This window comes from Sphaerodactylus townsendi, linkage group LG01 (assembly GCF_021028975.2).
Source record: "Sphaerodactylus townsendi isolate TG3544 linkage group LG01, MPM_Stown_v2.3, whole genome shotgun sequence".
Lineage (NCBI taxonomy): Eukaryota > Metazoa > Chordata > Lepidosauria > Squamata > Sphaerodactylidae > Sphaerodactylus > Sphaerodactylus townsendi.
This window is the reverse complement of record NC_059425.1, coordinates 15,884,710-16,143,909: the sequence shown is the minus strand read 5'-3', so window position 1 is coordinate 16,143,909 and position 259,200 is coordinate 15,884,710. Positions and strand designations below refer to the sequence as shown.

Here is a 259,200-nt window from a genome sequence, read left to right as displayed (position 1 = left end):
TCCCATTTGTTGGAACGGGGGGGGGGGGCGCCATCAGCGGCTGGTCCCTCCAAAGGCCCGGCGGAACAGCTCCGTCTTACAGGCCCTGCGGAACTCACCAAGGTCCCGCAGGGCCCGGACAGTTGGAGGGAGAGTGTTCCACCAGGCCGGGGCCAGGGCTGTAAAGGTACCTGGTACAATGAATGCATTTTTTCATCAGGGGTGAGGGGGTTCAAATAAGGAAAAGGTCAGTATGTATTCCTCAACCAGGAGAGCATTTCACACAAGAGTGGCGAAATCTTTCTTTGGTTTCCAGCAACTGACAGGACCAAACATTAAGCTTGTAAAATATATATTTAAAAGGCTGTGTTTTTTCATCTTTGTATTCACCGTCTTTAACCTGTGAGGGTCAAGAATGCAACTCAGAGAGGGCTGCAAGCTCAGCCAACGAGGAAAGTTTCTGGATGGGCTGACCAGCATCCACGGACAGTATAAGCATTGGGGTGCTGTGTGGTTTCCAGGCTGTATGGCCGTGTTCTCAGTCATCAGATCCTCTGAAGATGCCAGCCACAGATGCAGGCGAAACGTCAGGAGAGAATGCTGCTAGAACACGGCCATACAGCCCGGAAACCACACAGCACCCCAGTGATTCTGGCCGTGAAAGCCTTCGACAATACAGTATAAGCATGGCCAAATGGTTCGAAAATATTCACCATGAAACCCACCTTTAGTTCCGTACAACAGGATAATGATGAACATTCTGCTCAGAAAGGTGGTGGGGTGGGGGAGCTGATATGACTATTAGGTCATAGTTCAAAACCAGACATGAAACCCACCTGAGAGCCCGTGTGGGGTGATAGAGAAGAGTTATGGAGTGTAATCTGGGAACCAGGTTTGATTCCCCGCTCCTCCACCTGAGCAGCAGAGATTTATCTGGTGAGCCAGATTTATTTCCCCACTCTCCAATATCCCAGCTAGGTGACCTGGAACTAGTCACAGTCCTTTGGAACTCTCTCAGCCCCATCGGACTTACCAGGTGTCTGTTCTGGGGACAGGAAGGCAAAGGAGCTTGTAAGCTCCGTTGAGACTCCTCACAGGAGAGAAGGCGGGTATAAATTCAAACCACAGTCTAATTTTATGGTTGTAAGCTGCCCTGAATAGGTCATGGGGAAGGGCGACCTGTAAATCAAATTATAGGCTCTTTCCGCACATGCAGAATAATGCACTTTCAAACTGCTTTCAATGCTCTTTGAAGCTGTGCGGAATAGCAAAATCCACTTGCAAACAGTTGTGGAAAGTGGTTTGAAAACGCATTATTCTGCATGTGCGGAAGGGGCCATAAATTAATAAATAAAGTTGTGTTGAGTCCCTATTAGGGAAACAGGGGGAGAACACATATAATAAGTGAGGAGATTGGGAGGAGAGAGTGAGGCTGCCAAGAAGGAGGGCATGCAGTCTGCTCTTCTGCTACGGCTGCCTTACATCAGTGAGGGGAATGCCTAGGAGGGTTGCCAACTCTGAGGAGATTAAAAGCATAAGAACATAAGAACTAGCCTGCTGGATCAGACCAGAGTCCATCTAGTCCAGCACTCTGCTACTCGCAGTGGCCCACCAAGTGCCTTTGGGAGCTCACGTGCAGGAGGTGAAAGCAATGGCCTGCTGCTGCTGCTGCTGCTCCTGAGCACCCAGTCTGCTAAGGCATTTGCAATCAAGGAGGATCAAGATTGGTAGCCATAGATCGACTTCTCCTCCATAAATCTGTCCAAGCCCTTTTTAAAGCTATCCAGGTTAGTGGCCATCACCACCTCCTGTGGTAGCATATTCCAAACACCAATCCCTGCCGTTGCATTGAAGAAGTGTTTCCTTTTGATTTAGTCCTAATTCTTTACAGAACATTTTCAATGGATGCCCCCTGGTTCTAGTATTGTGAGAAAGAGAGAAAAATTTCTCTCTGTCAACATTTTCTACCCCATGAAAATCCTGGAGATTTGGTGAGTGTGTGAAGGCAGGGTTTACCATGTGTGAAGGGGCTCAGTGCAGGACACTTAATGCGGAGTCCACCTTCCAAAGCAGCCATTTTCTCCAAGGGAACGGATCTCAGTCATCTGGCAATCCGTTGCCATTCCAGGAGGTCTCCAGGCCTCACCTGGAAGTTAGCAGCCCTAGAGATTCTGCTTCCGAAAAGGGCAAAATGCCGCCATCGTGGTTGCCCTGGATGAGTGCATCCTGTTCCTCCACTGCCCCGCCCCCCCCTATTGATACCTAAGTGGTCTTAGGAAGAAGCAGCTCACCTGCTGTTTTTCCTGACTTCTCAATTTCGCCTCCCTCCCCACAACAACATCTCTCCTCACTCATCCCGTCAGAGCCTGGCATGGTGATGGGCTCTGGGCTGCCCAAAAGCAGGCTGGGGAAACAAGGCAAATGCGGTGCTTCATCCTCTTCATGAGTAACTTCAGGTGTTTACCTTTACTAGGTGTAAGATCAAGGTGGAGGCGGGGCTGCAGCCGCTGACGGGGTTTTGGCTTGCTGCCAGCTGCTTCCGCCTTCTCCTCAGTCTCCATCGGCGGTGGCCCTGCTGCCTCCAAAGAGATTCACCACTGGATTTTGAGCAAGCAGCAGCTCAAGTGGGCCACCTCAAGTGGGCCACGGAGGTGTGAGGGTGCAGTGGTGAGTGGGGGCACAGTGATGAGATTGGCTACCGGTTCTACTGAACCAGACTGAAATGGACCACTGACTATGAATAATAATATAAAGAGGAGGTCGAAGGCTTTCACGGCCGGAATCACTGGGGTGCTGTCTGGTTTCCGGGCTGTATGGCCGTGTTCTAGTAGCATTCTCTCCTGACGTTTCGTCTGCATCTGATAGTAGGATCCTCTGAAGATGCCAGCCACAGATGCAGGCGAAACGTCAGGAGAGAATGCTACTAGAACACGGCCATACAGCCCGGAAACCACACAGCACCCCACTAAAGAGGAGGTGTTTGGAGTTATACCTTGCTTTTCTCAAGGAATCTCAAAGAATCTTACAAGCTCCTTTCCCTCCCTCTCCCCACAACAGAAAGCTTGTGAGACAGGTGGGGCTGAGAGTGTTCGGAGAGAACTGGGACTGGCCCAAAGTCATCCAGCAGTCTTTGTGTGTACAAGTGGGGAAATAAACTCATGCACCAGATTCAAGTCTGCCACTCATGTGGAGGAGCAGGGAATCAAACCTGGTTCTCCAGACTAGAATCCGCTGCTCTTCATCACTACATGCCCAACCAGTGGATATGACACTCAGGTGCCCTTCAGCATACTCATTTAAAAAGTTACATCTACAGAGCAATTCTTAGCAGAGCCATGCTTTGTTGAAATGGCTGGATTTAGAAAGGTGTGAGTCTGCATAGGATTGCACTTTTAGAACCGCCCCGAGTGTCCTTTCAGAAACCCCACTCTACCTCTTGCAAAATTCTTAACTTAAAAATAGCGGTTCTGCAAAACATCTCAAGAGACCGAGCTGTGCAACAGGGCAAAGGTCACCAGATCCGTGTCACATTCTGCAAACCATGAAAGTCAGAACAACAGTGTACAAGGTGAACTCTCAATCGCCCTCGTCCTCTCTTTCCTCCCCAATGTGAATCCCCCTCCCCCCCCAGCCTGTCCCCGATATCAACTTTGCCCTGCTCTGTCAATAAGAGACCAGTTTTCAGAAGGGGAAAAACATGTCTTTGGTTGAATTCAGCAGAACACTTTCAAATCTCAGAGAAAGGGGCACAACATTTTGTTCGGGGGACTGCCCGAAAGTCCAAAAGAAGAGCATCTGACAAACACACATCATATTCCAGTGGGCTTTCCCCTCCCTTCGTGGATATTAGACCAAAATGCATGATTTTGATGTACTTCAAGGAATATCCAGTTTTGAAAGAAAATGACAATAGGGAATACAAATTTCTGCTTGTTTGAGGTAAAAAAATTTCACACATGGCTGGGTACAAAACACTTTTCACTGGCCCCGGTCTCAGATAAAATTTAACCAAATATATTGCCCTAGTCCAAGCTCTCGGATTTTTTAATTTTGAAGAACTGCCAAACTGAAAAATATCAGGAAATCTCAACATGGGCTGAATTTTCAGGGTTGGGATCTGAAACGTTGAATTTCATGCAGTTTGTGGGGAAAGGTATAAATTCCGAATCTTGAAGGTTTTATTTATTTGTTAGTCATTAAAATACAATCCTTGACAAACACAGTGTGTGACCACTTTTCTGTAAACAAACATCTCATTTAGCTCATGTTCTTTTTTTTTATTAAATCAATTTCTTAACACGGTATCTTTTCAAGCAATAATAACCTGATTTCACCAGACAGCAATCTGCTGTGGAATTTCCCAGATCTCATTAGAATCAGATTAAACCTAAGCATTTATGTAACTTCTGCAACTTAACTTCTGTATTTCCCCCAGCCCGTTCCATAAATCATCCACAAATCTATAACAATAAGAATCTATATGCATAAAATCAGAAATACAAACTCAAAATAAAGCCTCTATAATTACAATTTAAAAATTAATTCAGTTTTAAAAGTAATACAGATTAACATGAAACATTTTGAAACTACAGCCCACCAAATACAATCCATTGGTACAGGGTTCAAATTCTGACAGAATTTAGCCAGCCCTCTCTGTTTTACAGGTCTCACATCTACCTAGAGAAGACTCAGGGAATTTAATGGATCTTCCCACACCATTTGTTTAAAGGTAAATTTCTATGAGGCAGGGCTTGGGTCCATTAGAAAGCGGGTACAAGGTACAACTCATTCCTCCTTGCATAGTTTTAGCAATCAAAAACAAACACTTCCTACAATACGGTGATGAGCCCTGGAAAGTTTTTTCAAACCCGAAAACAATACCTGAGTTTCCATGGGGCCATACAGAGAGCCAGACTGTTCAGCAGACCTTGCAGGAGGTCAATAGCTGATGGTGCCCTTCATTTAGCCCCTTCGCTGGCCCCTTCCGCTGGCCCCTTTATTTAGCCTTCATGGCCTCTACATCTGGGCCTATAACATCTATCTAGACCTACCGTTCTCCCTGGGGGTGGAAGAATTTAATATTAGGCACCGGGCGCCACCTACACCTATGCCTATATTTATTTTACATTTTAAATGCTAATGTTGCTTCGTTTCCTTTATAAGTTTGAGCCTATTTATGGTGTTTGAGTATATTTATTATCTGCTGTACACTTAGAGCCCCTCGGATAGAGCTGATCCTAAACAAAGTATAAATAAATAAGTAATAAATAAAATAAATACCTTGAGTGAGTTCCATAGAGGATTGCAAGGCCAGACTGTTCCATGAGACCTTTGGAGAGTCCAACCCGCTGATGGTGCCCAGCTGGCCCCCCTTCCATGTTCTTTACTAAAACATTTTCAGCTGTACCATGACCTCATCCTAGACCTATAACATGCTCTAGACCTAGTTCTCCCACAGGTGGAGAATTTAATATTAGGCACCCGGGCCACCACCCTATGCCATATTTATTTTATTTAAATCACTAATGTTTAGCTAGTTTTAGCTACTGTGCAGGTTTTGCTTGTTTGCCAGTGAACATTATCTCTATATGTACACCTTGAGGCCACAGAGTTGAGGCGGTCTAGAAGTAAAGTATAAATAAATAAATGACAAGTAGAAATGACACCTGGCCTCCTGCTTGGAATTTGGAGAGGGTGGGAGTAATGAACCCGAAGACATGCAATGGGCAGAACAGTGTCATATATGTGTAAAACTGCTGTTAAATGCAGTGGAGCAAGGGCCAATAAAAGCATTGGCAACCCTAGTTGCAGCATTGAGGTCTCAATCCAAGCTGGGCTCCAAGACTACGTAGCCTTTGATCTCAAAGTTCAGAGCTGTCCAGTTCAGCACTGGGGCAGGCACGATCTTCCTCCAGATGCTCCTCAGTTGTTCTGGAGGCAAGACAGAATCCCACATGTAGACGTCTGTTATTTCCCCCACGAAGGACTGCTTTTCATCAAGTGAACCTCCGTAAGAATCTTGCTCTTGGCCCAACATCATCACTAAATCGGTTGTGATCGCGTAGTCTTTTGAGAGGCCTTTCCTGGGCCTCGGCATCCTGTCGATCCATAGCTGAACAATCCCGGTAGTCGAACTCCACGCCACACAGACACTCTCCCAGTGGCTGCCTCTATCTGTGCTCCCGGACACAGTATAAGAGTGAAAGTTCCCACCCACAGCCACTTGGTACAATGTGGGGCTGTACTTTAAGAGGAGGATTTCATTGTCGGTATTTCTGGAAGCGCAGGATAAGAGGGCCAATTCGCGAGACAAATCGGAGTAGAAACTGAGGCACACGGTGAATTGCCGTAGTGGCTCTGGCAGATGAGGCTTCAACTGGATGTAGGAATTTGTGGAAGACGTTGGGAACACAAATACCTTCTGATCCAAGTCTGACTGACAGGAAATACAAGATATCAGAGACACTTGGTTTTGTTTGCTCTCCCCCCACCCCCACCCACCCCAAAATAAATGTTTTATTATTTAAGTATAATGCTACGGAGCTGAACGTTCGTTTGCTCAAGGAATATGGTCTGAATGTCTCGTAACTCCTATATGAGTTGGTTCAAATCTGTGTGGACTGTAAGTGTTTGAGAGCATGCAAACATACACACACATACACATGCATACAATTTGATTCAGCTGGAAATAGTTCAGTCTGGATAAATGTATCTCCATGCCTCATATCCAGAAAGGATATCTCAAAAATGCTATGTGGAAATATGTAATTTGTAAGAAAGGGGTGGGGGGGTGCGGAATGATGCTTTAGTTTCAAGGAAGGTGTAGGGGCAGAAGAAATTTGACCTTTCCAAGAATTCATTTAGTCACGTTCAAAAATGCCTCTCATCTCCCAAACTGAAATGTTCCAAAAATTCCTTTAAATTTTAAATGTCAAAATAAAAATTTGACAGATGTTTTACAGTTGTAGTGACAGGTTCAAATTAGGCATCATAAAATCATAGAGTTGGAAGAAAGCACAAAGGTCATCCAGTCCAACCCCCTGTGATGCAGGAACGCACAATCAAAGCACTCCCCGCATATGTTCATCGAGCCTGTTTAAACACTTTCCAAGGTGGCATATTCCGTGGTGGGATCCAAAAATTTTAATAACAGGTTCCCATGGTGGTGGGATTCAAACTGTGAAATGGCGCCAATGTGGGGCGCTGGGTGGAGACACCTGACGGGGGCGTGGCTGGGGCGATTCCGGGGGTGGGGCATTCCTGGGTGGGGCTGTGGCAAGGACGCAGCCGCTGTGCCGGCCCTTGGGCGGGAAACGAATGCACGCAGGCACAGGCTGCCACGCACGCCGGTGCACCTCCTGCTAGACTGCTTCAAGTTCTGTGCGCTACTGCTGAGAGGAGGGGCGTAACTAAGGCAAAAATCACGTGGCAAAATCACCAGTTAGTAACCCCCTCTCGGCACACACAAATAATTAGTAACCTACTCTCGGGAACCTGTGAGAACCTGCTGAATCCCACCTCTGGGCATGTTCCACTATTGAACAGTCCTGACAGGAAGTTCTTCCTAATGTTTAGGTGGAATCTCTTTTTTTACACTGGGACCAGCTGGCATTTGGTAATCGGCCATTGACAACATTCATGGTTAGTGATGTCAGACATTTCTGAAGGAGGTCTCCCCACTTTCCCGCAGCCACCCTAGCAAGCAGCAGAGGTGGATCAAGGCAGAGAGTGGGAAGTCACTCACCACAGCAGACAACTGGCAACCCTACTTAGAGTGGGGAATCCTACTTTGATCCTTCCAACTCCTTCAGCAAATCGTAAAGCCTTCCTCTACACTAAAAGGACTCCCACCAATTTCGGCAGCTCTTCCTCCAAACTACTTTCTCTAGATCAGCTTCCATGGATTCCAAAATCAGCTTTCATGGTAGTTCCTCCTCTACACCAACATTATTCATTTCAGGAGGTGAAGATTGCATTGGGCCCAGAGAGGGAAGCCGGGGAGGGGGGGCAGAGAAGCAAGAGGTCAAAATGAGGAAGAAGAACCACAACATCTGGCACAACAGTTTTAAAAAATATTTGGGATCCCCCTATTGCCAGCCCAGATCACATCACCCCTGTCACCTACTTGTCTGCGCCAGCGCTCCCGAAAGACCCAGCAAGAGGACGGGCCAAAGAACCGGCAGCTCCATGTTATCACTGGTGAGCAGAGAGCCACAGAGTGGATCGTCGACCCCACAACACTCTTCTCCTGCTGAAATGTCTGCTCGAAAGCTCGGCCCAGGCTCCGGTATTAATCAGTTTTCCGAGTTGGCAGGGGGGACGCCTGTCCCTCTGCAGATTCAGCAGAAGATTTTCAAAGTCCAGAGATCAAAGTTCGGCCTGAGAGGTCACCAGCAGCTTCAAACTAAACAAGGAAATATGTGGCAGTACAACCCAACAGGATTCGGCTCCAAACACCACATGGGCAAAGTTGTTGGACAAAAGGTGAGTGTCAGCTGTTTAGAAAATAACAGCAGCTTGGCCAGCTTGATTGTACCCATGGTATAATGAAGCCTTGAGAGATTTGGGTTCAAATCCCCCCTCAGTCATGAAAATCTCTCCTCACTCATCCTATCAGAGCCTGTCATGGTGACTAAATTCAGGTGTCATGGTGACTAAATTCAGCCATAGATTGACTTCTCCTCTTCTTGAGTCTCCTGCAGGAGAGAAAGGGGGGATATAAATTCTTCTTCTTCTTCTTCTTCTTCTTCTTCTTCTTCTTCTTCTTCTTCTTCTTCTTCTTCTTCTTCTTCTTCTTCTTCTTCTTCTTCTTCTTCTTCTTCTTCTTCTTCTTCTTCTTCTTCTTCTTCTTCTTCTTCTTAATCCAGGTGTTTACCTTTACTGGATGTTGACTGTATTTGACTTACCCTTGGTCATCTGCCTTGAGCCTCTGTGAGGAAGATGGACTATAAATAATAATAATTAGAGGAGTTTGGATTTATACCCTGCTTTTCCCAAGGAGTCTCAAAGAATCTTACAAAGTCCTTTCCCTCCTTTCCCCACAACAGACACCTTGTGGGACAGGTGGGGCTGAGAGAGTTCGGAGAGAACTGTGACTGGCCCAAAGTCATCCTGCAGACTTTGTGTGTATGAGTGGGGAAATAAATTCATGCACCAGATTCAAGTCTGCCACTCATGAGGAGGAGCAGGGAATCAAACTTGGTTCTCCAGACTAGAATCTGCTGCTCTTCATCACTACATGCCCAACCAGGTGAGCATGACACTTAGGTGCCTATTAGTATACTCATGGAAAAAGTTACATCTATAGAGCAATTCTAAGCAGAGTTCATGGTTTTCTGTTGAAATTGCTGTATTTAGAAGGGTGTGAATCTGCATACGATTTCATTTTAAGATGTGTGTCCTTTGAAAAACCCCACCCTAACCCTGGCAAAATTCTTAAAAATAGCGGTTCTGGGAAACCTCTCAAGGGACCAAGCTGTGAAAGAGGGCAAAGGTTACCAGATCCGGTCACTTTCTGTAAACCATGGAACTCAGCACAACAGTGTACAGGCTGGTCTGATAACCCTCATATCAGCTTTGCATTGCTGGGCCAATAAGAGAGCAATTTTCAGAGTGGGGGAAAGATGTCTTTTGTTGAATTCAGCGGAACACCTTCAAATCTCAGAGGAAGGGGCACAACATGTTGTTGGGGGGATTGCCAGAAAGTCCAAAAGAAGAGCATCTGACAAACACACATCATATTCCAGTGGGCTTTCCCTTCCCTTCGTGGACATTAGACCAAAATATATTATTTTAATGTACTTCAAGGGATTTCAAGTTTTGAGAGAAAATGACAATGGGCATTAATTTGGGAATACAAATTTCTACTTGTTTTACGTAAAAAATTTTACATATGTGGCTGTGTACAAGACACTTTTCACTGGCTCCAGTCTCACACAAATTTAACCAAATATATTCACCCAGTTTAAACTCTCAGATTATTATTTTTTTTTAATTTTGAAGAACTGCCACACTGAAAAACGTCAGGAAATCTCAACATGGGCTGAATTTTAAGGGATTGGGATCTGAAACATGGAATTCCATACGGTTTGAGGAGAAAGGTATACATTCTGAATCTTGAAGGTTTTATTTATTTGTATTGTCGAAGGCTTTCACGGCCGGATTCAACTGGTTCTGGTGGGTTTTCCAGGCTGTGTGGCCGTGGTGGATCTTGTTCCTAACATTTTGCCTGCATCTGTGGCTGGCATCTTCTTTTTATTTGTTTGTCATTCAAATACGATCCTTGACAAATTCAGTATATGACCACTTTTTTGTAAACAAACATCTCATTTAGCTCATGTTCTTTTTAAAAAAAATCAGTTTCTAACACGGCATCTTCTGAAGCAATAATAACCTGATTTCCCCAGACAGAAATCTGTTGTAGAATTTCCCAGATCTCACAAGAATCAGATTAAACCCAAACATTTATTTAACTTCTACAGCTTAACTTCTGTATTCCCCCCAGACCATTCCATAAAGCATGCACAAATCTATAACAATAAGAACAGAATTTGACCAGCCCTCTTGGTTTTATAGGCCTTACATCTACCCCCCTGCAAAATTCTTAACTTAAAAATAGTGGATTTTGGAATACAAATTTCTTCTTGTTTTAGGTAAAAATTCTACATATATGGCTGTGTACAAGATATTTTTTACTGGCCCAGGTCTCAGATAAAATTTAACCAAATATATTTCCCTAGTCCAAGTTCTCAGTTTTTTTTTTAATTTTGAAGAACTGCCAAACTGAAAAATGTCAGGAAATCTCAACATGGGATGAATTTTCAGGCTTAGGATCTTGAAAGGTTGAATTCCATACAGTTTCAAACAAACATCTCATTTAGCTCATGTTCTTCTTTAAAAATCCAATTTCTTAACACGGCATCTTCTCAAGCAATAATAACCTGATTTCACCAGACAGCAATCTGCTGTAGTGTTTTCCCAGATCTCACTAGAATGAGATTAATCCTAAGCATTTGTTTTACTTCGGCTTCTTATTTTCTGTATTTCCCCCAGCCTGTTCCATAAAGAATGCACAAACCTATAAAAATAAGAATCTATACGGATAAAATCAGAATTAAAAACAACATCTCAAAATAAAGCGTCTATCATTACTATTTAAAAATTAGTTTTAAAAATAATACAGATTAATATGAAACGTTTTGAGACTTCAGACAAACAACCACAACCCTTCGGTCCTGGGTTCAAATTCTTCCAGAATTTGACCAGCCTTCTCAGTTTTATAGGTCTTATGCCTACCTAGAGAAGACTTAGAGAATTTATTGGACGTTCCCACACCATTTGTTTAAAGGTAAATTTCTTTGAGACAGGCCTTGGGACCATTAGAAAGGGACATAGTACAACTCATTCCCCCTTGCATAGTTTTAGCAATAAACACTAACCACATCCTACAATACTGTGATGAGCCCTGGAAAGTTTTTATTTTAAACCCCAAAACAGTACCTGTTTCTCATCCTTGATAGAAGGGTGGGGTATGAATGCAACAGATAGACAGTGTTGTCTGTTAGCCAACTGTGCTGTTAAACGCAGTGGAGCAAGGACCAGTAAAAGCATTGGCAACCTTAGTTGAGGCTTTGAGGTCTCAGTCCAAGCTGGGCTCCAAGACCACATAGCCTTTGATCTCAAAGTTCAGAGCTGTCCAGTTCAACACTGGGGCAGGCACGGTCTTTCTCCAGATCCTCCTCAGTTCTTGTGGAGGCAAGACAGAATCCCACATGTAGACGTCTGTTATTTCCCCCACGAAGGACTGCGGTTTGGCAAGTGAACCTCCATACGAATCTTGGTCTTGGCCTAACATCATCACTAAATCGGTTGTAATCGCGTAGTCTTTTGATAGGCCTTTTCTTGGGAGTCGCCATCCCGTCGAGGAAAAGCTGAACAATCCCGGTAGTCAAACTCCACGCCACACAGACATTCTCCCAGTGGTAGCCTCGATCTGTGTTCCCGGTCACAATATAAGAGTGATTATTCCCACCCACATAAATGTTGTACACTGTGGGGCTGTGCTTTAAGAGGAGGATTTCATTGTCTCTATTCCTAGAAGCACAGGATAAGAGGGCAAATTCACGGGGCAAATCGGTGTAGAAACTGAGGCACACGGTGAATTGCCGTAGTGGCTCCGGCAGGTGGGGCTTCAACTGGACGTACGAATTTGAGGAAGGCTTTGGGAACACAAATACCTTCTCATCCAAGTCTGCCAGACAGGAAAGACAACATATCAGAGACGCTTGTTTTTGTTTTCTCTCTCCCCACCCCCACCCCCCAAAAATAATGTTTTATTATTTAAGTATAATGCTACGGAGTTGAATGTTTATTTGCTCAAGGAATATAGTCTGAATGTCTCGTAACTCTTATATCAGATGGTTCAAATCAGTGTGGACAGTAAGTGTTTGAAAGCCCACAAACATACACACACATACACACAATTTGATTCAGCTGACTTTGGAAAAAGTTATGTCTACATAAATGTATTTGCGTGCCTCATATCCAGAAAGGATGTCTCAAAAATCCTATGTGGAAATATGTACCATATATACTCATGTATAAGTCGAATTTTTCAGCACATTTTTAATGCTGAAAAAGCTCCCCTCGACTTATATGCGGGTCATTAAAATTTTGTGTGTGTTTTTACTTTGCCGGCCAGCAGGGGGCGCAGTTTTTATGCTAGCGGCACCAAAATTTCAGAATTACCCTCAAGAGACACCTCTGATGATACCAGCCAAGTTTGGTAAAGTTTGGTTCAGGGGGCCCAAAGTTATGGACCCCCAAAGGAGGTCCCCCCATTCCCCATTGTTTTCAATGGGAGCTATTAGTAGATGGGGCTACTATTTTGAGGGTCCATAACTTTGGACCCTCTGAACCAAGCACTAAACCTGGCTGGTCTCATCAGGGAGAGTCTCTTTACGATGCAGCCAGGTTTGAGCTAAAGATGAGTCAAGAGAATCCAAAGTTATTGATCCCCAAAGGGGGTGCCCCATCCCCCATTGTTTACAGTGGAAGCTAATAGTAGATTTTCCATTTCTGATAATATCCCTCTTAAAACCTAAGTTGGGTTACATTTGGACATACAGATGATGATGGTGAGGAATCCAGTTGTGAAGGATTTTAATTCTTGTGTTTTAGCTTGGTTGCTGATTGAGCTAAGGTTTTTGTACTTTTAAAGTTATTGTTGAGACCATATTGTTCTTGTTGACCCCCTTTTCCACTTACAGAGCCAGTTTACTGTTTTTCTTTGAAATAAATATTCAAAAACATTTAACCTACTGATGCCTCAATTGATGTAATTTTATTGGTATCTATTTTTATTTTTGAAATTTACCAGCAGCTGCTGCATTTCCCACCCTCGACTTATACGCGAGTCAATACGTTTTCCCAGCTTTTTGTGGTAAAATTAGGTGCCTCGACTTATATGCAGGTCGACTTATACACGAGTATATACGGTAATTTGAAAGAAAGGGGGGAAGGGAATGCTGCTTTAGTTTCAAGTAAGGTGTAGGGGCAGAAGAAATTTGAGCCTTCTGTGAATGCATTTAGTCATATTAAAAAATGACACTCATCTCCAAAACTGAAATGTGTCCCCAAACCCCCCCAAAATTAAATTTTAAATGTCAATATAAAATGTTGATACATGTTTTACAGTGGTAGTGACAAGCTCAAACAGGGCATTATGTCTTTTGAAGAGTCAGGGCTCCCCCAGACCCAAATCGCTTTCTGATGGCCTGAAAGTAAATTGCGGGGGGGGGGGGGGACCAATTTTTTAAGCAGTGCAGTGTCCCATTTGGATCAGGACTATGGCATTGGGGAAGGAGCTTCAAGAAACCATCTCCCCTTACATTTTTGGCTCCAAAAAGGTTCCAATTAAGCATACATACAACTGACAGACAGTAATTCCCACCCACAGATATGTGGTATACTCTGCGAAGCTGGTCTGGAAGAGGAGGATTTCACTATTGTGATTGTTAGAAGCACAGGATAAGTAATGGGCTCTGAGCTACCCCAAAGCAGGCAGGGGGAACAAGGCAAATATGGTATTTTGTCTTCTTCATGACTAATTTCAGGCGTTTACTGGATTTTGACTGTATTTGTTTTGTTTGTTTTTTCATTTTGAAGAACTGCCAAACTGAAAAATGTCAGGAAATCTCAACATGGGCTGAATTTTCAGGGTTGGGATCTGAAACGTTGAATTCCATACGGTTTGAGAAGAAAGATATCCATCCTGAATCTTGAAGGTTTTATTTATTTGTTTGTCATTCAAATACAATTCTTGACAAATTCAGTATGTGGCCACCTTTCTGTAAATAAACATCTCATTTAGCTCATGTTCTTTTTTTAAAAAAAAATCAGTTTTTAACACGGCATCTTCTCAAGCAATAACCTGACTTCACCAGACAGCAATTTGTTGTAGAATTTCCCAGATCTCACTAGGATCAGATTAAACCTAAACATTTATTTCACTTCTGAAGCTTAACTTCTGTACTCCCCCCAGTCCATTCCATAAAGCATGCACAAATCTATAACTATAAGAATCTAGAAGAATAAAATCAGAATTACAAACAACTCAAAAGAAAGGCTCTATAATTACAATTTAAAAATTAATTCAGTTTAAAAATTAATACAGATTAATATGAAATATTTTGAGACTGCAGCCCATCAAAAGCAATCCATCAGTATGGGGTTCAAATTCTGTCACAATTTGGCCAGCCCTCTCGGTTATATAGATCTTACTTCTACCTAGAGAAGAAGCAGGGAATTTATTGTATGTACCCATATCATTTGTTTAAAGGTAAATTTCTGTGAGGCGGGGCTTGGGATCTTTGGGAAAGGGGATAGAGGGGATAACCCATCCCCCCTTGCATAGGCTCATTCCGCACATGCAGAATAATGCACTTTCAAACTGCTTTCAGTGCTCTTTGAAGCTGTGCAGAATAGCAAAATCCACTTGCAAACAGTTGTGAAAGTAATTTGAAAACGCATTATTTTGCGTGTGCGGAAGGGGCCATAGTTTCAGCAATAAAAATCAGTCACTTCCTACAACATTGTGATGAGCCCGAGAAAGTTTTTTTTAAAAGAAACCCCCAAACAGTGCCTGTTTCTCATCCTTGATGGAAGAGTGGGCTATGCATGCAACAGACGGGCAATGACATCTGTTTGCCAAACTGCTATTGAATGCAGTGGAGCAAGGACCAGTAACAGCATTGGCAACCTTAGCTGTAGCATTGAGGTCTCAGTCCAAGCTGGGCTCCAGGACCACATAGCCTTTGATCTCAAAGTTCAGAGCTGTCCAGTTCAGCACTGGGGCAGGCACGGTCTTCCTCCGGATCCTTCTCAGTTGTTGTGGAGGCAAGACAGAATCCCACATATAGACGTCTGTTATTTCCCCCACGAAGGACTACTTTTCATCAAGTGAACCTCCGTAAGAATCTTGCTCTTGGCCTAACATCATCACTAAATCGGTTGTGATCGCATAGTCTTTTGATAGGCCTTTCCTGGGAATCGGCATCCTGTCGATCCATAGCTGAACAATCCCAGTAGTCGAATTCCACGCCACACAGACATTCTCCCAGTGGTTGCCTCTATCTGTGCTCCCGGACACAGTATAAGCGTGGTAATTTCCACCCACATAAACGTGGTACACTGTGGGGCTGTACTTTAAGAGGAGGATTTCATTGGCGGTATTTCTGGAAGCGCAGGATAAGAGGGCCAATTCGCGGGACAAATCGGAGTAGAAACTGAGGCACACAGTGAATTGCCGTAGTGGCTCCGACAGGTGAGGCTTCAACTGGATGTAGGAATTGGTAGAAGACTTTGGGAACACAAATACCTTCTCATCCAAGTCTGACAGAGAGGAAAGACACGATATCAGAGACACTTGGTTTTGTTTGCTCTCCCCCCACCCCCCACCCCAAAATAAATGTTTTATTATTTAAATATAATGCTACACTATGGAGTTGAATGTTCGTTTGCTCAAGGAATATGGTCTTAATGTCTTGTTATTCTCATATCAGTTGGTTCAAATCTGTGTGGACTGTGTTTGAAAGCCCGCAAACATACACACACATACACACAATTTGATTCAGCTGACTTTGGAAACAGTTCAGTCTGCATAAATGTATCTCTGTGCCTCGTATCCAGAAAGGATGTCTCAAAAATCCTATGTGGAGATATTTAATTCGTAAGAAAAGGGGTGTGTGTGGAGGGGGGGAGGGGAAATGATGCTTTAGTTTCAAGTAAGGGGCAGAAGAAATTTGAGCCGTCCGAGAATGCATTTAGTCACATTCAAAAATGACACTCATCTCCAAAACTGAAATGTATCCCCAAACCCAAAAATTCCTTTAAATTTTCAATGTCAATAGGAAAATTTGATAGATGTTTTACAATCGTAGTGATAGGTTCAAACTAGGCAACATGTGTTCCTCCAGACCTGACTCGCTTTCCCAAGGCCTGAAAGCAAATGAGGGGGAGGAGAGAACTGATTTTTCAAGCAGTCCAGTATCCCATTTGGATCAGGACTGTGACATGGGGGAAGGACCTGCAAGACACCCCCTTCCCCTACATTTTTGGCTCCAAAACAGGGCACATAGTGGCCACCTTTAGACTTTTTCACGTTAGGAAGTATGAGGAAAAAGCTGAAGTCCCTCCCCACACACCATAGTCCAAATCAAAACTAGGCCCCTGTGGTGCTTAGATAAATTAGTTCCTCACAGCTGCTGTCTGGCTATGGGGGAAACGATTTGCATTAAAAAAAACAACCCAGACATGATTTGGTAAAAAATGTAGCATCTAGTTTGGCTCCTCATCAGGCTGACAAAAATCATAGGGTTGCCAACTCCAGGTTGGGAAATTCCTGGAGATTTGGGGGTGGAGCCCAGGCAAGGACCTCAGAAGAGTATCATACCATACAGTCCACCCTCCGCAACCATTTCCTCTTTGCTGTCTGGAGACCAGCTGTCCCTCTGGGAGATCTCCAAGCCCCGCCTGGAGGTTGGAAACCCTAGGGTAGTCAGTGTCCGGCAGATAACCCCTGAGAGATTGGGATGTAGAAATAAACTGAAATGGCATCCTGTCATGCCACATCCAGCTGCATTAAAACGATAGAGTTTTGAGAAGATCCCACATCACCCTGTCACACCTTGGCCGATTACCCACTGGCTCTCTGGCACTTGGAGGCAAGAAATCTTGTCCCGACACACCTCCTCTTTGTGCCACGCCTAGAAAAGAGGCATGTCAGGGCAAGATTTTTGGATTCAACACGCTTCCTCTTGCCCTGAGTGTGCTTCTGGCTTTCTGTGGAGAAAGTGGAAGCACTTTGGGAGCGACTTTTCACGCCAGAACAGGGTGAGGGCCAGAAACAGCTGGCATTTTGGTAATCGTCCATTGACAAAATTCATGGTTAGTGATGTCAGACATTGCTGAAGGAGGTCTCCCCACTTTTCCCCAGCCGCCCTAGCCAGCAGCAGCGGTGGATTAAGGCAGAGAGAGGGAAGTCACTCACTCCAGCAGACAAACTGGCAACCCTACTTAGAGTGGGGGATCCTACTTCGATCCTTCCAACTCCTTCAGCCAAGCCTTCCACTAAATGAAAAGGACTCCCACCAACTTAAGCAACTCTTCCTCCAAGCTACTTTCTCCAGGGGGACCAAATTAGCTTCCTCCATGGAGCAGCAGTGGCATAGTGGCTAAGAGCAGTGGCTAAGATCAGGTGCACTCTGATCTGGAGGAACCGAGTTTGATTCCCAGCTCTGCCGCCTGAGCTGTGGAGGCTTATCTGGGGAATTCAGATTAGCCTGTGCACTCCCACACACGCCAGCTGGGTGACCTTGGGCTAGTCACAGCTTTATTGAGCTCTCTCAGCCCCACCCACCTCACAGGGTGTTTGTTGTGAGGGGGGAAGGGCAAGAAGATTGTAAGCCCTTTTGAGTCTCCTGCAGGAGGGGATATAAATCCAAACTCCTCTTCTTCTTCTTCTTCTTCTTCTTCTTCTTCTTCTTCTTCTTCTTCTTCTTCTTCTTCTTCTTCTTCTTCTTCTTCTTCTTCTTCTTCTTCTTCTTCTTCTTCTTCTTCTTCTTCTTCTCCTTCTCCTCAACACCAACATTATTCATTTCAGGAGGGGAAGTTTGCATTGGGTCCAGAGAAAAACAGGATGGGGGAGGAGAGGGTGGGATAGAAATTAAATAAATAAACAGAAGCAAGAGGTGGTGATGAGGAAGAGAAACCACAACATCTGGACCAATGATTTAAAATAGATTTGGGATCCTCCTATCGCCAGCCCAGATCAGATCACCCCTCACACCTACTTGTCTGTGCCAGCGCTCCCGAAAGACCCAGCAAGAGGACGGGCCAAAGAACTGGCAGCTCCATGTTGTCACTGGTGAGCAGAGAGCCACGGAGTAGATCGTAGACGCCACAATGCTCTCCTCCTGCTAAAATGTCTGCTCGAAAGCCCAACCCAGGCTCCGGAATTCATCCTGCAATTAATTAGTTTTCCAAGTTGGCAGGAGAGAGGACTGTCCCTCTGTGGAGTCATCAGAAGACTTTCAAAGTCCAGAGATCAAAGCTTGTCCAGACAGGTCACCACCAGCTCCAAACTAAACAAGGAAATACGTGGCAGGAAGTACAACCCAGTAGTGTGGATTTGGCTCCAATCGCCACATGGGCAAAGTCATCGGACCAAAGGTTGGTGCCACCTGTTCAGAAAAGAACCCGTCTTGGCCTGCTTGATTGTACCCATGGTGTAATGGACAAGGATCTGAGAGATTTGGGTGCGAATCCCCCCTCAGCCAAGAAAGTCAGCTAGGGCCAGTCACTTTCTCTCAACCTAACCTACCTTGCAGGGGAATCAAGGACAAAATGGAGGAAGCGAAAACTGCAAAAGTCATCCTGAGCGCCTCGGAAGGGATGGACAGACAATGTCAACTGTTGGTCAAGCTGTTCTTAAATGCAGTGGAGTCAGGTCCAGTAAAAGCATACATTCAACAGACAGGGAATAAATCCCACCTACTTAAATGTGATATCCTCTGCAAAGCTGGTCTGGAAGAGGAGGATTTCGTTATTGTGGTTGTTAGAAGGACAGGATAAGAGCAAGAATGCTGGGGGGAAGAATTAGGACTAATAAAAGGAAACACTTCTTCATGCAACATGTGATTGGTGTTTGGAATATGCTGCCACAGGAGGTGGTGATGGCCACTAACCTGGATAACTTTAAAAAGGGCTTGGACAGATTTCTGGAGGAGAAGTCGATCTATGGCTACCAATCTTTATCCTCCTTGATCTCAGATTGCAAATGCCTTATCAGACCAGGTGCTCGGGAGCAGCAGCAGCAGCAGGCCATTGCTTTCACCTCCTGCATGTGAGCTCCCAAAGGCACCTGGTGGGCCACTGTGAGTAGCAGAGAGCTGGACTAGATGGTCTGATCCAGCTGGCTTGTTCTTATGTTCTTATGTTTTTAAGAACACATGGGCCACATCTGTGTAGAAACTGAGGCACGGGAATTGCTGTCCGTGGCTCCAGCAAATGAGGCTTCAACTGGAAACAGGCATTTGGGAACACAAATACTTTCTCATCAAAACTTGTCTTCCAGGAAACAGAAGATCTCAGGGATGCCTGATTCCTTTTGTTTCCTTTCCTCAAATAAATGTGTTTTTATTTTAAGTATGATGCTGCTGAGACGAGTGCTTGGTTTTTCAAGGACTGACTCTGTTATGACTCTCTTACCACTCGCTTCAATTATGTGTGAAATGTCATCCTCTGAGAGTCCCCCACCACATACACACAGATTGATTCAAGAAACTCTGGAAATAGCTGAGAGTAGAAAAATACATCAAGTAGGGTTGCCACAGCATCCAGGTGATGATTGGAGACCTTCACGGGTTGCAATTGGATGCCAAGTGTCAGTTCGCCTGGAGAAAATGGCTGGTGTGGACTGTGGATGGCGTTACACTCCACCTTCACCAGACTCCACCCCCAAATTCTGCAGAAATTTATCAACCCAGAGTTGGCAACCCTAATATCAAGGATGGTGGTCTCAAACATTCTATACAGGAACGTGGAATTTGTCAGAATTAGAAAAAGTTCAGGTTCAAATAAGGTACTAGGGCAGAAGGCATCCGAATCTCCGGTATGCGTGTTTAGCCCCATCCAAAAGTGAAATGCATCTCCCCACCCCACCCCCCCGCACTTAAATTCCCTCTCAAAAATGTACATTTACTCCAAATGTTAAACTCCAATATTAAAATCTGATTCGTGTTTACAGTTGTAGTGACGGGCTCAAATTAGATTTTACATTTTTGTTAAATAATGTGTTGGGTTTGGGTTCCCTGACCCAATTTGTCCTCCCTGCAGGCAGACCACACCCATAGGGAACCCAACCAGTTATCCACAGGGTCCCACTTGGATCAAGACTGCAGCATGGGGAAAAGGTTTCCCACTTCTGTACATGAGCGGATCCAAAATACGGCAAATTAGCTCAAGACTTTTTCAGATAAAGGTATCGGTGTGGGAAGGAAGATAAAGTCATGTCCTACACAGACTATGTCCCAGATTTGTTAAAAAAAAATGTTTCCCACAACTGCAGTTTTCCGGGAAAGCAAACCACATCATGGAACCCAAAGCCAACTCATTAAAAAAACTGAAAAATGTTGATCCATAACATTAGAAATGTAGGATTGCCAACTCCAGGGTAGGAAATTCCTGGAGATCTGGGAGCAGAGCCAGGGGGCAGTGGGATTAGGGAGGGTGGAGAGCTCTGAAGGTGGTGATGCCATAGAGTCAAGCCAAAGTGGGCAACCTGGACACCCTAGTGAGAGGGGTGACCCCTGCCCCTATGTTTGCCACACCCACTTGGCAAACTGTGACATAGGGGTCACTAAGCTTTCCACGCCTGGGGCTGCCTTCACAGCTTTGACACACGTGCAGCCACAAAATGACCCCTGCCACAAAACGGCTGCCACTATTTCCCCCTCAGCCACACAGCGAGGACCATTAAACTGTGGTGGCAGCTGTGGCCAAAATCCTGTTTTTAAAAATCTGCGCAGTCTATCAAATCTCCAGCGGCCAATCAGAAGGCTTGCCGGGCAAAAGCCCCGCCTGTCTCCGCCCATTTTCTAAAAACACTCCGGGCGGGCGCCAGGAAAGATGTCGGCTCGAAGGGGCTGTTTTGAAAGGCAAAGGGGGGACTGAGAGTTGCGAGAAGGTTTTCCCATCGCTTCCCCCCACTGGCCCGCACCCCTGTTCCCATTGCAGGTACTGGGCATGAATTGGGCGGCCCTTTGGTCGCCGTTGCATAAATTCCCGCAGGGGAGGGACGGAGGGTAGCCATTTCATGCCAATCTGGGCACCCTGGGCAGGATTTTGGGTGGGGGAGTTGCAAAGGGATCCCTCCGCAGTTTCAAGATCAGCCTGGGCGATCCTCTTGCAAAAGGTGATTTGAAAAATGTCTGCTTTTGGGCAACGTAGAACGGAGAGGTGGGACCGTTTTGTTCGTGTTCCTGAAAAGGTTATATAAAAAGGCAGGGAGGTGTTAGTGGCCGTCTGGATTGGTTTAAAAAGGGATTGGGAAAGTTGGTGGAGGAAGAAAGACATTTGATCCACGGATGCCAGCCTTGGTAGCGAGATGGAACCTCCATGGGCAGAAGCAATGTATCTCTGAGGCGCCTTCCGCACATGCAAAATAATGCACATTCAATCCACTTTTACAGTAGTTTGAAAGTGGATTTTGCTATTCTGCAGAGTAAAATCTAGCTTCAAAGTGCATTATTCTGCATGTGCGGAAGGGGCCTGAGTGGAACTGTTGACTTCTTGCCCTGCACTGAGCTTGCTGTCAGGATTCGGCTGTCTGTGGGAAAGAGGATGCTCTTGGGTCCTATCCAGACCTCCAGTTTCTATGGAAGCAGAATTTAGCAGCTGCTCTTGCGTTACTTGGCTGGATTCCGCACAGCAAATGTATAACGGGTTGCGGTCGTCATAAAGGAACCCAGGGTTTTTTCAAAAGAATTGCTGGTTTAGTGATTTTCAGAAATCCAAGGTCGAGGGTGAACTAGATTTGCAGACGGGACCTATGCAAAGTCCCTCCCAACGGTTTGTATTGCACTCTACTCTTGCTGACAGGAGCCACGTGGCGTAGTGGTTAAGTGCTTGCACTGCCACTCACACGGTCAGGAGTTCGAGCCCCCTGTGGGTCAGATATCCTGGCAGCTGGCTCATGGTCAACTCAGCCATCCATCCATTCCTTGGTCGGTAATACTGAAGGGGAAACTTTACCTTTTACCTACACCCGTTATATTTGCTCTGGGCAGAATCCACCATTGATAGCCCCTGGTTAGCCTGAACTTATCAGATTTCAGAAGGTAAGCAGGGTTGGCCCCAGCTACAATTTGGATGGGAAACCAACAAGGAATCAATGTATTATCAGAGGCTTTCGTGGCCGGAATCAACTGGTTGTTGTGGGTTTTCCCAGCTGTGTGACTGTGGTTTGGTAGTTGTTGCTCCCAATTTTTTGCCCGCCTCTAGGGCTGGCGTATTCAAAGGCATGTTAAAACAGAGAGAAATACATCTCACCATGACATGCCTCTCAAGGTGCCAGCCCTAAATGCAGGCGAAATGTTAGGAGCAGCAGTGGCATAGGAGGTTAAGAGCAAGTGCATTCTAATCTGGAGGAACCGGGTTTGATTCCCAGCTCTGCCGCCTGAGCTGTGGAGGCTTATCTGGGGAATTCAGATTAGCCTGTGCACTCCCACACACGCCAGCTGGGTGACCTTGGGCTAGTCACAGCTTCTCGGAGCTCTCTCAGCCCCACCTACCTCACAGGGTGTGTGTTGTGAGGGGGGAAGGGCAAAGAGATTGTAAGCCCCTTTGAGTCTCCTGCAGGAGAGAAAGGGGGGATATAAATCCAAACTCTTCTTCTCTTCTTCTAGGAACAAAAACCGCCAGACCACGCCCACGCAGCCTGGAAAACCCAGGCAGAGAATGCAAAACCACCTCTGAACATCTTTTCTCTTGAAAACCTCAACCTATGGGTTGCCATAAGTCAGATGAGTCATAAGTCAGATGAGACTTGACAGCCACCCCCACCCTCCCCAAAAAGTGTGTGTAAACTTACAACAATTTCACCAAGGGCGGGGAGATAAGGGTCGCACCAAGAAGAATGAAGGAAAAGGAGGAGGAAGGTGCTTTAGGGAAAATATTTATTATCTGCGTACCCTTCACGTAAGCATCATCCCGGGGATTTAAAATACATTAAATATAGAGCATTATCTACGGAGCATATACAAAATATAATTAGACTATGAACTATATAATCACATAGAGTCCAGCTGCACAGAGCGTAGTTACATAGTGCACGCACAAAGTAAAATTTGTGAAATAATATAGACAATAAATATCTTCCCTCAAACATCAAATATCCCCAAAACAGAATATTTCTCCTCCTCAGCCCGTTATAATTCTACCGTGCGGATTCCACCATTGTTTCTTACTTTTTCTTCAACTCCACCAAGGGGCCTTCAAGGCAAGTGAGAAGCAGAGGTGGTTTGCCGTGACCTTCCTCAGAGTCTTCTTTGGTAGTCACCTATCCCACTTCTTATGTCCTTTCTTACTGACTTGGCATAGCTTTCAAGATCGGGTTATAACATTCTGCTTTCCCTCCCAACCACAACTACTACAATTACATACCTAATTGGAACCTCCGTGTCCAGAGACAGTATACCTGTGAATTCTGGAAGCAAATGGGAGAGTGTTGTTTTTAATTTATTGGTGGACTTCCTAAAGGGATTTGACTGGCCCCTATTGGAATAGGTGTAGGTGGAGTTTGGCTGAGGTCCAGCAAGCCTTCTTTTACATTATTGAATGGGTTACGGTGCGTCTGAGCAGGGGCAGAGAGTTTTCCTTTCGCTCAGAGTTAATGAATTGCACTGTAGGAACTGGAGTCACGTATAGCCCCTAACCTTTCTTTAGAATCAAACTTAGAGAGAGTCTTAGAGTAGAAGCAGCTCTTTTCCCTTAGATTTGGAATAGAAGACATGAGGTAAATCTCTCAAAGTAAGATTGCAATCGTTTATTCCAAACCAACCACACTTTCATAACTGCATGACAGGCAGAGATTCAACATCTGTTCTTATTCCTCAGCATGGAAACCCAAACACTGCAGAAAGCGGCACCTGTTGGATTTCTGTCTGCCACACATCTTAGCGGCATGCAAAAATAAAGATAGTGATCTTGCCAGGGGAAGGACTGGCAAGCAGAATTTATTCTTTAAGCCCACTGTGAGCATTTCTTTCCAGCTAGATGCTTAATCTAGCCAATGCTCCTGCGTTCTTTTCTGAGTTGCACAAGGAATTGGTGTGAAGAGTTCAGGAACATTCTGAAAGTGTCAGTGTATTGAATCAATAAGCAATTCAAGTAGAAGGGGACTGTGGAGTCTTCCTTGACAATTGGGTTGCCAGCTTTTCCCCTGGCCCCTGCTCCTCTGCATCTAACTGCAGCTTGATCTACAGGAATCTTGCTGGTAGTGATAAATGTTCACCCCCGCGCCGTGAAAAACATCACTGGCTGCTATTGTGCTAACTATGGTTTGTTTATCAGCTATGTTTTTGCACGTTAAGGTACTGTTGAAGTCCAAAGAAGCAGGCCAGACTTTTTTTGCTTTGATCAAGTGGCACTCGTAGGGTGCTGGATGGAAAAGTCTGTTGGGAGAGCAGAAAGTTTCATGAGCCAGGAGAAGAAATGGGGAAAGTTTTGCTTTCATACTTGGCCTGTTGTTGGAAATGACAAGAGGGTGGAGAAAAGGTGGCCTTTGCTTTGAGATTTTGGGATCCTTTGAATACTTCTGGAAATAAGCCTCACTGACTAGACCTCCCTTGGATTCTGAGTAGGGTTGTTTTCTCAATATTTTTACAGTGAGTTTTGTTTATCTGCTTTAGAAATAGGTTGTCTGGTTTTCATTTACATAAGACTGTTTTTAATGTCTTCCTCCTAATAGCAAACTGGAAGTCAAGATCTTATTAGCACAGAGCGAAATAAATCAAAGTCAATGATTTTTAAAAAATAATTAAAAATCAGATTTTTAGAATTAAAACCAGATGTTTAATTAAATGCTTTTTTGAGGAAAGATCTATCTAAAGATAGTTTTCTATTTAAGGTACATTGTAGTCCAAAAGTTATTCATCATGAAATAAGAATTAGTTTTTAATTATGGATCATGAGGCTATATATTCATGCAATGTTTAATTTTGTTTTGGTAACAAATTCCATTAATTCATTCACAATGTCATGTTTTTCCAAAGTTTTCTGTAAGGTTGTTTTGGGCAGTTCTGCTAGCTGGGCGATATTATCACAGATGTTTGGTTTTGCATTTCTCAAAACTGAATTTGTGACTGCAGAGATAACATTGCTCCAGCTTCACAGCAAAAATGTTATAAACAGAACTAAGAAAAAAGACCTTAGTTATATTGTATTGTCGAAGGCTTTCACGGCCGGAATCACTTGGGTGCTGTGTGGTTTCTGGGCTGTATGGCCGTGTTCTAGCAGCATTCTCAGATGTTGCTAGAACACGGCCATACAGCCGGAAACCACACAGCACCCAACTTAGTTATATTGTTCCTTTGCAAATCTGTGTACATAGAATCAACCTCTTACCTCGTAAGGGTGAAGTTTATAGATCTGCAGAAGGAGCTCAGGGTGTGGAGGGAGGGACAATTAGGAAAAATTAAAGTGAAATCTTTTGAGCAGAATAGCGTACTCCACAAGTCTGTGATCTTTGTGTGTATAGCCTGAGGTATATTGTATCATTCTCTCCTTGGAGGAGAAAACCTATAATGATGGCAGGCCATAAAAGAGACCCAGTGTTGGAATATTTTGATGAAGTTCCTCTAGCTGTGGGTCTGGCAGGTATGCAAGCAAATGCCCAGAGGCGGGCAGGCAAAATGGTAAAAGGTCTGGAATCCATGCCCTATGACAGTGATGGCGAACCTTTTCAAGACCGAATGCCCAAATCGCAACCCAAAACCCACTTATTTATCGCAAAGTGCCAACATAGCAATTCAACCTGAACACTGAGGTTTTAGTTTAGAAAAAAGGTTGGCTCCAAGGCATGTGTAACGTAAGGGCCGTTATATTCTGCTCTATAGGAAGGATTCCTGCCAGGTGTTTTAGAACCTTCCTAATAATTAGCTTAGGATTTCTTTTCTCACCACCAATATATATTACTCACAGCCCTCAACTGTGTGTGTGGGGGGGTGATTTTTTAATGGACACCACCTCCCTTTTTGGGGACACAGACACAGACAAAAAAAAAGAGACTGGAACGGATCTGACTGAACAAAAAACTTAAAACGTGCCTTAATTTCGCCACCACTGGCTATTAGGACAGACCTAGGCCATTCTCTGCAATCCTGGTGATTTATGACGGCCTGTTGGTTCTTAGAATTTAATGACATCAGAGCTTAGCAGTTTGCAGAGATGTTAATGGCGACTTCACTCTAAGTTTTAAAACATTACTAGACACTCTCAGACACTTTTAGTAAGATTTTTCCTCAGAAAAAGATGTTTCAGAAAAGATGTTTCTTTAGAGGTTTTACACTCTCTGTTGACAGACTCTAGTCCACTGTACCTAACCACTAACAAAACACCCAGTCTACGCCTGGTGGGATTCCTTGCATAACAGCCTCTCTCCCACAATCCCAAATTTGGCCTCTCTGCCACAGGACTGGACCTCCTAAGACTGGTGTTAACTGTGGAGAAATTACACTTTTAGACTGTCAGAGGTTTTCCTCAAACACCCAGGAGGGCGCTCACTCTCCTCCAGACTCAGGGTTTCAGATGCCCAATAGCTTCCTGCCATAACAAACAACAACAGCAGGGAGATTCATGGAATCTCCTCACTCTGCCACAAAACGTACCCGGAAGGCACAAAGCTCATGAGCCAAAAGACCAAAAGAACCCCTCAGCACTCGACTCTATTTATAGTACCTGCATTTTTTTCTCTGGCCAATCAGGGCTGGCCAGGGCTTAACTCTTTCAGGGCAGACTCCACCCTGTAAACTGAATGCAGGATAAGTGCATTCGTCACAGCATGCGTTACTCGGGAGCAAGCTTGGTGAAGCAACCCTGCAATGCTTTGAATGGGTGAATCATGACCCTAGGAGGGTTTACTCAGAAGCAGGGCCAGCCTAGAGGTGTGGGGCGATGCCCACCCCTACATGATCAATCTGTGCCCATGGCCCACAGAGAGGGCCTGAGGGCAATTCTGGCAATATCGCACATAGGTTCGCCACCACTGCCCTATGAAGAGAGACTTAGGGAGCTGGTGAAGAGAAGGTTAAGAGGTGGCATGATAGTCATGTTTAGATATTTGAAGGGATGTCATGCTGGTGAGGGAGCAAGCTTGTTTTCTGCTGCTCCAGAGACTAGGACCAGGAGTAATGGGTTCAAGGTGAATGAAAAGAGGTTCTACCTAAACATCAGGAAAAACTTCCTGACAGTAAGGGCTGCTCAGCATTGGAATACACCACCTTGGAGTGTGGTGGAGTCTCCTTCTTTGGAGGTTTTTAAAGAGAGGCTGGATGGCCATCTGTCAGGAGTGCTTTGATTGTATGTTCCTGCATTGTAGGGGGTTGGACTTGATGGCCCTTGGGGTCTCTTCCAACTCTATGATTCTATGACTTCAACAAAGAAATGCAAGACCTGATCCCTATCTCCATTCCTGGCTTTGACCTCAAAAGCTTAAACCCCCAAAATCTTGACGGTCTCTAAGGTACTACGGTACCAATTGTTCAAGTTTAATTGTTCCACTGCAGATAAACCCAACTATCCTCTGAGAACAGTACCTTGGAGAAGAAGATTTGGGTCAAGGGGGAATTTCCAGTGAATTTTTTATTCTTACAATTTCTCACGGCTTACACAATTGTTGCTTTCTAATTGCGTGTGCTAGTTTGAACATAGTGCTGTTTGGGGAAAAAATCACAATATAATATTATCCATTAAATAATGCACTGAGAGATGGTGGAAGCCATGTAGACGCAAACACTGATCTTGAAGTAGGGGAATGTGGGGCCAAGTCCCTACTCAGCTGCAAAACTCAGTGGGCGACCTAGGGCCAGTCCTGTCCCAGCCTACCTTTCAGGGTCATTGTGCAGGCAAAGTGGAGAGAACTCTGCATATGTCACCCTGAGCTCTTTGGAGGAAAGCAGAATAAAATTGCAGTAACTAATAACATTAAATAATGTTTATCTTGGGCATACCCCCAGAGTTTCATACAGCCAACAGTGATTGCCATTTCGCCGCTGACCTTTTTCTGCTCTTGTCTAAATTTCCCCTTCATAATCTTTTGCAACGTCAACATTGGTCCACATCATGTCTCTCTGCTTAACTGGCTGTTCAAACCGCTGTTTACAGTGCCCGCTTGCAAGCTCTGTTCATCCATAAACAACTTGGGTTGCCAGCTTTTTCCCTCAGGGCCTGCTTTTCTGCCTTCAAGCTGACGTGACAAAGTTTCCGGGTGTCAGACTTCTGCTTGTTGGCCTGGAAGGACTCTCTGGACTCTTTTTCAGGCTTCTCTGGTGTTGACCAGTCTTTGCATGTAGCCACTAGGGGGCAAATTAATGCAAAGTTTACAATTAGAGAACTTCTGTCCTGGTTTATTTACTTATGGCTGTCAAGTCATAGTCCACTTATAGCGATGCTGCTGTGTTTTCAAGGCAAGAGATGTTTAGAGGGGTTTTTGCCATTGCCTGCCTCTGTGTCATGCCCCCTGGTTTTTCTAGAAGGTCTCCCATCCAAATACTTCCCAGGGCACTCATCCAGCAAGTTTCCATGACAGAGTGGGGGATTGGAACCTAAGTTTCTCAGTTTCTCTTTTGACATTTTAACCACTACACCAGTGGTGGGATCCAAAAATTTTAGTAACAGGTTCCCATGGTGGTGGGATTCAAACTCGTATGCGTAGCACCAATGGGCTGGGCGGCAGCAAGGTACAGACATTCCGGGCGTGGGCATTCTGGCCAGGCTGCAGGACACAGCCAAGGCCAGTCCCAAGGGAACTAATGCACGAGGGCTTAGGGCTGCCACGCACCGGGTGCACCTCCTGCTAGGACTGCTTCAAGTTCTGTGCACTACTGCTGAGGAGTGAGGGCTGCACAAAGGCAAAAATCATGTGGCAAAAATCTCACCAATTAGTAACCCCCCGCACAATAATAAATAATTAGTAACCTACTGAACCCGTGAGAACCTGCTGGATCCCACCTCCTGCACCACACCACGCTGGCTCTCTCTTCCTGGATTACCGGAAAATAATCTGTGTAGGCTAAACATTGAGTTTTATTTTTGTTTCAGGGTTTTTTCAGGTGGTTGTAATTATGGATCTTGTTCCTATCGATACATCTGGCTGACGCTAGCAGGTAATTAAAGCTCAACATGTAACAGACTCTCTCTGTGATACACCTCTGAAGATGCCAGCCACAGATGCAGGCGAAACGTTCGGAACAAGATCCACCACACCACGGCCACGCAGCCCGGAAAATCCACCAGAACCAGTTGAATCCGGCCGTGAAAGCCTTCGACAATACATTGTTTTGTTTAAATAATTTATTCCAATAATAGGATTATTCAGCCTTTGCGGTGCCCCTTCAGATGTCCTTTTTCAGACCTCTTTGGCTAAAGACAGCAGAGTCAGGTCATAGTGAATACCTCCAAAGTGCTTAGGTAAATTGGGTTGGATTGCCACTTGACTTTACCCACCCTGCTCCTGTGCCTTTGGTGCAGGAAAAGAGATTCCACCAAAAGGTGCAGGAAAAGAGATTCCATCTAAAGGTGCAGGAAAAGAAATTGGTCTGTCCTTCATATCATCTTATCCAGCATCCTATTTTCTACAATTGCCATCATTAGAAAGCTCACAAGAAAACAGAAAACCACTTGTGTGATATACTGAATAGTGTGCCAGGTGAGATCCAGGAGAACTGAGTTCAAGCCTCCAATGTTATGAAACTCACAAGGGTGTTGTGACAGGAACAGCAAGATGAAAATGAACTCGATAGTATGTTTGCCTCCAGCAATCGGTATTAAGGCAGGTTTCAAGCACTGGAACTGTCTCACACTGACTGTCTAATTTCACACTGAGGCACCATTGGCTCCAATGGCATACTTTTGGGAGCCTCACATGCAGGGAGGTGAAAGCAATGGCCTTCTGCTGCTGCTGCTGCTCCTGAGCACCTGGTCTGCTAAGGCATTTGCAATCTCAGCTCAAGGGGAGGATCAAGATTGGTGGCCATAGATCAATTCTCCTCCATAAATCTGGTTCAAGCCCCTTTTTAAAGCTATCCAGGTTAGTACACACCTCCTGTGGCAGCATATTCCAAACACCTCAATCACACGCTATGGAAGAAGTGTTTCCTTTTATTAGTCCCACCTCCCCTTCTAGCATTTTCTTTGCTAAATGAATGCACCCTGTCTAGTATTGTGAGAAAGAGAGAAAAATTTCTCTCTGTCAACATTTTCTACCCCATGCATAATTTTATAGACTTCAATCATATCTCCCCTCAGACATCTCCTCTCCAAGCTAAAGAGTCCCAAACGCTGCAGCCTCTCCTCATAAGGAAGGTGCTCCAGTCCCTCAATCATCCTTGTTGCCCTTCTCTGCACTTTTTCTATCTCCTCAATATCCTTTTTGAGATGTGGCGACCAGAACTGGACACAGTACTCCAAGTTACACTCATCTGTCCCCATCAATCCCTGTCTTTCATGGGAGGAAGATTTTGCTTCTTTGTTTCACCTGTTGATCTTTCCTTGGTGCCCTTTGTTTTAATTGCTCGCGTCTGGGTTTTTAAATACTTTTTGGTTTTAATTGGTTTTATGAGGGGTCTTGTAATGGTGTTCTTTTAACTGTTAGCCACCTTGGTGGCCCCAGTTGAATGGGGAAAAGTAAAGGTAGTCCCTTCCGCAAGCACCAGGTCATGACGGACTCATGGACTGATGTCACATCAGGGCAGAAAAACAGGATTAAAATGTGTAAATAAATAAGGGTCAGAAAAGCAGTTGAGGAAGTGCTCTGGGAACACAGACAGGCTGAAGAACTTCCTGGGCTGACGGCCAAACAAGATGGCGGCTCTTTAGAATATTGGTGCCCCTTGACAAAGCCCAGGGTTTACCTGGATCTTCTGAGGAATTAGGCCTCGCCCTGGGAGCTTGCAGTGGGTTTTTGTTACTGATTCTTCGAACTCAGAGCAGATAATCCTCCTGTTTTTTGTTCTCTGTGGGACGAGGCGCTGACTCAAGCTTTGGAGAGCCAGACGCTCCGTTGGTGGTCGCCGGCGGCCTCATCCTATCTCGGTGCTTTATGACTGCCCACCGGTAGTTTGGAATTTCTGGGGTACCTCAGGGGATTGGCAGTGGTCATCACAGTGCCCTAAAGCTGCCTTGTGTACCCATTCAGATGTTCCCATGTAACTTGTAGCAGCAGGATTCGAATACGCTGTTCATCTTGCGACTGGTGACCTTGAGTTCATTCACAAGTTCAGAACAATGGATTCTCAAGAGGGTTGAGGGAACTATCGAGACTTCTTATGCCAGCTCAGATAATTTTCCCAGCTTCTGTTCTCTAGTCGCTTCATCATCACACCACATTGTACCTCCACATCACAGGTGTCAAACTTGCAGCCCTCCATGATGCTGGCAGGGGATGATGGGAACTGTAGTCCACAACATCTGGAGGGCCGCGAGTTTGACACCTATGCTCCACATGCTGAGTTCTTCCTTTGCCGCCCCTTCCGAATCCTGACTGGGATATCAGGACCCGGGGGTCTCCATTCCTACTCATATCTGATGAAAGGAGCTTTGAAATTGTGTTTCTGAGATGCTACTGGACTCAAATCTAATGATCATAGATCTCAGAGGCTTAGTTCAGACACCTCACAAAACACAGGTTTAATTAAACAAAGTATGGGTAGTATGTGGGTTTTCTGGGCTGCGTGGTCATGGTCTGGTAGGTTTTGCTTCTAAAGTCTCACCCGCATTGGTGGCTGGCACCTTCAGAGGCATGTCACAGTGAGATGTGTTTCTCTCCGTGGCACGGTGTGGAGTGGGTTTTGTTACTGACTCTTTGGACTCCGTGCAGATAATCCTCCACACTGTGCCACGGAGCAAAAACTGCCACATTGTGGCCACACGGCCCAGAAACTCCACAATTCCCAGTTGATTCTGGCCGTGACAATACATATGGGTAATATGATTGTCTGAACATGGACCACGGCTCTAAAAAGGTTAGCTGTGCATGTGTGTGTTAAATTCCATCAAGTTGCTTCTGACTTATGTCAACCCTATGAATCAGTGTCCTCCCAAAGGTCCTGTTGTTAACAGGTTTGCTCAGGTCTTACAAACTGAGGGCCGTGGTTTCTTTTACGGAGTCCGTCAATCTCATGTTGGGTCCTTCAAACCAGGATATGTTAGTATCATTTGTGTGACATGTCAGCGCAGACAGAAGGGTTAATTGTGGCTTGTTCCTTAACATCAGCCTTGCCGGCTATAAAGCAAAGGAGATGAAACTGGCATTTGTCTAAGCAAACCAGGGTTTGAATGATCTGCAAGCTGAATCCCTGTTTTGTCATCTGATTGTAGGATGTCGTGTTGTTTCTGAACAGAGAAATGGACTGTGTGCCTATGATGGATAGGAAATGTCTTGCCCCTTTCTGTTTGCCATCAGTCCCCCTGTGTGCTAGTTTGAAGGGACAGTGCATGTAACCAATCAGGGCCCATGGAATGCTAGAGAGACAAGATGGGAGAGGGGATGAGGAAGAAATCCATCCATAGGTGTCAAACTCGCGGCCCTCCAGATGTTATGGACTACAGTTCCCATCATCCCCTGCCAGTGCCATGCTGGCAGGTGATGATGGGAACTGTAGTCCACAACATCTGGAGGGCCGCGAGTTTGACACCTGTGCATTAAACTATCATTTTAGAGGCATGTAGTGTTTGTATCCCCAGACACATACATCAAGTGAGACTTTATAGGTCCAGAGTTTATGTATTTTTTTTCAGGATAGCACACCCGATTTGAGAATTTATCTGCCATTTTCTGGACCATCTCTGTTCTAGGATGCTCTGCTTGGATCCTAGTGCCTTGGGGACAGAACTAGGTAGGCTCCAGGACCCAAATGGAGCATTCTAGAACAAAGATGGTCCAGGATGAATTCTCAAATCTGGTGTCATCTTTATCCTGAAAAAGGTGTAGCTTTTAGGTTGTGCCACTTTGAGGTTTTAAAAGTAGACTGTACGTGTCTCAGAGCTGAGTTTGGAGGGAAAGCTGGCTAAAGAACTGGAATTTCCAGATCGAGCTACACTTATACTATAGGATTCCTAAGATTAGTTACCTCAAGAATGAAATTTTGGCTGATAACTAGCTGTCCTTTGCAGTCAAGAACTCACAACGAAACACTATAACCGAATGAACCCAGCAAATGTTGTATGTTATACTTGTATATAATTTCAAGCCTCTTTACTGAACCTTATTCTGTCCCCAAAAAAGTTATTTTAGACATTCTGTTTACCTCATCCCTCATCTGAAATGTAGAAAGTACCGGTACTTGAGTTTAGTTTGTCAGATAAAGGTCGGGAAGGGGGTCTCAATTAGGGCTGCCAACTTACAGGTAGAGCCTGAAAATCTCCCGGAACTACGGTTGATCTCTAGACAAGAGAGATCAGTTTTCCTGGTGAAAATGGCGACTTCGGAGGGTAGAATCTGTAGCATTATAGCAGGGTAACCTTATACCCCCAGATCTCTGGGGATTTCTCACCGCAGGGTTGGCAACTCTGATCCAATGACCTAACTTCATAACACTCTACATCTGGTCCAGTGACACACAGTGGGCACATGTGGCTCTTTGACATGACATCTGTGGCCCTATCCCCCACTACGGCTCCTGAAATATGGGACAGGTAAGGGTCAGGACCCTCACTCAGTGGGATTTGTAGTGGACAGGTGGTTCCGATCTTGAAATAGCAATTGCCAAATAACAGGTATCGCTGTAAAAGCCCCCCAGGTTATGTAGGGACCTGAGACCTTAGATGTTATGGACTACAATTCCCATCAGCCCCTGCCAGCATGGCTAATTGGCTATGCTGGCAGGGGCTGATGGGAATTGTAGCCCATAACATCTGGAGTGCCAAAGGTTCGCCACCACTGCCCTAAGGTGTGGTCCTCATGCCAAGAGATGGGAGAACAAGTGGATCATTTGGTTGGTGGTAAGTGTGAATGTGGCTATCCCAGGGGTTTCCAGCATGGCACCCACCAACACCTTTCCAGGTGCCCGCCAAGCGTTCTTAGAAAGCAGGTGGGGTCATGGGGGGCATGTACCCAGCAGCGCTGCTGATTGTCTATTCAGATATTTTAAAAGTTGCTCCAATGACAGCTGCCACCACAGCATAAAGATCTTCACTGGTTATGTTGTTTGCTTTAACCTTCTGTTCACTTTAATACCTGCAGAGACAATAGCCAGAGATATCTCCGGGCCCCACCCTTTTTTCTGATCCTCAGCCCTGCCTGCAGTGTGTTTTGTTTTTCTGTTTTGACATTCAACACCGGATTTTAACCTCTTTTGTTCCAAGAAGGTTTCGCCCCAGCCGCTCCCTTTAACCACACTGAGGGATAGGCTGAGGTGACTGCTGTATTCCCAGAATCCTTAGAGCCTCCGAGGTGTGACAAACCTTGCCGGCACCCAGTAGTGTAAAGTCTGAGCAGGGGCTGAGATTCGTGGCACCGCCCATTTCTCCTGCTTTTAGGGGAGCCTTTCGAAACACCAACGGGAGAAACTGGTGGCTACTGACTGGACTGTATCCATCTTCTTCCTTCCAAGGGACATGTACTGCCACCACCTACCTCCTGGGTAGCACCGACAGCTGGCAGGGATGGCCATGCCAGCTGCTCCCGCACATTATCGGTACATGTACCAACACGCATCCGCATCTGGTCTCACTGGACGGAGCGCAGTCCGCCTCTCTACCACGACACCTGCTCCTCTGGCATACAGCTGCACCGCATCCGATTGCCGACTTCTGCCCGCCACACCGGTGGAGCAGATCGAAGCCAGGTTGTGGAGCACGCCAACGCCAAGGGAGAGGTAAGATCGATTTTGTGTTGAGCATCTATCCCCTGTGTTGAGCATGCTCAGGTTACCTCTTCTCGTCAGAGCTTGACGGCTAAGCAGGGTTAGAAGGAAAGCTTGGATTTATAACCCACTTTTCTCTCCTGTATGAAGAAGAAGAAGAGTTTGGATTTATATCCCCCTTTTCTCTCCTGTAGGAGACTCAAAGGGGCTGACAATCTCCTTGCCCTTCCCCTTCGGCTGCCAAACAAAAAACACCCTGTGAGGTGGTGGGCTGAGAGCCTGTGAAGAACTCGTGACTAGCCCAAGGTCACCCAGCTGGCGCGGTGTGGGAGTGCACAGGCTAATCTTGAATTCTAGATAAGCCTCCACAGCCTTCCAGGGCGGCAGAGCGGGGAATCAAACTAGGTTCCTCCAGATCAGAGTGCATCTGCTCTTAGCCACTACACCACTGCTGCTCCAGAGTCTTAAAGCAGTTTAAAAACTCCTTTCCCTTCCTCTCCCCACAACAGATGCCTTCTGAGGTAGGGGGGACTGAGAGAGTTCAGAGAGAACTGTGACTAGCCCAAGGTCACCAGCAGACTTCTTGTGGAAGAGTGGGGAAACAAACCCAGTTTTCCAGATTAGAATCCACCCTTCCTAACAACTACACCATGCTATCTCGTCAGTACTTGGATGGGAGACCACTGAGGAAATCCAGGCTCCTCTGCTATGCAGAGGAGGGCAATGACAAACCAAAACTCTATGAGCAGTCACCGTGTGTTGTTCTCAACTCAACAGCACTTAATTATTATGACCATTAAGAAGGAGAAGAAGAGTTTGGATTCATACCTCACCTTTCTCATAGAGTTTTCAAGGGAGCAGCCAGTGTGGTGTAGTGGTTAAGAGCAGGTGCACTCTAATCTGGAGAACCAGGTTTGATTCCCCGCTCTGCCACTTGAGCTATGGAGGCTTATCTGGGGAACCAGATTAGCTTGTGCATTCCAACACATGCCAGCTGGGTGCCCTTGGGCTAGTCACAGTCCTTCGGAGCTCTCTGAGCCCCACCTACCTCGTCATCGGGAGGGGCATGTAAGCCCCTTGAGTCTCTTGGAGGAGAGAAGGGGGGGATATAAATCCAAACTACTACTACTACTACTCCTTCTCCTTCTCCTTCTTCTTCTTCTTCTTCTTCTTCTTCTTCTTCTTCTTCTTCTTCTTCTTCTTCTTCTTCTTCTTCTAATGAACAGAGGTTGTTCGCCATTGTCTTGCCTTTGTGTAGCAACCATGGACTCCCTTGACCGTCTCCCATCCAAAAGCATTTTCCCTTCTTCTTTTCCTTGCAAAGGGCAACCTTAAACACACATTCTCTCTCTGATTCCTTATCAAATAGTTTGAGAAGAGAGCAAAGCTCTTTCAAAGATTTCAGTATGATTTGAAAAACAAAATGTGCCAAGGATTGAAAGTGTTGCCAGACTGGAAACCTCCTGGCTTTACAGGGGTTCTCCAGAAGATGGGAATCAATTCATCTGTTTTGGAGGGTAAGACACCAGGACTGACCCTGCTTAGCTTTCAAGATCTGGTGAGATCGAGTTAGCCTTGGATGTCCTGGGGTCACTATCCACTCACCATAAGCCGCGGGGTCACCTCTGTAAAGCCACAGGGGTCCTGACGCCTCATTATCTCCGCGGCCACCGCGCTGCTGCCAGGGATTTACTCTCCCCGCCTCCTGGCCAAGGCTGGGTAAATTAGCTCCGGCTAAAAAAGAGCAACTTTTAAAACCCGCTGGTGCCGCCAGCTGGAACCTCGGTTGTTTATGCTGGGTTGATACGCCAGGACGCGCAGCTCACGCCAATCGTAGGGAACAGGGAGCGATCTTGTTAAGCGGGGTGTCCCCTGCCTGTGCGCGCCAGAGGATGACGAGAGACATCGTCGACACCCCTTGCACCCTCAAGGAAATTGAGATGTGTGTACAACAAGACGCCTCAACATTTCTTTTTTCTTGCTCGAAAGCCCACCGGTTGAAAGGGTTTGCAGTGCCCATTCAAGACACAGCCGGGTTCTAACGGAGTGCTTTTCTTTTCTCAGTTTTTTTTTCACCGTCTCAAATATTTGCTTACTTCATCTCAAGGAAGGTGTGCAGCTTTCGATGACGCTCGCACGCACGCACGTATGAACCAATCACAACCAAAAGCTGCCTGTTAACCGAGACCACCGGGATGGCCGCGTGGACGCACACAAATTCTCCAGCCAATCGTGGAACACTCTATTCCCCTATTTCCATGGAACTTCTGCTCCTTTGCTGCCCGCCGCAATTTTCCTGTGGGGAACAAATGTCTCCTGCGTACGTAGTCAGCTGGAGGTTTTCACCGCGAGTCGCCGCAAGGCCATGCATTTGAAGAGGTAAGTGGATAGTGGCCCCTGGTGAGGAAACGGTGTTAATAGGGAAGTGTGCTTCTTTTTCCTTTCGGTTAGTTTACAGTGCTTTTTTAAAAGCTTACCTGGAGAATCTCCCGAGTGTATAGGCAACCCACACTTAGATTGTGGCAAGCCCAGCATAGCTGCTTTCATGACGGCCACGAGCAGCCAAGTTCATTGTTTAAGGGTTTCCTGCCGTTTATTTTAAAGCCTGGTTTTATCCTTCCCCTATTACATAAATTGGGTGACCTTTGAGGACAAAAGCCGGCTGTCTTTTTTACTGCCTGATCAGTGCCCTCACATGACCTGTGTGGTTGCCAAGTTCCTTCTGAGGACATGAGACTATTAGGTACATAATGTTTGCATTTGTATTTTATTCAGGTTATTTCTCCTTGTATATTGTTTTATGCCAATAAAGGGACTGACTGACTGACTGACTAGCATGCTTTTATGGCCTCTTTATCATTATTGTGAAGTCTGTTTTGTACTGTTTGGCATCATGAGGCTGAATTGGTTCTTGGAAACTGCCAAGGTAAAGCAGTGTGAAACCATTGATTGCTGCAGACCAGAGTCGGGAATTGGGCACCTGCAACCTCCCATAACCATAACCGATACACGTTTTCGTGGAAACTGTTTGGCGCAATATGCCTGAAGTGTTTTTTCTCACCTGGAGACTGATGTCCTTTGGAAGGCTATTTAGCCTAGAATTACCTGATGGCTTAATTGCTGAAATTCCAGTAAGACTATTCAACTGCAGTTACAAAGAAGAGGATTCTTGTGGCATAAGGATCCCTTCAGTAAAATGTGTTTATGGTCCTATAGTTGAGCTTTGTATATATTAAAATTGGTCTGAAGGTTAAGAAAGATGCAGTTTTCAACACTATTCTTCATATTGTTCTGTACATGACATTGTTTTGTGAGTATAACTTCCCCTAAGTTGGCAGAGGCTGTGCCCCAGTGGGTGATATTTGGCCCACCTTCATTTTCTCACTGGCAGAAGTGCCATCTGGGAGAGAGAGAGAGAAAAAAACAGAAAGTTTGCAGCAGGAGAGGAAATTGAGGGAAGATGGCTGCCAGCTTGAAATAACTTTGCGGAGTCGTTTTCCTCTCTCCTTCTGCAGATACGTATAATCTGGGCTTCTGGGTGTCTTGATTACAACCCGTGACCACTTGGGTTGCCCTAGTGGACATTTCCTGGGCTGTCCCGATTTTGGTTGGCTGTTTTGTTTTTATACTGCATTTGTAATATAACTTGTCTTTTTTGAGTCATTTTACATCCCCTTGGGGAGAAAGGCAGGATGAAAATATACTAATTGAAAATGCTGGGGGAAAGAATTAGGACTAATAAAAGGAAACATTTATTCACGCAACGTGTGATCGGTGTTTGGAATATGTTGCCACAGGAGGTGGTAATGGCCACTAACCTGGATAGCTTTATTTTAAAGATTTAATATTATAGTGGTTATCCATAATTTATTGTTTTATTGGCCTATGTGGCCCTTGCACACTGCTCAGAGCCCTTTGGGGGTGAGCGGGTTATCAAATGTAAATAATAATAATAATAATAATAATAATAATAATAATAATAATAATAATAATAATAATAATAATAATAATAATAATATAAAAGGGGCTTGGACAGATTTATGGAGGAGAAGTCGATCTATGGCTACCAATCTTGATCCTCCTTGATCTCAGATTGCAAATGCCTGAGCAGACCAGGTGCTCAGGAGCAGCAGCAGCAGCAGAAGGCCATTGCTTTCACCTCCTGCATGTGAGCTCCCAAAGGCACCTGGTGGGCCACTGCGAATGGCAGAGTGCTGGACTAGATGAACACTGGTCTGATCCAGCAGGCTAGTTCTTATGTTCTTATGTAATTAGTAGAGGCAAAAATTTACTGAAACAGTATTCAGTGAGGCTGCGACATCACATATAACCAGAAGTGATGTCACCACATCACAGGACACTCTAGGGACTATGTGGTAATCCTTATATTCAGATATGGATTCATACTCTTCGACAGCCCCTGCCAGCATGGTCAATTGGACCATGCTGGCAGGGGCTGATGGGAATTGTAGTCCATAACATCTGGAGTGCCAAAGGTTTGCCACCACTGTTCTAGGATTTCTCCATCTTGGGATCCTAGAAGGCCCCTGCAACGACTTACATGGTTTATGGTTTATAATGTAAACGCTTCGTAATTTTATGTAATTTTATGTACTTCTATATTTAATAATGCTATTGATTTTAAAATGATATTGTTATTGTCATATTGTTGATAATTCTTGTTGTTCACCGCCCAGAGCCCTTAGGGGATGGGGCGGTTTTATAAATACAATTATAAATAAATAAATAAATAAACACAGTAATGTCACCCAGTTACAAAGCTAGAAGTGACACTGCCCAAACTTCTTCGCTTCTTCTGGCCCATTTTTCTTCCCTAAGCTATTAATCAGCAGCAGGGGACAGAGACTGAGGGTAGAAGGTTGCCTTCCAAAGTGGGCAAGTTGGCTGCCTTATTAAATAAAGACAGAAGAAGGTGAACCCAAGGGGTTTTTGGAATGACTGCCCATTTCCTGGTAGGAGGCATACTGGAGAAATTGGAACAGTGATTCTTTTTTGTTCCTTTCAGGCCCACCAGAACCTGCAGAAAGAAATGGAGTGTGAGAAATTCGCACTCGGCTCCCTCCAGTGTAGCTGCCTTTGGGGATGGAATAAGCCAGGATTAGAAGGTGGGGAGCAAAATCACATTTTAGGGAGAAAGGCAGGAAAAGAAGGGAGCTATGATAGAGGGTCCTGTGAACACTCTGGAGTCCTGAGCCCATAAAATAAGGTGACCAGATGGTCACTTTTGTGAACCGGGACGGGGGTAGGCAAACCCCCCAGGAAGGCCATGTTCTGTGGTCGCTACAAGGCAGGAGGCTGCCAGACTGCCTTTATGCTCCCCAGAAGGCAGTGGCAGCTCTCCCAAAAATCGACAATTTTAAATAACCCCATGGGACAAATTGTTTGAGCATGGACTGTCCCGCCAAAAGCGGGACGTCTGGTCAGCCTGCCATAAATACCTCCAGCCAACTCATTTGGAGGGGAGATAAAAAACTTCACCATTACCATCCAGGCCTGGACTAAAAGTCCCTCACATCTAGAATTCTGTTTCCAACAGCCAGCCTTATTTAAATTTCTTTTGGCTGTGTATTTTATCCCTAACAGAAACCCTGTGAGGTGGGTCGGGCTGAGAGTTTGGACAGGCCCAAGATCACCGAACGATCTTGTGTCAGAACGACCTCTGTGTCAGAATTGGAAACAGAAAGCCGGGTTGCCCAAGGTCTTAGTCAGCCGATCTATCCACTACACCACACTGTCTCACACTGTGAGGAAGCAACTTAACTACGGGATGGGGAATTTTAAAACTCCATGCCCTCCAACATTCTACAAATGAAAATAAGGAAGAGCTTGCCCCTTCCTTGTTCTCACAGCAAGCAGCGCTGTCTCATTTCCCCACCTCCGCTATAGGACATCGCTGGACGGCATTTCACCGCTTTCATTGCTGCTAATATTCATTTACTTGGCAATAACCTGCCTTCCGCTGATTAAAAAGCCCGAAGGGTGTTTGTTCTTTTAGTTAAAGATATGCAAGAAAAATATACTTTTCCTACGGCAACAGCCCTTCAGAATAAACATCACCCACGTTTGAAATGGCGAGCTGTGTGTCTCAGTGCTCACGGGCCATGGGTATACGTTTGTGGATGCAAGAGACAGGGTTAACTTAGCTCTTGCTCTAAGGTTTAACTCCTGGAGGCTTTTGGGGGATGACGATACTAGCAAATCTGGCTAATGATTTAGCAAGGTATTCCCCAAAGGCAAAACTAAGGACAATAGAAGGAAAAGAAGAGTTTGGATGTATACCCCACCTTTCTCTCCTGTAAGGAGACTCAAGGTAGCTTATAAGCTCCTTCCCTTCCTCTCCTCACATCGGACACCTTGTGAGGTGGGTGGGGCTGAGAGAGTTCAGAGAGAACCAGGACTGGCCCAGGGTCACCCAGCAGGAATGTAGGAGTGCGGAAACACATCTGGTTCACCAGATAAGCCTCTGGCCACTCAGGTGGAGGAGTGGGGAATCAAACCCGGTTCTCCAGATTAGAGTCCACCTGCTCTTAACCACTACATCACGCTGGAAAGTGATTTATCAGGGACAGGTACCCAAAACTAGGGATTTCCCCGATAAATGGAGATAGTTGATGCCTCTGTAGGGCTCAGGTCCACCCTAAGTTCTCACAATTGAATTGTGTTGCAAGAAAATAGAAGAAGAGTTGGTTTTTATAACCCTCTTTTCTCCACCTTTAAGGAATGTCAAAGCAGCTTACAATCACCTTCCCTTCTCCCCACAACAGACAAAATGTGAGGTAGGTGGGGCAGTGAGAGTTTGGAGACAGCTGTGACTGGCCCACGATCACCCAGAAGGCCTCATGTGAAGGAGCGAGGAAAACAAACCGAGGTCTCCAGATTAGAGTCTGCCACTCTTAGCCACTATGCCAGTGGTGGCGAACCTATGGCACTCCACTTGTTCATGGACTACAATTCCCATCATCCCCTGCCAGCATGGCCAATTGCAGTCCATGAAAGGAGTGCCATAGGTTTGCCACCACGGCACTATGCCTTACTGGACAAGACCAGTTGTCCATCTAGCACAATGGTGGCGAACCTTTGGCACTCCAGTTGTTCATGGACTACAATTCCCATCATCCCCTGCCAGCATGGCCAATTGCAGTCCATGAAAGGAGTGCCATAGGTTTGCCACCATGGCACTATGCCTTACTGGACAAGACCAGTTGTCCATCTAGCACAATGGTGGCGAACCTTTGGCACTCCAGTTGTTCATGGACTACAATTCCCATCATCCCCTGCCAGCATGGCCAATTGTAGTCCATGAAAGGAGTGCCATAGGCCTACACCACGCACCATGCCCACTGGCAAGACCAGTTGTCCATCTAATAGCAGGAGCGACCCCAGACCCAGATGTTATGGACTACACCTATCAGCCTTCGCCAGCATGGCCACCGGGCCATGCTGGCAGGGGGTGATGGGGATTGTAGTCTATAACATCTGGAGTGCCAAAGGTTTGCCACCACGGATCTAGCATCTTGCTTCACATGTTAGCTGGCCATTTGTTCTGGAAGGCTAACAAACATGACAAAAGAGTCCAAGGCCTTCCCCCCAAGCTCATATTCAGACATGTTCTGCTCTGTATGTGAGCATTCCTTCAGTCACCAGGGCTAGTGGCTAGTAGCCATTGATGGCCTTATTAATCTGTCTAACCCCCTTTTAAAGACTCTGTTCAAGGCAATCACCCTATCCACTGGTAGTGGATGCCAATGTGTAATTACTCATGGGCCATTTCCACACCATCAAAATATTCGGGGTGAGCGAGAAACATATCCCTGCGCAGCTGGAATTCCAAGCAGACTGCTCCCCAGTGCTAACATCGCCCTGCCACAGTGCTGCCCTAGCCCGATATTTCCCCTTAAATTTCGGGATATTCAAAAATCGCCAAATTGGCGATTCTTTTCAGAGATCCTGGGTGACCCCCGCTGCCATGCAAACATCACAGGAGCAGACGCGGTATATTTTTCCTTCCTCATACTCCCTTTGTCTTTTGTAAACATATATTCAAATCACCTAAAGTACACGGGCAATTTCCCTAGCAAATAAACTCACCGCTGTTGGACTGAGCTCCAACTGCACCAACAAGAAGGAAGCATTTGCACGGGACAGGACGCATACCTGGAGCTCCAGAGTGCAGCATTTTATGACTTGTGTTGCAAAATATACGTTCTGCTTTTAGGTTATTTTTCCTGCCTCGCTATTTCCTCCCACTATAAACACTTTGGGGATGTATGCACATGCGCGGATACGCTTGCAGGGTAAATACAAAAGACCCGGGCCGCACAAAACAAACCTCCCGGGCCTACCTCGACTCCTGGGAAGAAACTGGGAGCCATGCGGAGGCTGAAACCAGGATAAAATAGCCCATGCATGGACGATGCCGGTTCCACCCCAGTGTGATTGTGCCGTGCGGAAAACCTCATGGTGTAAATAAATATTTCCTTTTGTCACTTAGAAGAGTGCAGGGAGCCTTTCCTGTTGGCAGCAGAGGATGGGGCTTGCAATAATGGGTTTAAACTACAGGGGATGATGGGAACTGTAGTCCATAACATCTGGAGGGCCGCGAGTTTGACACCTATGCTCTAGAACAGTGTTTGCCAACCTTTTCGACATCACGGTACCCTTGACCTCACTCTTAATATCTCACGTACCCTCGCCATCCTCCCCAACCTTCCCCTCCCAGGGTGAAGTGAAGCACAGGGTGGGGGGGTGACTGCTGACCTTGTGGCAGGTCCTGCCTCCTGGGCCAGCTCCATACCCTGGTTGGGAATCACTGCTCTAGGCTAATTCTGCATTGAGCAGGGCGTTGGACTAGATGGCCTGTATGGCCCCTTCCCAACCTCTAAGGATAATTATATCGACATTTTTGTGGCCCTTGAGGCCCAAAAAAAAAAAACTACTAATGTTCGCCACTCTCGAGCTAAGTCCCCTCCCTGTTCTGAATGAGACCCCCATGCTCCTGGGATCTGAATTCTGAACATGGGAGTTGCCACATGTGTCACACCCAAACTCTTTCCTTCTGCCCACCAGTCCCCTGAGGAGATTTTCCCTCCAAAAGTTCTGTTAATTAAAGCTTTGACTGAGCAACCTCCTTGTCCTCTTGTGATACCGAAGCAGGAGCATAAACAATGTTTTTCAACTTTATTTTTCGTCACTTTGTGCTTTTCCATCTTTATACTTCAAATAGAAGTTAAAAAAATGTTCTTTAGCTGCTCAGCTGGGGCACAACTCAGCTAGGCAGAGGTCTGCGCTGAAGAAACACAAAATAAACTTTCTGTTAGAAAATAATAACTTTGGCACCAGAGGCTTGAGAACATTAAAAGATGGGAAAAAATGAAGTTTTATTAAACTGGAACTTTGAAAAATGATTTCAGGCAAGATAATAAAGATTATAAAACAAGAAGCTGGTAAGCTGAGGTATTATTTACGAGTTGTTTCCTATCTTTCTTCATAGTAATTATAAGATGGCTCAGGTGGCTTCAAGATGTTATATACACCCCAGTATAGATGACAGATTTTCAGTTTGTCATAAGAACATAAGAGCAAGCCAGCTGGATCAGACCAGAGTCCATCTAGTCCAGCATTCTGCTACTCGCAATGGCCCACCAGATGCCTTTGGGAGCTCACATGCAGGATGTGAAAGCAATGGCCTTCTGCTGCTGCTGCTCCTGCGCACCTGAGTGCTGCTAAGGCATTTGCAACCTCAGATCAAGGAGGATCAAGACTGGTAGCCATAGGATTGACTCCTCCTCCATAAAAATCTGTCCAAGCTTCCTTTTTTAAAGCTATCCAGGTTGAAGTGGCCATCTTACCACCTCCTGTTGGCAGCATATTCCAAACACCAATCACACGCTATGAAGAAGTGTTTCCTTATTAGTCAGTCCAATTCTTCCCCAGCATTTTCAATGAATGCCCCTGGTTCTAGTATTGTGAGAAAGAGAGAAAATTTCTCTCTGTCAACATGTTGCCTCTACCCCATGCATATACTCTTATAGACCCCAATCACATATCCCCCTCCAGACGCCTCTCCAAACTAAAGGAGTCCCCAAAGCGGCTGCAGCCTCTCCTCATAAGGAAGGTGCTCCAACCTTCAATCATCTCCTCCTCGTTGCGCCTTCTCTGCACTTTTCTATCTCTTCTCAGGTATCCTTTTTGAGATGTGTATGCGACTGAACTGAACTACAGTACTCCAAGTGCCAGTCCACGGCTTTATATAAGGGCATGACAATCCTTGCAGTTTTATTATCAACTCCTTTCCTAATTATCCCCAGCATAGAGTTTGCCTTTTTCACAGCTGCCATGCATTGAGTTGACATTCCCATGGAACTATCAACTAAGACACCCAAATCCCTTTCCTGGTCTGTGACTGATAGCACTGACCCCTGTAGCGTGTAATCTGTAGTCCTTTTACTTTTTGGAAAGACATCCGGTTTACCCTCAGGTAAGTATTCCAAAACAGTTTCCTCACACACTGACTTTAAGACAATCACTCTACTAGATAGGTCTTGCCCACATGTTGTTTAAGAAGAGGAAGAGGAAGACAAACCCCATATCCACCAGAGAACGGAGCTTTATACATACATCTGTTCACATCCGTGCGTCTCTGATTGTCAGGTCTGGGGCTGCCCCATACCAGAAGCAAGGAAAATATAATAGAAGAAGAAGAGTTTGGATTTATATCCCCCCTTTCTCTCCTGCAGGAGACTCAAAGGGGCTTACAATCTCCTTTCACTTCACCCCTCACAACAAACACCTTGTGGGGTAGGTGGGGCCGAGAGAGCTCCGAGAAGCTGTGACTAGCCCAAGGTCACCCAGCCGGCGTTTGTGGGAGTGTACAGGCTAATCTGAATTCCCCAGATAAGCCTCCACAGCTCAGGCAGCAGAGCTGGGAATCAAACCCGGTTCCTCCAGATTAGATACACGAGCTTTTAACCTCCTACGCCACTGCTGCTCCTAAATAGGTGTTTAGGTCCTACTCTGATAGGGATGGCACGGGCTCTAGCCCAGGGGTCTGTAACCTGCGGCTCTCCAGATGTCCATGGACTACAGTTCCCATCAGCCCCTACTAGCATGGCCAATTGGCCATGCTGGCAGGGGCTGATGGGAATTGTAGTCCATGAACATCTGGAGAGCCGCAGGTTGCAGACCCCTGCGTTAGCCCAATCTTGTTATTGGAAGGTAAGCAGGGTTGGGCCTGGTTAGGATTTGGATGGGAAGCCACCAAGGAAGTCCAGGTTTGCTATGCAGAGACAGGTAATGGCAAACCACCTCTGTTTTCTCTTACCTTGAAACCCTATGGGGTAGACTGTGACTTGATGGCCCTTTCTACCACTAGGTAGGCCCCACAACTGCAAAATACCCCCATTCCATTATTGGAATGAAAATACGGAAATTTTCTCACCGAGAACACGTGGAATTCCTTGGAGAGGATTCTTCTCCCGCTCTTATACATGTAAATAATACAATTCTTGTTGAATTGGAGAAGTTGAGTCAGACGAAAATGCAGATTCTGCCTCAAGCAGCCGTCTTCTCCATTCACAGTTAAACCCCATGCATCCCAGGCAGAGGTGGGATCCAGCAGGTTCTCACAGGTTCCCGAGAGTAGGTTACTAATTATTTGTGTGTGCCGAGAGGGGGTTACTAATTGGTGATTTTGCCCCGTGATTTTTGCCTTAGCTACGCCCCTCCTCTCAGCAGTAGCGCGCAGAACTTGAAGCAGTCTAGCAGGAGGTGCACCGGCGTGCGTGGCAGCCTGCTCCTGCATGCATTCGTTTTCCTCGGGCCTAAGGACCACGCCATTTGTGACTCGCGTCCTTGCCACAGCCCCGCCCAGGAATGCCCCACCCCCAGAATGTCCAGCCATGCCCCCGTCGTGCCCCACCCAGCCCCATTGGCGCTACGCCACAGTTTGAATCCCACCACCATGGGAACCTGTTACTAAAATTTTTGAATCCCACCACTGATCCCAGGTATTTGCCCCATAAGGCAGATTTAAGGCTGAACTGGCCGGCTGCAGCCACCAACCAAAAGCTATATTCTGTCTCAGATAAAGATGTTAGTAAGGTTATACATATTCCTCCACCACAGAACTCAGCGTGTCGGCTTTCTTTGTTGTAGAACGCTCCACCTGGGTCCTAGTTCCAACTTAGCTCAGCTCCCCCACCCCACCCCACCCATTTGAAAATAAAAATACAGTGAGCTACAAATACTCTTGAATCAAAGTAATTAGGTTCAATAATGCACAAAATAATGGTTTTGCCAGATCATTTTCATATTTTGGACTAAATTCTAATGTGGAAACATATAATTTTCTCAACCATTTCCCCCCAACTGACTATACTAACATATTTATCTGAGACCGAGTCTATATCTGAGTTTATATCTATGGCCCCTTCCGCACACGCAAAATAATGTGTTTTCAAACCACTTTCACAACTGTTTGCAAGTGGATTTTGCCATTCCGCACAGCTTCAAAGAGCACTGAAAGCAGTTTGAAAGTGCATTATTCTGCATGTGCGGAATGAGCCTGAGTTTACCTGGGCGGCAACTTAAGAAAAGGCCTTGTCAGTTACAGAATGAACGCTCTGGAGCTCCCTCCCAAGGAGATATACCCACCTCCCTCTATTTAGCACCAGGTGAATGCTCTTTTTGTTTTATTTCGTGGACAACCAATGACTGGTTTTTTAATGTGTTTATTGGTTTTCAGAACCAATAACTGTTATTGACCCTCTTCTTTAGTTTTGGTGTTGTATGTTTGTTCCAATGTGGTGTCATGGTTAAGAGCGGATGGACTCTAATCTGGAGAACTGGGTTTGAGTCCCTGTTCCCCCTCGTCAGCAGCGGAGTCTTATCTGAACCACATTTGTTCCCCACTCCTACACATGGAGCCTGCTGAATGACCTTGGGCTAGTCACAGTTCTCTCAGAATTCTCTCAGCCTCACCTTCCTCACTAGGTGTCTGTTGTGGGGAAAGGAAGAGGAGGGTGTTTGTAAGTTCATTTGGGTCTCCTTGTAGGAGAGAAGGGGGGGGGGGTATAAATCCAAACTCTTCTTCCTCTTCTTATATTTTTGTATTGAGTTATTTTATATATTATTTTAAGGTTGTTCAAATGTTTTCTTGTTTGCTGCCCTGTTTGGGTGGAAAGGCAATGTAGAAATGTTTTCAGTAAAATTATCTAGCCTCGTTCCCCCATTTCAGGGTGTGTTTTTCTGTCCTTTCTCAGGCTGTGGCGGTGCATTGCATGCTGGGATTTGGCCGAACTGGAACCATGCTGGCCTGTTACCTCGTAAAGACCCAGAAGATCACCGGCGTCGACGCCATCCACAAAATCCGCGAGATGCGGCCCGGTTCCATCGAGACAGCTGATCAGGAGAAAGCCGTTGTCCAGTTCCACCACCGTGTCAAATAGCCTTTTGTGTGGGGGAGATCGCTTGGTCGTTGAAACTATTATAGTGGACAGCATTATGGAAAGAGACTCTCTTTCTAAACCACCCCCCACCCTCCCGGCAGAAGAAGAGCTAAAATAATTGTTCGGGGGACCTGGTTCTGAGTTCTTTAGGATGGGTTAGGGCTAGAAATGGTGGCTTAAATCAATGGGGGGGTTCCAGACAGAAAGTTGGGGAGGCAAGATTACCCTGGATCACGCAATAGACTCTATGAGACTGTACACAATGAAATTTCCTTCCCATCCCGTAAGGAATGGTGCTGTAGAGAATTGGATGCTGTTTTAGAACTGGGGGGAAGGGTGTCCTTTTCTCTTTCCTCTGACAACCCTCACTTCAACATGTTGACATCCTGACACATTATTTGCAGGGATTAAAAGGGTTCAAAGGGGACAGCCATGCGTGTGGGTTATTTCTAAATGGGTCAGCGTGCACTAATATTGTCCATATCCCGCTGGAATATACGTGCCATATGCCTCGTCAAACAGTGCAGCTGTTTTCTACTCCGATGGGCAGTGGCTCTCCTGGGACTCCTGGAAAGATCTTTCCTTTTCCACTGAATATGTATGCTGAGTCGGATCTTTGGTCTGTCGAGGTCAGTATTTGCACGGTGTGACGGCAGTTCTTCAGACCTTACAGCATTTTGAAGTCTGTCTCAGAAAAAGATGTTACTAGGATTGTATATTCCTCCGCCACAGAACTCAACATGCCGGACCTGGGACCTCCGGACCTGCAGGACCGTCTTACCCCATATGTCCCGAATCGGTCTCTGCGCTCGGTAGAGGCCAACCTACTGGTGATCCCTGGCCCCTCAATGATGCGGCTGGCCTCCACCCGAGCCAGAGCCTTTACAGCTCTGGCCCCGGCCTGGTGGAACGCTCTTCCACCAGCTGTCCGGGCCCTGCGGGATCTTAATGAGTTCCGCAGGGCCTGCAAGACTGAGCTGTTCCGCCGGGCCTTTGGGGAGACTAGCCGCTGATGGGCCTTATAACACCAAGTGGATCCTACCACCCCTTCCCTTTGGGTTTTAAGGGAATTGATAGTAGGCGCCATCTTTTATATTGATTTTAATAATGCTGCATTTTAATGGGGTAGGGTTTATATTTATTAGAGCCTGTATTAATTGATATTTAACGGATTTTAATCTGATATATGTGCTCTATTTTACATGTTGTTCACCGCCCTGAGCCCACCGGGGGAGGGCGGTATATAAACCAGCCAGCCAGCCAGCCAGCCAGCCAGCCAGCCAGCCAGCCAAACAAACAAACAAACAAACAAACAAACAAACAAACAAACAAATAAATAAATTTGTTGCAGAATGCTCTGCCTGGGTCCTAGTGCCTGCTTAGCCCCCATCCGTTTGAAAGTAAAAATACAATGAACTATAAATGCTCTTGTATCAAAGTACCATGTTCAAAAATCCAAAAAATAATGGTTTTGGCAAAGGCAGCGCATAAAAATGAATATTTCTCCTATTTGTTCGGGACTATATTCTAATGTGGAAGCATACCATTTTGTTGACCGCTGCACCTCAACTGACCATACTAACATCTTTATCTGAGATAGAGTATGCTGGCAGGGCAGGGTGGGTGTGCTGCCATGACAGCACCAGCACTGAGAAGGCTTCTGAGGCAGGAAGTCACCCTGACACAGGGACGGTTCATTCACCATCAGGTCTAGGCACAACAGAGCAGCCAGCAGGAGAGTCCAGAAAACAGAACCAAAACAGTCCAGGGAGTCAAATAACACAGAGTAGACCAGTGGTGGCAAACCTATGGCATGGGTGCCAGAGGTGGCACTCAGAGCATTCTCTGTGGACACGCGTGCACAGAGTTTGTCATGTGGGGGGGAAATCGCCCCCCTCCACACACACACATTTAGGCTGGCCTGGGCCACTGGACTTGATGTGGTGCACCTCAGCGAGCCGGGAGGCTGGCGGGCCTGTTGTCTGCGCTCCAGGTGGCTGCTGCCCAGGGGAGGGGGGCAGAGGCAGCAGAGATGCTAGAGAGGTGCACAGTGGCACATGTGGGACTTGCTGGGGGCTACAGCAGGCTGGCCCCTGCTCAAGGGGTTATTCAGGTTAAATTGCCGCGTTGGCACTTTGCGATAAATAAGTGGGTTTTGGGTTGCAATTTGGGCACTCGGTCTCGAAAAGGTTCGCCATCACGAGTAGACAAACCAGGAGGGAGCAGCCGAGAAGCGAGGTTGTGGAAAGTCAGTCAAAGCACAGTCCAAACACTCAGAACAGTGGCATACAGGAGTTGCTGAGAAACTCACACGTTGCATCCATAGCTGAAGCTCTTGCAGCTACAGGGAAACCTCAGTTTTCGTTGGTAATCCGTCCGAAAACAATCGGCAAAATTCGAAACCGACAAAAACCGAGGCAATGATTTCCATAGGAAATTATCAGCGAGGTCACATGGCACGGCAACAAAAGCGGCAAAATCCGACAAATTCCGAGGCAACCAACAAAAACCGAGACACTGCAGCCAAGAAAACGTGCTCCCCCCTGTATTTTTCTCTCCCATTTGAACGGGGCCACTTGGCACACTACCTGTATTGCCTAATAAACCCAGTTCAAAGGAGAGCCATAATGCTCGCCAGGTTTAATGTTATGCCTTCTGCCTTGTTACATGGCAGATTTAATAAGCAAGAAAAGGCTAAAAGATTGTGCCCATGTAATGATGGCTCAGTTGAATCTCTGGCCCACCAATTACTTCACTGTCTCAGATTCAAGGAAATCAGATCCAAGTATGTGAATCATCATTGATGTCCAGGCGACAGAGATCAGTTGCTCTTGAAGAAAATGGCTGGTTTGAAGAGTGGGTTCTATGGGGGCTCCATCCCTATTTTTTATTTCCTGCCTTCTCCAGGCATCACTCGCAAATTTTCAAACCTGGAGGTAGCCACATTTGGGTATAACACCAGACAGGCTGGGGAAGTGACCATAGAAAATTTCCTTCCCATTAGAGTACAGTGGATGCAAAAGGCCAGGAGGGGGAGCTTGTGGGTTGGCTAATTCGTGTTTGGAAGGGTGCCCGCGTTTCTGGAGTTCTCTTAATTGCAAGCTAATTTTTAAACAAACTATTTCTGTCCCTCCTTCTGGCTGCTTCCAAGTTTTGTTCGTAAGCCTTTGGTCTTTGCGCCACCGGCGAGCGCTTTCACCTCAGCCAGGGTCATGCGGAAATTAGGCCTTCGAGTGAAAAATCGGGAGCTGGAGCATAAAATCCCAGAAGGGGTATCCAACCCCATCCTTTTCTCTCTCTTCTTTGGGTGGGGGGATAAATGGTCTTAGGGAGGGGTGAACACTCCCCTCTTAGGTAGTCTCCTGGCTTTATTTAACAAAAATATTTCCACTGCCCTCCAAACTCCAGAGGATGATGTTCATATGAAGTAACCAGGGGACAGTTTAGGAGTTTGAGGGACCATTTTCAGAAATGCTACCAATCTTGATCCTCCTTGATCTCAGATTGCAAATGCCTTAACAGTCCAGGTGCTCGGGAGCAGCAGCCGCAGAAGGCCATTGCTTTCACATCCTGCAGGTGAGCTCCCAAAGGCACCTGGTGGGCCACTGCGAGTAGCAGAGAACTGGACTAGATGGACTCTGGTCTGATCCAGCTGGCTTGTTCTTATACTTTTAGAGAGCTTTTTTCTCGTGGATTTTTGTTGTTGCCAATTGTAGTTCCATATTGCTTTGGTTTGTTTTCTGATTTCTGCATGCGTTTTTGTGCCTTCGTTTCTGCTTCTCTGCACAACCCCTTCAGGGGGTTTTTCCCCGCAGTTCTTGTAAGATAACTTTCCCCCCAATCTTGGTCTGCAAGCCGATTTTGAGATGCTTTTTTCCTAGTGGGTAAAGTTTGTCAGTTTTCTGCATCCTGCCCGCTCTCACCACCTCCAGCCTACTTTTCCATGATTAAACTATTGGGATATCAGGCTCCCGGTGGAATCTGGGAAATTCTTGCAATTACAGCTCATCTCTACACTAGAAATCAGTTCCCCATGGAGACAACGGGTGCTCTGGAGAGTAGACTCCATGGCCTTGTACCCCACTCTGGGTCCTGGCTTCCCCAGGCTTTATCCCCAAATCCCCAGGAGTTTCCCAACCTGGATCTGGCAACTCTACACACACACACACACCATTGGTGGCCGGGGGGACTTGGCAACTCTATTAAACTGTTCTCATTGGCAAACCACCCCCTCTTGCCTACCCCACCCCACCCCGGAAGACAAGTGGGGTTTTTAAACAGCCTTAAAATATTGATATAGTAATGGTCAGTATAATGTTTCTGAGTTTCAAACTACAGACCAAACGAATGGGGAGTAGTTCTCTTGAAAAAATATATATTTATTTTACTCATGTAGACAACACAGACCAAAAAAGAAATGCACAACCAATCAGATGCCTTGCAGAACAAAAGCTCCACATAGCCCCACCCACTTCTAAAAACACTTGGCAGGAACCAGAAAAGGTGTCAGTGGTTGCCGTGGTGTCTATGGGCACTATGTCGGGGGTCCCTGAGCTACAGACTTGCTGGCTGATTATGCACAAGGTGTCAAAAGTGCGATAGGAGCAAATCACCCCAATATTTCTTGTACAGATGTTTTTTCCTCAAGCCCCACATTTACTTTCCATTCTCTCCACACTTCTAGCACAATTTTAATTTGCTTCACCACTGGGACAGATTTGCCAGTGAGCACGGCTTTGCATGGCCCCAGACATATTCCCTCCACCCACTGCCATCCATGCCTTCTCTCTCGCCCCCCTTCCACACTGCCAGCTCCTCTAGTCACAGAAAAAAAGCTCACTCACATGGACTTAGCCACAATATACTGACCTCTATATTCTCATACTGATGTATCGAGATATCAATACCATAATAACTGAGTGCTTGGAAATAACAACTCCCTCTGTCCTCCAGCGGCAGCAGCAGGAAGTGCCTGTGTGTGTGGGGAGGGGAGGGGAGGGGAGGGAGAGAATATCAGCTCCAGGACAGTCCCCTTCTTTAGCACCTTGCGGTCCAGGAAATTGCTTTGCCTCTTTCATTCAGGGAGAGAGGATTATTTCTGGAACAGTAATATCAATATAAGTGCAGCTTAAAGGGCTAAGTCAGCAGTTTTGACTACCGGGTGTAATGAGATCTGTGCCTTTAAGGATTACTTGATGGGCGAAGTTCAGGGAACCAGGCCCAGGAGAGTTCTCTGGAGAAAAGCTCTGTGGCAGGAGTGTCTCCTTGAATGTAAACAGAAACATGAGGAGAGCCCACTACAAACCCACTGTACACTCCAAGGTTCCATGCATAATGGGTCACTATTAATTTACTGGGAATTCAAGGGACCTGCTCAGCCTCTCATTGCAATGGTACATCAATTGTGTTTCAGACACAAAATGCAGCCATAATATTAATAAAAGCATGCACAAAATAGGGAGATTCTATGACGCTGCTGCTGACAGCAGCATTCTCCTTTGAAAAACCTGATTATTTAAGGCACGTGTGGAAGAAAATAAATTGACACCACAACTGTGAAAATGCACAGGGAGGGCAGACATGCGGAAGAACCCTGCCCAAACCAATTCCAGCGCTTGTGGATCGCCTGCCAAGAAAATCAGGAGTAAGCCAAGCGTGCCGAAAAGCCCAGAGTGCGGGAGGAAGGAACCCTTCAAAAATCTTTAAGTGTGTCACCAGACGCCAACTTTTTTTTGGGATGGGTGCTGTGTGGTTTCCGGGCTGTATGGCCGTGTTCTAGCAGCATTCTCTCCTGACGTTTCGCCTGCATCTGTGGCTGGCATCTTCAGAGGATCTTTTTTTTTTTTTTTTGTCACAGGCAAAATCCTATTTGTACCAAGGGGATGGGACCCAGAGGAATTTTTTTCCTGACAAACTCTTATTTGTGGCATTTCTTAAATTCCTTCTCGGTTTTGCCTGGAAAGAACCCCACTTCTGTGAAATTTCGGTGGTACCCTGTTTTCCTGAAAATAAGACCTACCCCGAAAATAAGCCCTAGCATGATTTCTCGGTATTTTTGCAGGATGCTTGAAATATAAGCCTTACTCCAAAAATAAGCCCTAGTTATGGATTCCCCGGCACAGCCCCTGCCTCTGGAACACCCCCGCCTGCCCCCAGAACACTCCTGTCCCCTGGGTGCTACGCCACTGGAGCGCAAAAAATAAGACATCCCCTGAAAAAAAGCCTTAATGCATCTTTTGCAGCAAAAATTAATATAAGACCCTGTCTTATTTTCGAGAAAACATGGTAGCCCAAGTTGAAAGCCATCAGGAGATTCAGGTGACAAATTTGGGGCCTCCTGTGCTGCCTATCTAACTGCTGTTCCTGACTTCCCAAGCCTTTTTAAAACGGTGCAGCAAGCTTTAAAAGGGGCTTGGACAGATTTATGGAGGAGAAGTCGATTTATGGCTACCAATCTTGATCCTCCTTGATCTGAGATTGCAAATGCCTCAACAGACCAGGTGATCAGGAGCAGCAGCAGCAGAAGGCCATTGCTTTCGCATCCTGCACGTGAGCTCCCAAAGGCACCTGGTGGGCCACTGCGAGTAGCAGAGAGCTGGACTAGATGGACTCTGGTCTGATCCAGCTGGCTTGTTCTTATGTTCTTAAGCACAGAATTGCCACCGATTCATGGCAACCCCAGGACCATGGGGCTTTGAAGGCAAGAGATGAGAAGTGATTGGTCACTGCCATCTTCTTCATAGCAACCCCAGTCTTCCTTGATGGATGTCCGGCCAAGTACTATCACTTAGTTTCTAAGCTCTGACAAGAGTGGGGTAGGCTGGGCTATCTGGTTGCTCGGACAACAGGCCATATCTTATCAGCAGAGTTTAAAGCGGGGTCACTCTGGTAAGATGAGAAGGTTTAGTAGTCTTCTTGCACTCACTGCATCCTCCTATCACACTTGGAAAAGAATACTCTCCACACAAGATGTTCTTTCCATAGGAAGGTTTTTACTTGAGCAGTTGCAAGGTTACACAAGTCTATACAAGACTATGTAACTATACAGAACTCTTCAGCAATAACCAAGTTCAACACACACAGAACTCAACTCAGTCTCTATCTCCTTAGCATAGCACATACAACACATACATCAGGGATTCTTTTCCCTGCCCAGGCCACAGCCTCTCATTGGTCTAGAATTACAGTTGAATTAACCAATCATGTTAAAGGTCAATCTTTGCTACTTTTGCCCCTAGACTGACTGTCTCCATCCTCTGGGTTTTGCAAGCCTCTGCTAACTCAGAAGATGATCTTTCTGTGAACTTTTACTCTCTTTTTTATATATCATGGCATATCCCACTTCCCAACAGCTCATGAGATTGACTGTTGTGGGTTTTCTGGGCCGTGGTCTGGTGGCTTTTGCTCCTAATGTTTCGCCCGCATCGATGACTGGCATCTTCAGAGATATGTCGCAGGGAGATGGGTTTCTTCCTCACTGTGACATGCCTCTGAAGATACTGGCCATAGATGCGGGCGAAAACGTTAGGAACAACAGGTACCAGACTACAGCCACCCAGACCACAAAACCCACAACAGCCAGTCAATTCTGGCTGTGAATTGCCTGTGACAATATATCTCATGCAGTGGCATAACTAGGGCAAATGAAGCCCAAGGCAGACTCCCAGTTTTCCTCTCCCCCATGCGCCCCCCGCGCCCCACTTACCTTAGCCAGCAGCAGGGCAAAGGGGGGGAGTGGGGGTTATTTTCTGCCCCCCACATGACCCCGACAGTGGCCGCCTGGGGCACCAAGTCCCATCCCACCCCGTGGTAGCTATGCCTATGATCTAATTAGATTATTTCTTCTACTGACTCTAGGGCTCATTCCGCACATGCAGAATAATGCACTTTCAAACTGCTTTCAGTGCTCTTTGAAGCTGTGCGGAATAGCAAAATCCACTTGCAAACAGTTGTGAAAGTGGTTTGAAAACGCATTATTTTGTGTGTGCGGAAGGGGCCTAGGATTCCCTCCCCCTATTTTGATGGGGACCAGACGTGCAGCAGGCTTTGGCTGTATCTGTTCTCCCTTGTTCCAAAACTTTCTCGGCCCAATCTCTGTCCCTCTTTAAAAGCTCAGGGACTTGAAGTCATATTCTGATTCCAGGTTCAGCCCTAGAACGTTCCTGCCACCCGAGCGAGCTCTGAAAGCCTGCCAACTTTTTCAACTCCTTTTGCGATACATTACAAAACCGCTCCGTGTTTCATAAGAGGTGTTTGGAGTACCGTCCTGACCCAGAATGTCTTGACATGGGGGAGTCGGAAGCCGATTCTAAAGCAAGCTTGCTTTCAACTGAGATTAGGAGAAAGGCATCAAAAGAACAACTTGGTGAAAGGCTGTTCTCTCTTCTCACACGCAGCTTGCTGCCTGAAATTTTATGGGGAGGGAACATAATGCTACACCGGGGATTGGGGGTGGGGGGGGGATCATAAGTCAACTGGCAACAGCCGAATTGCAAACACAAATGCAATATTCTTAACGGGACTTCATTTACTCATTTAAATTGAACTGGGGTTTTAGTGGCAAATGTTCACACCTAGATTCTAAGGTCTGATAGTCTATTCCAAACTGTGAGGAGACATCTGCCCAGGGTAGTTTTATCTGATGAAGCCCTTTTTGCACAGTACAAACAAAGAGCTACCACTTCATTAGTGACAGGGATAACATTTCATGATGTGGTCAGATTACTGAGTGACCTCTAAATGGTTACAGCGCCAGCGATCATGTGGTTAAGAGTAGCAGACGCTCATCTGGAGAACTGGGTTTGATTCCCCACTCCTCCACAGAGTTGTTTCCCCACTCCTACATCCCTCCCTCAGAAGGTGTCTGTTGTGGGGAGAAGAAGGGAAAGGAGTTTGTAGACTGCCTTGAGACAATTGAGAAAGGCAGGGTATAAATTCAGTCTTCCTCTTCTACCAGAGCAAGACTGATGGCAAATTTGGATTAGCCTCTGCGTCATGGTCGTGAAATACAACTAGTTGCTCAGGACTGCAAAATGCAAACAAATCCTGCAAATGAAGAATAAAATATACATGTATTTCAGATTTTTAACTAAAATGAGGCTGTTGTGTGTAATGACGGGTAGAGAAAGTAACATGGCGCTACTTCGCAAGTCGGTCCCCAAAAGGAAAATCAATTTGATAGAGGGTTCCACTTTGAGACTGCTTCTAAAAGCTTTGGAGGAACTCGTGTCGATTGGCTGAGGTGTGCTTATGCCTCAGAAGGCTCTGGTGCAGCCCGAGGGCTAGGGAAGGCAGAAGCATTCAGGGGGGCGGGGGGGGGGCATGGGAAGAAAGCTTGGGAATGTTGTGGAGGACAAGGGGGGGGGAAGTAGATAGAAGAAAGAAAAGCAGGGGAAGGAAGGGCCAGAAAGGAGAGCTGCATTCAGGCAAGAGCTGCAGAGGTGGAAAAAGACAGCAACCGTGATTTGATTTGGAATCATCCGTCTTGCACCAAAAAGAAAGAAGAAGAAGAGTTTGGATTTATATCCCCCCTTTCTCTCCTGCAGGAGACTCAAAGGGGCTTACAATCTCCTTGCCCATCCCCCCTCACAACAAACACCCTGTGAGGTGGGTGGGGCTGAGAGAGCTCCGAGAAGCTGTGACTAGCCCAAGGTCACCCAGCTGGCGTGTGTGGGAGTGTACAGGCTAATCTGAATTCCCCAGATAAGCCTCCACAGATCAGGCGGCAGAGCTGGGAATCAAACCCGGTTCCTCCAGATTCGATACACAAGCTCTTAACCTCCTACGCCACTTCTGGCGTAGGATATTATATTATACAAAAAGAATAATAATAATTCGGAGAGGCGGGGTGGCATATTTATAAGCATGGCATACATCCTACAGCAGTGGTGGCGAACCTATGGCACTCCAGATGTTCATGGACTACAATTCCCATCAGCCCCTGCTTCATTATGCTATTTATTATTGACAAGCAGGGGACCTACAAAACCCGGGGGGGGGGGATCCCATCCTCCCACCTCCCCACTTGCCTATCAGGCCAGCCACTCATCAGTCCGCCCGTCTACCAGCCGTCCTGCGGCTGCTCCTGTTTCCCCTCTTCTGTCTGTCCACCTGGCTGATGTGATGTGGCAGCTGGGATGTTGATGGCTCCTGTTCATCCTCCCTTGCCCACTTACCTGCCTCCCTGCAGACAGGAGAGGCAATGGCAGAGCTGACTCCGATCCCTTCATTCTTCACTGCTCGCACGATCACCTCCTCCCCTCTGTTTTCGGGGAAGTTCACTGTTCTGCCCCGCAAGTGAATCTGTTAGAGGTGCCCTGTACTTGGCTAGGACAGAGTGGGGGAGACGCAAGCCAGGTTCAACAGTTCTTAGAATAGGTTTATTACTGGAGAGAAACAAGACCCTAACTCCTCCCTTGGGTCTACCTAAGTCAGAGTACTTGCTTGTCTTGAGCAGGTTTGAAGCTGTCTTGGTGACTTTAGGAAAGTCCACTGTCTTGCTTCCTTTCAGCTCTTTCAGTCTTTTCCCAGTTCTAACTGCTGCTAAATTTGACTTGTGCTCTTTGGACCACCGTATAATCATATGGACGTCACGAATATTCCGGTCTCCAACTACCCTTAACACCTCTCTCAGACTGACTGACTAGAACTAAAACAGGGGAATTTCAGGGTAAAGAAAGGAAACTGCCTACTGGGAAATGTCTTAAAGGGGCAGGGGCTAACTAAAATACCCTCCTTTAGAAGACCTAACAAAGAACTAAAACCATGCAAACTATGGGTAAACTAAAGCTTAATGGGGAAATAACAAAAGCCTCTGCGGGGGCACGACATTCACCTTTTTATTCAGATGTGGAAAGTCCTCAAGGTTTGCAGAATAATACCCCCTGGCCCTATTCTCTGAGTCTGTCGATCTGCAAGAGGGCCAAGGTTGTGAATAAGATATAGGATCTGTTTCTGTTTTGCCCACATTTCAGACTGCAAACTGGGCTCCTTTGGGCCATGGCAAGGAGAGGGGGTGGCGATGTACTGTTAGAGCCAACGGATTGCCAGCACACCTTCATCTCCTTGGCCCAACTGGCAGTGAGTCACCAATGGCACCCCCTCTGACCAGAGAGAGTTAGCCGCAGATGGTTTGTGGCAAGTCTTGGCAAAAGGACTGTTACATCTGTGTAGCCCTGGGGTCTCGGGGAGAGAGGCTCGCTGGTTTGTCAGTAAGATCAACGGGCAGCCTTCTCATTCCTCGCCTTTAGTCTTCAGCGAGCTAAAGCAAACTGACAGGCGTCCCTGTCTGCGAGAGAAACTTGTATATTTCCCCCCCCCCCTCCAGTCTCGTGTTGAGGCCCTGGGGGCTAGATTATCTCTAAAGTAGGCAGGTGACTGCAACGCCTGACTTGCAGGAGAGGAATGGGAGCCTGCTCAACTCTGTGCCTAAAATAACATTTCGAGGCCTGCAATGAAAAAAGGCCAACTGCTCTGCACGTGAGCGAAATTAAGGCAAAGTAACTAATTTAGGAATCACAAACCCTTCTTCGTATCACTGCTCACCTGTCAAGTCTGCTTTTCTGGAAAGGGGCATTGTGTGGAAAGTTACTTTCGCTTCAGCAGGTGCTTGGCTATCTTTGGTTTGGCCTTGGGAGTCTACTGCTGGGATGGGCCTCTTGTCCAAAACTTTCTGTGTTTCTCTGTTCCCCTGAGGGGGTTGGGAAATGCCCATGGTGGCGAACCTTTGACACTCCAGATGTTCTGGACTACAATTCCCATCAGCCCCTACCAGCATGATCAATTGGCCATGCTGACAGGGGCTGATGGGAATTGTAGTCCATAACATCTGGAGTGCCAAAGGTTCGCCACCACTGGGATATGCCAACTATATTATCAACTGCTTGGCGCCCTTTTGCCAGAATCATCTTTCCTTTATTCCTTGAAGTCTGTCAATAAAATCCTTGAAACTATCCAGTGGTTTTGCTGTCTGATCGAGGGAGCTGACTGTACAGCCCCGGGAGTCAGGCCAAGCAAGTAATTCTTTCTTCACACAACTCCTGTGAAGTTAAATTGCTCAGAGATCCTGGGATGGAGCATGACGGATGAGAAGAACCTAGGATGGAATCCGGTGACAACTGAGGCCAGGTGACAACTGAGCTCACAGGGGCTAGGATGGAATCTGGCAAGATAGGGGTGGAGCCTAAATGGAAACTGAGCACACGGGGGAGGAGCTAGGATGGAATCTGGCAAGATAGGGGTGGAGCCTAGATGGAAACTGAGCACACAGGGGAGGAGCTAGAATGGAATCTGGCAAGATGGGGGTGGAGCCTAGATGGAAACTGAGCACACAGGGGAGGAGCTAGGATGAAATCTGGAAATATAGGGGTGGACCTAGGTGGAAACTGAGCACACGGGGAGGAGCTAGGATGGAATCTGGAAATATAGGGGTGGAGCCTAGATGAAAACTGAGCTCACAGGGGAGGAGCTAGGATGGAATCTGGAAATATAGGGGTGGAGCCTAGATGGAAACTGAGCACACAGGGGAGGAGCTAGGATGGAATCTGGCAGGATAGGGGTGGAGCCTAGATGGAAACTGAGCACACAGGAGAGGAGCTAGGATGGAATCTGGCAGGATAGGGGTGGAGCCCAGATAGAAACTGAGCACACAGGGGAGGAGCTAGGATGGAATTCGGCAAGCCAGGGGTGGAGCCCAGGTGACAACTGAGCACCACCTGCTAAAGTAATAATGATAATAATAATAATTGTGGACCATTGAGTTGTACCTGACTCATAGCAACCGAAGGACTATGGGGGTTTGAAGACAAGAAGTCAGTAGAGATGGTTTGCCGTTGTCTTCCCTGGCAACCTTGGACTTCCTTGGTGGTCTCCCATGTAAGTACCAACTAGGACCAACCCTGTTTAGCAGTCAAGGTGTTAATGAAAAATATATATAGTTAGCAGAGGTGCTGCAGGTTAGTGTAAGATAAAGTTTACAAACAAAAATGGAAGAGAAGGGTTACGTAGTAGAAAACAACAGTAAAATAGTCTTCTCTAAGATGAGCTACATGCTGCTTCTGCATTGTGAAAAGTGGGATTCTCTCTGAGAACAAAGACAGGAAGTTATTGGGAAATACCTGTTGGCAAACCTACCATTCCCCCATGTAGGGGTGCGTTAGCGGACCCAGTAGAGCCTCAGAAAGTGCACAGGAATGCCTGCGCCATCTGTCCCCTCCTGGGCTCACACGTACGCACATCACGAGATCTCCCAGACACCCAGGTCACAAGATACCTGAAGGTGGATTTCTACCCAGACAGGAACGTGTCTCCCTGCACATACACAGCCCTCCGCTGAGTCATGAATTGCGCAACTTTCTCACATCCCCAAACTCTTAATAAAAGTTACTGGGGTTTAGCTCGACAGGTGTGGCCAGATCAGCCTGACCTGCCGCTGGCTTCTCTCCACCAGCTTCCTGATATCGCTGCGTCTCGCCTATTCCTTGCGTCGCCGTAACGACTTCACCCCCATTTCCCCCCACCAGTGTGTAAAGCAGTGGAAGGGAACCGGGCAATTGCTGGGAGGATCTCCCACTATACTTGGAAACCTAGTCCTCCTAGGGTTCTGTGATGTGGCAAATAATACCCCCGGGCCATTTTAGAGTGAGAAAACAGCACAGAATCGGAAGCAGGGCTGAAATCCCTTCTTCCCACATTACAGTCCTGATGAAATCCCCTGCCGTTCCTGTCTGGCTGTGGGGAAAACAAGTCAAACCGGCGTCCGGACAAATCCATCGCGAGGCTGTAGAGGAATCAAGGTGCCTGAACTCCGAGGAGCTGTGAGAAGAGGAGAGGAAGGCCAAGCGGTTCCTTTGCCAAGCAGACCTCTAAGCACTGACTGACTTTGTTGCGGGAGAAACAAGAAAGCAGCTTAGCAGCAATATTACTGACTCTTAACTTCTCCTACTTGAGCTGTGTCCTCAGCCAGCTCAGGGCTAAGAGGGTGCCAAGGAAAGGTTGTGACGTACAGAGGCCGGGGCAGGCCGGGCTTTTCCACCCACTGCTAAAGGTCCCTGGGGGTCACCCACCACGGCCTGGCCTTTAAAACCTCTTTGGGAATCAAGGAGCCCCTCCCATATCCATTTCATAAGAACATAAGAACATAAGAACTAGCCTGCTGGATCAGACCAGAGTCCATCTAGTCCAGCATTCTGCTACTCGCAGTGGCCCACCAGGTGCCTTTGGGAGCTCACATGCAGGATGTGAAAGCAATGGCCTTCTGCTGCTGCTGCTCCTGAGCACCTGGTCTGCTAAGGCATTAGCAATCTGAGATCAAGGAGGATCAAGATTGGTAGCCATAGATTGACTTCTCCTCCATAAATCTGTCCAAGCCCTTTTTAAAGCTATCCAGGTTAGTGGCCATCACCACCTCCTGTGGCAGCATATTCCAAACACCAATCACACGTTGCGTGAAGAAGTGTTTCCTTTTATTAGTCCTAATTCTTCCCCCCAGCATTTTCAATGAATGCCCCCTGGTTCTAGTATTGTGAGAAAGAGAGAAAAATTTCTCTCTGTCAACATTTTCTACCCCATGCATAATTTTATAGACTTCAATCATATCCCCCCTCAGACGTCTCCTCTCCAAACTAAAGAGTCCCAAACGCTGCAGCCTCTCCTCATAAGGAAGGTGCTCCAATCCTTCAATCATCCTCGTTGCCCTTCTCTGCACTTTTTCTATCTCTTCGATATCCTTTTTGAGATGCGGCGACCAGAACTGAACACAGTACTCCAAGTGCGGTCGCACCACGGCTTTATATAAGGGCATGACAATCTTTGCAGTTTTATTCTCAATTCCTTTCCTAATTATCCCCAGCATAGAGTTTGCCTTTTTCACCGCTGCCATGCATTGAGTTGACATTCCCATGGAACTATCAACTAAGACGCCCAAATCCCTTTCCTGGTCTGTGACTGATAGCACTGACCCCTGTAGCGTGTATGTGAAGTTTGGATTTTTTGCCCCTACGTGCATCACTTTACATTTCGCTACATTGAACTGCATTTGCCATTTCTTAGCCCACTCACCTAATTTATCAAGGTCCGCTTGGAGCTCTTCGCAATCCTTTGTGGTTCTTACCACCCTACATAATTTGGTATCATCTGCAAACTTGGCCACCACACTACCCACCCCTACTTCCAGGTCATTTATGAATAAGTTAAAGAGCACTGGTCCCAAAACGGATCCTTGGGGGACACCACTCCCTACATCTCTCCATTGTGAGAACTTCCCATTTATACCCACCCTTTGTTTCCTGTTCCTCAACCAGTTTTTAATCCATAGGAGGACTTCCCCTCTTATTCCTTCATTGCTGAGTTTTCTCAACAGTCTCTGGTGAGGAACTTTGTCAAAAGCCTTTTGGAAATCCAAGTAGACAATGTCCACTGGTTCCCCCTTATCCACATGTCTGTTTACACCCTCAAAGAACTCTAGTAAGTTTGTAAGACAGGACTTGCCTCTACAAAAGCCATGCTGACTCTTCCTCAGCAGGTCTTGCTTTTCTACATGTTTAATAATTTTATCTTTAATGATAGATTCTACTAATTTACCAGGAACAGATGTCAAACTGACTGGCCTGTAATTTCCCGGGTCCCCCCTAGACCCTTTCTTAAAGATTGGTGTGACATTGGCCATCTTCCAGTCTTCAGGGATGGAGCCTGATTTCAGGGATAAGTTGCATATTAATGTGAGAACATCAGCAATTTCATGCTTGAGCTCTTTAAGAACTCTTGGATGAATGCAATCTGGGCCAGGGGATTTGGTAGCAAATCTCATCTGGGCCAGAAATTCACTTTGTAGCCTGCGGCAAACTGTGCTGCTCTTGGCTTCGGTCTTCTAAACTACTTGCAAAATGATACTCGATACTGGCCTACCGTACAGGGTCGTTGTAGGAATTGCTGAGGTGGCGTGAGGGAAGGGTTGTCGTTCAGTGGTACAGCATCTGCTTGGCACACAGAAAGTCCGGTTAAAAGGATCAGGTAGTAGGTAAAGTCCGAGAACCTGGAGAGACGCTGCCAGTAACATTTGATGATTTTGTTTATTTATTTAGAATATTCATATGCCCTCCTTTCTCCTGAGGAACACAGGATGATATGGGATAAAACTGTGCCGAGCATGCAGGGGGTGAATGAAGAGAACTTTTTTCTCTATCCCCTATACTAAAACTTTTAGGCCCCTTCTCCACATGCAGAATAATGCACTTTCAATGCACTTTGCAGCTGGATTTTACTGGGCAGAATAGCAGAATCCACTTGCGAACAATTGTGAAAGTGGACTGAAAGTGCATTATCTTGCATGTGTGGAAGAGAACTTAGAGGCAACCAATGAAGCTGATTGGCAGTAGATTAAGGATCTTACTTTTTCGACACGAGGCATAATCAATTTATAGAATCCAGTAATACAGGATACAATAATAACAATAATGGTCCAGGCTATACTCTGTCTCAGAAAAAGGTGTTAGTAGGGTTTTATATTCCTCATCCACAGAACTCAACATGGCGGACCTTCTTTGTTGTAAAATGCTCTGCCTCCTAGGTCCGTGGTGGCAAACCTTTGGCACTCCAGATGTTATGGACTACAATTCCCATCAGCCCCTATAGCATGGCGTAGTGTAGGAGCGTGATGGGAATTCAACAATCCATAACATCTGGAGTGCCAAAGGTTATCTCAATATCCTAGATCCTGGGTCGCCTACCTAGCTCTGCTTCCCCCCACCCTCATGCATTTGAAAGTTTGAAAGTGGTGGTGATAGTCGTTCAGTGAACTATAAAGGCGCTTGTATCAATGTGCCATGTTCAATAATGCAGAAAATAATGGTTTTGACAAAGGTGGCGTGTAAAAATGAATAATTCTCATGTCCGTTCAGGACTATATTCTAATGTGGAAGCATACCATTTTCTTGACTGCTAAACGCAACTGACCGTACTAATATATTTTGCTGAGAAAGAGTATAGATCTCATCATATCGTGGAAGCTAAGCAGGGTTGGCCTTGTTAGTACGGGATGGGAGACCACCAAGGAAGTCCAGGGTTGCTATACAGAGGCAGGCAATGGTAAACCACCTCTGTCTCTTGCTTCGAAAACCCTACAGGGTTACCGTGCGTCAGCTGCAACTTGACAGCACTTTTCACAACCACCAGCAGGACCGGAGCTAGGAGGAACTGCGCCCAGGGCATGTGTATGTCCTGCACCCCCACCACACCCCGCCACGCTCCCGCACCACGCACGCCCCCACCCCCTTGGCGCTATGTCCCCTTGGCTCTACGCCACTGACCATGTGTTCCTTTTGACTTGCAGGTCAAGATTAGGGTCCTTAGTTTCTACTCTTAGGTTCATACAGCAGAGATGGGTGCACTAAAATCAAATCAAGCCCAAACTGTCCCTAGAAGCTAAAATGTCTAAACTGGGCCTGTTGTTCTTTGGTCACATAATGAGAAGACAAAAAGACAATAATGCTAGGAAAAGTTGAAGGTAGCATACGGTGACCAGACGTCCCGCTTTTGGCGGGACAGTCCCGCCTTAAAACAATTTGTCCCGCGTCCCGCGGGGTTTTTTGAAGTGTCCTGATTTTTGGAAGGCTGCCGCACTGCCTTCTGGGGCGCGCCCCAGAAGGCGAGGCAGTGCGGCAGCCTCCCGCGCATGCAGCCACAGGAGCACTGCCTTCTGGGGCGCTCCCGTTTCCCGCCCTGTCACAGTGTGCTCCTGCGGCTGCGCGTGCATGCGCGTGCATGCATGGCCAGCTGCCCGCCCGCCCGCTTACCCATTCGTCCAGGTTTACAAAGGTGACCATCTGGTTACCTTAAGGTAGCAGGAAAAGAGGAAGACCCAACATGAGATGAATTGACTCAATCAAGGAAGACACTGCCGTTAGTTTGCAAGACCTTAGAAAGGCTGTTAACCGGAGGATGTTTTGGAGGACATTGAGTCTGAGGCAACTTGATGGCACTTAACACACACACACAGGACCGAGATAGCTGTGACAGATCTTATTGGTGACCTCTGGCTGAATACAGACAAAGGCTATGCCTCTTAGTAGCTCCCGTTGGGTTTATTTGCCACCTTTGACCCAGTGAATCATCCCATCTTGTTGAGGCATTTGTAGGCAGAGGAAGATATCCAGGCATGCTTGGTTCAAATTATTCCTCATGGGCCAGACTCTAAGGGTTGTTCTTCCAGACCATTTATCATTTGTGCGAGACCAATCCTGCGAGGTTCCACAGGGCCTAATCTAACACTCCATGTTACTCAACCTCTATGTAATGCCTTTAGGACAAATGACTCAGTTTGAGAATTGGTGTGGATCAATATGCTGACTTTATAGTTAGCAAACTCATAAATAAAAAACACAACTGAGAATCTGTCTTTTCTGTTCTACTCTGTTTTAAATATATATATACATACAGAGATACATACATACAGAGAGAGAGAGAGAGAGAACAGAAGAGACAGATTCTCAGTTGTTTTTTATTTATGAGTTTGCTAACTATAAAGGGAGGGTTGCGTGGAGATAAAATAAGAAATCCCTTCTTTCCTGTTACACATCTACATTACTGTACGTTTGGTTGCATCCAGTGGTGGGATCCAAACATTTTAGTAACAGGTTCCCATGGTGGATTGGGAAGTTCAAAACCAAATTAGTGTCACCATTAAACCAATGGGGGCTGGTGAGGAGCATGATGGGGGTGTGGTCAGGCATTCCAGGGGTGGGGCATTGCTGGGCGGGGCTGTGGCAGGGCGCTTGGCAGCTGCTTGCAGTCATGTAGGCAGGAAGCGAATGCCACGCAGGCGCAGGCTGCCGCGCCGCGTCAGTGCACGCACTCCTCTGCTAGACTGGCTTCAAGTTCTGCTGGCAGCTGCTGCTGGAGGAGGAGGAGGCGGTAACCTCGAGAGCAAAATCACGTGGCAAAATCACCAATTAGTAACCCCCTCTCGGCACACACAAATAATTAGTAACCTACTCTCGGGAACCTGTGAGAACCTGCTGGATCCCACGTCTGGTTGCATCTTACTACCTACCCTGCTCTCTCACGTGATGTCTTCTACCTTGTATCTCCTCTCTTTGTGCTCAAATAAAAGAGTGAACTTTGTAACTTCAGACGCAAGTGCTCGCTAACATGTAAGCAATGGCTACCTGACTAACCAATAGCTAATCAGTGGTGGCGAACCTTTGGCACCCCAGATGTTATGGAAAAGTTAATTTTTAAGTTGAGAACTTCTTTCTCAAGTACAGCGGGCATCTGATTTGAATTGGCACTGCCATGCAGGGCTCAGGGGCCAGCACAGCTTAACCTCCTCTCCTTTGCACTGCACCTGAGATTGAAATGGCTGAACTTTGGCATTCAGCTGACAGGCAGATATCTGGATTTCGGCATAAATCAGAAGCTTTATTGGAATGGACACTTTGAACCTGGCTTTGCAAAAGCCAGTTCTGACCCGGCTCTCAATTCCCCACAGTATAACCCCTCTGTTACCACCACCCCCGTCCTGCCCCTTCCCACGTAGGGCAAGAGCAGGAAAAGCAGAGGTGGGATCCAGCAGGTTCTCACCAGTTCCCGAGAGTGGGTTACTAATTATTTGTGTGTGCCGAGAGGGGGCTACTAATGGGGTCTGCTTTTCCGTTAGAAATTCCATTAGGTCCAAAAATCATAAAGTCCTGTTGTTTCCTATGTGGCTGGTTAGCGAAGGTAGAAAACGGGATAATTCTCCCTGTTGGGCTGTTTTAAAAACATATTTTTGAAATATGGTAAAGTTCCTTGTTTAAGGAAAGTATCCTTCTTTTGATTTCTAGAAACAAAATTAAGTATTTGAAACTATTAAGTATTTGACAGGCAGAGGAGAAATAGTTGTTTCTGTTGGCAGCAGATGATAGGACTTGCTATAATGAGTTTAAATTGTGGACAGAAAGATACCAGCTGGAAATTAGGGACTTTTTTTTACAGTAAGAGTTTTTTACAGTAACAGAGAAATTATTAATGCCCCGCCCCCAGATTGTCCGGCCATGCCCCTGTCGTGCCCCACCCAGCCCCATTGGCGCTATGCCACTGTTTGAATCCCACCATCATGGGAACCGTTTACTAAAATTTTTGGATCCCACCACCGAGGAAAAGTGTATGAAAGCAAAAGTCTCCCCCCAAGGTCAGGTGGGAGATAGAAAGCCATCTGGCCCAGGAGGCCAAAGATGCCTCTGTTATCTATAGTTCCAAACAGACAGGAGAGAAGGGAGGAATAGCAAAGAGGTGATCACTCCTTTCAGGGTGATCAGGAGGCCAGCATGAAGAACCCACAGGCACCCTGACAGAGACCCCATCAACCTCCAAGGCAGTGTAATCCACTGTTGAACAGCCCTTACCATAAGGAAGTTCTTCCTGATGTTTAGGTGGAATCTCTTTCCCCGTTGTTTGAATCCATTACTCCTGGTCCTAGTCTCTAGAGTAGCAGAAAACAAACTTGTTCCTTCTTCAACACGACATCCCTTCAAACATTTAAACATGGCTATCTTGTCACCCTTTCGCCTTCTCGTCTCAAGGCTAAGGATACTCAGCTCCCTAAGCCACTCCTGATAGGCCATGGGACCCAGACCTTTCACGGTTAATGGTCGCCCTCCTCTTGTCAACATCCTTCTTGAATTGTAGTGCCCAGAAATGAACACCGCTGATATTCGGTGAGGTCCTGACCATTATTCTAGAATAAGAGTGATGCTATTACCACTTCCTTTGATCTACTCCCTATTGATTTTGCATTCCAGTACGCCATTGGCTGTTCAAGAAAAGCGATGCTCCCCCCTGTATTTTTCTCCCATTTGAGCGGAGGCACTTGGCACACTACCTGTATTAGCAAATAAACCCTGTTCAAAGGAGAGCCATAATCTTGCTGCATCCAGGTTTAATGTTATGCCTTCCTTAACGCCTTGTTACATGGCAGATTTAATAACCAAGAAAAGGCTAAAAGATTGTGCCCATGCTCAGCGATGGCTCCAGTTGAATCTCTGGCCACCAATTACATCTTTGTCTCCAGATTCAAAGGAAAATCAAGATCAAAGTATGCCAGAATCTTACTCCTTTACATTTACCCCATCTCCCCGATTTAATTAGATTACACTACTTGTTGGACAACCCTGATCCTTCTCTCTGTATGATGGTGGCAGACTTTCTCCTGGAAATTACTAAACGCCAGTAGATTTCCTTCAACCTAACATTTATTTCCTGTATTGTATATGCTTTTTAATCCGTTTTTTATTATTGTTGTACTGTTGTCTATGCCAATAAAGGCTTGCTGTTTTGGCTGCCACAACACACTGCTGACTCATGTTCAGTTTGTGGTCAAATTCTTATTTCTTCTTCGACTGCTACCAGGCTGGTGTTGGGTGGTATGGCCTGGAGCCATACCAGATTCAGCAATAGGAGGAAGTTGGAATCCTGCCCCCCACCCTGAGTCTCATAGGCTGTATTACCCTACTATATAATTTCTGTGTTGTTTACCATGTTGTTAATCTATATGCTTTGTTTCATGTTTGTCTTAGATTTCTCCTTAGTTTCAGATTTCATGGATCCTAATCCTGTTACATTGCTTCTTGGATGTCCCAACCTGTGGATTGTATGGATTTAAACAGTCATCTGCCTTGGGTCTTAGCGAGAAAGGCAAACTATAAATAACGTAAATAAAAAATACTTTTAAAAATAATAAATATAACACAATTTATCACTAATATAAATGTAGACAAAGATAATGTAGACAAATGTAGACACTGAAGGCCAGTGGGGTAAAAATTTATTAACAAAGATGGCTCAACTGAACCTCCATGTTCAGGAGAAGTAAAAGTGCTTTATGCCTTGCTTCTGGATTCCCCTGCAGTATCTGGTTGTAAGAAAGAGGACATTGGGTCTTGGGTCTCATTCCACAAACTCTCCTTAATTTAGAACACAATTCATATAATATCTTTTATTATAGTCTGTCTCAGAAAACGATCTATATAGGATAGTATGCAGTGGTAGGGTCTGCGGCGATTTTACGTAACAGGTTTTATGGTTGTTGGATTCAAAACGTTGGCGTAGCAGCCAATGGAAGCTGGGCGGAGCGTCGATGGTAGGGGGCATTCAGGGCGTGGTAGTACTGGGCAAGGCTGTACTTGAAGGACGCCAGCCACTCGCGCCCCTGATCCATAAGGCAGGAAGCGAATGCTGCGCGAAGCCGCGGGCTGCCATACGCCGGTGCACCCCTCCTGCTAGACTGCTTCAGGATTCTCGCGCTCACTGCTGAGAGGAGGGGCGTAACTAAGGCAAAAATCACGTGGCAAAATCACCCATTAGTAACCCCCTCTCGGCACACACAAATAATTAGTAACCTACTCTCGGGAACCTGTGAGAACCTGCTGGATCCCACCTCTGATTGTATGTTCCTCCACCACAGAACTCAACCTGTAGAATGCTCTGCCTGGGTCCTATTGCCTACCTAGCCCTGTTCTCCCCCCATTCATTTGAAGGTAAAAATACATTTTGGTAATTCAATAGTTCAACGAACTATAAATGCTCTTGTATCAAAGTGCCATGTTCAGTAATGCACAAAATAATGTTGTTTGGCAAGGCAGTGTGTAAAAATGAATGATAATTCTCACATTTGTTTAGGACTATATTCTAATGCGGAAGCCTGCAATTTTCTCGACCACTGCATTTTAACTGACCGTACTAACATCTTTTTCTGAGACAGAGTATAGATACAACAAAATGATACATAACGGCATGCCAACTTCTTTCAGGCTCTTCTTCAGGCTGCAGATTACAAAACAATAAAAAAGCGTTTTAAAAGCGAAAGAACAATTCTTCAGGCTATGATGATGAATCTGCGTTGTGCGCCGAGCGGCTGCCGGCTCCAAGTTACGTCCTTTTTTGAGCAAGAGGCAATAAATCAAACTCCACAGGCGTTAACAAATCATTACAATTGCCTCTAATTACTCTCTAAACCAGGGATGCTCAAAATCTCTTTCTGGAAGAGGACATAGAAAAAAACAGCCGTCTTTGTATTTACTTTCTGAGGTAAAGATGCTGCTGAACGCAGTATAGAGTCAGTCAGGCCAAATCCTGTATTTTACCTCATGTTTTATTTCCCTTCTTCGGGAAGTAGTCCTGTTATCCTCCATTCATCATATTCCTCTCTTGATCAGCTGAATTGAGTTATCATGAGCACAGAGCTGTTAGGAGCCTTGTCAAAGTATAATAAAACAAACATCAGAGCACAATCTTTCACTGCAGTTTCCTGTACTTTATTTCGGACCCAAAGGCCTGCTATGAACTTTGTAGGCTGGGATTTGACCAGGGTGTTTCAAGTCACTGTTTGGTCATGAATCTCACTGGATGACCTTCAGTCTGCCTGAATCTGCTTGGCCTATCTAATAAGGCTGGATATTATGATGGTATAACTGGATATTATGGATGGTATAACTGGATGTCTTATGCAAGATTTGGGAGTGGAGCCTCAAGAGGCCAGGGATTTCAATGAGGTAAAATAGCATACGATCTACTCTGTTTCCTCCAAGGGAATTGATCTTTGTAGACTGACATCAGCTATAATTCTAGGAGGTCTTCAAGCCCTGCGTAGAGTTGCCATATCCAGCTTGGGAAACTCCTAGAGCTACTAAGAACATAAGAACATAAGAACGAGCCTGCTGGATCAGACCAGAGTCCATCTAGTCCAGCACTCTGCTACTCGCAGTGGCCCACCAGGTGCCTTTGGGAGCTCACATGCAGGAGGTGAAAGCAATGGCCTTAAGAACATAAGAAAGAGCCTGCTGGATCAGACCAGAGTCCATCTAGTCCAGCACTCTGCTACTCGCAGTGGCCCACCAGGTGCCTTGGGGAGCTCACATGCAGGATGTGAAAGCAAATGGCCTTCTGCTGCTGCTGCTGCTCCTGAGCACCTGGTCTGCTAAGGCATTTGCAATCTGAGATCAAGGAGGATCAAGATTGGTAGCCATAAATCTGAGCTTCTCCTCCACTAAATCCACTGTCCAAGCCCTTTTTTAAAGCTATCCAGGTTGAAGTGGCCTGTCACCACCTCCTGTGGTACCACTTATATTCCAAACACCAATCACACGTTGGTAGTGAAGAAGTGTTTCAACTTTTTATTAGTCCTAATTCTTCCCCAGCATTTTCCAATATGAATGCCCCCTGGTTTCTAGTATTGTGAGAAAGAGAGAAAAATTTCTCTCTGTCAACATTCATTCTACCCATGCATAATTTTATAGACTTCAATCATGTATCCCCCTCAGATGTCTCCTCTCCAAACTAAAGAGCCCCAAACGCTGCAGCCTCTCCTCATAAGGAAGGTGCTCCAATCCTTCAATCATCCTCGTTGCCCTTCTCTGCACTTTTTCTATCTCTTCGATATCCTTTTTTTGCAGAATCACGGCTGACCAAGAACTGAACACAGGACTCCAGAATGCTGATGCGTGCCCTTGTGTTTTATATAAGGGCATGACAATCCTTGCAGTTTTATTATCAACTCCTTTCCTAATTATCCCCAGCATAAAGTTTGCCTTTTTCACTAGGATGGTGTTTGGGGAGGTCAGAATTTGGGAAGGGAGCTCAGCAGGGATATAATTCCATTGAGTCCACCCTATGAAAGTGGCCATTTCCTTCAGGGAACCTGATCTGGGTAGTTCGGAGATCATTTGCAATTCCGCAGGAACTCCAAGCCCTTCCTAATGTCCCTACCCAACTGGTGGTGGCCTCATGCCATTCACATCTAGGGGTGCCAACCTCCAGGCGGGACCTGGGGATCCCCCAGAATTACAGTTAATCTCCACACTACGTAGATCAGTTCCCCGGGAGAAAATGGATGCTCTGGGGAGTGGACTCTATGGCACTATATCCCCAAGGGCCCTGTCCTCCCCAAATCTCCAGAAGTTTCCAAACCTGAATCTAGAACCACCACCCCACCCCCAGTGGTGGGATCCAAAAATTTTAGTAACAGGTTCCCACGGTGGTGGGATTCAAACTGTGGCGTAGCGCCAATGGGGCTGGGCGGGGCACCACGGGGGCGTGGCTGGGAATTCCGGGGGCGGGGCATTCCTGGGCGGGGCTGTGGCAAGGACGCAGCCACTGCGCCGGTCCTTGGACGGGAAACGAATGCACGCAGGCGCAGGCTGCCACGCACGCACGCCGGTGCACCTCCTGCTAGACTGCTTCAAGTTCTGCGCGCTACTGCTGAGAGGAGGGGCGTAACTAAGGCAAAAATCACGTGGCAAAATCAACAATTAGTAACCCCCTCTCGGCACACACAAATAATTAGTAACCTACTCTCGGGAACCTGTGAGAACCTGCTGGATCCCACCTCTGACCCCAAATAAAGCTTACCCAGGAGTAGGCGGGGGGGGGGGATCTGGCAAGTCTAACCACATCCGACTCCCGTGACATCTAAAGAACATTAAATAAAACCAAATACTCTTTCTAAATGACATATGAAAGAGCCTCGTCTGCATATAATTATGCTAGCGGACTGTTTTGAGAATGCAGCTAAGGATCTGAGAGCCTGTTCGCATTTCCCAAATCACCCTACTGAACCCCTGTTCATGCTTCATCTCATCCTCCTTGATTGGCAGTTGTCAGTACAGACCCACCTTCTGGGGGCTCAGTTGGCCCTAGCAACTGCCCCTTGGTGAATCTGAATGGAAAGCCTTGCAAACGGGATCTCCCCCTCCTCCAGACGAAACAAGACTCTCCCCTGTTCCCATGTACACGGAGGGGGCTTGGGTGGGAATCTGATTCCTGTCCAAACGCCCTTCTGCAACGGGAAATATAAGAGCCGGATCGGCAGAACAAGGGGAGGCCTCGCAGTTTTTTGCAAGCCCAGACAGGTATTTCCAGCTCTGCCGCCGCGCCGAGAGAGATCAGATGTCTCCTGCGCTCAGACCCAGATTAGATTAAAGGGAACGTCAAACAATATCTCTTGTTACAGCCCCTCTGAGGTAGTGATTAGAAAAAAGAAAAATAATCCATCCGTCACGCACCTGCTGCCTTGCTTGGCTAGGATGCCGGCTTTTGGCATCTATGAGGCTTGCTTTGTGCCTAAAGGGGTAGTGAAGATGGAGGGTAGTCAGGTTTAAGGAGTATTGGAAGGTGGGGGAGAGAGAGGGGCAATTTGGGGACTCTGATGGGAGATTCAGCTTGCCACATGACATGTCGGATCAGATTTAATAGCACACCTGCACGGCTCGGCTCTTGGAAAGGAACGTTGACAAGGTGGAACTTGCTATATTTATTTTGACAGCTCCGTACTTTCCGGAGGCCTAGACTGACAGGTTTTCATAAGGTAGCTGTGATCACTCTTTTCCAAACCAAGGGAGTCCTTCAGAGAGTAGAGAGATTTCGGAAACGTTCCTCATCCTAATTTCTCTCTAGATTGTGGAGTTCTGGATTACCTGGGGGAATTTCCAAAATGGAACCAATGCGTCTGGAATTCTCCGTTTTGTTTTTCGTTTGGCTGTTGTGGGTTTTCTCGGCTGTGGTTCGGTAGTTTTTGCCCACATCTATGGCTAGCATCTTACTTACAGCGATGCGGGCAAGACATTAGGAGCAAAAACTAACAGACCACAGCCTGGAAAACCCACAACAGCCAGGTGATTCCGGCCAATACATTTGTTTCCATTTGCTTTTAATTTTCAAATTTTGTACAGCGTTGCGTATGTGTGGCTCAACACAGCTTTGTGTCGTTCCTCTATCCACACATTATTAAAATGCAGTGATAAAACGCAGCATTAAAACAGTACTTATTTAGTAGCTTGTTTATTTTATTTAAAACATTTCTACATCTTTTCCACCCAGTTATGGAGCCCAGGGCAGCAAACAGTAAAAATATTAAAACAAACTTAAAACAAACACATAGACACATGACGGGCAGGAAAGGTCAGCGAAATTCAATGAGGAAATGCTAAACAAAAGGGAAAAATCTTCACCTACTGGCAGAAGACAACAATAGAGCAACTCTACTGCATCAAGTTTGTTTTTGTGGAGTGCTTTATTCATACACTGGAACACATGGGAGCGTTAGTGAACACCACATAACAAAAATCCTGGGAGCAAACATATTTAGAAGAAGGTGAGTTTGGATTTATATCCCACCTTTATCTCCTGTAAGGATACTCAAGGTAGCTTACAAGCTCCTTTTCATTCCTCTCCCCATAACAGACACCTGGTGAGATAGATAGGGCTGAGAGAGTGCCTAGCCCAAGGTCACTCAGCAGGAGTGTAGGAGTGCAGGAAAACATCTGGCTCACCAGATAAGCCTCTGCCATTCAGGTGGAGGAGTGGAGAATCAAACCCGGTTCTCCAGATTAGAATCCATCTGCTCTTAACCACTTCACCATGCTGGCTCTCACAGTTAAATGCTTTAGTAATGCAGTTGAAGAAGAAGAAGAAGAAGAAGAAGAAGAAGAAGAAGAAGAAGAAGAAGAAGAAGAAGAAGAAGAAGAAGAAGAAGAAGAAGAAGAAGAAGAGCCCTTCGGGGGAGGGGCGGTATATAAAATTAATTATAAATAAAATTTAAAAAATAAAGAAGAAGATTTATATCCCCCCTTTCTCTCCTGCAGGATACTCAAAGGGGCTTACAATCTTCTTGTCCTTCCCCCCACAACAAACACCCTATGAGGCAGGTGGGGCTGAGAGAGCTCCGAGAAGCTGTGACTAGCCCAAGGTCACCCAGCTGGTGTGCGTGGGAGTGTACAGGCTAATCTGAATTCCCCAGATAAGCCTCCACCTCAGGCGGCAGAGCTGGGAATCAAACCCGGTTCCTCCAGATTAGATACACGAGCTCTTAACCTCCTACGCCATACTGCTAGAGAGAATTAAAATGTCCCCATGTTTCATCTCTGGAAATTAATTTTGGAAATCATCCTGGTTAAGTCAGAATCCAGGAGACGCAGAAGGCAGGACCTATCTACCGGAATTACAACGGATCTCTGAACTGGAGGGATCTGCTCCCCTGTACTTGGATAGTGGACTCTGAAGCATTATACTGGAGATGGTCACTGTACAATATCCAGTGGTGGGATCCAAAAATTTTAGTAACAGGTTCCCATGGTGGTGGGATTCAAACAGTGAAAGTACGTCAGTGCCAATGAGGAGCTGGAAGGGGCACTGACAGGGGTGCTGGCAACCTGGGCATTCGAGAGTGGGGCATTCCTGGGCGGGGCTGTGGCTTTTTAAAAAATAAACAATAAATACATATTTATTTAGTTTTTCTCGCCCCCCACCCCCAACTCCAGCTGAATAGTATGGGATGCAAGAATGGTACCAGATTTCATCTCTGCCTTCTCCACTTTAAAGGCTCACTAAGTAACTGAAAGTAACTGGGAATTTTTTCTCTCTGCTGAAATACTTCTGCCAGGAGACCATACTGAGCTGGCAAGACAGGGTTTTTTATTTGTCGCCATATTTTCCTTCTTAAAATAATCTGCTTAAACCCCAGCCCCACGATGTCAGAAGCCTTTGTTTGTGTTAGGCAATAGGGACTAGATAAATGCTCTCAGCACATGCTCAGGTTTTCTTGCTTTCATCACCAGCCCTTCGTGCTAGCTGGACTTGGATCAAGAGACCTGGGTCTGAATGTGCTGAATATCCATTTGTCACTGATTTATTTTTTCACTTGCTTCTTTGACAGCCTGTCTTATCAATGGGGGCCCATCGTTCTGTTATCTTCCATTTTATGCTCACAACAACCCAATTGAGAGTTGTGTGACCACCGCAAAATTACCAGTGAGCTTCTGTTGCAGAGTGGAGATTCGAACCTGCATCCTCCCAAACCTCATCAGCCACTCTAACTGGTATTCTATCCTGGGTTGTCCTCAGATTGGCCAGGAATCCTGGAAGATTCCTGGAAGAAGGGACTGCTGAGGGAGTGTGGTGTGCAGAAAGTAGTTGTGAATTCCCTGCGTTGTGCAGGGGGTTGAGCTAGATGACCTTTGGAGTCCCTTCCAGCTCTAGGTTTCTATTATTAATAGATTCTCACGGAAATATATTGTCTCAGTAAACTTTTCAGACTAGGATTCAAGTCTGGATTTCAGGATTTCAGATCTGGATTCAAATCCCACCCAGTCAGGAAAAGGAGCCTCCTCCCCTTCTAACTTGCAGAAAACCCCATTCCGCTAGGAGGCGCGTCAGTTCAACACATCAATCGCCCGGTTTCAAGGAGAAACTACAATTCCCAGAATCCTTTGCAAACCCACCCTCCAGTGATCCACGGGGCCGCACACCTCTTTAAAGCGCTCCGGGCTCGCCTTTCGGTGCCCGCGGATTGGAGGGTTTGGAAGGTGCAAGGGGGACTTCTGGACCCCCGATTGGCTGTCCCTGTGGCAACAAAGAGGCTTGGGGCGGGGACGCGGTGGGGAAGCCCCGCCTCTCTATTGTGTTCCAAGTTCTGGCCAAAAGCTTGGCTAGGCGAGTGAAAGAGGCGCTGGGGCCGGTGCGCGCAGCAGACTTGCGCGCATCCTATGGGGATTTGGGGGAAGGTGGAAAAACTGCAAATTTCTTGCAAGGGGGTGAAAAATGCAAGGAGGTATTGAGGGTGCAAACTGAGTTGCGCGTTGCAAAAAGACACGATCTCTGGATCCCAGTGGCGCGAAGGAGCCCCGTTCCAAGGTCCCAGGTGGGAAAGTGAGCTCCGGAGCGGAGGGCGAGCAAGACGCGCGGTTGCAGCCGGCGGCGGGCTGGTTGGGGCACCTGTTGATGGAGCCGGCTACCGGAGCGCAGAGCCTGGCCGGGAAAGCGGAGACCTCCCGGGGAGAGGGCATAGCAGAGCGGAATCCGTGCGCAGGTAAAGCTCTCCGGACGCCTGGGTCGCCCCCCTGGAGTGGGTCGGAGAGCCAGAGCTTTTCTTGTCGGGTCGCGTCACTTCCTAGCTCCGAGGAAGTGTTGCCTAGTGGTTGGAGCAGCCCAGGTTTCTTGGCGTCCCGGACTGATACATTGCAGGAGTTATCGGGGAGGGAGTGTTGGAAAATCGCTGGCTTTCTTTCTCGTTTCGGGCGGGATTGCGAACGGGATCTTGGGGCCCAAATACCAGGACTGTGGCGGGGGGGGGGGGGTCCCTTTGCCTACTCTCAGGGGAGGCAGAAAGAATGCAGCAGTTTGGGTCAGAATGCAACTGCAACTCTGCCCGGGAGTTTTTAGAAAAAAAGAAAAACCAAAAGCTCCCTGGCTACTTTTTCCAGGAACAATGTGCAGGCAGTGGAGTCTAGTGGTGAGAACTAGGAGGTCTCTGGCCCGGATTCTGGCCTCTGGGACAGGCCCTTATTCCATCTTAGAGCAAAATAACTGGATCTTGGGAGTTGCTCGGCTGGACACTTTTGCAGGGATGGAAGGGAAGACGGAGAGCTGTATTGGAGATGCCTCGAAGCAAACTGGGACTTGGTAACCCAGGGCTAAACTGTTCCCAGGACGTTTAGGACAGTCAGCAGTTGGGGGCACACTGCTGATTGTTTAGGACAGTCAGCAGTGCGTCCCCAGGAGGTGGCGCCCAGGGCTCCAGCCCCCCTGTACACCCCCTAGCTACACCACTATCAGAACAGAGACTTGTCTGGGTCTTGACGCTGTATCTAATTTGTGATGCAATACACTGGCTCATACCCAGTGTCCCAGTGTGGTGCTTTGGCCGTTTGACAGAGCGAGACACAAAATGGATCGTTCATCGTAATCTTTATTAGCCTCAGCGGTCATTCTCATTGCCTATTTTTTCCCTCTTGGCCAGAGAAGGTGGAGGAAGTGGTAATTCGTCCGTTAAGCCAGCGCATGAAGAGTGCTGGCGCATCTGCTAAAAGAATCAAAAAGAGGCATCTGAGGCGGGAGGTTTGGAACTTTTCCAGTTGTAGCCCGCGAAAGCAGATGGAACCGTGGAGTAGGCTGGATGTTTTCCCGCGGGGATCAGCCAGAGGGAAGCAGGATAGGCTGCGCTCTAGTCTGGAGGGATTTCACTGCTCCGAGAATCGTTTGATTTGTTTTCATCCCAAGTGCCTGAGTAGAAATCTTGTCCCCTGCCAAGTATTGGGTTTGGCAGTTTGGAGGTGTGGTTTGCATGCAAAGAGAGGGTGGTCTGCTCTTTCAGACAGTCATCAGCGATTTTAAAAAAGAAATCCCCTGAGCCGAATCATCAAAGCTATTATAGGCTGCCGTTCTCCCCTTGCAAATCAAGTTACTTGCCAGTGCAAACTTTTTAAACTAGTCTCCCCAGCAGAACGTTATCCCTTTTTTTATGTATTTCTTCATTTTGCTTCATTTATTGTTCACTTCCCTTGCTGAGACTCAAGACGGGTAACAAAATCATTAAAGCGTGTAAAAAGGACCAGTATAAATATCAGCGTATATGCCCACCCTTGTACTTTAGTCACATCATGAGAAAACAAGACTCACTAGAAAAGACAATAATGCCAGGAAAAATAGAAGGCAACAGGAAGAGAGGAATCATAGAATCATAGAGTTGTAAGAGACCCCGAGGGCCATCAAGCCAACCCCTACAGGGCAGGAACACACAACCAAAGCACTCCAAACAGATGGCCATCCAGCCTCTGTTTAAAAACCTCCAAAGAAGGAGACTCCACTACACAAGACAAGACCCAACATGAGATGGATTGACTCTATACAGGAAGCCACGACCCTCAGTTTGCAAAACTTGAGCTGAGCTGTTGGCGATAAAATGTTTTGGAGGCCATTAAGTCATAGACTCGCCGTGAGCTGGAAGCAAGCTGGTGGCACTTAAAATGCACACAATATGTGCAATAATAATAATAATAGCTGGTATTATCCCCTGCTTTTCTGTCCTATATGGAGTCTCAAAGTGGCCTATAATTGCCTCCCCCCCCCCAATAGCAGACAGCTTGCAAGTTGGGTGGGAATGAGAGAGTTCAGAGAGAACTGTGACTGGCCCAAAGTCTCCCTGCAGGCTTCGTGCGGTGGAGTGGGGAAATGAACCCAGTTCTCCAGGTTAAAGTCCACTGCTCTTAACCACTTCCCCGTGCTGACTCTGTCATGTAATAAAAATGGATCACACTGCTTGATAACAATGTAGAAGATATTACAGTATATCTACTGAATATTTTTCATGGATAGTTAAAGCTGCATGAAGCCTGAGAAAAGGAGAGACCACTCACCCCCCCCCCCCTTCCAAGTTCATGAAATATCCCTGCCGGGTCACCAGGAGGGGATCCTTTACTGGCCCCAAGCAAACAGGTGACCAAGCCTGAATTTTTCTTAAATTACATAGTACAGACAACAGAACTGAATGGGAACCTTTGAGAAGTGAATCCTCTAATATGCATTTGTGAAAACCCCACCTTGGCTGTTGTAGCTGCTGACAGCACAGTGGCTAGAAAAGCCACCGATGCAGTATAAGAAAGAGAGAGGTCTCTGCCCCAAAGAGCTCACATTCTAAATTTCTAAACAAATTGGAAGGGGAGGTGGACTCAAAGTCAGCTTTGGGTTTGTTTCGCTTTTGGGCTACGCTGCTTTTCGCCTCCCAAAAAATTGGCTAGCAAGGGGATTTTTAAGTGCTGCAAACTAGTGCAAATACCCAAAATATGATGTTGGTGAAAATTCTGGTCCAGGCATGATGGAAGAATGTGGAAGAGAGCTCAGCTGAAGTTTGACCCAGCCAAGATGGAGGAGTCCTTGGCTGCCACCCCTTCTCCTTCCAGCCTTATCAGTTGGTAGAGAGAAGGAGCGTTTCCACACGTGAGGCTTCCATTTTGTTCCCCATTTCCCAGAATTCTGTGTTTCTAATGAAATGTATGTGGTACGGTTTGATCCTCCTTTCCTTCCCAGAGCTCAAGGCAGCGTGCATGATTTTTCTCATCTCCATCATCCTTACCACAACCCTGTGAGGTTGGCAGAGAAAGAGATTGCTCTGTAGCCATCCAGCAGGCTTCCCGGATAGAGTAGGGGTAGAAACCTGGGCCTCCCAAATCCTAGTCTGAGCCTCCAAGTCAGGGATGCTCGACATTTTTGAGCCTGTGAGCACATATGGAATTCTAAGGCACGGCAATAAAATGGCTGCCACAAAATGGCTGCTGGAGGAGGCGGAGCCAGCCACAGAATGATTGCCATGGCTTAAGGAGCAGCAGTGGCGTAGTGGCTAAGAGCAGGTGCATGCTGATCTGGAGGAACCGGGTTTGATTCCCCGCTCTGCCACTTGAGTTGTGGAGGCTTATCTGGGGAATTCAGATTAGCCTTCGCACTCCCACACATGCCAGCTGGGTGACCTTGGGCTAGTCACAGCTTCCCGGAGCTCTCTCAGCCCCACTCACCTCACAGGGTGTTTGTTGTGAGGGGGGAAGGGAAAGGAGATTGTCAGCCCCTTTGAATCTCCTACAGGAGAGAAAGGGGGAATATAAATCCAAACTCCTCCTCCTCCTCCTCCTCCTCCTCCTCCTCCTTCTTCTTCTTCTTAACTTTAGTTTTGCTGCTGGATTGTGCACACCTTTCCCCTTAAATATTTACAAGGAGCGCCTTGTGTTAATCCGACTGTGAACAAGACCCCAGATATTTCAGAACAACCGGGCTCAACAGAGAAACCTAGTTATGGATCAGGGAGAGGGGATCAGCTAAATTCTGAGGGGACTGGGTACCATTATTGGTTCCTGCAGCATGGCCTTTTCATTGATTTATTTGACATGTCACCCCGCCCCGTCCCAGTCAATCCAAAGGAATGAGACTTTGCTCTTTAGACAAATACCCCGGCACCAGCAACTGTCAGCCAGGCCAAATGTTGCCGGCTGAGATCCATCTGAGAGTTACAGACCGCCCGAGGGAGTCTGTCACCTACCCTGAGTCTCAATACGAAAGGCAGATGAGAAATGAAGTAAGCGAATCAGTCAGTCAATCGAAAGGTCCTTCAGGGACACCCGACAGAAGAATAAATTTGGCACCTGAGCGATGCGATCGGAAAGGGTTTTCTACAATCTGGCCACCGTGGCCCTCACAGCCACGTGCCCTGTGGATGACAACCCCCCCCCCCCGCCCTTCTGAAGAGTACCCAAAATAAGGCCACGCCATCTGTCCTTCCTGGTGTCACTTTTGCCTGCAGTGCAAGACGACCCAAGACGTGTTGGCGTGTGGAAGGCAAAAGGGGCCTTTCTTGATGGAGAAAATGAAAGTATTGGGTTGTTGAACTTTAATCAGAAGGAACGGTTTCGCTCTGCCTCGAACTGCTCCAGATCTACCAGAATCCCAGCACCAGCTATGGTTTTGGTATTCATTTGAGTTGCCCCGTGGAGCCCGATAAATATTTTCAGCTGGTGTGCTCAGGCTTTGAAGAAAAAGACGCCCCTTCCGCACACGCAAAATAATGCGTTTTCAAACCACTTTCACAACTGTTTGCAAGTGGATTTTGCCATTCCGCACAGCTTCAAAGAGCATTGAAAGCAGTTTGAAAGTGCATTATTCTGCATGTGCAAAATGAGCCTAGCTTTCCCTCTTTCTCTTTAACCTGAATAGACTTCAGGTCCATGGAAGATAGGTCTCAAAGTGACCACTAGAAGAGCTGGATTGATACCCCTCCACACTTTTATCTCCTGTAAGGAGACTCAAAGGGGCTTACAAACCCCTTTCCCTTCCTCTCCCCGCTACAGACACTTTGTGAGGTAAGTCAAACTGAAGAAGTTCTGAAAAACTGTGACCGGCCCAGTCACCCAAATAAGGCTCATTCCGCACATGCAGAATAATGCACTTTCAAACTGCTTTCAGTGCTCTTTGAAGCTGTGCGGAATGGCAAAATCCACTTGCAAACAGTTGTGAAAGTGGTTTGAAAGCGCATTATTCTGCGTGTGCGGAAGGGGCCTAAGATGTAGGAGTGGGGAAACAAATTAGGTTCATCAGATAAGACTCTGCCTCTCATGTGGGGGATCGGGGGATCAAGCCCGGTTCTCCAGATTAGATCCTCCTCCTCTTAACCACTCCACCACGCTGCTCTTAACCACTATACCACTAGCAATGATACCCAAAGGGAAGTTCTGCATTCAGAGACGGGAAACCTTTGAATTGCCTGAGTTTGGAGGCAACATCAAGAGAAGGACCGCTGACCAGATATAGTGCTCTTTTTATGTTCTTAAGGCTTGCCTGCCTTAAATTAAAGCCAATTTAACAAGAAGAAAAACGCACACCCAAATTGCTGCCTTCCCCGAGGTCTCTCCAGCAGTGGGTTTTGCACACACCAAATGGGATGAAACAGGCAGAGAGAACCACCCATGTCAGCGTGAGTTTCAGCCGCCTGGAATCTGCGTGGAGTATATTTCCAGGACACGTGTGTGTTTTTAGTTTACACACACTGTAAAAATTGGATGTGACAGCAGGAGGAAAGAAGTCACGTTCTCTGAAGGTGAAAAGAGATGGTGGAGGAGAGTCTCTTGGTCTTGCTTTCATAGGGGAGTCTCAGATTAAGAGGGGAAACCCTGTATGTCAGGAAGGTGAGAAGGGGTGTGTGTCTTTGCTCCAAATGAGGGGCAGTAGCTCAGTGGCAGAAATTCAGCTTGGCATCCTTGAAGGTCCCAGGCTCGATTCCCAGCATCTACAATTAAAAAGGAGTAGAAGAAGATGAGTTTGGATTTATAACCTGCTTTTCCCAATTGAAAGGAGCTTCAAAGCGACTTCCAAACTCCTTTCCTTTCCCTTGAAGTAAGTGGGGCTGAGAGAGTTTGGAGAGAGCAAAGGCCAAAGGTCACCCAGCAGGCTTCATGTGGAGGAGTGGGGAATCAAACCCTGTTCTCCAGGTTAGAGCGAACTACTATATCTTGCTGGCTCTCTAGAAGAAGAAGAAGAGTTTGGATTTATATCCCCCCTTTCTCTCCTGCAGGAGACTCAAAGGGGCTTACAATCTCCTTGCCCTTCCCCCCTCACAACAAACACCCTGTGAGGTAGGTGGGGCTGAGAGAGCTCCGAGAAGCTGTGACTAGCCCAAGGTCCCCCCGCTGGCGTTTGTGGGAGAGTACAGGCTAATCTGAATTCCCCAGATAAGCCTCCACAGCTCAGGCGGCAGAGCTGGGAATCAAACCCGGTTCCTCCAGATTAGATACACAAGCTCTTAACCTCCTACGCCACTGCTGCTCCTAGTAGGTGGTAGATGTTGTGAAAGACATCAGCCTGAAACCCAAGATAGCCAGTGCCCATCTGAGAAGGCATTATTGGCCTTGATGGACCACAGGTCTGTATCAGTATAAGGTGGCTTACGTGTGTTCATGTGAACACCTTTGCCAGCGCTTCCAGATGGGTCCAAGAAAGGGCTAAGTTTCCTGGGACCTTGTATTTCCAAAGACATGTGAGAAAAATGAGGTTGAAGTGATGGTGAGAAAGGGGAAGGCAAGGGCCGGTTTTAAAAAAAGCTTTCTTGTCAAGTGGAAGCTCTCTCGACGTAGCAATTTGCCGCAGCCTTGCTCCAAAAGCCCAAGAGTGTGTCCATTAATGCGCCGGTATAGAAGAAGCATTAGCGAGAGCCAGGCAGATGGATTCGCAGGAAAAGTGGGACGTCTATGTGATGGTTTGGGAATGATGGTCAGAGATTGGTTGGGATGTTATGTATTTTTTAAAAACTCCCATCAATTTCTCTGGCTTTTTGAGATTCAGATTTGAGCTGTGATTCAGATTAGCCTGAACACTCCCACACACGCCAGCTGGGTGACCTTGGGCTAGTCACAGCTTCTCGGAGCTCTCTCAACCCCACCTACCTCACAGGTGTGGCAGCTGTTGCCTTGAAGGGGGAAGAGGAGGCAAGAGGAGATTGTCAGCCCGCTTTGAGTCTCCTGCAGGAGAGAAAGGGGATCATAATCCAAACTCTCTCCTCTTCCTTCCTCTTCCTCTTCTTCAATTCTTGCTTCTTAACTTGACTAGCAACAGTGGCGTGGGAGGGTTAAGAGTACTCGTGTATCTAATCTGGAGAACCGGGTTTTGATTCCCCAACACTGCCACCTGAGCTGTGGAGGCTTATCTGGGGAATTTCAGATTAGCCTGCATGCCTCCCACACACGCCAGCTGGGTGACCTTGGAGCTAGTCACAGCTTCCTTGGGAGCTCTCTCCCAGCCCCACCCACCTCCCACTGGGTTTTTTTTTTGTTGTGAGGGGAAGGGGCAAGGAGATTGTAAAGCCCCTTTGAGTCTCCTGCAGGAGAGAGAAAGGGGGGGGGATACTGCAAATCCCAAACTCATGCCTATGCGCCTGCTTCCTTCCTCTTCCTCTTCTTCTTCTGCTTCTTAACTGACTAGCACAGCAGCAGTGGCTAGGAGATTAGAGCTCAACTCTAATCTGGAGGAACGGGGTTTGGATTCAATGCTCTCACCACCACTGAGCTGTGGAGGCTCCTCCTGGGGAGTCAGGGCAACCTGTCCTGTCACACATGCAAGCTGGGTGACCTTGAGCTAAATGTCCTCTGCTTCCTCGGAGCTCTCTTAGCCCCTGCCACCTCACTGCAGGTGTTTGTTACAGGGAAGAACGGGGGTGCCAAGCCTTGAGTCTCCTGGGGAGAGAAAGGGGGGATATAAATCAAATACTTCATGCTGCTAGCCTAGCAAAAACTCTCTTCCTAAGAAAAGCTTTATCTTCTTTCCTGTCTTTTAATTTTTCCATTCCCTCACAACATTAACTGAGGCTTGGATGTCCCCTTCCCTAACATTTCACTTTTTTTTTTTTTTTGCAAAGCTGGAACTTCCTCAATAGTCCTGTCTGTGATCCAATGCATACAATTATTTATGTATAAACCATTTTATAAAACCTATCCAAGGGAGGAGCCATTGTGGTGTAGTGGTTAAGAGCAGCGGATTCTCGAACCAGGTTCGATTCCCCTCTCCTCCACATGAAGCCTGCTGGGTGTCTTTTGACCAGTCATGGTTCTCTCTGAACTCTCTCAGCCCACGCAGAGGCAAGCAGTGACAAATCGCCTCCCATGATCTCTTGCCTTGAAAACCCCCTGACCTCTCAACTGTGACTTTCTGGCACTTCCCACCATCACAGCTGAGGGAACCTACCCGAGTTGTTGCCTGATATTGCAGAGAACGTGCATGCATACATACGTGGCATCCAGAAGTATTTTAAAACGTGCGCATTGCAGTGCTCTAGTTCTAATTGAGGAAGCGACCCGGTGTCATTTTAGATTGCGTCTGAGGGTTGCATGTGGAAATACTCTGTCAAGTGGGGCCCAGGCCCTGCCGGACTTCACAGTTTCACAGGGCTTGTAAGATGGATCTCTTCTGCCAGACTTATGGTCAGAGGTGGGATCCAGCAGGTTCTCACAGGTTCCCGAGAGTAGGTTCCTAATTATTTGTGTGGGCCGAGAGGGGGTTACTAATTGGTGATTTTGCCACGTGATTTTTTGCCTTACGTTCGCCCCTCCTCTCAGCGCATGGGAACTTGAAGCAGTTCTAGCAGGAGGTGCACTGCGCGCATACAGCCTGCGCCTGCGTGCATCTCGCTTTCCCACCTGCAAAGGACTCAACGCGCGGCTTGGCTGCGTCACTCTTATACAGCTGGCCGCCGCAGGAATGCCCTCCTGCCCCCCGTCATGCCCCGCCCAGCCCCCGTCGTGCCCCACTGTTTGAATCCCACCACCATGGGAACCTGTTACTAAAATTTATGGATCCCACCACTGCCTATGGTTGAGAACTACACCATTTCCCCTTACTTTTCCTCTTCCCTATTTCCCTTCTCTCCCCCCCCCCCTTTCCTCTTCCCTTCTCTCCTTTATCTTCCCCTCTATTTTGGTTTTATGGGGCTTCTTGAGTTTGTTCCATCTCCCTCCGGTTGTTTTGGAGAGCATGGATATGTTGAGTAGAAAACACTGTTGTTGGTTTTAATGTTTTATTACGTGGATTTAATGTTTTATTATTTGGGTTTAATGTTTTATTATGTGTTTTATTATGTGCAAGATGTCCTTGTCCCTCATGGGGAAGCGTGACCTAGAAGCCAAATAAAATAAATAAAATAATTCATTTTGTTTTCCTTTATAGCTGGTATGTTGGGGACAAGTCTTCCTCCAAGGCCCCTTCTGCACATGCAGAATTAATGCACAATCAACCCACTTTCGCAACTGTTTGCAAGTGGATTTTGCTATTCCGCACAGTAAAATCCAGCTGCAAAGTGCACTGAAAGTGGATTGAAAGTGCATTATTCTGCATGTGCGGAAGGGGCCCATGACAGGCAGATTTTTCCATGTGTGTATATTCTGGTGGAAGCACAGACAACTGTATTATGATCCCAGCCTGGTGTAGTGGTTAAGAGTAGGCGGACTTTAATTTGGAGAACTGGGGTTGATTCCCTGCTACTCCACAGGAGTGGTGGTCTCTTATCTGGCGAACTAGGTTTGATTCCTCACTCCTCCACATGAAGCCTGCTGGGTCACCTTGGGCTAGTCACGGTTCTCTCAGAACTCTCTCAGCCTGACCTACCTCACAGGGTGTCTGTTGGACAAGGAGCTTGTAAACCGCCTTGAGTCTCCTTACAGGAGAGAAAGGTGGGTCAGGTATAAATCCAAACTCTTCTTCCTCTGTGATGTGGTACAGCCCAGACTCACATTGAACCCCCTCAGTGCCAGACAGGGTATAGCCTGGCATGTCCCAAGCGTAATTCTGGGAGGCAAATCTTGAGTTAGTCTCTTTGGCCGGCGTAATATGTGAAACGGCGCTGAATATGTGAACTGACGGATCCTGAGCTGGCTTATTCACGCTTGCACATTCTCTCATTTGAGGCAGCAGCTGTCTAGTGAGAAACTAGTTGGCTGTGGGAGATTTGAGAATTTTGACCAATTCCTTTTGCTTTACTTCTCCTGGCTTTGGTCGGACCAGGTTGATTACGCTGAGGGTTGGAGCAGCAGTGACGTAGTGGTGAAGAGCAGGTGCACTCTAATCTGGAGAACCAGGTTTGATTCCCTGCTCTGCCACTTGAGCTGTGGAGGCTTATCTTGGGAACTAGATTAGTCTGTGCACTCCCAACACATGCCAGCTGGGTGACCTTGGGAGAGTCACAGTTCTTCGGAGCTCTCTCAGCCCCACCCACCTCGCAGGGTGTCTGTTGTGGGGAGAGGAAGGGAAAGGAGCTTGTAAGCCACCTTGAGTCTCCTTACAGGAGAGAAAGGGGGGATATAAATCCATATTACCCTGTTTCCCCGAATATAAGACATCCCGTGAAAATAAGACGTAGTAGAGGTTTTGCTGAAGTGCAAAATATAAGGCATCCCCCGAAAGTAAGACATAGCAAAGTTTTTGTTTGGAAGCATGCCCAACGAACAGAACACAGAAAAATAAGACATCCCCTGAAAATAAGACATAGCACATCTTTGGGAGCAAAAATTAATATAAGACACTGTCTTATATTCGGGGAAACACGGTACTACTCTCCTTCTTTTCCTCCTCCTCTTTCTTCTGGGGAGTGCTTTGAAAACCTTGGACTTCTTTCTTGTGAGAAATTCATTGAGCTGGTGAAAGAGTAACTGGGCATATGTGGTGAACCCGCGGGGAAGCAAATGTACATATGGGCTCCTGTGGGCAGGTCCATCTGGACTTTTCATAATTCTTCCATTTTTGACATTCTGCTCTACAGACTTTGGCTCGTGCTGAGGCCGACTGTGGCGGGAGAGTGTGGCTGCCGGATCTTCTGTCTCCAAAAAGGCATTTTCTCTCTGGGAGCCCCGGAATCTATACTTTTCAAAGGGCGCTGCGGGGATGAGAAATAGAGGCTGGGCTTCAAGCTACCGTCGCCGGAGGCCTCGAACACTGACCAAGATCTTCCAAACGGCAACCATCTCGAGTCTCACAGCCAACCCGAGTTTGCGTTCCATCCCGGCACTACCGCATGTGTAGGACTTGACGGCTCCGTGGATCAGCAAAGGGACGCATCTGGGCCGGGCGGTGCTGTGCAGGGTCTTGCGTTGGCAGCTGTGCTATGAATTGGTGTTTATGGACTGTCTACCTCGGCCTGGTCTGCAGCAGTTTCGCTGAGGGTAAGGCCGTGTGTCTGGGGTGTCACTCGCGGTGTGGGGGTGTATATAAAAAAATGCCCAAGCATAAGGTGACCAGATGGTCACCTTTGTGAACCGGGACGGGGGTAGGCAGCTGCGTGCGCACAGCCGCAGGAGCGCACGGCCTTCTGGGGCGCTGCCATTTCCCGCCCTATCACAGGGCGGAAAACAGCAAGGCCCAGAAAGCCGTGCTCCTGTGGCCGCACACGGGGGAGGCTGCCGCACTGCCTTGCACCCCAGAAGGCAGTGCGGCAGCCTCCCAAAAAGCAGGACAATTGAAATAACCCGCGGGACGCGGGACAAATTGTTTGAAGGCGGGACTGTCCCGCCAAAAACGAGACGTCTGGTCAGCCTGCCCATGCAGCTGTATATGATTCTGCTCCCATGATAACGATTGGTTTCAGTTTCACTCATACTGGTGATTACTCCTTCGCCCTGTTCTTTGGTTTCTGTCTCTCCTTTCACAGCTCAAAAACACGAGCATTCCCTCGCTCTTGTTCTTTAGCCTTTGGCGAGGCTCTGTTAGAATTGTGCACATTTCGCTGTCTGAGAGCTTTCAGTAGGTCCCAGTGGTTATGTAGTGGTTAAGAGCAGGCGGATTGTAATCTGGAGAACTGGGTTTGATTCCCCACTGCTCCACCTGAGTGGCGGAGGCTTATCTGGTGAACCAGATGTGTTTCCGCACTCCTGTGTTCCCGCTGGGTGACCTTGGGCTAGTCACAGTTCTTCGGAACTCTCTCAGCCCCACCTGCCTCACGAGGTGTCTGTTGTGGGTAGAGGAAGGGAAAGGAGTTTGTAAGCCATTTTGAGTTTCATCACAGGTGAGGAAGGTGGGGTATAAATCCAAACTCCTCCTCCTCCTCCTTCTGTTGCAGTTCAGCTGTGTGCCAAGGGCTGCAGTTGAAACCTGTGGCTCCTCTTGTCTGAGCCTTTCTTGGCACCTGCCAAATTGTCTTGCAAATTGAACACAGCCAAGTGGAGCTTTTGTTGCCCAGCAAGATTTCTGATTGGCCACTGGAGGTCTGATTGGTTGTGGGCACTTTTAAAAATGGCTTCGCTTGCAGCTGCTGCTACAGGGCAAGATCCTCACTGTGTGACTGAAGGCAAGCCTTATTTTCAACCAATATGTTCATTTTAATCAGAACTTCTTCCTGAAACAGTGAAGAGTCACTTTTACAGTTTATTTTATTTATTTATTTTATTTATTAAATTTGTAGGCCGCCTCATCCCCGAAGGGCTCGAGGCGGCTTCCAACACGGCTGTTCCCGACAGCAAATAATATAACATAAAAATTAAACCATTAAAACTCAGCAGCAATCAATAAATACATTTTAAAAAGCCAGATTGTGTAAACACGTATATACACAGGCGCCCGATCTAAGGCCAGGACTAATAAAAAAAGGAAAAGAAGGGAAATGAAGGGGAGGAGCTAGGCAGGGCCCATGCATCACCTCACTCCCTGATAGTTTGAGGTTGGCTCCACCTCTTTGGGCAGCCATTTTGAGATGGCGCTCACCACCCTGGGTCAGAATTCCAGAGGTTTCCCACAGGCTCAGAAAGGTTGGAGACCCGCCCTCCATTTTCTTCACTGGACATTCTTCCCTTCCAAGCAGATAATTGCAGTCCTGAGGGCTACAGACTTTTATTTTTTTTAAATATAAAATCGAGAGCCAAATTTTGAATTTACCAGCGCAACCTCTCGGCCTATGCAGAGCCCCAAATGTAAGAGATTGTTTGCTCACACTGGAAACTCAGAAGTCAGATTTGCCACTGAGAAATATTATCTCGTGTGCTCCACTGATTTTCTTCACCAGTTGCTGCCAGCCCCTCGGCGATGGGAGCTGTCAATGTAACTTTCTTGCGCGCTCAGCCTACATGAGCAACCGAGTGTGTGACTTCCCAGTTTTCTTAGGAATTTCTGCAACTTTTAACTTTCCACTCGTTTGATTTCCCCGTCTAGTTGCAGTAATACACGAGCTTATATTGCCAGCGTAAATCTTCTTGGCAGGGCTCCTAGTGCCTTTAATGGCATGTGAACCGAGCCCCTGTCACAGAGGTATGCAAACATGCCCGAGGGATCTTCGATCCTCCTCCTCCTCTCCTGTTCAGCAGACTAATTAGAGACTTCCACTTTCCCAAGGAACCGTGGAAGTTTGTTCTTTCCTTGGCCGATGAAAACTGAATCAGTCTTGGAATCCTAGTTTGAGGGAAACTGCAAAGCGTCGGCAGAAGTTGTGGCGCACTGTGGAGTGTCTCAAACCTTGGCAAAATCTAAGCTGTGTGTGAGAAGATGTGGAAAAGTGTACATGTAAGATGTATTGTCGAAGGCTTTCACGGCCGGAATCACTTGGGTGCTGTGTGGTTTCCGGGCTGTATGGCCCGGAATGATCCTTTGTATGATCCTCTGAAGATGCCAGCCACAGATGCAGGCGAACCGTCAGGAGAGAATGCTGCTAGAACACGGCCATACAGCCCGGAAACCACACAGCACCCAAATGTACGTGTAAGGTCGCACATGTTCGTTCACTTCTTAACCAAACCCATGTTTCAGCAGGCAAAGATTTCCCCTTCTGCTTGCTGCAGAACGCTTTGCTTAGTGGAATCTCAGTGATGGTTGCACACCCTTCTGCTAATCCTGAGAACATCTGCCTTTTGTGTGAACGTTCCCATCCAACGCTTGAAAATGCTCGAGGGGCATTTGCGAGTGTGGTGCCTGCCCGATCGCAAGATACGTGCGAGCACACCCACGTAATTTCTTCCCCGACAGTCTCTGTACAATCCAAGGCATGAACCTTAACTTCCCAAAAGACAGGAAGCAACCTGCTGCGATAATTGTTGTTTAAACTGGCGGGGCCCGGTTGGATTTCATGCAAATTGCTCTTTCTAGCATGACTTTTCGCCTAGGGTGGTGGGAATTAATTAATTAATTTGTTTGTTTGTTTATATACCGCCCTCCCCAAAGGCTCAGGGCGGTGTCCATCAATGATAAAACAATTTAAAACATCATAGTATATAATTTACATAAAATGATACATAAAATACCCAGACTACGGATGGCTTCAACCCGTCCCTCCCCCCCTTTATATACCCACGGGAGGCCAGATGTTCTTATGGCAAAGTTGACATCATCCCGGCTGGCCAAACGCCTGGTGGAACAGGTCCGTTTTACAGGCCCTGCGGAAACTTTGTAAGTCCCGCAGGGCCCTGATCTCACCGGGAAGCCTGTTCCACCAGGTAGGGGCCAGAGCCGTAAAAGCCCTGGCCCTTGTAGAGGCCAGCCGGATCGCCTTGGGGCCAGGGATCACCAGTAGGTCCGCCTCCGATGAGCAGAAGGGCCTAGAAGGGCGATATAGGGAGAGACGGTCCCTCAGATAAGCAGGGCCAAGGCTGCGAATGGCTTTGAAGGTCAATTCCAAAACTTTAAACATGACCCGGTACTCGATTGGCAGCCAATGCAGTTGGTATAGGACCGGCGTAATCCGGTCCCTAGCTGTTGCCCCAGAGAGGAGCCTGGAGAGGTATTTGGAGTGGGGTTGCACTGTCTTCCAAACAATTGTGGTGTTTGGGTTTGATTCCCCACTGCACTCCCAACACATGCCAGCTGGGTGACCTTGGGCTAGTCGCAGTTCTCTGAACTCTCAGCCCACTTACCTCACAGGGTGTAGGTTGTGGGGAGAGGAAATGAAAGGAGTTTGTAAGCCCCTTTGAGACTCCTTCTAGTTGAGAAAAGTGGGGTATAAATCCAAACTCTTCATCTTTTCTGTTGTCTCTTGAAACTGGTATAGGTCTTTCACATCACCCGTTCCCTGGTACTTCTGACTGGAGATGCCAGAGACTGAACTTAGATCATTCTGCATGGAAAACACAGGCTCTGCCATTGAGCTGTAGCCCCTCCGTTGGGTGAAGTTGGGCCAGTCACCTTTCAGCCTAGTCTCCCTCACAGAGTTGTTGTATGGATAAAATAGAGAAGAGGAGAATGTTGTAAGCCCAAAGCGACCTGCATCTCTCCTCTCTTTCATTTAAGGCAGGAGTGGCCAACCTATGGTGCTCCAGATGTTCATGGACTACAATTCCCATCAGCTCCTGCCAGCATGGCCAATTGGCCATGCTGGCAGAGGCTGATGGGAATTGTAGTCCATGAACATCTGGAGCACCATGACGTGTTTCCCCAAAAATAAGACAGTGTCTTATATTAATTTTTGCTCCCAAAGATGTGCTATGTCTTATTTTCAGGGAATGTCTTATTTTTCTGTGTTCTGTTTGTCGGGCATGCTTCCAAACAAAAACTTTGCTACGTCGTACTTTCGGGGGATGCCTTATATTTCGCACTTCAGCAAAACCTCCACTACATCTTATTTTCAGGGGATGTCTTATATTCAGGGAAACAGGGTAGGTTGGCCACTCCTAATTTAAGGTTTCCATCTCTAAGTTGGGAAATATTTGGAGATTTTAAAGGTGCTGCCGGAGACGGATGAAATTTGGGGAGGAACTTCCATGTCCACCTTCCCAAATAGCTATTTTCTCCAGGTGAACTGGTCTCAGTTGCCTGGAGATCAGTTGTAATCCCAGAAAATTGCTAGCTACAACCTGAAGGTCGGAAGTCCTTCCGCCATTTTGTTCTTACAGTAACCCTGTGAGGCAGGTTAGACTAAGAGTGTCTCTCTGTCCCAAGACCACCTAGTGAACTTCTGTGGCAAAACTGGGGATTCGAACTTGCTTCTTCCAGAGCTTAGTCTCACTCTCACACATTCTGACTACTAAACATGCTGCCCAAAACTGTGGGAGAACAGCCCGAGACATGGAACAAAAATGCCGCCCTCTGTGCCTGCCATGGGCATGTACGGAAATGTACTAACACTCACAATGGATCATGTTCTGCTTCCTGTTGTTCCTCTTCATTTTACTTCATTTATTTGGTGCAGATTGGTCTGTTGCCCACTTTCCTACTCTTAATGCTGCCCCAAATCTTGTCTTTTGAGGTCTCCTTTTGCTCTTCACCATCTCTTCTGCCTCACAGCCAGTGTAACTCAAGTCTCTTTTATAATAATTGTTTTGTGACAAAAAATGTAAGCATACAATAATGGGGTGGAGGGGACTTGAACCCTCTGAGCCTCATTGTTTCTTTCTGTCAATTGACTACCAGCAGGTAACGGTGACGCAGAGCCCCACGCTGTGGTAGGCCGGACAGGTGAGAGCATTATCTTGGCCTGTGATCTCCTCAAGCCGCACGAGGCGAGTCCCCCTCTCTATGTCATCGAGTGGGTGCGCTTCGGCTTCCTCCTGCCCATTTTCATCAAGTTTGGCCTCTACTCCCCGCGTGTGGATCCGGAGTACGTCGGTAAGTCTGTCCTCTGCTACCCGAAACGGGACCACAGATCTGTCCGGTAAAACTGTCGAAGAGGCAAGCTAAAATGGTTTTGCAGTGGACGGGGAGGTATGTTGTTGATATTCCTAAAAACGTGGCCAGAGAAGTTTGAGTCTTTGGTTATCAAGTTTATGAGGTCTCTATAAACCGCTGGACACCATTACTGTGACCCCCCTGGCCTTAATTTTGGTAAGAAGCTGGCCGTAATAGAGAGAATAAAAGTCTCTCATTTTGCTCATCGGTTGTCTGTCAGTGCCAGTTTTTCAGTTCACCTGGAACACCTCTGCACCAAATGCATGCACCAACCTCAAACAACTGAGGGGCAACTTAGGGCGATTCCGCACACGATTAAAATAGGTTCGACCCAGTTCCCTGAGAAGGGTACTGACCTAGGTCGAAGCCATTGTTGTTCCCCACTGCAACCAGCTTGATCCCAGCTCGGAGGGCGGGATCATCCTGTGCCTCTTCGCCGCTCTGTTCCGATTGGCTACTGTTCTATGGCCATGTTCCGTCTATCCCCACACACGTTATTAAAAAAAAACGCCACAGGAATGGAGGGACGAAGGTGGTGTTTTTTGATTGGCCAGCTGTATGCATGCCCGAAACACTCAGCTGTGATTGGCTGAAGGGGGGACTCCTGGCACCAGAGATTCTGCACTTTACTGGAATTGAGCTGAGTTCGAGCGTGGTTCCCTGAAAAAGTAGTAGTTCCCAACTGGAGTCGGAAATTTGACCGTTACACGGGGCAAAGCTGGTACAAAACCACGTTGATCCCAGTGGTTGTGCGGAGCACTTAGGTCGAACGCAGCTCGAACTTAGGTTGATAATGCAAGTGCAGAATCGACCTTAGAATCAGTCTCAAAACAATTGGATCAAAACAAGAATCGTTTCAAAATCACCTCTACATAAATCTGGGCAAAAATGTACAACAGAAGGGATGTGACGTACATATTCACAGATATCTCGACAATAGAAAGACTACCAGGTTTTGTGGGGAAACCAAAACTCTGCACCAAGGTTTGCTGCAAATCCAAATGTCTTTGATTCACCCGACATCGAGGGGAGGAGCGTGTAACTGGCAAATTGCTCTTTGTTGTGGTGTCGAAATAATACCAAAGGTGGCTGGGGGTGGGGGGTGGGGATCTGTGCAAATACCGTTTTAATTTCTGTTCGGGAGAGAGGACTGGGGTTGCCAACACTGTGTTGGGAAATTCTTGGAGTTCGGGGGTTGGAGCCTGAGGATAGTGGGGTTTGGGGGAGTGGAAGTATCTCAGCAGGTCGTAAATTATGACTCCTAATGCCAAGGAGTCCACCCCTGAAAGGAGATATTTTCTCCAGGGCAACTGATCTCTGTCTTCTTGAGGTCAGTTGTAATTCCAGGTGATCTCCAAGCCTCACCTGGGGCTGGAGACCCTCAGGAGAACAAAAAGGATGTAGGCCAGGGGTCTTCAAACTATGGCCCTCCAGATGTTCATGGACTACAATTCCCATCAGCCTCTGACAGCATGGCCAAGTGGTAGGGCTCATGGGAATTGTAGTCTATGAACATCTGGAGAGCCATAGTTTGAAGACCCCTGATGTAGGCAGAAGTTTCTTTTCCTTGATTTGGTTTGTTGGGCAGCTGATAAAGGAGCACAGCTGGATTTTGGAAGCTTGCAATAATGCCAATGTACTACCTTGGTATAGGTGAATTTGAGGATGTCTCTGGTATTTATCAGTTAAATGTTTTGCTGTGCCATGTGATTGTCTTTCTGGGGTGGGATAAATTGCCTGTGCCAAATCTTTTCTTCTTAGCTGACATACCGGTATAAGCCCCAGTTCCATTCACTATCCCGAAATTCCAGATAACCCCTGCTAAGTCATTACTATTTTAATACGGTCTTATGAACTGTGATTTCTCTGTGTTGGGAAATACCTGGACATTTTTGGATGCAGGGTGGGATTTGGGAGGATTTCACCGGGGTGTTATTCCACTGAGTCCACCTTCCGTGGCGGCCGTTTTCTCCAGATGAATTGATCTCTGTTGCCCAGATATCAGTTTTAATCCCAGCTATCGCCACAGGGTTGGCTGACCTATGATAATATCCATCTTTGCTCTTTTGTCGTGAACCGGTTGGAATCCCATTTGTGGGGAAGGAAGGGAGAATTACTTTTTAATTGGAAAAAATAAGCCCCGCTCCAAAAGGGTTCGTGATGCACACGGACCCCTGCAGGATTTTGGCTCACCGGACTCGGCGGGATGTCAGGACTCCCCTGATGCGAGTCGCCCACCGCGCACTGTCAGATCTGATCAGAGCGGAAACCAGCTAGCCTCCAATCGCCCCAGGCTGTGCGGGGACGGGCAGCGGAGTGTGGGACAGGCTGTGGAGCAGGCAGGCCGGTTCCCAGAGGAAGCGGGACTTTGTACACATCAATGGGCACCCGTTCAAGCAAGACAGGAAGAGCTCAGGAAGAGCCCCAGAGCAGAGCCGGGTTTCTCACCCCACTTTAATTGACGGGCTGGTGGCTGGCTGGCTTTCTGACTTGGGGGGGCGGGGGGGGGGAGACTGGGCTTCTTCCCTTTAGGCTTAGAAACAAGCCATGCTCGGGACTGTGTGAACCTGGCTGAACTTAATACAGCCATAATAATAATATGGGCCCTGCTGGATCAGACCAGTGGTCCATCTAGTCTCACAGTGGCCTCCCAGTTCCTCTGGAAGAGATAGAGGCCCATGGAAGCTTCCAGATGTTTGTTACGTTTCTGTCAGTGGCCTCATGATGTCTGTTCTTGTGTGTCCTCTGCATGTTTGAATGAGCAATAATGTTCATAATAATGAACAATAATGTTGGTGTGGTCGTGGTTAAGAGCAGGTGGATTCTAATCTGGAGGACCGGGTTTGATTCCCCACTCCTCCACCTGAGTGGCGGAGGCTTATCTGGTGAACCAGATGTTTTTCTGCACTCCTACACTCCTGCTGGGTGACTCTGTGCTAGTCACTCTCTCAGCCCCACCTACCTCACCAGGTGTCTGTTGTGGGGAGAGAGGGGGAAAGGAGTTTGTAAGCCCCCTTGAGTCTCCTTACAGGAGAGAAAGGTGGGATATAAATCCAAACTATTCATCTTATAAATCTACTTACATACGAAAAATATCATATTTGTGTCATACAAGTGATCATCATAGCAAAGTCTTTTCTCACATGTGTGTGAGACCAGAGGAACACCTCTTGGAAGACAGTGGTTGCTGCCTCTGTTATTCTTAAGTGCACATTTATTAGAAAGCGTATAAAATATTTTAAAATACTTTGGTTAATGGGGAGTGGGGAGCTTTGAAGTCAATGGAAGAGTTTTTCTTTTGATTGCTGTTTTTTTTTAATCTGTTGAAACATTCCCTCCCTAGTGGTAACACGGAAGTGTGTTTTGTTGGCATTTTTCTTACAGGTACTCTTTTAGGCTTTGGGGGAGTGACTCATTGAAACCAGGGTAGGGAAAATAGACAGGCAAAACATTAATTTCATGAGAGATGGGAGCTTTATTTCTCATATGAAGTTGAATCGATCACGTGAAAATAAAACCAACGGGAAGATTATTCATGTGATAATGATTAATGTATAAAAGACTGACTGGTAAAGACGTTGTAGAGTTGGTGGACAGAAGATAGTGAATTGAAGATTTCATGATGGTTTCTCTGATAATGTTAGAATTGTCACATTGGGCACCACTGTGTTATGATCATATTAGTGCAGTTTGGGATAGATGCCCTGTGTTTCTTTTTTGCTGTGTTTCTATCTGTTTGGAACTATTTTTGTTTCATATCTTTTTTTTGTCTGTCAATTATACTGTGAAAATTAATTTTAAAAAATTAATTAAAAAAATCAGGGTAGGAGAAAAATCAGTTACCTTTATTGCTTTTATCTCTCCCGCACCCCCTCCCCCCCAAATTTAGTTGCTTTTGGCCTGGTCATAAGAACATAAGAACAAGCCAGCTGGATCAGACCAGAGTCCATCTAGTCCAGCTCTCTGCTACTCGCAGTGGCCCACCAGGTGCCTTTGGGAGCTCACATGCAGGATGTGAAAGCAATGGCCTTCTGCTGCTGCTGTTGCTCCCGAGCACCTGGACTGTTAAGGCATTTGCAATCTCAGATCAAAGAGGATCAAGATTGGTAGCCATAAATCAACTTCATAAATCTGTCCAAGCCCCTTTTAAAGCTATGCAGGTTAGTGGCCATCACCACCTCCTGTGGCAGCATATTCCAAACACCAATCACACGTTGCGTGAAGAAGTGTTTCCTTTTATTAGTCCTAATTCTTCCCCCCAGCATTTTCAGAGCTTTTTGAGAGTTAGATCCTGCCTATGTCATGTTTCCAGACCTTAGGGCGGTTGACTGTGCCATACAGTGGCGTAGCGCCAAGTGGGAACGTGGGGCACGACACACCAGGCCCGTGCCCCTGCGGGGACGTGGCGAAATCGTTCCGGGGGTGTTCCAGGGTGGGCAGGGGCGTAGGGCGCATGCGTGTCCCGGGCGCAGTTCCCCCTCGCTCCGCCCCTGGTGCCAGATATTTCCACCCTTTACCATTAATGTTGGACTTCCCTTCCTTCTTGAAGCATTGCATGACTTTAAGAGGGATTTTTGACATTGGATCCTCCTTTGGCCCCTCCTTCTCTCCGTTCTGCCCGCCCGCCCCACCATCACAACCGAGACACTGCAATCCAGTGGCTATATGAGCAACTCTTGAAGCACCAGAAATGCAGGTCAGAGGCCCGGGTGGAAGAGAGGCGGGAGTATCCCCTTTACAGCCGCTGCCCCTGGGGAAGCCATAGAATGGAGTCTCTGCCGAGGCCAGTACAAAGAGCTTTTCTCAGCAGGGGCACCATTGCTGGGTCGATGCTGCTGGCAGGCCCTTTGTTTCGTGCCTAATCTCCTGATGGAGGGGCGGGGCTTTGGCTCAGTCAGAGAGCCCCTGCGTTGCATGGAGAAGGTCCCAGGTTCAAGCCCTGGCAGCTCCAGTTAAAAAGGACTAGGCAGTAGGTGTTATGAAAGACCTCCGCCTGAGTGTCTGGAGCGAGGCTTGTCAACTTCCAGGGGGCGGCTGGAGATTTTTCACCATGTTTACAACTGATCTCCGATGTCAGAGAAGAAGAAGAGTTTGGATTTATACCCCACCTGTCTCTCCTGTAGGGAGACTCAAGGTGGCTTACAAGCTCCTTTCCCTACCTCTCCCCACAACAGACACTTTGTGAGGTAGGTGGGGCTGAGAGAGTCCTGAGAGAACTGTGGCTAGACCAGGGTCACCCAGCAGGAACGTAGGAGTGTGGAAACACATCTGGTTCACCAGATAAGCCTCCGCCACTCAGGTGGAGGAGTGGGGAGTCAAACCTGGTTCTCCAGATTAGAATCCACCTGCTCTTAACCACACCACCATGCTGGCTCTCAATCAGTTCATTTGGAGAAAATGGCCACTTTGGAAGGTAGACTCTATGGCACTGTATCCCACTGAAGTCTTTTAACTACCTAAACCCAACCTTCCTATGGATCTGCCCTCCCCGCCCCCCAATCTCTACCTATTACCCAACCCACAGCTGGGAATCCTATCTGGAAAGCCACTGCCTGTCTAAGTTGACAGTTCTGATCTTGAGGCACCAAAGATCTGATGATTATTATCATTATGGTTGATTTCACAGCTGCCAGTTCTTTAGCTGGTTTATTGGCCGTCTATTAAAATTCGAGCCTCACCCAGAGGCCTGGGCAGTTGTAATATATCTACGTCGTATTCGTGCGGATCCCAGCAGGGCTGCCTTTCGAATCTGACAGATGTTGATTTTGTTGATTGGAAGATGTTTCAAGTGCAGCCCCAGTGTTTTTGGAGTGGTTCCCAGGGTGCCGATTACCGCTGGGATTACTTCAGCTGGTTGGTGCCAGAGTCACTGAATCTCAATTTTCAAATTGTGGTATTTAGTGACCTTCTCATGTTCTTTTTCATCTATCCTGCTATCCCCAGGTATTGCTGTGTCGATGATGTTCTCTTTCTTAATCCTAATCGCTGTCTGTCCCGTGTGTTATATTACAACATTTTGTCCATTTCGTTATTATTATTGTTTCATTTTGTTTATTATCACAGTTGTCTGTTCTTTAACCGGTTGTTGGCCTCTCATTACTATTCAGACCCCACCCGGCGGCCTTGGATATTGTAATGTATGAGCGTAGTATCCGTGTGAATCCCAGCAGGGCTGTCCTTTGCAGACACCCCCTTGTCGTGGGGAAGGGGCTTGCATGTTTTGATGATGTTGAGAAGAAGAAGAAGAAGAAGAGAAGAAGAGTTTGGATTTATATCCCCCCTTTCTCTCCTGCAGGAGACTCAAAGGGGCTTACAATCTCCTTGCCCTTCCCCCCTCACAACAAGCACCCTCTGAGGTGGGTGGGGCTGAGAGAGCTCCGAGAAGCTGTGACTAGCCCAAGGTCACCCAGCTGGCATGTGTGGGAGTGTACAGGCTAATCTGAATTCCCCAGATAAGCCTCCACAGCTCAGGCAGCAGAGCTGGGAATCAAACCCGGTTCCTCCCGATTAGATACACGAGCTCTTAACCTCCTACGCCACTGCTATTCTGGAGGTAGTGCTGGAGGTAGTGTATACTACCAGAAGGGTCTCCCGAGCCAGACAGGTCTTGGCCGAGAAACCAGACTAAGGCCCCTTCCGCACATGCAGAATAATTCACTTTCAATCCACTTTCAATCCACTTTGCAGCTGGATTTTACTGTGCCGTATAGCAAAATCCACTTTCAAGCAATTGTGGAAGTGGATTGTTCTGCATGTGTGAAAGGAGTGTCCACCAACCCATATAATATGGTGAAACAAATACAAAAGAGTCCTATTCTGCATTGATCGTCGCACAGGTTAACAAGCACCACGTCGCATGCTGAGGTCCCTGGGCATGCGTCAGCAAGTGGACTACAAGTGGACCAATCATCAAAAAGACGGAAGTATAGGGCGCAAGAAAATCGTGCCACCATGGCCTGTTGCCAAGAGCCAGAAAAAAAGAGGATACTCAAAGCGAACGTTCGAACTGTGGAAATAATATCCGGATTCGAATATCTCCTGGAGTGATAACCGATGCTCAAATGACAGAGATTGCTTCCCCCGGAGAAAATGGAGGAGAAGAGAACGCTCCTTTTCTGTGGAGTTTTGTGATTGCTTGCACTGAGGACCCTCTCTTTTTCGTACTCCTCCGGCAGTTTTGGAGGCTGAACTCTATGGCATTATGAGGTCCTTTCCCAAAATCCAAACATCTGGGGATTTTGCAACCCGGAGTTAGCAATCCTCCCACAGATATCTGGACCAGGTTATCTGTATCTGGAAAAAAAACAAAATAAGCAGTCTTGCCATTTTGAAGTACTGTATACTGTGCGTGTACAGGGCCCTCAAGTCACAGCCAACTTTGGATAACCCAGTAGGGTTTTCAGGGCAAGAGGTGGTTTGCCATTGCCTGCCTAACTGAGGTGGTTTGCCATTGCCTGTCTCTGCACAGCCACCCCACACTTCCTTCAAGTCCTCCCGTCCAGATATTAATGGGACTGACCCTGCTTAGCTTCTGAGATCTGACGAGATCAGGCTAGCCTGGGGTATTGCCCAGTGTAAAAGTGAGTGGCACCCCAAGAGAGAGAATATTCTGCCCTCAAAGATCTTTCTTTAAATCCAGACTTTTGTAGTTCCTGCATTAAATAATTCAGCTCAATTCAGCCTTTAATGGCATACATCATTAAATAATAACATGTTAATAATAATCGGAATGGTACTGCCATCGTGGAATTACGTGCAAGATCCCAGAGTAGAATTTTTATTTAGATCTATTTTAGTTCAATAAATATCCAGGGTAGTGGGCAGTAATGGATCTGGGTCTCTCTCCCTCTTTCCTTTCCTGTCCTTTGCTTTCCTTCCTCCTGTCCTGTCCTTTGCTTTCCCTTTCCCTTGCTTTGCTTTTTCCTTTCTCCTGTCCTTCGCTTTCCTTCTGTCCTGTCCTTTGCTTTCCCTTTCCCTTGCTTTGCTTTTTCCTTTCTCCTGTCCTTCGCTTTCCTTTTTACTGTCCTTTGCTTCCCCTTTCCCTTGCTTTGCTTTTTCCTTTCTCCTGTCCTTTGCTTTCCTTCCCCCTGTCCTGTCCTTTGCTTTCCCTTTCCCTTTCCCTTGCTTTGCTTTTTCCTTTCTCCTGTCCTTTGCTTTCCTTCCTCCTGTCCTTTGCTTTCCTTCCTCCTGTCCTTTGCTTTCCTTCCTCCTGTCCTGTCCTTTGCTTCCCCTTTCCCTTGCTTTGCTTTTTCCTTTCTCCTATCCTTTGCTTTCCTTCCTCCTGTCCTGTCCTTTGCTTTCCCTTTCCATTGCTTTGCTTTTTCCTTCCTCCTGTTCTTTGCTTTCCTTTCTCCTGTCCTTTGCTTTCCCTTTCCCTTGCTTTGCTTTTTCCTTCCTCCTGTCCTTTGCTTACCTTTCTCCTGTCCTTTGCTTTCCCTTTCCCTTGCTTTGCTTTTTCCTTTCTCCTGTCCTTTTTTCCTTTCCTTTTTCCTTTCTTCAAGGCCCAAGAACTTTTCTTGGATGGCGGGGGAAGCATGATTGTTCACAGCCACCTTAGCAAGGTGGGGTGAGTAGGTAGGGTTGTGCAACATAAACGAAGGCTTGTACGCGCCGGCAGCTTCTGTAAGCCGCAGTCATGTTTAGCCTTGTGGCCAGGGAGTCGCTTCAAGGTTGTTCTCAGGGAGGGAGGGATTTTCAGCCCAGCTATTAATTGGCGACGCTGGGGATTTGAAGACGGGCCTTCAGCAGCCGCGGCGTAGGCGGGGATGTTCTTCTTGTTATCGGGTAATTAAAGTGGGCCACGGGTGGATTCCCCAAGGAGCCCTGTTGGCCGTTCACAAAAAATTGGCCAAGTGGGCCGTAGGATCTTCTTTGTCGTTAGGAGAGGAGAGGGGCGTCTTGCCTTTTTCATAAAGGGCAGCATTGAGGAATTAAGGATTTTGTTGACACTGTCCCTGTAGGCGCAGGGATTTTCAACCTTTTTGAGTCTTCGGGCCCCTTTGGGATTCTGACTTGGAGTGATGGGGGCAGCCTCAAAATGGCCGCCACTGAAAGTGGAGCTAAGCTCAAAATGTCAGGGATGAAAGTTATGCGTAACTCTTAACAGTAAAGCTGTGTTTAATCTGCACTGCCTTGCTGGGCAAATGCAGAGGTGGGATCCAGCAGGTTCTCACAGGTTCCTGAGAGTAGGTTACTAATTATTTGTGTGTGCCGAGAGGGGGTTACTAATTGGTAATTTTGCCACCTGATTTTTGCCTTAGTTACGCCCCTCCTCTCAGCGGTAGCGCGCAGAACTTGAAGCAGTCTAGCAGGAGGTGCACCGGCGTGCGTGGCAGCCTGCGCCTACGCCTGCGTGCATTCGTTTCCCACCCAAGGACCGGCGCAACGGCTGCATCCTTGCCACAGCCCCGCTCAGGAATGCCCCGCCTCCGGAATGCCCAACCATTCCCCCGTCGTGCCCCACCCAGCCCCATTGGCGCTACGCCACAGTTTGAATCCCACCACCATGGGAACCTGTTACTAAAATTTTTTGATCCCACCACTGGGCAAATGCCTCTGATTGCCGTCTGCAGGTTGGAAAATACCTGGAGGTTTTGCAGGTGGAGACTGAGGAGGGCGGGGTTTGGGGAGGCGAGGGGCCTCAGGTGGATATAATGCCATAGAGTCCACCTTCCAGAGTGGCCATTTTTTCCAGTTGGGCTGATCTCTGTCACCTGGAGATCAGTTGTATTAGCAGGAAGTCTCCAGCCGCCATCTGGGGGTTGGCAGCCCTACAAATGCCCCACCTGCCCTCTTCCTGGAAGCACTTGGTGGGCATCTTGGTGCCCATGGGCACAATCAGAGGTGGGATCCAGCAGGTTCTCACAGGTTCCCGAGAGTAGGTTACTAATTATTTGTGTGTGCCGAGAGGGGGTTACTAATTGGTGATTTTGCCACGTGATTTTTGCCTTAGTTACGCCCCTCCTCTCAGCAGTAGCGCGCAGAACTTGAAGCAGTCTAGCAGGAGGTGCACCGGCGTGTGTGGCAGCCTGCACCTGCGTGCATTCGTTTCCTGCCCAAGGACCGGCGCAGCGGCTGCGTCCTTGCCACAGCCCCGCCCCCAGAATGCCCGGCCACGTCCCTGTCGTGCCCCACCCAGCCCCATTGGTGCTACGCCACAGTTTGAATCCCACCACCATGGGAACCTGTTACTAAAATTTTTGGATCCCACCGCTGGGCACGATGTTGAGGACCCTTGCTGTAGGCCAGCGTGGAGGTGCTTCCTTGCCCTCCAGTTCTCATTGGTGTGGCTTGCCTTGAAATTTAGCCTTCTTTCTCAGTCCAGGTTTATAATTCTCCCAGTAGCAAGAAGGACCAAGGAAAGTTGTAAAAGGCGGAAGCCAAGAAGGAGCTAAACGAAGAAGCCAGAGGTTCACTTCTGATATCGTGTGAAACTTGTGTCGTGTGATTTGCTTTACGCATGGCTGGTGTAATTGTCGGGAACAGAGGATGCTCTCCTAACTAAGGTTGCTCAAACCAGGGTCTGAAACCATGGTTTGAAGATGGTGGATTTACAGCAGCTTGGAGCGTTTCTGCAGATGGAACGATTTCTGCCCATGGAGTGTGGTGTTCTTGCCTCTCCTGTCCTGCTGCATCCCCCCCCCCCCCCAATGCTGTTCCTGGGGAATATGGATCTCAAAGGGACAACATTTCAGGGGTGGGGGACACTGTAGGCTTCGAGTTGAGATGGTCAGAAAGCTTCACTTCTCTTGCAGGCTCAGGGCATCTTGGTGGGTGATTCTCCACCACATTTCAGGGAGGCAGGAACAAGAATTTCGTCACTTCCTGTCCAGCTTGGCATCCATCTTAGCCAGTATTTTTCCTGCCTAGACAGGGAGTGCACGGAATTCTTGGTTGCTGGTACCCAATTCCTTAAATATTGCCTTTTTGTCCTTCCTTCCTACTTCTCTTTATTGTAAACTGTCCTACCTCGTTACCTGTGTCTGTCTCACTATCTCTGTTCCTTTTTTGTTATCAGTGTTGTGTGTTTGTGGTAGTCAGGGCTCCCGACACGGACTCTTCCCGCCAAATTCTAAAATGGCTGACGGTCGTTTTTCTCCCCAACCGGGATACCACCGTTTGGCAGCTGAAGCCACCAGAGCCTCCTCTAGTAGCCTTCCCAAAACCCTACAGGGTTTAACTGGGTCATCTAAAACCCACTCCTGCCCCTCGAAATCAAGCAAACCGCAGGAGCTGTGGGGGACACTGTAGGCTTCGAGTTGAGATGGTGTGAGAAAGCTTCACTTCTCTCTGGTGAGTCCATGGTTTACAATTTTGTGTTCTGTAGGTTCCTGGACGTCTTGGCTTCATCCCGACTTGGTCCTTGGCACCACTCTGACGTGTTCCCAAACTCAGGGGTGTGCAGTTTGAGCCTAGGGATGCCAGCCTCCAGGTGGGAGCTTGAGATTCCCTTGGAATTGCTGATCATCTCCAGACTACAGAGATATTTTCTCTAGAAAAAATGGATGCTTTGGAAGGTGGGCTTCAAGTCACTGTGCCCCACATAGGTCCGTGTCCTTCCCTGGCTCCGCCCCAAAAGCTCCATGAGCTCCCAAATCTGGATTGGCAAATTTACCCCTCATCCTCTGGTGGTGACCTGTGGGGAACCTGGCAACTCTATCTGAGTCACAGAATGAAATCTGTAGGATTGGAGTGATCCACAAGCCAAGTTCTGGTTTCATAAACTGTATGCCGGGGCGGAGCAAAGGGGAACTGCGCCTGAGGCACACGTCGCCCTACGCCCCCGCCACACCCCCGCCGGGACACACGCCCAGTGCGTCACGCACCCCCTGTCCCCTTGGCGCTACACCACTGACTGTATGTGTTGGTGCTGTCAGGTTGCTTCCAAATTACAATGACTTGCTGAATTAAAGACCTCCAAAGCATTTTACTGTCAACAGCCTTACTCAAGTCTTACAAACTGAAGGGTGGGGCTGCCTTTATTGAGTTGATCCATAATGGATCTACCTCTTTTCCTCACGCCTTATCTTCTCACGGTGTGACCGAAGGATGATAGCTTCCATTTAATCATTTTAGCTTCTAGAAAGAATGCAGATTTGATTTGATCTGGAACGCTCCTATTTGTTACTTCAGCCGTCTACGATATCCATAAAACTCTCAAACGAAGCCATCCTTTAAATAAACTGTGATTTCATGCCTGTGTGTGAACTGAGGGCGATTTTCCTCAGAGCGATTTCCCCTGCAGTTATCTTGACTCATCAGGTGAATTATCATATGTGCTGACGGTTAACCTGTCTTTCATGAATTTGTGTAATCTTCTTTTGTCTTCATCTCCTGTCTGGCTTTTATAGACGCACGCACCAATTGCGATTATTTCTCTTCTGTGGCACTCCTGCGCACCCTTTCGCTCAGTCCGCTTCATTCTTGGCATGAGGGAACTGGTTTTTTTAAATAATATTTTTATTAATTTTCACAGGATAATTGACAAACAAAATAGAGAAATATGAAATGGGGAAAAAAAGAAAAGTTTCAAGACAAAGACAAGATATAAAAAGATGACATATCTTCCCAAGAACTGTATAGATATTAGCTGAAACATGTCAAATCCTAAAATAACCAATCTAGTATTATCAGAGAAACTTTTACAAAGTCTTAAAATTCACTGCCATCTAGCCACTGGCTTTGCAGCATCATTACAAAACAACAGTGGTGCAGTGGTTAAGAGCAGGTGTACTCTAATCTGGAGGAACCGGGTTTGATTCCCCGCACTGCCGCTTGAGCTGTGGAGGCTTATCTGGGGAATTCAGATTAGCCTGTGCACTCCTAACACACGCCAGCTGGATGACCTTGGGCTAGTCATAGTTCTTCTGAGCTCTCTCAGCCCCACCCACCTCACAGGGTGTTTGTTGTGAGGGGGGAAGGGAAAGGAGTTTGTAAGCCCCTTTGAGTCTCCTTGCAGGAGAGAAAGGGGGGATGTAAATGCAATTCTTCTTCTTAATCATTAGCGAGTTAATAATCTTCCAGTTACTATTATTATTTTTACATAACCGATTCAGCTTCAAACAAGAAATAAAGTTCTCATTTCTCATCAAATTCGTGTTTTGATCGTCTGCTTGCAGGTTTGTTAGTTTAGACATTATAGAATATTCTGATTTTGGGAACGGGGTTTCTAGTCGATCAGGAAGGGGATACTTGACATCCCCTTCCTCATCTCAAGGTCCCAGTGAGCAGCAGTGGCGTAGGAGGTTAAGAGCTCATGTATCTAATCTGGAGGAACCGGGTTTGATTCCCAGCTCTGCCGCCTGAGCTGTGGAGGCTTATCTGGGGAATTCAGATTAGCCTGTACACTCCCACACACGCCAGCTGGGTGACCTTGGGCTAGTCACAGCTTCTCGGAGCTCTCTCAGCCCCACCTACCTCGCAGGGTGTTAGTTGTGAGGGGGGAAGGGCAAGGAGATTGTAAGCCCCTTTGAGTCTCCTGCAGGAGAGAAAGGGGGGATATAAATCCAAACTCCTCCTCCTCCTCCTCTTATGACACCCCAGCTTGGACGCTGTTTGCTATGAAGGTGGTGCAAAGTTTTGGTGTGTGCACATTTGCACCGTCTGGAGTGGTGCCAGCGAAGGCAATCCCTTCGTGCTTTGATGACTGTACATTTGTCAAGCAGCTCTTTGGGGTCCTGTGGTGTAGAAGGCCGGGATGGGGGCGGAGAGGGAGAGACACCGTATTTCAGAGGTTCCCATGGCAGCAGGCTGTACATTTTTTAACACTCCCTCATGGCCTGGGGTGGGGAGTTGAAGGAGAGGCCCGGGCCGGGGCTGGCAAGAGTGAAAGAGGTGGGTGGGTTGGCTGAGTGAGTGAGATAGCACCCCCCCCCCCATGCCATAAATGCTTTTGAAACTGTCCAAGGTTATTAGAGGGATTTTAAAATGGCGTTATAGCATCAGTTCCCAGGTGGCCCTTTTCAAATGCTTCGTCAGCCGTTGGTGGGAGAGGCCCAGGCATGCTCTGGCACAGATTCGGGTGCAGAGGGTCCTCGCAAAATCAGCTTATTTTGCCCCAGTGAAAACCTGTATACAAATTTCCAACTCCAGCCTTCCGCGGCTCAGCCCCTGAACGCCTTCTCTCCCCAGGAACGTCGGCTGCTTTCCCACGAGCTTACTCAACCCGTTGTTAGTCCTCCACATGCTCGGGTTGGTTGTGCAAGCTGGTCCAACGCGTCTTTTCTCCGATAAGAATGCTCCCAGGCGTGAGAAAGACTCGAAGGCTGTCTGTTGGTGTTATGCACAAAAGCGTGCTTTGCTCTAAGATGCAGGGAGTAGCCAATGAGTGAAAAGGAGTGTCTTTTCTTCTGTGCGGAGAGAACACGATCGTTGACAGCTTCAGCGTAAACTTTCAGGCCCGCATGTTTCTTCGGATACGCTGAAACAGCGTAATGGTTGGTGACTTCTGTTTCGGTGTCCCTGAAGAAGCGCACATTCGCACGAAAGCTTCTCTCAAGAATAAAACATGGTTGATCGTAAAGGTGCCACCAGACTCAAAACTTTTCAGTCCGCCGCTTCACACCGACGTGGCTACTCCTCAGAATTTGTTGACAACTTCGTAAAAGAAGATGAAAGGGAAAAGACTCCCAAGTGATGAGTTGCGTTTGGACGCTGCCCAGAGCCCCCAGACTTCTCATAATTATGGATTAAATGCTGCCAAGATTGTTTTACTTATCCACAAGCCCCCACCCCACCCCCTGCCAAATGCCATGTTCTCCACCAACCTGTCTGCACACCTCGTTGCCTGCTAGTGGTATTAAAGTTCTGTTCTATCTTACGGCTTCATTGACAAACTCATATCTATTTCAAATGTTTTGTGGGGACTTGGCCAGTGGTGGGATCCAAAAATTTTAGTAACAGGTTCCCATGGTGGTGGGATTCAAACAGTGGCGTAGCGCCAATGGGGCGGGGCATGACAGGGGCGTGGCCGGGCATTCCGGGGGCGGGGCAGTAATAATTTCTCTGTTACTGTAAAAAACTCTTACTGTTAAAAAAAAAGTTCCTAATTTCCAGCTGGTATCTTTCTGTCCATAATTTAAACTCATTCTAGCAAGTCCTATCGTCTACTGCCAACAGAAACAACTACTTTTCCTCTAATTGACTGCCTGTCAAATACTGAATACTTTCAAATACTTAGTTTTGTTTCTAGAAATCAAAAGAAGGATACTTTCCTTAAACAAGGAACTTTACCATATTTCTAAAACATGTTTTTAAAACAGGCCTACAGGGAGAATTATCCCGTTTTCTACCTTCGCTAACCAGCCACATAGGAAACAACAGGACTTGATGATTTTTGGGCCTAATGGAATTTCTAACGGAAAAGCAGACCCAATTAGTAACCCCCTCTTGGCACACACAAATAATTAGTAACCCACTCTCGGGAACTGGTGAGAACCTGCTGGATCCCACCTCTGTACTTGGCCAGTTCTGGGATGAGGAGCGCCTTATTCAGTGCCCTCTTAGGCCCCTTGTGCACATGCAGAATAACGCACTTTCCGTCCACTTTCACAACTGTTTGCAAGTGGATGTTGCTGTTCCGCACAGTGAAATCCAGCTGCAAAGTGCATTGAAAGTGGATTGAATGTGCATTATTCTGCAGGTGTGGGCCTTAATGTGAAGAATTCTGGGGTTACAAACCCAAGTTCTCTCATGCTCCTGAAACATGGTGGTTCTGTTTAGTAGTCATCATGGTTAATAGCTTTTTCTTCATGAATTTGTCTAATCCTCTTTGAAAGCCATCCATGCTGGTGACCATTGCTACAACCAGTGGCAGAGAGTTACACAGGCTATTATCTTTGAGTGAAGACATACGTCCTTTTAACTGTCCTGAATCTATGCCTATTGACTTCACCGGGTGCCTGCAAATTCTAGTGTATGGCACAAAATCTGACTGCCCACAAATTCTAGATTAATTGCGTGTTCAGCTTTGGTTTGGACTGGGAAACTCATTGGCCCCTTCCGCACATTCTGAATTGTGCACTTTCAATCCACTTTCAATCCACTTTGCAGCTGTACGGAATTGCAAACAATTGTGAAAGTGGATTGAAAGTGCATTATTTGGCATATGTGGAAAGAGCCATAGACATTGACAGGAGAGTTCTTTAGCCCTCACTTGTAAGCGGCAATCCTTTATGGTAAAACCTTTATGGTAAAAACAGCCCCCACCATAGAGTTTTTGCCCAAATACCAGAGTGTCTCATAACATAATGACATCACTTCCCAAAGTGATACCATCATTTTAAGCCTGGTGAGATCCCCATTGGCCATTGGGCAGCCATTCTTGGAATGAGAATTGGGGTGTTTGAAACCTGTGTCTGTTTTCATCTGTGAAATGGTAGAGGGTCTGAAACTAGACCCCAGGAGCACTGCTGGCGGTTCCCAGACATTCCTTTGCTGCTGGGCTTCCGCGGATTGTGCTCTTTCGTGTCTATGCACTGTAGCAAGAATTGCTAGAGTTAGCAGTTTGAGAGCTCTCCATTGTTTGCCCAGCTAGTCCCAGAGATCAGAGTCGGTATTTATAACCAAGCGCTTTTATTTGATTTGAGCATTTGATCTCCCACACGCATACTTCCCGGTGAGGGAGTGTAAAGTTATCAGGGGTGTGGAGAAACATTTCACTGCTTTGCTCAGAACGTGAGAGCTGGGGAGAGGGAGCCGGGGGGGGGGGGGCGCCCAGTAAAACGGGTGGTCTCGGATTGGACTAACAAAGCGCTCCTGGTGGGCCACGAGATGTGGACTAATGGCCACAGGTGTAGATGACTGTGAAAGAGGATTCAAGGAATTCAGGGAAGAAGAAGAGAAGAAGAGTTTGGATTTATATCCCCCCTTTCTCTCCTGTAGGAGACTTAAAGGGGCTTACAATCTCCTTGCCCTTCCCCCCTCACAACAAACACCCTGTGAGGTAGGTGGGGCAGAGAGGGCTCCGAGAAGCTGTGAGTAGCCCAAGGTCACCCAGCTGGCGTGTGTGGGAGTGCACAGCCTAATCTGAATTCCCCAGATAAGCCTCCACAGCTCAGGCGGCAGAGCTGGGAATCAAACCCGGCTCCTCCAGATTAGATACAGGAGCTCTTAACCTCCTACGCCACTGCTGCTAGTCAGTTAGGGTTGTCGGTTAGGGTTGCTACTTGCAGGGTGGGGCTAAAGATCTCCGGAAATTACAGTTGATCTCTAGATGACTGAGAGCATTTCCCCGGAGAAAAATGGCTGTCTGAGAGGGTAGACTCTATGGCAGTGGTGGCGAACCTTTGGCACTCCAGATGTTAAGAACTACAATTCCCATAAGCCCCTGCCAGCAGGCCAATTGGCCATGCTGGCAGGGGCTATGGGAATTGTAGTCCATAACATCTGGAGTGCCAAAGGTTCGCCACCACGGCTCTATGGCATGACACCCTACCAAAATCCCCACTCTTCCTAAAAGCTTCCCTCCTCAAGCCGCCTCCCTCAAATTGTCAGGTATTTCTCAAGTGTGAGAAGGCTCACCTATGTGCCAGTCTGCTCTTGAAGTCTAGACTTGCCAACTCCAGATTGTGAAATTCCTGGAGATGTTGGGAGTGGGACCTGTGAAGGTGGAGTTTGAGGAGAGGCGGACCTTCAGCAAAGTATAATGCTATAGAGTCCACCCTCCAAAGTAGCTGTTTTCTCTAGGAGAGCTGACCTCCGGCTGGAGATAATTTGTAATTCCAGGAGATCCACAGGCCCCGCCTGGAGGTTGGCAACCCTGGATTATCTGGAAAAGTTATTGTGTGGGAACCCATGATAGTAGAGGTTGCCAACTCCAGGTTGAGAAATTGCTGGGGATTTGGGTCGAGGGGGTGGAACCTAAGGAATTTGGGGATCTCAACAGGAAATAATGCTATACAATCTACCCCCAAAACAACTATTTCTCAAGGGGAACACATCTCTGTTGTTTAGAGATCAGCAATAATTACTGGAGATCTATGGGCCCTGCCTGGAGGTTGGCAACTCTAGCTGCAAAGCATCAGACATTCGGCCTTTCTTCGTCACTGCCCCATTATCTTTGAAACTCCCCAGTCCAGGGGTCCCTGACCTTCTTGACCCTGCAGGCACCTTCCGAATTCAGGAACTGGACGCGCAATTGCAAATGGCTGCCATAGCAGGTGGAGCCAATCACAAAATGGCTGCTGCAGGAGGCGGAGCCAATGACAAAAGGTCAAGGATCCCAAGTTATATATAACTTTAATAGTCACTCTTCAACATTTCAGGCAGAAATTCTGTTTAACGGTTGTCTTTTCATCTACGCCGCTAATTGGAAACCCTGTGGGGCAAAAGCTTCATCTAGCCCAGCTAACTTTCTAAAAGCACTCGGTGGGCACCCAGAAAGGCTTTATATCGTGCCCAAGGGCATCACGTCGGAAGACCTCTGCCATAGCTTGTGGGTTGCATTAAATCCCACAGAACAGGCCCTCTGCAGACTATTAAAACATTTTCATTTTGAAGGGCCATTTAGAACTAATTTTATACCCTGGTTTTGGAATTGTGGATTTATGGTTCTTAGTTTTTTAATGTCTTGTTTTTATGGCTTTACATGTGTACCAATTGTACACTACCCCGGGCAGTTCTCTAACTGGAAATAACTTAGGGTTTTAAAAAAAAAGCTGTGAAAATGAAATGGAACCTGTCTGTTTGCCAGGGCTTCTGAGGCAATCTGAATTGCCAGGTATTTTTAAGGAGGGAGGAGAGATTTCGGGTTTATTTTACTTTTTGTTTGAAACGGAAAATATTTTAACTGCTATTGTAAGCTGCCTTGAACCCCGAAGAAAGGTGACCTATTTGTGTTTTAATAAACAAATAAAAGCTCTAGGCTCAGAGGCAGTCTACCTCTGAATTGCAGATGCTGGGGATAAAGCCTTCTGGAAGTGTTTGGCTGACAACTGTTAGGGTTGGATCTTGCAGAAGTGAACAGTGATTCTTTTCCTCTCATGCGAGGAACCTTTCCCTCAGACAGGAAGTTCTTCTGTCAGAAGGACTGCCGCCTTTAGGGAAACAGAACCGCAGGGTCCCGCTCAGTAAGCTGAATTAGATGGATAAACTTATGATAGACTGGTCTATCAATAACTATTCACTGTGACAGTTAAATGGAACCTCCATATGCAGGGGCAGCAAACCTCTGCTAGATAGGGTTGCCAAATCTCCTAGGTAGAACATAGAATCATAGAGTTGGAAGAGACCACGGGGCCATCAAGTCCAACCCCCTGCAATGCAGGAACACACAATCAAAGTACTCCTGACAGATGGCCATTGAGCCTTTGTTTAAAAACCTCCAAAGAAGGAGACTCCACCACACTCCCAGGTAGTGCATTCCACTGTTGAACAGCCCTTACTGTCAGGAAGTTTTTCTTGATGTTTAGGTGGAATCTCTTTTCCTTCACCTTGAATGCAGTACTCCGTGTCCTAGGCCCTTTCCGCACGGGCCATAAATGCCGTCCCTAGGGAGCTGTTTGCATGGGAGGCCCTCACTCCTCCCTAGTGGCACAAAGACGCTGCTTTCGAAGGGAGCAAGGTTTTTCGGAAGCAGCGTCTTCCAACCGCTGCCGTGCCAACGGCAGCAGCTGGAAGGCACCATCCCCCCCCCTTTCCCAAACGCCTTACCGTCCCCTCCGGCCTTCCGGCGCGTCACACAGGCCAGGGGACACGCCCCCCACCCTGCGACTCCAGAGCTGTTGCGCAGGGCAGGGGAGGCATGTCCCCTGGCCTGTGCAACGCGCCGGAAGGCCGGAGGGGACGGTAAGGCGTTCGGGGAACGGCACAGCCTCTGCGCAGGCTGCGCCGTCTTCCCCACCCCTACCGGGACCACCTGTGCGAACGGTCCCGGGGTGTGTGTGTGTCGCGTCGGAATGCATTTGTGCCGGCGCTTGCTCCCTGGCGATGGCCGTGCGGAAAGCGGCCCTGAATCTCGCGGAGCATTGAAAACGAGCACTCCCTCACCAACATGACATCCCTTCGAATATCTAAACATGTGGCCATCTGTGAGGTACGATGCTTAGATTCAATCCTCCAGACTTCAAAGCATCCTATTTTGTCAGGGAAAACCATCTCTGTAGTCTGGAGATGGGCTGTAATTCCAAAGAATCCCTAGGCCCCACCTGGAGGCTGGCATCCCTACTACTAGAGGAAGTATTTATAGGCTTCCTGGAGGTTTCTGGTTTACAGTTGTTGGAAAGAGGATCATAGACTCTCAATGGATCATCTTTGAACCTGTTGCAGCGGTGAGCTCTTCCTCTTGGCCTATGTTTTGTCATTTTTCTCTTATACACAGGGGCAAAAAACAAACTATAAATGCTTTCGCACAACTGCCCCGTCATTGCAAGGCAAGAGCGCTAAAATACAAAAGAGAGAGAGAAAATAACCAAATTATGACTTCCCGCTGTCTCATTATTTAATTCTAATACATTCTACGTTCGTGCATCTAGTTAAAACGAAACAACTTATAAGCTCCACGTTTTATAATTTCTAACATTCTATTTCAGCCTGCTGTTCTCTTTTAAATCTCAAATCCTGCGATTGTTTCTCTTCTGCCGTGTTTTCCCAATAGGTGATCCGTAAAAGGTTTCCAGTTTTCTACAAACTTTCCTGCATTACTGTCCTTTAATAAGGTTGTTAATTTTGCTGTTTCTGAATATTCAGTGATCTTCTGGATCCAGTCTTGCTCGGTTGGCACTTTTTCCTCTCTCCATTTCTGGGCGTATGCATGCAGCAATTCACGTATACATGAAAAGCAGTCTATATTGATTTGGGATATCATCTCCTATTAATCCCAGTAGAAAAATATTAAGGCTTTTTCTTCATTGTTATTTTCAGAATTTAGCCCCTGTACGTAACCACCACACCGCCCAGGGTTCTTCTGATGATGCTTTGTTCTGCCCAAGGTTCAAAAGTTGCCTGAGTCTTAAAAAAGGGTTTGTTGACATCTTGGAAGGGTCAACGTTGGGATACCTCTAGCCCAGTGGTGGCGAACCTATGACACGGGTGCCAGAGGTGGCACTCAGAGCCCTTTCTGTGGGCACGCGCAAACAGAGCCCCCCCCCCCCCCCCCGACACACCTAGGCTGGCCTGGGCTGCTGGGCTCGATGCTTAGCATTAAACCTAAGACCTAGTTTTGGGGAAGCAGTGTAGGTAACCCTATTGGCTAGCTGTTGAGCTGCTGGGTTTTCACGCAATGAGCTAAAAATTGAGTTTACAGGAGTAAAGCTCAGTTGACAGCAATGGGGCTTGCTTCTGATAAAACCCTCCTAGGGTGCGTTCACCCATTGGAAGAAGTTGTATGGATTGCTTAAAAGCAAAGCCATCAGGCTGCCACTGGTATACTCCTGAGTAACGCACGCCTTTCAGAGCCAACCCGTTTTCTAAACAAAAACCTCAGTATTCAGGTTAGAATTGCCATTATTGGCCACTTTACTATAAATAGAAGTGGGTTTTGGGTTGCAATTTGGGCACTCGGTCTCGAAAAGGTTCGCCATCGCTGCTCTAGCCTCTAATTTTATGCCATCCCCTAGCTCAGAAGATGGTGGTGATCAGTAAGTGGCTTTTTAAAAGGCCCGGACCACAAGTTCTGAGAAAGATCTACCAGCAGATCTTCTTCAGAAAAAAAACTTCCATGTATACAGGCAGGTACCTGATGGGGACAAATTGCTGGCGGGATTTTGACGGTCCTACTGTAATTAATGGGTGTTCAGCTACGGCGAGGCGTGGGTTGGGCTCAGTTAGGCCCCTTCCGCACGTGCAGAATAATGCACTTTCAATCCACTTTCAGTGCACTTTGCAGCTGGATTTTACTGTGCGGAATAGCAAAATCCACTTGCAAACAGTTGTGAAAGTGGATTGAATGCAGAGGTGGAATCCAGCAGGCTCTCACAGGTTCCTGAGAGTAGGTTACTAATTATTTGTGTGTGCCGAGAGGGGGTTACTAATTGATGATTTTGCCACGTGATTTTTGCCTTAGTTACGCCCCTCCTCTCAGCAGAATTTGAAGCAGCCTAGCAGGAGGTGCACCGGCGTGCGTGGCAGCCCTGCGCCCTCACGATGCATTCGTGAACCCATGGGACCGGCACAGCAGCTGTGTCCTTGCCACAGCCCTGCCCAGGAATGCCCCGCCCCCCGAATGCCCGGCCACGCCCCCGTCGTGCCCCACCCAGCCCCATTAGCGCTACGCCACAGTTTTGAATCCCACCACCATGGGAACCTGTTACTAAAAATTTTGGATCCCACCACTGATTGAATGTGCATTAATTCTGCATGTGCGGAAGGGGCTTAGATAGTACTGATAAGAGGCCGTTCTTGTGCACTTTGAGAGAGGTAAATGGGGATTTTTCATGCTTGTGGAGCCACATAACTGGGACTTAGGAAATCATTTGAGGCCCTTTACGTTGTTTGTGCAGTAAACTTGGACTGGCTGCGCCTTGTCTTAAATCATAAAACTCTTAAATAGGTTCATTTGGCGGACAGGAAGCTTCAGATGGGATGGGATGGTTTTTACAAGTGTAGGCAAGCATATAAATGTCATATTCCTGCTTTCTTCCCTCTCGAAACCTCACCTCCCTGAGACTCCACCCCCAAAACCTCCAGGTATCCCCCAGCCCAGAGGTAGCAGCCCTAACCATCATGAAATTCTGTGCTTTCTCACAACTCTGGGCCTTTCCACACAAATCTCCTAAGATATTTGTAAAATGTTTGTAAAACATTTGCAACCCCCCCTTTTTTTTGTCCATGCTCACCCCTTTCGAAATTATTCCTGGGTGCCATTACATGATTTCCTCTCTTTTTGGGGGCGGGGGCAGTTTGTCGTAGAATTGATGCTTCGATTCTTCGTAGCCTTGTGCTGCAATTCCCTGCGCCTTGTATACTCGATGCGTCAAAGATTACTCCCCAGAATTAAAAGAAATTAAAGAAATGATGTGATAAACAGGTGAGGGGGAACGGAGAATCAGCTTATAAAATGCGCCGAAGAGGAAGTGTGGCGACGGCAGAGAGGCTCGTAAAAAGTTTTGAAGACATATGCACAGCAAGTGAAAATGTTTCCGCTCAAGAATCATTTTAAAAGGGGATTAATTTAAAATGTTTTGAGGCTGGAAATAAAACGTTTCGGGGTAAAAACAATGCGGAACTCCATGGAGGAAACGTTTTATTTCCTGCCTCTTTCATTTTGAAACCCAACTGAACATTGAAACATTCTCCCCACTTCCTACCATTTGAAAGTGGTACGGTCATTTCTGCCATTTCAGGACTCTACCACTCTTTCTGCTGCTGATAATATTCTGCAAGGACGTATCTACCAACATTTCACAGTTGGCAAAAGGAGCCTACTTACGAACGTCCCCCTATTTTCGTCTCAAGGACCACTAAATATGCCACCTCCCCTTCCTTCCCTCATTTGTGACTTCTTGTCAAAGGCTCTTCTCCGAGGCAATTTGTTCATCCCGTGCATCCCAGTATATGTTTTCTCTGAAGTCTCCTCCTCTCAAGTAGTCTGTCGCCCAAGAGGACGTTTGTTCATTTACGAATTATTTTGCAATATGCTATCAGTTGTTCAAAATATATCTTGGCCTCTGCAGGAGGTGAAGAGTCAGACCGTGCGCTGCGTGCCGGTTTAATGCTTGCGCACAAGCGTTTTCATGGGTCGCTATCAGAGAGACAAGATGCCTGCACTGAGAGATGTAATTTCTAGAGACCCCGGGGAGGGAATGGAACTATGAAGAATGATAACTCCAACATCAAGGAAGCTCAGGGTTCCTGTTCCGCTTTTTATCTTGGGATTACGCCCAAGAAGCTGTGCTTAGCTAGTTACATACACCAACTCCCAGGCCATAATCTTAGATGGGCTTTCACAAGGACAAGATGTAACTCACTTCCCTCATCCCTTCTTCAAGGGCAATTTGACAACATTCCGAAATCCCAACAACTGTGTTCATTTTGCTCAATCCATGAAGATTCGATTGAGCATATTTGGCTTATATGCCCGAAATTTAATGGTGTTAGACCCAAATTTTCTTCATTGTTTTCAAATTTATGTTCTGTGCCTCCCTTGGAGTTTTTTCTTAACAACAGTGAGATTGTAGTAACTGAACTGATTGCAAACTTTCTGTTATGTGTGCTTGGAAAACTTTGATTTCCTTTTTGTCTTTGGTTCCACCTGTACTAAATTTGTTGACTTTGTTAATGCCTAATAAAGGTGATCTGATAATTCCAACATTTTTAAACAATAACAAGAAGAATTGGATTTATATCCCCCCTTCTCTCCTGTAAGGAGACTTAAAGGGGCTTACAAATTCCTTTCCTTGCCCCCCTCACAACAAACACCTTGTGAGGTAGGTGGGGCTGAGAGAGCTCCAAAGGACTGTGACTAGGCCAAGATCACCCAGCTGGCATGTGTTGGAGTGCACAAGCTAATCTAGTTCACCAGATAAGCCTCCACAGCTCAAGTGGCAGAGCAGGGAATCAAACTCAATTCTCCAGATTAGAGTGCACCTGCTCTTAGCCACTACACCATGCTAGCTCTCCAAGACATCCCCAAAAGGCAAAACAAGGGGGCTGTGGTTTTCAAAGACCAGAAAATAAGATCTGTTCTTGGTCAGTGGGGACAGCGGAAGCATATAGAAACATCTAGTGAAATTTCCCTGCTTTATTTTCTCTTACAAGTACCAAAAAAGTGTGGGTATCTCCTTCCCACATACAGGGCTTGCCATAAACCTTTGAACCCCTTTTAACACAAATGAGGTGGTTCTATTCTCCAGTCAGAGTTACTTGCCTTGTGGCAATTCACCCATAGATGTTTTTAGATCACTGGAACTTTAAAAAATCCCAGCTACTCATTATTCCACTGCTGACCTCTAAAGATGGGAGTGGTTAGCAGTAAATTTTTATGGATAGTCACGTTGCCTTAGTTACACCTTTACAGCAGAGAAGCCCATCCCGGTGAAATAACTTTCAGCTCCCGTTGCCATCTTTCTAATCAAAATGTTGCTGAATATGCACAGAGGGTTTGGGGTGTATTTCTTAAACTTCGTCATAACTTTACATAGCACAAGATCAAGACAAAATCTGAGACGCAAGATTGGCCGATGAGCTGGGCTTGAGTCCAGTAGCACCTTAAACTCCAACAAGGTTTTTGAAGCATAAGCTTTCGAGAGTCGAAGCTCCCGTTGTGAATACAAGGATCTAGCACTAAAGTAATAATTGAGGATTCCGGAATCTAGGTGGGTGAGTCTGGCAGGCAAATCCCATAATGCACATAGAATATATTTAACCAGCAAGAAACGGGAAGAGACATCGAGTAATATTGTCAGGGATCTTGAACATGAAGCTCATGATCTTTGGGTGGCTTCACAACGTTTGAAGCTGACTTATCCAGATAATCTATGAACAGGAACCAAAGTCTAGCATATATATTCAGAAAAAGTTTCTCTCTTTCGTTCTTGTTCATGGAAATCTTTCTGTTCGCTGTTATTGTGTGTGTGTCTGGCGGGGGGGGGGGGGAAACGGGACACGGAGAGGACCTGATATTTCTCCCATACTAAACCAACCACGTGCTAATGAGGCCCCTTCCACACATGCAGAATAATGCACTTTGAAGAAGAAGAAGAAGAAGAAGAAGAGTTTGGATTTATATCCCCCCTTTCTCTCCTGTAGGAGACTCAAAGGGGCTTACAATCTCCTTTCCCTTTCCCTCTCACAACAAACACCCTGTGAGGTGGGTGGGGCTGAGAGAGCTCCGAGAAGCTGTGACTAGCCAAAGGTCACCCAGCTGGCGTGTGTGGGAGTGCACAGGCTAATCTGAATTCCCCAGATAAGCCTCCACAGCTCAGGCGGCAGAGCTGGGAATCAAACCCGGTTCCTCCAGATTAGATACATGAGCTCTTAACCTCCTACGCCACTTTCAATCTACTTTCAATGCAATTTGCAGCTGTGCGGAACTGCAAAATCCACTTGCAAACAATTGTGAAAGTGGATTGAAAGTGCATTATTCTGCAAGTGCGGAAGGGGCTTGAGCAAACCACTGTTAGCAAAACCATTTTGACTCACTCGTAGCAATGTCTGGTGAAGCTGGGTCTGGTCTTCCTCGCTAGATTTAGCAGTGACCTGCCCAGTTGGAGCCTTCCCCAATGAAATGAGGTTTGTGTATGTGTCAACGTTTAGGTAGGTGCTGGTTCCTGGTAATGTTAATGGGGCTGCTGGACTGAAGTGGCCGGCCATCTCTGCTTTGAGTTCACCCCCTCCCCTTATGCCCTTTAAATCTATTTATTTATTTTTATTGATCTGTGTACTACTTTCCCGCCCATCACTGATGTAAATACCTTGCCGCACTTGGTGTATTTTTAAGCAGAACTCTAAATAAAAACAAGTGTTCTTCAAATGAAAGCTGTCTATATTGTAGCATAAAAATCTAATTTTTAACAAATCTGAAGTGTGGCGTTAGGGTTGCCGAACAGGGCCCCGCTATTACAACTGATCTCAAGGAAGCAGAGACCAGTTGGTACAAATGGCAGCTTTGGTCGGCGGACTCTGTGGCATTATTCCCTGCTAAGGTCTCCCCTCTCCCCAAATTCTACTTCTCCAGCGTGAGAACCGCCGTGGTGTCGTGGTTGAGACCAGGTGGATTCTCATCTGGAGAAACGGGTTTGATTCCCCACTCCTCCACCTGAGTGGCAGAGGCTTATCTGGTGAACCAGATGTGTTTCCGCACTCCTACATTCCTGCTGGGTGACCTTGGGCTGGTCGCAGCTCTCTCTGAACTCTCTCGGCCCCACCTGCCTCACAGGGTGTCTGTTGTGGGGAGAGGGAGGGAAAGGAGTTTGTAAGCCCCCTTGAGTCTCCTCGCAGGAGAGAAAGGTGGGCTATAAATCCCCATTCTTCTAATTCTTTTCCCAGACTCCATGCACAAATTTGCCACAAATTTATCAAGGCCCTTCATGATAGTCCTCCAGCACTCCCTCCAGTCATTTCATTAATAGATGCCTTTTCTCTGACTGATGAGATTGGATCTATGGGGAGGGTGGGGGGAGTGTCAGTAGCTTTCCCCAGGCTCAGAGGAATGACGGCTGAGACCACACTTTGTAGTCTAGGACCCCACTGAACCTTTCGCTCAGCTACTGTGGCGAACCGTTGGGGCCGCCCTTCCCTCCTCCGTCTTCCTTTTTCTGGGTCACCGGCTTTGAAGAGAGGCGTCTCTGCCCGGCTGTCTGGACCACCCTTTTGAACCCTTCCTTGTTCGCAGCTGCTTGCGGGAAGCCGTGTCGTCTTGACGGAGCCCCGGGGCTTTGCCAAGATCTGCCGTGCTTTCTCGCGCCAAGACGGTGCGGGCGAAACACGGCCTCGGTCTTTTCCCACCGCCCGTCCTCCTTCCATCCGAGAAAGTCCCAGGAATATTTGTTCATTTGGCTTGGCAAAGAGCCCAAATCTTGCACACAACAGGAATTTGCCAGCAGAATGTGATGTTTTGTGGAACGGGGATTGAGAATTCAGATTAGGGGTGAAAGACGGCCTGTTGCCCGCCGTTTTGTACTGGGATACTGGCGTGCCCCTTGGGTCTGGCATCGTGTGCCAGTAAGAGAGCAGAAAGAGAAACGCCAAGTCAAAGCGCTGCTTGGCTTTAAGTTGACAGTTTTAAATCAAAATAATGGTAGGGGCGTGTTGTGCTTGTGAATCAGTTTGAATTTACCACCATGAGCTGTGCTTTCAACTGTTGAAAGATTTCTGTCTACTTTATCTGGCAGTCAGCCCTGCTGAGGACAGTGTCGTATAGCGGTTAGAGTTTCAGAATAAGTCTGGAGAGGCCCGGGTTCGAATCCCTACTCTGCTAAATGAAGGCTGGGAGTCTGCCACTTTCGGTGCCCATTAGTTCACATAACTCTGTCTCAGAAAAAGATGTTAGTAAGATCAGTTGAGGTGCAGGGGTCAAGAAAATGGTATGCTTCCGTATTAGAATATAATCCCAAACTCATATGAGAATTATCATTCATTTTTACGTGCTGCCTTTGTCAAAACCATTATTTTGGGTATTGGGGAGAAGAAGGGAAGAAGTATGTACGCCACTTTGAGACAATACACTTTGGCCCCTTCCGCACGCGCAAAATAATGCGTTTTCAAACCACTTTCACAACTGTTTGCAAGTGGATTTTGCCATTCCGCACAGCTTCAAAGAGCATTGAAAGCAGTTTGAAAGTGCATTATTCTGCATGTGCGGAATGAGCCTTTGAGACTCCTTATGGGAAAAAAAGGCGGGGTATAAATCCAAACTCTTCTTCTTCTTCTGGATACACCTGAGATTGAACCTGGGACTTTCTGCGATGCTCTGCCATCGAGGTACGGCCTCTTCCCTATTGCTATATGTAATTTATACACCCCCAGAAGTCACACTAATCCACCATTTTCTCGTTCCATGGATTTTAATGGCTCTTGGTCCAACTCAATTGAAGTCTTATTTATTGGGGGAGGGGGTGGGCATGAAATTTCAGAAGGGAAAGTCTGGAATATCCCAGTTTGCCAACACCTAGTTTAGGTCAGGGGAAACAAAGTGAGATCATGCATTATACCGCAGGCATTATACCGCATGATGCTGGCAAGGGATGATGGGAACTGTAGTCCATAACATCTGGAGGGTGACCAAAGGCCAAAGATTTTTATGCCGATTTCCAGTTTGTGGGGAGGGGTGCTTCTAACACTCGCAGTGTGGAAGGGACAGTGGTGTAGCACTAACAGGACAGGGGGCACAATTACCTGGGTGCGCTCTAGTGGGGGGCGTGGCGGGGGTGTGGCAGGGACATGGGGCGCTCGTGCCCCGGGTGCAGTTCCCCCTCGCTCTGCCCCTGGGAAGGGATAATTGTAGTTCATTCAAAGTCAAGCATTAAATTGCAGGGGCTGTTTGAGAAAATTTTTCCTGGTTGGGGGTAGCGTGATACATAATTTTGGATGATACAGGACGACCTCCTTGCACTGAAGATATGCAGAGACAGGATCTGCCCAGTATTTGGGTGGGAGGTTAAACCAGAATCTCATGTGTGCCATTTTGGTCTCCTTCCTTCGCCAAGAGAGCTGAATATCAGTGTAACAATAGCTACAGAAAAATTAACTAGCATCCCCGGGCAGAGACTGAACTCGAGCCAGACAACCTAGTGTTTTTGCAAGATTTTTGAGGCCCGTCCAAGAGACCGAGGCAACGAACAATTTCCAGCTCTCCTCCTTTTGATGAGCTAAGCCTTGTTTGAGTTTCAAGGAGGAGAGACCATAACCCTGAACGTGGGAGGCCTTGTCCTCTTTAAGATTGCCCAAATGGAAACAGGGAGGGTCTCATACGTTTGTTATAATACACCCTGTTTGCAAACTGAACGTCCTAGTCAGAGCCAGTGCGATGGTTAAAGTGTCAGACTAGGGCCCCTTCCGCATGTGGAGAATAATGCACTTTTAATCCACTTTCAATGCACTTTGCAGCTGGATTTTGCGACGGAGAATAGCAAACAGTTGTGAAAGTGGATTGAAAGTGCATTATTCTGCATGTGCCCCCTAAGGATTTGAGAGACCTGAATTCAGATCCCCGCTCTGCCACAGAAACTCACTGGATGACCCAGGGCCAATCGCTTACTCTTAGTCTAACCTGCCTCATAGGGTTGTTGTGCGATTAAAATGGCGGCGAGGAGACTGATAGAAGCTGTTTGGGGTCCCCATTGGGAAGAAAGGCAGGGTATAATTAAAATAAGTCTGAGGCCCCCCCACCCCCTCCTTCCACTGGGGAAGTTTCACTTTGGCTTCCTGTATATTCACATAAATGCAGTTATTGACTTGTTTTAATCCAGTGCTGGATTTCACAATGGATCTTGTTATTATTAACTGAGACGCTCATGTCGCTGAAAGGCTTTGCTCTTCTTCCTGTGTCCGTGGCCCTGCTCAGAGCTGACAGTGCTGGCCTACATGAACGCAAGGCCTAACTCAGTTTGCGCCAAGTGCTTGAGCGCTCGAGGTGAGATTCCTGCTTTCCCATGCAGAAATGTATTTTATTTTATTATATTTCTGTCCTGCCCGCCCCCTGCTATAGAAATGGAGGGAAGAGAGTTCATACCTGGGAAATGTCGCTGGCTAGCTGATCTCACTAGCAGTTTTAATAAGCCAAAAGACACAAAACAAGGGGCAGAATTGTTTAGCAGGGCTAGAAAATAGGGACTGTCACATAAATAGGAATTTTTGAACCACAGGGATCCATGCAAGACTGTAATTATAGTCATTGACGAGAGCCAGCGTGGTGCAGTGGTTAAGAGCAGGTGGATTCTAATCTGGAGAACCAGGTTTGATTCCCCACTCCTCCACCTGAGTGGCAGAGGCTTATCTGGTGAACTAGATGTGTTTCTACACTCCTACATTCCTGTGGGGTGACCTTGGGCTAGTCACAGTTCTTCAGAACTCTCTCAGCCCCGCCTGCCACAAGGTGTCTGTTGTGGGGAGGGGAAGGGAAAGGAACTTGTAAGCCACCTTGAGTCTCCTTAAAGGAGAGAGAGGTGGGTTATAAATCCAAACTCTTCTTCTTCTTAGGCAGTGTTTAGTTGAGCTAGGACCGGGAAGAGCTGGGTTCAAATCGTGACACTGCTTGTCGTGACACTTTCTCGGTGACTTTGCCCCAGTAGTTCTGTCCCTGCCTCCCATGGCTATCCTGAAGATCAAATGGAGAAAGGAGAAACTTGGTGGGCTGCCCTACTGTGGGTCAGTTGGAAAAATGTTCCCGCGAACTTCCGTTGGCTGCATTTCCCGCCCCTTGAGGGAGAGCATCTATCATTTCATATCCCCCGCCGGCTTTCCCACTTATCTGTGGAATGGTATTTTTATTTATTTGAAATATTTTAATGCCACCTTCCTACCTGATCAGGGTTCCTCCAAAGGGGGCAAACGTAAAAACCTCTGAACAATTAACAACAACATTTAAAATGATAAAATATCGCAGTAAAAACACATACGCTGGGCCACTGTGCATGCTTTTGTTTGTTAGCGGCCTAGGTGGCCCTCCCGAGGGCAAGAAAGGTGGGGTATAAATATTGCAAAATCAATAAAATAAATCTCTCCCATGCACGCTTCGTTTTCTTTCCCCAGAGACTTCCTTTGCCCCTGTCCCCCCCCCCCCCCCCCGCTCCTCCACGGCAGCCTGGTCTGGCCATGGGTAGAGGGGGCAGCTTTTGAATACCTTTGAAAGGGGTGGTTGCTAAGCGATGGGAGGCTGCCTGTTGCTATGGTCACTTGACGGGGTTTTGTTTGGGGGGAGGCCCTCCTCTTGTGAATGAAGGGGGTTGGTGATGGGGCAGGCTAGCCTGGGGCTTAGACGGGGAAGAAGGGCCAGTCGCTCCCCCCCCCTCCAATTAAACCGTCAACTGGATTTAATCGACTGTGGCTCAGGCCTCTTTGTGCTAGGAGCGAGGGACCCGTTCTCCGGGTGGGATGGATCCGGGAGTTCCAGTCGTAGGCCTTTCTTCCCCATCAGATGCTTGGAAGCGCAGGGTTTCCCGAATTCCTGGACCGGTTTCCTCAAGAAGAGAGCCCCCCCTCCACCCACCCACCCCCCCCCCGAGTCTGAGTTACTGTCTTCATTCAACACTGTATCAATTCCAGATTGAGAAGGAGTGGAAACCTCAAATGTTTCCATTCTGCATGTTGGAAGACCCAACAGCCGCCGACATGCCTTTCTGGGTTAATAAGGCGTTCGCGGCACGTTTCGGTTGTTCCCGTGAGGTCCTCCGCGGGTGTTTGGTTAGCCAGCCTCGAACTAAATCTCCCTCTAAATGCCCCTGCAGATAATGAGCCAAACGTCTGGGGAATTAATTTAATATCTGTAGTTTATCCCCCGTGCCTCTTGGGTCTTTTCCTGCAGGCGGTGGATGAAAGTCCCTCTTTTGCTCTTTGCTGGTCTTCATCCGGTTAGGGTAGGGGTGCCAACTCCAGATGGGAAAATTCCTTGAGATTGGGGGGAGGGCTGTGCCTTAGGGGAGCTGAATTTGGAGAAGGACAAGACCTCACCAGGTTATAATGCCATACAGTCCACCGCCTGAAGCATCCAACTATCTCCAGGAAATTGATCTATTTTCTGAGGATCCGTTGTAAAACTGGGAGATCTGCAGTTGGAATCATAGAATCATAGAGTTGGAAGAGACCACAAGGGCCATCAAGTCCATGCAGGAACACACAATCAAAGCACTCCTGAGAGATGGCCATCCAGCCTTTGCGCCGAGGCAGAGAATTCCACTGTCGAACAGCCCTGACAGTCAGGAAGTTCTTCCTAATGTTTAGGTGGAATCTCTTTTCTTGCACCTTGAACCCATTACTCCATGTTCTAGTTTCTGAACCTCTAGGTGGCTCCTAAAGATTGAAAACCCTAAATCAGGGTGACATCAGCATCCGTTTGGCTGCCCCTAAAGCTCCTGTTAGCTGAGCCTCCCCCAATTAAAATAGGTTGCACATTTCATTTTTACCCCCCCCCCCCCCCCCCGCAAGAAAGAAGATGGTAAGAATTCCCTGCTCCTCTACGTTGTGTTTCCACTGGAGTTACCAATGAAGAATGCTTTTTGTTGGAGGAAACCATTCTGGGATATAGCAGTCTGGGTGTGGGATTGGAGGTTAGCGTTGCTGTGTCCTAGATCTCCCAGAATTACAAACTGCAGAGAACAGATCCCCTGGAGAAAATGGTTCCTTCGGAGGGTGGATCCTGAGCCTTATACTCCGCTGAGGTCTCTCCCCTCCCCCAAACCCTTCCCCCTCTGGCTCCAGCCCCACATCGCCAGGAATTTCCCAAACCCAGAGTTTAAATCTCCTGCCTGTCATGACATTCACTGGCTATCTTTGGGCTTCTTTCACCCTAACCTACCTGCATGCCAGCTCTGAATTGGGAAATACCTGGTCATTTTCAGGGTGGAGCCTAAGGAGGCTGGGTTTGGGGAGGAGCATCATTCCATAGAGTCCCCTTTCCAGAGCGGCCGTTTTCTCCAGGTGAATTTATCTCTGTCCCCTGGAGAGCAGATATAATCCCATAAGGGATTTGGAAATGTTCAGTCTGGGAAAGAGGAGGTTGAGGAGGGTCTTGATGGTTCTCTTGAAATATTTGAAAGACTGGGCCTTAGAAGAAGGCAGGGAGCTGTTCCTTTTGGGCGCAGAGGACAGGACTCTCAAGAGTGGGTTTAAATTACGGGCAGAAAGGTTCGAACTGGACATTAGGGAGAAAGTTTACAGTAAGAATAGTTGAGCAGTGGAATCAGCTGCCTAGGGAGGTGGTGAGCTCTCTCGCTCTGGCAGCCTTCAAGCAGCAGTTGGGCAAACACTTGTCAAGAATGTTCTAGGGTGGCTGAACCCACATTGAGCAGGGGGTTGGACTAGATGGTCTCTATGGTCCCCTCCAACTCTACAAGCCGAAGAAGAAGGAGGAGGAGTTTGGATTTATACCCCACCTTTCTCTCCTGTAAGCAAACTCAAGGTGGCTTACAAGCTCCTTTCCCTTCCTCTCCCCATAACAGACATCTGACGAGGCACGTGGGACTGAGAGAGTTCTGTGCCTAGCCCAGGGGTAGGGAACCTGCGGTTCTCCAGATGTTCAGGAACTACAATTCCCATCAGCCTCTATCAGCATGGCCAATTGGCCATGCTGGTAGGGGCTGATGGGAATTGTAGTTCCTGAACATCTGGAGAGCCGCAGGTTCCCTACCCCTGGCCTAGCCCAAGGTCCCCCAGCAGGAATGTAGGAGTGCGGAAACACATCTGGTTCACCAGATAAGCCTCTGCCACTCAGGTGGAGGAGTGGGGAATCAAACCCGGTTCTCCAGATTAGAATCCACCTCCTCTTAACCACTGCACCACTTCTCTGTGGTCTGTGAGATCTCCAACCACAGTCTAGAGGCTGCCAACCCTACTAGCTTCTGACCCCATGGGAAAGGAGGCGCAAACCAGCCCTGCCGGACCAGGGCAAGTATGGAAGGAGGGGGAACGGTAATATTTGCTAGGATCAGCTTTTATGATCTCTACTAACCACCTGGATGTTTGGCTAGTGATGCTTGCAGGAGGTAGCCTTTCCAAGTGGGTTTTCCACCACCACCACCCCACCCCACCCCGGCACCCATCGTGCAGGAATGTTCCATATGTCTGTAGCAGGGGTCAGACTGGCTGACCTCTGGGGACACCCGGGCGATGAGTCTGCAGTGTGTGTGTGTTGTGTTGTCAGAGCTGGTTCTGAGCCAGTGGCCTGCAAGGCTGCTGAGCTGATTACAAGCCTGATAATAGCCCCAGGCAGGATTAGACCGGTTATGCTTGCGGCTTCCTAAGTTCCTTATCCTCCTCCTTCCTCTATAGTAAAAAAAACACACAATCGGGGTCCATGCCAAGAACTCAACCAGGGAGACGCAGGGCACGTGTGTACGCACATTAGGCTACCCATGTCCAGGAGGAGACTAGAAATCTCCCAGAATTCCAACTGATCTCCAGATGACAGAGATCATTTCCCCTGGAAAAAATGGCTGTTTTGGAAGGTGGGCTGTCTAGCATTCTGTCCTGCTGAGGCCCTTCCCCTCCCTGGGCTCCGTTGCCAAATCTCCAGGCATTTCCCCTCCTGGAGTTGGCAACTGTACACCCTGCCCATCTCTGTCCCAGCAGCTATGGGCATTTGTGAAGATAGGGCAACTGAGAAGCTTCAGACCTTCTACAGATCTCCTTAATAAGGGGTTTGTAAGCCCCTTTGAGTCTCCTTAGAGAAAGGTGGGGGTTGTGAATGAAAAGGGAGGGTTTGCTCTTTTTCCTATAAGGTACTCTCAAACAGCTGAGTTTTTAAAACAATTATTAAAAGGAAAGAAAATGAAAGAAAATACGAACAGGTTTCTCTCTCAGCTCGAAACAGTTCCAAGTGTATCCAAAAGCAATGCAGTTGAAAGCATGAATTGAGTTTTAGAACATAGCAAGTCTCTCTGAAGTCTGAACGAAAGAATGAACGTCAGGGTTTTGATGGCATCTCTTCCTGTAGTCCTCAAAGAGGGAGCTGATTCCGATCACTCTTGCTGATTAATCTGTCAAGGTTTAGAATGTGGTCTTGTGAAAGCTGATTTCCGTTTGTGTAAACACAAACACAGTTTACAACTTTAATGAGGGCCCAAAGGTTGCATTGTTTATGACCTCAGACCAAGCGGGTGCCATACAGGATAAATGATTGCTAAGTAAACTCAAGGAATACATACACCTTCTTCACAGGGGTATAACTCCAAACTCCTCCTCCCCCTCCTCCTCCTCCTTCTCTTCCGCCGCCTCCTCTTCTTCGTCGTCCTTTTCCTTCTCCCTCTGTTCAGAGCTGGGAATCCTCGACCCCAAATGATGTAAGGAGGTAGGGTTGCCAACCCTGCAGGTGAGCCTTGGAGAGTACCCAGAATTACAAGATCAGTTCTTCTATAGAAAATGGCTGCTTTGGAGTGTGAACTGTATGGCATTGTATCGTGCTGAGGTCCTGCACCTCCCAGAGAACCCCACCATGGGCTTTCCCCACTACAGAAGGGAGCTAAGGTCGACTCGGTTCCCTTCAGTGGAGGGCGATTCCAGGCTGTCCCCACAGCAACTGAGTTGGCCCCCTGGAACCGAGCTAAGTGGGCGGGATCATCTTGGTGCCTGTTTCGTTCCTCGATCGTGATTGGTGCTTGTGTAACGGTGGGAAACGGGAGCGTTCCTTTTTTTTTTTACAGTTTTTACAGTTTACAGCTACATGTGCTTTCTGCCTGCCACGACTCTCCCGTTCTGCGCATGCCACAAAAGCGTCTCGTGATTGGTTGAACGGATGAGGTGTCGTTTCGATGCTTTCCCGCTAAACGAGAAGCTTGAAGCGGTATGCGCACCTTTGTTCCGGCAGAAAAGGTGTAGTAGTTCACTTAACCGCTGCGACAAGGATGTCGTGCAGTTCTAGAAGGGGAACTGAGACAAAACAATGTTGAGCTCAGTGGCAGTGGGGATTCACTGAGGCGAACCTAGGTAGAAACCAGTTCAACTCTGTCAGTGGGGAAAGCCCCCATGTCAGGCTGTACCAACAAATCTCCAGGGATTGCCCAGCCCGAAGCCAGCAACTTTGTGAAAGAGCCCGGAGCTCTTTGGAGAAATGGGGATGGTCCCATTTTGGCTTGGATTTACCCTCGCCCCCAAACGTTGAATCGATTTGTATTTCCAAGAAAGCTTTCAAGAAGGTTCAGTGTGCCACCATTTTTAAAGATCCTGAAAGCAAGCACGGGGGGGGGGGGGATACCTATTGTATCTCATAGCGGCAGATTTCTTCAAAGAACTCTCATGGAAAATATTTGGTGGAATAAATCATGCCGCAAATTAGAAAAAAAGCCACAGAAATGTAATGAGCATAACAGTAAAATCTTCCAGTGTTGGAGTCTCCTCCCATTCCCTGACCTTGCCGTGTACTGTTTTCGTAGAGAAAATTTCACTGCCTGGCTCAGAACTCCGGTCAGGACTCTTGTCCAAAGAGGCAATTTTGGAGTATACAAAGACGAGCACCCGTGTGGGCCTGGATGCAAAAATAAGATTCCTGGAAAATCTTGGCTTTCTTTAAAAGACACACACAGAAAGAACCACCCGCTTACTAGCTTCGGATAAATTCTTGCTGAAACCTCAGAAGCCAGAAAAGATGTCAAACCAGGGGTGGTTTTTTGGGTGCTTGGATGCCAACTCTGGATTGAGAAAATCCTGCATTTTGGGGGGTGGAGAGTTGGGAAGGTGGGTTTGGAAAAGAGAGGAACCTCTGCGGGGTATAGTGCCAGAGAGTCCTTCCTCCAAAGCAGCCATTTTCTCCAGGAGAACCAGTTTCTATAGTCTGGAGATCGGCTTTCATTCCAGGAGGCCTCCTGTTTCCAGTTGGAGGTTAGAAGTCTTGTTTGGTGTTGAGTTGAATGATGTTGTAATCCCCCCCCAACCACCACACACACACACACACACACACACACACACACACACACACACACACACACACACACACACACACACACACACACACACACACACACACACACACACACACACACACACACACACACACACACACACACACACACACACACACACACACACACACACACACACACCATGGCGTTGTGGTTATGAGCAGAGGACTCTCATCTGGAGGACCAGGTTTGATTCTCCTCTCCTCCACGTGAATGGCAAACTCTCATCTGGAGAACTAGGTTGGTTTCTCCTCTCCTCCACGTGAATGGCAAACTCTCATCTGGAGAACTAGGTTTGTTTCTCCTCTCCTCCACGTGAATGGCAAACTCTCATCTGGAGAACTAGGTTTGATTCTCCTCCACGTGAATGGCAAACTCTCATCCGGAGAACTAGGTTTGTTCCTCCTCTCCTCCACGTGAATGGCAAACTCTCATCCGGAGAACTAGGTCTGTTTCCCCACTCCTGCACATGAAGCCTGCTGAGTGTCCTTGGGCCTGTCTCAGTTCTCCCTGAACTCTCTCAGCCCCACCTACGTGTCAAGATGTCTGTTCTGGCGAGAGGAAGGGGAAGGTGATTGTAAACCCCTTCGAGACTCATTAAGGGTAGAGAAAAGTAGGGTATAAAAACCAACTCTCCTTCTCCTGTTTCTACCACACAACCTATGGCCAGGTTTTTGGCTTGCTGTGATGTCACACTTCCAAACGGGTGGAAAGCAGCAGAAACAGTCCTAGAAGTCCTAGAACAGTCCCCCAATTGAGTCCTAGAACAGTCCCCCAATTGAGAGAGAGTAAAGAAGTAGGCTCACTGCAGAGTGCCTTCTGGGGAAGGTTGCCAGGTCTCCATGGGAATGGGGCAGAAATATATAAAAAATAATTTAGACTTATATCCCACCTTTCTCTCCTGTAAGGAGACTCAAGGGGGCTTACAAGCTCCTTTCCCCCTCTCTCCCCACAGCAGACACCTTGTGAGGCAGGTGGGGCTGAGAGAGTTCCGAGAGAACCGCGACTAGCCCAGGACCACCCAGCAGGAATGTAGGAGTGCGGAAACACATCTGGTGCACCAGATAAGCCTCCGCCACTCAGATGGAGGAGTGGGGAATCAAACCCGGTTCTCCAGATTAGAATCCACCGGCTCTTAACCAGATCCAGGTTGGGACATTTCTGGAGATTTAAGAGTGGAGCCTGGGGAGGACAGGGGCTTCCGTGCAGTACGGTGCCAGAGGGCCCAATCCCCAAAACATCCGTTTACTTTAGGGACGTTGATTTCTGTAATCTGGAAATGAGCTGAAATTCTGGGGGATCCCCAGGGCTCATTTGGAAGCCGGCAGCCGTCCAACTGGGCCTGCTTTTGCCTGAGCAGATTTCTATGGCGTGGGTGGCCTTGCACCTGTGGTGCCCTACTAGGGTTGCCAACATCCAGAGCTCCCCTGGACTTACTACTGATCTCCAGTTCACAGAGATCATTTTCACTTGGGGAAAATGGCTTCTTTGGAAGACGGACTCTATAGTAGTATGCCCCAATGAGCTCCCACCCTTCCCAGTTTCCACCTTCAAGAATTCTCCATTAAAGAATTGGCTGCTCCGCGCCCTTAGCGGTCACCTGGATACACCTGACAGATGGGCCAGGCCCTCCCCCCCCCCCAAATAATGTTTCACAAGTTCACAAGCGAAATCATCGCAGCTTATGGAAATCAGCCGATGAGAAATTAACAGTGTTTAGAAAACTCTCTAACTGGCATAATTTCTCTTAATTTTATCTCGTCACGGGATCCTGCTTTCCTGCCACAGTGTTAATGATGATAATGAATAACCTTGCTTGTTTCTTGAGGGGGGGTGGGGGATGTCTCTTTTTTATTCCTCATTTGGGTGGACTGTCTGTGAATATTGGAACTCGAATGGCTGGAGATTGGAGGAGGGGTATGGTCATCCGGAAACGTGATGCCACTCTAGGGCTTCAGTTTCTCCTAGACTCTGGTTTACCAGAGAGTCCTCATTCCAACCAGGCTGTTTCCTGTGTACTGATCTATGTAGTCTGGAGATCGGTTGTAATTCTGGATGTGCGCCACACCCCACAAAGAGCCCTGTAATCTTATACGTGTGCATTCTTTCTCCTTGTAATTGAGCCCACACCTATTTGGCTTTAAAAACGGTTCTCTCTCCTGTCCGCCCTACGAGGTAGAGCCAAAGGGATTTACGTTTCCCGTCTCTTGACTGGGACGTGGGAGAGAATCGGCGCCAAAGCTGAAAGTATCGCCAGCCCCTTCACGGTTTCCTGTTTGGAACAAAGCCAGCCCAAAGAAAGGGATGAGGGGGTCTCCTGCCCCATCTCTGCCTTGCAAACCCAGCCCTGCCTTGTTGTGAAGCCTTTCCGTTTGTCTCCTGCCTCCCTCCCTCCTGCCCATAGAAAAGGACGCTGTGTAACACTTAATGTCTGTTTAATTGACCCCTAACCCAGCACCGTGGTCAGGGCCTGCCTCTCGCTCTTTTCCCCCGATGGTTCCCAGCCCCAGAAGCCCAGGCCTCACAAAAGCAAGGCCTGTTCCTTCCCGAGAGGGAGAAAGAGCCACCGGCAGGGTGGTCTTCCTCGCATTCATTGGCGGAGAAGGAAGTAGGCCGCAAGCCTGAGAGAGGCCATTTGAAAGATGGAGCCCAGCCCCTCAGGCTTGTGGCCTACTTCCTTCTCCGTCTTCATTTTGGCAGTTGTGGAGAGTGGGGAAAGAATCCTGTCGTGCTTGGAAGACCCTGCTTCTTAACCATAAGAAATCCCGGCATTCCCAGTTAGCTCCGAGAGGGCCTGAGGTTTTGTAGGGCAGTGGTGGTCCAAAGTCGGAAAAGCTAGAAAATGGACATCTCTCTCTTTTTTCCCCAAAAATGAAAATGGATTATCTCTAGAAGATGTCGGCCTCCCTCTTCTCTGCCCATCGTTCTGTGGGGTAGCAAGGGGAAAAGGGCTTCATTTTGGCAAATGCCCCAAACTGACATCACCTCATCAAAGTAGAGTTCTAGGATTTGCCCCAAACTCTGTGGTTTAACGATAGAGTTTTGGCGAATCCTAGAGCGCCGTGCTGGCACAGTGATGTTCCTCCTCTGTATTACACCCTCCCCCCCTCTCCCTCCTTTACTGATTGCCACACAATGATTGGCAACTCTACTTCTGTGCCACAATCTGTACTGGTCACTTATAAAATTTGGGATCCATGCGGTTCGTCAGGAAGTCCACTGACTTCTGCTTCTTTGTTGTCACTTGAGCACAGTTTTTGAAGTTTTCCTGGCTCAGCGCCCCCCCCCCCCCCCCCCCCCCAATTCTGTAGTTAGTTTGGCACAGCTCTGAACCGGTTCCAGTCTTTAGGCAGAAAATTGAAAATCCAGCTCTTGTTGTGGTGCTTCTTTGCATTTGGGATGGAATTAGTAAATGGGTCTCCTTTGTTTTAACTGTCAGCCTTAATATAGAGACGCATGCATTAAATCAGAATAATGCTAAATTATGTAAATTGCAGTGGCTTTCTCAACCTTTAAAGTAATAGATCATAGTTCTGCTAGAATCCCTTCTGGCTTGTGTATGTCTGTAAAGGGCCATCAAGTCACAGCTCACTTATGGCAATCCTGTAGGGCACAGGTGTCAAACTCGCGGCCCTCCAGATGTTATGGACTACAGTTCCCATCATCCCCTGCCAGCATCATGATGCTGGCAGGGGATGATGGGAACTGTAGTCCATAACATCTGGAGGGCCGCGAGTTTGACACCTATGCTGTATGGTTTTCAAGATAGGAGAAGTGGTTCGCCATTGCTTTCTTCTGCATAACAACCCCGGGCATTCCTTGGGGGTCTCCCATCCGATTACTAACCACGGCTTATCCTGCTTAGCTTCTGAGATCTGACAAGATCAGGCTAACCTGGGCTGTCCAGGTCAGGGCTCTGTCTGGCTTACATGGTTTTAAAAGGGGGCCAAACAGCTTTGTTGAGGGGGGAAACCCAATACTTATTAGCCATGTTGAGCAAACGAAACCTCCATATTAAAGAACAATATTCTTTTCAGTACCACTTGCTGGGGACCAGTGCACGGGTAGGAATCTGCAAGTGGAGAGGCCAGAGCATGCAAGAAGCTTATCGACTAGGTGGATCTTTCAGGCTGATCCAACAGAGCTCTTCTGCTAATCCAAACCTCCATGTTCAGGGGCAGTCTACCTCTGAACTACCAGATACAGTGAGGAGAAAAGCTGCTGATTTTATGTATTGTTTTGTGACATTCAAAGAAATGTCCAACTGGCCTCTGAGCAAAATAGCACCATTCCCTACAAAGAATGTTTTGTTCTGTACTTGCGCCGCCCAGTTTCCGGTCCTTAAAAAGGAATAATCCAGAATGTGTGTCTTTAAAACGCTGGTAGATAGTTTTACAAGCTCATGATTCATTCAGTTTACAGTGAGTAACTTCTCTCCTTTTCTTGTTTGAATCCTTATTCAGGACTAGTAACTTGAGGTTTTTTTTAAATCTTTCATAGTTATGATTTCCCATTTGGTCCTCCTGGCTCAAGGAAAACGAACAAAAGTTTGGTTTGCATTGTGGTGCAGGAGTCTCTGATTGCAGTTTCTCATTTGCCACACAGGTCGGGTGCGAATCTACCAGGGCGCCTCTCTGCGCATCGACCAACTGCGTGCCGAGGACCAAGGCTGGTATGAATGCCGGGTGCTCTTTCTGGACCGGCCCAGCAGCGACGATGAATTCCAGAACGGCACCTGGATCCACCTCACTGTCAGTTGTAAGTCTTGAATATTTCAGAGTATTCATTTACTTATTAGCAGTAAAGCCCATTTTAAAATGAAATAAAATGGACTCTAGATGCAGGGGGTGGGGGGGGGGAGGAGAGGAGAGGAAAGGAGAGGCAGAATAGGACTGTTTCCAGTGGTGGGATCCAAAAATTTTAATAACAGGTTCTGATGGTGGTGGGACTCAAACAGTGGCGTAGCGCCAATGGGGCTGGGCGGGGCACGACGGGGGCATGGCCGGGCATTCTGGGGGAGGGGCATTCCTGGGCGGGGCTGTTCCCTTTTACTTGGCTATTACTGTAGCCATTTTTGTTAAGGGCAAAAGCTGCAGAAAAGAGACAAGTTAGGGATTGTCTGCCAATTCCCATCTCGCTCTGAAATGAAGGTAGGTGTGTGGGGGTGGGCACCGTGGGGTGGGGGATAGGGGTAGGGTGGGGTGCCATGGGGGAGGGGCCGCAGGGGGCCCTGGGGGGTGATTTCGCATTTCCCACTTGACGAGATTTGTTGTACCCAGGGACAGAGATTACCCCCTTGTCCCTAGTGGAGTTAATCATTAACAACCGGTTCTCCGAACTGAGAAAATTTTAATAACCGGTTCTACCGAATAGGTGCAAATAGGCTGCATCCCACCTCTGACCGTTTCCCTTACCTTGTTTCCCAAATCATGCACAGCTATGGAAGTAGGGAAGGGACCCCAATCCTGCATTTGAGGCTCAGCTAGCTCAGGCCCTCGTGGAGGACCAGGGTGTTTTTCCCATCTTCCTTGTTTCTCAAGTGCTATGAAAACAGGAAAGGGGGGGTCATATCCTCCATGCTGAACTCAGTGCACTGAGTCCAACAGGGAGGATCAGGCCCACTTCTCCCCCCACCTCGCTTCCCCGGGTCTTGAGAAGGGATATAAGTGGTGGTTAGAATCACAGAACCATAGAGTTGGAAGAGACCAGAAGGTTCACCAAGTCCAAACCCCTTGCTGTGCAGGAAGACACAGTCAATGCACTCTCCACAGATGACCATCCAGCCTCTGTTTAAAAACCTCCAAAGGAGGAGACTCTACTACACTCTGAGGAAGTGTATTCCACTGATGAACAGCCCTAACTGTCAGGAAGTTCCTCCTAATGTTTAGATGGAGTCTCTTTTCCTGCACGTTGAACCCTTTACTCCTGGTCCTTGTCCCTCTTCAACATGACACCCCTTCAAATATTTAAACATGGCTATTATGTCACCCCTTTGCCAACCTAAACAAACCCAGCTCCCCAAGTCTCTTATCGTAGGGCATGGACTCCAGACCCTTTATCATTTTGGTTGCCCTCCTCTGGACCCATTCCAGCTTGTCAATATCCTTCTTGAATTGTGGTGCCCAGAACTGAACACAGTACTCTAGGTGATGTCTGACCAGTGCAGAGTAGAGTGGTACAATGACTTCCCTTCATCTGACACTATACTCCTATTGATGCATCCCAGAATTGCATTGGCTTTCTTGCCTGCTGCATCACACTGCTGAACTCATGTTCAGAATGTGGTCTACTAAGACTTCCAGATCCCTTTTACATGTAGTGTTGTGAAACCATCCTATTTCTGTGCATTTCTTTTTTCCTGCCTGAGTATCTTACACTTACCTCTGTTGAAATTCATTTTGTTAGCTTTGGTCCATCTCTCTCACCAGTCCAGGTCATTTTGAATCCTGGCTCTGTCCTCTGGGGTATTAGCTACTCCTTCTGATTTGGTGTCATCTGCAAATTTGATTTGCATGCCCTTTGTTTCATCGTCCAAGTCATTGATCAAAATATTGAATGGGGGTAACAATCAGTGTGCTTGACAAGTGTTGTCAGCCTCTCTGTGACAACTCGGATTTTTGCCCAGGGAGACAGCCCAACCCCTTGAGACACCTTGCCGGGCCTGCAAATGACTGCTTAGGTTCCAAACCTGATAAGATCAGCCTAGCCAGCTTGGTGTAGTGTTTAAGAGCTGGTGGATCTAATGTGGAGAACCGGGTTTGATTCCCCACTCCTCCACCTGAGTGGCAGAGGCTTATCTTCCTTCCTTCCTTCCTTCCTTCCTTCCTTCCTTCCTTCCTTCCTTCCTTCCTTCCTTCCTTGCTTCCTTCCTTCCTTCCTTCCTTCCTTCCTTCCTTCCTTCCTTCCTTCCTTACTTACTTACTTACTTACTTACTTACTTACTTACTTACTTACTTGACTTTTATACCGCCCACCCCCGGAGGGCTCTGAGCGGTGTTTGGGTGGGAGGCCACCAAGGAAAACCAGGGTTGGTACGCCAAGTGAGCAATGGCAAACCACCTCTGTTCATCCTTAACCCTGAAAACCCTACGAGGTTACCATAAATTGGCTGTGACTGTGATCATCATCATCATCATCATCTTCTTCTTCTTCTTCTTCTTCTTCTTCTTCTTCTTCTTCTTCTTCTTCTTCTTCTTCTTCTTCTTCTTCTTCTTCTTCTTCTTCTTCTTCTTCTTCTTCTTCTTCTTCTTCTTCTTCTTCTTCTAATTCTGACTGTGGTAACAGCGGCTGGTGATTGGTAGGATCTCAGATCTCAGCCGATGCTGCAGTCAGCCATAATGGAAGGGTGCCCAGCTTCCCAAGGCAAAGAGAAATGGCTTCAGACGATGACTGAGGGAGAGAGAACCTGATGTACGTATATAGTGCCGTCAAGTCACAGCCCATTTATGGCAGCCTCGTAGGGTTTTCAGGGTTAAGGATGAACAGAGGTGGTTTGCCATTGCTCACTTGGCGTACCAACCCTGGTTTTCCTCGGTGGTCTCCCACCCAAATACTGACCAGGGCCAGCCATGTTTACCTTCTGAGATCTGACGACATTTGGTGTGCTGTAGTGTTTTAAGGGCGGCAGACTCTAATCTGATGAACTGGACTCCTCCTCATGAAGCCTGCTGGGTGACCTTGGGCCAGTCACAGTTCTCTCAGAACTCTCTCAGCCCCACCTACCTCACAAGGTGTCTGTTGTGGGGAGAGAAACAGTCACCTTGACTCTCTCTAGGGTAGAAGAAAAGAGTTGTATAAAAACCAACTCTTCTTCATCAGGCTAGCCAGCACGATCCAAGTCAGAGTGAGAACATGATAGAAGCTTATAAAATAACTAACACAGTGTGAGGAGAGTTGAAAAGGGCATCTAGAGGTCATATATGACCCCCTTTTGAATGCAGGGTATTGCCAAACCAGAGGCTTCCCCAACAGACAGCTGCTCACCCTATGCTGGAAGATCTCCAGTGAGGGGAGAGCCTCCCTCTTCCATAAGCCGTTGATTCTATTACAAAGCTTCTGTTGCCCTTACAAAGTTTCTCCTATCATTCTCCTGAAATCTACCTTTGAAAAGAGAGCTTTGGTTTTCAAAAGCTTATCCTGGGGATCCCCAAACTTTTTGAGCCCGTGGGCACGTTGGGAATTCTGACCCGGCACGGAGGGCGCAGCCACAAAACGGCTGCCGCGAAATGGCTGCCACTGGAGGCAGAACCAGGCAAAAACGATGGCCACTGCTTAACTTCAGACCCACAGTCTAAATCAGGGGTCTTCAAACTATGGCCCTCCAGATGTTCATAGACTACAATTCCCATGAGTCCTACCACTTGGCTATGCTGGCAGGGGCTGATGGGAATTGTAGTCCATGAACATCTGGAGGGCCATAGTTTGAAGACCCCTGATCTAGATCCTTCTGCTGTAGGGCGGGGGCTGCAAAAGCAACGTTTTTTCAGAATAAGCACAGCCAGTCAGAAGCCCTACCTGACCCCACCTACTTCTTAAAACACTTGGCAGGCACCAGAAATGGTGTTGGGCATCGAGCTGGGGACCCCTGGCTTATACTCTGGAAATCTCATTGCTGTTTCAGGTGGTTTTGGACTCCAGTCTTTCTCATCTACTGCAGACCAACACGGATGTCCTCCTGAAACCAGGCCTAGGGCAAGCTGCTCTCTATCCCATGCTTTTTCTCCCCCTCATATTAAACTGGGGGTCACACCATGAATCTGGTTAGCAATACATTCAGGGAAGGCATAAGGAAGTCCTTCATTCTGTGAGAAATTTACTACAGGAGCTTATGGAATTCATTGCCACAAGGTGAGGGGGAACGGCTTGTAAGCTTGAAGGGCTTTCAGAAAGGAGAGTAGAAGAAAAGTTTGGATTTATACCCCACCTTTCTTTCCTATAGGAAGACTCAAGGTGCTTGCAAGCTCCTTTCCCTTCCTCTCCCCCTTGTGGGGCAGGTGTTCTGAGAGAACTGGGACTACCCCAAGGTCACCCAGCAGGAATGTAGGAGTACGGAAACGCATCTGGTTCACCAGATAAGCCTCTGTCACTCAGATGGAGGAATGGGGAATCAAACCCAGTGCTCCAGATTAGAATCCACCTGCTGTTAACCACAACACCACGTAGGCAAATTCACAGAAAAGCAGAGGGAGAACATCAGTGCCTATTTTCCAAACACACCTCAGCAGAACTTCCATGTCCTGAAGCAGTGTACCTGGGAGGCTGGGGATAAAGAGTATCAGAGCACTGAGCAGCAGTGGCGTAGGAGGTTAAGAGCTCATGTATCTAAACTGGAGGAACCGGGTTTGATTCCCTGCTCTGCTGCCTGACCTGTGGAGGCTTATCTGGGGAATTCAGATTAGCCTGTGTACTCCCATACACGCCAGCTGGGTGACCTTGGGCTAGTCACAGCTTCTCGGAGCTCTCTCAGCCCCACCTACCTCACAGGGTGTTTGTTGTGAGGGGGGAAGGGCAAGGAGATTGTAAGCCCCTTTGAGTCTCCTGCAGGAGAGAAAGGGGGGATATAAATCCAAACTCTTCTTCTTCATGCCCTTGTGAGCTTTCGGAGGAACTAGCTGCTGCTGCTGCCTTTTGTCATTTTGTGCAAGGTTGCTTTTCTGTTTTGAACAGGAACCTGCCCAAGGAAATGTGCGTAACTAGTAAAGAGGGGGATTGCCCCGGCGCTACCTTCGCCCCAGCCAGTAAAAGCCAGACACAAGCCAGAAGGCTGGAGTGGACTTTGAGACAGAGGCCGTTCCCTAAACGAGGGTTTATTGGCGTGTGTTTATTTATCTCGTTTTAAACCATCTGTTTTTTAATTTATCCTGCTTTAAACCATCCTGGTTTTTGCACGCCAGACAAGTTTACGAAAACAACCGTCCAAAAGAGGGTCGAGGAGAAACGTGGAGAGAGAAAAAAGTTAAAACCCCGTTGAATTCGGTGTTAAGTATGGCCTTACTGAATCTGATACAGAGCATCACCTTCTTAAGCAGATACTGCTGAGAACATCTCTGTTGTTGGTCCTTCAATAACTGAGGTATACTGCCTCTATCCATTGTGGTTCTTCTAAAGTTCCATGGCTACCGATAGGTCGGTCCGTAATAAAAGTCCACCTGGGTCCTGTGTTCGGATCCCCACTGTAGTCACTGGGTGGGCCTTGGGACAGTCGTTCTTTCTCAGCCTGACCAACCTCACAGGGTTGTTGTGAGGGGCTGACAGACAAGAACTACCTCCATTTGATACTCATTAAAAACTTTGGGGAAAGGATGGGATAGACAAGAAAATGTATCAGCTAGATATACAGTCTGGAACCTTAGAGAGCATAAGAAGAACCCTACTGGATCAGACCAGCGGTCAGTCAGTCCATCAACTCTTTCTCGCACAATGGCCAACCAATTCCTCTGGAGGTCCAACAAAGGGGCAGAGTAGTAGTAGTAGTAGTAGTAGTCCGGCTTCCGTGCTGGGCATGGGACGGAGACTGTTCTCGTCGCTGTCACAGATACACTCCGTATTCAGCTCGACCGAGGCGGATCGGCGCTGCTGGTATTGTTAGATCTTACCGCAGCGTTTGATGTGGTCGACCACGACCTTTTGACCCACCGCCTTGCGCCTCGAGTCTTGAGGGCACTGTCCTTCAGTGGATTGCCTCGTTTCTCCGGGGTCGAAGTCAGCAAGTGAGGTGCGGGGATCAGGCCTCCCGGAAGTGCCCGCTTGATTGCGGTGTACCCCAGGGGGCTCTACTATCCCCGCTGCTATTTAATATCTATATCGACCCCTTGCTCAACTGAGTACGGAGTTTTGGGCTGACCTGCCATCAATGCAGCTGATGACCGCCCAGCTCATTCTGTTGATGGAGGGCGGTCGCCGCCCTCTCGCGGCTCTCCAGCACTGTTTGGGCCCGGTTGCTGGTTGGTTAGCGGCAGAGCAGGTTAAAACTGAATCCATCGAAGACGGAGATCCTCTGGCTTGGCGGCGAGGGGACAGGATCTTCCAGCCACCCGGTGTGGGAGGGAGTCTCATTGGCGCCGACCCCTCCGTGCGCAGCCTGGGGAGTCCACCTGGATTTGTCTCTCTCAATGGAGACCCAGGTGGCCCATGTAACCAGGTTGCCTTCTTCCACCTTCGTCAGAGCCCGGCGGCTGGCTCCTTTCCTCTCCCAAAGCGGACCTAGCCACTGTGATCCATGCAGCGGTCACCTCCAGATTGGACTATTGTAACTTCGGCTCTCTGAGGGTCTTCCCTTAGCGTTTGATCCGGAGACTAAAGCTGGTCCAACCGCAGCGCGCGCTACTTACAGGCAGCCATGCATTTACGATCACATTCAGCCTGTGTTTAGCCAGCTGCATTGGCTCCCGGTGGAGTTCGGGTCATCTTCAAGGTGCTGGTGTTGACCTTCAAGGCCCCTACGCTGACCTGGGACCCCTGTATCTTCGAGACCGCATCACCCCATATGTCCCTGCACGGCCTCTCCGCTCGGTGGAGGCCAATTTATTAGTGGTCCCTGGCCCTCAATGATGCGACTGGCAGCCTCCGCAGCGGGCCAGGGCCTGACCTGGCCCCAGCCTGGTGGAACACTCTACCTCCGGCTGTTTGGGCCCTGCGGGGACCTTGGCCGAGTTCGCGGGGCCTGCAAAAGCGGAGTTGTTCCACCGGGCCTTTGGAGAGGGACCAGCGTGATATGGTGCCCCAGTTGGCCTTTCCATCTAGGCCACCACCTAATATGACTTGCAGCTCTCCTCCCCTTCTTTCCTGGGAGAATTTTCAAAGTGGGGTTGGTCGGATAGCCTCTACTATTATTATCATTATGTTTGTATAAGCTGTTTTAAATTTTTAGTAATTCATTTTATTTATGCTTGTGCTGTACACCGCCCAGAGCCCCTTGGGGATGGGGCGGTATAAAAGCCAAAACAATAAATAAATAGTAGTAGTAGTTGTAGTTGTAGTAGCAGTAGTAGTAGTAGTAGTAGTAGTAGTAGTTTGGATTTATATCCCACCTTTCTCCCCTGTAAGGAGACTCAAGGTGGCTTACACTCAAGGGGGATTTATACCCCACCTTTCCCTTCCCCTCCCCACAACAGACACCTTGTGAGGCAGGTGGGACTGAGAGAGTTCAGAGAGAACTGTGAGTCACCCAGCAGGACCGTAGGAGTGCGGAAACACATCTGGTCCACCAGATAAGCCTCAGCCACTCAGGTGGAGGAGTGGGGGATCAAACCCAGTTCTCCAGAGTAGAATCCACCTTAACCACTACACCACGCTGTAGGTTGTCAAGGCTGAGACCATCCCCTAAGGTGGCCTTCTGGCTCTTGGATTCAGAGGTTGACTGCCTCTGAACATGGAGGTCCTCGTCATTCACCACGGCAAACAAACGTTGAACCTCCTTTTAAAGCCACCGATCCTCGTAACCATCTCTTACATCCTCTGGCAGCGAAATCCATATTTCAATCACTCGCTGTGCAAAGAGGTATTTGCTTTTGTCCGCCCCGTGCTCTTTTCTGCTCCGTTGCCGTAAAGCGGAAACAGAGTTGAAAGCCGAAAGCTAGAAATTAAAGCAAGGCAGTTCTGGGGGGAGGGGGGAGCAGATTTACGACCCTCCCCCTTCCTCCGTGCAGAATAAGAAAAAATTGAGGTTCAGGCAAAACGGCATTTAACTTGTCAGATTGCCTTGTGGCCCAGTTCTGCAACCAGTGAGCTGCTTTAGATTACACACGCTCCCCTCGGGGAGCTGCTTTTCAGACTGCAGGGACTAGGAATATGTATTTACGGCCTTGTTGATGATCTGCAAACAGTGCGAAGCTTCCGTGCTGGTGGCAGGTTCAGGACAGGCATCAAAAGTATGACCTTTGGCCCAGGCACTGGCTTCTCCGTGCAGCAGTTCTGCCCCCCAGTGCCAGCCACGAACTGCCTCCTGAGCAGGCGCCTCTTCTTGGCCACCGTATTCTACGGGCGGAAGCGGAGCACCCCTTGCCCTAGATGATCCTGCCGGCCCCTCATCTCCTGCCTCTCCCGCTCCATCTGCTCGGCCCCTCTTCCAGACCACCTTGTCCTTTGCTCCTAATCTTCCTTCTGTCTCCGCGCCGTCTCACCAGCTGCTCACCCGGGGCCTGCTTCATAATCAATTGCTTGAACAGATGATCACGCAGAGACACACACACGCCGCTACTCCCTGGGCTGAGACATTGAGTGGAAGGGGAATTTCTAGGGGATCGTAGTCTGGGTGTCAGGGGAGGCGGTTTTATTTTGTTAATATCTTCTAGTACGATGCTCGCTGGCTCTTCTCAGTTTTCTGCCAATCGAGGTTTGCTTCTTTTGCGAGTTTGTGTCCCTTGTGCACTCAGAACTTTATTTCTTAAATTGCATAAGTGTTCGAAAGAGGCACTCTCAGTTATGTCTGGGGGGGGGGGCTTCTGGATCCAGCATCATACCTGGAATCGAAAGAGGCCCCTGTGGATGGGAATACTGACTGTTTGTACACATTTGGTTATTCTGCTTTTTGACTAGTGCAGGGACACATGCAGAGAGACAACTGAGTGCCTCTTCCCCAGTCAGGTCATTCTGCAGCATTTCAGCAATAGGAATCATTTTTGAATGCTCAAATTGCATGCAACCCAGAGAAGAACTATTTACCCAAGCAGTGGCCAGTGTGAAGCAAGCTGCGCACAGAGCAGGAACTCGTAGAGAGATACAGCAAGCAGCCTCCTCCTCTGCTGGTTATTTGATTCTGAGGGCCTGTGGTGCGGAATTTCTATGAGTAAATGCCAGCCGGGACATCCTTTTCCTCTAAGCTTGGTCCTCCATTTTCTTTCCCACGGTTATTTGTACCCCTCTGGGCAGTTGTGAGGAGTGGTGGCAGCATTTTATCCTCTGTGCCACCAGTTTTGACTCACCTGTTGGGCAGCGGTGGGGAAGTAGAGCAACCTTGGCAACTGTGCCCACTGATAGGGAGGAGCGGCCAATAAAGCTGGAACAGCATGGCCGGAGACTTTTGTCTCCTGGAAAGGTTTCTACCCATCCCCTTAGGCCAGTGATGGCAAACCTTTTCGAGATGGAGTGCCCAAATTGCAACCCAAAACCCACTTATTTATGGCAAAGTGCCAACACGACAATTTAACCTGAATACTGAGGTTTTGGTTAGGGTTAGGGTTGGCTCCGAGGCGTGCGCTACTTGGGAGTAAACTTGGTGGTAGTTGGTGGCTTGGCTTTGAAGCAACTGTGCAACTCTTCCAACGGGTGAATCATGACCCTGGAGGGTTTACTCAGAAGCAAGCCCCATTGCCAGCAACCGAGCTTACTCCCAGGTAAGGGATCACGCTTTAGTTCTTCACATGAAAATCAGCGGGGTTTAACAGCGCTTAACAGGGTTACACAGCTGCTTCCCCAAAACTAGGTCTTAGGTTTTAATGCTAATAATCGAGGCCAGCCCAGGCGGCCTAGATGTGGCGACTCTGTGCGTGCCCACAGAGAGGGCTCTGAGTGCCACCTCTGGCACCCGTGCCATAGGTTCGCCACCACTGCCTTAGGCAAAGGTTTCTAAGCAGCCTTGAAACACACACCATGGCTTCGAAACACAGAAGATCCGGTTCTGAACCTCCTTCTATAACACTGTCTTTCAGCTCCCCCCACCTTCCAGGAGACCCCGCCAGCTTTCGTAGAAGTGCAAGACAGAGACTCCCTCACTCTCACCTGCTCCGCCGCTGGCAACCCCCGACCTGTCGTCACTTGGAAGAGGAACAACCAAGCCATAGGAGGAGTGCAGGTATAGTTCTGTGTGTGTCTGTGTATCTCGGAGCGGTGGGTCTTGCGATATCACCCGATGCCAACTCATCGCAAGGCGGGAACGGGATCTCCGGACAGAACTACAAAGCCGTTGCAGAATTTCCCTGGGTTTCAGAGCTCTTCCTTTAAAAGGGATGAGCGCGCTTCTAGATCTCTTGGGGGTGGAGTGAATTTTGTCACTAGGGTTGACAGCCAGTGTGGTGTAGTCGCTAAGAGGGGAGAACTCCGATCTGGAGAACTCGGTATCCTCCTCACGAGCAGCCAACTCTTATCTGATGACCTGGATTTGGTTCCTTGTTCCTACACATGAAGCCTGCTGTGTGAACTTGGGTTAGTCACAGTTCTCTCCGAACTGTCTCAGCCCCACCTACCTCACAAGGTGTCTGTTGTGGGGAGAGGAAGGGAAAGGAGCTTGTAAGCCACCTTGAGTCTCCTTACAGGAGAGAAAGGCGGGGTATAAATCCAAAACTTGTTTTCTTCTTGCCAACCTCCAGGTGGCATCTGGAGATCTCCAACTATTGCAGTCGATCTCCAGTCAGCCAATGTCAGGTCCCTGGAAAAAATGGCTGCTCAGGAGGGGTGGACTCTGTGACATTGTACCCTGCTGAGGTCCTTCTCCCTCTCCAAACCCCACCCTCCCCAGGCTCCACCCCCAAAAGTCATGCTATTTGCAGAGGCATATCTAGGGGAAATGTAGCCCAGTGCAAAATCTTGAGTTTTCCGCCCCACCCCCGGATGGGTGGCCACCCTCCCCCACCACAACCAACCAAACATTTTTTTGCACCAGGCCTTGAAGTCAGTGTTTGGACCTGGGGGGAAGGAGGAGGGGGTGTGGGTGGTGTTTTTCCACCCTTCACATAACCCAGGGACATTTGACCCCATATGTCCCCCTGGGTGGTACGCCCTAGATCAGTGGTGGCGAACCTTTGGCACTTCAGATGTTATGGACTACAATTCCCATCAGCCCCTGCCAGCATGGCCAATTGGCCATGCTGGCAGGGGCTGATGGGAACTGTAGTCCATAACATCTGGAGTGCCAAAGGTTCGCCACCACAGCCCTAGATATTTCCCAGAGCTGGCAGCACTATTCTCCACCCACACAGCATGATCCTAAACAGAGCTTGACCCTTCTAAGGCCACGGATCTCAGTTGATTCCGAAGGACGCAACTCTCCTTTGGATAGCACCTTCAGCCTCTTCCTGTCTGAAAAAGCTCCATCCAGAGCTGCAGTGAGGGGGAACTGCGCCAGGGGTAGGCATGCGTCCTGCCTCCTGCCATGCCCCCGCACTGGCATGCCCCCGGTGCATCGCACAGCCCCCCATCCCCTTGGTGCTACGCCACTGGCCCCATCCATTCTCCTTTGCTGTTTTTTTTTTGTTTGGCATCCATGTCTAGAAACATCCCCTCTGCATTCCTTAAAAGGTTTGTACAAAACTCACTTTTCTCCCAACCCCCCTTTTTAATGTTTTAAGGTTTTGTGAGTAGGGTGGGGGACCCCACCACCACCACCACTAAAAAAGAAAGAAAAAGCTTAAACAAATACCTGGGCAAAATCCCCCCTCCACCGTTGTCAGATTTCCTTTCACAACTCAAAAATATCGATGCATCCCTTCCCCCACTAAATCAAATTTTTACTGCGCTGGTTATCACTGCAGCTTGCTAAGGGAAAACAGCCTTTGCTGACCCCATCCCCCAAAATCTGAGAGATCAGTTCCAGAATCGGGGGAGATGGATTTCCTTGGGGGATAACCAGAGACAGAATTAATTTCAACCTGCCTTTTTTAAAAAAATATGTTTTCCTTAAGAAACTCTCATGCCTGTTACCAGATTGCCCCCTGCTGGCCATTCTGGGTAGCACAAGCAGTTACTCTTCCTATTTTTGTAACGTTAGGATTGTATTCAACCACTACACAATTCTGGCTAAGAGGGATGTGATTTTGGTTCACATAGCACAGTAAGTTGTTGCAACAGGAAAGCAGCTTTGGAGACAATGTTGTTATGACTGTGCTATGTGTGTAGTGGTTAAGAGCAGGTAGATTCTACATTGTGTAGTGTAGTGTGTAGTGGTTAAGAGCAGGTAGATTCTACACATTGTGTAGTGGTTAAGAGCAGGTAGATTCTAATCTGGAGAACCGGGTTTGATTCCCCACTCTGCCACCTGAGTAGTAGAGGCTTATCTGGTGAACCAGATGTGTTCCCTCACTCCTACACTCCTGCTGGGGGATCTTGGGCTAGTCACAGTTCTTCAGAGCTCTCTCAACCCCACCTACCTCACAAAATGTCTGTTGTAGGGAGAGGAAAGGAGCTTGTAAGCTACCTGGAGTCTCCTTACAGGAGAGGAAGGTGGGGTATAAATCCAAGCTCTTCTTCTTCACTCTCTTAGGTGCTAAACAAGAACAAACTCTTGTTCTTCTTCAAGTGTTTCTATGCGTATATGTCTTCTCCTTTCTTGATGAAGGTCTAGGCCCGTGGTGACGAACCTTTGGCACTCCAGATGTTATGGACTACAATTCCCTTCAACCCCAATTGGCCATGCTGGCAGGGGCTGATGGGAATTGTAGTCCATAACATCTGGAGTGCCAAAGGTTCGCCACCACTGGTCTAGGCAGTTTACATGGTTTTTGGTTTTTCCTTAAGTTCCTTAGACTGAGAGAGTGTAACTGCTCAGCATCACCCAACAAGTATCATGGCCTGGGCAGGCTTGTGGCTTAAGGCGACGTGATCATATTCACCCCGTGGCCCCAGCTTTTCCTTTCCAAGCCGGCACCTCCCTCCCACCTCTGGTTGTAATCAGGACTTGGAAATCCTCGGGAAACATGGCCGCATCCTGATTGTTACGGCCGTTGCCCAAAGATAGCCAAGTTCCCTCTGAATGTGTGTGTGTGTGTGTGCTGTCAAGTCACAGATGACCCACGGTGGCGCTGTCGGGTGTTCAAGGCCAGAGACATTTGGACATCAGTTGCCGTTGCCTGCTTCTGCCTGGGCTAGAGAGTTCTGAGAGAACTGTGACTGTCCCAGGGGCACCCAGGAGGCTTCATGTGGAAAATGTGGGGAATTGAACCCGGTTTTCCAGATTAGACTCTGCTTCTCTTAATTGCTGCACCACCCTGGCTCCTTCTAATTACAGCTGAGGAGTTTAGAGGAGGGAATATGGATGGTTGAGAACAGGATAGAAGAGAAGGCTTTCTTGAATACAAAGACTTCCCCTCGCCTGCCAGGTATCCGAGTTTTGCTAACATGGAAGGGCAGAAGGGAATATCCTCATCTCTGTCCCTTCCGACTTCAAACCTCTGGACCCCATAAGGACAGCAGCAAGGAGGAACATTTCTCCCCTTCTGAGCTGTGAGGTCCCATTTGACCCAGTTGGGACAACCATATGGCTTGTGCCACATTTGCCAGGGAGAAAGGATTTGAACCCAGGGCTTCAAATCTCTAGTCCAGCACCCTAGCCACTGCACCACGCCAGAGTCTTGTCAAGACTTTAGCAAAAAAAAAAAAACCCTCTGCCCATTCTTCCAATCTCTGTGTTTTCTTGGGGTCTCGTTTACTGTGCCAGAGCACAGGACAACATACATAGCTCCGACTTTATCCTCACAAGTGAGATAGGTTAGTCTGAGCTGTGGTGACTATCCCAAGGTCCTCCTGGTGAACCACGTTGTAGCTGAACCCTGGAACTGGTGCAGTGTACTATCTTGGCTTCTTCCAGAAATACACTAATTGGCTTTACAGTAGGGAGCAGCAGTGGCGTAGTGGTTAAGAGCAGGTGCATTCGAATCTGGAGGAACCGGGTAGTGGCGTAGGAGGTTAAGAGCTCATGTATCTAAACTGGAGGAACCGGGTTTGATTCCCTGCTCTGCCGCCTGAGCTGTGGAGGCTTATCTGGGGGAATTCAGATTAGCCTGTGCACTCCCACACATGCCAGCTGGGTGATCCTGGGCTAGTTACAGTTCTTTGGAGTTCTCTCAGCCCCACCCAACTCACAGGGTGTTTGTTGTGAGGAGGTTAGGGCAAGGAGATTGTAAACCCCTTTGAGTCTCCTACAGGAGAGAAAGGGGGATATAAATCCAAACTCTCCTCCTCCTCCTCCTCCTCCTCCTCCTCCTCTTCTTGTTCTTCTTGTTCTTGTTCTTCTTGTTCTTCTTGTTCTTCTTGTTCTTCTTGTTGTTGTTCTTCTCCTCCTCCTCCTCCACCTCCTCCTCCACCTCCTCCTCCTCCTCCTCCTCCTCCTCCTCCTCCTTCTTCTTCTTCTATCCAGCTGTCCCCTCCCTGCCTCCGATCCCTTCAATATAATGGGGGTAATAATTCTGTCCTACCTTACTGGGCTGTTGAAGATCCTTTTTTTGCATAACGCTTTGAACATGTAAAACTTGAAATGACTGCTAAGCAGAGTATCATATTGTATTATATGCGCATGAACGTATCTGCCTGTACGCCTGTAAGAATTTCCTGTTTTTTAAAAAGTTCCCGTTTTCCATTAAAACATCAAAGAGTCTCGCGGGCACCTTAAAGTCTAACAAATTTATTGTGGCAGCAGCTTCCATAAGCCAGAGGCCCGCTTCATCAGATATGTCGCTATTTTTGGTTAGCTGGAAGGGAAAAGGAAATTGCTTTAAAATGACCACGCCATGCCATCTTAGACCTTGGAAGATTGCAAAGATACATAAATGACGTTCGGAAAAGTTCTTCGGAATGATGCAAACAGAAGGGCTGACTTTTTTTCGGTGGGTGATGCTTATGCGTTGAAGGTAGTAATTTTGAGTAAACGATTGCTGAGACGGTATCAAGTCCGTTAACTTTGCAATTAGCAGAAATGCCGTTGATCGGCTTGCCCTGACTTGCTTTAACTAGCTCTGAGCTTCTTGGTAGTTTCAAGGTGGCCAGACTTTGGGAAAAATGCATTTCTGTTGTGTGTGGGTGGGGTTTTTTAAAAAAATAACAGCAAGAGATCCCAGAAGTCTAGCAGCTTTACGTTCTTCAGGGAAGAGACAGTCTGCCGATTAATAAAATAAAAAATAAAAACTGCAATCCGATGTGCACTTACTTACTCAGGAGCATTTGAAACAGCAAGTAAAAGTATCTGGGAACAGTTGGCTAAGAAGTTCAGTGTCTGGCAGTAATATGCGTAACCAAATCGACTTTAACGGTTAATTCCACTGTATGTCTAAATCTCATTTAAGCATTTCGAATGTCTGCCAGTGCTCGGGGGAGTGGGGGTGTGAGCAGATTTGGTTGCTGCTGTGTCTCGATTCTGTGCGTTTAGCACCTTACGGCAGTCTGTTCCTTTTGGTGACTACATTGCATTGCTGGGGGTTTGTTTCTGATCTGCGGGATGGCCATTCCTTCCGACAAATGGCGTTCATGAAGAAGGGCGGTGGCATATGGACAACAGTGTTGGATGAGGGGTTCTGTGTGGTTTCCAGGCTGTATGGCCGTGTTCTAGCAGCATTCTCTCCTGACGTTTCACCTGCATCTGTGGCTGGCATCTTCAGAGGATCTGATGCCAGCCACAGATGCCAGCCACAGATGCAGGCGAAACATCAGGAGAGAATGCTGCTAGAACACGGCCATACAGCCCGGAAACTACACAGCACCCCAGTGATTCCGGCCGTAAAAGCCTCCGACAATACAGTGTTGGATGAGTTTCTGGAGGACCCCGTTTCAAATCCATGCTCTGCCGTGCAAATTCACTGACTGGTTGTGGTGGGCTTTCCGGGCTGGGTGGCCGTGGTCTGGTGGATCTTGTTCCTAACGTTTCGCCTGCATCTGTGGCTGGCATCTTCAGAGCATTATATGTGGTAAATATACCTGTTGCCCTTCACATTCCTCCACACTGGTTCTTTTCACAAGTTACTGGGAAACAGCACCAATTCTTCCCAACAACTCAATTCAGTTCTGGCCGCCACATCTCAAAAAGGATATCGAAGAGATAGAAAAAGTGCAGAGAAGGGCAACGAGGATGATTGAGGGACTGGAGCACCTTCCTTATGAGGAGAGGCTGCAGCGTTTGGGACTCTTTAGTTTGGAGAGGAGACGGCTGAGGGGGGATATGATTGAAGTCTATAAAATTATGCATGGGGTAGAAAATGTTGACAGAGAGAAATTTTTCTCTCTTTCTCACAATACTAGAACCAGGGGGCATCCATTGAAAATGCTGGGGGGAAGAATTAGGACTAATAAAAGGAAACACTTGTGATTGGTGTGATTGGTGTTTGGAATATGCTGCCACAGGAGGTGGTGATGGCCACTAACCTGGATAGCTTTAAAAGGGGCTTGGACAGATTTATGGAGGAGAAGTCGATCTATGACTACCAATCTTGATCCTCCTTGATCTCAGATTGCAAATGCCTTAGCAGACCAGGTGATCGGGAGCAGCAGCAGCAGCAGCAGGCCATTGCTTTCACATCCTGCACGTGAGCTCCCAAAGGCACCTGGTGGGCCACTGCGAGTAGCGGAATGCTGGACTAGATGGACTCTGGTCTGATCCAGCAGGCTAGTTCTTATGTTCTCAGTGAGTGACTTCACTGGTACTTGAATACCCCTGTGGTTCGTATAAGGCAGAGGTCTTCAAACTATGGCCCTCCAGATGTTCATAGACTACAGTTCTCATGAGCCCTTCCACTTGGTCATGCTGGCAGGGGCTGATGGGAATTGTAGTCCATGAACATCTGGAGGGCCATAGTTTGAAGACCCCTGGTATAAGGTTTTGGGGAACTGTTCCGGGTCCTTCTGACAAGATCCAGAAGCCCCCATGTGGTTTTTTTTCTTTTCCTAGGTGAAGAATGGGACTCTCATCATTGCCAGCGTGGAGCGATCCAGCGCTGGGGCCTACACTTGCCACGCCTCCAGCGAAGAGGGCACCGTCACCCACACCACCCGCCTGCTCGTACAAGGTAAAGGGGGTGGGAGAGCATCCCCCTGGATCCAACGGATCTGCAGCGCACCACCTGAAAGTTATGAAATGGAGGACCATCATCCCAGCTGGGGACATCTTGGGGTTCTAGGGAGGCTTCGTTTTTGCGACCCCCTCAAAGTCTAAACCTCAACATGTTCTGCCCTTCTCGCTTCAGACCCACGGCTACGGTGGTATAGTGGTTAAGAGTGGTTTGTCTGTAATCTGGACAACTGGGTTCCCCGCTCCTCCACATGAGCAGTGGATTCTAATCTGGAGAAGAGAAGGAAAGTTTGGATTTCTATCCTGTCTTTCTCTCCTGTAGGGAGACTCAAGGCACTTTACAAGTTCCGTTCCTTTTCTCTCCCCACAACAGACACCTTGTGAGGTAGGTGGGGCTGAACGGGTCCCAAAGAACCGTGACTGGCCCACAGCCGCAGAAGGCCATTGCTTTCACATCCTGCATGTGAGCTCCCAATGGCACCTGGTGGGCCACTGCGAGTAGCAGAAAGCTGGTCTAGATGGACTCTGGTCTGATCCAGCAGGCTCTTTCTTATGTTCTTCTTATGTTCTAATGTAGGAATGGGAAAACAAATCTGGTTCACAAGATAAGAATTTGCCCCTCATGTGGAGGAGTGGGGAATCAAACCCAGTTCTCCAGATTAGAGTCCACTGCTCTTAACCACTACGCCATGCTGGCTCTCAGGTTTGTTTCCCCACTCCTCCACAAGAAGCCTGCTGGGTGACCTTGGGCCGGTCCCAGTTCTCTCAGAAGTCTCTCAGCCCCACCAGCCTCACAAGGTTGTGGGGAGAGGAAGGGAAAGGAGCTTGTAAGCTGCTTTGAGATTCCTTTCGGTTGAGAAAAGCAGAGCACACATCCAGACTCTTCCCTTCTTCACTCTTCATCCTCCTCCCCAGGGCCGCCGGTAATTGTGGTCCCCCCTCAGAACGTCACCGTCAACCTCACACAAGATGCCTTCCTGGCCTGCCAAGCTGAGGCCTATCCCGCCAATCTCACTTACAGCTGGTTCCTGGGGAGTACAAATGTCTTTCACCTTAGGTAAGAAGGAAATCGGGTGCGCCTCATGTTTGCACACCACTCTGGCTGTGTATGCATCATATTCGCAAGCGCCAGGTGTGGTGGGGGTTGCAGAATCTGTCTGTCTTGCACATTCCCAGAGTATTGCTCCCTTCCGCTCCTCCAGTAGGACCTTTAACCTATTGGTCTCGACCACCCAGATTATTTGCCCAGGACCATATGAGGAAGGAAGGGGATTGACGACCTTTAAGGTGCTACTGGACTGAAATCTTGATCTTCTGCTGCAGGCCAACATGGATACCCACCTGAAGCTCTTTGAATGACTCTGAAGAGCTTAGAAAAATTGCAGTGGGGCAGTGCCAGTTGAGAAGCAGCATTCCCTCCCCACACTTAAGCAGCATTCCCTCCCCACACTTAAGCAGCATTCCCTCCCCGCACTTGAGCAGCATTCCCTCCCCGCACTTGAGCAGCATTCCCTCCCCGCACTTGAGCAGCATTCCCTCCCCGCACTTGAGCAGCATTCCCTCCCCGCACTTGAGCAGCATTCCCTCCCCGCCCAGGCAGCATCCCCTCCCCGCACTTGAGCAGCATTCCCTCCCCGCACTTGAGCAGCATTCCCTCCCCGCACTTGAGCAGCATTCCCTCCCCGCACTTGAGCAGCATTCCCTCCCCGCACTTAAGCAGCATTCCCTCCCCGCACTTGCTCTTCTGCTGCAGGCCAATATGGCTACTCACCTGAAGCTGTTTAAATTACTTGGAAGAGCTTAGAAAAACTGCAATTTGGCAGTGCCAGTTAAGAATCAGCATTCCCTCCCCGCACTTAAGAAGGAATGCCTCTTCCGAGACGGTGTCTGCCTGAAAGATGGGGACGTTCTTTCAGAAGAGGAATTCCCCTGTCTCTCTCTCACAAGCCTGCGCTAGCTGGCAGGTATACAGATAAAAAAGAAAAGTATACCAATAAAGCCGCTGCTCCTTCTTTGGAAAGCCGTTGCTTCGTTTGCATGTAAATGTATGCAGATTTAATTGAGCCATTAAAACCAAATGGGAATGGACTGTGTTTTCTTTAATTGGGTGACAGCCCAAATAATGAATTATGCCAACAGAGTCATTTTGGGACGAGAAAAGTCTGCCTCTCCACCCGCCCTGCCTAATCCCTTTTGCAGATGATCTAAGCGAACGGTTTGTGTGTTGGAAGAGGCACTTTGTGCAAGGTTGCCAGTGTCCAGGTTGTGGCTGGAAGTCTCCTGGAGTTGAAGATGACATAGCTCAATTACCCTGGAGAAAATGGCTGCTTTAGAGGGTGGACCCTGTGGCATTATACCCAGCTGATATCCCTCCCCTCTCCAAGCCCCGCCCTCCTTAAGCTCCACCCCCAAATCTCCAGGAATTACCCAACCCAGAGCTGGCAATTCCAGATTGCTGCATTTCTCGTCGCTCTCTGTCTTCTTCTCTTCCAGCCGCCTCCAGTTCCGGATTCGGGTCTTGGTCGATGGGAGTCTCTTGGTTCAGAGAACGACCCCAGAGGATTCGGGACAATACACCTGCGTTCCTAGCAACGGGCTAAAGAGACCACCCTCTGCTTCGGCTTTCCTTACAGTTCTATGTAAGCCTCCCACCTGTGCTCCCTCTACCCTCAGCTGCCAAAATATAACGTAGGACCTTCTTTGTGGTGGCACTGGAATTTTGGAACTCTGTTTCCCTCTGTTGTGGTCTTCCACTAGCTGGTGAAGACTTTTTTGTTTTGTTTGGCACATTCCCAGTAAGCTCTTACTGGATCTCCCTGCTTCTGTTTATATTTACATATCTGTTTGTTTTCATTCTATTTTGTACATGTTTAATGTTTTAATGCCTTTACGCTTGCCCCCTTGGGGGCCCTACGTGGGTGGAAATCAATCTTTTAAATAATAATAGCAGTAAATAACTGGCAGAAGGGAGGGGAAGGAGGGAAAATATGCCTAGGAAGAATGAAGAGGAAACATGACTTTGATCTGCCTTTATGGAAAGAATCCTCTTCCAATGGTCTCCCTTACGTTGCCTTTTTTCTAGAACTTTCTAGAACTTTTCTAGAACCAGTGAACTCAAGGCTCTGCAGGGGCGTACTGCCCAGGGGGACATATGAAGTCAGGCTGTGGCCATTTAGCCACGTGGGGGGTTTCCCAGTACTATCCAAAGGAGAGTTGCGCCCCCACACCCTTCCTCCTGCCCCTGAGTCCGTGGTGATGATGACTTTGAGATAACCTGGTGCAGAAAAACATTTTTTGGTTGTGGTGGGGAAGGGCAGCTGTCCATATGGGGGGGGCGGGGGGGGTTCAAGTTGTGCATCGGCCTACATTGTCCCCATATATGCTTCTGAGGCTTTGAAGAAGATGTGTCTCCCTTCCTTTCTTGCTAGCTCTGATTTATTCTCTTCACCTGACAACTCAGTGGCTGAAGCCCCGTCCTCTTTCCTCCCCCAGATCCGGCCCGGGTCAGCAACATGCCCCCGGAGACCCTCCTGCCGATCGGGATGCAGGGCGTCATCCGGTGCCCCAACAAGGCCAACCCTCCTCTGCTCTTTGTCAACTGGACCAAAGATGGGCAGCCCCTGGATGTAGCCAAGGTAGTTGCCAGAACGGACACTCCACCACCCACATTAGTTTTGTCTTTCTGGATATCCTTGTCCTGAACGGAGTGTTCTTCCTCTTTGTCCGTCTCTCTTCCTCACCGTGGTGCAGTGGTTAAGAGCAGGTGGATGCTAATCTGGAGAACCGGGTTTGATCCCCCACTCCTCCACCTGAGTGGCAGAGGCTTATCTGGTGGACCAGATGTGTTTCTTTTTTTTTATTAGAGTTTTTATTAAAGAATCTAGTCAGATATATACAATAAAAATTAAGATTTACAATTGTCTCACTGTGTTTCTTACAGAGAAAATTATTAGCACTTGACCATCACAAAACCCATTAGATCATATTCTAATCATTTCATCAAGTATATAATATCCTTCTTTATATAGAAAGTAACTAATCCTTCAGCTTTGTGAGACATACAAAAGTTTTCATGATTACAAGACTATAAAGGAGAAATTGCGCATGTGAGAGAAAGGTAAGGAAGGAGGAAGAGAGAACAAAGACTAGAAGGGAGAATCAGAAAATAGATGAAAAAGAAAGGAAAAAGATAATAAAGGAATAGGAAAATAGAAGAAGAAGAAGAAAAGAAAAGAAGTGTTTGGACTTCCTCTTAGCTTTGAATTATAGATGTATAACTTATATATACTGAAATACAATGTGTTTCCGCACTCCTACATTCCTGCTGGGTGACCTTGGGCCAGTCACAGTTCTTCGGAACTCTCTCAGCCCCTCCTACCTCACAAGGTGTCTGTTGAGGGGAGAGAAAGGAGCTTGTCAGCCACCTTGAGTCGCCTTACGGGAGAGAAAGCCGGGATATAAATCCAAACTCTTGTTCTTCTTCTTCCTGTTACAGTTCCCAGGCTGGTCCACAAGGCCCGATGGCGCCATCGTCATTGCCACAGGAAACGACGACGCTCTTGGGGTGTACAGCTGCACCCCATACAACAGCTACGGCACCGCCGGCCCTTCAGCACCCACTCGCGTCCTCCTCAAGGTCGGTCACAGAGAGAGCAGTGTTAGGGGAACGGGGGTGGTATCTTGCAGCTGTATATACAAAGAATTGAAATCAGGTTCTAATGGGGTTGAACAAAATCAGGTTTCCTCCCCTCCCTTCATTTGAAGAACAGGTTGGCCAGCGGCGTATCTGTAGAAAATGGGGGCCAGGGTAACCACTACGGCGTAGCCCGTACCTCCCACGGAGTTCAGGGGCGGGGGCCACCTGTTCGATTCTGGGTTGGGCCAGGTCGTGCTTTAAACTGCAGGCAAAAGCTCCAACCAGGCAGGCTGAGCCCAGAGTTGAACTAAGCACTCGCCGGACCGCCTTCAGCTTCATACTGTTGGCTCTGCCCCGCCCCCTGCTCCCCCCCCAAGCTCCACCTCTGGTCAGGTGGAGGTTGGCAGGGCGGAGCCAGCAGTATAAAGCTACAGCTGTTAAAATCAAGTGTTCAAAGGGTGTTCAAAAATCAAGTGTTCAAAAGGGGCTTGGACAAATTTATGGAGGAGAAGTCAATCTATGGCTACCAATCTTGATCCTCTTTGATCTGAGATTGCAAATGCCTTAACAGACCAGGTGTTCGGGAGCAGCAGCAGCAGCAGCAGAAGGCCATTGCTTTCACCTCCTGCACGTGAGCTCCCAAAGGCACCTGGTGGGCCACTGCGAGTAGCAGAGAGCTGGACTAGATGGACTCTGGTCTGATCCAGCTGGCTTGTTCTTATGTTCTTATGTTCATAAGGTGCTCATCCTGGCTGGGTGAAGCTTTCAACAGTAGGCTGGAAGGTTGGCAGTTAAAGCTGCGCCAAGCCCAGCCCAGCATTGAACAGGCATGTCCAGCCCTTGAACTCCGTGTAGAGCTTGAGGGCGAGGCAAGCCCAGTTGAATGCTCTCTGGGGTCTTGAGTCACGTTTCTTTGCCTCACCTATCGCCAAACCCTTCTAAGTGGAGGTGCTGGGGATTGAACCTACAACCTTCTGCACACCAAGCAGATACTATACCTGTGAACTGCATCTTCTAGTCTCATGAGCGGACTAATCTTAAGAACTTAAGAAAGAGCCTGCTGGATCAGACCAGAGTCCATCTAGTCCAGCACTCTGCTACTCGCAGTGGCCCACCAGGTGCCTTTGGGAGCTCACGTGCAGGATGTGAAAGCAATGGCCTTCTGCTGCTGCTGCTGCTCCTGAGCACCTGGTCTGCTAAGGCATTTGCAATCTCAGATCAAGGAGGACCAAGATTGGTAGCCATAGATCGACTTCTCCATAAATCTGTCCAAGCCCTTTTTAAAGCTATCCAGGTTAGTGGCCATCACCACCTCCTGTGGCAGCATATTCCAAACACCAATCACACGTTGCGTGAAGAAGTGTTTCCTTTTATTAGTCCTAATTCTTCCCCCCAGCATTTCCAACGTATGCCCCCTGGTTTTTGTACTGTGAGAAAGAGAGAAAAATTTCTATCCCATGCATAATTTTATAAACTTCAATCATATCCCCCCTCAGACATCTCCTCTCCAAACTAAAGAGTCCCAAACGTTGCAGCCTCTCCTCATAAGGAAGGTGCTCCAATCCCTCAATCATCCTCGTTGCCCTTCTCTGCACTTTTTCTATCTCTTCGATATCCTTTTTGAGATGTGGCAGTCTTCTTACTTCTCTGCCCGTTATGGACTTTGACGACGCCTCTCTGTGGCGTGAATTGTGTTTCCATCCTAGGATCCTCCCATATTCACCCAGCGCCCCAAAGAAGAGTACTTCCAGGAGGTGGGCCGCGAGTTGCTCGTTCCTTGTGCTGCCCACGGTGACCCCCAGCCCGTCATCTCTTGGACCAAGGTAAGGCATCCCGGGTATCCCTAGGAAGGCTCCTTACTCTGCCTTGCCAATTGCAGAATAGAAGCAACCTGATAAAACTTGCATCTGTAGTTAAGGGGGACCCTGATCAGAGGTCTGATTCCCTTGCGGGCCACTCAGTGATGAAAGATGTCAACAGCGAGTGGTTAGAATGTCAGACTAGGATCTGAGAGACCTTGGTTCAAATCTCTGCTATGCTGCAGAAGCTCACTGAATGACCTAGGGGCAGCCACACCCTCCCAGCCTAACATACCTCACAGGTAGTTTCTGGTGGGTAGCCCTGTTAGCCACCAGTCAAAGAGCAAGATTTAAGTCCAGTAGCACCTTTAAGAGCCATAACATTCCCAGAGTTTAAGCTTTCAAGAGTCTAGGCACATACCCCGAAAGTCTTGTTGGTGTAGTGGTGAAAAGCAGTGGGCTCTAATCTGGAAAACTGGGCTCGATTCCCCACTCTTCCATGTGAGCAGTGGATTCTTATCTGATTTAGATTTGTTTCCCCGCTCCTGCACATGAAGCCTGTTGGGTGATCTTGGACCAGCTCTTTGAACTTGATCAGCCCCACCTACCTCCAAGATGTCTGTTGAGATTGTGATTATAAGCCACTTTGAGACTCCTTATGGTTTGAGAAAAGTGGAGTATAAATTTAAATTCTTCTTAAAGGAGCTACTGGACTCAAATCTAGCTCTTAACCTCACAGGATTGTCATTAGGAGGATAAAATGGAGGAGGGGAGGATGATTTCAGAAACCAGTTTAGGGGTTCTCATTGAGGAGCAAAGGTGGAGTATAAATATCTAACCAAATAAACCTCCATGTTCAAAGCAGTATACCTCTGCTGTGGAACAATCAATAAGGATAAGCTTGCCTTCGTGCTCTGTTTTCGAGGGGGGCGTTCAGAAACAGCAGATGTGCCAATGTAGAAAACCAGGTGTTGGATTATATCAGGGGTGGGCAATTATTTTTTTCATGGGGCCACATAAGAAACAGAAAATATTGTGGAGGGCCGGGCCAAAAGGCAGGGGGGTGAGGTGCTTTTGAAAGCCCCGCAGAAGCCGGCAGCCAAGGCAACCGGCTTCTGCGAGCGGGGAGCTTTCAAAGGCTCCCCAGCAGAGGGGGGGCGAGGTTTTGAAAGCCCCGCGGCTGCAGCCAACAACTGGCTTCATGGGGCTTTCTGAGAAGCGCTCTAACGCCCCAGCAGGGCAGAGGCTGGCTTTGAGCCTCTTTGAAGCCGGCAGCCAAGGCAACCAGCTTCTGCGGGGCTTTCAAAGATCCCTCGCTCCCCAGCACGGCAGGGGGGCCAGTCAGGGTCATCCGGCGGGCCAGATGTGGCCCGCGGGCCGTATAATGCCCAGGTCTGGATTAGATAGATGTTGGTCTGGTACAGCAGGACATTTTACCGCACTTAACGCTGCTGTCTTTCCTCACCTAGCTCCAGATGGGCAGCAAAGGACTCGCCAACGCCCAGGTGGATAGGAACAACACCCTGGTTCTGCGGCCACTGGCCAAGGAGCAGCACGGCTTGTGGGAATGTGCCGCCAATAATGGTGTGGCCCTCGTCACCGCTGCAACTGCGGTCCATGTATTAGGTGCGAGCTTAGTTCTCAGTGCCGTGCGGTTAACTGAACAGTGCGGAAGTGCGTTGAAATTCCTTTGGAATGGAAGACACCGTGAGGCTCGCTCCCCACAAACTAGACTGAAACGAATGTGGATGGATAGTTCATAGAATCATAGAGTTGGAAGAAACCCCAAGGGCTATCAAGTCCAACCCCCTGCAATGCAGGAACACATAATCAAAACGCTCCTGACAGATGGCCATCCAGCCTCTCTTTAAAAACCTCCAAAGGAGACTCCACCACTCTCTGAGGTAGTGCATTCCGCTGTTGGACAGCCCTTGCTGTCAGGAAGTTTTTCCTGATGTTTAGGTGGAATCTTGATGAACCCATGACTCCTGGTCCTAGTCTCCGGAGCAGCAGAAAACAAGCTTGCTCCCTCACCAACATGGCATCCCTTCAAAGATCTAAACATGGTTATCATGTCACCCCTTAACAGCTCAGGTTCCCTGCTGAACAGCTTAACAGTTTGTTCCCTGCTACTACGCACAGGCTCATCTGCCCACAACTTTGCTCTTTTCCACAGCGTGCCATGGCGGTGCATATTGTGCAACTCCCAATTTATGGCAACCTTGTGTTTTAATGACCACCAAAATGTCCTTCCACTGACAGCCTTGCTCATATCTTGCGAACGGAAGGCCTTGGCTTCCTTTATGAAGTCGGCTGTCCCGTGTTGGGTCTTCCTCTTTTCCTGCCTCCCATTTTTTCCTAGCATGGTTATCTCCTCATAGTGGAACCAGAATACAATAGCCCTGAGTTAGGTCATTTTAGCTTCTAGAGCAGCCATTCTCAACCAGGGTTCCATGGTACCCTGGGGTGCCGTGAGCATGTCCCAGGGGTACCGCGGCAACACTACCACCCCCATCCCCTCATTTTTGTGGTGTCTCCCACCGGCGCCAGCAAGGACATGGAGCTGGCCCGTGGGGCAGGGCCTGCCACAAGGTCAGCAGCCACCCCCACCCCCCGTGCTTCCCTTCACCCTGGGAGGGGAAGGTGGGGGGTGGGCAAGCAGGGGCAATGGGAGGGGAAGGTGGAGGGTGGTGGCAGGGGTACCGTGAGATATGAAGAGTGAGGTCAAGGGTACCCTGACCTCGAAAAGGTTGGGAAACACTGTTCTAGAGAGAATACAGGCTTCGTTTGATCTAGAACACTGGTCTGCAACCTGTGGCTCTCCTAACATTAATGGACTACAATTCCCATCGGCCCCTGCCAGCATGGCCAATTGGTCATGCTGGCAGGGGCTGATGGGATGTGTAGTCCATGAACATCCGGAGAGCCACAGGTTGCAGACCCCCATGTCTTTTCTGACACAATGGCCTTGAAACTCTCCTCCAACAGGACTTTTCAAATGCGTTTTTTTTTTCTTTTGAACTGACAGGAACCAGTCCTCATGGAGTGGCCAACCTCTCCGTGCGTCCGCACCAGCAGGGCGTCAACGTCACCTGGGAACCTGGCTTTGATGGGGGCTATTTTCAGAGGTTCAGCGTCTGGTACACACCGCTGTGAGTCCTCGGCCGTATGATCGTTCCTGTATGTTTTCTTTTGCCCTGGATCTTTTTTCCAGGAGTCCCTGAGCGTGTCCCGCCTTCCGTTCGAAACGGCACCACCTTTTTTGAGCTCGCTACGGGTAATAACCATGGCACCGCTGTCTCTGTGTCCTCCCGCAGATTGAAACGCCCGAACCGCCCTCACCACGACTGGGTCTCGCTGCCGGTGCCCACCGGGACCTCCCATCTTCTGGTGGAGAACCTCCAAGCAAATACCAGCTACCAGTTCAGCATTCTGGCTCAGAACAAACTGGGTAGCGGCCCCTTCAGTGAGATTGTTGTGGCTGTTCCACTAGGTGAGAGATGCTCACACACCTGGTTGGGTGCTCCTTCTCTCGGGCTGCCCACCTTCCGTCCAAATCTATCATTCATTCCTCTACAACAGGGGTCTTCAAACTATGGCCCTCCAGATGTTCAGAGACTACAATTCCCATGAGCCCTACCACTTGGCCATGCTGGCAGGGGCTGATGGGAATTGTAGTCCATGAACATCTGGAGGGCCACAGTTTGAAGACCCCTGCTCTACAAGAGGATCACAGAGCTGTCAGCATCTCGTTGGTTTGTTTCGGATAGGTCTGATTTCCTCTAAATAAATATGTATTTGTTTTTATTAGATTTCTATCCTGCGCTTTCCTGAGTAAAGTTAGGCTCAAGGTGTTCATTTCAAGGAGTATACAATTATCCCTTCCACATTGCGCCTTTCCCCATTGCCATTTTGATTTTTGATATATCGTGGGTCCGCATAAGAAACTAAGTGGGAATTCTGGGAAGCTTTGCGGAAGCCACAGACGACACAGAAAAAGAAATGCATGAAATATGTGTATAGTGTTGTGTAATATCAACATATTTTGTCTTTTAATACCACAAATACCATAAAAAGTTAAAATAGAGGGGGGAAAAATCAGGCATCTTCTCTGGTACAAAGGGAGGACCCAAAAATGTTAGGCAGATTTCCAGATCGTGCAAGGCGCCACACCCCTAACCTTGTGATGTGGAAGGGAGAACTGTGCAGACGTTTTTGTTAATTTGATATTAAAACATGCTTAAAACCAGAGGTGGGATCCAGCAGGTTCTCACGGGTTCCCGAGAGTAGGTTACTAATTATTTGTGTGTGCCAAGAGGGGGTTACTAATTGGTGATTTTGCCATGTGATTTTTGCCTTAGTTACGCCCCTCCTCTCAGCAGTAGCGCGCAGAACTTGAAGCAGTCTAGCAGGAGGTGCACCGATGTGCATGGCAGCCTGCTCCTGTGTGCATTCGTTTCCTGCCCAAGGACTGGCACAGTGGCTGCGTCCTTGCCACAGCCCTGCCCAACAATGCCCCACCCCTGAAATGCCCGGCCATGCCCCCATCGTGCCCCGCCCAGCCCCATTGGCGCTGTGCCACAGTTTGAATCTCACCACCGTGGGAACCTGTTACTAAAATTTTTGGATCCCACCATGGCTTAAAACAGTAAGAATTGAAACCTCATCTGAATAAATGGCACCTAGTGATCTGGAATTACAACTCAGTTCCCCTGAGGGAAACGGCTGCGTTGGAGGATAGACTGTTTGGCAGGAGTCCCCAGCCTGTGGGCGCCATGGCACCTATTGGCACTTTCCCTGTTGCACACCAAGCATTTTTAGAAAGTGGGTGGGGCCAATGGCTCTTGCCCAGAAGACTTTCTGATTGGTCACCGTGGAGCGGATTGGCTGTGCAGATTAAAATAAAATTGTTTTGGTGGCATTTCTCAAAACAGTGTTGAATTTTTTCTCTCACACTTCTCTTTTCCAGTGTATTTTTAAAAAATTACTACTCTTGTCCCCTGCTTCCTCGATGGTTGACTTTACTTCCTGCAGCAGCCATTTTGTGATTGTCTTCACTCTCTTGGCAGCCATTTTAGCCTTTCGCCCACGACCACGTATTCAAATTCTAAAGGTGACCCTAAGCTCGGAAAGGCATAATATGTGGCATTATACCCCTCTGAAGTCCTTTTTTTCCACAAATCCCGTCCCTCAACAGGCTCCACCCCGAAATATCCAGGAATTTCCCTCGTGGGTGATGGTAACCCTCCACAATTGTCAGCAACATTGTCAGTCAGTGCCTCACCCGTTCTTCCCCCTTCTCAGGTTTCTCAGCAAACACTGTGCCTCCCGACCTCCCAAGCACCACCTTGCGAGTCTTCGTTTTCCCACCCAAATCCCTGACGGCGAACGAGACCACGCGGGGGGTGCTGCTGCTTTGGGAACCCCCGTCACAGAACTCTGTGGCCCTGACTGGCTACGCCCTGGAACTACGCCAAGACCAGGATGGGTGGGAGGTACTGGACGGATCCATTCCCAGCTCTCAGAGGCAGTTTCTGGTACCCGGACTGATCAAGGTAGGCTTTGGAGCAATAACATGTTAGAATTAGGGCCAGCTGTCGCACAAGTCAGGGATGTAGTTTATGGTCTGTGTCCAAGGCTCATTCCGCACATGCAGAATAATGCACTTTCAAACTGCTTTCAGTGCTCTTTGAAGCTGTTCGGAATGGCAAAATCCACTTGCAAACAGTTGTGAAAGCAGTTTGAAAACACATTATTTTGCGTGTGCAGAAGGGGCCCAAAAAAGATGTTAGTAGGGTTTTCCTCCACCACAGAACTCAATATGCCGGACCTTCTTTGTTGTAGAATGCTCTGCCTGGGTTCTAGGGCCTATTATTTTGCAAAAGCCACTGGTGATAGTTGTTCAATGAACTGTGAATCCTCTTGTATCAAAGTACCACGTTCAATTAAGGCGGTGCGTCAGAATGAATGATAATTCGCGTATTTGTTTGGGACTATATTCTAAAGCGGAAGCATACAATTTTCTCCAATGCTGACTCGCAATGCTGACCCTCAACTGACCATCTTTATCTGAGACAGAGGGTGGGTCCCGGGGCAGAGGGTGCTTCGGCAGGGCTTGTGGAGGGGGGGGGGGGCAGAAGGAACACTGTATTGATGCTTATAGTTCTTGAGATTTAAAAAAGTTGAGTTTCTAGTGGCAAAGCGTGTGTGTGTGTGATCTCAGAAGACGGGAAAGTGAGACATTTTATCAGTAATGAGATGATGATTTTATTTTATCTAAATGCGTAATTACCAAGTGCTAAAAAATATTTTAAGAGTTAAGAGCAGCAGTGGCGTAGGAGGTTAAGAGCAGGTGCATTCTAATCTGGAGGAACCGGGTTTGATTCCCAGCTCTGCCGCCTGAGCTGTGGAGGCTTATCTGGGGAATTCAGATTAGCCTCTACACTCCCACACACGCCAGCTGGGTGACCTTGGGCTAGTCACAGCTTCTCGGAGCTCTCTCAGCCCCACACACCTCACAGGGTGTTTGTTGTGAGGGGGGAAGGGCAAGGAGATTGTAAGCCCCTTTGAGTCTCCTACAGGAGAGAAAGGGGGGATATAAATCCAAACTCTTTTTCTACTCTTCTTCTTAATATTCAGTGCAGAAGAAAGTGGGAGTCTGTTTGGAATAAATACTTTGTGTCTTGATTTCTTTTTTATTTTTGTGTGTGTTGGAAAGATTGTGAAGTACAAATACAAATGTTCTGGAAAAAAAAGTATAGAGTGCTTTAGTGTAACCCTTTGTTGCCCAGAAAGCTTGCAAAACAGGCCTCCCGTATGAACTTGTTAAGGAAGGGTGTGTGACCTCATTTACCAGGACAGCACCCTTTTGGGGATTCACGGTTGTGCGTCTGTGTTTTCTCCTCCCCCCCCCCCCCCCCTTCAACACAAGGACACTTTCTATGAGTTCCGCTTAGTGGCCTTTGCTGGAAGCTACACGAGCGATCCAAGCAACATAGTCAATATTTCCACAGCAGGTAAGACCTTATTGGTGAGTGTGTTTGTGGGGCGGGCGGTGTTGCCAGTAGCCCAGGAATTGACTCTCATTCATGTGTCCTCTGAGGCTTTTGCGAACTTCTCGATTGAGGAACCATTTATCAAAACAAATAAATTATTCAAACTTTCAAGTCACTATAATGTGTAAAGTACAAAGAAATCTTAACAACTTTTGGGCAATCATCAGTCACCAACCATATTTTGGCTTGGGCAATCATTTTTTGATTACTTAAACAATAAAACTTAACAACATTCACATTTGTCAGTCAACAAATCATTAATCATATTTTGGCTTAGGTATATTTTGGCCTAGGCTAACCCAAATCCGGAGTTAGCCTAAGCTAAGTGAATGATCACAGAAGCATTTCTGTATGTACATTACATTAGAAAGATGTGAAAATCGTTATTGTCTTGGGACAAGTGAATTAAATAGCCAGCCTTTAATGGCATAGACAACAGTATAACAATAATAAAAAACGGATTAAAAAGCATATACAATACAGGAAATAAATGTTAGGTCGAAGGAAATCTACTGACGTTTAGTAATTTCCAGGAGAAAGTCTGCCACTATCATACAGAGAGAAGGATCAGGATTGTCCAACAAGTTGTGTAATCTAATTAAATCGGGGAGATGGAGTAAATGTAAAGGAGTAAGATTCACATACTTGGATCTGATTTCCTTGAATCTGAGACAGTGTAGTAATTGGTGGGCCAGAGATTCAACTGAGCCATCATTACATTGGCACAATCTTTTAGCCTTTTCTTGCTTATTAAATCTGCCATGTAACAAGGCAGAAGGTATAACATTAAACCTGGCAAGCATTATGGCTCTCCTTTGAGCAGGGTTTATTAAGCAATACAGGTAGTGTGCCAAGTGGCCCCGTTCAAATGGGAGAGAAAAATACAGGGGAACAAGTGAATTAGCCTTTTGGGCATAAAAGTAGACTGACTGTACCTAACCTCCAAGTGGCAGCTGGAGGTATCCCCAAATTATAACTGATTGCCAGATAACCAAGATCAGTTCTCCTGGAGAAAATGGCTCCTTTGGACCATGGGCCCCATGCCGCCTGCGCAGGAGTTGCAGTTATTTCTAGACATGGCAAATATATGTATCAGTGATAGGATGTTAAGGCAAGGGAAAGTAGTATTTTGGTAGAGCGTGATGGGAGTTGTAGTCTGTAGTTGGGTCATATGCCTTTGTTTTAGCTCTGTGATTGGCACGTAATTGCAAGCCAGCAAACGTTTATTTCCAACACGACAAGGCTTTTTCCTGCTCTCCTCTTGGGAACTGATAAGAATCTTCTTCTCTTCCCATCAGGCATGGAGGTTTACCCCTCCCGTACCCAGTTGCACGATCTCCTCCCCCAGCCCGTCTTGGCCGGCGTCATCGGCGGCGTCTGCTTCCTCAGTACGGCTGTGATCTTTAGCACCATGGCCGCGTGCATCATGAATCGTCGGCGAGCCACCCGTCTCCGCAAACGCAGGCAGGGTAAGGCGGGGCTTGAGTCATGAGTCGGCCAGGCAAAAGAAGGGCAGAGAGCTTTTGCTTCCTGGGGCAAGAGGATCCTGAGTGCAGGAGGGGCGGAGCCTACCTAGCATCCCAAAAATTACAACTTTCAGTTCCATCCTCAGAGAGCTAGAACTGGTCCCATTTTAGGCTGCAGAATAACTGGACTGTTTCAGTTCCTCGGCTCCATGGCCTTCACAGGAGAAGCTGAGCATTAAGGTCTTCCATATCCTACCGTCATCATACATGACACTTATAAAGACTCGTACACGCAACAAAAGAACTGGTGGCAATTTACCAACCACTGTTAATCATGGCACTGTTAATTCAGCAACTGGCTATGGAGGAGGGAGTGCGGGAATAAAACAGGAATGATACCTCATAAGTTGTAATCAGGAGTTACAGTTCACCACTGAAGAAGTCTTCACAAAAATGCGACTCTCAAACCACGGACTGCATTCTGGTTGGACCAGAGGTGGGATCCAGCAGGTTCTCACAGGTTCCCGAAAGTAGGTTACTAATTATTTGTGTGTGCCCAGAGGGGGTTACTAATTGGTGATTTTGCCACGTGATTTTTGCCTTAGTTATGCCCCTCCTCTCAGCAGTAGCGCACAGAACTTGAAGCAGTCTAGCAGGAGGTGCACCGGCAGGCGTGGCAGTCTGCGCCTGCGTGCATTCGTTTCCCACTCAAGGACCGGTGCAGCGGCTGCGTCCTTGCCACAGCCCCGCCCAGGAATTCCCCGCCCCCGGAATGCCCGCCCCTGCCCCCGCCATGCCCCGCCCAGCCCCACTGGTGCTACGCCACTGTTTGAATCCCACCACCATGGGAACCTGTTACTAAAATTTTTGGATCCCACCACTGGGTTGGACCCATGAAAGCAATTTTTACAGCAGACTATTTATGACGCATGTAGCGAGCTATCTAAGTCTTACAACTTTTGTGTAGACCAGGGGTAGGGAACCTGCGGCTCGAGAGCCGCATGCGGCTCTTCTGCCCTTGCACTGTGGCTCCACGAGCCGAGCCACCAGCCCCATCCTTGCCCGCCCTGCAGGCAGCAGGGCAAGCGCACCAACTGCCTGCGGTCGGCTGGGCCGCGCTGCGGGCTTCCCCTCTCGCCCGCCCCGTTGGAGCAGGGCGGGCACTTTCCCGGTGGCCGGCGAGGCCGAGCCGCCGGCTTCATCCTTGCCTGCCCTGCAGGCAGCAGGGCAGGCGCATCCATGCGCTTCTCAGAATGAGTGGAGTAAAAGGTAAAAAACCTCAATATATATAGTGTTATCTTTATTTTAAATGTCAAAAATTATTTGCGGCTCCAAGTGTTTTCTTTCCCTGTGGAAAACGGGTCCAAATGGCTCTTTGAGTGTTAAAGGTTCCCTACCCCTGGTGTAGACGATAAGAGATGTTTTCAACCCACCAATCACGTGTGTGATATTTTGCTGCTCATTCCCTTCAAAGGGAATAATTACCTTTAAGGTGCTGTTGGTGCCTAAATGCATCCTTTTTCTGGTTGGTAAATTGCCACCAGTTCTTTTATTGTGTATATGCATCTTTATAAATGTTGATTATGTCATGTATGTTTTTTAATGTTTACCTGAGCACTAGTCACTTATTAAAACTGTGCGTGCACTTTAATCCTCCATTGTAATTTGTGGCCAGTGGGCATGGTGTTCTATTCCGTATTCTGTATTTAGCATCAACAGATCTGCTTCGATGAGTCAGAACGCCGTAGCGGTTAAGAGCAGTGGACTCTAATCTGAAAAACCCAGTTTGATTCCTGACTCCTCCACATGAAGCCTGCTGGGTCAACTTGGGCCAGTCACAGTTCTCTCAGAACTCTCTCAGCCCCACCTACCTCACAAGGTGCCCATTGTGCAGAGAGGAAGGGAATGGAGTTTGTAAACCCCTTTGAGGTTCTGCAGAGTATTAATCCAAACTCCGCTTCCGTGTTTCATAGCCGACTTAGTATTATAGTTTCAGGTCGGTAGCCATCTTGGCCTTCAGTAGCAGAGCAAGACTCGAGCCCAGTCCCGCCTCGAAAAAGAAGAGTTGGTTTTTCTCTACCTTTTAGGAGTTTCAGAGCATCTTACAGGAGGGAAAAGCAGGATATAAATTCTTCCACTTACACAATCTCAGGATATGCTTTGTCACTGTGCATACCCAAATGGCTCAAGGGTGTAAGTTACGGAGAAAAACGAATCCCGTCATTCCGACAAACAAAACTTTGTCTCGGCCTCTTTTCTCAGCTAGGAGGGGCTTTGGAGCCCGAGGTAGACACGAGTGAAGAACGGAGCAAGGATGGGGCGGGCCAGGGTGGCACTGTGTGTGTGTGCATGTGTGCGTGTGTGTGTGTAGGCTACGGCATGGCGGCTGTCTCTCCTCCTTCATTGTCTTTTTTATTTTGAGTTGCTCTCCATGTGATTTCCCCCTTTGTGTTCTCATGACCTTCCAGATGCACCAATCGTCTTCTCCCCCAACAAGAAGCTTCTACCTTCAGAGTAAGTCACGTCACGGCATGCCCATCCCTCCCCCCCCCCACCCTCAATTCATGCCAACCTGCTTTTTCTGCCCCCGCCCTCTACCCTCCACCTGCTGGCGACGGAAAGAAATGAAGCCGGGAAAATTATGGTGTGCCAGTAAGTTGGGGAGGGGAATGTTTTGAGAGCTAGAGCGGCCAGAAAAGCCACGTAACAGATATGATTTAGGTGAGCGATTGGGCAGACCTAATGTGACGTCACTTGCTACCACGTACAGGATTTTTATGAGCCAAAGTGGCACAGTAGATTTATTTATTTAGATATGTACTCCCCTCTGTTCACCCCAAAGGGAACCCAAAGCAATTTTCAACATTCTCCCTTTCTCCACTTTATTCTCACAACAGCCCTGTGAGGTAGGTTAGGCTGAGAATATGTGATTGGTCCCAAGTCACTTCCTGTGGCAGAATGGGGAGTTGAATCCAGGCCTCTCAGATCATAGTCTGGCACCTTAATCACTACATCACACTGGCTGGTTAGAGTGTAGGACTAGGAAGGGTGGGAGACTTGGGTTCGAATCACCACTCTGCCATAAAGCTCACTTACAAGGGCGAAAGTAAACCAGTCTGGGAGGTATGGAGTACCAGCTAGAAAGAGGCTGTTATGGTGAGTCCCTTCATTCAGGCCGCTTTAGCACGACAGTACAAGTAAAAGAATTAGACTACTTTTCCCGTTGCTTAGGCCGGTCCCAATCTCTCAGCCTGACTAGCAATCCTAGAGGGTGGTTATGAGGATAAAAGTTGAAATGAACGCAGGATAAAAATCTGACAAATCAGTGAAATTCTGTACCCAGAAAAGGTTAATTCTGTGACCTGGTTTATGAAAATAAGTACTTTTATTTTATTTTTTTTTTGCATAATTCTGCACACCTGAAAATTAAGTTTGAAAAATTTGAACACAGGACTCCCAGAGAATGCCTGGTTTTGGCCTTAGGATAATAATAATAATGTCCAATCAGTTGTCTCTGTTTCTTGCTCCCCAGTTCTCTTCTTTTGGACCAGGAAGGAAATTTTCCTCCTAGTCCCATTGATGAAAGACTGTGAGAAGTTGATGCCTTCTCTTGTCACATCTGACTTGGTTCATTCAAGACCAACATACATGTTCAGGAAAAGCACATGTAAACTTATTTGGGGGTATGGGAGAAGTGGCCCATCTGTGGGGGCTGGGCAACAGCCCCACAGCAAAACCCATATACCCCTTTAATATTGTGCAGGGTCACTTCCCCACAGAGGGTTGTATCCATTTCATATGATGGATTGTACCCATGAAATGCTCCATCATATCAAAGAGCAACAACCGGCCTTCCTGGTCGGGCTGTCAAGCAGCTCCTGGCAACTAGCGAGAGGGTTGTGAGGTGGGCACAGCATTGCCAGAGAAAAATAAAGGACACAGCCTTGTGTACTTACCGGAGGCTCATGGTTCGTACAAGGATAGCTCTTGGAATCGCCGGAAACTCTGTGGTAAAACCATAGAGTTTCCAACGATTCCTAGAGCAACCCTTATTCATTTCCTATGTGAACCAGTAAGTACACGAGGCTGCATTTTTTATTTTTCTGCCACTCAGATCAACAGCAGTTAACAGGACTTGGAGCGGGAATTCCCCGCCCCCTTTAGGGGCCTGGGAAAATTTAGCAAGCCGGGGAAAAACGCTCTGGCCTCAGTTCCCCTAATACACAGTTTTCTCAGTATGGGTGGGTGGATGGGTTTTTTGAGATGGCGGTAGCATTCAGGTGTGGATCTTCTCCACCTTACAATGCCAGGAATAACCACATGATGTTTCTACATGGTTCATTGTTTGCTTGAGCCTCTCTGTGGGGCTTTCTGGGAAAAATGCTGTCCCGCCTGTCCCACAGCACAGTCTAGCTGCCGAAATGATACCCTTTGGGGCTAGTGGTCCCACCTTTGGCTTAAAGTGACTGTGAAGGGGCAAAGAACTCTCCCATGATGCTTTAGGCTTCTTTATTTCTTTCCTCCTCGGCAGAAATTCTAGAGGCTCTGCTAGTCCAGACAGCGTTGTGAAACTGAAGTTCCAGACCTCCCCCTATCAAAGCCTTCGACGCACCCTGCTGTGGGGGGACAAAGCCGGCACCAACCTGGGGCTCAGCTTCGCCAACAGCAACGCGAGGCCCGCTTCCAAATACACCCTGTACGAGAGCCACATCGGGGAGACCCTGCCCCTGGAGCGCATCTGCCGTGGCCCCGACGGACGCTTTGTGGTTCAGAGCGAGGCCGAGCCCCGGGAGCGCTTGGCGGCCGTGATGGAGCGCTGCTCCCTGTCCCTCACCTCCTCGGAGAGCAGCCTGAGCCAGCCAGAGCCTTACCTGCAGGTCTACTCTTCCCTTGGGCCCGAGGAAGCCGTCTGGCAAAAAAGCGTCCCCCTGAGGCCTCAGAGCTCCAGTCAGGCCCGGCGCAAAGCTAAAGCCTCTGGCTACTGCCAGGGCCGTTACTTCGACTACAGCAGCAGCAGCCCGACGGACGAAGCCAAGCCCTTGTGCATCGCTAACATCAGCCCCGTGACCGCCATGCTGTACAGGGCCACTGAGCAGCAGACGCCAGCCAGCCGGGGCTTCGAGGGACAGCCGGACGTCCCCACCACGGTCACTTCCTCTTCCTCCTCGCTGGGGAACCCTCCGTTGCCAACGTACCGCAGGCCTGAGGGCAGCCAAGGGAAAGCAAATACCTCAGCTCAAAGCGGAATCCTTCAGTACTTGAGTCTCCCCTTTTTCAAGGAGATGAACGTGGATGGGGACTGGCCCCCAGAAGAAGGGGGACCGCTTCCCACGCCAGCCCTTTCTGAGGCCACCGGCCTGGGCAGCACCGAACTCACGCTGCTCGGGGACGGGGACAAAACAGCTTGCCCGGCTTATATGGACACGCAAGCCGTACCAGAGCCCCCTCTGGAACAAGCTTCGGCTAAGAGTCTTCTCCAGCTTCCCGACACCCACGCGGGCCCGGCAAAGGCGGCCTTGCCTGGCACCTCCGTCTGCCCCAGTTACCTCAGCTCCATTGTGGAAACACCTCAGGAGTTGGGGCAGTGGTCACAGTCACATGTGCCCCCCCGGTCCCTCACGGACAGCAGCCAGACTGAGCTGGCTTACACGGCTCTCCCTCCAGAAAGGGACTGGCCACACATGCCAGAGCTGCCCTCGGAGCCTGTGCCTCCCGAGAGACACAAATCACCCCCAGCCATTCCCCCACTGGGCCTCCCCGCCGAGAAGCCGCTGAGAGGCAGCCTTACCAGCCAGAGCAGTGGCCGAGGCAGCGTGTCCTTCCTGAGGCCCCCCTCGCTGGCGCCATCCTTGGGGGGTAGCCATCTCAGTTCCCCCTTCGGGGATGTGGCCAGTTGGCAAAGCAGCTCCGCCGGAGAGGACTGCAGGACCAAATCTTCCGTTGCTGCCATCAGTAAAAGGTGAGAGGAAGGAGGAGGAGCTAAAATTGTGTACATGGTTGCAGAGGGCTGTTCTGCAGTGGAAGGGCTGGATCTGTGCAGGAGCACCTTAGAGACCAAGAAGATTTGGGGGGTTTAACCTTTGAAATTCAGGGTTGGCCGTCTTTACAGAAATGATTAAAATGTGGAACTCACTGCCAGGGGACGTTGAGATGGCCACAGGGTTAGACAGTTCTGAAGGGGGGTTAGAAAGAGCAGCTACTAGCCATGACCTCCCATGTTCAGAGGCAGTCAGCACTCGATTCCAGTGCCAGGAGGCAACATCGGGGGAATGTCTCAACTTCTTAGCCCTGTTGTTGACCTTCAGAAGATGACCACTGTGTGAGACAGGATGCTGGACTAGATCCACCACTGGTCTGATTCAGCAGGGCTTCTCTGATGTTCTTTTGAAGATCTTGGCCTTTAAGTCCTGTTGTTAGACCTCCAAAGGAACTGGTTGGCCACTGTGTGAGACAGGATGCTGGACTACATGGACCTCTGGTCTGATCCAGCAGGGTTTTTCTGATGCCCTAATGAAGGTCTCTATGCCCTGTTGTTGGTCCTCCAGAGGAACTCCTTGACCACTGTGTGAGACAGGATGCTGGACTACATGGACCTCTGGTCTGATCCAGTAGGGCTCTTCTGATGTTCTTATGAAGGTCTTGGCCTTTAAGTCCTGTTGTTAGACCTCCAGAGGAACAGGTTGGCCACTGTGTGAGACAGGATGCTGGACTAGATAAACCATTGGTCTGATCCAGCAGGGTTTTTCTGATGCCCTAATGAAGGTCTCTATGCCCTGTTGTTGGTCCTCCAGAAGAACTCCTTGACCACTGTGAGACAGGATGCTGGACTACATGGACCTCTGGTCTGATCCAGTAGGGCTCATCTGATGTTCTTATGAAGGTCTCGGCCTCTATGCCCTGTTGTTGGCCCTCCAGAGGAACTGGTTGGCCACTGTGTGAGACAGGATGCTGGACTAGATAGACCATTAGTCTGATCCAGCAGGGTTCTTCTTATATCTTTAAGGGGTTGCATGACTTGAATCTTGCTCTAAAATTGTGTAGAACTGTTGGCTTGGATGCAACTTGCCAGTGGAAAAGCAAGATAAAATCGCTCCAAATAAAGGAAAGCAAGTTTCTAGTCATTTGGGCTCGATTGATAAACTTGGTAAAGGGGGCAATATCTGCTTTCAGATACAAAAGCTAGGGTGAAAAACAAACAGAATTCCCAGAAATAGATTTCTATTTATTTTTATTCAAGGCTCATTAACCTTCTTTCACCCTTATGGAACTTGAGGTGGCTTACAATATAAATAAAATATTACAAAAACGCACAATAAAAATAACAATTATAAAAAAATAGTTAAAAGTCGGCTATTAAAAAACTCCAATTACAAGTGCCCCAAAGGTCCGACAAGTGAGGCAAACGCAGTTCTAAATAAAAATGTCTTCGGCTGTCTTCAGAAGATTGATCACATGATAGCCCAGCGTGCCACCATGGGGAGGTTATTCTATAATTTGTTTCCTGTGACCAACCGAGCCAATTATAATTGATTTTCTGAAGGCAAAACCTTAAAACTGGCCCTAGATCATCTTCCCTTGATGCATGTTTTGAATTTCATTTTATTTCGGGGCCCAGTTCTGTGGATGCAGCCTTGTCAAGCAGTAGCCCCGATTTGATTGAAAGTGTTAGCCGGGGTCAAGACAAGTCCTGATTTTCCAAAAGTGGGAAGGGAAACCTATGGACTTCTTCGGACAGTTTTGCTTAGCCTAGTTTTGAAGATCAGCCCGCTCTCCTCTCCAGATGTGGATGCTGAGCTGGGAATGCATTTGTTAGTTTCCAGACCCTTCTAAGTTGTGTAGAATGTGACATTTCATGAGGGGTTCATGTTTTCATAGAATCATAGAGTTGGAAGAGATTCTGAGGGCCATCTCCCCTCCCCTTCTCTCCTCTCCCTCTCCCCTCCTTGGAAGAAATCTATAATGCCCGAAGCCTAAATAAAGCCCAAAATATTCTGAGGGACCCGTCTCATCCAGCACACTCTCTTTTTGAACTGTTACCATCTGGCAGACGATACAGGGCCCTCAGAACTAGGACAAAGAGGTTTAGAGACAGCTTCTACTCTAGAGCTGTGGCTATGCTAAACTCCGCTGCTTCATATTGATGTATTTGGGGCTGTGTAGGGATGGGTGGAGGATGATGATGTATGAGTCTGAAATTGTGTGCATCGAGGAATGCTGCTGTAAATTTCGTTGTGCGTGCACAATGACAATAAAATGCTTATGCTTATGCTTATGCTTATCAAGTCCAACCCTGCCATGCAGGGAGGGGCACACAATCAAAGCCTCTCTTTAAAAACCTCCAAAGAAGGAGACTCCACCCCACTCCGAGGTCGTGCATGCCACTGTCAAACATCCCTTACTATCAGGAAGTTTTTTTCTGATGTTTCGGTGGAATCTCTTTTCCTTCACCTTCAACCCCATGACTCCTGGTCCTAGTCTCTGGAGCAGCAGAAAACGAGCTCGCTCCCTCACCAATATGACATCCCTTCAAATATCAAAACATGGCTATCATGTCCCCCCCTTAACCTACGCTTCTCCAGACTAAACATCCCCAGCTCCCCAAGTCTCTCCTCATAGGAAATAGAAGAAGCAACCCTTTATTGGCATAGACAACAGTACAACAATAATAAAAAAACTGATTAAAAAGCATATACAATACAGGAAATAAATGTTAGGTTGAAGGAGATCTACTGGCGTTTAGTAATTTCCAGGAGAAAGTCTGCCACTATCATACAGAGAGAAGGATCAGGGTTGTCCAACAAGCAGTGTAATCTAATTAAATCGGGGAGATGGGGTAAATGTAAAGGAGTAAGATTCACGTACTTGGATCTGATTTCTCATAGGGAACAGGCTCCAGACCTTTTACCATTTTCGTTGCCCTCTGCTGGACCCGTTCCAGCCTGTCAATATCCTTCCTGAATTGCGATGCCCAGAACTTTTCCCGCCATGGATTGTGTCCAGGGTTGCAAAAAGCATCCAGCATTATTCTACTTGCTGTTGTCATCCCTGCGTAGCCCACAAGGTGGAGCATTCCTTCTAAACTCAATCCCGTCTGTTTGCCCGTTTCAGAATTTGCTGAAACGCTTCTTTGATCTCCTACAAGGAACGTGCTGCAAAGGTCTGGGCCAGTTTTGCTGAGAGTTGGTCATTAACCTGAACTGATATATGCAAAACTCAGTCCAGCAGTTTGAAGGGAGGGGTGTTTGTGTGGAAGGCATTTCTGCACAGGAACACTGGATTGGTGGTTTTTTAATCCAAACTTGGCTGTGTGAAAAGGCCTTGTTTTCTGTTTATCATAACTTTGTCCTGTCTTTTCCTCAAGGACACAACGCCATCTCCTCCCATTTTACCCTGGCTGCTGCGCTATGAGCAGTGGTGGGATCCAAAAAATTTTGTAACAGGTTCCCATGGTAGTGGGATTCAAACAGTGGCGTGGCGCCAGTGGGGCTGGGCGGGGCACAACGGGGGCATGGCCGGGCATTCCAGGGGCGTGGCATTAATAATTTCTCTGTTACTGTAAAAAACTCTTACTGTAAAAAAAAAAGTTCCTAATTTCCAGCTGGTATCTTTCTGTCCATAATTTAAACTCATTATAGCAAGTCCTATCGTCTACTGCCAACAGAAACAACTACTTCTCCTCTAACTACTTCTCCTGAGCCCTTCAGGGGTAGGGCGGTTTATCAAATCGAATTAATAATAATAATAATAATAATAATAATAATAATAATAATAATAATAATAATAATAATAATAATAATAATAATAATTGACTGCCTGTCAAATACTTAATACTTTCAAATACTTAATTTTGTTTCTAGAAACCAAAAGAAGGATACTTTCCTTAAACAAGGAACTTTACCATATTACTAAAACATGTTTTTAAAACAGCCCAACAGGGAGAATTATCCCGTTTTCTACCTTCGCTAACCAGCCACATAGGAAACAACTGGACTTTATGATTTTTGGACCTAATGGAATTTCTAATGGAAAAGCAGACCCAATTAGTAACTCCCTCTTGGCACACACAAATAATTAGTAACCCACTCTCAGGAACTGGTGATAACCTGCTGGATCCCACCTCTGGCTATGAGGTAGGGTAGGCCAAGAGAGAATAAATGACTCAAGGTCAAGTTGGGTGCTTGAGCAGGGATTTGAATCCAGGTCTCTTTGGTCAAAGACAGCCAGATCAGTATAGAATCATAGAGTTGGAAGAGACCACAAGAGCCATCAAGTCCGACCCCCTGCCATGCAGGAACACCAAGTCAAAGCACCCCTGACATATGTTCATTGAGCCTATGCTAAAAACCTCCAAAGAACGAGACTCCACCACTCTCAAAAAAAGAGATAAGATTAGACTGGCATGACTTGTTTTTGAGAAACCCATGTTGATTTTCAGTGATCACATTATTCCCTTCCAAGTGCTTAATGGAGTCTTAGTGGACCACAAACTGAACATGAGTGAGCAGTGTGATGCAGCAGCCAAGAAAGCCATTGCAATTCTGGGCTGCATCAAGAGGAGTATAGTGTCTCTAGATCAAGGGACATAATAGTACTCTCTATTCTGCATTGGTCAGACCTCACCTGGAATATTGTGTCCAGTTCAGGACGCTGCAATTAAATAAGGATATTGACAAGCTGGAACGGGGTCCAAGGAAGGGTGACCAAAATGGTAAAAGATCTGGAATACATGGTTGGTTATGGGTTATGGTTTATTAGATTTGTATACCGCCCTCCCCCGGAGGGCTCAGGGTATGTTTAGTCTGGAAAAGAGAACATGAAGGGGCGACATGATAGCCATGTTTAAATATTTGAAGGGATGCTATGTTGAAGAGGGAGCAAGCTTGTTTTCTTCTACTCCAGAGACCACTAGGACAAGGAGTAAGGGATTCAAACTATGGGAAAAGCGATTCCTCCTAAACAATAGGAAGAACTTCCTGACAGTAAGGGCTGTTCGACAGTGGAAGGCACTGCGGAGTCTCCCACTTTGAAAACCTCCAGACAGGCTCAGTGGCCATCGGTCAAGCTGCTGGTCTGGGGGTTGGGGCTATTATAATGTGATTTTTATTGCTGTTTTAATTGTTATAGTTTATGATGTTTTTATTGTGGTTTGTATTGTGCTTTTTCTAACCTTTGTAAGCTGCCTGGAGATGTTAGCATGAGGTGGGATAAAAATCAACAATCCCCTTTGGTTTCCCCCCAGGAGGAACACCTCTGTGGACGAGAATTACGAATGGGACTCGGAGTTTGCCTTGGAGTCTGACCTGCTGGACGCTCTGCAGCTGTACCGCAGCGGGAATCCCAAAAGACCCGTCTCCACCATCGCTGCCCACGAACTGGAGAAACAGAGTGAGCTTTTGTGGGGGCAGCGGAGGGAACCAGAATGAAGAGGGGGGGTTTCCTTAGAGGTCAGGAAAATCCAGCTGCAAAGCAGGGAGCAGAGTAATTCCCAAGCCCACTAATGGCAAAAAAAAAAATATTCACAGTGCTGGGAAATGCTGTGCAGTCGCAGGTGACTCGTAGCAGCCCCGTTCGGTTTTCAAGGCAAGAGAGGGACAGAGGTAGTTTGCCTTTGCCTGCCTCTTGATGCCCCCCCCCCCTTAGAACATCAGTGGATCCTGCCGTCCCCCTCCCTTTTGTTTTAGGGGACTTGATAGTAGGGGCCATCTATTATGTTGATTTTAGTATGCTGCGTTTTAATGGGATGGGGTTATTTTATACAGAGCCAAAAATTAACTAGTATTTAGTGGATTTTAGCCTTTGATCTATGTGCTCGATTTCTGTTTCATTGTTCACCGCCCTGAGCCCTTCGGGGGAGGGCGGTATAGAAATATAACCAATAAATAAATAAATAAATAAATAAACCGTGGACTTTCTCGGTGGTCTCCCATCAAAGGACTAATCAGAGTTGACCCAGCTTAACTTCCGAGATCTGACTTCAGCCAGCTAGCCTGGTCAGGTGAAGGCGAACAACAAACTGAGGTTATTTTCCTGCCTCTGCATAGCTACCTTGAACTTCCTGGGTGGTCTCCCATCCAGCGACTAACTGGGGCTGACCCAGTTTAGCTCCCAAGATCAGGCTAGCATGAGCCATTCTGGTCCAGGGGAGAAGTCACAGTCTGGGAGAATTCTGGCTAGCCCAAGGTCACCCAGCAGGCTGCATGTGGAAGAGTGGGGAATCAAACCTTGTTCTCCAGATTACTCTTAACACTACACCACACTGGAAACAGGATGTTGAAGTAGATGGAACTTCAGACTGATCCTCAGGATGTTACATGGCTGTTGTTCCACCTTGTGGCAGTGGCATAGTGGTTAAGAGCAGGTGCACTCTAATCTGGAGGAACCGGGTTTGATTCCCCACTCTGCCACTTGAGCTGTGGCTACTTCTGGGGAATTCACATTAGCCTGTGCACTCCCACACACGCCAGCTGGGTGACCTTGGGCTAGTCACAGTTCTTCGGAGCGCTCTCAGCCCCACCCACCTCACAGGGTGTTTGTTGTGAGGGAGGAAGGGAAAGGAGATTGTAAGCCCCTTTGAGTCTCCTGCAGGAGAGAAAGGGGGGATATAAATCCAAACTCTTCTTCTTGTTGTCCCAACTGGAGATAGGCCTGCCCAATTCCTAACCTTGCTCCATTTCCTCTTCTGTGCAGGTTCGAAGTCCTCCAGCGAGAGCAGCGGCTCGCCCTCCAACTCACAATCCGTGGGCGTCTTGGACGGGTCGAGCTCTCCCGTGCCCAGTCCCGAGGAACGCTGCGCAGCTCTGCGGGAGGAATTCCTGGCCTACCGGCGCCGCCGAGAAGCTACCCAGCAGCGCCGGCAGAAGCTGGGCTCTGGCCGGAAGTGTGGCGACGAGCGATTCGAGCAGGCTACTTTGCTGTGAGGAGGGGTCTCGGCCAACCCAACTTTGCCCTGCCACCCCTCATGAGCGGATGGTGTCTCTGTGGTTCCAGAGGGGGGGGGGGGTAGAGCAGTGGCTACTCCCCTGCTGGAGGAGGGGCATCCTCTAGTCCAGAGCGACAGAGAGGGACTGCACATACCGCCCAGAGCAGTTGGTGGTGCCACAGATGCCGGAGCAGGGATGCCTTGGGGTGGAGGCGTAGGAAGAAGGCCGGGCTCCGGAGCCCATGAAAATAATCCCTCTCCGAGGGGGTGGTGGATTTGTTTAGCTACTGGCTGTGTGAGTTTTTTTAAAAATCAGGGGGGGGGGCTGTTTTCTAAAATCTGATATTAAAAAAAACCAGTTGTGTTAAGCGTGGCATTGTGTGAAATCGGAACGCTGCTGTTCTCTGGACCCCACCCCCGCTCCTGAGCAAAGACAGAGAAAGGTAACGAAATGACCTGCAGGTTGGAAAGACGGTGGCTCAAGAGTAGAGCATCCGCTCGGCAGGCAGATCTCAGGTTCGATTCGCCGGCATCTCCGGTTGAAGGGTCACGGTGAATAGGTGGAGTCTGGAGACCCTGAGTAGACCAGGGGTCTGCAACCTGCGGCTCTCCAGATGTCCATGGACTACAATTGGCCATGCTGGCAGGGGCTGATGGGAATTGCAGTCCATGAACATCTGGAGAGCCGCAGGTTGCAGACCCCTGGAGTAGACAGTGCTGACTATGATGGACCAAGGTTCTGACTCAGTAGAAGGAAGCTTCAAGCATTGAGCTGGGAAGGCCCTTAGCATTGAGCTGGGAAGGCCCTTAGCTGACTCAACGGTACAGCATCTGCTTGGCATGTAGAAGGTCCCAGGTTCAAGCCCTGGCATCTCCAATTGAAAGTAGGTAGGTGATATGAAAGACTGAAGTTCTGGAGAGCTTCTCCCAGTCGGAGGGGGGGGGAGGGGCACGGCTCAGTGGCAAGCATCTGCTGGGCATCCAGGTTCTATCCCCGGCATCTCCAGTTAACAGCCAAGAAGCAGGTGATGTGAAAGAGACCCTGGAGAGCCACTACCTGCCTCAATAGACAGCACCGACCTCACATCACATTTGTGGGCAGTCTAAAATTCCCGGGCCTTTCAAGTTTGCAGGAGAAGGCAGTGAAGAAGAAATAACCATAAAGGTCTGTAACATTACAAGCTGGGTAGAAGAAGAAGAAGAGTTTGGATTTATATCCCTCCTTTCTCTCCTGTAAGGAGACTCAAAAGGGCTTACAATCTCCTTGCCCTTCCCCCTCCCCACAACAAATATCCTGTGAGGTGGGTGGGGCTGAGAGAGCTCCAAAAAGCAGTGACTAGCCCAAGGTCACCCAGCTGGCGTGTGTGGGAGTGCACAGGCTAATCTGAATTCCCCAGATAAGCCTCCACAGCTCAGGCGGCAGAGCAGGGAATCAAACCCAGTTCCTCCAGATTAGAATGCACCTGCTCTTAACCACTACGCCACTGCTGCTCCTGTAAAAGCAAACAGCTTTCAAATGGTATACCATTCAAAATGTATTCCCGCTCTTCAACGAAAGCTTGCGGCGGGATGTGGGCCCGTAGTTCTATCTAACCTACCTCACAGGGTGGTTGTGATGATCGAAAGGAGGTAGGTCACATGGTTTGGGAAATTGCTTTGGTTCCCCATTGCGGAGAAAAGTGGGATATAAATATATCAGCCGCCTTATATTATAGTTGAGAATCTGGTGACATTCCAGTACAATTTACCCGCTGTTAACCACTTTACCACGCTGGCTCTAGAGAGGAATTTCCCCTTCCCCCTCTCTAAAAGGGATCCTCGAGGGTCACTTCATGGGCTTGCCTGGTGGTACATTCAAGACATACAGCAGGAAGCATCGCTTTGCACAACACGGGATGAACTGGTTGAATTCACATCTGCCATGCACAGTGTCCAGTTGCTTGTTTTGATGGCTTTCACAAGCGTTTGGAAAACACAGAGAGGGGCCGATACTGGTCACACCGGTCAGTCCAGATATGTATCCAAGTGTCCCTTTGTCAGCAATACTAAACAAGAGTTCAGACATTCCTTTGAGGCTATAAAAATGCATTCCGTCATCGGTTGGTTTATGAGTCAGCTCACTTCATTGAATGCATGGGAATGTTCGTCAGTTAGGCAGACGTATTTATTACGGAGCTGCTGACACCAAGAAAGGGGGGGCGGGGGATGTTACAAAGAGAGGCCAGTTTAAAGCAATTCCCAATTTGAAGCGTGATCAATACACTCTGAATGGAGGAGGACCATTCCCAAGTAGTGGTAGGCTAAAAAGGGGAATGAATGGAAAATTGGTCTTGTGCTAGAGGAGCCATGAGTTGCAGACCCAGTTGAAAAAAAAATAGGAAAATTTAGCTGAACTATGTAACATCTACAAGGGGTGAGATCAGTGGTGGGATCCAAAAATTTTAATAACAGGTTCTGATGGAGGTGGGATTCAAACAGTGGCGCCGCCGCACACACGCACCTCCAGTCCCTAATGGGCAGGGAGGTTGCTTAGTAACCCCTTCTCGGCATTCAGAAAAAAATTAGTAACCACTTCTAGAGAAGTGGTGAGAACTGGTTGGATCCCACCTCTGGGTGAGATGTGCTAAAATACTGGCATACGTGGCGTGGAAAAGTGCCACCAAGCCATAGCTGACTCCACTGAGGTTTTAAAGGCAAGAGACAAACTGAAGTGCTATTGCTTGTCTCTGCGGAGCAACCCTGGACTTCTTGGTGGTCTCCCATCCAAGTACAAAGCAGGTCCAACCCTGCTTAGCTTCTGAGATCTAATGAGAATGGGTTGGCCGGGGCTCTCTGGGCTGGAGCCTTAGAGCAGTGATGGCGAACCTTTTTGAGACCGAGTGCCCAAATTGCAACCCAAACCCCACTTATTTATCGCAAAGTGCCTACCTGGCAATTTAACCTGAATGCTGAGGTTTTAGTTTAGAAAAAACCGGTTGGCTCCCTCTTCCTCCCCCCCCCCCCCATGTTCGAGCAGGGGCCAGCCTGCTGTAGCCTCCAGCAAGTCCTGTGCACACCACTCTGTGCCTCTCTAGCACCTCTGCCTCCTCTGCACCCCCACCCCCGGGCAGCAGCCACCCAGAGCACAGGCACCAGGCCCGCCAGCCGAGTCCTCCCTGCTCACCATGGTGGGCGCACATCGTGCTCAGTGGCCAAGGCCAGCCTAGATGTGTGTGTGTGGTGTGTGTGTGTGATTTTACGCCCCCCACGACCAACTCTCTGTGCGCGTGCCCACAGAGAGGGCTCCGAGTGCCACCTCTGGCACTCATGCCATAGGTTCGCCATCACTGCCTTAGACCAACAACAAATGAAAAGGTTTTGCTAAGACCTGGCTGAGAAATAGTTAAACTGCTTGATGAATCCGGCAATTTACTGTTGCATTTTCCCTTTGAGGTTTTCTAGCCATAGTGGCTAGAATGTCAGGCTAGCATTTGGGAGACCCAGGTGCAAAGCCCCGCAGCTCACTGGGTGCCCTTGGTTAGTCACTTCATCTCACCTGCCTCACAGGGTTGTGGAATAGAAGAGGGAAGAACACACAGGGAGCAATTTTGAGGGTCCCCACTGGTGAGAAAAGCTGGTCATAAACATCTGAACAAATAGAGGTGTCCAGTGTATGGTCGAAGGCTTTCACGGCCGGATTCAACTGGTTGCGGTGGGTTTTCCGGGCTGTGTGGCCGTGGTCTGGTGGATCTTGTTCCTAACGTTTCTCCTGCATCTGTGGCTGGAATCTCCAGAGGTGTATCACAGAGGGAAGTCTGTTACGAATAGGCTGTGGGTCCTGATATCTGAATCGAGGCCCCATATATATTCAAAGGCAGCGTACCACTGCACACCAACCGGGAACCAAAACGCAGGATTTTGTGCCCGGCTGGTGAACTCTGCGAAAGGGGATCTGCCTGCAAACGGTTGAAAACAGGAAGTTAAGACTCTGGAGGTTTCTTATCGTTCATTCCTATCTCGTTCCTATTTTGTGGATTAGTGCTGCCTATCCCATTCCTGCCCTACATCCTACATGGGTCTCCCCTCTTCTATTTTATTTTCACAACGACCCTGTGAGGTAGGTTAGGCTGAAAGAGAGCGCCAACCATTACTCAGAAAGCTTCATGGCAGAGTGGGGATTTGAACCCTCAGTCACTGTCTGAGAGCCCTCAGGATCTGTCCGGAACTCCTGCTTCATTTCTCCCTCATCCTGCCAGCAGTGACTCATTCGCCAGCCAACGGTAGCTGTACTGGGCGTGCCTCTCTTTCGTCTTCATCGGTCATGCATATCATGTCTTTGGCTGCAACACGTTTGTGAGCCCATGGGAGATCATGGAATCCTGTCTGCCTTGATGCAGTTTGATTTCCAAATATATAGTCCTTTCCGGAAGAGGATCCAAACAGGAGTGCGGTGGGGGTGGGGATTCCAAGTACACCTGGCCCAATTCCACCTGGGGGAAATTCACTCTTGACCTGAAAGCAGGGGAGTCCAACTCTAGCGCGTCAGATGTTCGTGGACTACAATTCCCATCAGCCCAATTGGTCCTGCCAGCAGGGGCTGATGGGAATTGTAGTCCACGAACATCTGACATGCTAGAGTTGGACACCTCTTCCCAAAAGAAGAAGAAGAGTTTGGATTTATATCCCCCCTTTCTATCCTGTAAGGAGACTCAAAGGGGCTTACAATCTCCTTGCCCTTCCCCCCTCCCAACAAACACCCTGTGAGGTGGGTGGGGCTGAGAGAGCACCAAAAAGCTGTGACTAGCCCAAGGTCACCCAGCTGGCGTGTGTGGGAGTGCCCAGGCTAATCTGAATTCCCCAGATAAGCCTCCACAGCTCAGGCGGCAGAGCTGGGAATCGAACCCGGTTCCTCCAGATTAGAGTGCACCTGCTCTTAACCACTACGCCGCTGCTGCTCCTGTAAAAACAAGCAGCTTTCAAATTGTATACTATTCAAAATGTATTCCTTCTCTTCAATGAAAGCTTGCGGCGGGATCGTGGGCCCGTAGTTCTATCTAACCTACCTCACAGGGTGGTTGTGATGATCGAAAGGAGGTAGGTCACACGATTTGGTAAATTGCTTTGGTTCCCCATTGCGGAGAAAAGTGGGATATAAGTATATCAGCCGCGTTATATTATAGTTGAGAATCTGGTGCCATTCCAGTACAATTTACAGTAGGTCAAGAGGCTGGATGACAACAGCTGTAACGCCTGTCCGCCATTCTCCATCATGAAGCAAAGAAAGATGGGTTTTTGCAAAACTGATAATGCACAGGGGAGTGCTGTTTTGGGGACAAGAGCCCCCCCCCCCCGCCCCGCTGCCAGGGGTCCTGGGCTCCAACAACGCACAGAGATGTGATCTCATGGGGCGGGGGGGGGGACACACATTTAGTAGCATCACAGCAAAGCTGCATGTATTCAGGGTTGCCAACTCTGAGCTGGGAAATCCCAGGAGATTTGGGGCACTGAGCCAGGGAGGGGCAGAATTAGGGGAGGGCCCTCAGCAGGATCGAATGCCATAGAAACCACCCTGCAACGCAGTCACTTTCTCAAGGAGAACTGATTGCTTTCAGTTGGGATTCAATCGTAATTTTAAATCTCCAGGCTCCACCTTGAGATTGGCAACCCAGCACACTCCAGGGTTGCTCTCAGTTCTCCAAAAGGGGCGCGGCTGCAGCTTCTGCAAACGATCTCCAATGCGCCGAGGGAGCATTCCCTCCCGTTCCCTCCGGCGCTGCCAGGGTTAAAGAAGGCGGGGCGACCCTTCTGTGACATTCCTCTCCAGCTTCCTCTCTTCCCAAATTTGGCCTTTCTCTCACCAGTCACATGGCCGAAGACTGGGGAAGTGTCACCAGCGAGAAAGAATGCGCGGGGAAGGGCCCAGACCTGACGTCCGTCGGTGGCAGGGAGATCAATACCTCGGATAATGAAATAGAGGGCATGCTAATCAAATTTGCAGATGATACCAAAATTAGAAGGGGTAGCTAGAGGACAGAGGCGGGATTCAAAACAATCTGGCCAGATTAGAGAGCTGGGCCAAAACAAACCACATGAATTTCAACAGAGATAAATGTAACATTCTATACTTAGGCAGAAAAACACTGCACAGATATAGGATGGGGGACACCTGGCTTGACAACACTACATGTGAAAGGGATCTGGGAGTCTTAGCAGACCACAAACTGAACATGAGTCAGCAGTGTGATGCGGCAGCCAAGAAAGCATCTGGGATGCATCAATAAGGGCACAATGTCTAGATCAAGGGAAGTAATTGCACCACTCTACTCTGCGTTGGTCAGACCTCACCTAGAGTACTGTGTTCAGTGCTGGGCACTGCAATTTAAGAAGGATATGGACTAGCTGGAACGTGTCCAGAGGAGGGCAACCAAAATGGTCAAAAGTCTTGAATTCAAGCCCTACGAAGCGAGCTGGGGATGTTTCGTCTAGTGAAGAGAAGGTTAAGAGGGGACATGATAGCTATGTTTAAATATCTGAAAGGATGCCATGTCGAAGAAGGAGCAAGCTTGTTTTCTGCTGCCTCAAAGACTAGGACACGGAGTAATGGATTCAAGCAGTGGTGGGATCCAAAAATTTTAGTAACAGGTTCCCATAGTGGTGGGATTCAAACTGTGGCATAGCGCCAATGGGGCTGGGCAGGGCATGACGGGGGCATGGCCGGGCATTCCGGGGGCGGGGCATTCCTGGGCGGGGCTGTGGCAAGGACGCAGCCGCTGCGCCAGTCCTTGGGTGGGAAATGAATGCACACAGGCTGCCACGCACGCCGGTGCACCTCCTGCTAGACTGCTTCAAGTTCTGTGCGCTACTGCTGAGAGGAGGGGCGTAACTAAGGCAAAAGTCACGTGGCAAAAATCACCAATTAGTAACCCCCTCTCGGCACACACAAATAATTAGTAACCTACTCTCGGGAACCTGTGAGAACCTGCTGGATCCCATCTCTGGATTCAAGGTACAGGAAAAGAGATTCCACCTAAACATTAGGAAGAACTTCCTGACAGTAAGGGCTGTCCTGGAAAACAATCCTGGAAAAGAAAAGATGCTTTGCTTTTTTATCAGTGTTGATTGTAGAAGAGGTATCACAGAGCTGGAAGAGATCACAAGGATCGTCTAGTCCAGGGGTAGGGAACCTGCGGCTTGAGAGCCGCATGCGGCTCTTCTGCCCTTGCACTGTGGCTCCACGAGCCGAGCCGCCAGCCCCATCCTTGCCCGCCCTGAAGGCAGCAGGGCGGGCGCACCAACTGCCCGCAGTCAGCTGGGCCGTGCCGCGGGCTTCCCCTCTCGCCCGCCCCGTTGGAGCGGGGCGGGCACTTTCCCGGCGGCTGGCCAAGCCGAGCCGCCAGCTTCATCCTTGCCCGCCCTGCAGGCAGCAGGGCGGGCGCATCCATGCGCTTCTCAGAATGAGCTGAGTAAAAGGTTAAAAAACCCTATATATATAGTGTTATCTTTCTTTTAAATGTCAAAAATTATTTGCGGCTCCAAGTGTTTTCTTTTCCCGTGGAAAACGGGTCCAAATGGCTCTTTGAGTGTTAAAGGTTCCCTACCCCTGGTCTAGTCCAACCCCTTGCCATGCAGGAAGACACAATCAAAGAATTCCAGACAAATGGCCATCCATCCTCAGTTTAACACCCCCCAAGCAACAGGAAACTCCACCACACTCACTCCTAGGCAGCGTTTGCGTCTGTAGAACAGCCCTGACCGCCAGGAAGTTCTTCCTAATGTTTAGGTGGGACCTCTTTTCCTGTACTTTGAATCCATGACTCCTTGCCCTAGTCTCCAAAGCAGCAGAAAACAAGCTTGCTCCAACTTCAACATGACATCTTTTAAAAAAAATTGAACATGGCTATCATGTCATCCCTTAAACCTATTTTTTCCAGACTAAACATACCCAGCTCCCAAAGTCTCTAGGGCATGGATTCCGGATCTTTTACCATTTTGGTTGCCCTCCTCTGGACCCATTCCAGCTTGTCAATATCCTTGAATTGGGATGTCCAGAACTGGACACAGTATTCCAATGCAAAGGTACTGTGATGTCTCTCCATCTAGACCAGGGGTCTTCAAACTATGGCCCTCCAGATGTTCATAGACTACAATTCCCATGAGCCCTACCATTTGGCCATGCTGGCAGGGGCTGATGGGAATTGTAGCCCATGAACATCTGGAGGGCCATAGTTTGAAGACCCCTGATCTAGACACTATGCTCTTATTGATGCAGCCCAGAACTCCTGGGCCAGAGGTGACGGGGAATGCTTCTTCTGAGATGGTGGCAACCAAATAGCACAGCAGATAGTCGCTAACAAGAGGCCTTCTCTCCAGTGGGAGAACTAGGGTGGAACACTGCGACATGGTGCCTGCATGGATCCCACGATGCAATGCTTCAAGAAGAGGTATTTTCTTTGGGCAGGAGAGATTGGGAATGCCTGCTCAGAGATTCTGGCCATGAATAGCTCAGCAACAGTGCCCAACAAGAGGAAGAGGAGGAAGAAAGAAGAAGAGTTGAACTTATATCCCCCCTTTCTCTCCTGTAAGGAGACTCAAAGGGGCTTACAAACTCCTTTCCCTTCCCTCCTCACAACAAACACCCTGTGAGGTAAGTAGGCCTGAGATCTCTCAGAAGAACTGTGACTAGCCCAAGGTCACCCAGCTGGTATATGTTGGAGTGCACAGGCTAATCTGAATTCCCCAGATAAGCCTCCATAGCTCAAGTGGCAGAGTGGGGAATCAAGCCTGGTTCCTCCAGGTTACAGTACACCTGCTCTTAACCACCACTACGCCACTGCTGCTCCTCCACCCCAGGGCTCAAGTGCGGGGATGGGAGCGCCCTGGGCTGCAAACATTAGAGCTTCCCACCCCCTACTCCCCAGGCTTGTATTTAACTTGGAAAGGAATCTGTCTGGGCCTGGCAGGACTTCCTCACAGGTAAAAGGGCAAGGGCTGGATGACTCACCGATGTCCCATGAAGGCTGATCATGGGAAAGTTAGCTTCCTTGGATCCTTTGGCCTGCTCTGCGGGGCTACGGTAAGGTCTTTGTGATGAAGGGCATTGGATGCTAAATAGCAGGAGCAGAGATTTCTCTGCCAAATCTGCACCCGGCCCCAGACAGGGATCCAATGGGACTAAAAGTATTTTTTCCCAAACTGACACCCCCTCCTTCCCCGTTAGGCAGGGTCAGGCTCTCCAGATGAAAATCTGCAACTGACCAATATTCACTGACTTACCATTGTTGCATACATGCGTGTGAAATGACACCAAGACATTTTTTACTCATGGCAACCCAATACATCCATGTCCTCCCAAACGCCCTATTGTGAACAGCCCCTCTCGGCTCTGGCAAACTGAGGGCGGTGGCGTCTTTTTCACCAGTACGGTTAAGAATCCAAAGAATTTCGCAGACACCTGAACAAACAGCCCTGCGAGGTGGGTTACTGTCCATGCACAGAGGAGACTAGGCAACAAGCGAGATAGAGACGTCTAGTTATCTACCTTGTTTCCCCGAATATAAGACATCCCCTGAAAATAAGACGTAGTAGAGGTTTTGCTGAAGTGCGAAATATAAGGCATCCCCTGAAAGTAAGACATAGCAAAGTTTTGGTTTGGAAGCATGCCCGATGAACAGAACACAGAAAAATACGACATCTCCTGAAAATAAGGCATAGCGCATCTTTGGGAGCAAAAATTTATTTAAGACACTGTCTTATTTTCGGGGAAACACGGTAGGGAATTAAGAAGAGCTCCGCAGGATCTGCGCAATGGTCCATCTAGTTAAGAACCCCACAGTGGCCAGCTAGTTATTCTGTAGGTCTGACAATGGGGCACAGAGGCCTTCCCCTGATGCTGCCTCCTGGCACCAGAATTCAGAGACTGACCGCTGAACGTGGAGTTGCTTTCAGTCACAATGGCCAGTAGCCACTGAGAGGTACGGCTGCCAGTTCTGGGTTGGGAAATACCTGACGCAGCTGTATTGTCAAAGGCTTTCACGGCCGGATTCAACTGGTTGTGGTGGGTTTTCCGGGCTGTGTGGCCGTGGTCTGGTGGATCTTGTTCCTAATGTTTCGCCTGCATCTGTGGCTGGCATCTTCAGAGGTGTATCACACAGACTTCCCTCTGTGATACACCTCTGAAGATGCCAGCCACTGATGCAGGCAAAACGTTAGGAACAAGATCCACCAGACCGCGGCCACGCAGCCCGGAAAACGCACCAGAACCACCTGATGCAGAGCCTGGAAACGGCAGGGTTTGGAGAGAAAAAGGCCCTATGCTAACACCATAGACTCCACCCTCCAAAGCCACCATTGTCTCTAGCGAACGGATCTCTATTGTCTGGAGACAAGTTGTAATAGTGAGAGATCTCTTGGTTCCACCTGGAAGTTGGCAACTGTATGGACAGACCTCTTCTCCCTGAATCTCTCTGGTCCCCTCCTAAAGCATTCTGTGCCTTTTCAGCTTAAGCAAACTTTAAACAAAAAAAACAGGGCCTTATCTTAGAAGAGGCATTTCTGAGTATCTCTTCTTTATGCACTGTGGCCTGTGATCTATGCAGGCATGCTGTAGAGAGCCAGTTTAGTGGTTAAGAGTGGTGGACTCTTATCTGCTGAACTGGATTTGTTTCCCTGCTCTTACACATGCAGCCTGCTGGGTGACCTTGGGCCAGTCATTGTTCTCTCTGAACTCTCTCAGCTTCACCTGCCTCACCAGGTGTGCTATAGGGAGGGAGAAGGAAGGTGATTGTAAGCCACTGTGAGACTCCTTGTGGTAGAGAAAAGCAGGATATAACTCCAAACTCTTCAGTGGCATAGTGGTTAAGAGCAGGTGTATGGAGGAACCGGGTTTGATTCTCCACTCTGATACTGGAGCTGTGGAGGCTTATCTGGGGAATTCAGATTAGCCTGTGCACTCCAACACACACCAGCTGGGTGATTTTGGGCTAGTCACAGCTCTTCGGAGCTCTCTCAGCCCCTCACACCTCACACGGTGTTTGTTGTGGGGGTAAGGGAAAGGAGTTTGTAAGCCCCTTTGAGTTTACTCACAGGAGAGAAAGGAGGGATATAAATCCAACTCTTCTTCTTACTCTCAGAGGTGTATCTAGGAAAAATGGCGCCCAGTGCAAAATCTGAGTTTTCCGCTCCCCCACCCCCACCCCTGTATAGGCAGCTACCCTCCCCCACCACAACCAAACAACGTTTTTTGCACCAGGTCATCTCAAAGTCACCATCACATTACAGAACATGCCCCAACTCACAAATCTGAACACAGCAATGGTCCATGCCACACAACAGGAAATATTTTTTTCTGACATTTTCAAAACACTTTCAAAATGTTTAACAACTGTTCTAGCACTTTAAAGTGTATTAAGTGTCATAGGACTTAAAACTGCTTTCAAAACGTTTTATTACAGTCTTTACAAAACACTCAGAATAGTACTCAGAAAAAAATACGAAGATTTCTGTAAAATAAGTTGGAAGTAGTCTTCCGCAGTACGGATTTGTTCAAGTCACAAACCTGTATTATCTTTGGGTTATGGGAACTATTCTTAAATTAACAAACATTTCAATAAAAACACCAAGAGTTGGCATATTAAGGATTCTCTCACAACGTCTCTGTATTTACTATTCAATACAGATACTAATCTCTAGGATCAATCTTTGTAGGTCCTCTCTCCACAATCAGCAAACCGAGACCGCAGGATCTGCCTTTCCATCCAACCTGTCAAATAGGAAAATGTAAGTGTTAGCTAACCGAATGGCTTTTGGAGAACTCCACAACAATATACTGTCAAAGGCTTTCATGGCCAGATTCAACTGGTTGTTGTGGGTTTTCTGGGCTGTGTGGCCGTGGTCTGGTAGATCTTGTTCCTAACGTTTCGCCTGCATCTGTGGCCGGCATCTTCAGAGGTGGATCACAGAGGGAAGTCTGTTACACGCTGTGTCTAGTGAGAAGGGAAAGTTTAGTGGGGTATATATTGTCCATGTCCCAGGGTGGGGAACCAATCAGTAAGTGTTTGGGTGGAACTTGCTATGCAAAAATGTGGTTGACTGCATTGTAATGCGGGTGGGGTTTTTCAGTCCAGGGAGTGATGAGACATGGACAATATCTACCCCACTAAACATTCCCTTCTCACTGAACAGTGTACAACAGACTGTGACTTATAAACTCCTTCTCTGCCAGGGAATATAGTTAATTGGTATACATCTTGTGAGCAGACAGATCAAAATGATCTAAATGACAGCTAATGTTTGAAGAAGCACCTGATGTAACTGTACAGAACCAGTTCAAACCAGATCACTAACCTTCACTGTGATAGGCTAACTGATGTATAAAAGCAGAGCCTGTACATGTATGCCGTGTCTAGGGAATTTTGGAGTTGCTGCGGAGCATGCTGTCCAGTCGTTTGCTGATTTGTGTCTACACTGTAAATATCTGCACCTAAGACAAAGTCTTCTTGGAAGTACTAGTCAAAGGTCATCAAGCAGGTTAAAAGTGCAGGAGTGGGGAAACAAGCTTGATTCACTAGATGAGAGTCTGCCACTCCTGCAGAGGAGTATGGAACCAAACCTGGTTCTCCAGATTAGAGTCTACCCCTCTTAACCACTAGCTCTCAGAGAAGGACAAAAAACCTAGCACTGACTGTCAAATGCAAGGCAGAAAAGCCTGGGTCTGAACCTTCCATGTACAGGGATGGGGGGGAGACAATCTTTATGGATTCCCCTCTCCCATTACAGCCTGTTTCTGGGATCAGAGCACCCAAGAACAGGCACATTGGGGAGGGGAGGCGCAGTGGGGGCCAGAAGCATGCAAGTGAATGTGGGGTGGAATTTCTGAAACCCACACCGTTTCATCCAGATGAAACATTTATTTTGATTTAATTGTTATAGGCTGTTATTCTGATGTTATTGGATTATTGCTATATTGTTATGTATTATTGCTAATGTACTGACTTATGATTAAAGTCTTGGATATTATGAATTTGGTGGTATACAAGAATGTGCTGCAAACCTGCTGTTATTGTTCTCTGAAATTGTTTAGTTGGAAAGGTTAAGTTGCCATCTGTAATCGGGTTCTATTTTAGTTCTATGTAATTTATCAGTGTTATATTAGTATAATGTATCTGTTTCTTATGTTGTTAGCCGCCCTGAGCCCTTCGGGGATAGGGCGGGGTATAAATATAAAGTGAAGTGAAGTGATACACCTCCGAAGATGCTGGCCGCAGATGCAGGTGAAACGTTAGGAACAAGATCGACCAGACCACGGCCACACAGCCCGGAAAACCCACAACATCCATGACAATATTTACTCCAAAACGCAGATGAAGGCCCTTACCTTACCTTGCTACATCAGGGGCACCTGGCTAGCAAATCTGTCGATGACATCATCAAAGTTCGTCTCCTCTGTCTCTTCTCTTTCCACACTCAGCAGAGCAAGATCACAGAGTCTTTGGTGACCCATCGAGCTTCCCAGATAGGAACGTATCAGTTTCAACTTACTGAGCGACTGCTCACAGCTGGCGATGGAAACTGCAGTGGTTAGCAGTATCTGGATCGCAACCGTGAGGCAGAAGTAGGCGGACGCATCTCCAAACTGAGCAATGAACTGAAGAAGCTGTTCGGGGCTAGATACCCGCGGCTCATTCGGCCCCGACAATATCATTCTGATGTCCAAAATATCTAGGTAGAGCATTTGTCCATCCACATCACTGCAGTAGAAATTGCCGAAATTCGCACACTTCTCCTCTAGGTCTTGCACGTCAGCGCCGTGACACAGTTTCTCGGTGTCAAGGAGGAACCCAAAGTTGGTATCAATGGTGTCCAAACAAGCAAACCTTTCGTTCATCTCTCTGTGAAGATGACCAAGCGCCGCCTTCATGCTTCCTTCCGTTTCCTCCGTTGCTGTCAACCCGGCGTCTCTTGCTCCCTCGCCAGGCGTTGCTTTCCTGTATCTCTGACGACGTTCAAATTCAACGTTAAATTTCTGGCACAGATCAAGCCCTTCACCGATTGACTCGCTGACCAAACTGTCTCTTTTAGCCTCAAAATAATCCCGGAGAGATCGAAGATGTTGGGCAGCGTCGTGAAAGTCCGTGCCGGGGTTCTGTAGCCTCCTCTGGACAAGGTCAATGCGACCAAGTACCTTGTCCCAAAATCCGATATAAGTCAGAAAGTCGTAACTCAACAGGCAACTGATCAATACTTTCGCTTCACGCATTGACGCGCTGGTCTCTTCTCGATCGTCTTCTATCTCCTGGAGAAGTTCGATTATATCCTCAAGATAGACGTGGACGGATTTCACAGCTTTTGCCTCTGCACTCCACCTGGTTTTGGACTGCGACCTGAGACGCAAAGGCACAACCTCTTTGAGTCTTGCCCAATGCTCATGTGAATGTGCAAAAAAAGTGTTCAGAGCATCTAAGGTTGCAAAAAATGTGCCCATCTTTGGTTCTTGAGAGGATGCCTGAACGCCCACCAAGTTGAGTGAGTGATTGTCACAATGCACAAACAACGCCCGTTGGTTTTTCCCCGTTATTCTTTGTTGTACGTCACTTCTGAGTCCGGTCATCATGGCAGCGTTGCCGTAGCACTGTGACCGGCAATCCTTCAGATCCAACCGGTCCTCCTCCAGCCGTCTCAAGATTTCCCCGGCCAAGCTCTCTGCATCTTTCTCGCGGGTCCAGATGAAACCAAGAAAGGACTCTCTGACGTGGGCTTTTCTGCTCCTAGCGTCCATTTTCACGTACCTCACGACTTCTGACATCCGGTCACCGTGTGCCGGATCGGGAGCAGAGTCAAACATGATGCTGTAGTATTTGGCAGAACGGATCCTTCTCAGTATATTCTTACGAACCGCAGAAGCCATGAGGCGGATGAATTCGTTTTGGAAATCCGGCGAAAAGTACGATACTGAGTCTGGCTGACTTTGGACATGATCAAGGTACTGTTTCATAACAAAGTCACTGCTCGCCAGCATCTTAACTAACTCCAGGAAATGTCTTACACTGGATTCATAATCCAGTTGAAATGACTCCCTGTTGCCTCCATAAGGCAAGCTCTGGAACGCAAGGGTTTTTACACATTCTACGACTCTTCTCAGAATGTCACGCCGCTTCTGCCGCTCCTCAGTCCAAGTCTGTAGGTCAGTGTGAATCATTCTTGTGCTCTTGGCCAAATCGTTCTCCATTACTTTCCACCGGACAAAGCACTCCCGATGATTGCGCCTGCTTTCATGAACAGCAATCCTGCGATATTTTTTCCATTGGTCAAAACCAGACTCCCTCTCCAACACGGACTGAAATTCTGACCTTGAGAACAGAAGGCAGCAGAAACAGAACGCGGTCCCTTTGGAGGGTGAATACATGATCCACGAGCGGGTCACCTCCTTGCCCTGGCCGTTTCCCGATCTCACCTTGAACCACTTTCGGGGCATGCAATGGTTTTTGGGTGGCGTGGGTTTGAAAGGCCCCTCGCTATTTTGGAAATACCTGAATCCCATCTGTACCATTTGTGTTCTCAGTGCATCAGGGATACATGGTCTCCCGGTTTCCTTATCAAACGGCAGAAGCCCCACGTCATGCTGTAGGATTACTTCTGGCACGGCAGGCGAACGCTCCTCGACACCCTCCGGCTCACCGGGTTCGGGTTTGTCGACAGGTTCTGCCTCCCCAGGTGAAATCTCGTCATCCTCCTCCATCTCAACCCCCTCTGATGCAGCCATCTTCACGTCCTCCTCTGCTCCTGAGAACACTGCACTAGATCCGACCTCTGCGACAGGGAACCTTGTGGAAGGACCCGGCGACTCCTCAGACTGCATTGAGGTAGCTGGTTGGGGCTTCTTAAGGAAGGTCAAGAGGACTTGGCTTGATTTCTTCACCTCCTCAGCTGCCAACTTTCGTCTTTTCCGTCCTTGTGCTCCACTCTCCTTCTTCTTTGATTGTCTGTGCTCCATCATGGTAGCCCCACACACCAACTGCTTTTCACCTGTGATAAGGAAGGACATTTTACATCTCTAACAAAACTGCCAACGCAGGAGAATGCTGTGGACTGCAGAGAGGCAGGCAGCGCAAACATGGTAGAGAGGCTGCAATGTTATCCCTAACAAATTATATGCTTCAGACACCCATGCAACAGGAAGGCAGTGTTGAAATGCGGGCCAGCTAGCATGTGTGTGGCAGTGCACATGCTAATCTGGTTCACCAGATAAGCCTCCTTAAAACAGAATCTTATTGAAACACAGACCAGAGCAATTGGCTGCAACAGACCCAGGATTTATATTGCCCAGTCAGGTTCCTCCGTTCATTGGAGGAGAACCTCCTGGCCCAAAGGATATCTGGCTGGCCTCTAAGAGGGCCAGGACCTTTTCTGTCCTGGCCCCAACCTGGGTAACTAAGGCCTAACATTGGGTATCATGATACCCTGGTTGGCGAATGCTTCTCAATGTTAGGCCCTAATTACCCTGGTTGGCTCATGATACCCTGAGGATAAGCCTTGCTCAGTTTAGGAGTTTGGACATCCATACTGTCCACCCATTCTGTTAGGTTGGCAGCAGCAGTGGCATAGTGGTTAAGAGCAGGTGTACTCTAATCTGGAGAACCGGGTTTGATTCCCTGCTCTGCCACGTGAGCTGTGGAGGCTTATCTGGGGAACTAGATTAGCTTGTGAACTCCCACACACACCAGCTGAGTGACCTTGGGCTAGTCACAGTTTTTCAGAGCTCTCTCAGTCCCACCCACCTCACAGGGTGTTTTTGGGGGCAGGAAGGGAAAAGGAGATTGTAAGCCCCTTTGAGTCTCCTTACAGGAGAGAAAAGGGGGATAGAAATCCAAATTCTTCTTCTCCTCTAGGTTGGCTCTGGGTGCTCAATGTTAGGCCCTAGTTACCTGTAAGGGGCCTCTATGCTATTTTCCTTTCTCTCCTGTCTGCTTGGAATGAAGATAACAGAAGTATCTCTGGTCAGCTTGGCCAGATGGCTGCTATCTCTTGTCTGGCCTTGGGGATGGTTTTCGCTTTCCCACACTTTTCCCACTTTTGCATTACGTGGGAAGGGGCGGGACTGGATTCAGAAGGGTTATACTGTGGGGGTTTGAACGCTTTAGTGTAGAAATGGCTTCTGCACAGCCAGACGCACGGTGTCCAAGTCAATAAAAGCTTCTGATTCATGAAATCCAGGGCTGGACATTGAGTGGATTCAGTGGGCTATTGAGTGGACAGTGGAATAAGCTCCCGAGTGGGATCAGGGCCCTGCGGGATCTGAATCAATTCCGTAGGGACTCTGCACATGCTTGCAAATCATTCTGCTTGCAAATCATTCCCAGATGCTTGCAAATCATTCTGCTTTTTTTGCACTATAACTAAGAATGTCAGGCTAAACATGGACTAAATGAATGAAGAAATCAGAGGTCTTCAAACTATGGCCCTCCAGATGTTCATGGACTACAATTCCCATCAGCCCCTGCCAGCATGGCGAGGTAGGGCTCATGGGAATTGTAGTCTCTGAACATCTGGAGGGCCACAGTTTGAAGACCCCTGGAATAAATAATGAGAGTGGACATAAACTGCAATCCTATGCAGAGTTACCTCAGCGGAAGCCGAATGAAATCAATGGGCTGAGACTGGGCTCTGTACAGGTCTGTGCTGTGAACTATTCACAATACATTTTACTTCGCTCATTGGCCCACCTAGCTCAGTACTATCTTTCCAGGGTCTCAGGCAAAGAAAGAACTTGTCCCAATGCCTACTAACTGAGATTCTTCCATTGGAGGTGCCAGGAACTGAGCCTGCATTCTTATTCAGGCAAAGAGGGTTGCCATCTCTGGCTTACAAAAATCCTGGAGATTTGGTGGGGGTGCCTTGGGAGAATTTGGGGAGGGGAAGAAGCTCAGTGCCAATATGTCACTGTAGGATTTTTGTTTATCCTACACTCTATGGTATATCATAGAGTCTATACCATTTCTGCCAGGGAACTGATCTCTGCAGTCTGAAGACCAGGCCCCACTTTGAGATTGGTGGTCCTAAATGCCAGGCAGGTGCTCTCTCACTGAACAACTGGCCCGGGCTGAGTTTTGTGGCCAAGTGATGAATCAAATGGATTTCTCCAGTCTCAGTCCAGGTCCAACATGTTTGTCACTATATCCATCAGATTGTGTCCCTGCAAGAAGGGATAAGGAACCCCCATAGTCTCTCTCCCCCAAAGGGCACTGCTACTCATGTTTAACATCAGAAAGGACCAACAGAGAGGAAAGGACATCCTCTGGACTTCCTGCCAGCATGATGTAGTGGTTAGAGTGTCAGACCTAGGCTCAAATCCTTGCTCTGCGATAGAATCCTGCTGGATTACCTTCAGAGGCATAGCTAGGGAAAATGGAGGCCGGTGCTAAATCTGAGTTTTGCTACCCCCCCCCCCCCCCGGGCAGCTGCCCTCCCTTACTACAACCAAAGTCTGTTTTGCAGACAGAAGGGAGGGAAAGAGATGGGGGGGGGGGATTTGCTTTGCATGTCAGAGGGAGGGGAGCAAACTTCAGCGGACGCAGGGTCCCTGGCTGCCTCTGACCCACTGAAACTGAAGGCTTAAAGCTAGCAAGTCTGAAATCCTAGAGATGCTGCCAGAGAGAGGGGTTGGGGAGACCCTCTTCTTTCTTCCTCAGAATGCAGCAGCATCCTGAGTGAGTAAAGGGGCGATCCATTCCCAGGTTTCAGTCTGCAGAGGACACGGCAGCAGCGGCTGTGGCAGGACTGGGGGGCCCTGGTGGGGTGTTTGGGTGCCTCTGTCCTGCACTGCTCCCCCCGCCCCCCCTTAAACACTTACCTTGTCTTCTTTCCTTAATCACTTCTCTCCGGAATCTCTCCCCTGCTGCGTTTGTTCTCTTCCTTGCTTCACTTCCTCTCCCCAGCTCTGCTTTCCCTCTATCCACTTCCGGCCCTTTGTTACCCCACCCCCTTTGCCTGGCCCTGCTGCATCGATTGAGTGCCCTCCAGGCTCCTGACCTCACAGTTGCCGGGGTCATTTGCACACGGCTCCCCTCGCCTGGCTGGCTGGCTCTAGAGCAGTGGTGGTGAACCTTTGGCACTCCAGATGTTATGTACTACAATTCCCATCAGCCCCTTCCAGCATGGCCAATTGGCCATGCTGGAAGGGGCTGATGGGAATTGTAGTACATAACATCTGGAGTGCCAAAGGTTCGCCACCACGGCTCTAGAGTCTCTCTGTGAAGGGAGGGGGCAGAGAGCTCCTCCTCAGGCCCCCTCCTTTTCAAACTCACGCCCCTCCAGAGGTTATCGACTACAGTTCCCATCATCCCCGCCAGCATGATGCTGGTAGGGGATGATGGGAACTGTAGTCCATAACTTCTGGAGGGCCGTGAGTTTGGCACCTACGGTTTAGGATGTTCACAGACGGTCCTGCAAGTCTGTCTGCCCGCCCGGCGGGGATGCTGGGGCCGCGTGGGCCGAGCTGCCGGTGAGAGGGGGAAGGGGGAGGGGGAGCTGCTGCGTTTTTGCGCCCCCCACGTGACCTGGCAGGGGCGCGCCCGGGACAAGCCGCCCCGATGTCCCCATTGGCGCTTCGCCACGCGCCCCATAGTAAACGCTTCCCAAACCCACTTTCTAAGTTCTCACCTTATCTGGGTCGCGGGGCCGCTCAACCAACATCTCCATACTAACAGCTTTGAAACTTTTTAAGACGGCATATTACCATGGGGCCTAATATCACACCATAACACACAATATCACACACCACGTCTCTTCCCTCTGATATTGCAGATCTACCTTTTTAAGGATATTCGTGCACTTACTTGCTGAAGCTTTTAAGGCTTTCTTCTAGACTAGAGGGTATTAAACTCGAAGGTAAACGCTGCCGCGGCTCCGGGTCTTCTGCAGCAACCTTCCTGCCCGTAGCTCCACCTCCGCGTTACTCCCGAGTAGATCTCGCAGGAGGACGCCCCGCTGAAGTTGCCCGCAGGGGAGTCCGCCCTCCCAAGACCCCACCCACCCTGAAAGACTCAGCCACTCTGGGGAGCCCAAGCGGCAGCGGACGGCACGGCGCTTGCTCCCGAGTAGACGGCTGGGGGTGCAGGAGTGGGGCTGGCCCTGCGCCTTTAAGACCCCGCCCAGGGACTTCTCCCCCCCCCCCACCCCGGGCGGTGCCCTCTCCCCGCCCTCGTTGGCGCTGACATCAGCCTTGAAAAGCGGCCGCCGGCGCGTCAGAGGCGCAGGACCAGCCTTTCCAGCAGACCCCTCGGAGGTAAGCGGGGGATCGAGGCCGGCAGGGGAGCGAGCGGGGCCGAAGGATCGCAGCCTGCCCTGCTCTCGGGGCGCGGCACCTTTTGCACGTGTCCTGCACACTTGCAAAGCCCTTTCAGTGACACGCGTCGGGGAACTTTTGTAACTTGTGGGGAAAGGCTTTGGGAGCGGAGGGAAGGTGCGCTTTAGCCCCACGTGCGGACCGGGTGGGAGCCTTGCTCAGCGATTGCGTCTCCCACCCACCCACAGGGCGGACCCTCTTGTCTTGTTTCCAGGACTTCTTTATCTAGTACCCCCCCGGGTGGTCTTGGGGAGGAGCTCTGCGAGGTCAGACCCCAAAGCCATCCGGCATCCGGTTTCCCACAGTGGCAAGACCTAATGATCTCAGAGAGTCCGCAGCTGCCGCCGCCGCCGCCTCGCCCAGTTTAGTCCTCCCAACAACTAGTATTTGGAGGTATACTCTTTCTAAACATGGAGGCTCTTCTTAGTAATGCTTGCTTGCTAACAGCTGCTATTGAGTTTCTTCATTAATGGGTTCTCCACCTAGCGACTAGGATTTGGAGGTATACTGTGTTGGAACGTGGAGGCTCTGCTTAGCAGTGGCTGATGCCAACAGCTGCTGTTAGGCTTCTTGACTGGGTCCTAGCAATTGTGTTTGGAGGTATACTGGTTTGGAACGTGGTTGCTGGCAACAGCTGCGGTTAGATTTCTTCTCCTTGAATAGGTTTTGTCCCCTTAGATTTCTTCTGGAATAGGTTTGGTCCCCTTTGCAAATTGAATTAGTAGCCCCTGAATCTTGTGGCAGTGAGTCCACGCTTGTAGACCGCAAATGTAACCTATCGGAATAATAAAAAGGCTTACTAAACGCCATTTCTGAATTACAAAAACGGGACAGTAAGAAATGAGGGTGCCGCCTACAAGACACATTACAATCCCTTCTAGGTTCTGCTGCATGGTTCTGCTGCTATAAATCGAGGTGCAAAATCTGGGCACTTGTGGTAGCTGAGAGTTGCTATCTGATAAAAGGTAATCCAGTTTGCTTTCATCAGTTTGTGGCCATGAGTTCCGCAGACCACACCGCGGGTGGAAACTCCCTGCCCTGGATGTGACTTGCTGTTAGGTTGGAGTCTGTACTCATAAAGTAAGCTGCCCCTGCTTCATGGGTGGAGGCAAGGCCTGTCTCCGCTGTTGAGAACAGCTTGATGAGACAAGAAGCTGCGCGTGTGTGTAGCGGGGAGAGCTTGTGGACGACCGTGTGTGCTTGGAAGTGTCTCTTGATGATGGATGAGGTATGAATGAGTAATTGTCTGCGTGTTTTGGGGAGGGGGGAGCCACTTCCGAGCAGCCCCTCTCCTGGAAATGGGTCTCTCGCAGACTGAGAGCTGAGATGTGTCCTCGACTGATCTCTGGCGGGTTTGGAATGCAGCTGTGACGAAACCTTGGAAGGGGGGCGAAGGCATGTTTTCTCGGCTCCGCTTCCCACCCAGGGAGAGGATTGGGTTGTCTCGATCAGCCATTGTCGGACTGGTACAGAGTTCATAAAGCAAGAGTGCGTGGATACAGCTACATTTCGGAGCACTGCTTCAGAGGGCAGGTAACATGCATATTCATGGCTGTGGTTGGAAGAGCTTACGGAACTCCTGGCCACAAGATGCCGCCCAGGCTGGTGACTCAGCGTGGTGCTTAAGAGCGTGAGATTGCAGTTCTGAAGTTCTGGCTCATTAGTGCCTCCAGCTGCTGAACAAGCCGGCCAGCCCCTATTTATAAAAAATGTGACAATTAACCCTGGCCTACCTTACAAGATTGTGGTAAAGATGTTTAAAATATTTCCTCTGTAACATAGAAAATGTAGCTCTTAGTGTCTTTCCAAAATAGCATTTGTTTTTTGTGTTATTTATAGTCCCCCTTTCTCACTGGGTTTCAAGGTGGGTCACACAGATACACAATAAACAGGAGGGGCCATTCAGTAAACAGTGGAATAGAATTTGGGTTGTAGAACCAACCAGAAGTCTATAAAACTGATATGAACCAAAGCATAAGTGTTAAAAGGACAATTAAATGATGCAGAATTATGTAATAGGTTCCAACTCAACAGCAAACTGTACAGTGTAGTATAAATCACAGTCCAAGTAATTCTGTGAATCATTTTGTACAGAGCCACCATATTGCCTGGGTAGAAAAGTGCTCCTGAATGATTGATGTTTGCGTAGTTTGCAGAAAGCCAGGGAAGTGGGAGGAGCTTTCCCGACCCCAGAGAAGGCCATTCCACAATGTTGGGGCCACCACAGAGAAGGCCATTCTGCAGTGTTGGGGCCACCACAAAGAAGGCACGTGTACAGGCAGTTGTCGATTTTGCTCATTTGCCGATTAGCACCCTGCGGAAGACTTTGCTCAGCTAACTGAACCTGTAGTAGCAGAGCTTAGGAGGAGATGGGGGTCTTGCCGATATGAAAGCATAAAGCCACGAAGGGGTTTGTATGTGGTGGCCAATATCTTGTTGAACCAGGTAACTGGACATGGCTATGAATCTAGTCAAAGAGATTGGCAGTGGCAAGCCAAGTGGAGCTTCCTTGCTTAGAAACAGTTTATCTGACGGCAAGGAGGCAAAGGGACTTGTAGCCTGTTGTATCTGCCTATTGCTTTCGGGAGGGGGGGGGGAGTGTCTTAACGGGAAAATTACTAATCTTTTAACTTTGCGTAATGCCTTGTCTGGTTTGGAATCTGTATCTGAGTCATGCCAAATGGCTGACATTCCTCAGCTTTCAATTGCACCAGGGTTTGGAAGCTGTCATTATCTGAAATGTCCTGCTGGAGCATTCCCTTTTCAGTGGTATGCAAGAGTATACCTCTGCGTGGTACAAAACGGTCTTGGACACATTCTCTCTAGGGCTGGCCCCACCGATTTGCAGTTAGGGGCCTACCCAACAAGGGTGTTCAGAAGATTGCCGCAGGACAGGCCCAGAAAGTGTCTGACATGAAAAGCAACGGGCATCGGGCATCTGTGTGATTTTGTTTTCCATGCCTATTTGGGCAGATCTTTCAGCCCCCCCTCCCCCCAAGTGAGCTGCCTCCCCCCACCCCAAGTTCCTGTCCACTGGAGTAGGACAGCCCCTCCCCTGAAACAGATGTTAAATTACTGCTTCTTTCTGTCTCTTCCCTCCCTTCCTGCTTGCTGTTGCCAACTCCAGCTTGGGGGGTTCTTGGAGATTTGGGGATGGTGTCCGGGGTGGGCGGAGTTTGGGGCAGGAGGGCCATGGGGCTGGGATGCTGTAGACTTCCCCCTCCTGGCCTGCAACTTTCTCCCCAGAGCCTCATCTCTGTAGCCTCTAGGTCAGTGGTAATTTTGGGAGGACAGCAGGCCTCAGCTGGAGGCTGGAAAATCTAATGGAGGATTGTTGGATCTGCTAGAATAAATTGGTAGCCTTCCAGGTACCACTGGTCTACGGGACAGACCTGTTGTGGCTACTGTCCCGGAATTACTTTCTTAGCGTGGACCAAGCAACTGCAGCATTAGCAGATATGTTCGCATGGTGTGGACAGAAAACATTTCTTCCCATACCTTGTGCACAAGCTTATGGGTGGGCCCCGCTGCGGATAAGGGCACAGCGAGATAATCTGGATTAACACACCGACAAGTGTGTGCAAAGCCCCAATGGGTGGGAATCTTCTCCTCCACCCTCTCCACAAATAGTACGTTATGAGGCCACCCGCTAACCACCAGCCGCCCGCCGCTGCTGCACCAAAGTAAACATACCGCTTGCTAAATGGGGGGTTACAGCTGCAGATTTGCAATCTGGAAGTAGAAATTCTTCTTCCGGAAGTGCATAGTATGGCTCTTTATGGTTTTTACAGTTGCATATCTGAATGCAGTTCTGCGTTCGGGCTGCGGTAATGCGGCATGTGGAAAGACCTCTTGGGAAGGGGATAGATTGAATCTTCCTCCCATAGTGGCTTCCTATAGGCAGGGTCGTATTCAGATGTAGCCGTTTGCCATCTTCCTGCAAGTGTGCCAGTCCAAGAGGCATTTTGGGAGTTGATTTCCCAAATGCATAAAGGTTATTTTACTTTGTATTGTCAAAGGCGTTCATGGGCGGAATCGACTAGCTGTTGTAGGTTTTCTGGGCAGTGTGGCCGTGGTCTGGTAGCTTTTACTCCTAATGTTTTGCCCTCATCTACGGCTGGCATCTTCAGAAGCACGTTTGATGGGCCCACGGTCACCAAGCAAGCGTCCACAGCAGAGCAGGGATTCGAACCTGAGTCTTCCGGATCTTAGCCTGATACCCTGACCATTCCTGGGGAGTCTTTACACTGGTCTCCCATTTGAACGAGATGAGCAATTCCTCTTGTCCATTTCCCTTCCCCAGTTTCTGCTTCGAGAAAGCTAGAGACACTAAGAGAATCTCAAATCAGAAATATGTCCCGCCTGCTGTTCCTCCGTGGAGCTGGCTCTCCCTTACTAGCCCTATCCTCACAGCAGCCTTGCGAAGTAGGCTAGGCTGGGAAGGACTGGCAGATGATCGCTCACCAAGCTGAACAGGTTTCAATCCAGACAAAAACCTAGCTCTACACTGTATTGGCTCTCTGGGGGAAAATGCAGGGTTTGCCAACGATGCGGGGGGTTGATGGGCGTTATGGTCTTGAGTTCAAGAGTTGCAGGGTCACTTCCGCGCATGATGCTCGGCAGATAGTTGTATGCCAAGGTCTCTTAAAATGAAACTTAAAGTTTCATTTTTTACTAAAGCAAAATATTTAATTGGGTGCCTTGGTCACAGTTCTGGAGGTTCTGATATCTATTTTTTAATTATATTTTTATTGGTTTTCGAAATGTGGTAATGTACATAGTACCGTGTTTCCCCGAAAATAAGACAGTGTCTTATATTAATTTTTGCTCCCAAAGATGCGCTATGTCTTATTTTCAGGGGATGTCTTATTTTTCTGTGTTCTGTTCGTCGGGCATGCTTCCAAACAAAAACTTTGCTACGTCTTACTTTCGGGGGATGCCTTATATTTCGCACTTCAGCAAAACCTCTACTATGTCTTATTTTCAAGGGATGTCTTATATTCGGGGAAACAGGGTAATAAGTCAAGGTAATATAAGAAATATAATGTATATAATACGTATTATGTGTCTAAATGCTTGATGCTTAAATTTTACATAAGTAAGATAACAATTGATGCAGATGGGGAAAAAATTCAAACAGTACATCTAAGTGTTGCAAATCAGATTCTACATTGCTATTATTAATGTCTTATTTTGGGGATCATTACTATACAAATATTGTAACGTAGGTTCCCCTACTTAGAGAAAATAATTGAGACTTTTTTTGTTTAGAAGCGTCATTTGTCTATGGCCTCTTCTGCACATGCAGAATAATGCACTTTCAATCCACTTTCACAATTGTTTGCTATCCTGTATAGTAAAATCCAGCTGCAAAGTGCATTGAAAGTGGGTTGAAAGTGTGTTATTCAGCACGTGCGGAAGGGGCCTATCTGCTCTATAATCCTGAATCTTCTGTCGCCATTCATCAATTGTTGATATTTTTCCAATGCCTGGCCGCAACAGTTCTCGCTACTTTGAGGAGTTGGGTTTGGTTGAGGTTCCAGAGCCAGGACCGGCTTCAGATGTGAGACTGCTTCAAGAAATGATCTGGTGTTCAAAGGCAGAGTTCTTCCGGTTTCGGTCCATTTTTTTTTCTTATCTATATCTCGAGGGAGTGTTAACATACCAGTAGCTAGTTAAACCTTGGCTAGAGGAAGCAGTAACTTTGCAAAAGGTTGTGGGTAGAGGAACACTCCTTTTGGGGGTGGGGTGCTTTGAGCATGGACAGAGTTCCCTTCCCCAGAGCAAAAATGCTTTTAGGCATGAAGGGAGTCGTTTGCCCATTTTTCCGGCTGACGGGGCAATCTGTGTCCACCTCTCAATCTGCCCGCAGGACTTGAGTAGCAGCTACCCTAGAGGAGGCCCATGGGAGACTCAGGAGCAGCAGCAGCAGAAGGCCATTGCTTTCACCTCCTGCATGTGAGCTCCCAATGGCACCTGGTGGGCCACTGCGAGTAGCAGAGTGCTGGACTAGATGGACTCTGGTCTGATCCAGCAGGCTAGTTCTTATGTTCTTATGTTCTGCCGCATGATTGGTGGGCAGGTGTGAGCGATGACGCCATGGTTTCGGGCATAAGCAAGCTGGAACAGCTGTCTTGGCTTTCTTTCCCTGGCACCAAATTCTGGCAGCTGGTCAAAAGGATCCAAATCAATTACCTGGGCCCTTTAAGCTCCTGCCCAGCTTCACCTTTTCCCGGCAACTCTTAGCTCAGTTGAGCCCCCATGTTCAGGAGCAGTATACCGCAGAGTGTTCAGCGCCAGGGCCGAGACGGGAAGTCCGCTGCTTGCTTCCGTGCCCGGCTGGTGACCCCGGAGGCCGTGGGCTGTGGTTGAGAACAAAGTTCTGGACTCGGCGGACCAGGTGGTTCTCAAACGATTATCGCAAAGAACAGGTTGTGTTTCTAAAAACAATGGTGTGTAAATCAAGGAACTTCTCCCCCCGCACGTTCTGCTTCGGGCTCTGGCAGGTTTCCACATCTCGTCTTCCCGGTCCGGTCCCCTCCCCTCAGTTCTGTTGGCAGGCTTCTCCTTGCGGTTAGAAAACTGTGTGTGAAGGAGAAGAATGACGACTTCATGCTTTAAAAACTCTTGTTCTTTATCCTGTTGCACTTAAAAGGAAAAAATGCAGCAGCTCCCGGGGACCCGGGCCAAGAGCCTCTTCTGTCATTGTTGACTGCCGGGACACGTCAGCCGGCCCCCGCCTCGCCCCTACCCAGAGATCTGTCGAGCCCGTAAAAATCACCTCATAAAAACCCATCACATGCCGGGTTGCTTTGGTTCCCGTGGCAAAGTGTGGGCTCTGTGCCGCTTCTCCAAGACCTGTGGGCAACTTGGGAGCTGCTACCGAACAGCTGCCTATAATCCTGAACGCCCTCCCCTCCCCCCCAAAAAATGACCAAGGGTTTTTCCCAAACTTGCCCCATGTTGAGTTCTTGTAATATCTTGAGCGGTGACATATAAGAGGTTTGTCTCCAGAGACCCGTGTTCGAATGTCGCCCCTCCTTTCGGAAAGCTCTCCAGGGGCTTTCAGCCCAGTGCATCTCTGCCTAGCCTACCTCGCAGGGCGGCTTTGATAAATGGGGGGGTGCAACTCTGTAGCCCCAAAGCAGGTTGGAAATACGGAGTAATGTAAGTCGGCCTTCTTGTGTAGCAAAGTTTCAAGTGACCTGTAGTTTTTCAGGAGGGTGTCTGCCTTAAACAGCTGTAAGCTACTGTTCTAACCAATAACAAAAACATACCCTCAAGTTGTATGCAAAAAGCAATACATATGGGAAGCGAGCAGAGCAGGGCGAACTGGTTTCAAAGTGATTTTTTAGCTTTAAAAACCCACGAGCACTTTAAAAAGGCAATCACTGAAATTTGGGGCTGGGGGTGATATGAAACGGCACCGGGGACTCTAGGCACAGAACCCCGGCAGGTCTTAAAACTTGGTTTTGCAAGAGGGCGATGGCGTTTTGAAAACCACTGGGGCAGAGGTGGGATCCAACCAGTTCTCACCACTTCTCTAGAAGTGGTTACTAATTTTTTCTGAGTGCCGAGAAGGGGTTACTAAAGCAACCTCCCTGCCCAGTAGAGACTGGAGGTTCTTGTAATATCTTGACGCTCTTTGGAGGTGGGCCTAACTTGGACAGCAGTGTGTGGCGGCGCCACTGTTTGAATCCCACCACCATCTGAACCTGTTATTAAATTTTTTGGATCCCACCGCTACACGGGACTTCTTGTCCGGCTTAGTCCATTGAATTCAGACTTGGTGATCCATCTGAGTGGGCATCTTGGAAACCTTGGTACCCCCATTGGGAGTCCTCCTAGGCCCATGGTGGCGAACCTTTGGCACTCCAGATGTGATGGACTACAATTCCCATCAGCCCCTGCCAGCATGGACAATTGTAGGGGCTGATGGGAATTGTAGTCCATAACATCTGGAGTGCCAAAGGTTCGCCACCACTGTCCTAGGCCCTAGAGGTGGAACAAGCTAGAAAGGCCTGTTCATTTCCTCTTTTCTGGTGTGTTGAGGTACTAGTCTCTGCTGAGGGTGTCTCAGAACTGTGGGGCCACCACCATGAAGCCCCTCTTCTCGCTGAGCTGTGTGGGAGATCTCCCACATTTACCAATGCTGCCAAAATAAACAGTTCCCCTCGGGGGCGGGGGTTTGTGTGTAATGGCCACTTTAGAAGGTGGATGCCTAGTTAAAGACAGATAGGATTTCCAGAGTGTACACTTGCAAGAGTCAGATCCACCTGAGCTGTGGAGGCTTATTTGGGGAATTCAGATTAGCCTGTACACTCCCACACACGCCAGCTGGGTGACCTTGGGCTAGTCACAGCTTTTCGGAGCTCTCTCAGCCCCACCCACCTCACAGGGTGTTTGTTGTGAGGGGAAAAGGGCAAGGAGATTGTAAAGCCCCTTTGAGTCTCCTGCAGGAGAGAAAGGGGGGATATAAATCCAAACTCTTCTTCTTCTTCTTCACTAGATTCCAAAGGAGTTTTGACTTTTGAAGGCATACACCCAGAAATCTTGTTGGCCAGCGTGGTGTAGTGGTTAAGAGCAGCAGACTTTAATCTGGAGAACCAGGTAGAGACAAATGGGGTCTAAAAACCAGCTCTTCTGCTTTGAGGAGCACCTGGGCTCTTCTATCGCACGCCAACGCGGCTACCATCCTGAAACTAGAATATTAAGAGGGCCGTTCAACGTGGATACATGTTTATGACCTCGTATAAATGTCTACTTTGCATCGAGGTCTTGGCAATATCTGCTCCGTCTGTTCGATGACTAGCGTGCCATTTCGCAGTTGGGAAAAACTGAGAGTTTCCCAACGTTGCATGAACTCAAATCCCTGCTTGGCTGCAGTTCATCGGCCGTGCCTGATCTGGGAAGGGTTCCGCCCAGGCTGTGTTGTCAGAGTTACCAACAAAACAATATCTGTTGGGGGTTTTGAGCTGTAAAGCTGGATACACATTAACTTGTGTTTTTTTTATCAGTGGCCGGGTGAACGTTAACTGGGTGAGCCCTGGCGGTGGAGCCTTGTCAGAATTGGGGAGTTCCACCGGGGTAGGACTGGAAAACGGCTTGGCTTCCGGGCCTGTAGTTGGCACACCCTTCAACCACCCCACCTGCGTAACGGCTTCGAGTCTAGTGTTGCCAGGTAAACCAACCTTGCCTAGGAGATCTGGAGATATATGACGCTCTTTGGAGGTGGGCCTAACTTGGACAGCAGTTCCTAGTGAGGCTAGCAAATATTGGGGAACAGGGAGAGCTGGGCTGGGGGCTTATGTTTCACTCAAGAAGAAGTAGTAGTTTGGATTTATACCCCACTTTCCTCTCCTGTAAGGAGACTCAAGGTGGCTTTCAAGCTCCTTTCCCTCCCTCTCTTCACAACAGATTTCTTGTGAGGTAAGTGGGGCGGAGAGAGTTCTGAGAGAACTGTGACTAGCCCAAGGTCACCCAGCAGGAATGTAGGAGTGTGGAAACACATCTGGCTCACCAGATAAGCTTTTTATTTTTATTTATTTTATTTATTTTTGCCACTTAGAAGAAGAAGAAGAAGAGTTTGGATTTATATCCCCCCTTTTTCTCCTGTAGGAGACTCGAAGGGGCTTACAATCTCCTTGCCCTTCCCCCCTCACAACAAACACCCTGTGAGGTGGGTGGGGCTGGGAGAGCTCCGAGAAGCTGTGACTAGCCCAAGGTCACCCAGCTGGCGTGTGTGGGAGTGCCCAGGCTAATCTGAATTCCTCAGATAAGCCTCCACAACTGATGTGGCAGAGCGGGGAATCAAACCCGGTTCCTCCCTATTAGAGTGCACCTGCTCTTAGCCACTATACCACTGCTGCTCCTTTGGTGGAGGAGGGGGTATCAAACCCAGTTCTCCAGAGTAAGAGCAGGTACCCTTTTTGGTGGGTTAGGTGTTTTTTTTCCCCCCTGGTATGGAAAACTCAATCTAGGCTCTCTTAGCTGCTGGCCTAAGCTAGCCTGATCTTCGCTGACTCTTGGAAGCTAAGCAGGGTCGGCCTTGGTTAGTGCTTGGATGGGAGACGACTGAGGAAGTCCAGGGGTCGCTTTGCAGAGGTAGGCAATGGTAAACCGCCCCTGAGCACCTCCTGTGTTGAAAACCCGCAAGAAGTGGCCCTAATTCATCTGCAACTCGATTCTGCTTTGCGCATAACCCTCCGGGTCTGTTTCTCCTCAGCCTCTCTGGATACAGTTCAGAAACCGACTTCTGGGATCAGCGGTGGCAGGCCTGGACCTGGCCCAGCTTCGCAGTCGGAGCCTTCTATTAAAAGGGACCCCCCTCTCAGCAACCCATTAACAAGCTGTACCAAGCAGGCGAAGATCAGAGGCCGGGAGGGTTTTTACAAGCAGCCCTGATTGCGGCCCAATTGCGGGTCTCCGTAAAAAAGCATAACGGGGTAATAAAACTGCAGCAGCTGCGCTTTTGTGCTCCAGCCAGATGTTCCCCAGTGGGCCTCGAAGGGAAGGGAAGCGCTCTCCTCCTGTGGACGTGGAGAAGAATCTGGCAGAGGCCTTTCTGTAAAGGCTCCCACGATCCCTCGGTAGCCGGCTAAGTCTTGCCAGCTTCCAATAAGGTTGCTCAGACCCCTGGACTTCAGAAATGGGGGTCAGTCAGGAATTGATGCCCATTGCCCAAGCTGTAGCCGACTGAAACTTTGTGGGTGGCTGCTGCTCTTGTCCCTTAGAGCCCGATAGCATGCCAGGTGCTGTACGTTCTCCTCGGAAGGCATAAAGCTTGGCACACTCAGTGCTTTTTTCAAAAAGCATGGTAACATGCTTTCTGCCTAGGGCAGTGGTGGCGACCCTATGGCATTCCAGATGTTCATGGCCAGAAGATGGCATTCCAGAATTCCCCTCAGTCCCTGCCAGCATGGCCAATTGGGGGCTGATGGGAATTGTAATCCATGAACATCTGGAGTGCCATAGGTTCGCCACCGCTGCCCTAGGGTTTCCAGGTTTCCACAAGTCACCGGCCAGGTATGTGGGGGTAGGGTTGCCAGATCCAGACTGAGGAACTCTTGGAGATCTCAGGAGGACAGGGACCTCAGTGGGCTACATAGCCATAGAGCTGATGTCCAAAACCACCATTTTCCCCATTTCTGTCGTTGTCTGGAGAGGAGCTGTAATTCTTGGGGGTCCCCTGGTCCCGTGAAGAAAAATGACTCTGCCTGGCTAAAAAGAACAGCAAACTGAATTTTTGATAGAAGGAGGAGGATGAGTTTGGATTTATATCCCCCCTTTCTCTCCAGTAGGAGACTCAAAGGGGCTTACAACCTCCTTGCCCTTCCTCCCTCACAACAAACACCCTGTGAGGTAGGTGGTGCTGAGAGAGCTCCGAGAAGCTGTGACTAGCCCAAGGTCACCCAGCTGGCGTGTGTGGGAGTGCACAGGCTAATCTGAATTCCCCAGATAAGCCTCCACAGCTCAGGCTGCAGAGCGGGGAATCAAGCCCGGTTCCTCCAGATTAGATACACGAGCTCTTAACCTCCTACGCCAGTAACCCAAATATCAATAGTGGAAACAATAATGCAATACGTGAACAACATGAACAAACAGAGAAGGAGTCCCAAAATGTGCACAAAAGATGTATAAATAATATCCCTTTTAGTGAAATCCTTGCAATTCAGTTGTAAGCATCAAGCAGATCTCCAGTATATCAAATCAACTGAAATGAAATGAATGCTTGTCCTTCATCAAAACGTTGGAATATCTGAATAGTAGGCTGCTTGTTGCTGTGATGATAGGGGCTTGAAGTACAACTATCTTAAAGATAAAGGCTTTAAGTACTCCAAGTACTTAAAGTATCTGGATGCCATGTAAAGAGATAAACTGCCAATGGCATGAGCATGAATAGATATCAAGGATGTCACTGAAGGGATATTATTCATACAGAGACTCATTACCTTTTGTGCATATTTTGAGATCCCTTTTCTGTCTGTTAGTTCATGTATTACATTACTCTTTCCATTGTTGATATTTGCGTTATTGGATATAGTTATTTCAATCATTTCTATTAAAGTTATATTCTCGAAGGCTTTCCCGGCTAGAATCACTGGGGTGCTGTGTGGTTTCTGGGCTGTATGGCTGTGTTCTTGTAGCATTTTCTCCTGATGTTTTGCCTGCATCTGTGGCTGGCACCTTCAGAGGATCTATTAAAGTTCATGGTTTTGTTGCTGTTCGTTTTTAGCCAGGCAGAGTAATTTTTCTTCATGTAGCCATACTGTTTCTGACTCATTCTTTATATTTGGGTCCCCTGGTCCTACCTGGAGGCTGGCATCCCTAATTTTGCCCCAAGAAAGGCTTACTCTGAATTGGTACAAATATGCATGTTCTTCACATAATTCCTCCTTCCATTGGGGGCGGGGGCGGGGGGTTGTATTAAGATGCTGTTCCCCGGTGCCTTGAAAACTGGCTTGTTACCCTGCCTTTTCTCTTGGCCTATTTTTGTCCTATTCTGAGATTGGATTGGATGGTGCTCCACTTCCAGCCAAGCTGTGGAAATTGTAAAGTCTAGCCTCTAGGGATCTGCAACCTGTGGTTCTCCAGATGTTCATAGACTACAATTCCCATCAGCCCCTGCCAGCATGGCCAATTGGCAGAGGCTGATGGGGAAAGTGAAATCTGGAGCACCATAGGTTGGCCACCCCTGCTCTAGAGCAGGGGTCTGCAACCTGCGGCTCTCCAGATGTTATGGACTACAATTCCCATCAACCCCTGCCAGCATGGTCAATTAACCATGCTGGTAGGGGCTGATGGGAATTGTAGTCCATAACATCTGGAGAGCCGCAAGTTGCAGACCCCAGCTCTAGGAGTTTGAAAAAGCTGAGAAGCAGTCTAGCACTCCCTGCCAGTTACTATGCTATAATGCAAAGGTGTCACATATGCTATCCAGGGGTTACAAAAAGCTCCTTGAAGGGCTTATCCAGGCTGCAAACTAGCTGAGGCAGCTCCCCTCCCCCTCCCTTAAGGTAGCTACCCCACCCCGCTGCAGGCGCCTCCCCGCCAACCGAGGCAGCCTCCCCACCAGGCCTGGCCAAGTCACATTTATGTCATATCCGGCCTGGCGTAGGAGGTTAAGCAGTGGCGTAGGAGCAGCAGTGGCGTAGGAGGTTAAGAGCTCGTGTATCTAATCTGGAGGAACCGGGTTTGATTCCCTGCTCTGCCGTCTGAGCTGTGGAGGCTTATCTGGGGAATTCAGATTAGCCTGTGCACTCCCACACACGCCAGCTGGGTGACCTTGGGCTAGTCACAGCTTCTCGGAGCTCTCTCAGCCCCACCTACCTCACAGGGTGTTTGTTGTGAGGTGGGAAGGGCAAGGAGATTGTAAGCCCCTTTGAGTCTCCTGCAGGAGAGAAAGGGGGAGATATAAATCCAAACTCTTGTTCTTCTTCTTATAACAACTGAGTTGGACACCCCGGCTCTAATGCACACCCTTTACCACCATGTTGTTTGGTTTGCCTCAAGGGCCAAACTGTTCCCTGTGTTAGGCAGCTGCTTTAACTACAGTGCCTTAAAAATGTGTGGCGCTACATTCACCGCTTATGAGCCCATAAATGTGGTCACACATTTCAGTGAATGTGTGGCTAGGTCAGTGGTGGCGAACCTTTGGCACTTCAGATGTTATGGACTACAATTCCCATCAGTCCCTGCCAGCATGGCCAATTGGTCATGCTGGCAGGGGCTGATGGGAATTGTAGTCCATAACATCTGGAGTGCCAAAGGTTCGCCACCACGGGGCTAGGTTGAGCAGCGGTTCCACATCAGGACCTGAAATGGAGGAATGAAAGGTTCCAGACTTGGCGACTTGACTTGGCTCCAGTTGCAATCTTATGAGCATATTTTAAGAGCAGAGTTTCACATCCTTTCTGTTTGGAGGATCTGTGGCCATGGTTTAGAGCTCAGATCCCTGGACCATGTAGACTTCCATGCCCAGTACTTCGGACACTGCAAAAATCCATAGCCAAGAGTGTGAATGTAAGAACTCACAATACTAGAACCAGGGGGCATTCATTGAAAATGCTGTGGGGAAGAATTAGGACTAATAAAAGGAAACACTTCTTCACACAACTTGTGATTGGTGTTTGGAATATGCTGCCACAGGAGGTGGTGATGGCCACTAACCTGGATAGCTTTAAAAAGGGCTTGGACAGATTTATGGAGGAGAAGTTGCTCTATGGCTACCAATCTTGATCCTCCTTGATCTCAGATTGCAAATGCCTTAGCAGACCAGGTGCTCAGGAGCAGCAGCAGCAGAAGGCCATTGCTTTCACATCCTGCACGGGAGCTCCCAAAGGCACCTGGTGGGCCACTGCGAGTAGCAGAGTGCTGGACTAGATGGACTCTGGTCTGATCCAGCAGGCTAGTTCTAATGTTCTGATGTTCTTAACTGCCTTTCTGGATCAGACCAAAGGTCTACCTAATCAGAATGTTGTTGCTGTAGGTGGCCAGTAAGATGCCTTTGGAAATGGCCATGCTAGGTATAAAGGTAGGACCCCGTGGCTTGGCTCAAGTATACTAGATCAGGGTTGTCTAACTCTGACCCTCCAGATGTTCATGGACTATGATTCCCATCAGCCCCTGACCTCAGCCTCTGGGAATTGTAGTCCATGAACATCTGGAGGGCCGGAGTTGGGCAGCCCTGATCTAGTATATTCGAAAGGTAACCTGTTCACACAAGCCTGTCCCTTGACTGAGGCCTTTATTATTCATCTGCTGATGGTTGCAAAGGTGAGATTGCTCATTACCAGAAGCAGGTCCTCTTCAGTTGTGGCTCCCCAGTTGTGGAGCATTGTTTCTCCACATCTGCTTCCCAGGTGCTACCTTAAACATCTAGTCCTGGGTGAAGGTATTTCTGTTTTCTCAGACTGAGTTTGGTTCTTTTAATGGCGGTGAGTGTTTACTGGCTTACCAATAGGTTCTCATTAATTTTTCATAGTGCTTTGCTGGCCCATTTTAATGTTGGCTTGAATTTCCATAACGCTGTTTTAAAAGCAGGGTAGACATTTTTGAATAGTAATTTTGGGGGTAGACTTCTGCTGTTTGTGGAGGTTCGAGGTTAATGGTTCTGACAGTCTTTTGATTAGGCTTCCTGCATGCCTTTGTCTCAACTTGAAACCATCCTGATGGCTTTTCCCCTGAGCGAACAGCTAGCGGTTTGCCAGACTGTCACCTATCGGAGCATCTAATGCACACATCCTGTTCTCTCAGTGGCTTCTGGTCGTATTTCCTGTCTTGAAGTTCATCTTTTATGGCCCGTTCCCAAGGCCCTGTGGGCAGAGGGTCTAAAAATGAAACTTTTCCCCCCACTAGGTTAAGAGGTCATTGTAAAACGTGGATTGCGTGAGGGCGGGAATCCGCCCCCTCCTGCAAAGGGAGTCTCTTGTGGCTGTCTCTTCCTGCAAGGCCTGTTCTAGGAATTGTCCCCCGTGTTCATTTCTTCTCCTTCCGGAACCGTGGCTTGGCCCAGTGCCTCATGGCAAGGCAGACTTCCTCTCTGCATCTGCTTGCAGCTCTCCATCTTGAACACTGATCTTAATGCTTTCTGCTGTTTCCTGCCTCATCCTACAGAGGGTTTTTTTACTAGCGAGCTAGTGGCTAGGTAGGGACTTAGGAATTTGTCACCTTTACTCTATCATGCTGACTCTATCCCTTTGATGTAGACCAGGGTGGGCAATTATTTTTTCCATGGGGCCGCATAAGAAACAGAAAATATTGTGGAGGGCTGGGTCAAAAGGCAGGGGGACGAGGCGCTTTTGAAAGCCCCGCAGAAGCCGACAGCCAAGGCAACCTGCTTCTGCGGGGCTTTCAAAGGCGCCTCGCTCCCCAGCACGGCAGGGGGCCAGTCAGGGTCATCCGGCAGGCCGGATGTGGCCCGCGGGCCGTATAATGCCCAGGTCCGATGTAGACTGATACTCTTAGGGACTTCCTCCCTTGCTTCCGCCTTCTTCTCAGAACCTCTCCATCTTACCTTCACCATGCCTAGGGAGAGGATGTGTCTCCTACGCATCCGCCTCCATCCAGCTAGATTAGAATAGATAGTGAACCTATCTCTCCACCTTTCTATCCAGAATGGAGTTCACTAATAAATACTCTTTTTATTAGATTAGAAACTACAAACGACTCTGACTTTCTTTTGTGTCTGAAGTTCTCTCTAGCAAGCTCAGCCACGCGTGTGTGCCCAGGTTAGCTTCCCTGTGTTCAGCCTCTGTGCCGCTCTGCTACTTTCGCAAGGGAAACACACGCACCAGGTGTGGTTCTCCCAACACTGCTGGGGTGTTCCGGCCAGAGGCTGATCTATATTGTGGTCTTGCCACACCCGTGATGTGTTAACATTTGCCTCTCTATGCTGAGGTGCTTGGTGGCTTGCTTCTGATTTGTATGCAAGCATCTAAATATTTGTTCTCCCCGTCACCTGTGGCTTTAATGGGGAAGCTGTAGGTGATCAAGCAAGGATGGAAAAATCCACAACCCAGTTGGCCTTGTATCACGATCCGCAAGGCATTTACAAGCCTAAAAGAAGGTTCGAGTAACATTAGCAACAATCCTGTTGTCACCCTATTTACGGCTTGAGGTGGGGCTGCTTTTGATTCACGCCATATCTAACTGTACACAGCACTGATTGACCAGTGCCTGTGTCTGCCTCCAATAGAGAACTCTATCGGAGGCAGCTTCCGGGTTCAAATTAACCGTGGGCAAAGGGAGAAAAAAGCTGATAGCAAAGCTCAAACAAATGGTTTTTGTGGCAGGGAGGGGAACCAGAAGAAATTGGCTTCCTGCCCTGAAGTTAGGGGTGGGGTCAGACTACTTTTGACTCTTGAGTGATGCGTGCGGCTGGAGGTAGAAAGCAGAGTCAGTCTGTCAGCTATGTGTTGACTTGCGGTAAAACAATTAGATTCGTGTCGAGGAGCACCTTAGAGACCACCCGCAGTCTCAGGGTATAAACTTTCAAGAATTGAAGCTACTTTTCTCACACGCACATAGAAATGGAGCTCTCTCCGTCCTTAGAATCATAGAGACCCCAAGGGCCATCAAGGTAGGAGGGATGTTGTAAAGGATGTTCAAGATGCTGTGCATATTGTATTCAGCTTGGTTAGAGCAGAGAGGAGCTGGTTAGAACCAGAAATTAGATCTATAGTGAGATAAAAATCCCATCTTACCTCTTCAGCCCTGTGAATTATCGTATATACTCATGTATAAGTCGACTTTTTCAGCACATTTTTTTTGCTGAAAAAGCCTCCCTCGACTTATATTCAGGTCGACTTATACACAAGTATATACGGTAACTCAAATTCAGCGATTTTGCATTGCAGTTTCCCCTTGACATTTCTTTTGTCTGAGGACTGGCATTCTTTCTCTAGCAGCTGTCATCTGTTAAGGTATATTTGTATTCAGCCAAGTCTCCGCAGAAGTGTCTTCAAAAATATTGAGGGCTAGCAACTTGCAGGTCTGTTTAGCAGTCCTGCTTGAGAATTCGTCTTCAGTGTGGAGTGGAAGACTTTTTGAGGTGCCGTTGTTTTTGGATCAGTTTTATTGGGAACTTGCGGCCATTTTTAAATTATGCTCTGTCCCCTGAATTTTGTTAATCGTTGTTGAAATTTTATGGTGTAAGCAGAGGCGTACCGGAGGTAAATAGCATCTGGAGACAAATTGTCTCCTGGCGCCCCCCTCCCCACGCCTGGGGGCGGGGCTCCGTGCCCTGGCTGCCACCCCTCCCCCAGCTAGATAGCATCCCCCTGACCAGTACTGGGTCATTAATGATCATGGGGTAACATCAGCTCACAATATTTACTAGGAAGACTTTGTTTACAGAGTGGTTTGCCGTTGCCTTCCTCAGTCTTTACACTTTACCCACTACAAACTGGGTACTCATTTTTCCAACCTCAGATAAAGGCCGAGTCATCTTTGAGCCAGCGACCTGAAACTGACTTCTGTTGGGATCGAACTTCGGGTCATGAGCAGAGCTTTGATTGCAGTGCTGCAGCTTACCACTCTGCGCCACAGGGCTCCTGAGCACGATACAAGTATGATTAAATGAATGAATAAACTTACCTACAAAACTCTAATTTTGCTGGCCTTTGAACCTGAGCCACCATTGGCGAAGAAGAAGAAGAGTTAGGATTTATACCCCCCCCTTTCTCTCCTGTAAGGAGACTCAAAGAGGCTTACAATCTCCTTTCCCTTCCTCCCCCACAACAAACACTCTGTGAGGTGGGTGGGACTGAGAGAGCTCCGAAGAACTGTGACTAGCCCAAGGTTACAGTTAGAGTGCACAAATTCGTTTGGCATGTGTTTTGAGTGCACAAACTAATCTGGTTCACCTGGTAAGCCTCCATAGCTCAAGTGGCAGACCAGAGAATCAAACCCGATTCTCCAGATTAGAGCTCACCTGCTCTTAACCAGTACACCACGCTGGCTCTCTGATGTATTACCATCAGCTTTGTTGCAAGGCAGTTGAAAATTCTCCATCGTAAGAGACCTTGCGATGCACCATGAACTGTGTAGAGTCGCTCGAGCGTGTGCTTTGTCCCTGCCCTCGATATCAGATAACCAGACTCAACCTTTTGCAACTGGTTCTGGCAAAGAAAAAGAGTTTCTCGGACAGACCAAAAATCTTATACCTGTTAAACAACGACGTTGCTAATTCAACCGAGACGGCCGCCCAATGTCTGCATCTCGCCATCGGATTGCATCTGTAAACGTAGAGTAAGATTTCTATAGCCCCGCAGCTGGGTTTTCAAGCTCTATTTTGTTATATGGATTTTTTTTTCTTGTCTGTCTTTCATGCTGATAACGCCAATAAAGGTTGGCTTGACTTGACTTTCTTTGGCGGGAAAGGCTCTCTGCGTATGGTCAGGTTCCTGATGTTTGCTTAACCTGGAAGCTGGCGTATCCCAGCTGCGTGTTGGCGTAGTGTGTTCTTGGCTTGAGAAGAATGTTCCTTAAGCATCTGCTTGGGGGGGGGGGGGAGCTTTATAACACCAGCCTTTTACAGAGCAGCTGACCTTTTTTGCTTTTCCCCCCTCCTCACACTGGGGGCCGGGCAGGGAGACTGGAAGAAGACAATGACTGGCAGTGTTGTCTGGAGAGGTTCCCACAAAGGACTCCTGTGGGTTCTGAAAACCGCCGGAGGGCTAAAACAGGGGAAAGGCTGAGGATCTGCCAGGGGGCAGTTCTAAAGGTGCCGCCGTCACCCGTCAGACTCGGTGAAAGGAGTTCACATTTGTCCTAGGCCGAAGCCGCAGTGGGTGGCTGGGCCCCCTCAGGGATATTCCCAGTCCTCCTTTGTCAACTTCTGGTACTCCTTCAAAAAGCGTTTGTAAGAGCTTGGTGGTTTCTCACAGCTAAGGACTCCTCTGAAAGGAGCTGGAAGGCAGCCTTCCAGATACCCCCCCGAAGGCCTACTTTTTGAATTGTGCTTTTAAAAAACGCTCTGCCCTGGCCGGAAGCTCCCTTTTCTGCTTCTGTGTTGTTTGCTGTTCTGGGTGTATCTCTGACCTAAAGCAGTGACTCACGCAGGGGTGCAGCAGGCAGTCTCCTCGGGGCAGCAAGTTCTGTCACAGCTCTGTAACTGGATGATTGAGGTGTGGTGAAAGTTGGTTTTCCTGATGACTTTATGCAGAGATATAGAAGGGATATAGAATGTGAGCTCCCAAAGGCACCTGTTGGGCCACTGCGAGTAGCAGAGAGCTGGACTAGATGGACTCCCGTCTGATCCAGCTGGCTTGTTCTTATGTTCTTATGACTGCCGTGCTGTGTGTACTCACAGCTTATTTCTCCAGGCATCCAAGTATGAGCCAGTGTAGATACACCCTTGTTCTAGCTGTCCTTTGGAGAAGAAAATGCACGCTGACTTCAAAATGATCAACCAATTCAATGTACTTATCTTCAGCTTGAAGGCCAATCCTCGCGTTATTAAGCAATAATGTCAGTATCTAACTACTTATTGTTTATTTTTTGTACTTTGCTTTTCTCCCTCACTGGGGTCCTGAAAGTGGCTTGCAGGAGGTGAGGAGCAGCAGTGGCGTAGGAGGTTAAGAGCTCGTGTATCTAATCTGGAGGAACCGGGTTTGATTCCCAGCTCTGCCGCCTGAGCTGTGGAGGATTGTCTGGGGAATTCAGATTAGCCTGTACACTCCCACACACACCAGCTGGGTGACCTTGGGCTAGTCACAGCTTCTCGGAGCTCTCTTAGGCCAACCCACCTCACAGGGTGTTTGTTTTGAGGGGGGGGAAGGGCAAGGAGATTGTAAGCCCCTTTGAGTCTCCTACAGGAGAGAAAGGGGGGATATAAATCCAAACTCTTATTCTTCTTACCTTTTGGTTCTTTTTGTCCTCACAACAACCCTGCGTGGTAGGTGAGACTGAGTATGTGTGATGGTCGAACGATTTCTAGCAAGCTTCCTTAGCGGAGCGGGGATTCAAACTGCAGTTTCTGAGATCCTCATCTGGCATTCTAAACACTGCAGCACGCAGGACGTGGCCGGGGTGTGTGTGTTATGCAGCACTCCCTAGTGCATGTGGCATGATGCGGCTCTTTCTCTTGGTGCTGGGATAGAGGGCACAAATGGGTATCAGAGACCAGTACAAAGAAGTATGTCTTGAATGCCAGGGCAACATTCCCTGTTTTTGGGGGGGCGGGGGGGTCAAAAATTTTGGAAGAATTCCCCCTTTTTTTCCTTGTAGCCGTGGTCCACAATCAACTGTGTTTCGAGACCTGGACGGGCTCCTGGGGGGAATAAAAATGGTCCTTAGTGCATCTTAAGTGGTCAGCCACGGTGCCCACTAACACCTTTCCTGCCAAGTGTTTTTAGAAAGTGGGCGCAGCCAGGTATGGCCTGGGCCCAGCGAGGCTTTTGATTGGCTGTGCAGATGTGTTTTTTTTTAAAAAAAAATGTTGCTTTGGCAGCAGCTGCCCCAGCAACACGAGAAAGTAAACTGAAAGTAAACGGTGGGAAGCATTTGGTGGGCGGCTCCGCTTCCTGTGGCAACCGTTTTATGGTTGTATCTGCTGTGCTGTATCAGAATTGCAAATGTGCCAGAGACAGCCAAAGTGGAATGTGTTTGTTTGGGGAGAGCTTTCCCCTCCAACTTACTCCAGTACCTGTGTCTTTCTAGGCTCCCTTGGCTAAAGCTGGCAGGCTAAATTGGAGACTGGAGCAGTGGCGTAGGACTTTAAGAGCTCGTGTATCTAAACTGGAGGAACCGGGTTTGATTCTCCACTCTACCGCCTGAGCTGTGGAGGCTTATCTGGGGAATTCAGATTAGCCTGTGCACTCCCACAAACGCCAGCTAGGTGACCTTGGGCTAGTCACAGCTTCTCAGAGCTCTCTCAGCCCCACCTACCTCACAGGGTGTTTGTTGTGAGGGGGGAAGGGCAAGGAGATTGTAAGCCCCTTTGAGTCTCCTACAGGAGAGAAAGGGGGGATATAAATCCAAACTCTTCTTCTTCTACCCCCCCCCCCACCTGAGTCTCTCTGTACATGCTTTTGAGTACTGGGTCCTCCTAGTAATTTAAGATTACCAGCTTGATGGCAAGGCTTGTGTTGTGGGCATACAACGGCAAAGAACAAAGGAACAGAAAGGGGAAAGGATCAGAGGGTTAGGGAAGGATTATAAGCAAGCTTTCTCCCTGCTCCCCTGGAGGCAATTTCCACTCGCCCTAGGCGAATATCTATTTACAAGCCCGGCAGTTCCAACTGGGCCCGTCCTACATCACTTCTTGGCACAAATGCCCTGCAGGCCACAGAGGGAGTGCAAATGTGCCAGGGCAGCAAATGTGCCAGGGCAGCAAATGGGCGATCTGCCCCACCTACTCATAAAACAGGATCCCTCAAAGAATGATTTCACCCCAGGAGAAGGGATTTTAACAGCTCCCATCAGAGCCTCCCATTTTGCAAAAACTTAGTTTTGGTGTGAGTGGGTTGCTACGTTGCAGCAATTGAAGGATGTTTGTGTGCGTGATGCGTACAATCTTCTGACCTGCCTTTGCCCACTTAGAATTTCTGTTTATCTGTCTCCTTTTCTTGCATTCTGCCTTTGCTCTTAGCTGGAGAACATCCATGCCCTACGAAGGGCAGCTTATGGAGCTGGGGATGTTTAGTCTGGAGAAGCGAAGGTTAAGGGGGGGACATGATAGCCATGTTTAGATATTTGAAGGGATGTCACGTCGAAGAGGGAGCAAGCTTGTTTTCTGCTGCTCCAGAGACTCGGACAAGGAGTAAGGGATTCAAGGTGCAGGAAAAGAGATTCCACCTAAATGTTAGGAAGAACTTCCTGACAGTAAGGGCTGTTCGACAGTGGAATGTGCTGCCTCGGGGTATGGGGCAGTCTCCTCCTTTGGAGATTTTAAAACGAGGCTGGACGGCGATCTGTCGGGAGTGCTTTGCTTGTTTGTTCCTGCATGGGAGGGGGCTTGGACCTGATGGCCCTTGTGCTGTCCTCCAACTCTATGATTCTCTGAGTGATTCCCACCACATTCACAGGGAGGCTGGACTAATTCTTTTGGCTTCCTGTTTCCTGTGGGAGTCACCCTCTCCAGCATTCCTGCCTCGGAGGGAGAAGCAGCCGAACCCGCCGCCTGCCCTTTGTTTCTTACTGGCTTTAAGCCTTAAACCTTTTTCGCTGCCTTTTTGACCTTCTGCTCTCAATCCTCTTCAGTTGCTTCTCTCCGCTCCCTTGAGAGCTGGAGCCGCCCCGGGCCCTTCGGAGCTTGGGCAGCTGCCGTGCTAATTGCCAGGTCAGAATTTGGGCGCTGTTTCTTTAAATGGAGAACAATACCTTCGGGTACAGCTTTCCCTCGGAGGAAGAGATCAGAGCGGCCATCGTCGCTGCACTGGAGGAGGAGGATTCTGACCCGGCGGGCACAGCTCAATTTCAGGCTGCCTCAGCCCTGGGGGCCCAAAAAGCACCGGCCCCGTCTCCCCCAAGCCAAAAAGTCACAAAAATAGCCAGGAAGCGGAAAATGGATGCCGCGATCCCTGACGTTCCTGCCCAAGCAGCACAGCCTCTGCTAGCCTCCCAGGAGGCACAGGCTGTCTGGGAAGGCATCCTGAAGATGACTAAAGACTTTACGGCCTCCGTGAAGGAGGACATGATGTCCTTACTATTGGAGAGGGGCTTGATACAGCACCCCTACCCCCCACAGATTGCCCCAGGCCCTTCCTCGTTCATGGAGGGCAATCCCCCAGGCACCCTGGAACGGGGTAAGACCTCCTGGCCAGCTAAGGCTGCCTGCAGAAAGGGCAGAGTTAGTCCCCCGCAGGGATACGACGCCACGTCCGATAGTGGCGAGGACTCTGAGAAGGAAGTGGTGTTCCTGTCCGACGAAGAGGTAGAGGAGAAAATGCAGGTTGTCGAGCCCTCGTTCAGATTCTTTAAGCCGGAAGACTACTCGTACCTGCTCAGTAAATGCTTGTCTGCCTTGCACCTCAAGGATATCTCAGGAGAGGGGAAAGGGAAGGAAAAATCCGGTACTAAATCAACCCATGCCGGGAACCAGAAACCTTTTCCCGGCACCCCCCCTACTGAAGAGGTGTTTCCCTTCCCCGAATTCTTTGAAAATCAGATAATGGCGGAATGGGAGAAGCCTGCAGCCAACAGGCGAGTCCCGGAGTTCCTTAAAAAACTCTACGCCCTTCCGGCTTACGCGGACTATTTACAGGTTCCTGTGATAGATGCTCCAATAGCGGCCCTGCAGTCCTCGGGGCTGGTGTCAGGAGACGGGGAGGGGAAGATCCGAGACCGTATTGACCGCAGGGTGGATCAGCTCTCCCGACAGACGCACGAGGCCATAGCCATGGCTATCAGGGCCTCGGCCGCAGCCTCCATCGTGTCGCGAGCGTCCATAGTGTGGGCCAGGAAAGTGATTCAGCTTCTGCCAGAGTCTGAACGGCGCCTTCACGAGGGAGCTTCCAGAATGCTGATGGCCGCTTCCTTCTCAGCGGACGCCACTGTGGACACCATGACCTTCTTGGCGAGGGCCACGGGCTTGACCGTGGCCACTAGGCGCCTCCTTTGGCTCAGGGCCTGGCCGACGGACTTCCGCTCCAAATCCATGGTCGCAGCCTTTCCCTTCGGAGGAGGCAAGCTCTTCGGGGAGGCGCTAGATCGTATCCTGGTAGAAACCAAGGGCAAGAATAAAGCAATGCCCAGGACCCTGCTACGCAATGACAGGCAGCGGACAGTGAAAAGCAACGGTTCCTTTCGTTCGCAACATGCCCTCCCTCGCTTTCGCCAAGACAACCGAAAGCCAGCCTGGAGCAGCCAACTTCAGACCTACAAGGAACGGTTCTCCAGCAAGAGCTTTTCCGTCAAGGGAGACCGTTCGGGCGGTGTCAGTAAAGCCAACAAGGCGTGACTTGACTCAGACCCTGGTGGGAGGACATCTGGCACTCTTCAGCCAAACCTGGTGCCAGAACAACATAGATTCTTGGGCTCTGGACACTGTCACTAAGGAATCCAAATCCATCCCACCGGTGTGTCTTTTGGTTTCACCTACATCCAGCAACAAACCAAAACGTCAAAGAACAATCCAAGCCCTAAATTATAGGTGTCAAACTCAGACCCTCCAGGTGTTCATGGACTACCATTCCCATCAGCCCATGCCAGCAGGGCCAATTGGCCATGCTAGCAGGGGCTGCTGGGAATTGGAGTCCATGAACATCTGGAGGGCCTGAGTTTGACACCTATGTCCTAAAGCAGTGGTGGTGAACCTTTGGCACTCCAGATGTTATGGACTACAATTCCCATCAGCCCCTGCCAGCATGGTCAATTGATGGGCTGATGGGAATTGTAGTCCATAACATCTGGAGTGCCAAAGGTTCGCCACCACGGCCCTAAAGCATTTACAGTCCATCCAGGCAACAGAACAGGTTCCTGTTGAACAGGGGTCTTCAAACTATGGCTCTCCAGATGTTCATGGACTACAATTCCCATCAGCCCCTGCCAGCATGGCTAAGTGGCAGGGATGATGGGAATTGTAGTTCATGAACATCTGGGGGGGCATAGTTTGAAGACCCCTGCTGTTGAAGAAAGAAACCATGGGGGGTTACGCTCTGTTTTTCACCATTCCCAAACGCAATGGAGGCTGGTGCGCAATACTGGATTTAAAATTCCTGAACAGGTTCATTGGACTTTGTCACTTATAGATGGAAATTCTGAGATCTATTTCGTAGGCTCTCCTACTGAAGGGATTCCTGACGCCCATAGATCTCACCGAGGCCTACCGTCATGTGACGACGTTCCCAGGTCACAGAAGGTTTCTTAGGTTCCGCATAGCAGAGAACCACTTCCAGTTCAGGGCTCTTCCGTTCAGACTCTGCCTGGCCCTGAGAGTCTTCTCCAAACTTGCGATCAACCTTGTAGTCAGCCTCAGGCAAAAGGGAACTAACATCCACCTTTATTTTAGACAACTTTCTCATTGGGGCCCCATCGCTTCAAAAAGCCATTCAGCACATGGAAATGACCATTCGATGTCTGCAGGACCACCACTCTTTGGTCAACTTCTCCAGAAGCTCGTTGACACCTTCCCAAACCTTAGAACACCTAGGGGTTGGGATAGATGAGGTGCAATTCAGGTTATTTGCGGCTGACCGCAAGGTGAAGAAAACCGGGCACCTGGTAATGCAAGTAATGAGATCCAGACACGTTTCCCTGATGACGCTTGCCAGTCAATGGGTCTGTTGATAGCAAACATCGGAATTACACAGTAGGGCAGACCACACTTCACAGGCCTACAACAGTTTCTTTTCAGATGTAATTCCCTCTGGTTGGAGAGTTATACTGGACCAGGGGCTCTGGAGAGCCGCAGGTTGCAGACCCCGGTATCTGGACGGATCCCCAGTTGAAGGAATCTGGTCATCCAAAGAGGTCCATCAGTTGCCTGGAACTGTGGGTCGTTCATCTGGCCCCGGTGGCCTTTTGGCAGCAGATTCAAACCACTCGTGTTCTAATCAGCCAAAACTTCCATCAACAAACAGGGAGTATCCAAGTCATCGACCTTCCATCAAGTTCTCCGGGTTTGGACCAAAAATCACCTCCTGTCAATCAAGGCAGAACACATAAATATCAATATTGGCCACCCAATATCCAACAGAGACAATGCTTGGGGAGGTACCAGAAGATGTCCTCCAGCTCAGGGGAGAAAGAATTATCAAGGACATTTAATACCATGACAGGTCCTTTTCCTCCCAGGAGGCTTCTGATGAGGAGGGATGGACCCAGTATGGCACTGTGCCAGGACTGGCATGGACTTCATACTCCCATCAGCCCCTTCCAGCATGGCCAATTGGCCATGCTGGCAAGGGCTGATGGGAATTGTAGTCCATAACATCTGGAGTGCCAAAGGTTCGCCACCACGGGCCTAGGAGGTCACCTTGCTCTCCCGTGCTGTCGTGTCTCCCTAGGCGACAAGACGGTTGCCAACTTCTTTCTTATTAGTCAGCTTAACTGTTTTCCTGTCCTTCCACCTCACCCTAGTTCTTCCACTTCTATTCCTGTTCACTTTCGCTGTTTAAAAAAGTTAGAAGTTAGAAAGTTAAAAGTGTTAGAGTGCGCTTATTCCTCGTGCAGCCTGCTCTTTGGAGGGAGCTGGAGGGGGTGACTCCCTCAAGAAGCCGAAAGTCCAAAGTGCCTTCCAATGGGATGAGGATCGCCCAGAAGATGCCCTCCGAGGCTCAGAGGAGAAGGACCTTCCTGGTAAGTGTCTAGTGGTTTTTTCACTCCTCAGGGGTTGGAAGCGGGTTGGTGGAAGGGCAGCTGACTTGAAGCTAAGGGCTGGGAAAGGAAGTCTCTGCGCTCGCTCCACCAGTGCAGGGTTTGCAACTGTTGGTAGGAAACTCCATGGGGCTCGATAAGCCAGCTTTGGCAGGAAGAGGCTTCTGCTGCTTCTCCGCTGTGGTTTGGAGCAGGAACGGGCCTTACCAGAACTGGGTTAGACTACTTAAGCTGATGCAGAAGATCTGCCCTCGACCTCAGTATTGTGGCGATCCTGCTGGTTAACTCTGGGGAGCCGCGAAGTGGGGTGAGAGATCCAGTTCAGAGGTGGGATCCAGCAGGTTCTCGCAGGTTCCCGAGAGCAGGTTACTAATTATTTGTGTGTGCCGAGAGGGGGTTACTAATGGGTGATTTTGCCACGTGATTTTTGCCTTAGTTAGGCCCCTCCTCTCAGCAGTAGCGCGCAGAACTTGAAGCAGTCTAGCAGGAGGCGCGCCGGCGTGCGTGGCAGCCTGCGCCTGCGTGCATTCGTTTCCCGCCCAAGGACCGGCGCAGCGGCTGCGTCCTTGCCACAGCCCCGCCCCCGGAATGCCCCGCCCAGCCCCATTGGCGCTACGCCACAGCTTGAATCCCACCACCATGGGAACCTGTTATTAAAAAGGTTTGGATCCCACCACTGATCCAGTTGCAAATTGACCTGGGGGGTTACTTGGGAGTCCCGTTCTCCATCCCATAGACTAGGGGTCTCCAAGTTGTTCGGTGCAAGGGCTGCGTTGTATATTTTATCAATGTACAAGAGCTGAGCGTGGAACGGAGGGTTTGGCCTGTGTAGTGTTTCTTAACATTTAGCAGAGTAGCAGAATAAGAGACCATGAGACAGTTGCTGGTTTTATAGAAATGAGTTTACTCACTATTAGGAAGGGTTTACATGGAAAAAAAATAAAGAACAGCTTTCGGTTCTAACACTAACTTGGTTACATAGCTCAGCACCATGAGGTCCCACCTGGTGCATGCATAGCAAAACAAAGATTCACCTCTTGTGGTGATCTCAACAGTGTGTGCCTGTGAGCATCGTGTGTATCATATGATTCAAACCAAAAAACATACTTCACTTTATAACCTCTGTCTACGCGACTAGTCGCAAGTTAATTTTAGTCTTTATACTTAGTCTTTTCTATTGCTGCTTTTAATGGTTTTAGTTATTTTACTTGTATATGATAGGTATTGTGCTGTACACCGCCCAGAGCCCTCCGGGGATGGGGCGGTATAATAAATTGAAACATAAATAAAAATAAAATAAAATAAAAATAGTCTCACATAGGCAATGGGAGGTTAGCTGACCAATAGCTTAATCAATGAACTGGCAATAAACTCTGACCTCAGTATCTCATTAGCATGCACATAGTTCACCCCTTCATATCTGAATCGTGACGGACACTTGCGAATCCTAACAGTCTGGCTGTGCTCAGCCTTATACTGCCGGCTCCATCTCTGAAGCCGCGTGGACTTTGGAGGAAGGGCCAGCAGTAGAAAGCTGCACCCGGCCAGGTCGAGCTGCAGTTACCATCTGCAGAGCCCACAGTTCAATGCTGGAACCAACCAAGCTTGAGCTAGCTTTGAACGGGCTTCTCTCGGCCTCCAGGAGAGCAGGAGAGAAGAATGCGGAGAAGAGCAAGCAGCCGTGGGCCAGACTGCAACCACGTTACTCTTAAGCGTCTAGGACTCTAGGCTATGTGGCGGGGGCAGGCGAAGGGACTCCTTCCAGTTACTGGTTCCTGAGGCAACAGCAGCAGTATCTGCCCCCCTGCTCCTCCCCCCCCCCCCGTTCTGCCGTAATTAGTCAGAGATATTGCTAAAAATCCTCTCATGGAGCTGCTATCACTGTTTTTTTCACGGCCACACATTGCTTTGAGAGCCAGTCTTGTGCAGCAAGAGGGAAAAATGGATTAGCGAAAGGACATGAGAGCCAGTGTGGTGAAGGGGTCAGACAAGGGTCTGAGAACACACAGGTTCAAATCCCCACTCTGCCATGGAAACTTGCTGGATGACCTTGGGCCAGTCGCAGACTTTTGGCTTCGACCCAGGCAAATATTTGAATGGGAGACCCCCTCCCCTGGGAATACCAGGGGGCGTGATGTGGGGGAAGGCAATGGCAAAACCACCTCTGAACGTCCCTTGCCTTGAAACTCTCATGGGGTGGCTGCACGTCAACTCTGACTTGATGACAAAATTAAAAAGAGAGATGCGTCCCTCTTGTACGGAGAGTGGCCTAATTCAGGATCGGACCGTCTGCCTTTATGCAAGGAATGTTCTAGGTCCGGCCCTTGATATCTGGTTGGAAATCCCCTTCAGGCAGAGAAGAATAGTCTGGATTTATACTCCACCTTTCTCTCCTGCAAGGAGACTCAAGGTGGCTGACAAACTCCTTTCCCTTCCTCTCCCCATGACAGACACTTTGTGAGGTAGGTGGGGCTGAGAGTTTTGAGAGAACTGTGACTAGCCCAGGGTCACCCAGCAGGAATGTAGCAGTGTGGAAACACATCTGGTTCACCAGATAATCCTCCACCACTCAGGTGGGGAATCAAACCTGGTTCTCCTGATTAGAATCTACCTACTCTTAACCGCTAGACCACACTGGTGTAGGGAGAGATCTTGGGCACAAGAAGAGGAGGAGCTAAGAGTTCCAGTAGCTGGATTCTGAATGTGTTACGATGACATACGCTCAGGTACCCGGGCTTCCAGAGGTGGTCCCAGGAAATGTGACGTTGGTGCACATGGTTTGGGTCTCAGCAAGCATACCGTTGGGTTGGGGGCCAACGGATTGATCTCGCAGGTGATGATTTTTGGACCTGTCTAGGTCTCTGTTGTTGCTGTGCAGCTTCCAGAATCGCAGGCTGTCTAACCGCACCTCTCTGTGTATCTCTAGCATCACTTCTACAGGCATCCACACGCACCATGGCAAACAGAGGGCCCGCCTACGGACTCAGCCGAGAGGTTCAGCAGAAGATCGACAGACAGTACGACCCTGAACTGGAGCAGATCTTGATCCAGTGGATCGTAGCCCAGTGTGGCCCAGAGGTCGGGCAGCCTCAGCCGGGCAAGGATGAATTCCAGAAGTGGCTGAAAGATGGCACGGTAAGATTTCTCTTTACTAATTGCGAAGGGCTAGCCACGAATTACCGTTTAACTTTGTGCATGGGGGCTCATCTTAAATTTTACCAAGTGTGAAATCAAGGGACTTTTGGAGGGGCTGAAAGACAGGTTTATGTATATGTATTCCTCTCTTGGGTGCTGTGTGGTTTCCGGGCTGTATGGCCGTGTTCTAGCAGCATTCTCTCCTAATCCAACTTCCTCTGAAGATGCCAGCCACAGATGCAGGCGAAACGTCAGGAGAGAATGCTGCTAGAACACGGCCATACAGCCCGGAAACCACACAGCACCCCAGTGATTCTGGCCGTGAAAGCCTCCGACAATACATATTCCTCTCTTTCTTTGAACAGCTGGGGGGTGGGGGGGAAATGCCACGACCTTGCAACTAACTTAGGGCAACCCCGTAGGGTTTTCAAGCCAAAAGCTGGACAGAGGTGGCTTGCCTCTGTGATAGCAACTTTGGTTTCATTGTTCATTTCCCAACCAAGTACTGGCCACAGCTAACCCTGGTTAGCTTCCAAGATCTGATGAAATCAGGCCAGTTAAAGCCGTCCAGAACCGAACCCAGGTTTGGTAACCAGCAGAGCCTGTTTGAGCAGAGCTACTGCACAAAATATGTTTTGTACGTACCAAGGAAAGTGATTTCAGTCCCCCAGGTCAGAAGCTCAGCCTTTTTACTAGCTTTTTTAGGAGACACAGGTGAGTAATGAGTGGCCTTTTCGCCCAGTGAAACTTCGAAACCAGTGTCTGTGCACACTTAGCCATGAGGACTAGAAACCTAATCCAACTTCCAGTTTGGTAGCCGACCGTCTCCCTTTTTTTTTTTTTTTTGGATTACATAAACAAAAAGACGATTAACCAGGGTCATGTGTACAAGAATAAAATGTCATATTTAGATTTTATTTAGACTTGAAAGCTCTAATTGGAAAGTTGCAAGTGTGGACATTCCTTACAGATGTAAGGAAGCTTCGCAGGTTACTTTATACGTTACAATGAATGTTAATTTTAAGAAAACAAAATGATAATTTTTTAAAAACTTCCAGCCTTGTCCTGGGGCGATCTAATTTTGATGCAAAGTGCACACAGGCCTGTTTGACCGTTGTGGCTTTTCAGATTGCCAGGTGACATGGTCATTGCCCCAAGGAGCTTACATTTTCGAAAGGGGTGTAGCAAGAAGAAGAAGAGTTTGGATTTAGACCCCCTCTTTCTCTCCTGTAAGGAGCCTCAAAGGGGCTGACAAACGTCTTTTTCTCCCCCCCCCTCCACCACAACAAACACCCTGTGAGGTAGGTGAGGCTGAGAGAGCTCCAAAGAACTATGACTCACCCAAGGTCACCCAGCTGGCGTGTGTGGGAGTGCACAGGCTTATCTAGTCCCCCAGATAAGCCTCCGCAGCTCAGGTGGCAGAGCGGGGAATCAAACCCGGTTCCCCAGATTAGAGTGCACCTGCTCTTTACCACTACGCCACTACTGTGGGACACAGTAACAAATTGCAGTTGCAACCTGATTTTTCCTGTCCAGGTGCTGTGTAAGCTGATCAACAGCCTGTACCCCAAGGGGCAACCCGCCGTGGCCAAGATCCAGTCTTCCCCCATGGCCTTCAAACAGATGGAGCAAATCTCCCAGTTCTTGCGAGCAGCTGAACGCTACGGCATCCTCGCCACGGACATCTTCCAGACGGTGGACCTCTGGGAAGGTATGGTCATCTCATAGGGCAAGTTGAAGCCACTCAAGGAATTCCAGGGGGGTTAGCTGCATTAGCTTATGAGTCCGTTCCGGCTCCTGGCGCATCATCAGAGCTCAAGTTGAGATCTTATTCTCGGGGTTGTGGGGGTGCTGAAGGGCGGGGGGGGGGGGGGGGGGCTCAAATAATCTTGCTGGGCTCTTTCCTTGCTGTGAAATGTCCCCGTAAGCTACGATTCCTTTCTAGTTGACTGGGGTGGGAGTAGGGTTGCCAGTTTCGAGTTGGGAAATACCTGGAGATTTTTTTTGGGGGGGAGGAGGTGGAGCTTGACAAGGGTGAGATTGGGGGAGGGATCTCAGCAGGCTGTGATGCCATAGGGTCCACCCTCCAACGTGATGCCATTTTCTCCAGGTGAACTGATCAGTTGCCTGGAGAACAGTTGTAATCCCTGGAGAACTTCAGCTACCTGGGAGGTTATCTGTAGGCAATCAAAATTCTGTACCTTTAAGGTACTTTAAGGTATCCTGTACCTTTAAGGCTCAAGTACTGTGAAACACTGTTTTTTTAGGTACTTAACAACCACGTGGGTATAATACCTTCACAATGATTTTTTTTTTACTACAGCAATAATTTTTATGCCCTTACACTGATATATCTCAAACAAATGTCCTTCTCAAATCCCGACCACCTGCTCTAAACGAGAGGACAATCTTTTTGCTTTAATCCTTGAGAATTTATTGCAAGGTCTTAATGTTTATGGGGCCATAGAAGGTGTTTACGAGGCATAACCCAACCCGGGGGTTAGCTAGCTCCATGTTTATTGTATACTTACCTTACATTCAGTGGTGGGATCCAAACATTTTAGTAGCAGGTTCCCTCGCCAGCCCCCACTCAGCAAAGGGGGCAGAGGCATACCTAGGCAAACCTGAGCCCTGGGCAAAACCTGAGTTGGATGCCCCCCCCCCCATGGGCAGCCACTCCACCACAACCCCCCCAAAATTATTTTTGCACCAGGTCATTTCTAAATCATCATCACATTATAGAAAATGCCCCAACTCACAAATCTGAACACAGCAATGGTGAAACACACAGGTTCTTTGATAAGAGACTGGTGAGATAAAAGGTACGAAAGGCTGAGAATCAATGAGTTGCAGTACCTGAAAGGGATTAACCCAGCTCAGGGAGTGACATTATTAGTCGCAATTGCTATATGGAACCTTCACGTTCAAAGGCAGTATGCCTCTCGGGGAGGCGAGGGCGTGGAGATGGAAAAGCAGACCCAATTAGTAACCCCTTGTCGGCACACACAAATAATTAGTAACCCACTCTCGGGAACTGGTGAGAACCTACTGGATCCCACCTCTGCTTATATTCATGTAAATAGTTTTTTGTTTGAGATATATCATGCCCTTTAGCTAAGGAGAGTCTTAGCCTGCATGCCTCTCTTCCAGGGCATCTATGTAGCTGGCTGTGGGAATTGGGATACTGGACGTCAGTATGAACTGGCAGGCCTTTCATAGATGCTGTTGGGCTACTGTGCTGCAGTAGCACGTGGATGAGCTCTCATCTGTCTGCACCTCTCTCCCCCAGGTAAAAACATGGCCTGTGTGCAGAGGACACTGATGAACCTGGGAGGTTTGGCGGTCGCGAAAGGGGACGAATTCTTCGCTGGAGACCCCAACTGGTTCCCAAAGTAAATGCTGGCGCATGTGCTTTTGCGCCATCTGAATTCTTCACTGTCGCATGTTGAACTGGCTTTGGGCTTGCTGAGCTAGATATCCAGGAGAACGGCACAGTTATCACATCAGGCAGTTCTGTAGCTGCAAATCCTGGGAAGGCTAGTTGTGTAAACAGAAGACTACTATAATGACCTCAGGGGGCTGTGCTTGGGACAGCCCTGTGAGGTAGGCCAGTGCTCCTGCCCCATTGTTCATAAAGGGCTAGGTTTGGCTGGGCTACCTAGTAGACATTCAGCAGAGCAAAGACTAGAAACCGGAGAACTTTTTGCTTAGCTTTTTCAGTTGAAGGACATTTTGCAGCAGTTTTCAAATCATTGCCGTGGTTTCAAATCATTGCCGTTTGTACAAACTTTTGTACATTTTGGAAGCGCGGACATATTGAATTTATGCTCCACTAGCCTTGAAGCTTGTTCGAGACCAGTACACTAGCCTTGAAGCTTGTTCGAGACCAATACACATGTGGGCTCTGGTTAACTTAGTGGACTTCCATCGTATTACACAGGACCTTTGCTTTGTACCACACAGGATTTTTATCAGTGTTATTAGGATCTGTATTTCCGGTATCTTGTGGTACTGCTACCGTGTTTCCCCGAAAATAAGTCCTACCCCGAAAATAAGCCCTGTCATGATTTTTCAGGATTTTTGGAGGAGGCTTAAAATATAAGCCCTGGTCCAAAAATAAGCCCTACCAGCAGTTACAGATCAGGATGGTGTGATCCACCAGTGTCCTCCCTGCCAATGAAGATGCAGCTTGCATCACACCTGATGGGGTTGCTGAGAGCTCGCCTTAACGAATTGTGAAGATACCGTATTTCCCCTAAAATAAGCCCTACCCTGAAAACAAGCTCTAATGCATCTTTCGGTGTAAAATTTAATATAAGACCCTGTCTTATTTTTGGGGAAACGTGGTATATTGTTTTTTGATTTGGGACACATATAACAAGACTTCATCAGAAAAGTAGACAGCAATTGCTGTGAGCCTTCTTCAGTGTAATTTCCATTGGGTTGGGCTATGGAGTAAACATTCAGCAGAGACTAGAAACTGGGGTCTTGCTTGGCTTTTTCAGTTGCTTTATACTAAAGTGGCGCTCAAGCCAATTTTTTCATTGGAAAGTTGCTCAGGAGTTCCCATTAGGTTAGCAGAAGGGATTCCTTAGTTTAACCCACTGAATAAGAACCCCTCTGTGGCTATTGGATCCCTAGAGTGGCTAACCTCAGGTAAGGCCTGAAGATCTCCTGTAATTACAGCTGATCTCCGTCCGTTCCCCTGGAGAAAATGGCTTCTGTGAAGGGTGGACTCTATGGTGTTACATCCACTTTCCCCAGAATTCATCTCCAATCTCTTGGGAATTTTCTGGCCAAGAATCTGTAGGAATTTTCTAGGAAATTTTCTTATGCTTGAGAATTTTTATTTATTATACACATCTGAATAACACATAGAAAGATAAAGGAAAAATCCCAATCTAGTCCCCCTCTCCCCTATAATAGTAATACTAAATGGAAAAGAAGAAAAAATATATACAACAGTGTTTTCCAACCTTTTCAAGGTCAGGGTACCCTTGACCTCACTCTTCATATCTCACGGTACGGTACCCCTGCTGCCACCCTCCACCTTCCCCTCCCATTGCCCCTGCTTGCCACACACCCCACCTTCCCCTCCCAGGGTGAAGGGTAGCACTGGGGGTGGTGGTGGCTGCTGACCTTGTGGCAGGCCCTGCCCCATGGGCCAGCTCCATGTCCTTGCTGGCGCCGGTGGGAGACACCACAAAAATGAGGGGGGGGGGGGCGGTAGTGTTGCCGCGGTATCCCTGGGACATGCTCATGGCACCCCAGGGTACCACGGAACCCTGGTTGAGAATGGCTGATCTACACAGACACCTACACATATGGTGACTTCCAGCTACCTCACTAAGAATCCAAGCATAATTCTAACTCCGTGCTTATAATTAACATCTACATTTTTTTCACTTTTAGTCCTCCTTATAAAGTTGTCTTAATCCAATATGCTGTTTTCGTTTAATTCTCGAATCCCGCCGTCGTTTCTCTGAATATGTTTTCAGTAGGTAGTCTGCAAAGGATTTCCAGTCTTTGAAAAAATTGTCCATATTCTTGTCTCTAATAACTGCCGGAATTTTCTAGGAAATTTTCTGAACCAGATTAGGAATGATGTAAATGTCAGCCGACTCTGCCCGATCAGCTTGGCATAGAACAGTGATGGTGAACCTTTTCGAGACAGAGTGCCCAAATTGCAACCCAAAACCCACTTATTTATCGCAAAGTACCAACACAGCAATTTAACCTGAATACTGAGGTTTTAGTTCAGAAAAAACGGTTTGCTCCAAGGTGTACGTTATTCGGGAGTCAGCTTGGCGAAGCAACTGTGCAACGCTCCGAATGGGTGAATCACAACCCTAGGGTTTACTCAGAAGCAAGGCCAGCCTAGATATATGAGTGTGTGGGGTGATTTTCCGCTCTCCCTACATGAGGAACTCTGTGCGCGCGTGCCCACAGAGAGGGCTCTGAGTGCCACCTCTGGCACCCGTGCCATAGGTTCGCCACCACTGGCATAGAACTCTTGCAGGATTTGGTGGGATTTGGGGTGTTTTTTTTCGTAATCCTGGTTTGCAAGAAGGATAAACACTCATCCCTGTTCCTCCCTCCCCCTCCCCTTTTTGTTTCTTCAGGAAATCCCAAGAGAACCGTCGCGCTTTCTCGGATGACAAGCTCAAAGAAGGGCAGAGCGTCATTGGCCTGCAGATGGGCACAAACCGGGGCGCCTCTCAGGCAGGCATGACGGGTTACGGGATGCCGCGCCAGATCCTTTGAGCCCCTCCGCCCCTCAATAAGTCCTTGGCCTCCTAACATCTCTCCAGAAGCCTTAAATGGGGTGGCGGTGGGGTGGGTTGATGTGGTTTCCCCGGTACCTGTTTCCCTCTACTCACAATTGCCAGAATGTGCCCATTTGCTGCTCTTAATTTCCTCTTACCAAATTCCATATTTTTTTTGGCATTTTCAACTGGAGTGAACCTCTGGCCCAAGATCTTTTTTTTCTTGGTGTATTTTAAACCACAGGTTTTCTTTTGTGCCTCTGACCAAACATGCTTGGACCAAGGAAACACCTTCCTTCCCCCCCCCTCCCTCAAATCCACCGGTAATTCCAAAATGGTTCTTCTAAAGACCAAATACCTCTTTTCACGGGGCATTCCAAACCTTCGGCTCACATTCCAGCATCTGCCTCTCTAGCACAGCTCCCTGTTTTAACAAGTTTTGGGACCAAAACAGTTGCCTTCTCTAGACTCCAGGTTAACACCCCCCCACCCCTGCCCCCCAGCTGGCAAATTAGCATCTTATCTCTAGAATCTGATTTTGGAATGCAGACCGTCTTGGCTAACCCTCTCGTCAAATGCAAAGCTATTAAGTGAGGCGGGGCAGTTATTGGACACCACCCTGGATTGGGAGGGTCACCTGACCGGCAAGATGTCAGAAGCGAAAAAGTTTGATACCCTTTCGGTGCTAGGTTCAAATCTTCCCTTTTTAAAAAGCTGCTTTTGGGGGGTGGGTTGTCAGCGAAAAGGAATTTAACCGATCAGCTGTCTTGACTGTTGAGTTGCCTTCAGGTTCGCGGCTGGCTCTGTTCCACTGTCTCACACGCCCAGTCCTCTTTGCCAGTTTTTTCTCATTGGTCAGCCCTGTGGAATTCCGGCCTTTGGATGCCTGAGCACCACCTGGATCCCTCGTGCTTGGGGGCGGGCAGGGAAGGGGGTGCTCTCCTCTCCCCCTCTTGGGGCAAAGGCACAGCTGTTACCCTGAACTCTTAATGTCACGTGGCATTCTTGAGTGTGGAATGTGTTCTTGTCTTAAGGCCTTTGATAAGGAATAAAGATTGCTCAATCCTTGTTTATAACTGTGTGTGTATTCTGTCTGCTGCCTGGGTGCAGAGGGCTGTGTCGGGAGATGAGGATTGTTCAGAGCCGTTTGCAGGATCTGGGGCCTCTAAAGATATTAAAAATTGCTTTGGTGGGGTCCCCATCTTTTTTGTCAAGTTACAGCTGACTTATAGTAACCCTGTAGGGCAGTGAGGGCGAACCTTTTCGAGACGGAGTGCCCAAATTGCAACCCAAAACCCACTTATTTATCGCAAAGTGCCAACACAGCAATTTAACCTGAATACTGAGGTTTTAGTTTTTTTAAAAATGGTTGCTCTGAGGCATGCGGGAGTAAACTTGGTGGTAGTCAGTGACTTTGCTTTGAAGCAACCGTGCAACTCTTCCAATGGGTGAATCACGACCCTAGGAGGGTCGTAGGAGTGGCGTAGGAGGTTAAGAGCTCGTTTATCTAATCTGGAGGAACCGGGTTTGATTCCCAGCTCTGCCGCCTGAGCTGTGGAGGCTTATCTGGGGAATTCAGATTAGCCTGTACACTCCCACACACGCCAGCTGGGTGACCTTGGGCTAGTCACAGCTTCTCGGAGCTCTCTCAGCCCCACCTGTCTCACAGGATGTTTGTTGTGAGGGGGGAAGGGCAAGGAGATTGTCAGCCCCTTTGAGTCTCCTGCAGGAGAGAAAGGGGGGGATATAAATCCAAACTCCTTCTTCTTCTTCTACTCAGAAGCAAGCCCCCATTGCCAGCAACCGAGCTTACTCCCAGGTAAAGAATCACGCTTTAGTTCTTCACATGAAAATCAGTGGGGTTTAACAGCGCTTAACAGGGTTACCTACACTGCTTCCCCAAAACTGGGTCTTAGGTTTAATGCTAATAATCGAGCCCAGTGGCCCAGGCTAGCCAGATATTGTGGGGGGGGGGGGGGGCTCTATGCGTGCCCACAAAGAGGGCTCTGGGTGCCACCTCCGGCACCCATGCCATAGGTTCGCCACCACTGCTGTAGGGTTTTCAAGGCAGGAGTGGTTTGCCATTGTTTCTTTCTGATATTCCTTGGAAGTCTCCCATCCAAATATTTGCCTGGGTCTAAGCTGAGAGTGTGTGATTAAGCCAAGGTAACACCCAGCCAGTTTCCAAGGCACAGTGGGGATTTGAACCCAGATCCTAGTCCGACACCTTCACCACTACACCATGTTGATTTTATTTGTCTTTACCGGGATTATAAAGTTAGAAATAAAATTCATTGGTGGTGTTAAGAAGAAGAAAAGTTGGATTTGTATCCCCCCTTTCTCTCCTGCAAGGAGACTCAAAGAGGCTTTCCCTTCCCCCTCACAACAAACACCCTGGGAGGTGGGTGGGGCTGAGAGATCTCTGAAGAACTGTGACTAGCCCAAGGTCACCCAGCTGGCATGTGTTGGAGTGCACAGGCTAATCTAGTTCCCCAGATAAGCCTCCACAGCTCAGGCGGCAGATCAGGAATCAAACCCAGTTCCTCCAGATTAGACTACACCTGCTCTTAACCACTATGCCACTGCTGCTCCTTAAGGATTGCATATAGAAATAAGCCCTGACCTCCATGGCCCAGTTTAACTCAACCTTGTTAGCCCTCTTTAGTACTTGGATAGGAGACCACGATTGAAGTCCAGGGTTGCTACATGGAGAAAAACAGGCAAACCACCTCGGAATGTCTTTTGCCTCGAAAACGCTACGGGATCTATGCAGATTCAAACAATGGCAAACCACCTCTGGTTATCTCTTGCCTTGAAAACCCTACAGGGTCCTATATGGTTGGATGCAAATTGATGGCAGAAAAGTTTAGATTACTATTGCAATGATTAACAGAAAAAGCCTGGGCAGAAAATAGTTGAGTGGGGGGGCTAGAACATGACAAATTTATGCTAATGTCAGTGGAACAAGGAAAATCCAGATTTTCCTCTCCACACAGCAGCCACCAGAGAGATCATAGTAGATCTCAGAAGAACCACAGGACTTGAGGAAGTGGCTGTTTCTCAGTAGCATCCAAGTTGCCATTGACTTATGCCAGCTTGCTGGACTTCCTTGGTGGTCTCCGGTCAAGTACCAGCCGGGACTGACCCTGCTTAGCTTTTGAGATTGGGCCAACCCAGGTTGTCCGGCCAGGGATGAAAAGATCATAGTAAAGTAGACATTGGAAAGGTACACAGAAGCACTGCATTGCTTGTGGGCAGGAGGACTGGTTCCAAGTTGGAGCTAACAACCGAGTGTTGCAGCTGCCTGGTGGCAGTATGTAGGGAAGGAAAAAGCCCGTCCCCCTAACAAGTGTTCTTAATTGTTTTTTGGCCTCCAAGGGCTGTTGGGTCCCCAGAGCAAACATCAGGGCCCAACTCCTCGTGGGGCGCTTTTCCTCCGTGAGGCCCTCGGGGCGTCCAGAAGCAACATTCTCCTCCTCCGAGGTTAATCCTGTGTTAGCATAACTCCAGCCTCTGCTTCCCTGGGAACAAGAGCTTTTGTTAACAGAGCAGCGCGGCTTCCGGCCAAGACCTCTCCCTGGGTTTGAATAAGCGGCTGCTGCAGCAGGCGAGCGTTACTCGAGATTTTTTGCCTTGCAGGCATCTTTTCCCCAATTGCTTGCTTAAGGCGTGCTGGTCAGACTGGGCCTCGAGTTGCCACGTTCCCACGTATGCCTTGTTACTCTTGTGGCTGCAAACTTCAGGAAGAGGGTAGATGTGGGTCAGTTTGGATCCTGTTGCCGGAGAGATCAGCCTCTGTTGAAGAAATAGCAGATTTGGTAGAGTCCCCACTTGCCCTGGAGGTGCTTCAGAAATAGCTGTGTTTAAGAAGAAGAAGAAGAGTTTGGATTTATATCCCCCCTTTCTCTCCTGTAGGAAACACAAAAGGGCTTACAATCTCCTTGCCCTTCCCCCCTCACAACAAACACCCTGTGAGGTAGGTGGGGCTGAGAGAGCTCCGAGAAGCCGTGACTAGCCCAAGGTCACCCAGCTGGCGTGCGTGGGAGTGTACAGGCTAATCTGAATTCCCCAGATAAGCCCCCACACCTCAGGCGGCAGGGCTGGGAATCAAACCCGGTTCCTCCAGTTTAGATACATGAGCTCTTAACCTCCTACGCCACTGCTGCGTGTGGCCGTAGGGTGCCATTCGGGCAATCTCTGCAAATAAACCAGGACTGAATCGTGGGCACAATCACGCACACATATTCCGGCCATCCCCAACCGTTTTGGGCCTGCAGGCACCTTTAGAATTCTGATGCAGCATGGTGGGTGCCTTCACAAAATGGCTGCCGCAAAATGGCCAGAGCCAGTCACAAAATGGCTGACACACCAGCCTTCAACCACACAGCAAAGATCCTTGAGCTTTTGATAAAGCAACGTTTTTTTAAAAATCTGCACAGCCAATTGGAAACCTTGGCCTCGTCCATTTTCTAAAAACACTTGCCAGGCACCGGGAAAGAGGTTGATAGGTGCCCTGGCGCGTTGAGGCACTACATTGGAAACAGGTGGTTTGCTCAGACTGGCAGTGGCTCTCCAGTACCTTATGCCAAGGTTTTCACATCACCTATGACCAGTGGTGGGATCCAAAAATTTTAGTAACAGGTTCCCATGGTGGTGGGATTCAAACTGTGGTGTAGCGCCAATGGGGCTGGGCGGGGCACGACGGGGGCGTGGTCAGGCATTCCTGGGCGGGGCATTCCTGGGCGGGGCTGTGGCAAGGACATAGCCACTGCGCCGGTCCTTGGGCGGGAAACGAATGCATGCAGGCGCAGGCTGCCATGCACGCCAGTGCACCTCCTGCTAGACTGCTTCAAGTTCTGTGCACTACTGCTGAGAGGAGGGGCATAACTCAGGCAAAAATCACGTGGCAAAATCACCAATTAGTAACCCCCTCTCGGCACACACAAATAATTAGTAACCTACTCTCGGGAACCTGTGAGAACCTGCTGGATCCCACCTCTCCCTATGACCTGATCCTTTTCTAGATGGAGATGCTGTGGCCTCTTGTGTACTAGCTCGTGCTGTACCCACTGAGGCCATTGATAGTTTTCAGAAAACCACAAGAGGACATGGGGGTTAGGTCTCAAACCTTGAAACAATAAACAGGCTGTGGACTGTTGATCAGAAGAGATTGTTGGAAAAGTAAGCACCCAGCTTGCAAGAAGCCAGATCTGCTGGACCCTGCTTTCGCACCCCTCTTTATCCAGAAATACCCCTCCCCGTTTCCCCAAAGGATGCGAGAATTACTGTGGAGCCTAAACGTGCCCCAAGGTCAGCGACAGAAAGAGATAAAGTCACCTGACCTCCCCCCACAAAGCGACGGAAATATCCTGCTCCCCATGGGAGTGGAAGGTGTCGGGAATAAGCCAAGTTATCTACCAAGCTTGTGAAATCGGGAAAGGAAGATCGAGGAAAGAATAATCAATTAACCTAATTGTTACGTTTAACAGGCAGAGGAGCAGCAGTGGCGTAGGAGGTTAAGAGCTCGTGTATCTAATCTGGAGGAACCGGGTTTGATTCCCAGCTCTGCCACCTGAGCAGTGGAGGCTCATCTGGGGAATTCAGATTAGCCTGTACACTCCCACACACGCCAGCTGGGTGACCTTGGGCCAGTCACAGCTTTTCAGAGCTCTCTCAGCCCCACCCACCTCGCAGGGTGTTTGTTGTGAGGGGGGAAGGGCAAGGAGATTGTCAGCCCCTTTGAGTCTCCTGCAGGAGAGAAAGGGGGGATATAAATCCAAACTCCTCCTCCTCCTCCTCCTCCTCCTCCTCTTCTTCTTCTTCTTCTTCTTCTTCTTCTTCTTCTTCTTCTTCTTCTTCTTCTTCTTCTTCTTCTTCTAAAAAGCAGTTACATTGACATGAAGACATCTCAATCGTCTAGATACAATTGCTGTCAGGTTTTATATGGCCAGGGTCTGGTTCTCTCAATCATTAGGTGCTGTCCCTGACAAATGGACTACTGAGGATGGATGGGCAGCAAGAACCTCCCTGCCTCCCCACACGTTAATTTTGTAATCTAAACCCCGATGAGCGCTATCAAGTGACTCAGGGGAAGCCCCTGAGGGTGGGGAGTGCATTTGTAGGCCAGGGAGTTCGGCCATGATGGCTTGACTAGGGATCTGCTTGCTGGGATGTGGCTTGATATCCCAACTCCAGGTTGGGAAATTCCTGGAGATTACGTGCAGAACCTGGGGAGGAGAGGGTTTGCGGAGGGTAAGGAATCTCAGTGCGGTATTATGCCATAGAGTCCACCCTCCAGCCATTACAGAAGAACATAAGAACGAGCCTGCTGGATCAGACCAGAGTCCATCTAGTCCAGCACTCTGCTACTCGCAGTGGCCCACCAGATGCCTTTGGGAGCTCACGTGCAGGATGTGAAAGCAATGGCCTTCTGCGGCTGCTGCTGCTCCCGAGCACCTGGTCTGCTAAGGCATTTGCAATCTCAGATCAAGGAGGATCAAGATTGGGAGCCATACATCAACTTCTCCTCCATCAATCTGTCCAAGCCCTTTTTAAAGCTATCCAGGTTAGTGGCCATCACCACCTCCTGTGGCAGCATATTCCAAACACCAATCGCACGTTGTGTGAAGAAGTGTTGCCTTTTATTAGTCCTAATTCTTCCCCCCAGCACTTTCAATGAATGCCCCCTGGTTCTAGTATTCTTCAGGCAAACTGTCTGGAGATTAGTTATAATTCTGGGAGCTCTCCAAGCTCTGCCTAGTGTTAGGCAACCCTACTCTCCCTTCAGATTCAGACTAAAAAGATCCCTAGGTCCAGAGGGGAGGATTGTACATTTTTTGTTGCAGAACCAGAGAAGTGATCACCGGGCTTACAAACCGAGTTTCTCTGCCCTTTGGCTCCTTTCGCACCTGCAGAATAATACACTTTCAATCCACTTTCAATGCACTTTGCAGCTGGCTTTTACTGTGCGGAACAGCAAAATCCAATTGTGAACAGTGGATTGAAAGTGCATTATTCTGCAGGTGCGGAAGGGGCCTTTCCTTGCCCTGTGAAAAGTGTTGTTTGGAAAACGTAGGGCCTTGCTATCTTTAAAGAACTTGCCGGAAAGTCACTGCCTGAGCGCACAAGTGAGCCTGAGGTTGCATTTATGCAAACTCCTCTATTACTTCCACACTGCGCCACGTGTGTCCTCCCCACCCCCAAGGTGTGTCCATATTTGTTTTCTGTAGGTGTGTATCCTGTGTTTGCGTCTGGGACATGGTTGCCTCTGTTTAAATTTGGGGCGTACCCGGCTATTGCAGTGGATTTCTGGGTGTGCCTCAGAGGGAGGCATCTTGGCCCCTTTGGGAATGGCTAGATTCAATTCAGGAAATCTGTGTGTGTAAACTTCAAGGTACATCCCACAAAGAGGAGCCAGCTAAAGCAGAATCAGTTGGTGCTAGTGTAACCTCAGCTTGTGGGTTCTGTGGGGCAGAACTTGGAATGAGTTTGCAACAACAAATTTTAAAAACAAAATGGTTTACTTTCTTAACATATAACATATAACATCAACATTTAACATCACATTTCAAGGTCCTGTTCAGGTTGCATTTTCAAGTCCTTATATTTACAGTCTACTGATATTGCCAAGTCCAATTCTTCTTTGCAAGTGGGTTGGCTCCTGAAGACTCCAAGGTGAACAGGATTCAACATGATGAAGGTTTCCAGGAGAACTCTCACCCATTACAACCACAAAAAGAAACCCTTGAACAAGGTGTTAAGGGCTTATTCAAACCAAGGTCCAAGTCTGGTAGCCTTGTCTCCTCCAAACTACATGAGGTCTGCAGCCTCTTGCTGCTTTGAGTCTCCACCCCTTACTGGGTCAACCCATTCTGAGCATGGGGGTTACACTAGGACAAGATCCAGGTTATGCATAGGGTTTCCAGCTTCCAATTGGCAGCTGGAGAAAATGGCTGCTTCGGAAGGCGGGCTTTATGACATTATACCCCATTAAAGTTATTTTCCTCCCCAACTTCACCCTTCCCAAGTTGCAGCCCCAAAATCTCCAGATATTTCTTAACCCAGGTGCACCCTGGTGAAATCTGGGCCTTTTAGATTGCAGAGAAAGATGCACAATCCTTTCCCAGGGCAAACTGCAATGTAAACATTAATCCTTCTGATAGACTCCAGGCTTGAGGTGCGAAAACATAAAAGGGGCAACCTTATCCAAGACAGCTGAAGCTGCAGCACCTCTGCGCATGCGCAAGGAACGTTTTCCTTGCCTGCTCCCACACATTGCCAGTTAGGGACAAAGTTTCCATGTTCGCGGATGTGGCTCACACCACCGTACGTTTTCCTTTTCGACAAACTGCAAAGAAGCCCTTTCTGAGTTGGCGCAGTATCAGCCGAGCCCTTGACCGCATGCCAAGAGGGCCGCTACACTATCTGCCAGCGGTGGAAATTGGCAGGGGAGGGGACCCAGCCTACCCTATGAGTCACTTCCCTCCATTCACAGAGTGGAAAATTACAAAAAAAAGGTTTGGTCGGGTTGTTTTCAGTGAGAAGGGGGGCTGTCTTGCCGTGATGAGGAGAGACAGGAATATGTCAGCCCTACAAAATTCCGACTGAGAGTGTCCGTTTGGAAAAGAGCCGTCTGGAGGACGGAGACGTGCTCCCGTTCTTGGCAACGCCTGAGCTCAAACTCTGGTTTTCCAAAAGAAACAACCCTGCGGCCAATTTGTAAAAGGAGATGAGGAAATTTAACATTTTGTCCTTCCTCTGGGGCTGGGAAACTCAAGGGCCAGCTTCAGCAGAGTCGTTTTTCTCCCAGCGATCCTTACAATCGCTACGGGATGTCACACACAGCTGGCATGGGGTAGAAAGCTATCCAGGAGACCCGGTTTCGAATCTTTGCTCTGTTATGGAAACTCACTGGATGGCCTGCCTCATGGGATCAGCGCGAGGATAAAATAGAAAAGTAGAACGATGCTATCGGCTAATTCGGGTCTCTGCGGGGAAGGGAAACGAGACACAAATATCTAAAATATTTTAAAAATTAGGATCGGTGGTGCTGAAAATGTCTGACAGCCTGCTTTTAGGGCAGATAACAAAGAAAACATTAGGATGAATATCCTGGTCAGCTCAGCCCCAGAAACTTCCACCCGCAACCTCTCCCGAGCAAGTCCCAAACGGAACTTGGCTTGTCAGCGTAAGCAGCTGCAACCTCTCTCTAGCAAACAGCAACGAGGTTAGCTGAGATTTGCTGCTAAGTTAATTTATCACCTTCTCTCCCCATCCCACATTTCTGACCTCAGTTGTTCTGGCTAGCAGGGGTCTGTGATATCTGTTTGGTTCTGTTGCCATCTTCTGCCAGTGGGCAAAGCCTTTTTGGTTTCATGCAGCGTTACCTCAGCGATCCAGTGTTTTAGTTGTGGCTTGCATGTCTTAGGCCCCTTCCGCACATGCAGAACAATGCACTTTCAATCCACTTTCAATGCACTTTGATTTTACTGTGCGGGATAGCAAAATCCACTTTCAAACAATTGTGAAAGTGGATTGAAAGTGCATTATTCTGCAAGTGCAGAAGGGGCCCTCGTGATAGCAGGTGTGCCGTAGTGGTTAAAGTGTTTGGGAAACACACATTTGAATCCCCACTCTGCTGTGGAAACTTGCTGGTTGACCTTGGGACAGTCACACATTCTCAGCCGTGACTTGTATTTGGTCGGGAGATCTCCAATGAGTACCACGTGGAGGCAGGCAGCGGCAAACCACCTCTGAACATCTCTTGTTTTGAGAACCCTATGGGGTCACTATAACTCAGTTGCGACTGGACAGCAAAAAAAAAGTCTATATGTCTTTTAATGCTAGTTTTGATTGTTTTAATGATGTGATTTTCTTCTAAGATGAATCAAATGCTATCAAGTCACAACTTACTTACTTACTTACTTACTTACTTACTTACTTACTTACTTACTTACTTACTTACTTACTTACTTACTTATTATTTGGATTTTTATACCGCCCTATCCCTAAGGGGCTCTGGGCGGTGTACAACATAGAATCCCAGTACAATCAAACAAAAGAGCACAGATTTACTACAGATAAATAAATTACAGATTGTACTGGCTCACTCAGTTTTAATACAATTACTAAAAACCTTTTAAAACAGCGATAAAAACAATAAGAGGCGTCCAACAGAACCCATATTTGAAATCCTCCCCAGGAGGGAGGGGTGTGGGTGGGTCCCATTAAACAAAGGTGTGAGAGGAGCAAAAGGGGGGCACTTTCAGCGGCTGGTCTCTCCAAAGGCCCGGCGGAACAACTCCGTCTTACAGGCCCTGCGGAACTCGCTAAGATCCCGCAGGGCCCGGACATCTGGAGGAAGAGTGTTCCACCAGGCCGGGGCCAGAGCCGTAAAGGCCCAGGCCTGCGTGGAGGCCAGCCGCATCATTGAGGGGCCAGGAACCACCAGTAAATTGGCCTCCACTGAACGGAGAGGCCGTGGAGGGACATATGGGGTAATGCGGTCTCGAAGATACGAGGGTCCCAGGCCACGTAAGGCCTTGAAGGTCAACACCAACACCTTGAAGATGATTCGGAACTCAACTGGGAGCCAGTGCAGCTGGCGTAACACAGGCTAAATATGATTTCGGACAAGTGACAATATAGCACCCTTTCATGGGGTTTTCAGGGCAAGAGGTGAGCAGAGGTAGTTTGTCATTGCCTGCCTCTGCATAGCAACCCTATCTCTCCTGGTGATCTGTGAATTTGTTAGCCACCTTGTGGGCCCATGTGAAGTCAGCAAGGCAGGATTTAAATTTTTGTAAAATAAAAATAAAATCTCTATGAATGCGTGGAAATTAACCCGTTATTAACTCTTCGGGAGATGAGGTGCGGTGTGGTTTCCGGGCTGTATGGCCGTGTTCTAGCAGCATTCTCTCCTGACGTTTCGCCGGCATCTGTGGCTGGCATCTTCAGAGGTGTATGGCCATGTTCTAGCAGCATTCTCTCCTGACGTTTCGCCGGCATCTGTGGCTGGCATCAAAGATGCCAGCCACAGATGCAGGTGAAACGACAGGAGAGAATGCTGCTAGAACACGGCCATACAGCCCGGAAACCACGCAGCACCCCAGTGATTCCGGCCATGAAAGCCTTCGACAAATCTTCGGGAGATATTCAGCATCTTCATAGTTCAGTTTTGATTAAGGCCCACAAGCCATTCAGAAGCAGAGCAAAACCGATAAAAACACCAATAGAAAATCAGTTGTCTATAATAATTCCTTTCCAATCATCACTCGCTGTAAAATAGCTAACTGTTAAAAGGTTAGATGTTTTCTCAGTCCATGTTTTCTTTATGGTGGCTTTATAGCTGATTATTTGCAGTAAGGGCTAGGGGCTTAGCGGGTGACTATCTTCTGGCGACACAGAAAGTTTAATTTGTGGCATCTCCAATTTTTAAAACAATCTAGAAGTGACATGAAAGATCTTGACAGGAGACCCCGGAGAGTGACTGGCAACCAGAGGAGATACATCTGACCTCGATAGACCAAGGGGCTGACGGAGAATAATTCAGCTTCGTGTTTCCACACAAATGCACTCAAGGGTCCCCCCCTCCCCCACACTGTTGTTTGTTTTTGAGCTGTGTGATCTGTTTTGAGTTTCAGTGAGAAAGACACACTATAAGAGAAGTAAATGCAGAGTCTTCTGGGTTTGATTTTTAAAAACGCTCAAAAGGAAAAGTGTTTTAAAAATGGACATTGGAGCCAAACCATCAAAAACAGGCAAAATGTTATGATCTGAAGCCCGGATCCTAACCGCAGCAGGAACTGGCTACGAGATTCTGGCTGAAAATGTCGCGGTGGGGGACAGTTACAGATTGGTGTTTGGAATATGCTGCCACAGGAGGTGGTGATGGCCACTAACCTGGATAGCTTTAAAAAGGGCTTGGACAGATTTATGGAGGAGAAGTTGATTTATGGCTACCAATCTTGATCCTCCTTGATCTGAGGTTGCAAATGCCTTAACAGTCCAGGTGCTTGGGAGCAACAGCCGCAGAAGGCCACTGCTTTCACATCCTGCATGTGAGCTCCCAAAGGCACCTGGTGGGCCACTGCGAGTAGCAGAGAGCTGGACTAGATGGACTCTGGTCTGATCCAGCTGGCTTGTTCTTATGTTCTTACACAAAGCCACGGGAGGAGAACCAAACTTTTTGTCTATGGAAGAGCCTGCAGATCTGTCACGGAATAGACCTCTATGGGTAGAAGGACACCTGCGTCTCGGTGCCGCTACAGAAAAGGCCCTGCCTGTGATGCTCAGCTTGTAAGCTGCCTGAGCCTGGCCTTGGTCAGGAACGGGCACGGTACACACACAATAAAATAAAAAATAAAATATGATCTTGCCTCCGGGAGGGATATGCCCATCAGGTTCTCTGAAGCACTCTGTTGCCTATCAGGTCCATACGGGGTGATCTGCTCCCCATCCCTAAACGTCTGCCTTTTAATGTGTCAGAGAAAGCAATGCTTATTGGTGTTTAAACTTTGCACGTGCCCCCGGGGTGATCTATCATGTAGTCTCATGTTTCACAAACAGTAGTAGCAGCAGCTTCCAGGGCTTAAATTCAGCCTTTCGTAAAACCTTCCGTCGCAATATTCTGCCCAGGGCCTGAAGGCTCATTGGGGTGGGGGTGGGGAGTGTGTGTGTGTGTGTGTGTGTGTGTGTGTGTGTGTGTGTGTGTGTCCACCCCCCCCCCCCCCCCCCCCCCCCCCCCCCAAGCACACGCCCCCCCCGAGCCCACCCCCCCCCCGCCCCCCCCCCCCCCCCCCCCACCCCCCCCCCCCCCCAAGTTGTGGGGGGGGGCGGGGGTTGTGTGGGTGGGGGGGGTGTGTTGGGGTTTGGGTGTGTGGGGGGTGGGTGTGTGTGTGGGGGGGGTGTGGGTGGGGGGGGGGGGGGGGGACAGCCACAAATGCCTATCTTGGCTCCTGGGAAACACGCTGTGAAAACAGTGAGGAATGTGGCCGGCAGCTGTCCCTGCTACGGTTTCATAACCGCTTCGGTGTTTTTCACGCTGGCCGTTGGCGCTGGTTAAGCAAACATTTCGTCCCACTCTTGTGGCTTCACAATAAAGGGCTGAGCCAGGGGGGGATGTGGGGGGGCTGCGGAGATTGGCTGAACACATGAATCTGCCTCATACTAAGTCGAACTGTTGTCCTGCTGGGTCATTCTTATTGCCTCTGACCTCCCCACTCCTGTATATCTTTGGGGTTTAAAAAAAAATTTAATTTCTCTTATCGATACATCGATATCTTGAGGTAAAAATAATAACACCAGTTGATCCCTCCAAACACCTGATTTGCCCATGCACCGTCCCTTACGGTCACTATCCTGCTCATTGATCAACAGACTGGGTCAGCTCCAGTCCTCCCAGTTCAGTGATAGCGAACCTTTTCGAGACCGAGTGCCCAAATTGCAACCCCAAACCCACTTATTTATTGCAAAGTGCCAGCATGGCAATTTAACCCGAATGCTGAGGTTTTAGTTTAGAAAAAACAATTGGCTCTGAGGCGTGCGTTACTCGGAGGTAAGCTTGGTGGTAGTTGGTGGCTTTGCTTTGAAGCAACCGTGCAACTCTTCCAACGGGTGAGTCACGACCCTGGGACCCAACAGGTGAATCACGACCCATTGCCAGCAACTGAGCTTACTCCCAGGTAAAGGATCACACTTTAGTTCTTCACATGAAAATCAGTGGGGTTTAACAGCACTTAACAGGGTTACCTACACTGCTTCTCCAAAACTAGGTCTTAGGTTTTGTAGTCGACCCACGTGGTCAGCGTAAGAACGAGACGAGACGCGGAGATAACATCTGGTGGAGATCGCCAGCAGCGGGAGCCCGGAGGTCCGTGTTCCTAGCGAGTCTCCCGCGTGCTGGTTCCTGGCACCTTTTATTGTTATTCTATCGGGGGCGTGTAGGAGGGAGGACCGGGGGGGAGTTCCGGGAGAGCGGGAGGCGGGAGGTCGGGAGATCATCATGTGATGCATGATCTCACCTGGCTACGTGCGGAGAGGAGCGTAAGCGTCTGAGCCTAATCCTCACCTGGGGGCAAGACCATTGTCCCTGCGCCCGGTGACTGAGCCAGACAGTTCATGACCCGTGACTCATAGGGGGATGAGGAGTGGGGGTGCGGTGCGACCAGAAGGCCGTAGGTCCGTTGGCGTCCCAACGTTCTACCACGGTGCTGCTGGGTCAGCAGTGCATTACTACATCTCCTCCTTTTTTACATTTTAGAAGGGGGACCGAAATGCTAAGGGGTGATTTAAAGGGACGCTTGTCTCCTCCGCCATCTGGTCAAGCTGACCGAGCTGCTTGTGTAACATCAGAACTTGGTTGCGGGGTAAGGGAAATTCGAGGGGCTTCTTACACACGTTACAGGCAATATTAGACACACATTGAACGAAACAAGATCCGATAACGAGGCACACAATTAAACCAATGCAGAGCTGCACAATAGCACTCAACCATCCTCCTGGCAGCCAGCTCCAGAGGGCTGACCACCAATGGGGCAAAACATCATATTTCAGATTAGATACAACTTCTTGCAGCTCACGTACTTTCATATGAATCAATTGGGAATTATCAGAAAGATTAAAACAACACATATTATGTACATTCTCACAACCTTGGTGATGTAATAACAATAAGTAATCAATAGCGGCACGATTGTCTAGGGTCGCTTGACGAAGTTCCTGCTGCTCGGAGGCCAGAGCGTCCAGAGCAATGGAGGTAGAATTGATGGACTTCGCAAGGGCACAGGCCAGCCGGCCAATAGTCTTAGCATTGTAAGAAGCGAGTCCGGGGACTCCCACTAGGGAAGTTGCGAGGGAGACGAACTCCGCTTCGGAGAGGGCGACCGCGTCGCTCCGACAGGAGGGGTCGAAAGACAGAGCGGAGCGGCGTCGGCGGCGTCCGGGCTCCCGGGGTGGAGCCTGGGGTAGGACGATGGTGAGGCGACTGAGGCAACAAAGAGTTCCGGCAGAGAGTCGGGCGGGAATGTAATTAAACGTTCTCTCCCCGCAGGTCCAGAACCAGCCCCTGGGGAGCAGGATGTTTCCGAATACGGGGGGAATGTCCTCCATGTGTGTGCAGTTCCAATTGGCCGAGCCGATGAATGGGCCCGGGTCGGTTCCCCGTTTGGCTGCGCCGGTGATGCGGGCGCAGGTGTTAGATTCGTGGTTAGCGACAGTCTTGGTGACAAGGGAGAGAGCGCCAGCCGGGAGGGTTTGGACGACGGGTCCCCAGTCGGCGCTCATAGAGTACCTGATGGATGAGGCATTCATGAAGGGGCTTAGCCCAGACTCCGCTAGGAAGTCTCCGGGCGCTTTGCAGACGGGGAGCAGGCAGGAGCTTAGCAGGCTCCCGACTCCTAGGTACTGGCCCAGGCAGAAAGATGAGACGTTGGCAGCGGCAGCAAACTGCTCCCAGATGTTGGCCTGGTGAAAGCTCGTCAGGGGGTGGCCGATCGCCATCGGCAGGAGGCAGCAGAGCAGGCAAAGGATGGTGGCCGCCGAGTTGGCGGTGATGATCGCAAAGAGAGCGGCACAGAGGTTCTCGGGTGTCTCGGGGTGGTCTTGCTGGCGCAGCAGCTCTAGAGCTTGGCTGGCGGTTGCTTTGACGTTTCCCCAGGTCATCCGGGTCTTTGGACCGTCTGGGCGTCGGCGTTGGCGTTCCCGTTGAGGCCGCTGGGCGGGATCCTTCAGAGAGATGTGTTCCATCTCTGGGATGGGGTTGGTTTCCTCCTGGCGCCATTCCATGGGCTGGCCCGTCATGGCGAGTCGGAATCCACAGGAGCCTGTAGGAATAGGGACTGAAACACACCCCCTTCCCCAGGTTATAGGAGGGGGCCGGGTCCCGCCAGGCTCGGTTCTAGAGCGGATGGCGGGAGATTAGGATCGGGTTTTTGTTTGAGTTGGGGTTTAGAGTTTAATATAAGAAGGCTTGTTTTGCAGCCTGTGAAGGTTGCTTTTAATGCAATCCTACTGGGGGCCGCCTACTCCTCTTTCTTTAATTGTTTGACAGGGAGGGCAGGAGGTAGGCGACCCTGGTGGGAATTGGGCCTTGTGAGCGTCATCTGGGTGCCTCCAAAAGGCCACATGCAGGGTCCCAGCCCCTTCGAGGGGGAAGGGGACAGGCGGGGCCCTGGGGGGATTGTGGGTATGCATGCTTAATCAGCAACACAAAAAGGGTTTTGGAAGCGCCTTTTGGGGGGATGGGTGCATCCGGGGAATGAAGCAATCAGGCGATTAGAGGCAGATTCCTCGGACAGACAAAAGAAAAAGTTTCTTTGCAAGGGAGTTGCACTTACCGTGACCTTTGGTGGCTACTGCAGGAAGGCTGGAGTGGCGCCGGAATTTCAGGATCGAATCTATCTTTGGGAGAGGCCGCCCGGCCGAAACCACTCGGGCTGTTGCCTTAGAAGTGATGATGGTGCTGCACGCCATCACCACCTGGAGGCTCTAGACTGGTTTGTGGGTGAATCTCTGGTGCGGCAGCCTCCTTTTTAAGCTGGGGCCTGTCCTGGCAGTGCTGCGGTATCAGGACGGGCCCAGATTTTAATCCAGGGAGGGCCTGTCAGTTAATTGGCCCTCCCGCCTTTGCAATACTGGTCGAAAAGCAGAAGGAGGAAGAGAAGGAGAGAGGGAAACAGTCTCCTCACGGAAATTAGAAGTGAATTTCGGAAGTCACAATTGGGATCAATGATCTGTGATGGCTTTATATGTAACTTGCGTCACGCCATAATGTGGCAGTGTAGGCTCAGATGGGCTGGCTGGTGCTGTCTCAAGGGGAGGCTTCGAAGAAGAGTTTTGAGGGTTTAAACTAAGATGGAGGGCGGCCTGAAGCAGGTCCCATCGGCCTCCTAGGGGAGCATGCACGAGCTGCGGCCCTGTTTAAGGTTGGATGCTGTAATGGGTGAAGCCTTTCAAGGCACTGGCACACATAATCAAAAGGAGAGAGACTTTAATTGAAGTATAAGAGCATAGCTTAGAAGCTAATGGGACAAATCCCCCCGATGAAGGGAAAATTTTAGGGTCTCTCTTTGAAAGGGGGGTAAAGACATACAGAGCATATATAGGCATACAGAGCTACAAGCATAAAGTAAATGAGGGAGGGGATTGCAACTCTGATTTGAGATCTTGCTCTCTCTCTGAGGTATTGACGATTTTGCTGCCACTGGGAGCTTTGAGCTTAGGAGCTTTGCACAGGCTCCAGAGGCTACGAGATCTGATTTTGATCCCTCACAGCTGCTTGTAGGGTTCAGTGATTGTGGACTCTGCAGAGATTTTGAAATGCGTGCCATCCCTGTGTGGCACTGGCGGAAGGTACATGGGTGGACTTTGGAAATAGAAGGGGAGCTAGCAGGAGCAGGGAAGTATAGACGTAGAGGGGGGAGCCGAAAGCAAATTCAGATTTAGAATTAGCTGAACTTAGATTAGACTCAAGTGAGCATAGAGGCAGGGAGTGTTCAGGTGAACTTGGCAGTTTCTGCTATGGATGTGTTTTGGTCCACTACTTGGATGTGGATGGCTCCCTGGTGCATGGAGTCGATGACCCCTGGGATGATGAACAACCCTCTGTTCAGTGGTGGCCCGGAAGCTTTTGGCAAAGGAACCAGCCTACCGGTCTCCGTGGGGATGGGATCACTATACTGAGCTGGAGCAGCTGTAAGATCTTCATGGTGGGGAGAGCTCCGGGGAAGAGGTTTGAGGTGCGGATCTTGGTTCCGGGCTGAGGAGATGCCCGGGCGCGGGCCTCCCCAGCGGGCATTGGGAGCGCCAGGCCCTAGACTTTCCTGGGGGTCTTCGCCCTCTGGGGAGGAGACCCTCCTCCGTCCAGGGTTGTAGAGCCCTCCCGCCGGGCAGCCTACAATTCCTCGAGAATGTCCTAGCTTGCCGCGAATTGGAAACATCTCTACCGTCTCGGGGGCTGTCTCATGGCAGCAGCGGAGAGAGAGGCGGCGGCTAGAAGAGCTGGCTTGATGGGCTGAAAAGACCCGATATCCTGGCAAGCTTTGAGCATGTCGGCCAGCTCGGGGTTCCTTCCCCTAGGCCTGTGATCGCTTATGGCACTCACTGGCCGAGTATGCGTTCTCCTTGGCAACCGGCGCTTAAGGAGTTCGCCCTGGAGCCTCACCTCGTTGTCAACTCTGCCTCTTGAGGGCCTCCCTGGAGCCTGTTCACAAACTCAGCATAGAGGCTCTTGAGGCTTCTGCCGGGTGCTAGAAAAACTTTGGGTTGGCACTGTCCGGTATTGTGGGGACTTTCAAAAACGCCTTGTAGGCGACATTCAGAGGCGACCGTATGGGTGGGCCACAGGGCAGAGACAATCTGATCGCTGGGGTTGGTGAAGGCATCGAAGCCGGTATTAAAGCTGAAGCGGGCGGTGTAGGCGCCAGCCAGAGGTGGTTGCCCCTGTTTGAAGCTTACTGCTGAAACCGAGGAACTTCGCTTTCCCAGATCACAAATTGTGCAGGGCTCAGGAGCATGCGAAAGGTGGTCTTCCAGTCGTCCTGAACCATTAGGTGGTTCCTCGCGATAGCCTCCAGCATGCCCTCTCACGTGGGGCTGAAGTGACTCCCACGTCCGCGCCATCGCTTCTGCGGGAGCTCCAGTGAGGATGTTATAGCTTAAGGGGCGGTAATCGACAACCGCCCGAACAATGCCATCCTCCCTACGGTATCTGTGGAAGTGGGATCGTGGGCAACAAAGGCGAAAGGATACTCGACATCGTCTTTCCCGTCGGGGCTTCCTTCTCTTGCAGATCGTGGCTAATACGCTCTACGAGAGTTTTGAAACCCGCAGCCATTAAAGTGGCGCTGAAAGCCCGCGAGGTGCAGTGGCTTCGGAAAAAAAAATGAAGCGGAGCAGAGGGGGCGGCTGAGGCCGCGGGAGAATTTAGAAATGGGCGGAGGAGCAAGGGGGGGCAGAAGGAGGACGAAAGAAGCGTCCAATTTGGAAGTAGGATAGAGAAAATTCACGGGGTTGAAATTGAAGGTGAAAAGATCGAAAGGAGGGCGGCCTACAGCAAAGGGGAGCCATAGGTCTGCAGAGCTGATGGCGACATGCTAACATTGTCTCCATCGTCAGTAGCAGTGACATCGGCGCGCCACAGGCTCTGTCGCGAAGAGTGCGCCCGATGTTTTCCCAGTCCTTAAGATTCAATGTCCCCCCCTCTGGAATTACCATGGACACTGAGCTTCAATCTCCTCAACCAATTCGCGCAGCTCCCTTCTTCTTCTACGGGGACTCCTGCGCAGCATTTCGGGCTAACGCATTTCAGTCTAGATCAACGTGCTTGCTCATAAGCTCCTGCTTTTGCAAGCTCCCCATATACTCACCGATTGTTCCGGTCCGGACGCAGAGAGTGTCCTAGGACGGCTGTGTCTCTGGATCGCGCCGATCCAGAAGGACAGGCTTATACCGAAAGCGGTGGTCCCCTGGATCGCGCCCGATCCAGCTGGACTTCGGTATCGCGGCCCTTTCCCAGGCGACGGTGAGCAGGGTGGAGGTTCGAGGATTCCCGGGTTTCGGCACCAGCATTGTAGATGCGCACTCCATACGTGGTCAGCGTAAGAATCCAGATCGCAGACGCTGATGATAACATCTGGTGGAGGTCGCCAGCAGCGGGAGCCCGGACGTCCGCGTTCCCCTAGCGAGTCTCCCGCGTGCTGGTTCCCTGGCACCTTTTATTGTTATTCCTATCGAGGGTGTGTAGGAGGGAGGGACCGGGGAGTTCCGGGAGAGCGGGAGGGCGGAGGTCGGGAGATCATCAATGTGATGCATGATCTCACCTACAATACGTGCGGAGAGGGAGCGTAAGCTGTCTGAGCGCCTAATCCCTCACCTGGGGGCAAGACCATTGTCCCTGCGCCCGGTGACTGAGCCAGACAGTTCATGACCCGTGACTCATAGGGGGATGAGGAGTGGGGGGTGCTGATCGCGACCAAGAAGGCCGTAGGGAGTCCGTTGAAGCATGCCCCAACGTTCTACCACGGTGCTGCTGGGTCAGCAGTGCATTACTACAGGTTTAATGCTAATAATCGAGCCCAGCGGCCCAGGCCAGCCTAGTTGTGGGGGTGGGGGCGACTCTGCTTGCGTGTGCCCACAGAGAGGGCTCTGAGTGCCACCTGTGGCACCCGTGCCATAGGTTCACCACCACAGTCCTAGTTTTGCACACAAGCGATCAATTATTTCAGAGCACACTGGGAAAAGGTTGTCGGTTATTTTGATTTGATTGGACTTTAAATTTATATACTGCCCTCCCCTGAAGGGCTCAGGGCGGTGTACAACATAGTAAACAACAACAACTTAGTAAATAACAACAGCAAAACAACATAGTAAATAACAACACCTAGGGAGGTTAGCAAAAGGCGGCTCAGGTTATCCTTTTGCGGTTTGCCTGCCACATGACTCCCCGATCGCTACCTGCCATAGAAGACAATCAATGATCCGTCAAAGGGTGTCCAGGGGAGGGTGATCTCTGCTTGTTTTCGCGGGTCCTCTACCCCGCATGTGTGCTTAAATTTTTCATGTAATAATTTTTAGATTCTCCTATTAATATTCTCCTATTAATATATTTTGGTAGGTGGGGATGAGAGAGTTCAGAGAAGATTATGACTAGCTCAAGGTCATCCAGCAGGCTTCATGTGTAGGAACAAGGTAGCAAACGCTCAGATGGACGAGTGGGGAATCGAACCTGGTTCTCCAGATTAGAGTCCGCCTGCTCTTAACCACTATGCCACTCTTCCTTGGTCTCCCATCCAAATACTAATCATGATTGGCCATGCTTTGCTTCTAAATTCTGATGAGCTCAAGATAAGTGGGGCTATTGCTGGGTGGGAAATTGAAGGCCAGACTGGTAGGCAGTCGATACGTACTTATGCACCTGTTCATAATTAGAGTTGCCAACTTTAGGATGGGCGATTCCTGGAGATTTTTTAGGGCGGTGCTTGGGGAGGGCAGCGTTTGGAGAGGCGAAAGACCTCAACGGGATATAATGACATAGAATCCACCTTCCAAAGTGACCTCCGAAGACTGCAGATGGGTCGTAATTCCAAGAGATCTCCCGTCTCCTCCTGGAAGATGGCAACCGTATTCATAACGAAACTGTGTGCGTGTTTAAACGAAAGCCAGACCACCTGACCGAGGGAAACGAAA

General features: G+C 48.4%; 7 protein-coding genes across 11 annotated transcripts; 3 read left to right on the top strand and 4 right to left on the bottom strand.

The window, feature by feature from the left end:
• Window positions 1-5,800: 5,800 nt before the first annotated feature.
• On the bottom strand, window positions 5,801-8,207 carry LOC125436794 (serum amyloid P-component-like). Its single transcript, XM_048504100.1, has 2 exons — window positions 8,105-8,207; window positions 5,801-6,411 (listed from the first exon to the last, which is right to left on the bottom strand). Exons 1-2 carry the CDS (start codon window positions 8,166-8,168, stop codon window positions 5,801-5,803), a joined length of 675 nt encoding a protein of 224 aa, XP_048360057.1. The 5' UTR covers window positions 8,169-8,207.
• Window positions 8,208-11,617: 3,410 nt separating this feature from the next.
• LOC125436785 (serum amyloid P-component-like) lies at window positions 11,618-14,803 on the bottom strand. Its single transcript, XM_048504088.1, is given in 3 exon segments — window positions 11,618-11,887; window positions 11,889-12,229; window positions 14,800-14,803. Coding segments are annotated over 3 exon segments (615 nt in total).
• A 456-nt stretch (window positions 14,804-15,259) lies between these two features.
• Window positions 15,260-18,393, bottom strand: LOC125436782 (serum amyloid P-component-like). The gene is given in 2 exon segments (XM_048504074.1): window positions 15,260-15,870; window positions 18,330-18,393. Coding segments are annotated over 2 exon segments (675 nt in total).
• Window positions 18,394-33,939: 15,546 nt separating this feature from the next.
• On the top strand, window positions 33,940-49,008 carry DUSP23 (dual specificity phosphatase 23). Its single transcript, XM_048504060.1, is given in 5 exon segments — window positions 33,940-33,948; window positions 34,866-34,903; window positions 34,905-34,963; window positions 34,966-35,129; window positions 48,398-49,008. Coding segments are annotated over 5 exon segments (456 nt in total). The 3' UTR covers window positions 48,584-49,008.
• A 28,911-nt stretch (window positions 49,009-77,919) lies between these two features.
• Window positions 77,920-182,085, top strand: IGSF9 (immunoglobulin superfamily member 9). Of its 3 annotated transcripts, none has more exons than XM_048511811.1 (21): window positions 77,920-78,413; window positions 89,163-89,562; window positions 94,727-94,918; window positions 136,567-136,719; window positions 146,610-146,752; window positions 153,545-153,662; window positions 154,580-154,721; window positions 156,158-156,303; window positions 157,157-157,299; window positions 158,160-158,300; window positions 160,007-160,123; window positions 161,569-161,725; window positions 163,128-163,251; window positions 163,417-163,592; window positions 165,404-165,654; window positions 167,031-167,115; window positions 168,453-168,623; window positions 171,089-171,134; window positions 173,152-174,579; window positions 179,860-180,005; window positions 181,308-182,084. In XM_048511811.1, exons 2-21 carry the CDS (start codon window positions 89,505-89,507, stop codon window positions 181,535-181,537), a joined length of 4,167 nt encoding a protein of 1,388 aa, XP_048367768.1. In that variant the 5' UTR covers window positions 77,920-78,413; window positions 89,163-89,504; the 3' UTR covers window positions 181,538-182,084. The 3 variants fall into 3 exon arrangements, with proteins under 3 accessions (XP_048367768.1, XP_048367759.1, XP_048367779.1); XM_048511802.1 differs by having other exon boundaries at window positions 77,921-78,413; window positions 94,724-94,918; XM_048511822.1 differs by lacking the exon at window positions 77,920-78,413 and having other exon boundaries at window positions 89,490-89,562; window positions 94,724-94,918; window positions 181,308-182,085.
• A 10,859-nt stretch (window positions 182,086-192,944) lies between these two features.
• LOC125441277 (zinc finger MYM-type protein 1-like) lies at window positions 192,945-200,442 on the bottom strand. Its single transcript, XM_048511755.1, has 3 exons — window positions 200,363-200,442; window positions 194,891-197,538; window positions 192,945-193,276 (listed from the first exon to the last, which is right to left on the bottom strand). The coding sequence occupies exon 2, from the start codon at window positions 197,507-197,509 to the stop codon at window positions 194,900-194,902; it is 2,610 nt and encodes an 869-aa protein (XP_048367712.1). The 5' UTR covers window positions 197,510-197,538; window positions 200,363-200,442; the 3' UTR covers window positions 192,945-193,276; window positions 194,891-194,899.
• A 1,132-nt stretch (window positions 200,443-201,574) lies between these two features.
• TAGLN2 (transgelin 2) lies at window positions 201,575-239,093 on the top strand. Of its 3 annotated transcripts, none has more exons than XM_048511771.1 (5): window positions 201,575-201,796; window positions 231,543-231,751; window positions 233,288-233,462; window positions 235,041-235,143; window positions 237,874-239,093. In XM_048511771.1, the coding sequence occupies exons 2-5, from the start codon at window positions 231,572-231,574 to the stop codon at window positions 238,013-238,015; spliced, it is 600 nt and encodes a 199-aa protein (XP_048367728.1). In that variant the 5' UTR covers window positions 201,575-201,796; window positions 231,543-231,571; the 3' UTR covers window positions 238,016-239,093. The 3 variants fall into 3 exon arrangements, with proteins under 3 accessions (XP_048367728.1, XP_048367747.1, XP_048367737.1); XM_048511790.1 differs by lacking the exon at window positions 201,575-201,796 and adding an exon at window positions 202,116-202,249; XM_048511780.1 differs by lacking the exon at window positions 201,575-201,796 and adding an exon at window positions 228,242-228,598.
• Window positions 239,094-259,200: the final 20,107 nt, after the last annotated feature.

What these genes read in the sequence shown, in the direction of transcription:
- IGSF9 (XM_048511822.1), top strand. Translation starts at nt 89,505, where the DNA reads ATGAATTGGTGTTTATGGACTGTCTACCTCGGCCTGGTCTGCAGCAGT. An exon ending in AGCCCCTGGATGTAGCCAAG is followed by an intron (nt 157,300 to 158,159) that starts GTAGTTGCCAGA and finishes TTCCTGTTACAG; the next exon opens with TTCCCAGGCTGGTCCACAAG. An exon ending in AAGAAGCTTCTACCTTCAGA is followed by an intron (nt 171,135 to 173,151) that starts GTAAGTCACGTC and finishes CCTCCTCGGCAG; the next exon opens with AAATTCTAGAGGCTCTGCTA.
- LOC125436794 (XM_048504100.1), bottom strand. Translation starts at nt 8,168, where the DNA reads ATGGAGCTGCCGGTTCTTTGGCCCGTCCTCTTGCTGGGTCTTTCGGGA. An exon ending in GGGAGCGCTGGCGCAGACAA is followed by an intron (nt 6,412 to 8,104) that starts GTAGGTGACAGG and finishes CCTGTCAGTCAG; the next exon opens with ACTTGGATCAGAAGGTATTT.
- LOC125441277 (XM_048511755.1), bottom strand. Translation starts at nt 197,509, where the DNA reads ATGATGGAGCACAGACAATCAAAGAAGAAGGAGAGTGGAGCACAAGGA.
- TAGLN2 (XM_048511771.1), top strand. Translation starts at nt 231,572, where the DNA reads ATGGCAAACAGAGGGCCCGCCTACGGACTCAGCCGAGAGGTTCAGCAG. An exon ending in GACGGTGGACCTCTGGGAAG is followed by an intron (nt 233,463 to 235,040) that starts GTATGGTCATCT and finishes TCTCTCCCCCAG; the next exon opens with GTAAAAACATGGCCTGTGTG. An exon ending in GACCCCAACTGGTTCCCAAA is followed by an intron (nt 235,144 to 237,873) that starts GTAAATGCTGGC and finishes TTGTTTCTTCAG; the next exon opens with GAAATCCCAAGAGAACCGTC.